The following is a 288358-nucleotide window of genomic DNA, read 5'->3' on the forward strand; positions in this document are numbered from 1 at the left end:
ACTTGTAACTGTTGATTTTACTAACCACAAGAACATCAAGTTACTGGCTGAAAATTAAGCTGTGATTAACTTGCCTAAAGATGGTGAGAAAAAGGCCATCTAAATGTATGTCTGTCTTTCCTCGGTCTAACATATCTTACAGATAGAGAAGTGTGTACAGTGCATTCCCCTTTGTACCTGTAAAGATAACAGTGATACCTTCAGCAATGTGAAATACAGGCTGTTTCTTTTCCTTGATATGCAATGATTTACACAGGGAAATCACTGCTTGTTCATCAGAATTAGAGAAGTTGCCAGGGGAAAAAAAAAGAAAAAGAAAAGAAAAAATAAACAACAACAAAAACCCAAAGCAAACAGCAAAACAGCCTCACACCCTCTTTCACTGCAGTCTGGGACAGCAACAGAGTGCCTGTACCCCAGGGACATCTGAAATTGCTTGAAGCAGTACAGATCTCAGAACAAGTTCTTTCCCCAGTTTCTCAAGGGGATCTTGCACCCTATCTGGAGCTCTATGCTTCCTTAGGTACTCAGTCAGCCACATTTCAGAAAGCAAATTAAAATCTGCTCTGTGGAGGTAACCACAATGGAGATCTACTCCAGAGCTGTGACTTTCAAAGTAAAGGATAATAAAAACAAACACACCATTCAATTTTTTTGGACACACCCGTGTAAAAGCAGCACAATTTCAGTAAAGTAATAACTTAATAAGGACATCCCATGGTCTAGTGCAAGCTCCATAGCTCCTCATGTCCAAAGAAATCACACCCATTCTGTGTTAGCCAGAGATCCAGCCCAACAAACCTAAAAGTGCCAGTCTGGATCTATCACTGAACCAGGAAGTTAATCCATATTCACACCAGCAGAACAGATATCAGAATCTGACCCAAACATTTATCGAGTTTTTTGAGTCTCTGTCAAGAAACAGCTGTCAAGAAATGCCTGTAACTGCAGTGTGAAGGCATAAGGAGGATAGTGAGGAAACAGACATGGGTGGTATTTTCTAACATAGAGTTGTTCAGCAGGGAGTGCCAAGTCCTATGCATGTTAGACACAGTGAAATGGAACACTGAAAAATTAAATCACTTCTTGTACCAGAGGCATAGGAGTGGTTCATAAGTATTTATTTGTGTGCTGGTATTAGTTGGGGTAGAGTTAACTTTCTTCACAGTATCTGTTATGTGACTATGTTTTGGATTTGTGCTGAAACAGCATTGATAATATAGGGATGTTTTAGTTCCTGCTGAGCAGTGCTTACACAGACCCAAGGCCTTTTCTCACCCCATCCCACCAGCAAACAGGCTGGGGGTGCACAGGAAGTTGGGAGGGGACACAGCTAGGTCAGCTGCCCCAACTGACCAAAGGGATAACCCAGACCACATAGTGTTGTGCTCAGCATATAAAGCAGCAGCGGGGGAAGGAGAGAAGAAAGAAGAGGGGACACTTGGAGTGATGGCATTTGTCTTCCCAAATAACCATTACATGTGATGGAGCCTTGCATTCCTGGAGATGGCTGAACACCCATCCCTCACATCCTCTACTCCAAACTGTGTCGGAGAGCTGAAACATGTCTGGGTCCCAGCTTCTCTTTGGTCTACAGTACTTAGTCATGAAACCATGCCATCTACATCACAGCAGTTCAGTGAGAGGGACCCAGAGGTGTCTGGGGCAGAAAATGAGAAAAAAGTCATTAGAGGTACAAGAGGAAATCACTCAGACAAGACACTCAGCCTACCTGCCTAGCTCCAGCTACACAAAGAACTAGGTGGGAAAAGGACCATCACAGGAGTAAAAATAATCTCACAAGCAGGACAAGTAATTAGCACTTCTTATTCACTTTATTATGAAGGCTATACATCCCAAATTTTAAGATCCCACTCCCACAAGAAGAAAAGTTTTAAAGGTTGTGACACTGGTTACATGTTGGTCTTTAGAGAGCTGCAGCACAGGGCCACATCTGAGGCATCCTAGATGTTTTAAAAATTGAATATTTCCAGTAATTGGCAATTTTCATCTTTGTTGGGAGAGACCTGACCTACTCTTTGTTACCATGAATCAGCCTTTCATGAAGCATTAGTCTATGATCCAAAAGGTACTAATTATGCTTTCTTATGATTTATGGACATGCATTCCTGTAGACATCAAAAAACATATCAACACAGTTCAAGCCAACAGGAGAAGCAGCACCATAAAAACACTAGCAACACACTTGAGTGGGAGATTCTTTTTTATTATTATTTTTTTCTTATTTTCCTTTTTAGGGAAGATGTAGGGGAAGGAGTTTAGATTCCACTCACAACCTCAACAATAAAAAATTAGGAAATGGATCAATATTAACCCTGTAAATGAACAGTAATCCTTCTCAAAGGATTTTATACACACTAGCACTAAACAGGCAGCAGTAAGCAGAAGTCCTCTGCCAAGTGCTGTCATAAAAGTCTCCAAATTAACAGACACAACATGCTATTTCCACTGAGCTAATTATAATAGGCCAAACAAAAACATCCTCTGAGCAACTGTAATTTCTAAGGAAATCTGTCTTGCTCTGTGAAAGCAGAGATTACTCATAGCATGACAAATCTGGAAGAACTGTTAAAGGTTTAACTCCCACTTGTCACCAATACTTTAAACCTGACTTCTAGCTTCCAGAAGTATTAATAATTTACCTAATATTTCCTTGGAAAACTTTGCCAAAAATGACACTTATTCCCATCCTTTAGGGAACGGTACCTATTAAGAATTCAGCACAATTTTTCATTAGCACTCTTTTGCCCTGTTTTCTAGAGAATTGCTACAAGGACCTTGATCTAATAAAGCACTTACAGACATGTACAACTCAGTGGGATTACTCGCATGCCTAAGACAAACATATCCATAAGTACTATTTACAGGTAAGAGCACCTTTGTTCAGGTCTGTTTCCCAGGTTTGTTTCAATACAGCATGACACAGCAGTGTAGAGCAGCAATAATCTGGTTGCTGATACTTTAAATGAAAGAAAGTATCACATTCCATGGGATTAGGTTTATAAAGAAAAATATTCAGAAGCTGCCCACAGAGGAAAAAGCCTGACAAAAAGGAAATAGGAGAAATAAAATGAGTATAATAAAACTGAGACATTCAAAGTAGTTACACATAAGGCGAAATCTCATACTATTGGGAAAATTCACCAAGTCTTTCTCTCCATTGGTGTACAAATGGGAGAGGAATACAGCTGATTTCTGACTGCAAAACCAATAAAACTAACGATGTGATAGAAAGCAGACAGAATACAAAAAGAGAGTTGGTCTGTGGCAGCTTCATTCCCTGTGAATGTCTGTGACGTTTTGAATCACAGCTGAGGAAACAAGCTGCTGAATTTCCTCCCCTAACCCTCCCAGTAATTTTGTAATTTAAGGATAAATGCTCTGGAAATCAGGATTAACACAGCACACTGCCGAGTGCCTTTTGTGCACAGAGGATGCTAGTGGGAGAGAAACTGTGACTTAAAGCTATGTTGTCGTGTGACTAAGAAAGCAAGGAAAAGAGCCAGGCAGATGATCTCCAGACTGTTTTTTCCTGAGCAGGAGATGATCTACATTGTCTGGACTTTATAGCAAAAGTGAGTCCATTGATTGAACACTTTAACATTGCTGATTACTATAAATTAAGGACTCTGTTGTAGTGCTCCATCTGAATCAGAACAAAATGTTTGCTATCACAGGGAAGATGAAAACGTGCTTATTGAGTAACAAAAGACAATCCAAAAAAAAATTAAAGAAACAGTTCAGTGTGTTCTCAGTGCATTAATAAATGTTATGTCTCCTGGACAAGTTTCCTTGGACCCCAGACTAGGAAAAGAGTATTCCTTCACTGTAAGGAAAAGAAAAATGCAGCACATCATAAAGCTACTATGGTAACAGAAAGCACTGAAAGTCAAAGGGTTAACACTACCTCTACCACTTACTAAAGAAGTAATATTATTCTATTCCTGTGTTATGCTCTGTGCTATTCTTTTCTGTAATGGAGAATGGAGAGATACTTTGCTGCTCTGAAACTAAAGTCTTTGCAACTTTATCCTTGTCCTTGTAATTGAACATGCCTAAAAAGTCTCCAGGGTAACTGCTTGAAGCCTATTGCAGAATTGGATTCATCTTTATTCTTCAGACACAATTAGACACAATTTTAAGGTGCCTTTGTCATTTTTTTACTCTTAAAGGACACTTTTGCACCAGGAGGTGCTGATCCACTATTTCCCGAATAAGAAAGGCACTCAGATTCTGTAAAGCATCATTTAAATGTTTTTTCTTTATTAGAGCTAACTATAAAGAGAGTATAGCATATATAATCTCACATCCCCTTATATGCTGGGAACCCTGAATTGTGCAAGATTGCACAGGCCCCAATCTGCATGTAACCATGCAGACCCTGTCTGTCTCATTTGGGTCATTCAAGCTATCAGAGGGTTTTCTTACAAGAATACAACTGTTCTCATCAATTCTACTGTTAAACAGAGAAGACATCTGCAGGAGAGCTTGTGCTGCACTTTCAGTTAAGGGCAACACCATGCCTGTACCAAGTGGGAGCTGCCTTGCAGGCTCCTCTATTACTATCACCTGGATGATGGTAATTACCATCATTACCTCCATTTCCATCATTTAGTGCCAAGGAAGATGCACAGCACGGTACAGGCCTCAGGGCAACCCTGTACATGCAGCGCAGCACAGGCCTGCACCTAAGCAGGGTCAGCGTTACATGGGTCACACCTCAAAGTGCTATGGTCTTCCCATCAGTATTGCTGCAGACACCTGATACTCACCTACCTTGTAGAAACCAAATACAGCAAAGGCCTACAGAGCCTTTAGGGTACATAGAGATAGATGTTCTTGTGGCCTTTCAGGGAGACATCATGTTACACAGCTGTGTCACATGGATGAGATCTACTTTTGGAGGTTTTCAACATTACCTACCTCTCTAAATTAATAAATACTCAACATAGGCACTTGTTTTAGGATGACTGCTTTGTTCAGCAATAAAATGTAAACTCAAGTTTGTAATTCAAGTTAGGCAGAATATATCCTACTAGCTATCGTTTCTTGCCATCCCCAAATTCACATTATCTTGGATTGTCATGACTTTTCCCATGGCCACATCTTGAAAACCTCTTATCTTTAATCCTTAAGTCAGAAGAAGTTTTCCTAACCCATTTCTTTTCATCCACATACAGAAAGTTCTTATACGACTTCAGCAACACCCCTGGTTATGGCTCTCTGACCTTCACAGTGGGATGGAGAAAGACAAGCAGATATAACTGCCTCATAACTATGAATACAGAGGAGGGACAGGAGCCTAAGGGCTCAAACAGAACACCTGAACAGGCTTAAGCTGTGGTTGCTCAAGAAAATTCTGCTTGTTTCTGGGCATCTCATCATTATGCCAGAAACTGCAGCAAGCACACAAGGAAATAATCACTGAATGCTCAGTCCCTGTCATTCAAAAGTCTGGGGTTTAGCCTAAATCAAGAGACATTCACTGGCTCAGACATACTTTCAAGTGCTACTGGAGGTTATACAGAGCACTCCAAAATGCCAGAAAGTCCTCCTGGGTAAAGGCTAGTGTAATTTTTTATTTTTGAGTGTGATTAGCTCCTTGCTGGTTTTACAGCCACCCATTCCAGCCCCTTGTGTGTGCCTCAAGCAGAAGGATCAGGAAGATGATTACAAAACCTATAAGGCTTTCATTGGAATCTCTGTCCTCTTCCCCTTTTGAGGTGAAACATTTTTTTTTTCCTTGTTTTTGGTAGCAGTTCATTTCCATCATCTGAGGGAAAGTTCTGAGGACTTTTTAGTCACACTTGGTAACCAATAGCATGTAATCATGATTCACTTCTGGGTGTATCTGGCTTAGAGCCCTGGTCTCCTGAACACACTAAGAGGCAAGTCAGACAACACCGGATTGATTTATTCTACGTTTTTTAGAAAGAGGCTTATTTCTCTATAGTTTATGATAATCTGCTGCCTGAATGCTGGCAAGCGACAAGGCGAGTTCTGACATATGGCAGTCTTTCATGCTGTCATATCTGAACATAAATAAAGGAATTAAAAGGAGACCAAAAAGCAAATTCCTGGATCACCACCTGCACACTCTGACTCATTCATCATAACTGAAAAAGTCAAAGGGAGGTCAGGAGGGAGCAGGAGTCAATCTTCATTAGAGCCAGCTGCAGAAAGACCTCCCACACCTTATTGGAAACAAACACCTGAAACAGTCAAAAATGCCTAAATCAGACAATGGAAAGATTCCATAAACTGTACAACAACCGGAGACGTGTTTGCTGATTCCCTGGCATGTCTGGGGAAACTATACCTGTAAGGGGCTCCTGCTAAAGGCAGCTATCCCACATCAGTGTGGCACTTGGATATTCCTGTGTCATGGGGTCAAAGAGATAGTTGAAGGCAGACCTGAGTGTAGCCAGAGTCTGCCAGGCTCCATGGGATATGGAAATGGCCTGTGGCTCTGGAGGTAAAAGTAAAAAAAAACAAAGTTCTCTCAATAGAAATGAATGCTGTACAAATGTCTCACTGCCCAGCCCAGACAGTAGCCATCTATGCAAATAATAATTTGGAAAGGAAACCCTCCACCTGCAAACTAGGCAGCAAATTAGAGATGCCAAACTCAAGGAGACACCCAATCTTCCCCAATGCTTATGGAAAGAGATTTATGCTGGACTGGGTGTACGACAGATAATCCAGGATATTAAAAGGAAAAATATTTGAGACAGAAAAGTACACAGAGCTCAAAATCAGACTCCAGAAAAAACAATAAAGTTTTACATGCTGTGGCAAATAGCACAAACCAGCCTCTGCAAAACCAGAAGGAAGAATCACAACAAATTACACTGCTTGCAAAAATTTGCCAATGCCATCACAATGAGAGTAACATGGATGAAGATGACAGCGAAGCACAACAGAAGAGTGGAAAACCTTTCCTAGTGGCCAAAACATCGCAGCTGAGGAGGAAGAAACAGTATAGCCACTATTTTAACGTGGGCGTCATGTTAATTAAGCAAGGGAAACAGGAAAATGAGCGGAGAAAGGCAGGGCTAAAGCAGAAAGCATAGAAGTAAAACTCCGGATTTAGAAGTATCCATCTTGCTCTCTAAAGGAATATGGGAATTATATGAGAGAGCAAATAGCAAATTAGAATAAATATGATGTGTAATGCTATCGTTAAACTGCTAAAAATACATTTTGCTTTTGTTGTTGTCTAGAGGCAGTACTAGAGATGGAGCTAACATATTCAAGGAAGATCTTGACATGGAAGCTTCCAACAGAATACAACATAGAATAACTCGGCAGCCCCAGGTAATGCCAAAAGTAAAAGAAAACACAAAAAGAAGAGTTAAATAAACCTATTTCTCCAGAAATCACGGCCAAGCAAAAGAGACCACAGGGTTTGTATACTTCCATGCTCACTGCAGGAAATGAATATACAAAACCTATCAATCATATAGCATAAACCATAAAGGTTTGAAAAAAATATTAAAAAGACTGTTTTCCACTGAAGCAATAAATGTTCAGATATATGAATTTTGTATATGGTTACTAATAAGAAATTTTTTCATGCTTGATAAATCAAAAAGGTACTAAGAGGTACTCATAAAAAGTGATCTTTTTGTGCAGTCAGAATACCATTTAAGATATACCCTTTCTTTAGACTGTATCTGAATAATTAAAAGGTTTCCCTGGAAAATATGGCCAATCTTTCAGAGTAGATAGTAAAGTATATGCAAACTATAGGAAGAGTATGTACAAGTATGACAAAGAGTCTCTGCTGCTTTCAGAAAAAACATGACACTTTGATCTCATGTCACATTAAAGAAATAAAAATCTATATAAATAAAGGTACAGTAAGTAATATTGGGCTCATTGTCCACATTCCTTGGATTGGAAATCATTGATTGAGAGCAGCATTGCTCATATGAGGATCTGAGGTGGTGTGTAAGGTGTGAGAGTGATGTGACTGCTCTGTGAAATAAATGCAAACAGAAGCATACACATTCTCACCATATAAAAATGCAACCTATTTTTCAGCTGATTATACATTAAAGACAGTAGATTGTACAAGACAGCTGGCAGAACCCTTTTAAGAAAAAGTTAGGTTGCTTCTTGTTTAAAAAAAGAAAAAAAATCAGTTAACGCATCTCTAGTCTAATTGAATGCAGTGAAGCAGAGCAAAATAGAGAGCTGTGTGAGGAACAGCTTTAAAATAACATTTGTGTTGTCTTGATGCTATAGTGTCATTCATTCTGCCCAAGCCTTTGACTGAAAAGGGAACTTGACAGGGTCCTAAAGAAAGCAAAGAAAATAAATATGAATGCAAATGCTATTAAAAGCTTATGTAAGAAACCAAGACAGGACCTGCCCTGTGCCAGAGCTGAACACTTTGCTGAATTACTACAGGTTAAAACGTCTCTCTTTGGTGTTCTGTGATTATAAAACCATTATAAAATTGGAAGCTAAATTAACTACTAAGCATGGTGAATCAGCCCATCCTTCCCAGGACACCTTAGTAATGCCATGTTCAAAATCAGTTGCTTACAGCAGTAGCAACAGCAGACCTATGAGGTGGAACTACCACACACTTAATACAAAGGCTGTTAATTCATCTTGTAGTTAGTTTTTTCCCAAATACTTGAGCTCCACATCTCACAAGACTATGATCTGCTCATCTAAGAATGACACTGACGATCTCCTCCACATACATAAAAATGTATTCCAGCAAACACCTTGCAGAACCTTCTGTAGCATTTTAACTTATTCAGTTAGCATATTTACTTATGTTTTAAGGATAACAAGGGTGGAAGAGCTTATATGCTTTAAAATAGCCTAGGTTTTGTACACAGCTGGCCATCCACAGACTGTGGTGCTGAGCAACAGTCACACAAAACCCCAGTTTGTTTAACCATTAAGGAATTTCTGTTTTTAAAATAGTAAGTTTGGTCCCAGTCCTGACTATTATTTTTGCACTGGTTAGTTACCTGGTATTTAGTTCTCAAGTTCAGGAGTTGATGTCTTATTGCATATGCCCTCTGTAATTATTTTGGGTATTTTTCCGTATTTGTCCTTTCAACTTTCTGTGATTCAAGGAATGATAGAGATACTGTCTGAATAAATGCAAGGAGGCCTATGTTAACAGGCTTTTAGATGTGCCACTAAATGATGCCATGACCCAGGAAAATTATGAGTTTTCATTCTGAAAATTACTAGGGCAATATTAAATCTAACTTGTTGGGATAACAAGTATCTCAGTCCTAAGCAGAAAAATAACTTTTTTTCTCTAGGTAATTTTTTTTCTTCTTCAACTAGATCCTATTTCCCAGGCTGTTACAGAGAACTTATTCATGCCTGTCTTCCCCATAAGGAGCAAAGAATGGGGCATGTAAAATCCATTAACTGTAATACATCGACATTAAACATTTAGAAGTGCTCTTAAGGTTACAAGCTTTCTAGCTGTACCTAACTCTGTAATAGGAGAGAAACAGATGCTTCTCTTCCTGTTCTTCTTACAGCTCTTCTTGCACTGATAAGAACCTTGAACACATTCCTCCAGTAAGATCTGCAAGGTCTTCCAACAGGTGAGTGTGGGAGTGAAATACACTATCTACGTCACTGCTTGAAGTCTCCATCAATGGTGTATGCTGTTTGTTGCTGTAACTGGACAGATGCTAGAGAAATATTGAACCTAGCCTAGGTTTGATTTCAGCATGGGAAGCTGCAGAGAGCACACTTTAATTACAAGTCTGACGTTCTTATGGACAGCAGGAGTATTCTTTAACATAATGGATAGAAATATAGCTGACAAAAAAAAACAAACTTGAGGTGAAAACTGGATAGACCTTTAGCTACTAAGTATTTTATAATCTGTGCATTCAGCATGCCTTCATTTAATAAAATCTGCAGTGTAAAGAGGAAAATGTAATTAAAAGCAAAGTCACCTCAAAAATGGTCAATATCTATCTGTCTGTATCTACTCCCCAGGAAAGTTCAGAGCAACTAATAGAATACGACTATTCATGATAAAAAGAATAGAAAGTTTGTCTTGTATCTCGCACTGTTTGGCAACCTGGAGACATGACATACATAGATAATGCATGGTACTGTTCACTGAAAACAATGAACACATTGCAAAAGGCAGAACCAGCTGTCATATCCAAGGAGAAGGACAGCTCCTGCTCTGCTCTGAAAGTATGTAAACACTTGTGTAGTGTAAGTGTTCACAGCAGAACACTTTCAATGATAGCAGCATTTGTAACATGAGTAAACGTGTCCCTAATCATAGGACATAATAATAATAGGACATAATCAAAGCCAACAACAGGAGAGGATGATTTTTTAAGTAGTCTGCAATAGAGCATGAAAAGAAATTCTGATCCCTTGAAAACCGTTTTTTAAAATAAGAGTAGGGCCAACTACTGACACCTTCCTTTTTTGGCTGCCTACACCAGAATTCTTTCAGAGTAAAACAGAAATGAGCACCAAACCTCAAAGGACCTTGAAATTATTATTTCATTTAGGATATAATGTATCCCAGAGATAGTTTCAAAATATTGTGTTTTGAACTTCAAGGAAAGAAAAAAAAAAAAGGGGGCACTAAAGACAGTTCTTGGAAACTGATAAACCAGAGAACCCTAGAGCCTACATCTGCTGTCTGTACAGATCAGGAATTACTGAATCACTGGAACTGAGATCATTGGACTAGGAGAGGTGAAAAAGGGCCTACATTATTCATTCTGCCTCACTTCTTTCTCTAAATCAAACCTACACAGAGGACAAGGGCAAGCATGTAAAAACAAACTTACTTGTTCACAATGATTTTTCAAGGAAACATGATGGCTTTTCAATTAAATATATTTTCACGTGTTTCTTCCCCCCCCCCCCCCCCCCCCCCCATTTTGCCCATTTTTTTATTTGGCTTACTCATAATCCTCTATTAGCCTAATAGTATGCAAGTTTGATAAACAACATGCAAAGACACAGACAGATGTTTTCAGAGGCAGCCTGGTTTTAAGTAATCCCAGGCTACAAAAGTGGTGGATCTGTGTTTCTGCCTGTAGTGGAAGAAAATATGTGACAGTGGTTTTGATGAGCTAAAGTCTAATGGGAGTGTCACTCCTGAAAATATCAGGGAAAGACAATATTTATGAGTGCCCTCTATTACTGATTGGTTTTGAGCCTCTAAGAAAGATGTGAGAGGAGGGAAATTATAGGAGGTTTTTCCCTGCCTTTTTCATAGCTGATCAGTCAAGCTGTGCAGGGAGGACTTGCACAATCAGTTTGAACTCGCCAACTCTTCTTGAAAATACCTTAATTTACACAGGCATAAGCACAGCTCTGTGTGTGACTGGACACACATAGATCCTTTTCCTGTTATTAGTCAGGTCAATCCACACATTAATTTCATATTTGGCTTATCAAGTTATTATAGAGGATATTGCAGCTTTTCTCTCAGCTGTTTTCCTATTTCTCCAACATCTCCAGGACTTATAATAACACTTGCATCTCTGCTTTGTTATATTAACTAAGTCTCCATGGCCTCATGCCAGTATCCACTGCCTTCACCTCTATAGAATTTAGCCAAGGATGACTATAGAAGATAGTCAGAAGAATAAAGCATAAACTGTATTTCATTTCATACAGGGGAGTTAAATTATTTAAAGAGCCCTTGCATTGATACCAGGAAATATTATTCTAAACACAGAGACAAGGATTTAAAAATAAAGCCATTTAGTTCCTCTTGAATGTTTTGATATTGACATGAAACATGTTCTTGGGCAACTCATTCATTCACTCAAATAAAATTGCCTATAAATTCTGTCAGTTTTACTTTTTTCTCTGCTTTTGTGAAGGAAATACCTTTGAGTGTTGTGTTCCTGTGACCCATTCAAGACATTTTTATATTGCAGTAACAAGTTTGTCACAGCACACTAAAAAATGGGGTATTTATGTAATACACAGACAGGGTGTTCTTTGGCCCTGGGTCAACATTTATTGCAAGCCTATAAGCAGATTACAGCACAAAACAATCCCTTTGCTTGCAGCTCCTTCATCTATCCACCTGGCATAGTAGCTCACTGAATAGCAGAGATGCAGTAGTGGCATTCAGCAGTGAAGAGCATACCATGAAGGGAAAGAATCTGGGAGTATATTGTGATGGGAAGAGAGGGTCGTGTACTACAAGAAAATTGCAGAGGCAGTGCTCCTAAGGCAAGGAAAGAGAAGGCTGTAGGAGGATGGAAAAGAAATAACCCACTACATACAGGGACCTTGTTTTCATTTTCCTAGTATTGGAGCAAGTGTTATTACCCTTATATAGTGTAATACTATAGAAATCATAGACTATATACTTCATGGAAACAAAATGTAAGTATTAGAATTATTTGAAATCATATGTTTTCCATTATGGTTGCATATGAAATCATAATGGGTTCCATTCGTGAAGCAGAAGGTGGAAATGCACCATATTTCTAATCTGCCCTTCAAACCCTGTCAGCAGTAAACCCCACAAGAGCTTTAGCTTAAATTCAGTGAACTAAGTTCACACTCATTTAACTGCTACAGAATACTTCTGAGTTTCGACAGTATTGTTGTACATTTTTTTCCCTGTTTCGCAGTGTTCCTGCATAATCATATCCTTCAAGCAATTGCTCTTGTACAGGTAGAATACAGTTCAAAACAATTCAGAGAAACTGTAAGGAGACAAAAACTGCCAATTTGAACCTGTAGGTTCAACAGAAATCCTTTACAACATTCTTGAGGTTGCATGCAGTGGCACATTAAATTCATATGTGCCATCATGATGGTAGCTTGCTCCCTTTCTTCAAGCACAGACATTCACTCACACTTGCAACAAGAATAACTTGAAAATTTTTGCCAGATTCCCTCAAACGCATTGCTGGTTTTCCTTGACGACACATGGTGGACTACATCTCCAGCTGGTCTAAATCAGAAGAGTTTCACTGAAGAATATTTAGTCTAGAATTAATAAACTACACAAGTTCAGAATAGCACATAAAATTTTAGAAGAACTTTCCCAATTTTCCATGGCATTTAATCTCCTAGAAACTGTATCTGTACCATATTATTCTATTCTACTGTGTTAGATTTGTGACCCATTTTGTGTCCTGACCTCAGGGAAATTTTCACTTTCTGATAGCACTGTGCTACTGATTAAATTAATATAACATTTCAACAAGCTGTTGAAAAACCTATTCATGGATTTTCTTCCATTCTGAAAAGCCCATGAGATGATACAAATAATTTCCAGAATCTGCTACAGTCAAAGAAGAAACTTTTTGTTGAGTTCAGGAAACTTAAGCAGGCTCCTATGTCACTTTGTCACTATGTCCTAGCCACTTTGCCAACTAACTGCTGAAGCTCCCATGAAGATGGCTCCTACTAGGCAGAAGAAGGATGTTTTCAAGGGACTCCTGAGGAATTAGAGGAATGCAATCTTCTTTAAAGAATGAGAAGCATTTTGGATGAGACACCAGAGAAAGGGCACTCCTCTCATGAGAAATAGAAACCTTTTGTGACAGTACTTGTGAGTTTTCCTGGTTGTGTTTACACATACACACACACTTGGTTGTTGAAGAGGACAGAGGCAGGAGCAATAGCATGAAGTACCTAAGCGCATGAGTAATTACTGTAAGGAGTGTCAGCTTCCCAACTATTTTCAGAAACACTGTCAGGCTCAAAGCCTGTAACAGCTTTGTCTGTATTAAAAATAAAGCCACCTTCTGTTAGCCTGATTTTTTTCAGGTAAGCAAATATAAAAGCAAATAGAAGGGAAACAAAATAAAAGATCTTCCAAAGTCAACAGATCATACATTAAAGGGACCTGTTGCAACTCCTTGCATTTTCTTTCTTCTCCCTGTAGTTGTAATGGAAATCCATATTGCACATTTTTGTAGAGCACGTGCCATTTCTTGTGCAAGGTTAATGCTCCCAAATTGCATGGATGTGGAAAGATACACAGCAACTTTTTGTGAAAATGGGCTCTTTCAAACACATAAGTTTCGAAAGAAATCTCAGGCAAGAACTCCTTTATAGAAGAAATAAAGGCACAAGTAGTGAAACTGAAAAGCAGTACATTTTAGAGGTGCCTTTTACATGATATAGTAAGCCGTGGGGGTTATTGTTATGAGATGCATTCAAGCATTGGCCAGTAATAAAAGTAGAATTAGGCATCCATATAGATAATGAGAAGATTCAAAGCTCTTTTTGAAAAGGTAAATGTTAAAGATATATATTATTCTTACCTTAGCTCACTAATGAAACATCCAGGAGAAGGAAGAACTTTCTGAAATGCAGGTTTTGCCCTTAGCTATCTGTCTGTCCTTAGATATATCTTTCTTAGATGCTGGTTCTGCTAGGACTGAATACTGAACTGAATGAGCAATTCTTTGCTCACATATGAATAGCGTTCCATTATCTCTGGTGTTCTCAGGTATTTTCCAAAGGCCCATTGCACATACATTACATACTGTTACTTATCACTGCACCATGCATTCCTTGTGGTTCCTGAAGACGTCATGCTTCCAAAGGTTTCTCTGTCAGCTGACTCTGGAGACTCCAGTGAGGGGTTCACACCACAGAGCTACACCAGTTGTTATAAACTCCATCTGCAAGAGCTCAGTCCATTTCTCCCCTGATCTTCCCCAGGGGGAAGCATTCAGCAGAGAAGTCTCTGTAGCCCTGCTCGACATGGACAGAACTGAGCTGTGCAGCTGCTCAGAAGAGCTTCTCAAGATCCATTGGACACAAAAGCACACTGCAGAACAGCAGTCTGCCAGAATATACAATCACACAAAAGGGCCTTGGCCATGTTAAGGAAATGGGCTCAAACCAAATCCCATTTGCAAACCAGCAGTTGTGAACAACTAAGATTATGTGCAAATGACCCACCTTGTCCCAGAGTGAACCCAAGACTCAGCTGTAAGCACCTCTAATAGTGAGAGTTGTTGAAATTTGGATCTGAATTAAACCTTGAGGCCTGGATTTATGTTTAATAGTCATACTGCTCTTATTGTATCACAGCTTGAGGGTCAATACTACTTTAGGGAGCTTTCTTTTTTTTTTATTGCTCAGCATCACGCTGTTGGATGGAAAACAATGTTTCTATAACATTGAGGTCTCTGGTTCCCAAGCTACACTTTTTCCTCTTCCTTTTTTTTTTTTTTTTTAAATCAGAATGATCAGGCAATAAGTAAGAGAATACTTTCATTAAGCAAACAATCAAAATGCTAAGTTTTTATTTCCTAGCGGAATAAGAGGCTGGACGCCTGAAAGATGCAGTCACTGGTAACTTAAGCTACTACAACTCCAGAGAGTACAGACAGCTTTCCAGTGAGGGGAGCATTAGGCCTCTCTGTACATGCATAGACTGTATCCTCCAGAGGATCTCAAGATTCAGATGCCAACAAGACTTTCCCAGGAACACGCTGTGCTTCATAGCAGCATTCCAGACTGCAGGAGGGACAACACCAGAAGGCCAAAGGAAAAAGAGCATAATAACCAAGTGATTTATAGCATTCATCAAAGGCAGTGTTATTACAAAATGAGGAAAACATCTCCTTTTTCAGCACTCCAGTCACTTGGTGCAAGGTAGATGCCAAAACCTCACACTTTTGTATGGAGACCTAGATTTGCAAGGAATAAAGCAGTGGAAAGAAATTAACAACTGAGCTATGACAAATGCAAATAGTTATAACATCAAGCAAAATCTCTCACTACTTATTTTGAAGAACCAGGTTCAGGAACAAAGTAAATTCATTCTCAGTCCATACAAAGCACTCTTGAAGCTTTCCACCCTTCTGTGGTATTCAACATTGCAAATTTCTCTTTCCCACTAGCACAAGCAAGTAGCATTGCAATTAGTATTGACAGTAAGCTCAGCAAATACTTTGATTTCTACCTTATTGTCTGCTTTTTCTCTGTTGATTCTCTCCTGATAGCTGGGGGATTATTATCTATAAAAGCTGTCAATGCAGTGAGGTTTTGTGGTTTTGGTTGGTTGGTTGTTTTTTAATTGCTTTCAGTTCCAACTCAGTAACTCTGCCAAGCTACTTTATGAAAAAGCTTCTAGAAACAAGCCCCCTAACCAAGCAACTGTGCTGCTCCCTCATGTGTTCCCTCTTGCCTTCCTGAATAGAAATGTACCTGTCTCTACCAAGTTAATTATTTTGGGCTGAATGCACTTGAACTAAGTCTTCTTGCCTACTAAGGGAACAAAAAAAAAAAAAGGCAAGTAATTGACAGCCAGTGGTCAAAGTTGGTAATAGACAAACTGAGCTCAGGGATAGAGGACAAAGAAAAACTCATCACCCCACGTTTTGCAAAGCTGCAGACCCCCACACAAAAAACTGGATGGACTATAAGACAAAGGAAGACTATTAGTATATGAATTCATGCACTTCATGTTAAAAGCAATAAACCACTTTATTTTTTAATCACTTCCTTTGGTGGTTAAGAAATCACTCTTGACTGTGTGTGATGACATTCAGACTACTGGCTGAAACTGAGAACAGAAATGGAGAGGATCAGAGCTTACCCTTTGAAATGCCAGTTTGTGTTTTCAGGTCTCTTCTGCACTTGATGCTTAAAAAATAAAAAGAAAGGGATTGCTCTATCAGAACAGACTGCTGATCCATCTATCCAGTAAAAACTTGTGGTATAACCTACCCAGAGAAGGAATGTCTTGTTCACTCCAGACAGACAGTTGTTGAACCATATTCTGCAGTCCAGGTACTTATCCAAAGCCAATTCAATGTTTCCACTATATAAATATGTATAATCTCTTGATGCCTGCCAAATTTTGTTCCAATAGTTCATATTACAATCACCTAAAGTAAGAACTTCACCATAAATTTGGATGTTTCAGATTCTGACGAGTTGTCCAGATCCATCTCCTGATGAAAATGTCTATGAATAGTTATTTCCAAAATGTGAATTAGCATCTTTACATACAACAGCAGCATCAGTAAGCCTAGTAAAGAGTCAATAGATAAAGCACCAGCTCTTAGTCAGATAGATGTTTCTTAGTGAAATTGAGTGCCAATGAAGTGCAGAAAGAGCAAGTTTTGATTTGCACTTTGCTTCCAACTGAAAATGGGTTACTACAATTACAGTTACAATTCAGAGATCTGGTGTCACTGATGGAAAATTAGTTTACAGAGATACCCAGCTTGTATGTCAAACCCTGCAATTCTGGCAATAATAGCATATTAATATATACATTAACTAGTATATGTCTATATAAAAGAGAATAGAGCCAATCTGCTGTCACTCATTAGTTCAACTCCTGTCAAAATGATTTATGATAGAAAGCTGGCTATTCATTATATGAAATGGAATGGAATATTTCAGTTAGAAGGGACCTACAATGATCATCTTGTCCAACTGCATGACCACTTCAGGACTGAAGAAAAGCATATTATTAAGGGCATTACCCAAATACCTCTTCAACACTGACAGGCTTGGTCTATCAACAACCTCTCCAAGAAGCATGTTGCAGTGTTTGACCACCCTCTTGGTAAAGAATGCTTCCTCATGTCCACTCTTACCCTAATGCCAAGTCAATGTGACATGCAATACACAATCAGACATCTCAAATCATTCCTCAAAAGACAAGTTTTCACACCACATTTAACTGGGTGATATGTATCAGTACTGTGATAAGCAGAAGGGCCCATCAAATCATGCACATAGCAAAAGTAAAGAGATAGCTCAGCTGTCTGTGTAGAATAATAATTGCCCCCGTAGGTTCCCTAGGAAGCTCTTTCTGAGGCTGAGATTTACATGACGGGAAAGGAATAGGACCCATTTCAACCCTCCATTGCTTTGCAAAAGGAAATAATGCTCCAGGTTTTCCTAGAGACCTTTTCTATCCATAAAACATGCTTTTAAAGTGCAGAATGCCAAAACCAGTCTCTGAGGTGCAGATACAATGCCAAAGTGCTGCTAATTATCTGTGGGGTGAGATTCCTCTAAAGACGCAGAGTCAGAAAGTACAGTACTTGGGCTGGTTGGTTCCAGCTGATTGACTGTTTTGTGGAGGGTTTTTGTAACATCAATTTTGCTTACCCCCAAAAATTAAATAAATAAATATTTAAGATGTGCATTCCCTCCAGTTTGCATCTCAGGAGCATTTTCACAGGGGAGGCGATTTGATGGCAAAAAAGTGAAATAACCAGTTAACACTTTTGCTGGCAGGTGAAGCAAAGATGCCAGCAGCTTATCAAACTCTTTATCTTTCTCCACTCCAGGCAGAGCAGCAGCACAAAGAACAGAGCAGCTCTTGGGTGAAGAGGCACCCGCTGCCCCTGGAGCTGCCTGGTCAGGCACACAAGTCCCACCGTCTAGTTAGTCTTCACCCATTTTGCATTTCCAACCTCTCCTTAGTTATTTGTCCAAAGGAACCACAGAAGCCTGTAATCTAAGCCCACAGATCTTCTCAGAACCAATTAACACACCCTAAGGAGCTGTGGAATAGAGGTGAAAAATACTACCATCCATTTACAAATAAGTAGATAATGACTATACCTTTCTGTAAGGAAAGCCTGACATTAAGTTATTGTATTAATCCATACTTCTTAGAGGAAACTTCTTTGACAGACACAGTGGACAGGCTCTACTGGGGAAACTCTCCCAGTCATGACAGAGAGAAATAAATTAATGAATAAAAATTATATTTTAATGGGCAGCTAAAAAAAGAAATCTTAACTGCCTTTCCAACAGCTCCCTTCAGGGCCGTATACAAGAAGATTAATGGTGTGCTATTTAGCACCACCTTGTGCTGCCTTGTCTGTTGCAAAAGAATGCAGTAAAGGGAGAGAAACACACTCAGTCTTAGCAAACAAATGGATAGGATGCTGAGTAAAACACTTTGGTGTTTGGGCTGGGTTTGTTAGATTGTTTTTCACACACCATCAATTTCAGAGTATAATAATTAAGAGCAGAAACTGACAGTTATTACTATTATAGCATTTAGGATGGTAAAAAAAAAATAAAAAGTTCATAATTGTTACAAGTTAACAAAGAAAACAGTTTATTATATTTACTCTACTACAAGTAGTCTTGAAAAGCTGCCTCTGGCCTAAAACTTTACAAGAAGCAACTGGTGAAATTAGAAATATTAGCTGTGTAGAAAATATGAATTTACTTAAATTAACTGCACTTTGAATAATGTGAGAGGGAAAAATCTGGTTTTGAAGTCTGCACACCACAGGGTTAATTCCTCACGGCTGCAGTTGATCTCTCTGTGGATATGAGGTTATACATTCACCATCCCTCCTCCACCTCAGCCCTCCTGAGTGTCAAGAGTGATGCTCACAGCCCTGCTGACAGAGATGTGTGCCTCTTCATCCTCAGAGCACTTCTGTGAAGTAAGAAAGTGCTACTGTCTCTCCCTACCCCAAAGGGGGTCCTTTACTTTACTCCTTGCCTAAAGTTGTGTAGCACAGGGTTTTTGGACCCAGACCATAGGCTAAATTTCATGACTGCAACCACATCTGCATGGGCTGCCAGGACCGAACACAATTACCAATGCTGTGTTTAGATACTTAAAGCTCAAGGTAAAAGTCTCAGTCTGAAGCCTGACAAAACCTTAGTGCACAGCTTCTGCAAAATGATAACCTAATAACAAAAAAAGAAAACAGATAAAAGAAAGATAGATTAGCCTATAATTAGTTTAAATCTCTGCACTGGGTACCTGGCTGTAAAATACGTTCAGTGTGGCACTGCAAGGTCCAGGAGGTAACTGCAGCTGAAATAGGAGGAGTTTCTCAGTCCAGGTGAAACTGTGAAAAATCACATAAATCTATTAATTCTGGCCTGCATGAACCCCATTAAAGACAACTTTTTGAAATGAGTTTTCTTTAAAGGCTTCTGTTAATCTTGGGTGTAATTCAGAATGCACACCTTAGCTGCCTGTCTTACACATTCAGCTCACCTGAGGTTCAGTGGTCTTCTCTGGGAAAAGAGTCAGACCACCCAGTTATGCTGGAATATCAGGGGAGAGAAGCGACAGCTCCTGAAGACCTCTGGACCAGGATCCTGCTTCCAAGTTCCTGGTACCTAGATCCATTTTGGATCCAGCCTACTTACTTTTCACCATAAGGACTAAGGACTCGGTGACCACATCTTCCACCTTCTGCAGAGCAACATGTACAATGCTTCAATCAGAAAAGGTTCAAACACTCACTTTTCACAAGACTGCCCTGGACTTCAGGATTGCAGGTCACTCATGAGAGGTGTTCTGTGCCAGCCATGTCAGGTTGCTGTGTGGTCAGGCATGCAAGAGTCATCAGGCCAAAAAGAGGGTAGATAAGGGGGAGTATGACTAAAGGGTAGCAATGAGGACAATCAGCTGAAAGGTAATAATTGTGGAGAACTCATTTGAGGGACGGAAAGAGACTTCTGGATTAGGTTCCTCCCTTTATCTTATAAATCATATTTCCCACTGCACATCACTGAACAAATCTTCTCTGTCTCTTTCTTTCTCTCTCTCTTTCCTAGTCTATCTTGCTTTTTTCTTTCTCTTTAGCTCAAATTCCTCTCAAGTTTCCCAAAAGGAAAACTGAAATCTCTCTAGTATGAAAAATTATTCCATCATGAGGCTTCAGCTCACTTTTGAATGACAAGGTTTATTTCAGTGGTTTGGTAAACCACTGAAACAAAAGACAGTTGTTTCCTTTTCAGCCACAACCTTTGTTCATTAAAAAAAAAAAAATAAAAATGAGTTGCTTCATCTGAAACTTGATTATAACCTGGGATTGGTGGGCTGGGGAGCATGAGGAGGAACAGATTATTTTTGTTTTGAAAAATGTGCTTGTGACTAGAAAAGTTCTTATATGTGCACAGCAGGGGGGTTGGAACTAAATGATCTTAAGGTTCTTTCAACCCAAAACATTCTATGATTCTATGCACGAGCATGTTCTTTTGCTAGGTGTATAAACCAGCATTTTTTTCTATTAAATTTTCAGAACAATAGTTTTCTTACCAAACTCTGCAATTATATATTATATGTCAAAAATAAGAGTTCATTTGATGTCCATAAATCCAGTTCAAAGCTACCTACCTCCAGCAGTGGTAACACTGCCAGATCACCAGCAGAGCTGTGAAAACTACCATACTTAAAAATTTTCCATTATTAATTTATCCTGAGGCAGCTGGACAAGGCCTATTGATTCAGCATCCCTCCTGCTCCACCTGGGCAGATTTCAAACTTCCCCTAGCCAAAAACCTAGTACTTTTGGTTAGATCACGTCTAGACATAGTCTAGACCATGCCCAGTCCCCATGGACAGGCACACATCCCAGATGTCCATATCCCAATTCTCATCCAGGCGGGTGTGTCCCCACCTACACCCCTCACCTTCCATGTGCCCAGACAGGCACCATGCAGTCCCCCCACCATCTGCTGAAGATTCGTGATGGAGAGGCTAGGACTCTGGGGACAGCTGATGCTGCCAAGGTCAAGGTTACCAGATCAGATTAATGAGGTGTAGGGAAAAAGCAAGCCAAGTTGATTCAGTTGTCTAACACTGGTGTCTAGTGTAATTTTCAGTTACCTACAGTATTGAAGACACAGGGCTGGCATGACAAGAAGCTATGGATGACCTCTGTGCCTAAGGAAGGTGAAATGCCACCTTTTCTTTCTTTGAAGACAAGCTAAAATATTTGCAAAATGGGCAGTAAGTGCAGAAGACATATCTAAAGCAGTTTATCTCCTCTAGCTTGAGTTGGCTTCCACGTCTTATTCTTTGTTGCTCCAACAAACGTTTATCTCCTCTAGCTTGAGTTGGCTTCCACGTCTTATTCTTTGTTGCTCCAACAAACGTACCTCTAATTCATTGGTAAAACTTTTCTCCCATACTTTATCATAACTGATGTTCACATACTGTGCAACACATACACTTTTTTTTTTCATTAAGTCCATAAATATCTATTGATCTCTCAGTGGCTCTGCAGACCTCAGTAGGCTCTGTAGTTATGGCGCACCAATTCTTTATATTCAGCTCTACTCGCACAAAGAGCAAAGAAGCCAGCATCACATGTACTCACTTACAGTCAAAATCACTAAGCATCAATGTCCAGCTTAGGTGTGTTAAGATATATGTAAAGCACTGCATCTATAATGAGTAAAATTCAAATTCTGCAACAAGACAGTCTTATAATAGGACATGAATAGGGTTAAACTCACAAATCAACCCCAAGCACTTTCTGTTACTCCAGTGAAATAAAGAGATCAAAAACGTACTACATGTCAATTACCTGCACTAGATATGATCAACCAAATGTTACTAATCGGTGCATGGCAGGGTCTGGCACAAAGCGTTCAGTGAGGTTACAGACATTTAACATCAGGCTTCTCCTGCCCAAGCCAGGCATCCGCTCTTCTTCTTTCATACTTCCAGAGCATGAGGGCTTCATTTCAGTTCTTGCTGTTGATCATTTATTCCTTGGGAGTATGTAATGCATTAGAAAAATATATATACATTTTAACCATAATTTGAAATTACTTGAATCCCAACCTGAGGTTACACTGCAGATATTTAGACAAGTTTGCTGTTTAATTTAATTAACTCTGTCTCAGCTTTTTTCAACATAAAACAGGAGCGCTCAAAACCATAAAATATATACTGTTTTCTTTATCTTATTAATGACAATTTCTATTAGGTATGTTTTTATCTGAAATATATACAGAGAAGTAAATGGCAGAATTCTCCAGGTAAAACCAATGTTTCAAAATTACATTTTATTGACATGCAACCTTGAAATTTTTACTAACTGCTTAAATATGAGAAAATTAAAGCTAAGGAGTAAACACTATCAATGGAATGCAATCTAAACATCAATACAAAGCACAGCTTAAAACCAAGTAAAAATATCTCATGGCAAGAATGCTTGGTATTATACCCAATTCAAAATTGACCCACCAGCCTCAGCAGATTAATAACTAAAGCATTTGGAGCCCCAAATCATCCACTTTATTTTATTAGTCACATGCAGCTGTGAAGAGATGTGATATAAATGCGCACATCTCACATCCCCACATCAGGCCACATGTAGAAATTAAGTTCCTATTTGCTTCCCCAACTTGAGTCTAACATTACGACTATAAGCATAGGTTGAGCTAGAGACAAGTATTTTCCTTCTACTCCATAGATCTATTCCTTCTTTCTAGTGTAGGAGGAGTGGGAGAGACACTATGGTGGCACACAGCCGTCTGTGAGTTGCCAACACAGCAGCATGAGAGCTGAAGAAAGTTCAAATGGGGACAGAAGACATCTTACAACTGTGGAAGACTCACATCTATTCCCAGCACTTTTAATGAATTTACAGTTGGGTTCACTGTTTTGAGGTAAGATTTCCATCATAGGCATATATGTGGTAAAAGTCACTCTAAGGATCACAGAACTTAATTTGAGAGATGGCAATGAAGAAGAGAAGGTACAGAGATACTGCCACAGTGTTCCAGCATAAACTCTTTCAGTTGCAAACTATCCACATGGCACTAGGAGATAAGGTGCTAAATGAGCTCCAGCTGTGTGACTGTCTTCTGTGAAAGCTATTGTAAAATAGCATCATATGGTTCATGCTTCTTGCGCCAAGCACATTGACTTCATAATGTATTTAAGTGTTCTTTTCCTGTCACAAATGCAATCAACTGTGCAGCTGGTAGCCAGGCTGCATTAATTCAGGTTCATGTAGCATTGCTAGAAATCATGAGGGTAGAAGGAACTTAATTCTGAGTGTAGTTCATGAGCTTCTGCAGGCTCCAATTCTCCCACCAAGAGCCAACAGGCATTTAGCACTAGGAGTCAAATCTAAAGAAAATGTATCCTCAGAGGAAACTGATATGATGCAGACTGATACTTTTCTTTTCATTTTTCAGCATTGGAGTAAACACTTATGTCCTCAGAGCCAAGTCATTTGACATTATGTCAAGTCATTTTACACCACTATCTGGCCTGATAATAATAAGACCATTCTTTCTACAAACAGCATTGGAAGAGTAAAACAAGTTCTGTATTTATTTTGTAATACAAAATCTTCACACATACAGTCATGAATAACATTGTAAGAATGTAAATGACAGCTCATGAATTACCATAAATAAAAGCTAAATGGCATAAAGAACTCCTGCATTTGCATTTTGGGTCTACACTGGACTTCCAAATCTGTATGCTTATTCTTGCTTAAAAGGGAAGGAAGAAGAAAAAAAATCTATCATTCTATTTCACTGATTGAACATGGTGTAATGACTTGTTTTGGCATAAACTGTGACATCTGTCCTGTTTTATATTTATTCTCCTATGTGATTATTACAGTACAATCTGAGCTACTTTATTTGGATAGAAAGGGGAGTGTAAGACACTGTTGCATATTTTCCTCATCACTTCTCCAGGAGCAGAAAAGAGTAAAGAGCCAGAAACAGGACAACTTTGTCCTGTTGCAATTCAGGCTTTGTTTGGTTTGATGTTTGAGTTTTCTGAGGGGGTTATTTATTTTCACATTGTGCTAGGTTTTTCTTTAAAGTACACAGTCACATGTATTTATCTTAGAAAAAGGCATTTTGAAAGAAAAAAAAAAAAAAGCCTGAGATTTTGATGATCCTTAGTTTCCCAGTGACTTCTCTCCAAATTTTCAGACTGCCAAGAAAACTTCATGAGTATTGCATCGTGCAGGGAAGAAAATCATCAGCTTCAAGATTTAGGAAAGCTTTTAGATATCCCTGAACTGAACCACTGAGTATTTTGATGAGCTCTTGAAACTGATGAGAAGCACTAGGAAGCCAGCGTTTGTCTAAAGGACAAGTTTGATGTTGGCACCTGTATAACTGAGAAGACGTGTGGTAGCAAACTGCATTATTTCAAGCATCCTAAGAGCTAAAAGACTCCTGTCCAGCTAAGATATATTACTGTAGTGAATACAAAATATTATGAAGTCACGATTAACTACCTTAACATTCAAATACTTTAACATACTCACACTATGCAACAAGTATGTCTGATACAGAGAGTTTTCTTCCCCAGCACATCTTTCCAGCTGCTGACAGTCAACTTTTTAGGGTGTCCCTGAACCAAAAGTCACATTTAGATTGTGGAGTCATCTGTGAATTTATCCTCCACAAAGTAGATGAACTATTTTTGACTACTTCTGACTTAGGCTTCTTCTACCACAAAACTTTCATGATTTAGCTTTTCATTATGTAAAAGTACTTATTTCTGTTTATCTTCTCTTCAGTTATCAGCAACTGTTTCTGTAGAAGAAAAAAAAAAACAAAAAACCACCACATGAATCTCATTAATTAAATTACTTGTGACAAGTCATCAATAATAATTATTTATTCACCTTTTCTTTAACAATCAGTCTATTGATTGCAATTAAATTCCCCTAGTGATATCTTTTTCAACATCAAGAGTTCTAGTGTTCTACCTTTGCATACATGCAATTTCATATCTTTCATCTTCATTCTTCTCTGTACTTTTACCTCTTATAGTTAATAGCATGACCTACCTTAACATGACAGAAGACAACATGGGTATTTCTAAACTACAGACTCAGGTTTCTAAACTACAACTGAGGTTATACTATCTTCAGACACATAAAAACAGTTACAGTCATTCTTTCAGTGGTCTTGGCCTCCCATTACACACCTGACTTGTTCTTCCTAAGCTTCAACCTGTAGAGGGCGCCAACAGATTATGCAGCCTCTTCCCTCCTCCAGCTTTGGTTGTGGGCGCTCTAGACCACCCCTGGTCTCATGGGTGCAGCTGATTGATAGGAAAAAGCTGTGTAAGAGCCAGGACAAGCCTCACTGAGGTCCTCTCCCCGGCTCAAGAGCTGATTTTGGCCTCAGTCCCAGTTCACAGTCCTTCTCTGAGCCACATTATAGGGATGCCTGTGTTAGCCTGCGTGCCTTGTAGCCTCACCTACTTAATGAGCATAGCCTTTCCATCTTGGCTTCAGACCAAGTCCATCACCACAACCCTGTCTAGCAATTAGGGCCATGGTTACTCTCAGACTTGTCCTGATCCTTTTGTTTGGGTACCATGGGACAGGGCTCTTCCCTGAAGGTCTTTGCCCTTCACTCGGGGCTTACGTTCACTTGCAGAGCAGTCCTGCAACCACTGCTCCCTGGCAGGCCTGAAAATGTTGGAAGATAAAAGATAAGACAACAAGTACAAGATCAAATGTTGAAGTACAGGCCTCTTTCACTACTCAGACAATGCATACTTCAAGGAATTATTTTAGTACACTACCTTTTGGGCAAGATGCCTCATTGTCAATACTGTTGAAAGCTTATAAGAGACCTAACAGATTAGCATGGATATCTGTCCACTGCTCATTGTTAGGATAATTTATCCTAGTTTTAATGACAAAAAAAAAAAAATTAAACAATTCCATGAGCCAAATTGGTGATGGGGTAAAATATAAACAAATGTTACATGGGCATGTAACTGGCATTTAGCCAGCCACTCTATAATCTACTGAAACATCAGAGAGTGTTAATAAGGGTTGTCAGATTCCTAGAACTTATATAACTAAGATAGGTTTCCATAGTGTTTTTTTAGACAATTCCCAGTCTTGCCACATTTTCGTCTTTCAGCAGGGAAGCCTTGATGATAGAAGAGCTTTTGGAGAAGTTTTTATACAAAGTTAAAGGAAAACCTTTTGCTGAAGTAGCTAAATCATCATGAATTCAAGACCCTTCCTCCTGATATGGAATCTTTTCTACATTAATAGTTTCACAATAGTATAAAAAACCCAGTGTATGACACAATTGTCTTTCTTTTCTGGTAACCCATCTGTAACCCAGGTGGACTACAACAGATGCAAAACAAGATTAAATATTCTAAGCCCCTCGAGAATAAAATCTAAATATATACAGTTTATTACATATTCTAAGCAAGGAAGAAAGAACTAGTTTCAAACTGAAATATATCATCTCATTGCCCAAAGCTCCCTACTCCACAGTACATCATGAAAAGGTAAAGGGGGGTGCTTGTGTCTGTCTTTTTTGACAGCAAGTTTCCACTACTATTCTTAGCAGCACAGAAGCAGAAAAAGAGCATTGTTGTGGGGGAAAAACAGAGGGAAAAATCACAATAAATATTCCCATTCACATTAGCTTGGATGTCTAGACAGAAAATGTGATAAGTTATCAGCAGCACATATTAACTTAACACATGGCCTTTAAAGATTCATATGCCAGCAGTGAACTTGTTTTATGTTTGTTCCTGGCACCACTCACTATCATTCTAAGCCAATAACTGTAGATAGACATCAGGTTTGCAAATATCTTTAGCATTTTTATTTTACTTTTATTGCTTGCCTAATTTTTACCCTGCTTTTCCCTTTAGGAATTATTTATGCTTGTGGAAACTGAGAACTTTCTTCATGAATTCTTGCTTCAATTCTGAACCGTGTATAATTTAATAAACTACACATTATACTTTTCAGGTTAGACTTAGTGAAGAATGTACATCTCCTGGCTATCTGAAATCACAAGAACCTTGCCTAAATTTGGGGTTGGAGATTTTCTGTTGGAAAACTGGCCATTTACAGAATTTATGTATTTTAACTTCCCCTTGTGCAGAAGAGATAAACTATGAAAAATTACCCAGAAGGAATTTTATGTGTAAATGAGAGAGAGATCAAGTATGCTGAGCTGGAAGTAACTGTCACAGTGATATGGGAGTACAGTCTCTTTCCATCACACGAACACACATGATGTATACGGCTGTGCAAAAAATAAATAAATAGGGAAGTAGATCCTTTCTAAAAAGGAAAAGCTTTGCAAAAAGCTTTTTGTTAAAAGTTTTGTAAACCTAAAACTTTCAACCATGCCAAGTGCAAGGTCCTACACCTGGGTCAGAGCAATCCCAGGCACAGCAACAGGTTGGGCAGAGAAGAGATTGAGAGCAGCCCTGCGGAGAAGGACTTGGGGGTGTTGGTCAATGAGAAAATGAACATGAGCCGGCTTCAGTGTGTTCTCGCAGCCCAGAAAGCCAACCGTATCCTGGGCTGCATCAAAAGAAGCGTGACCAGCAGGTCAAAGGAGGTGATCCTGCCCCTCTACTCTGCTCTTGTGAGACCTCACCTGGAGTATTGTGTGCAGTTCTGGTGTTCTCAGCATAAAAAAAGACATGGAACTGTTGGAACAAGTCCAGAGAAGGGCCACGAGGATGATCAGGGGACTGGAGCACCTCCTGTATGAAGACAGGCTGAGAAAGTTGGGGCTGTTCAGCCTGGAGAAGAGAAGGCTGCATGGAGATCTCAGAGCAGCCTTCCAATATCCAAAGGGGGCCTATAGGGATGATGGGGAGGGACTCTTCATTAGGGACTGTAGTGATAGAACAAGGGGTAACGGGTTAAAACTTAAACAGGAGAAGTTTAGATTGGTGAGGTGAGGCACTGGAATGGGTTCCCCAGGGAGGTTGTGAATGCTCCATCCCTGGCAGTGTTCAAGGCCAGGTTGGACAGACCCTTGGGTAACATGGTTTAGTGTGAGGTGTCCCTGCCCATGGCAGGGGGGTTGGAACTAGATGATCTTAAGATCCTTTCCAACCTGAACTATTCTATGAGTCTATGATTCTACATATAAATACACAGAATATAGCAGGGATGGAAGAGAAAAATTACTTGCAGTAAATATCCTTTAGATTTATATAAAAATAGAATTCTCGTTGACAGAATAAACATAAATCCTTCAAACATAAGCACATATTGGTAGACTGTCAGAAAAGCAGATCACAGCATATATGCAGACTTTGCTTACATGATGAAAGCAAACTGGAAAAGGAAGCACCTAAATTAAATCTCCTGTTCATATGGATGTCTATGCCTGAAGTGTGGGACAGGACGTCAAAGCTTCTGCTTCTGACTTTCTAGACCTCAAGATCTTAAACCTATACACAGCAACTTACATATATGTCTTCATTTTCAAGGAAGCTGCAGTAAAGCTCCTCATTTAAAGGCTTACTAAAATTTCAGCACCCAAACATGTTGTGTTTCCCCTTATTTCACTTACACAGTAAAATTTTTAAAACATACTTAAATGAGCTAGTAAAAAATCAAAGTTCTGTTTTAAGTGAAGAATATAAAATTTTACTATTACAGGTTCTCTCTGTATATTTTCTAAGGCTTTATAGTAGACAGTCTTAACGGTGTTTTAAATGTCTTCAGCAAAGTGGCAGTCCAGATGACCTTAGCAAAGGTTAACTTCTTTTGGATGCACTGCTATTGTCTGGCTAGGCCCCAGGGTAGTTTACGTAATACCAAAGGAGACAGGCAATTAGGAATCAAACTTCTTAGTCAGAGCTTCATGTTTTAGTGGAAAATGTGGTTTTCAGCTCATAAAAACTGGAATCTGGATTTATTCTGACATCTAACAATGACCAATTCACTTGTAAATAGTTCACTCCCACCTTCCTTCCCCACCTCACCCTCTTCTCTGTTGCCTGAATTAGTCATGCAGTCAGACTGATGTATCACCACCACAAGTAAGCAAAGTTTTTTAGCTGTTATAGAGAACAATTGAAATGATGGAGCCTCATTATGTTCCTTTCCACCACCACCCCGTACAGTTTACCTAAGCACATGAATATTTTAAGAATGCAGACATATTGTTGGGATTATTTTCAAGGTCATAGAATGCAAAATAAAACATGTAAGAACACACCTAATAAGGATGACTCACATTTATTTGGAAAGGTCTAGGAAGTTATCAAACAACACTATTCCTCACTCATAAATATTTTGTAGCATGCTTCACACTTCTCTGTCATAGTAAAATCAAAATATTGTATCTATGAGCCACAACCATTTCTTAGTTACAAATTACTTAACTTGGAATTAGTCAGAATTTCAGAACAAGTATTTGCTGCAAATGTCCCTTAAATTTATATTAAACTAATATTTTCTTCTCTGTTGAGAGAATAAACATAAATCTTTCAAACAGAAGCATATACTGGTAGACTGTCAGAAAAAGCAGATCACAGCATATATGCAGAGTTTGCTCACATGATGAAAGCAAACTGGAAATGGAAGTACATAAATTAAAGCTCCTGTTCATATTGATTCCTATACCTGATATATAGCTCCCACTGCACAATACACATATATGTAGTCTCTTTAATGCCACTATTCCCACAGAAGTGGGTCAGCACTTTCCATTGGGTGTTCTGAGGATGACCAAAACAGGGTGACATTGTCTACAATGCACCATATCCAAAGCCACATCATTCCATTCTGTACACAACCAGAAGCTGCGCACTTGGAAGACACCCCATCATTAGGGCATAAACCCAGATCAAATTTTGACAGTGGAAGTTCTCACATGTAAGTCAGCTTCACAGAGCAGGGACACTCCCAAACGCTGCACTTCTGCTGTTCTGAAAATAGGCTAATGAAACCTTTTACCAACGACTCAGTTCATAGAATCACAGAATGGTTTGGGTTGTAAGGGACCTTGAAAATCAATTTCCAACTGCCCTGCCATGGGCAGGGACACCTTCCACTACACCAGGTTGCTCAGAGCCCCATCCACAACATCTCTAGGTAGTTACAAATGCCTTTTCATAATCACATACAGATGTTCACTAGCTTGATATGATTTGTTTTATCATAGTGACTGGAAGTCACAAGAAACATGAAGGGCCTGTCATGGTAGATGACACATTAACATGCTCTGAGTCAAAAGCCCTGCTCTGAAGCGCTAAATTAGGATTAAAATTATCTTATTCCTGAATGGAGACATCACAAAATAGGTTTATTCATGCTTTCACCCCAGAAGTCCACCTTGCCTCCAACACAGGGAAAACAAATGTGCTAAACCACTTACAAATCACGCTCTGAACTGCTCCAGTAAAGACCGTGGTATGTAAGGCAGACTAAAACTAGTGACACTTTGAATCATGCCAATTTTCCACTTCACTAGTTGATAAATAGCAAATTCAGCTGTCCTCACCAGAGAGAAGGTGAAAGAAGACAACCTAATTAACCATCTTACCTTCTTTCCTCATGAATTTGGGCTCAAAGCAGAATAGACTAACAAACTGACGAGCAATGGGAGCGAATATGGTTTTCCTGTAAACTCACAATGGCTAGATACAATATTTTGAACCTAGATTTTTAGAGTGACATCTCAGATTTGTAGCAGATAATCCCGATAGAGCATATGGTGTACTCATAAATCAATTGATCATACTGGGAAGAAGTGAGCAAACAGTTGTGTGGGGCCAACCTACCTACCAGTGTGAAACAAAAAAATACTAAAACTACACTCTTCAGCTCACTCTTACATTGCCTTTTCCTCAGAAAACTATTCCAAAGGGTAAAAAAAAGAAACCCAAAACCCCACCAAACAAACAAAAACACAAAGCAAGCATGAGTAGTAGGAGAAAACCTGATAGGGTAAAGAAGGCCCTGTGTCTCAGAAAGGAATATTACTGTGGGCTACAAAGATGAAGGGAGTGGAGCATCATCTCTCTTATGAAGAGAGGCTGAGAGAGCTGGTACTGTTCAGGCTAGAGAAGAGAAGGCTGTGGCAGTGCATCCCTCCCCCTCTCTACTGGACCCACCTGCTTTCCCAATAATTCCTGTTAGCCTTTGCATAAATGCAAGGAGTTGGATGGATGGACACCCCTGACCATTAACTCTAATCACCGAACAAAGACCACACAAATAACAGGCCTGGATCCTCCCTTGTCACATCAGGAGCTCCCCTGAGATGGTAAATCATTCCCCAACAAAGATATGATATCAGGATGAAAATTTACACTGAGTAAAGCAAATCATCTTACAACCCTATAAATTGTGGACACCTCTCAGAATCCATAAACTCTCAAAATTTATGAAATAGGGAGATCACCTGCCTGGGCCATTACTGTTGCTCAGTAACAACCCTGTGTCCATTGAGGAGCACTGGGAAAGCTGTCATGAGTATATTATTAGCAATATTTATCCAAACCTTAGATTGGATATAAGGAAGAAGTTCTTTACTGTTAGGGTGGTGAGGCACTGGAATGGGTTGCCCAGGGAAGTTGTGAATGCTCCATCCCTGGTGGTGCTCAAGGCCAGGATGGACAAAGCCTTGGGTAGTATGGTTTAGTGTGAGGTGTCCCTGCCCATGGCAGGGGGTTGGAACTAGATGATCTTAAGGTCCTTCCCAGCCCAAACTATTCTATGATTCTATAATATTACTTCTCACAGCATCTGGGGGAAATTTTCAACATGCATATGTGTATATATGTATATTCATCTAGATATCCATGTACCTCTTAGTGTGTTGTGTTAGTTTACGTACTTAATTGTAAGTGCATGTGTATTAGTATCAAGTGTTGTGATTCATTTTAACAATACAAACTGCTGCTAAATTACATTTGTAATCCTTTAGACATAAACCATTGACCAGGTCTGAGAATAAGTCTCGATCAATATGCACCTAGTCTCCTCTCCAAGAGGAATTTTAGAAAGCAAAGGAGTCCAATCTGAACTTCGTGACTCAATGGGACAGTCTTCCTTATTCCTTCGTATTTTTGGTTTCTGAACACACTATTTCAGCTCTGTATAAATCACTCTAAGCCAATCCTGTATAAATCATTGCCAATTGCTTGAGAAGGGAGGTTGGACCAGCAGACCTCCAGAGGTCCCTTCCAACCGTAACCATTCTGTACTTCCCTGAAAATAAGCAGTTATATCAATGTTTACCAATGCATGCTCATCTGTAACTTATTTCATCTTTTCTTATTTCATATTTTATAAAATAATGCTAAAGAATGAAATGTAGAAGAGATATCACACCACAATATCACACACCTGTAATGTAGATACTTAAAAACTTACATTTTTTAAAATTGTAAGTCTTTAGTGCACTAAGACAAAGATTCATCTTATTTAACTGTTTCCCTTGGTAACCAAGTAAATCAGTTGTCTGGGCACCTGCTACAGGCAGTAGTTCATTCCACACACTGTTTAACTGTTTTTATGCAGTAGGAACCTGAATTGCCACCAACAGGGATGTTTCCACATCCTCCATGCTGCTGCATCCCTCCATGGAGACAGGCAGTATGCTGGACCCTGACCCTGCTCATTCCAAGCAGCAGCTAAAAAGGTACAGAAGGAGCAATGGCATGAATGGAGCACGAGGGGACACCTCCTTTAGCAGCAGCCTAGAGACATTCTATCTTGAAGATGGCCTCTGACCATAACCTCAGTATGCTTCTCACCACTGGCTGTACAGGAGTTTTAAAAAAACAGCTCAGACTAGGCAGTCTGATAGACAGAAATGAATCTCTTCTGCTGTAATAAATGCATTTCATATCAAATCTGATCAACTCAGCTGTGCCCTAGCCAGTGGCAAAGCCCTACAATTTTCAGTGGTTCAAAATCAATCCTAGTCTATCTGCAGACAGTTCTCAGTGATGAAGATACATGCACAAAGGAAGCTAAGATTTTATTTTTGTTACTTTGATCAGACACCTTTAGGTCAATTGGTGGTATTTTAAATTTACTGCGAGTATGAATCAAAACTCCTGTTACTGAGATCTACCTAGTGCTATATCCAAATAAAAGTGAATATGAATGAAGAGTCTTCAGAAAGACTTGCCTAGAAGTTCCACTTAAGCACAGAAAAATACATTCATGCATGGCATGATAATAACAAAGAATGTGCCAATTATCAGGAATTATACTCAAACGGAAACATGCTGTCTTTGTGATAATAATGTGATTCACAATAACTCTCCCAGAAGGAATAAAATCAGATTCCAGTCATTTTTAATATGGTAATTTTTCATTTGTTCATTAATCTAATTGCCCCACCATTTACAATTACATTTGTGTTAAAGATTTGCATATTTAACTTACTGGACAGCAGTCTGGCTTGTGTGACACAATCACATAAATGTTCCCATACGTCAGTGACTTCATTCTAGTAAACACAGAAAAAGAGATGAGGGTGCCAATGAATATTGCTAAGCTTCTTCCATAACTGAATCACCATAGCACAAAAAAAAAATCCAATAGTATAAAAGAATTACTAGGAATTAGCCATGAGAAACAGCTGCATAGTTCCTCAGACTGGATTAAAGTAATATTGCTAATGTTGGAACCTCTGGGACTATGACTCAGAGGAGAAACAGACTGAATATTCCAGCTACTTCTTACTCTTTGTTTTCAGGGCTATGCAGCAATACCCTGCCATCCTACTTCCCTGAGCAGTTTTATGCCCAGAAATCCTAGAGAAGTGCCAGCTGCACATATGCAAATCTGCTATACACGCACAGTCCATCTAATGCAGAGGACACAGGAAAATAAGCATCACCAGATTTCTAAAACTTTCTCTCCAAAGTCCTGTTCAAAGATTAGGCAAAAAGTGAGTTTAAAATCCTACCAGAAATATTAACACTTACCTGTCAGAAATATAAATATCTGGATTCACGTAAGTGAAGAAAACTGCAGAAGCTGTGCAATACCTTTTTGAATACTGAAATCACTGAATCATTACACTATTTGGCCATGTTCACAACCACATATGTATGCCACTATGGACTTTGGTGTCTCCAGTCTACTCTAGTGTTCCTTATTGAATGTGGATCTTGCAATAAATATGACCATCAGAAACAGAGGCTTGACATGGGATCCATATCACCTAACTTCAGACATCTGTATAGAAACATTATGGTTAAAAAATAGATACTTCTATGGCATGATCTATCTGCTCTATCTCATTGCCTTTCAGCTACTCAAAATTCACAGATCAGAACTGAACAGCAAGGATCCCTTGACAGTCATTAGGGAAAGACAGGAATCTCCAGAGGGTGATGCCATCCTGATACTGACATCTGAGATAGGAATAATGGCTGGCCATGGCTTCAACATTCCTTCTAAGAGAATAGCAGCCTAGTGTGGGAACATCTTTCCATAATTATATATCAAGTCAGATCAAAAAGCAAATTATCTCGCTGCTTATATTAAAGGTGAGCAGGTCTGTCTCTTAAGGGTTTTCCTTTAAACATTTATAAATACAAATACCAAATTACTTTATATAAGGACTGAAAGAAAAGAAGAAACAAAGTTTACTAAGCTGAGAAGAGAGCTTTCTTCTTTGAGGCTATTTTTTTACTATATTGTAGTGTAACCTATACACAACACTGTTGAGCAATCCATGGTAATAATGTTCAGAAAATGTTAACTCCACTGACATGCATATCAGCCCTATAGGTGCTATCAGATTTCTCCTCTAAAACCTCTCAGCCCCAGAAATGCATACTAAGCAGAAGCACCAACCAACCACAGTTTCCACAGGCAGGCCCAGGAGGCTCAGTGCTTGTTCTTCTCTTCACACAAGAATCTAAGGCTGATCAGAGAGTCTCTGAGACGCCAAAGAATAAAAAATGATAGTAACATTCAAATATATGTGCCTTGCTTAACTGACACAGGTTCATCCATTTTCTGTGTGCCTCAGTTCCTAAAGAAAACAACAGACAGATGGAAACATCAGAACACCATCCATATAAAGTTCTACATCTCAACAACACCTAGCTCGTTGTCCACGTTTTCAGTTGGCAGATTTGTTGCAGGTGATCTTGGAGATACAGGAGTTGGAGTTATAAGTACAGAGCTAACAGCTCAATTTGTTCCTTATAAAATGGTGTGGTGAGTGTGGGAATCTCCTCTATCCAAAAGATAACCTGCAGGTTGGCTTCCCTGGTCGCTTGTTTCCAGCTGCTATACCATGTGCCTTGTCAATGGCAATAAGAGTAGTTCAGTTTTACCTCCACTTTTAAATGAATGGTTTGTTTCATTCAAAAAAAGACTTTCTGTGATCATCCCATGGCTGCTTTTCTCAGTTTTTCACATCAAGCTTTCACATATATAACAACATTTAGAAAAGTATGGCCTGCAGCCAAAATAATTTCCTACTCAAACATGAAAATACTAAAATATGAAAAGTTAGTGGTAAAGCCTTACAGTGGCTCAGTTGACACATGTAAGACAGATGAACGTCAGTTAGAGACACAGAGAGTTTATTGACAGTATTGACTGCTACATGTCTCTCTGGGAGAGATATGTCAAATGATGGGCTCTGAAACATCCTACTCTCAAACTGGAAATCTAAAATTAAGAGCAATGTTTATTTATGAGGCAATCTGCATGGATTTGAAAAGAAAAGTGTAATGTTAGCTAAAGCAGGTGTTAACATGTAAAATACTCTAAAAGCGAGAAGAATATGGGAACCTGAGAATGTTAAGAACTGCCCTTCCAGATACAAAACCAGATTCATTTGATTCCAGCAGTGGCCAGCACCTGATTTAAGGAAAATAGCAGGAAAATGTGAGCATAGAGGGATCTGCTTTTAATAATATTTTCATCATTCTCCAAAGTAATCAGTCCAGGGACATATTGAGCCAGAGTTTGTATCCAGAACACCATTTCTAACAGTTATGCAGACCATCTCTCATCCATTTTAATCAGAAATGCCCATTTTTGTCCTTTTTTTTATGATGAGAAGCTGTGCAAAGTCATTCTTTTACTCAACCTCTCTACCAAAAAGTATTCAGAAAGCATGAAAATGAATGACTGGAAATGCCTTTTCTTCTTTCTTCTACTGAATACAAATAAGTTAATAAAGTTCATAAGTTTCTCCCTGCATATGAACATATTTTCTTTTTCTCCCTTTTCTTTTTTGTCATTTTATCATTTTTCCAACAAAGAGGTTCTGAAACTTACAGAAGATTGGGGGGGGGGGGGAGCACAAATTTTAAATGTTATTCTGTTTCACTCTAAACAAAAAAAAAAAGAACAAAGGAAAAAGTAGTGGTGAAAAAAGAACTCTGAAAAATCTAGTTCACCTCTTGCTGGGTTTGTAAGATAATTCCAGTTGGAAACCCTAACTAGACTATATTCCAAGCTATGTGGTTTTATCATTTATCTGTCCAAAGCATATCTACTATATCTGCTATGCAAGTCACATGTTATTTGTACTGTGCTTGGTTGGGTTTGGTTTTTTTTTGGGGGGGGGGGTGGAAGGGAAATGTATCAGCAGCAAAACAGACATATAATGAGGGAACAACATAATCTGTGTTTTACTAAGACGTATCCCATTCTTTCATGCAATTCTGAGCTTTCCATTGAAGTGCTTAGCTAACTTTCTCCATTTACAGAGGTTACCCTTTTCTTAAAGTGGAACTCACTGGAAAGATGTTTGCTTGTGTTTTTTTTCATAAAATAACAACTAGAAATATGAATCATTTATTTCTTACTGGGTACATTTTCAACTCATTTTTCTTTGGATAATTAGAACAACTCTAAAGCAACAAAATTAAGAGGCAAGGCTTACCAGTCAATTCAATTTAATTATGTATTTTATGTGTCATCAATCAGTTGCAGTAATCATACTTCCATTACTTTGTATTTCAGTACCACTCAGCTGTAAAAATAGAATACTTAAATAGAAAAAGCTCCTCTCTGTGCAACGCCTTTGTCAGACAGGACTAATTATGTCAGGACCTGGTGGACAACATTTGACAGTAATCAAAAGGGGCAGAAGGAAAAATTAGCTTAAGGAACCCCAGAAATGGAAAGATGTATTAATGTTAGCTAAACAACTTTTACTTGTAGTCACATGGGCAATTTTTCCTTACTAATACTAATAAAATTAATAGAGTCCCAAATTACTCAAGTGTAAAGAAATCTGAGAATAAAAGAAGTAATATTCACCAAACAAAACAATAAGTAACAATTTTCAAAAAACTTCTGTGGAAAAACATCCCCAAAAAAGTGAATTAGAGAAACCTGGTGCCCATGTGATGCCACGTTGCTGACATCTGGAGAGCATTAACAGCCAGAACTGCCTTGTGGCAGGAGCAACAGTTTGAGATAAAACCCACAGTGAAAGTGACCTCTGCTACAACAGGATTTCTGATTACCAGATCATGTAGCCGTTCATTTTCTATCAAATCCTTTGTACTTCACCCCACAGAGAGACCATCAATGTGCTAATGACCACTTGTTTAATGTGCTGTTTACTCTGTCTTCGCTTTCATGCATTATTCATCGTAGCCTATTTCACACTGCTCCGAAGACAGAAGTGTATGTTTGTGGATATTTTTTTCATGGTTATTTATAGTAGATGAAATTGTATCTGTCTCCTGAGTGTATTGACCATCCATGATGCTTCAAAGGACATCTCCCATTGACTTCCATCCAGCCGTGAGTCCTTAGAATTTCTACAAATGTAACCATAAGTTCTCAGACTGGGCAGCCCCTTGACCATTTACTGGCCACCAGAAAATGACTTTTCCATTAGCCCTGTAGGAGTCTTTCGATAACACCTTGGACTGTGAGTGATATAGCACTGAGACTTCATTTGAGTGTTGTATGACATGGGTCAATCAGTACTGAATTAAATCTTCATCAAAATGTTAAAATAAAACCTGAAGTTAAAGGTATTTCTTCTTTATAAAGGACCCATACAATCTGGCTACACTTTGTAAGCCTTGAAGTCCAGGAAGGCAAACCTAATGTCTGGATAAACTTAAATTGAGGCATTTCTATTTATTCTATGTAATGCATTCTCACTTATTTGTTGTCATGAAATGTTGTATAATTTTTTTTCATATATTATGTAGTAACTGCTGCATTTGAAATAGGTAGCTGTCTGAAATGATATAAAAGTTGTTATTTTAGAAGGCATTAGTTTCAGACAGAAATAGTAAAAAGCAATGCCAGAGACTTCTCCAGCTTACACCTGGACCAACTTCAAAATCTGATTTTTTGTCTAGCAATTCAGAATATTCTTTGCTGAGGAGAAGGGTGAGGTTTTGTAATTAAGCCTCTTCATAGCATCTGCAGAACTGGATAGTTGCCATCTACAGCAGAATAATGCTGGAGTTCTAATTAAAAACTTCATCAGTATGTTTAACTGTCTTAGTATTGTGAACTTAAAATAGGATTATTTACATGACATAAAATTTAAAATGTACAAGCAGGACCAGTGTCCAACACTTCGGGCATGACACAAAAATGATAGGTAGATTAACAGGGAGATGATTAGTGGGACAACAAAGAACAAAGGCTGAAATTATTTCCAGATTTTGAAGATGACATTTGGTGTTTCCTTACCAGATCTAGGGTGGCATTCAGTAGACTTACAGGAAAAACATGGAACTATAGCTGAAGTCCAGGAATATACCCCTACCACCAAAAAGGACATTAAACTCAAATGCTTAGTAAACAAAATCTTCCTCCAGCCTACATAATCAATTGAGTTTACAGAATGATCCAGTTTATTGAAAAGAGACACCTAACAGGTGATCAGCTGAACAGTCTTCTAAAACCGTTCGGCTGATTTCAGGCAACCAAATCCCACCCTGTTCCCTCTACTGATCTCTCTCTTCACTGTATCAGCATCTAAAGTACCTCACATGAATGTGGAAATGTCAACTGCAACACAGAACCTTAGCTGTCTATAGCCTGGACAAGTTTCCAATCTTGGGCTCTTGAAGATAAAAATACCTGAATGATATATGCAAATATGTATGAGAATTTAAAATATAAATCGCATGCCCTGTCTAGTGCTCAACAGAGATTACAGATGTACAGAAATACAGAAACAGATGGGATGTCCTCAGGTATCAAGTCCACTTTTCCACACCTGTAGAACAAGTTGTAACCAAGAAATGTCCATTCCTTGCACTTACACTCACCAGATGCCATGATACACTTCCTGTTTCCCATACCAAATGTGATACTAATAATACAAAAGACCAGAAGCACCAAAAAATAGCCCTTGACATATGAAGAGCTTAGGCAATAATTAAAAGCACCATCAAACAGAGAGTATACAAATACGTATGATCTGCAAAGTCAAAAAGCATGCTATTCCCTGACAGCAGTTTGTTCTGGGCAGAGCAATTAACATTTCTAGCAAAACAGAACAAAGACAAAACAAAAGAGTCCTCATACTGTAGAGGGACCTAGGTTACTGAAAGATGCAATATGCTGTCTCTAAGGCCACAGGCCTTGGGCTAGCCAGTCTCTTCAGTTAGCCTACCTGGCTGCACACTCTTCCCAGAAAATGAAATGGAACTCCATAGGAAAAAGTCCTTAGAATCAGGAGAAGTAGGTGTTAGTATTGATAAGACATTTATTTTAACACATAAACAGGAACTACAAAACAACTTTTCATTACCATTATGGACCAAATTGGCTTTGTTTACATAAGAAAGGGCCAAATACTCTTGATTTCAGTATCAGTTCAAAGTTTTAGATTTGTCATTTACAGCATATTGTACACTAATAATAATAATAACATGAAAGGAAAAAAATAAAAAGCCAAAATGAAAAAGAAGCAAATTCCCACAGGAAAACTTTCTGGATTCTCTACACAAAAAAGAAGATGTAATGACTATGTTCTATCTGGAAAACAACAAAAAGAAAATGGCTTTGAGTCAATGACCTTCTTAACAGACACACATGAGGCTCATAAAGCTGAAAAAAAGTGGCTGCTAATAGCTGGAAAGAAACATATACCTTCAAACAAAATTATGACCTGATATATCAGACAAAGTTACACCATAAGGATACTTGGCCTTCTCACCGGGTGAATTTTTCCATGCAGTGTCAGTTTAGCAATATTTAATCTGACTTCTTTTCAGAACAACTTCTTCATAAAAATATTATGTTTACTGAATAGCATTTTAAAACAGAGAGATAGTGAAAATTTAAAATTCTGAGGAGCACAAAAACAAGTATAACATAATGACATTCTTTCTGGGATTGAGAAGCAAATGAAGGGCCTTGCTTTCAGCTATTTCATTGATCAGTTATTAGTTTTACTATAGCTAAAATTAGTAATAAATAACTTAATCTAGATCTCTCTTAAGCACCTGAGTCTCACTGTAGATGAGTCCCAACTGCTAATTTAGGTGTCTTAATTGAAAGTGTAGACCAGCAAGATCACTATTTGGTATCTGTTCAATCTGGAGAGACAGAAACTGTGCAGCTGGTTTCTGATACCAGGTTCACCTGTTCACTACTATGCTGTACTTGGAAATTCTTAGAAGAAATGTACTCCTGACAGCTCTGAGAAGCTCAGCACCTCTTTCATGCATAAACCAAACCAGGTGTTCCTCCAGTCCCAGGACCTTAACCTCAAGAGCTCAATTCATGAGGTGTGTTCAGAGCATAAACAGTGGATAAATCTCTACTTAAAGGAGAACGAAGGGTCCCTCTTTCCAGCATTAGTGGTTGCACAATGGTTAGTGTGATTAGCAAAGATGTGGCTGATGGCCATTTAAGTCCACTCCTTGCTTGGGTGATTAAAGACCGTTCCTGCTTGCCTAAGTAAGAAATCTGCCTCCTACTCCTCCCCAGCTCTAGGATGTTCAGAAAAGTGATTTGTAGAATAAGACAGTGTGAGGGAAGAGCTGCAAAGAGTTGGAGCTATTTTGATAGCTTCATTGTAATTGAGCCATTTTTCATGGATAAAAGAACAAGAAAGAAAGTGAGTAAAAACTCCAGAGAAAGGGATGATAAAATATAGCTCTAATCTCTGTATTTTGAGCGAAAGGACTGATAAAATACAGATCTAATCTCTGTATTTTGACAGAAAGGACTGATATCCAGCCTCAGACCACCACAATCCATCAGCCAATCCCAAAGGACAAAAAGATTGTCATCCTTCCCTCTTTAGAGCCTCACTACCCTACCTCTACTGGGTAACCAAATTAGTTTCAGAAAGCTTCCAACATGCAGCTCCTACATGTTTGTAGGAAAACTGCTCTCAGGTGGAACCCCAAGGGCCCATTCACATCCAGCCTAATACCCTTAATGCTAGTGACAACCATACCTTCACACAGAAGCCCATAGCTCTGCAGCAGCAATGCCATGAGTAATTCAAAGGTTTAACCAATATCCTTTCATCTTCACCCTTAGGAATATTTCCAAAGTGAGTTAAAGGGCAATATCCCCAATTCCAAGATGTATTAAGTTGTTCAGGCTATCAGCTACATCATCAACACATGACTACTATGTAGCAGCAATGCTTGATATTCATTTTTGCATTTCGGAGTAAGTAGAAGGACGAAGATGCTCCAACTGTCTTCTTAAATTGAGTGTCCTGAAAGACAATATCATGGGAAAATTAAAAGGTGAGAGTTAAAATGTTTATAGCAATTGAGGTTTCAGACCTGGCAAAAAAACAAAAGAGTCATGGAATCATAAAACAGTTAGGGTTGGAAAGGACCTTATGATCATCTAGTTCCACCCCCCCCGCCATGGGCAGGGATGTCTCATACTAGACCATATCACCCAAGACTCCATCCAACCTGGCCCTAAACACTGCCAGGGATGGAGCATTTACCACTTCTTCAGGCAATGCTGCAGAAAATATATGGACTCAGTCAGAGATCAATATGATCAGACAAAAAGCCGTTTATTACAAAGCCTTAACCCCTTAAATACTATTTCTTACATCCACTTACAGTGATTTGGCATATTATGATTGGATACATGTCTTGAAGACCCTTTGCAACTAGCATATAATTGGTTAAGCACAGGTGTGAGAACTTGACCTAGAAAGCTTGCCAACAGTCCACAGTTCTCATTAACTCAGTGAATTCCAGCTTCTTCTTGCTTGCTTAAGCTTCCTTGGGCCTCTCACAGCCTTGCTGTATCTTTCAGGATTATTCAGAGTTTATGTACCAATTATCCATTCTCCTGTGAAAACACTGTCTCCACATCTCCCCCTTTTTGTTTTATATATATTTTGGATGACTCTACTTGAGCAGGGGATTTGGCCTAGATCATATCTCCAACATATGCCAACTACAGGCTGCTGGGCTTGCCCCTTTTTTCTGCTGTATGGCTCTCTGACAACAGGGGAGGCCATCCTTCACATCAAGGTCTGGCATGGCATGTGTCCCCACCGCTCCACGCCTGCTGGGTTGCAGCCAACAGTGGAGCTAAAGGTTCTTCTTGGTGGCAAACAGAGGCCAACCCAGTCTTGCCCTTGATTGTGGTAGCAGGCCTTTTGTTAGCCTCAGTCCTTGCACCTTGTTGTCAATGCAGAGTTTCACCTGCTTCATCCAGTAACAAGTCGCTACTACAGCAAGGCACACACAAATTTACATTAGCAGAGTAACTATTACAGGGTGCAGCAGCATGTTGAAGATGGGGACTAGCTAAAGAAATTTCTTACCAGTGGAATTCTCCCCCCCTCTTAATTTGTTCCATCACCTGCTTTATAACACTACCATTGTATTAAAATTTTTCTAGCTTTTGCCTTAGCATTTTCTAGCAGCTACTGCAAATTTCCATACTCTAACATCTCTTTTACAAGTGACAAATCTATACAAGGTGTAGTTTCTATTAGCAACTAGTTAGTAAATACAGGTGGTTTTATACACAAAATCACAACCTCTAATAATAGCTACTTTACAAGCACACATATTCAGGATGTTACTTTTCATCTGCCCCCAAGTGATGTTTTGCAGTTATTTGTTCTTTCTCTTCCCCTATCTCATTCTGCTTGGGGTAATCACGGTCAGCTCCTGTAGCTGAGGCATCAGGTTTATCCATTCGTCTGTCCAGCTCATGGCAAGGCTTGACAAACTTTGCAGGCAGTCCAGGTTATCAGTTCTTGAGAAGTAGACAGGTTAAACTGCATATGTGCAGCATCATTGCTGTTTCCCCCCCCCCCCTTTTTTCTTTTTTTTACCCCTGTAAAAGCCAGCCTGCACGGCAGCAGCTACAGCCGCCTGCCTGCTTCAGCAGCAACTATAAATGTCTGCCGGCAGCCGCACTTTTACATTAACTCTTTCATGCCCGAAATGTTAAACAGCTACCCGTTAAACTTTTACATGAACCCAACAGTACACAAAACATCGATTGCCCTCAACACACACAAACACGTGTGGGATCCCACAAGCACACTCCACACAAGTACAATATTTGAAACACAAAAAGACAATTATTATTCCCACTACACAGTCCCACGTACAGAACGTGGCACAAGGACCCTGTGGAGACTAACAAGAGAAACAGCTCCGAGAAGCATCATTGCAGTGCGAGGTGGCAGGCTCAACGTTAGCGGGCATCCCTGCAGAGGCTCTGCCTCCCCCACAGCACAAGAGGCTTGGGCTTTTATACTGACCAAAATGCACACTCATTCCGACACAGGCGGCCAGCCTGTGCTGGAAGAAGTGGCCAGCAATATCTGCAAAGGTCTCCAAAGGTTGATAGAAACCTGGACATACTTATTTTTACCAACTTCTAGTTCATGAGTATCACAGAGAGACTGTATTAAATGAGTCACAGTATGCTCAATACCCCTGATAAGAACATACAAAAGACCTTCCCACCACCGAAAACGCACACAATACGCCTGTATCCTGTGTTTGTCTCGCTGTAGGTTTGGGGGGCATGGGTGGGGGGTGGTGGATGGTGGAGGGGTTTTTTTGTTGTTTTGTTTTTTTGTTTGTTTGTTTTGTTTTTTTTTTTTTACTTTAACGTAAAAAAGATTGCTCCCTTCACTTTAAGAAGGACTGAAAACATCCATAAAACGGAAGTCCTGAGCTGAAATTTCAATTAATTCAATCACTGACAAGGGGGTTGTCCTGGGGTGGTGCTGACTCTTTCCAGGGTTTCACCCATCGAGCCGGCACCCACTGCAGACCAGAATCTGTAGTTATACACATATAACCTCAACCAGTTAGTTTTACTTCTGCAGGACCTTTCCAAATGCCGGTTTCCAATTCCTTATACTGGACCAGAATACCCGGAGTTTTAGTCATATAACCTGAACCTAATGCCTGACCATGTATTATAGCAGGGGAGTCATTAAAGTCTCCTGTCAATTGCACAAAATTCATAACATATACAGCTTTCTGTACCCTTGCTACCGGTGTACGTCCTTCTTCCTCCGTTTTTTGTTTTTCCAACAGTTGTTTCAAAGTTTGATGTGCTCATTCAATAATAGCTTGTCCTTTAGTACCCTCACGATCACCCTGACCTTGTTGTAGAAGGGGTTTAACAGCAGCGGCGAAGGCAGTAGCCATGTAGCCAGCCTTTTCCTCTGCTGTGCTCACTTTAGAACATGCATCCATCATTTCTTGAAGACCAGCAGATTTTGGCAAAACCTGCAAAATACACTTACAAGCTGGGTTAGCGTTTTCCATAGCCAGAGACATAAGCATGGATTCTTTAGCATTAGATGCCAGATCAATATTCTTTTCGATAGCCTCTGTCAATCTGTCAATAAATAGCATATATGGCTCAGTAGGTCCCTGTTTTACTGATGTATATGAAGGATTAGGTTTTCCCACTTCCAGCACAGCTTTCAGAGCAGCTAAAGCCAATTGCTGTGCTTGCTGTAAAACTTCAATTTTCATACAAGCTTGTACTCCATCAGGGTGAAATTGTCCCTTTCCCAATAACATTTCAGATGAAACACCATGCAAAGGGTGATGAGGATTACACTCTAAATTCTCATCTGCAGCCCTTGCAGCAAGCTCCTCAAACCCACTTTTAAAATGTAGGAGCTGTGAAGGAATCACACTCTCCTCCTCAGGAGACTCCCACCCTGGCAAAAATTCTTGGGGACTAAGTTCAGGGGCAGTAGCAGCACGAAAAGGGTTAACATCAGTTTGTTTCGGTTGCTCAGTAGCCGCTACTGACTCCCGAGTATCAGCTGGAGCTACCGCCAGGATAGGGGAAAGGCGCAGGGTCCTCAAACTTTCGTACTGTACTGTACTGCACTGCACACCAGTTTTTGGCCAGAATGTTTTATGCCTGAAGCAGACAACACTACCATGGCTGTAGCACCGGGTGCTGAATCTAATGTAGGTGCTGAGCCCTGCTGTTGTGAAGGTGAGTCAGAGAGAGCTGTAAAAACGGATTTTGCCGCCTGTTTCTCAGCCTTCATTGCGGCTAGAGTCCCTTTTAGTAGTAACCAGGGGGCAGCAAGAGACTTCGCCTCTTTAAACCCACAAGTAACTTGATCCCACAGGCATGCCCCAATTTTTTTCCAAGTCCCGAGATCAAAAGCTTCATTAACCCCCTTGATCAGCTCTTTTTCTTTACTCCAGAGCAACAATCTTTTTAACAGATTATCGTCATATTCTATCCCTCTCACTGAGAGGATATGCTGGAAGAGCTTAAGGATGACCATTTTTTCTTTACTTAATTGATTCCCCATCCTAACCCTCTTCCAGACCCCGTCGGCTGTTACCTTATTTGCACTGCACAGCGTCTTCCGGGCTCACTAGGCTCTGTTCCGAGGCGACCACCTCCCAATCCTGGTCCTGCCAGATCGAACCCAGCCGACATCCCTGCGGCTCCACGTTTTCCACTTTCTTCGGTGCCATGCTCTTTAATTCCTTCAGTTTCAAATAGAAAATTATGGGTGGTCCCTGTTCGGGCGCCATTTGCCGCAGAAAATATATGGACTCAGTCAGAGATCACTATGATCAGACAAAAGCCGTTTATTACAAAGCCTTAACCCCTTAAATACTATTTCTTACATCCACTTACAGTGATTTGGCATATTATGATTGGATACATGACTTGAAGACCCTTTGCAACTAGCACATAATTGGTGTGAGAACTTGACCTCGAAAGCTTGCCAACAGTCCACAGTTCTCATTACCTCAGTGAATTCCAGCTTCTTCTTATCTTGCTTGCTTAAGCTTCCTTGGGCCTCTCACAGCCTTGCTGTATCTTTCAGGATTATTCAGAGTTTATGTACCAATTATCCATTCTCCTGTGAGAACACTCTCTCCACAGGGCAACCTGTTCCAATGCCTCAGCACCCTCACAGTAAAGAACTTCTTCCTTATATCTAAGAAATGGTCTGGGATTGCCAATGTGCTATAGCAAAAGTTGAATAAGGACTATGATAGCAAATAATCAACTGGTCAGTGTGTCTCTTACAAATCAATACTGATTTATTTGATCTGTCTATTGGAATGGCAGACTGTCTTCTAGAGACAAGACTGTATCATGCAGCTTTTCCTTCTTCGTGAAAAGCTCCACATACAGCAGGTCAAACTATACATTTAATATTGTAGAATACAAGCTATGAGAAATTCATTTTACAGTGTTCCTCACAAACACATTACAGAAAAGGGTCTTTACCTTTTCTTGTCAAAATATATATCACCCTTCATCCTGACAGAGATAAGTTTATTCTGCACCTCTTACAGTATTGTGAAGAATATATGTGAGTCCACATTGTTTTTCCCAACCTTAGTCCACCAAGACAAGTGGAAAATGGAAGGCTGACAAATTCCAGCACATAATCTAAAGGATTTCCTTTACTAGAGAGTATTGACAAATGTGCAAACACATCACATAGCATCCTCTTGCAAATACTGGTATCATCAGAGCTGCTTGGAAACACAACAATAACTTCCATTTGAATTTAATCAAGTTCTGTAGGGGTAAGATTCCTAAAAGATTAATCCAAAAATCATGGAAATAATTCCGGATACACAACCACATATGTGAAATTTTAATTTATTGGCTTTTTCAAAAAACTTAAGGATGGAGGGAGATTTCATCCTCAAAAAATGTTAAAACCAAATACTAGCAGACCTCTCAAAGCTCTCAAACTCAATTTAATGCTCAATCTCCTGGCTCTGCTATGGTCTCTTCAGTTTGTGTTTTGCAGCTTCACTGCTCCAGAGCCCCATACGTCAGATGTCACCCTGACCTGGGATATGTCAACTGGTCAACAAAGTTGGTCAAAATGGCCACTGGGCAGGTAGAACAGCAGCAAAGCCAGGAGCACAATCCCACTCCGTGGCCTACAAAAGCCAGGAGCATGATCCCACTGCATGGCTCTATAGAGCAGCCACTCTGTACCATCAGCCCTTCCCTGTGGCACCCCCAGCACACATAACATAGAGTGTCCCTACTCCAAAAGAAGGCATGCATTCCTCCTGTGATGCTACATGCACAGCAAGGAGCTGGTGCTGCCATCACTCACCCCTACTTGCAGACACACATCCATAACACAGACATCAATCTGACAAATGAAACCTGTGTGTCTGAAGTTTTGTCACTTGAGAGAGATGTTTTAGACATTTTAGACGCTGATCTCATAGCAAACCATGGCAAAGGAATGAGTGTCACTATTAGCTTCAGGATAAATACCAGTTTCTTATATGTTTGGCTTTCCTTGTCACAAGGAGGAGCTGCTTATCTCAGGCTTATAGTGAACAGGGCAAGAATAAGCATGTCTCCTTTCTTACACCAGAAACAATACCAAGATCCCCTGTCTGCCTTCCCTTCACTTTGATATACAATGGTGCGGACACGAATTAACAGTTTGTATAGGTTTGCCACAAGCATCCTGGCTCCCTCTTGCTCTTGCATGTATGCATTTTACAAAAAGGACACTATTAAAGAACAGAATAAAATAATGTTAACAAAGGAATGATCATGTGCTGTGTTTTATTCATTCATAACAAGAAGATCGACCTTGTAAACAGCAGGTAAAAGTCCATGGACTGGGTGTCAAGCTATGAAATCTTATGTCAAAGACCTTGCCCATCATGCAGATTACAAACTGTGTTAACCCATTCCTTCAAAATGTAGCTGAGAAAGTTACATGACTGGAATTAACCTTCGTCCTACAGAACTAAGAAATGTCCTTTACACCTGTCTCTGATCTTCTTTAGACATTTAAATAAACAGTGTATAAAATGCAATCACAAAACTAGAAATAAAGCTTCAACAATTAAATAGAAATCTAGGGATATATGGATTTAAAAATATATGTTATTTTTTTTTGTCATTGCTAACTCAAGCTATATGACTTTACAATAACCATGGATCTACCAATAGGTCTACTTCAGCAGTAAAAAATACATCTTGTAAATTTCTAAAATTTAAAAGCCTCTGACAAAATTTTCACTTCTGGCAACAGGTTAAGGGATTTCTTACTAGCTGATTTTAACCTTAGCAGTACAGCCCTGACCTCTAGTGGGTTGACTGAAATAGTCATGCAGGCAGGATAACACAATAATTTGCTTTCAAAAATAATTTCCTTTAAAGCTGGAAAATGTAAAAGTTCCAGGAAAGTCACACAATCAGGCAAGGACCAGCTGTTTTATTAAACAAATGAAAATTAGCTACAGGCCAACAGCAGTGCTGTGTTTGCCTTACACCAACATCTGATGGATGAGGTGTTTATGACACTCAGCAGATGAATGCTCATTCCCGTTGGGAGTTCTTTATAAAGTAAACCTCATTATTAGTCTCAGCCATTTGCATAGTTCGGTTGACTTCTCTTTTTTTTTTTCTTTGGGGGGGGGGTTAATTTAACTGTTGCCCAAGAGGTATCCGTCATTAGATCCAGAAAAACAAGTAAGTCAGGTTAGGGAGAAGTACACTGGAATTTTTTTGTAATCTAAGAATACCTGATTGCTGCAAAGACTTACAAACCATTAATACATTTAGTGAAAACTTAACACTTCCATGATACACTCCAGATTTCAAAGATTAAGGATCTTAGGTTTCCTGTTATTTTTGTCCCACAGTGAAAATCAAATCCAGAGCTCTGAAAAGATTGCTGCAATGATTTTCCAGTGAAATATGGGAGACTTCAATGTGAAGACTGCAGAAAATATGCAAGACACAACATGAAATTTATCTGTCTTCATCCAGAAGGCCAAAGAAAGACACAAAGTGATGGGAATGAGGTCTGTGTCTTTCAAATCCCTGACACAGGGTAAATGATGCATGGAAGGTCTTAACAGCATAGCTATAGTTACTCTGCTGTGCTCCTCCCTATACATCCTAGAGTGTCCAGCTAAGAAGTGCTAATGAAAGCACTCACACAGTTGATTCTCTTTGTTACATTAGGTACCTACATTAGTGTAAACAACGTTGTTTTGATTTACCATGAATAAGCAAAAGGGAAACAGACCAAACTAGACAGACAGAAGATAACCAGGCATCATTTCTCCAATAAAAAATAGTTAAAAAATGAAACAAAGATACCTCTTCAATAGTCACAAATGTCCCATATTTTCACATCATCTGTATATGTTCAACATGCAAATATGCAGATATGTTTTCCAGACTCTGGGAACTGCAAGTGAAGACCAACGAATCTGTTTTTTATGAAGTCTGGAAAATTCAGCCCAAGCAGCTCATCCAAAAATTAATTTTGTGGAAATGGTACATTGCTTATTTATTACAGAAACAGGTTAGTAAAAAATGGTTGTTTTTTCTTAATCTTTGAAGGAGAAGAAAATATCCTTTTTTCTATCAATCATTATTTTAGATTAATTAACTCAATATCCACATTAACTTTGTTCATAATAGAAGTACATATGATTTTTGCCAAATGAAAAATAATTTGACAAAAAATCCTAGGGATTCCTGAGCCTGACCTAAATTCTGTTATGCTGAGATTCGTGCATTCAGACATCACTGCACTAATTAGAGGGCCCCATTTCATTGTTCCAGGATGGTTTGCCTTTGCAACCTTACTGTTTAGCAAAGCCAAGTTGACCACTATAATCTGTCATCTGGTACCAACTGGTATTGGACCAATCTTCTCCCTGAGATACTTAAAATGTAAGAGATGGTATAAAGGTAATCCTCCCTTTATATGCTAGAATACTGCAGTCCATTACATAAGCTTGGCATCATAGACATACTTAATTTTTCAGCTGTACCTATATTGACCTGAGTTCTCCTTGAAGTGCTCTCAGTGCCAAACTCCTCCAACCAGAGGCCCCCTGACTTTTGGATAGAGAATAACAGCTATTCCAATTCAAAAATCAAGCAATGGATTGACCAGAATTGTGCAACAAGATTAATTATTAAAAGCATGCTTTGGCATTCTCATAACAGTTTCTATGTAAGCACAGGACAGGAAAAAGAGCCAGAGTGGCCTTTATTCATAAAGTATAATGCAGACTGCACACCCTCCTCTGGCCTTAGCTAACCCTGCCTGCCTGCCTGCCTTTAGATCATCAGGGAGCTAACCCACTCTGACCATTGTCCATCTCCCCATTTCCCACTTCCTTCTCCCTCCCTTTCTTAAGAAAACAGAAAAAACTGCACCCAAAAATCACTCACAATAACCTCAGCCTCTGGCTTACTCTCTGTGGCCCATGACATTTCAGATGTACTAGCGGCCTGCTGTAACTTTTTCTTTGCTTTATTTGCTATCCCAAGGAGAATGCTAGCTCCTAAATTCAGTCTCCAATTTCCACATTTCTGTGTACAGAAATCCTAGCAAGTCTTTACCCAACTCATGTCCTGTTGACCAGTTTGTGCTGTGGCCAGTAGGAGCTGTCAAGTTCAAGCATGACCAAAGCAGTGAAGAATGGATGGTAATTAAACATTCTGGACCAGGTTGCCCATCCTGCTCCCCCGTGTCTGTAAGATGCTGGTAGGAGTGAGACAATCTGTTATGAAGGGCTGGGAAATAAAGTGTTTGAGGTATAAATAAGTGCAGGGTAGAGCAAGATGGAGATTTTGAAGAAGTTGGAATTGTTTGTGTAATAGAGGTTGTCTCCAGGTGTGAATCCACACCACCTGTGGTGTGAATGCCCTGTTCATCCTCCTACAGCATCATAATGTCCTTTAGTGCAGACAAGGTAGTTCATATTTAGGTAGCCTTACTGCAACTGTCATCAGAAGAGAAAATCCAAAGTAACTCACATGGCTGGAACTGAGTAGCTTCAACTATTACATTTTTCTGATAGAAATCGTAAATAATTTGCAATGATAAATCAACTTTCAGCTCAGGTAGAGCTTTAGGTATTTTATCATTGTATTGTAACATTGGAGATGATCCTGAGCAGTAAGCGGTTATATTATGATACCATGTCTTCCCACTAGTTACCTTGGTCTCAGGGACTTTGCTTGGCCATGTATTAAAAGTTATACAGCTCTGATTAGTCTTGTCAGATACCAAGAGTTGGAGTTCTTGCATAATTTAAGTTTCTTATTATTACACCCATTTGCGCTGATGCAACTGTCCAGTCGGTTCCATGAGCTCTCTGGACCATTTTGATCACTGTGCTAGGATTTAGACTCGAGTCATTCCTAACCCATCCCCAAAAATCAAAGGGGTTCAAGTATGGTATACTAATTAGGCACGTTTGAAAGGGATTTCCCACCTATGCCAAGGTCAGACAAAAATCAGTAAACCCAGTCTTGTTTGCCCATGTGAGCCAGACATTCGTATCTGAACCCAGTATTGAAGTTTCTTTTTCTATGGCTTGGATCATGGTACAGGTATAGAGGATTAATATCAATAATCACTCCATTTTAACTATTCTACTTAACTATATATGTTGATTACAATTACAACATCGTATTGACACCCATGAATTCTCAGATTGACCAGAAATTTTAGGAGATAAACTTCTCCCACTTCCAGAAGACTTTCTCCTTTAAACTGGGATTGATATGGTCTTCCACATAATTTTTTTTACATAGGATAGCCTCTGGTACTCCAAAACCTACAAGGGAACGCTTCTGGCCACCCTAAAAAAAGTATTTGTTAACACCAACAAATGTTGGTAAAAAAAAAAAAAATTGTCTAATTGAACTATGATATATAGATTCCCTCCTTCAATTTGTTCATATATATAAAGACTTGCTATCTCAATGAGTTTTATTATGTTCCTCCTGAACTAGCATCCAGAGTTGGTTATAGGGGATTATAATTCACCCATCAGGTATCTGAACCCAATCTTCTTTGTTTTCCTCTCCTCCTCTGAGATCTTCAATAAATTTTCTATCCTCCTTTGATTTTCTAGGTTTAGATTTCTCAATTGTTAGTTTGCCGTCAGGGATTAAGGGAATGAGTTTAGATTGTTAAAATCAGCCAAATTTCATCTTGTTGATATCCTTGACAACACATAATAGCTACTTCCTCAGGTAGCTGAACAGCTCTCAGTAGTCGTAGCATGTTTATTCTGTTTCTCTTGTGTGTTCAAAGGTCCTCGTTCTTTCCAGATGGCACCATGTGCATGGACCACACCAAATGCACATTTAGAAGCGGGCCTCTTCAACATTCATGATAACTGCTGCCACAGCTCTTAGGCATCCGGGCCATCCTTTGCTCACTTCATTCAGTTGTTTTGAAAAATACACCCCTGTTCTCTTACAGGGTCCTAGTTTCTGAGTAAGGACCACCAAAGCTATTCCCTGTTCTTCATAGGAATATAGCCAAAAGGGTTTAGTCACATCCAGAAGTCAGAGCTGCAGCTCTCATTAGCTCTGCTTTTAAATTTCTAAAGCCCTCCTCTGCTGAATCAGTCCATTCCAAAGAGAGAGGGGTTTCGTTTAACGGTTCATATAGGGGTCTTACCAGAACACCATAATCATCCATCGAAAGTCTGCATCATCCAGTCATTCCCAGGATCGTCTGGAGCTCCTTGATGGTTGTCAGTCATGGAGTTTGACAAATGGCTTCTTTTCTAGCAGTTCCAAGTTTTCTCTGTCATCCTAGGTAGGAAACTCAGGTTTGGATTAGTTGGGCCTTTTGTCTGGTTACCCAATAACCATTCAGTCCCAGAAAATTCAATAATTCCACCATTCACTGGACACATTTTTCCTTTGTTTCTGTGGCAATAGGTCATCCACATATTATAACAGAGTCCCTGTCTGAGTGGGTGGTTTCATGATGCTAGTTCCACGTTAATTGGGTTTTCCTTACTGTGTCAGGATGTTCCCATTTCTCTGGCCAATGGTAAGCAAAAGAAAGAGTCCTTTAAATCCAAGACGGCAAACCATTTCTGATTCAATTTAGTCAATACGGATCAGCTATTACTGAATATCCTCTACAAATTTGTTGATTTCCAAGATCTTGAACCAATCTGCAACTTTTCTTTACTGGCAAGATAGGAGTATTATATTCCAATTCACATTCATGATTTTTTTAATTCCCTTTCCTGCAATTTTAGGGGCTATTGTTTTATTCTAATTGGGCAGGCCCCCCTTTTTATTTCTACTTTAACAGGCAAAGCATTTTTTGCTTTACCTGGAACTTCAGATGTCCATATTCCCAGGTATACCTGGATTAAGGATTTCTTCTGTTTCAGGGAGGTCCTCCTGTTTGCTTTTTCTGTAGAATTAAAGATAAACTCAAAACTGCAATTAATTGATTTTTAACTCTTTAATTCCATTTTGCCTTCTTTAAATGTTGCTTTTTTCCAATTTGTGCCTCTTTTTGCCTTTTTTTTTTGTTTTGGTTTTGTTTTTTTTTTTTTCTCTTTTCCTTGGTGCCCAGTAGCTCCCACATCTGTAACAAATTCTTTTCCCTCTGAATTAACGCCGAATAAGTTGCTCCTGTATCCACTAAAATTCCACTTTATTTCCTCTGGTCTCTAGTTTTAATTTAATCAGTGGATCTACTAGGGCAGATTCCCCAGGTCCTTTGTCAGTCTAGTTTCAATTCAGCCACCAGAGTCACTCCATGGCATTCTTCCCCCCAGGGCAAAAACTCTCCACAGCACACACACACCGATCCGGTCCCATAGGAGAAGACCCCACTTCCCCCACCTTTGCCCGACATTCCTCCTCCACCAGTTTCAAAACATTCAACAACCCCTCAGTTCTGTCTATCAACATGTCTGTTCCCACTTGTTTGCCTGTCCCAGCACTCATCCCGTGCTCAAACACAGGAGCTGCTCGAGCTCCCCTCCTTTCCCCTTTGGTTTTCCCTTTTTTTTTTTTTTTTTTTCTTCTCACAGTATAGATGGAATACCACCCATGAGTTCTGATTTTCAGTTTTTTTCACTGGAAAAGTCACCAGATTCCCAGATCAATCCTGTACCTCCAGCTTAGCTGGAACACCTGGGTTCAAAATCTTCACACTTTTCCACATGGATTGTAGAGAGCACTGGGAGAATACAAAACCAAATGGATTAAGCTAACTGAAATCAAGAAAATATGACTTGCTTTAGGAAAGTCTATGATTTCCCAAAGTATGAGTAATTGGAGATGGCAGGCTTTACCATGAAACCCACTGTGGTTATTCAAGACTGTATAGGAGTTCATATTTCAAATTATCTCAGCCTGATGTTCAGGATTCCTCAGAATGGAAGAGGTTGGCAAGGATGTTCACCTAACATTATAAATGGTTATATGACAAGGAAAGCATGTCTGCTGCTCCAAAGTTAATCACTGAACTCAGAAAAAACCTTGAATGTAAAGCCTCCTTTCTGAGCAAGCATAGCAAAAGCCAGAAATGTATTGCATTTGTATCTCCATCACCAATCTTTTCTATCCCAAAACCATCATCACAAATCTTACAATCTTTCCAGGAGGGTAAGAAGATGGACAGAATCTCCCAAGTGTTTCTTGATGCATATTTTTAATAGAATTATGAAGAAATAAATATATTTTATTTATGCAGATGCTTTGTAACTCTAGCTTTAATGATCTTAGACGTATTATTGTCATAGATGTGATTTTTAGCTAGTTAGCTCCAATGACAAACTATCTGCAGTGAAAGACTGATTTTCAGTAAAATGCTTACAACTAATATATGCCAAGTGAAGCAGAAGGTAGAATGACCATACTAGACAATGGCAAGTGTTCAAAACACAGTAATCACAATACTCTTTATCACTCTGTTAAATTTGGCCATGTGTTCTCATTTATTCCATCTGCATACAATAAGGAATGCATATTGTTTCTGACGAGGGGAGAAAGAGGACATAAAGAAGCAGGATGTTCAGAGAATATGCAAAACCATCTGTGATTCTGGGACATCTAGTTCTATCATGTTGCTGGGCAGAAAAACATTGCCTGACTATCTCAGGTTGTCCTGGGTTCAGCAGTAGCTGGTTTTCAGCGCAGGGCTGTGACAGCAGACCTGCTTCCCACACTCTGTCATCTCTGGCTAACACAAGTCCTGCAGATAACAACACATCAAGGGTCCCGGTCTCCCACACAGCAGCCTTTACACCTTGATCCTCCCTTAGCACCCAGCAAAAGGGGAGATGGGCTTTGCAGCATGATCGGAAGGTGAATGTGTCTGGCCTCTGATGGCTCAAAGGAAAGGGGGAGGGGGGGGATGAATGTATCCCTAGAATGCACAGCCTCATTTGCAGCACTATTATGGTTCTGAATGTTCCTGTGCCAAAAAAAAGAAAGGCTCCTTCGGTTATTGATATTTCTGCATGACATTTATTTTCTTTATACTGTTATGCAACCCTTCATCAACAGGTGTGGTCACAACATTTAGGGTCCCCACGCTAACAGGAGTGCGAGCCCAGTAGTTTTTATCCCTGTTAAATATCAAAGAGGGATGTGAAATGCTATCTGTTTTTAAAGGACATTTGTTGAAATCTATTTTTGTTGCTGCTAAAAATACATATTTATTGTGTGGCTAGGAAAGAACTTGGTCTGGCTTAGCAGCTGCTCAAAGTGATGTGTATATGTGCTTTCAGCCTCAGGTACAAAGCAGGGTCCCTTGGTCTTCGGTTTGACCATGCAGAAGTCACTAGTGAAAGAGCTCCTGGCAAGTCTGGTGTACAGCTATGGCATTTTCCTTCCCAGTGAGTTGTTTCAGCTACTGGAAAGGAGTTCCTGCTGCCAGGCGGATACTACAGTCACCAGTATGCCCTCCTATGCAAGATAAACACCTCCTGTGTAAGACAGGTGCAAACACACTGGAAAAAGGCAGCAAAGCAGGCTTATCCAGACTCCGGACTGGGGCAGGTGTGTGGGCGAGGAAAACAGGAGTTCATGGCTTCAGGAGTTAAAAAGAATATCCTCATGTGACATGCAAAGTGACCCTCCCATGGAAACACAGATAAACAGAGATTCCATGAGGGTCTCTACAGCGATAATGCCCTCATGAAGCAGCTGAGAAGGGCTCTCCTTGATGTAGTTCATGGACTGTGCCAGACCAGGCTCTCCTGAGAATGGGAGTTCCCAGTTACTCCCAGTTACCCCTAGAAGGGTTCTCAGTTGCCTTTCGGACATCCCAGTTACCCCAATTACTGTAGTACTCCAGGGATTACTACAGGTTCTTGAGGGGTTCTCAGTTACTGCCTGTTCCCCTGATGGGCATGGGGTTGCACTTGAGGTTCCCAGTAACCCCCAGCAGAGTTCTTTTTGTGCTCAGGGGTTCCCAGTTACTCCCAGAAGGGGTTTTGGTAGCCTTTTGGGGTTCTCAGTTACTCCCATTTCTGAAAAGCCCTCGGTTGCCCCAGAAGGGTTCTCGGTTGCCTTTGAGGGTTCCCAGTGGTTCCCAGAATTGTTCTGGGTTGCCCTAAGGGGTTCCAAGATAGCCCCAGCAGGGTTCTGTCTTACCCTCAGGGTTCCCAGTTACTCCCAATTGCCCCCAGGGTGTGTTCCTCCCAGGCGTCCAGGGCAGTGCCCCTGAGGTTGCCATGGGCACCAGCAGTTCTCTCTTGTGAGATCATAAAGCTGCCCCTTAGAAAAGCGCCCCACGCGGCAGTGGGAACAGTGCGAAGCAGCGCTTTCAGCAGCTAGCAACGCATAGCGAAGAGGTGCTGGGATCTCGTGAGGAGAGAGGGCTTTTCCCAGTGCCCGGACAGTGTGCTCAGTCTGCAGAGATGCCAGCCAGGTTGGGCAGCTGGGAGCAAGGGGGCCCAGAGAGCAGGGAGGGATCGTGCCGCAAGCCTTGTGTGCTGCCTGGCTTCCCGGCAGCAGCAGCAGCAGCCCCAGAGCATGGGGTCTGTCTGCCCCGCTGCCCTGCAGCACAGCAACCCCATTCCGGGGACACAGCCCTGACCCTTCTCTGGGGAGAGCCAAGCAGGGCCAGGCTGTTGTCCCTGTGTCAGGCCCAGAGGTCTTTGTGTCCCAGACCTCCTCAACGACCTGCAGGTCTTGGGCTCTCAGGCTTGCAGCTGTGCTGGGCACACATGGAATGTGGTAGCCCAGCGAGCTCCTAAATGGATCCCTGGCAAATAGGTGTTCCAACCCTGGGCTTGGGCAACAACAGCGCTCCCTCTCTTTTAGACAACTTAACACCTGCCAGAAGGACAGAGGGGGCCTGAGGCTCCTTTTCCTGCTGCTTCCCATCCTGTTCAGTGAGTATCCCTGACCAAAAATGGTTCCCTCAGTCCTGGGAAGAGGGACCAGCTCCTGAAGAAAATAATCATCTCTTGACAATGTGACTCACAGCTCTTGGCTACTGGTGCGGTGCGACGATGTGGCTCAAGGATGTGCTGTGGGTAAGCGCCTCTTGCTGTGGGGAAGTCAGCATCTGCAAAGGCCATGGCTCTGCCCTCCTGCCTTCCCTGAGAACATGGGGCGCCTGGCCAGAAATACCCATCACCACTGGGGCGGTGTTGGGGGGAGGCACCTGTGCTCATCCTCCAGTCTCCTCAGTGGCTTGATGGGGTTCAGAGTGGGGCTCCTCCTCAGTGACCTCCACAGGGTGGCAGGCTGAAGAGGGGAGACTGTGCCAGAAGGTGCCTTTGCTGCTTGCATACCTCTTGGAGGGCTGTGGGGTTCAGATGGAGACCCAAAAGCTTCTCTGCTGAACGTGGCTGGTTAGGGAGCCCAACCTTTGGGTCAGGGTTTCTCCAGTGACTCAAAGCAGCAGGATGTTCTTCCAGCTCTACCTAGGGTAGTCTCCTTTGGGAAGCCCTGGCAGTGATCCTCACGCTTATGCGGTATGTTAATTTTGCAGACGTCCAGGCCTCACGGAGCTGAGCAGGAACTACTGGGGTAAGAGTGCTTTCTTCCTGAGGGGCACACCCTGTGGAGCTGTCTCAGACGGCCTCGTGCTGCCTGCCCTTGCCCTGTGTCCGGGGATCGGATCTTGATCTTCCCTATGGGTGGTGGAAGGGAGCCATCTGTAAGCCGGAGGAAGGAATGGGGCTGGGGGATGTGGGGTGACCCAAGCCCATGGGACTCTTCTCTGCATGGAGTTTGGAGCCTGCCCACAGGGGCTGGCAGCTGCTGGTCAAGACCTGCTTTTCCTTTGCTTCCAGCAATTCACAGGCCCAGGTGAATCAGGACTTCAAGCAGAAGGTGCCTCAGGTGTATGCTGCTAGGGGAAGAGTATTGAAGATTGTGAGAGAGGTCCTCAAAGACCATGCTGTCCAAGAGGAGCAAATAGAGGTAAATCTGCTGGGGCTGGATCACAGACCTCGCTGCCTTTCTGGGCACCCTCCTGTTGCTTCCTCTCGGCACTCTCAAAGTCATCACTTTTTTCGACAGCTCTTGCCTAGGGTTGTCCGACACAGAGATGCTCCTCGGCTCTGTGCCAGGACTCGGTGTTCATGCAGAACTGCCCCATGTGCCTTTGTGTTCACTGCCATCTTGCCGTTCCCACTTTTTCCCCAGGAAATTCTGCAGTTGACAGAGGTGGCAATTAAGAAGGTGCTTGAGAACTATGTCCTGATGCCTGACTGGGCTCTGGAAGCCGTAGGTATGTAGACAGAAAGTATCCCTGCCATCCTTCTATGTATGGCACTGCCCCGGGCTCTGGCACTGCCCCGGGCTCTGCTAAGCTCTGCTTTCAAGCCTGAGAAATACATGGTAATGCACTGCTGCTCCTCCTAATCTCTGGGCTGTCTTAGTCAACTTCTGTCCACCTTCATGTCAGGTGCCAGCATCGATGAGGAGAGGACATCCAAGAGTTACGGTGGGGAAGGCATGATGACCTGGCTGCTTTCTCTATTCACCTTCTTATTTGCAAACCCTCCAGTGACAATCTTGCAGGTATGACAAGGGAAGGCCTGACCTGTGGTTCAGCTCTTTGCTTTCAGGTTGGCAGACCAAGTGCACAGCATTTACTGCTGATGGTCATGGCTTTCTGGTTTCAGCCCAGTGTTACCCCTGGCAACTGCTGGCCTTTCCACGGATCTCAGGGCCATGTGGTCATCCGGCTGCCTGTGCACATCTGGCCAACAGCTTTCACCGTCTGGCACATCTCCGAGGCAGTGTCTCCCTCTGGGGAAGTCAGCAGCGCGCCCAGAGAGTTTACTGTCTTTGTAAGTCTTTGCCTTGTGCTTCTCGGGGGGGCTGGCCCAAGAGAAAAGACATACCTGAGATGTGCTTCTTGTGGCACCTCCTCTCAGCACCCCATCCCCTATGGGTATGTGGGGGTTCTGTGCCTCTGGGAGCGTCTTCTCTGCTTCATGCCCAAAGATCCTGGAGCAAGTGCTCAAAGCACCCTGACCCAGAATCACCCTAAGCTGTGCTAGACTCCTGCTAGAGCCCAGGGAGGTGGGGAAGGGTTCCTGGGTTCAGCCTCAGCATGCCCTTTTCCTGGTGCCCTGCTGGAGCCTGACCCACTCCCTTTGTCTCTTTTGTCTCTTGTCTTCAAGGGAGTGGATGAGGCAACGGCAGAAACTCTCTTGGGAACATTTACCTACGACGTGCACAAGGGGATCGCTCAGACGTTCCATGTGCAGGTACTGCAAAAGCTGTGGCAGAATGCCTGGGAAGAAGGCAGGGTTGTCTGCAAGTCCCTGGAGGAAAGAGTGCAGAGTATCACCCCAGCCAGCCCCTGCTCTCCCATGCTCCTCGCTCCTGTGGGGAGGATGGCAAGAGGAGACCAAATGGGGCTTTGCTATGCTGCCAGAGGCAGCTGTCCCACCTTAAGGGCTTTCCTTTTTCTTCAGGCAGCACAGAGAAAGCAGCAGTGGGAAGGGGACCGGGAAGGGAAACAGTCCCACTAGGACAGATGGTGGGAGTGAGGACGGCAGACATCTTACATTCAGTGGGACCCTCCTCACATCCCATGGCTGCCCAGTCAGCAGTGCTCCTCCGGTTCCCGATGCTCTGCTCAGCAAGGCTCCAGGGCCTTTGCTTTCCAAGCACAGAGGGCTCCTCCATGGCCCTTGCAAGGGGACATGTGGGCTGCCCTTGCTTCCTCCTTTCGTCAGCAGCCCCAGTGATGTGCTGTGGCTCTGGCCACCTGTGTAATGATGGATCCCCTCATTTTTTTACAGAAGGAGCTTCCCGGGACCTTTCGTTACATCAAATTCCAGGTGCAGAGCAACTGGGGAAATCCAGAGTACACGTGTGTGTACCGAGTACAGGTTCATGGGACGATGGCGAGCCACACCACCACCTGAAGGCCCTAGAGATACTTTAGGAAAAATAATAAAACAAGGATGTGTGCAGTTGGACTTGAGTATGTTCCTTGCAAACATTCTTCCAACGATGCTTCCATAGCTTGCACCACTAGTGGGGAAGGGAACTTTCTCCCTTAGGAAAAAGACACTCATGGTCTGGGCTGCAAAGGACAGGACAGGGGAATGGGGCTTGAAGGAGAAGCCCCAGTGGTCCAGCTCCAGCTTCTGCAGCGCAGGGTCACTGGGAGAGCAGAATCACAGCCCCGGGAAAGCTCTCCCGCTGGCACTGAGGAGGAGTGAAGCAGGCTTGTCTGCAAGGCTTGCCTGCCCTCCTTTCCCGAGCAGTGCACAAAGGGCCTCGGGACATCCTGGCTCACAGGTGCCCCATCTTCCCTGGAGCTGCTTCGTGCAGGAGGGGGGCTTCCCTCAGAGATGCTGCACTGGCTGGCCTCCTGCTGGCTCGGCAAGGTGATGAACAGGGGAGCCCTTCTTCAGGCAGGTCACACCTACGTGCAGTGCATGGCTGAGCAGAGAGGCCAGCAGCTTGAAGGGACTGAGGACACCCTCTGGCCATACACCCAGCTCCCTGTTCTCTGGGCTCTGCCTCCTGCCTTGCAGTAAGGGCAGGGCTCTTCCCAGCGGCCGCCGGCGAAGGCAGCCTTTCCCTCCCTCCTTTCCAAAGAATATCCTGACAAAATATCCTGTCCAGCTCTGCTGGCAAATCAGCAGTGGGTCTCCTATGACTCCCAGTTGCCCCTAGAAGGCATCTCACTAGCTTTTGCACTATATCTACCTTTCTGACTTATTTTGGGAACGTGGTGTCTACTCTGGCTTTTGTCTGTATCCCACATTTCACAGAGTAGTTGCATCTGCTGAAACACCAGCACATGCAGACACCAGTGACAGCCCTGTGCCTTGGAGGGTTTCTTGCAAGGACATGCAGTTTCCCAGCTATGCTTCACTAGCACCCAGAGATCCAGTCCAGGAAGGTAATGTACAAACCCTACGAGAGTACTTTTCATCCCCTGCTCTTAATAAATCAAAACCCCGGAGTACAGAGTCAGGTACTGGCAAAGAGGCAATGCTTATCCACAATCATACATGGCATAGTCATCTTGCTAGGTCAATAGGGAGAGTTTTCACTTGATCTGAAGGTACTTTATTAATACTACTGGCTCGTAGAGCATTTAATTTAGGTTTTATATCGGAATAATCAGGTTGTAGAGTCTCACAAAACCCACAAAAATACTTACAGACCTCCGCACTGAGGACCCGTTTGGGGTTTGACGTATGTGCTGCGTCACACTTGGGATTCACACATTTTACCACGGATGCTGGATGTGCCAAATCTGTAAAGCCGGCTGGAATGGGTGGTGCTTTTAATTAACTTAACACTACAACTCTGTCCCATACTCAATCAAAAGGGCTACTGAGTAGCTTAGGCTAAGTAGAGAGAAATCTTGTAAATATTCCTTTGCTGAATAACCTCTGAGCAACTCCCTGCTCCATTTATATTGCTTTGAGGTCAGGCAGGAAGCATTGCTTGTGTGCTGAAAATTAAGTTTTTAAAGATTTCTTATAAGGCCTCTGATACTTGTATTTTTACAGATTTAAAACAGATTGCTATTGTCAGTTTTGCATTCTGAAGGGCATGAGTCTGTGTGGGAATGTCATTCGTGATGTGGCTGGACCATGAACCTTATAACACATAGTTTGCTCCACATTTCACTGACAGCTCTGATGCAATAGGAAAGTCAGAGGGCAAGACACACATTGTATGCAAACAGGAAAATAATTTCTGCTGGGATCTCTTAATAAATGGTAAATAGTTTCACACCTTTGCTGCAGCCTGGTGTCAGCAACAACAGGGTGCTGTAACAAGAACTGTACACAGAGCAAGGTTCCTCGATAAATTCTTTGTGAGTAGGAGATATCCAAGACTCTATCTGGCTTCTCAAAGACAGAAGCCTGTCGAAGAGGAAAACTGAATATGAGGAGCAAGCATAAGAATCTCATGTTTCAGTAAGAACTTCTGCCTTATATCGAACCTGAACTTCCCCTGTTTAAGTTTAAACGCATTACCCCTTCTCCTGTCACTACAGTCCCTTATGAAGAGTCCCTCCCCAGCATCCCTATAGGTCCCCTTCAGATACTGGAAAGCTGCTCAGGTCTCCACGCAGCCTTCTCTTCTCCAGCCCCAACTTTCTCAGCCTTTCTTAATATGGGAGGTGCTCCAGTCCCCTGATCATCCTTGTGGCCCTCCTCTGAACTTGTTCCAACAGTTCCATGTCCTTTTTATGTTGAGGACACCAGAACTGCACACAATACTCCAGGTGAGGTCTCATGAGAGCAGGGTAGAGGGGCAGGATCACCTCCCTGGACCTGCTGGTCACACTCCTTTTGATGCAGCCCAGGATACATTTGGCTTTCTGGGCTGCAAGTGCACACTACTGAGTCATGTTGAGCTTCTCATCGAGCCCCAAGTCCTTCTCCACAGAATCTCTTATGTCCTCCAGGCTACTGCTATCTATATCCTTAGCACTCACATGTATCACTAGAAGTGGGTAACAGTCAGTGGGACTTACTAGAGCAGGCAGCCTCTCTGCAGCATCCCTGATCTGTGTCCCTGGGACACAACACACCTCCCTTGAGACTGGGTCAGGCTGACAGACTACTGCTTCTGTCCCTTTCAGAGTCCCCTACTACTATGACCTGACGCCTCTCCCTGGCAACACCAGTAGAGATCTTCTTTACCAGGGCATCAGCTGTCTGTTTCTGGTTCGAGTGCGTTTTCTCATCAGCCCCCGGCAGGACAGCAAAGCGGTTCTGGGTGAGGACAACAGATTTAGGAGGAAGCCCCTTACTTTTAATTGCCCTCTTTCTCCTTTTTTTGTTGTTTCGTTTTTTTTGTTGTTGTTGTTGTTGTTTGGGTGGGGTTTTTTTTTTGTTGTTGTTACTATTTCCCAGATTCCTGGGTTAGTGGCCTCCTTTTTTCCGCCAGGAGCTACCGTGGACACTTGAGGCCTCTGCACAGTTTGGGCCAGGAGCAAGCATTCCTGCTTCCTCTCAGCTTCCCTGACATCTTGCAGCCTATTAATAGCACCCCGCAGCTCAGCCCCTGCTGCAGGAGGGCCTCCAGCAGGGAGCACGGAGCGCAGCCCTGCCCATTGTGCACCCTCCCCTCACCAGACCCGTGCAGGCACTCTCTACACCCCGAGCTCTGCACTGCAGCCTCCCCTCTCATCGGTTCTGTCTGGGTGCCTACGCCGGCCACCGCCGGGGCAGCCAGAGCAGAGCTCCCGGGCCGGGCCCTGGTCACAAGGCGAGCGCTCACCACGCCGCCCGCCCGCCCTCCCGCCCGCGCAAACTGCGCTGACCCGCCCTGTTTGCCCGCCCTCCTGGTCGCTCGCGCTCCCTGGGGCAGGTTTTAACCGGTCAGGGCTGGTGCCAATCCTCCTGGCTCCGTCCCCTGCGAGTCCCTGCTCGCTCTCGTCCGCTGAGCTGCCGGCTCCCGGGCAGGTCCTGTCGAGGACTTGAGGCTCCCTGGGGGGCTCTCGCTGCTCTGAGTTGAGGCTCCTGGGCGCTGAGCTTCGGCCCGCTCCGGTGTGGAAGGCGTCCTCTCTCGAGCTACTCACCTCAGCAACTGACCCACTGAACCACTGCTGAACTGGTACTGGCAGCAGCGTGAGGGACCACCCCGCATGCAAGACCTGAAGATCTTTTTTTCAAGAGGTTTTGTATGGGCGTTGGTTAGCTCTGCTAACACAGCCAAAACATAAATCTGGACAATTCAACTCAGATTTATTTTCCCACTAAATGAGCAGTTCCGCTTCAGTGTCTCTGCCTGACTGCTGTGCAAAGTTGCACAACACACTATTCCAACTTTTGAGGCATTGCTCATGATGAGGACCTTGCTTCTTAGCCACCATCCCTCCTTCGAATGGTCACCACAAGGCCTGATGAAATGTACTGGCAGGTGTAAAGTGTTCCTACTCTTGCCTGAAAGGGTCTCTTCTAAGGACTGAGTTTTTGTATTACACCCCAAGCGTGATTTTCCAGGCTGTATTGCCACTCTCTTGTGACGCAGGCAAAGCTTCCCAGCTTTCCTTGCACAAATAACAAATGTGCCAAATCTCACAGTGCTGCTGGGTAGATTTTTTTCTGGCAAAAGCATCTGACAAGAGACAGTAAAAACAGGGGTTACCACAGGTAAACACTGCATGGAAAGGGATCTTCTCAATAGACAAAGGAGACACTCCTGAAGCAGAACCTCTCGGGGAGCTCCTTGGCTTGAAAGCATTGACACGTCCGTGTTACATCTTCACACAAACACATATACATGCACATGCAGAGATATATTTATACACATATATTCATACATACACAAATGATTATATATACACATGAATGTGTGTGTATATATGACTGACTGCCCTTGTGTCTGTGCATATATAATTTATTACGTTCTGCTGTATTTTTGACATTTGTTATGACATGTAGAATTTGTGGTCTGAGAAGGCTGAGCCATGAAATGTGGTGAGCCAGACTGATTTGAATGTCTTCACTGAAAAACGGGGTTGCTTTAACAGAATTTTAAAAAAAAAAAAGTAATCTTAAATCAGAAAAGAAAAAAAAAAATCTCCTTTTTCAATTTCTTATTTTTTATGCCTCAAGGAGAAAGCATGCTCTGTTGCACACCCTCTTTTTTTTTTTTTTCAACCACTCGCCAAAGGGCAGAAAAAGCAAAAGGTAAGAAGCAGACATAGGGTTTGGTCTTGGCTATTTTCTCTCTCTACTTTCTTCTTTTCTATGAAAAATAGGAGGTGATATTTTAGGAGTAACAGAAAGCTGGCCTGGCAGTTTGTTTTCTTACCATCAGAATGATATCATGTTTTCCTAAACAAAAATAATTCATGAAAAATTTCCAACAAAAAGTCTCTCATTTTTTTTCCATGATATGGGTGTTTACTGAGCCTCATTGCTGTGAATTGCTCTCTGCCCTGACTACCAAGGAAGACATCACAGGAAGCCCTTGGATGAGCAAGACAAACACTGGACTTAGGATGAGCAGCAGAGTTCCTGGCATCTAGGCATCCATCATTAACAGAGGCATCCAAGGGACTTGCAGCCGAGGCAAGTGGTGATCGTACGTTTTCCCATTGTCTGCTCAGGTCTTCATACCATATATAATCACCTTCCAAAGGAGAAAAACAGAGAACTGATGAACATCTGTCAGGTCCCAGCCTGGTTTTTGGGAATTAAAAAACAAAGACCTGTGTTGCTCCTGGATGATGGGAGGGCAAAGACATGCCATTTGTAAGTGCTAGAAAACAGAGAAATTTGTGGTCATTCTGAGCTGTGTTCTACATTGTTTGGGGTACCCCTGAGGATAGCCCAACTCCTTCATAGAGATGCTCTCTGTTGCAAAGGCAACACTATCAGCACCAGAAGGGACTCATTGTGATTCCAGGAAGTGAAGAATTACTTAGAAATTATGCAATCCTATAGAAAGCCCAAAACCAACTTTGACCTAGATGAATTCCTCCCATATGTACCGCAGTGTAGGAGGCCAGAAAGGGGGGGAAGGGAAGTAGTGAGCAACCAGCTTTGTGGCTCTGAGTTACGGGCTGGACTTAAACCATGACACAAGTCAATGTAACAGAGTTCAGAAACACAGGAACTCTCTGAAGATTTCCATTCTGGTGGTGAGCCAGTGCTCCACAACACTGCTCTGAAATTAAACTTAATTTATGCCTGTCTTTTGCCATGTTCAACTGTGACTAATCATATTAAAATAAGGAAAGTTAAGCAGAATTAAAAAAAAAAAAACAACCAAACATCCTTTTAAAACACAGGCTAGCTAACAATTTAGCACTTTCATATTCCTAGTGTTCTTCAGTTCACAGAAAAAAAAAATTAACCAAAAATGGCTTTCATAATGACAATTATGTTCTGATTAACTTTCATAATTAATCACAGCAGATGGCATAAAGCACACCAGTTGCAGAATTGCAGTACCATGCATGTATCAGGTGCATGGATGCATCCAGGAAGAACTGGTACCTGCTCCTAGACCAAGGTGGGGCCCTGTTCATCTGTGGCACTCAGGATGAACTCGGGCTCCTAACAAACCACTGAAACAACTTTTCGCATGCTGAAATTAGGTGTCCAGCTTGATCCATCAGAGATTTTTACTGTACGTACAGAGAACCTCCGAGGGTCCCCGGGTATCCCGCGGCCCTCCTCAGCACCTAACGGTTGCCCCAGGAGCCAGCTAGCCTCCCCAAAACCCATCTCAGCAGCGACTCCGTGAGTCCCTTCCCGCTCTCAACCGACACCACCCCGCCACCATGGCGGCTGTTCCCGCCTCTTCCGGGAGCGACTCGGAAGCGGCGGGGCGGGTGCGGCTTGGGGCGCCGCGGTGGGGCGGATGAGCGGGTGGTGGGGGTTGTTGTGCGGGACACAGGGCTCCGTGGGAGACCGGCAGGTAACGGCGCTGGGTATCACGGGTCGGGGAGGGGCGGCCGGGTGGCGGTGGCTGTCTGCGCCTTGGTGGGCTGGGTTGGGCCGGGCAGGGCAGGGCCAGCCGCGAGAGCTGCGGGCTCGGCCTGTGCTCTTCGGCCCAATTGCAGTGCGGCCCTGTGACTTGACGCGGGCCGGCCCTTCCCGTCTGACGGCCGTTGTCCGTGGCTCCGTCCGACGGCCCTCAGCCTAGTAGAGGCAGCGGAGGTGAGGTTGGCCTGGCTGTCGGCCTGGCGGTGCTCGGCGGGGCGGCCACCGCAGATCCTGAGCAGATTGGGCTGCCCGCCCCTCACCCATGCACCTGCATCTCCGCCTCGCCTGCAGCCGTGCTAGGGACGCTCGGGCTCCCGCTCTCAAGACTTGGCTTCAGCCTGGGCCATGTGGGGATCGGAGAGGCGGCTCGAGAAGCAGCTGGCCTGGAGGATGGCGGGCATGGACGCCCCCCGGGCCATTGTGTGCAGGCTCCTTTCCCCCGCCACCTCGCTGTCTGCTAGGAGCCAGCAGGTTTGAGCCTTGTGGGGTGTGGGGAGTTCTGAATTACTCCCTATGGTGGTTTTTTCCTTTCCATTTTTTTTTTTTTTCTTTCCCCAACCTGTTCAAATTTGTTCCACGCTGAAACACCTGAGTGAGGTTCGGGGATGTATCAGGTTGCAGACATATGTCATCTAAATTCTAGAAAGGCATTTGCCAAAATCAAGGCTAATGTGGAATGTGGCTGCAACAGAAGTATTTCTACTAAAATTATGCATAGTGGGATTTCTTGAGTGAACAATTCCAAGTATAGTGGGGCAGTGAAATGTTCAAGTGTGAAAGTAAGATTGCCTTGACTTTTTACATTTCTTGATTGGGAATGATGTGAAGAACGGGATTTAAAAGCTGGGCTTTGAGCTATTTTTTCATCAGACAACTGTCTAACTGAACTTAAAAATGAAATGGCATAGGGACATAGTATCTGAGGGCAAGAACGTCTAAAGAAGGTGCTAGTGCTGTGGAAATTTTACTCAGCTCATAATTGACAGCCTACTGTGAGTTAGTATGAAACTAACATCTCAAAATAGTGCTAGAAGGCACTGCTAGTGGAGGTGGTGGTGTCTATGGAATTAATACCTCTATACAAGCAAAGTAAGAAACCTAATAGAGCATGCTAAATATTGTGGCTGCTGGTTGTTAAATGTTCTATCATTGTATGCATCTGTGGATGTGATATTTGAGGTGTGTATGTCGACTGCTGCAAAAGAGAAAAGTATTTGGCTGTATAATTTCAGTTACATACTTACTGTTTAATGTAACTAATGTAAAATGATGATACAAGGTAGTAGCAGTCATTAGGATAAGAGCCTCTGCACTGAATGGACCTTCTTTATTTCTCCTTTTGGAGGAAAGGATACTATGCATGTGTGATTTAAGTACAATTAACCACTGCAAATGTTGTATTTAAATACAATGCTTATTTAGTTTCTTAGTGATTATCTCCTTGATTTTTACCTTTTTTTTCAGTACCCCAAGTGTGACCATAAGATATGATTCTTTGCCTGCTGTACCAAACTTCTTAAGTACGTTTTTGCCATTTGATCACCTGGCTTCAGCTACAATGGTAAGTTGTGATTCAGAAAATGTATTTTCAGATCTAGTCTGCTAGCTGTCTGGCTGATGAGGAGAAAGCTGTAAATGTTCAGCATTTTCTAAAAAACAAAAAGTTTTGCTTGTCACTTCTGAGTTAGTGGTATACTTTCAGTTAGGACTGATGTTAAACAGTTGGGTATGTATAAATCCTACCTCCCCATAGAAATTATTCTATTCATGGGTTATAATATTACCATACATATTCACCTAATGTCAAGCATTGAGTGAATTGAATGTCTGAAATCAACTAGACATATAGAAAGCATGAGTGACATTTCTATATATACACCAAGACACTTCGACGTTTAAATGTTCTGTAGTGGAAGGTTCTAATGAGCAATAGCATGTTGTTAAGTGCTTTAATTATTAATTTATTTTTTTTTTTTAAGAATAGGTAAGAAATTTTGTGTTGGAGGCACTACAGGGGAATGGTAGAAGGCCTGAGTTTATTTGCTATGTGTTTCTTTGTTGTTACTGTAGTATTTTTCCTCCCCTGAATTCTGTTCTAATGTATGAAGTAGCTGCTACTGCCATGTATTAGAGATGGCTCAAATGCCTTCTGTTCCTTGAGGTTCAATAAAGGTATCTGCTTTCATGCACAACTGATAGGGGTGGGTTAAACTGAGGAAACACAAATATATCTGTATATATATATATATATAGATACATATATATGTGTGTGTGGAAGAAGTACCTATTAGAAATGTTTCTAAGCTTTACTGAAGAGTGGAGGATTTTCCAAAACACTTCTCTGTTTTCTTTTAGTAGTGTAGCTTATTTAAAAGGTTCTGGCTGTGGGGTTTAATGTGTAAGTTTTTTTTCAGTAACAGGGTTTTTTACTATTATTAGTGCTTGTCACAAATACATTCTTAAGGACTTTATCCACCTGCCACTGAAGTGAATGCATTGCTTCTCTTGACTTACCTGGAGTTTAATCAAGCCCTTTCATTCTTCTAAGACTTCATAATTTAGCCAAAAGCCTGCAAATGTAGGCACTTGGTAGTGGGATTAATTACTGTTGATGCAGTTACATGAGGTTTCAGCTGCTAAGTTTAGTATATGGCAAAGAATGATTGATCCCATCTTCTTAACTATAAATCCATATCAGTAGTAATAGAGGTTTTGTGCTGTTTTTTATGTATAAGGATGTTCAAACAGTTAATACGATTTCTAAGAAAACCCTTTGTAATTATTGCAGCAACAAGCTTTAGAACTGGCATTGGATCGTGCAGAGGTAAGGAATAGCTCAGTTATTTATTTGCACATAATATATTAGTCTCACAGTTAAAAATAACTATTGCATTTTTATATTCAGAAAAGAAGTGGAGGAGAATGTTAAGTAAATATATTGTGTATAAATAATCATCGATACATATAACACTGGTTTTGCAAAATTCTCACTAAAATTGCTGTCTCACGTATTTGTTTCTTACCTCTTGTACAGAGAGCATTGTCTGGTACAATGATGATAGGCTGTGCAGGACTTCAGTTTTATCCTTTTATGCAAGCATATCTGTGGTCTGTGAAATATGAAGAGCTGTACAGAGACAGCTGGCAGAAACATATAGCAAAATCCTGTTTCTGTTTTTAAGTGTAGCATATTTAGAATAAAGAGGCAAGTGCCTTCACATTTGTGTTCTTTCATGCTGACATCTGATATAATGTTTATCTTGAATCCTGTTGTGTGAAATACATGTTTCTGTGGGAGAACCTCTCTTCACCAAAATTCTGAACTATGCTGTTAGTCAGAATATTTCAGACAAACAATAGAGATTTGGAAAAACTTTGTTAGAGCGTAATCTATGTTTAATGTAGGATAGCTATCTTTTTTAATTTGAATATTTAATGTAGATGGGTTGTATTTATAATATGTGACTCTATAGAGAAAACTAGCATAAATGCAAGAGAGAAGGGGAAAATTAAACTTCTTAAAATTGGTTTTATTGAGGAGTACTTGATCTGGAACTGTTGTTGAGCTAGTACGCATAAATTTGATTGTATCTTAGCGTGTTAACTTCAGTATGTTACCACGTTAACTATGGTGGTGTTGTTTACTACTGTAATTACAAACCATGAATGTAGAATGAAGACTTTTTGTGCAACTTATACTGTAGCCATGAACTGTTGTGTTTCACACCTAAACTGAGCTGTGTCCTTTTTGATGACTATAACATACATCAGATCATGTTTAGTACGCATTTGAAACAGTTGTGTACCATATCAGGTAATTACCTTCTGTATACATAGAATTCTATCTGATCTAAATTTGCATCGTACCTACTAATAATTTCTTTATAATATGTGGTTTGTTTTTTTTTATTTTTTATTTTTTGTTCTAGTATATCATTGAAAGTGCCCGTCAGAGACCTCCCAAAAGAAAATATTTATCTAGTGGAAGGTAGGAAGAGTTTGACTATTTAGATTTTAAATAGCATTTCTTTGGCTTAATTTTGGTTACATTTTAAGGTTATTTTTTATTTCAGAATTTATTTATTAACTGTTCTCTTATTTCAGAAAATCTGTATTTCAAAAGCTCTATGATTTATATATAGAAGAATGTGAAAAAGAGCCTGAGATAAAGGTAAGTGGAAATTGCTAAGCAGCTTTTTATTGCTGTCTAAACAGACAGGTTTAGAAAATACTTTATTTCCCTTAATTCCTTTGTTAAAGAAAGAATAAACTCTGGTTACTGTAGTAGTTACCTAAAGCTAAGACTACAAGAGAAACAACTATTAGGACTTTTGTGGACTAAGCTGTGTAATTTAATATCATCTTTGTTAAGTTTTAAATGAAAGCAAGATGGTGGATGGCCCGATGACTACCTGGTAACCCTAAATCTGCTTTTAAAGTTAATAAAGGTGAATGCTGGCAGAGGATTGTAGAAATTGTGCTCTTGAAATGCTTGTCTCTATATGAAAAGAGAGAATTTCAAGAGAATGGTCTAGAATGGAGGGAGATCCAATCCAAAATGGGTGATATAAAATGAATAGTAAGTCGTGCACTGGCTTGAGTGACCTGTTTGTTCTGGTTTAATCCTGTGTCACTAAAGTCAGTTGCGGTCAAGTTCAGGGCCAGAGTCAATGCCTTGTGTGGTGTTGTCAGTATCAGTGTTTCAGAATCAATTGCTTAACATGACTATTCTTGGTGTTCATAGGGAAAATCAGATTTTCCACAGTAACTCACAAAGTACTAATCAATTATTCATCGTCTATTAGTCCAGTCTGCCCAGCTTCATTACTTCCCAAGCATCTCTTCTGTTTGTGCACATGCACACTACAAGAGGGGGGCTGATTATCTAGAGTAATTTGTTTCATTTGGACTCTAGTGTGCAGCATTCCTGTACCTAAAAGCTGAAAGACATAAAAATCAAACCAGTGATTTTGGAAGCAGTGTTAAACATGAATGTAGAAATATAGTTGGTCTTTGGGCTGGAAGTATATATGTCAGGAAGGTAAATGAAGAGCTCAGCTACCAAAAAAAAAAAAAAGATCACTGCTCAGTCACCTGTTCTCAGTTGAAATACATACCGAGTTGAAAAACATCTGAGTCATGAAAGTTTCAGAGTGCTGAGTTCCATGTCGGACTTGCGCAAAAATGAGGCATTTTTACAGCAAAGTAGCAGATGAGGTACACAGGTAGCTGAGCCAGATAACACTGGGGGCTTTCTTGTTAGTTTTGGTAGTGTTTCTTTTTGTCCTTGATTAATCTATAATGGTGATGAATGATATGCAGAGTTGGATGTATTTGGGATATTGTATAAAGCATTATATTGCACACACCTTTCTGTTCTTGAAGAAAATGTAGCAAATTTGCATGTGTAAGGTGAGGAAACAATTGACTGTAAGAATGCACTTTAAAGCAAAACAAATTGACTTTGTTCAGATCACAGTATTCCCAAAGCTTGATCCGCAAAAACTTACCTTAGGTGTTACTTACGAAACTGAAAAGTTTTCTTGCCTCCGCTACAGAGACTTTTCGTGGCCCCTGTCTTTGAGCTGCATTAATACTAGCCTCTATTGGCATGGCAACCAATAGCGTAGTATAATTAGTTATGAGTTTCAGTCCTCTCTCAGGGCCCAATTTTGGTCTGGCTAGGTCACAAACATCTTTAGGCTTCAGGTTGTTCCTTCTATTTTGTAATGAAAAATTATGCTTCGAGTTGGGTTTTATTTTTCAGTCAATATATGCAAAACTCTGCTTTGCTTTTTCTGCTTCCTGAAAGAACAGTGCTTTGTTCTTACAATGTTTTGCATTGTTCATTAATTTAATTTTCAAATAGTTCTGTTGAAGTTGTGACAAAATCGTACCTTCCAAGGTGCCTCTTCTATGCATAAAATGGTGCTGGGGTTAATGAAAAGTGCCCAAAGTCAAGGGAAGAGCTCAGGGTACTGTTTTAGATTAGTAAACAGATAGATACAGTAAATAGCTGCAAGAGATTTTTTTTTATTATTATTTTTTATGATGGTGATCTGTTTATTTAAAGGGTTTTGACCAACTCTTCAGTCATAAAGTGAGAAAATCAATTGAAGATGCTACAGTGCGGGGCAACAAAAGCAGTCATGATAGAATCATAATTTTAACAGCAGTGTACCCTTGAAGGAGTAGGTAAAATTAGCATTTTTCTCATAGCCAAAGATGGAGGAGTAACAGATAGATTGCCTTTTTTATTTTTAAGTCCAACTTTACTGTAAATAATTAGTTTGTTCTTCTCCTGTGTAACCTGATGATCCTTTTTTAAATCAACTCTTCCAGAATTCTTGTATTCTTTTCTTCTTAATGCTATTGCATAACTAAATGTGAAAGTATTAATCTGTCCAACATTGGGGAAAAATGCGAAAACTTTTCATCATGAAAAGATGACAATATCTAAATTATTAAGAGAAAAGGATGCCATCCAGAGGGAGCTTGACATGCTTGTGAGGTGGGCTGATGCCAACCTCATGAGGTTTAACCATGCCAAGTGCAAGGTCCTACACCTGGGTCGGAGCAATCCCAGGCACAGCTACAGGTTGGGCAGAGAAGAGATGCAGAGCAGCCCTGCGGAGAAGGACTTGGGGGTGCTGGTCGATGAGAAAATGAACATGAGCTGGCAGTGTGCGCTTGCAGCTCAGAAAGCCAACCGTATCCTGGGCTGCATCAAAAGGAGCGTGACCAGCAGGTCAAAGGAGGTCATCCTGCCCCTCTACTCTACTCTTGTGAGACCTCACCTGGAGTATTGTGTGCAGTTCTGGTGTCCTCAACATAAAAAGGACATGGAACTGTTGGAACAAGTCCAGAGGAGGGCCACGAGGATGATCAGGGGACTGGAGCACCTCCTGTATGAAGACAGGCTGAGGAAGTTGGAGCTGTTCAGCCTGGAGAAGAGAAGGCTGAGTGGAGACCTCACAGCAGCCTTCCAGTATCTGAAGGGGGCCTATAGGGATGCTGGAGAGGGACTCTTCATTAGGGACTGTAGTGATAGGACAAGGGGTAACGGGTTAAAACTTAAACAGGGGAAGTTTAGGTTGGATATAAGAAGGAAATTCTTTCCTGTGAGGGTGGTGAGGCACTGGAATAGGTTGCCCAGGGAAGTTGTGAATGCTCCATCCCTGGCAGTGTTCAAGGCCAGGTTGGACGAGGTCTTGGGTGACATGGTTTAGTGTGAGGTGTCCCTGCCCATGGCAGGGGGGTTGGAACTAGATGATCTTAAGGTCCTTTCCAACCCTAACTATTCTATGATTCTATGATTCTATTGCCTTTGTTCTCAGATGGCTTTTACTGTACCTCAGGCTGCTTCATACTGTGTCTCAGTAAAAGCCCAATAGTTACATCACCTACTCAGCGATGTGTCTGAAAATTGAAGCAGGGCATGTGCAATCTCCTGGTTTGGGGTAGATTGGGGGGTGGTTAATAGGAATTTTAACTGAAGAAGGTTTTGCATAACAGACTGCATCTGCAGAGTCCTAGATGAAGAATTTGCTTTCCTGAGCAGTCTTGGTTGTTGCCATGATGTGTTTTCCCCCATCACTCCTCCTCCTCCAGTTCTTTCCCCATTAGTTCTCCAGGATTTATGTGCTACTTCGTCCTTTTCTTTGTGTTAGTGTCCATCACTTCTAAACTGTAAAAGCCCGTAAGATGTAGTCACCACCATTTTTGGTGTATGGGGAAGAGTTAACTTGCGGCAGTGGTTCTAAAACTGCTACTTCATCCTTTTCTTTGTGTTAGTGTCCATCACTTCTAAACTGTAAAAGCCAGTAAGATGTAGTCACCACCATTTATGGTGTATGGGGAAGAGTTAACTTGCGGCAGTGGTTCTAAAACTGCATAGCAGGAGATGGAAAAGATTTTCTTCCTTCTTTTCCTCTGCATATCTGTTAAAATGGTGTGTTGGATTATATTGCTGTGGGATTGGGGGTTTTGCTTTCAGTATGTTTTTCTTAGTTTGTTCCCTTATAAGTAATGATTCTCCATGCTATCGGTATCCCTGGAAAGATAAATCTGATCAAAAAGAAACAGCCCAGTTCTACTTGGTTGAGTGTATGTGAAGTGAGTAGTTGGTCAGCCTTAGTAGCACACTAGGGTTAACTTGCAGTGAATGGCTTCACTCAGACCTTGTATTTAGCTATGAAATCTAGCTTCCAACCAGAAAGTGTAAAACTCTGAGGTTTAGAATTCATTGGTTTAAATTATAAATGTTTAAATTAGTAGGATGTATATGGGGTCTTTAAAACATAATAATTAATTAGGAAAAATCTCTGTTTACCTGGAAAAGATGGTTCGTACAGTTAAATAAAGAGATAGTCTGCAGCTGCTGGGTCAGATTTCAGTGAATACAGACAAGGCAAATCAATTAAGAAAGCTTCCAAATGCTGTAGTGCAATATTTTAATGCTAGAAAGAAATATCTCCTCCTGTTAGGAGTATTTGAAAGTACTAAATATTTTGTTGCTATTGTAAAACAATGTGTAAATGTACAAATGATGCTCATAGAAATGATAGTGCACTGTAGATTGACAACATTGTAACATAGGGTTACTTTTGTTAACTATGTCTCTGGACTTATAATTCAAGGGGGGTAATTTAAATGAATAGGTTTTTAAAAAAAGTGTGTATAAGTATGTATAATAATACACAATGTATATACTCTGCTGAATACAGTCCAATTAAATTTAACTGGGATTGTTTAGATATATACTTCATTAATCTAAATAGTACTCATATTCTAGCAATTGTTTTTATTTCTACTGATTACTTGATAGTATTACGTTCATGAGCAATGTTTACTTCTAAAGCAGAAGCTGAGGCGAAATGTGAATTTACTTGAGAAGCTGGTTATGCAGGAGACGTTGTCATGCCTGGTAGTGAACCTCTATCCGGGAAATGAGGGTTATTCACTTATGCTCAGGGGAAAAAATGGTTCAGGTAATATTTTTGCTGTTCAGTTTTTAAAAATACTCAGTATGCTCTATGAATACTTAGAATGTGTTATTGCTTACATGTAACTGTTTTACATGTAGTGTAATCCCCAAAACAACCAAAAAATAGCAGTAGTTGAACTAAAAATTTACATAAAGCTGTGAGGTGCCCAGAAACAGCCTCTGATGGTACAACATAAATCAGTACATACGGGTCATTTTGGTAGCCTTCCATTCTCTTATTTCCTCTTAGCGTCCTGAGTTGCTTATCCAAGCTACTCTTACTTCATGTTCCTTCTGTCAAATTGTTTATTCCAGAAATAGATGTAAAAATTAATACTCTGCAAAAAAATTGCCTGTTTCAGTAGGCTTCCACTGGCCCTGCTTTTTCCTGTGGCAGACTTGTTTTATATTTCACATTGTTGATGTCTGAACTTGAAAGGCAAAAGAAAAGCAGTGTGTTTTGTTTCAATTCAGATTCTGAGACCATCCGGCTGCCTTATGAGGAAGGAGAGCTGCTTGAATATTTGGATGCAGAGGAGCTACCACCTATTTTGGTTGATCTTTTAGAAAAATCTCAGGTTTGAAAGTTTTGCTTTCAAAAACAAAATTTATTTTTGATTTTTTCTTCCTTTTTTTTTTTTTTTAATGCTTCACATATGTGATTCCAACCAGACGTAAAACAGTTGTGCATTTGGAACTGTAATATTTAATGCACAAATAAATATTTTATTGATATATATAGCAAAAAAAAAGATACTGGGGGGGAAGGGATATAAGAGAGATTGCTTTGGTTAGGGCTGCCAAGCAACTTCAACTCTATGCTCTAGCAAAACGTCTTTTGTTCTTTGTCATTATGATATTTTTGGCATAGGGATTTCTTAAAACTACATCGCTTGTGTATGAAAAAACTACATTTGAAGTTTGTATTTTGGGTATGTCGAGGTATGTAAAGACCACTGGTCTGACAAGATTAGTCATTAGTTTTATTCATAGTATTACTGAATTTTATATGATACAATCAGACTTCTTTTTTTGGAGGCAGGGGCTGAGGCAGATTGATAAATATTTTTGTTTACAAGTTGTTTTTTTTTGTTTCAACTAGGTTAATATTTTTCACTGTGGATGTGTCATAGCAGAAATACGTGACTATAGGCAGTCTGGTAACATGAAATCTCCAACATACCAAAGCAAGCACATTCTTTTGCGTCCTACAATGCAGGTAACAAGCGTTTTATGTCATTCCTCAGTGTTACAGTAGTTCCTAGACTGGGTATGAACTGCTATTGAACATATGTTAGGAAATTTATTATTTAGTTGAAAGCTAATTACCATTATGTCTTCTTCCTCAGACTTTAATTTGTGATGTGCATTCTATAACAAGTGACAACCACAAATGGACACAGGTGGGTTAGCAGTTATTGCAAAACTGGTTATATATATTTTTTTTAACTAATTCAGACTGTCAGTGATGTGCATAATGGTGCATGGTACATGTTCCAGAGACATGCCAAATTAACTTGCTAGTAGCATCTTCCCAGAAGATGCCATAGAAAACAAAAGGATTTGCTGAAAGTTCTGTAGAATTGGAGCTTACTGTCATTCTGCATTACCAAAAATTATTGGTTACTTTAACAAGTTTGCCTTACTTAAGTCATCTTCAGCAATCAGCCCCAGAAGAACAGTTAGAGTCTAATGACACAGTTGCTCCTGTAGCATTTTACTATTGATATTGTTACAATAAAGAGAATTCTAACTACAGTTGTACAGTTCTAGTTAGTTAAATGCTGGATAGCATGGTGTACTCAATGTGCTCATTTGTATTTCAGAGCCACAACCGTGCTCAATTCTATTTCAAATTGTAATCTAAAGTCCCAGGTAGATCCTCTTTATGACTGATTGTCAGTCCATCAATATAAATCACTGACAGATAATGGATTTCATTGCCACTAGTGCTGTGTTTAAAACAAACAAACAGAGCATGCTCCCTACTTTTGAAAATAATTTATTTTCCTATTGGAAACCTCACCCAAATTTCTGTAACTCCTAATAATGGTTAGTGATTCTTAACTGTTGACTGTTTATTTTCTTTAGTTGACTATCAACCCATCATTTTTCTAACTTACCTCTAAAATTATGTGCACATAGGTAGATATCATCTTAATTAGTGTAAAAGTCTTCATATTTTTTACATTTATTAATAGCTATATATATTACAGGAGGACAAACTCCTACTTGAAAGCCAGCTTATTTTGGCTACGGCAGAGCCTTTGTGTCTTGATCCTTCAATAGCGGTGACCTGTACTACAAACAGACTCCTGTACAACAAGCAGAAGATGAATACTCGCCCCATGAAACGGTAGCTTTCAGTGCAAAGCATGTTGAGACTTTCTTTGCAATTTTACTGAGTCTTTCAAAGAAAAATAGAAGTAATGCTTTATGTGAAAAGTTTGCTGCTCGTGTGCAATATCTACTTAAATATTAGGAATATGAGGAACAGTCAAGAAATTATGTCTTATTTTTAAGTGCTCTGCATTGTACTGTTTCAGTTAGTAGTAGATGGCGTAATATGCTTATTTTTGTATATCAAAAGAATGTGTATATAATTTTGATAACATAATACCTTATATTGCAGTTTTGATTTTGTCCTTTTTACGTAAATCAGATGTAAACTGAGTCAGATGGCAGCTCAGTAACCTAAAATATATAAATGAATATGTTGTATATAAGTCTCTGATTTGTTAAAAGCTATGTGCAGGTTTAACCCTAAAGCAGGTAATCAGGGGAATTATTTTTATGCTTGACATTCAGGCTAAACAGAAGCGTAGGCATATGAGAATCTTGGAAAATTAAATGTAATGTGGAATTTCCTGTATCTAAAACACTGAAATATTTTCACATTTGTGCATGGTAGGTCACTTTTTTCCACAAAAGCTTGAAATGGTTCACATTTGTTCCACCAAGAGTTGCTTTCAGTCTCTAGAATTAAAATAGTCTGTCAGAATTACTGAAATACTTAAAACTAGAGTTGCATTGAATTGCTGTATTAACATGCAATCAATGGTAATGCCTAAAAAAAGTTAAATAATTACATTGATCGAGCTGTCTTTAAAATTAGAGCTTGATGATCAACAAACATTCCACTAGAGTAACAGCCAAAGGTGTTAAATGAATGTCCAGAACAGCATTAATGTACCAGTGGGTTTGGCATGAGACAAAGAATGGAGGGCAGTTGCTGTGTTTATAACCTTACAGTTATATATAAGTAGCAACCTGTGAAAATATGCAAATATTTTAAGCTTGACAGCTTCAGTGAGTTACTCATTTTGACAGTGTACTTCAATTGTGCATTAAAAAATAACATTATTCTTAGTGCTCAAACACATGAACAGTATGCTAGTGTTCTTAAAAAATTTAAAATCAAGAGTTTGAGTCATACAGTGTAATCCAGAATAACATTTTTAAATTAATATTTCAAACAGTGTAAGTACCATTTCCCTGTATATTTTTGTTTGTACATAGGCTGTGGGGAATTTAATTTTGATGGTTTTGCAAGCTTATCTGTCATTTTACCATAGGTGCTTCAAGAGGTACTCAAGGTCATCTCTGAACAGACAGCAGGAAGTAGCTCACTATTCAACTCCACCTCAGCTCCGGCTACTTGACTACTTGCAGAAGAGAAAGGAGAGGAAAGGAGCCCAGCAGTATGACCTCAAAATTTCTAAAGCTGGAAATGTTAGTGTTCTGAGACATTGGTGGGAGTACTTCTAGCTATTTATTTAAAACACTTAATACTGCTTTTTCATCTTCCAGTGCGTAGATATGTGGAAGCAGAACCCTTGTTACTTGACTGCGCCTTCTGAAGTGGATGTAAGTCCAGTTGTTACCATTATTCATAGCAATTGTATTGAACATTGTAGTATGTGAAGAAGTGACTAAAGAGTATCCAATGTCAAATAAGGACTTTTAAAAAATAGGAGTGACTTTAAGATTTTAAATTATTTTTCTGTACTGTGAGGTCTAAACACAAGCTAAACCACATTGGAATACATTGCAGTTGTAATGTGATAGTTTGGATGGGATAAACAGTGTGAATAAACCATGCAAAACAAATATACCGTTACACATTGCAGGCAGTGATTTAAATCTGTAGTCTTAAGCCAAGTTTCACACTTTCATTAAGTTTAACATAGCAAATGTGGTGTTACAAGATAAATGTAAAGTCCTGAAGGTTCCCCAGTTTGCTTTTTTCTGAATGCACAACACAAAGAGGGGATGCTGTACAAAGTATCACGCTCTCATAGCCTGTTTCTTGCACTCGCTTTTTAAGAATATTACATCAACCACTGTTAAAAAGCTGTGCTAGTTTGACTCTGGCCCAATAAAACTATTCTTTCTTTTCTGGTATCTTAATTTTCTTTAAGGTGGAGAAGTATGCCAAAGTGGAAAAGTCTATCAAGCCTGATGACTCACAACCAACTGTCTGGCCAGCACATGTGAGTAGTTCAGGCCCTTGGCCAAATTTCTCTGTCTCTAGTTAAAATGCCTCCTATTTCAGCAAAATCAGTGTAATGAGGAAATAATCTTCCCTCCCCCAATTCAATCATCCGTGAGTTATATAGACATAGAAAGATTATTACAGCTACTTGTAACTTCGTACAGCGCAATATGCATGTGATTGGTCTTTTAACTTCCTCAGGTTTTCCAGAAATACAAGGAAAAGCAACTTTAATCTTTCAGATAACATGTGCTGTTGCTGCATGGTAAAGAAAGCATAATAATTTACAGAAAACAGAACTCTGATCCAAAAATTACTCAGATACTCAAAGACTGATGGAAAAGAGCTTCAGTTAAAATCAAAATGTTACATTTGTAAAGATTAAGTAATGTTAAATACCTCTTAAAAAACTTTCTGCAATATTTAAGTTGAACCTTAAAGATTTTTTGGCATAAAATATGTGATTTGGTAAGAAGTAGTCGTTTAATATAGTTAGTCATAAATTAATTAATTCTTTGCAATTTCAGAGGCAAGATACTATCTTTATTAATATCATGATGCCTTTGTAGATTAATATTGGCAAAAAGTAGTATGTTCCCATAGACCTTAATATTCAGCATTTTACTTGGAAAATTTTTTTGCATCGTCGTAATTTATATAAAACTGCTTCCGTATATGTTTACTCAGTCTGCCTTGTTTTTGCCATAGTTTGGTATTTGTAAGAGAAGTTAAACTCTTCTCATCCCTTCAGATTTTTTCTGAAACCACTTATATTTTGTATAATGCACTCTTTCTTACAAAGTCTTACTTTCCTATAGAATGCTTCTTACTGTATTGTATAGAACTAGCATATTTTACAGTCTTTTTCTGTTATTACTTGCATAAGACTTACCTGATTATTCTGTCTTTTTAGGAAATAAAAGATGATTATGTGTTTGAATGTGAAGTTGGTAATCAGCTTCAAAAAACAAAACTGACCATTTTTCAGTCTCTTGGCAATCCTTTGTACTACGGTAAAATTCAGACACTCAAAGGTGATGAGGAAAATGACAACCTATCAACTCCGTCACAGTAAGTTACATGTTCTTTTAAACTGTGCTGTGATCTGGTAGATGAAGGAAGACAAACATTTTTTCTTATTTGCAGTCACAAAAGTACTCCAGAGATAGAAATCGAAGAGTTTTGTTTGAAAAATTCAGCTAATGAACAGAACCAAAACAAAACAAAAACTATATTCAAGCAACCGTCATGTCTTAAATGTACTTTCATGTTAAATCTGCAAGTTTTTACATTAATAATACATTATAAAAAACAAAACCAAATAAAAAAAACCAACATCATCAACAAAAAACCAACTCAAATTGTGGAGACACTGTGAGATGTTGTTAGCACTCTTTTACTCATAAATTTGATTGTTGTCAAAATTAGCCTGATGCTGTGAAAACGTAAGACTTGATTGTATTATGTTTACCCTTATGCAGAGAAATTTAGGCTAAATAAAGGATGAAGGAAAACATGAGCTCCTAATAAGCTTCATCATTTTGAATTTTTTTGAGTCTGCTATTGTTGCCTGTGGTTGTACAAAAATTCTCTCTTCTTAGCTCTTTTTGTTGTGTGTACCAGATTCTTTGTATGGAGGAATCTGCAGCAGAATAGGCCCTATTAATTTCAATAAGACAAAGATCAGTAAGCCTGAGCACTTTTTAGTTAATAAAAGTTGGTTTGATTTTCACAATCATAGAATGGTTCTTAAAGCTTATCTAGTTCCAACCGCTCTGCCATGGGCCAGGGACACCTTCCACTAGACCAGGGTGCTCAAAGCCCCGTCCAAGCTGGCCTTGAACACCGCATTGGATAGGGCAGCCATAGCTTCTGCGGGCAACCTGTGCCTCACCACCCTCAGAGGAAAGAACTTCTTCCTAATGTCTAATCTAAATCTACCACCTTCAGTTTAAAGCCATTCCCCCTTCTCCTGTCACTCCAGGCTCTTGTAAAAAGTCCCTCTCCAGCTTTATTGTAGGCCCTTTTTAGGTACTGGAAGGCTGCTATAATGTATCCCCTGAGCCTTCTCTTCTCCTATCTTATTTATTAAAATCTTAAAATCTTCTTAATACTCAGGATGTTTTATCCCCAGACTGAGCTATTTACTATTTGTTTCTATATTCCTGTGGTTTAAGCCCAGCTGGCAACTAAGCACCACACAGCTGCTTGCTCACTCCACCATCATCTGTCTCCCCGGCCTCGCAACACGCCCCCCCGGCAGGAGGGAGAGAATTGGAAAGGTAAAAGTGAGAAAACCCATGGTTTGAGATAGGCAGTTTAATAGGTAAAGCAAAAGCTGCATACACAAGCAAAGCAAGGAATGTTTTCACAACTTCCTACCTGCAGACAGCTGTTTGGCTGTGGTGGTTTAGCCCCAGCTGGCACCTAAGAGCCATGCAGCCACATGTTCACTCCCCATCCTCAGTGAGGTGGGGAGGAGAACTGGGGGGAACGTAAAACCTGTAGGTTGAGATAAGAACAGTTTAATAATTAAAATAAATTATAATAATAAGGCTAATAATAAAAGGGGAAATAATGAAAAGAGTGAGAGAGAAAACAAAAAATGCTATACCAAACAGCAGTGATGCACAATAAAACTGCTCACCAGGTGCCGACTCATACCTAGTCTGACCCGAGCAGCAGTCAGTTCCTTCTGGGTGACTCCCCCCAGTTTATATACTGGGCAGGACCTGCTGTGATGTGGAACATCTCTGGCTAGTTTGGGCCAGATATCCTGTCTCTGCTTCCTCCCGGCTTCTTGTTCTCCTCCTCACTTTTAGAGTATGAGAGACTGAAATGTCCTTAATCAGAGTAAGCGCTACTTAGTAACAACTAAAACATCGGTGGGTTATCAGCATTGTTCCCAGACTGAAACCAAAACATGGCACTGTGCCAGCTACTAGAAAGAAAATTAACTCTACCCCAGCTGAAACCAGGACATTGGGTATCTAGAGGAAAGATGGGCTCCATCATGCATAACAGTTACTTGGGAAAACAAAATGCTGTAACTCCGAAGGCCCCCCACTTCTTTCTTTCCCCAGCTTTATATTCTGAGAATGATGCCATATAGTATGCAATATCCCTTTTGTCAGTTGGGGTCAGCTGTCCTGGCTGTGTCCCATCCCAGCTTCATGTGTACCCCTGAGCTACTCACTGGTGGGGTGAGGTGCAGAAAAGGCCTTGACTCTGTGTAAGCCCTGCTCAGCAGTAACTAAAATATCCTTGAATTAGCAGCGCTTTTCTGCACAAATTGGGAACCTTACCCTGTACCAGCTAGTGTGGAGAAAATTTTCTCCCAGCCAAAACCAGCACACATACTTAGTATTGATATTCCTAGAACAGTAGTGCTAGCTTATAATTGTGTAACAAGGTTGGGAATTAAAAGGATCGGTAGGTGTTAAATGCTTCAGGTTTTTTAGGAAATCACTGCTCTTTCTTTTTAAGATGTTTGGTGTTTGGACTAGGTGATCTCCAGAGGTTCCTTCTAACCCTAACAATTCTGTGATTGCCAGTTGAAGTTCATTAAAATTTGGGTATTTCTTCAGTAGCGAACTGTGTCATGTAAAGTGAAAGGTTCAGAATATGATTTTGTTGTTCTATAAAGTGATTTTTTTTCTTTTTTTGAGATAGAAGGTCTGTGTTTAGAAAAAAAAAAAAAAAATCACTAAAGTAGTAAGTTTGCAAGCCGTAAGTGTTATACAAAAGGGAAAAGCTTATTTAGGAGTTCTGGAAAATCATGAGGAATCAAACTTGGATTAAGTGAAGTCAAGCAATGGAAATGAAATGTTTGTTAGAATGTTAGAAGTCGGGCTGTTTTTGACATGCAGGAGACTTAAGTTCATGTTTCAAGTCTAACATGTTGGTATGTTTATTTATACATAACTTTTCCCTTTTTACAGTAGCAGTTGCCTAGCAGTTACTTCCTTTTTTTTAAGTATAAAATGCAAAACTTCCATTTTCTACCTTTTGTAAATAATTTGCTCTTAGAGGAGACTCTGTGTGTATGCTGTATATGTAACTGTGAAGCCGCTTTTGTAATTCAAGTACTAAATAATAACCCAGCCCATTAAATGGGTACAGTATCTCCTATTTTCAGCAGATCTGAAAGAAGAGCAGCCCTGACATTTGTTTGAAGTTTTGTGGTTATAAAAACTTATTCTTTTAATCCAATTCGTGACTGAAAATGTATTTTATATTTTACGTTTCAGGTTCCTTATTGGTTCCAAGACTGATGCTGAAAGGTTAGTCAATATAGTATGTATAACCGTATGGCTTGATGCCAAATAATTGATTTTGTTCTTACTAGCCGTTATGACTCCTAATGTTATGGTTATGGAAACAGATGCAGAGCAGATGAAGGAAATAAGAGGAATTAATCATCATAAGTAGAATATAGTGTGCAGTTTCTGTATTTAGCAAGCAAGGAAAACCAGAAAAAGCAAATACGTGAATACAGCTTATACCTAAATTTCAAGCATGTTGTTAGCAATTTGCACAATTATTCCTGATTACACAGGTAATAATAAAATTCTGAGAGCAGTTTCATCTTGACATTTTGTATGGTAAATTAGCATTCGTTGAAGTGGTTAATTTGAACTTTTAAGTGTAATCTAAGACTTAAGATGTATACAACTTATTTTTGTGTGTTGTGCATGCCGTGATTCATCTTTCTTAGATAAGCAAGTAACAAAACAGTTTTCCAGTGTATATTAGTTGTAGAATGATTAGGAGTAGCAACTGCCAGGTAACAAGCAGCAAAGTAAGTAGTTCCTTGGATATTCATGCATCACATAGACACACCTGCATTTGTGCATATGAGCACAGAACCTTGAAAAGGCAATCTCTGTTCCACCCCCCCATTTATGTGCCTGGCAGGGAGTCCTTGATTTGGTCAAAAATCAATAATAATGTTCATTTTAATAGATAGTTTTGATAAAGAAACTCTTTGCTTATATTTTCTCCTTCCTCCTTTGTGCTAATAAAGACTTTTGCTGTTTGTGCTGCAAGCTGAACTGGGGGATTGATTGGCTGAAAACTAAAACAATAATACAACAGTTTAGTTTTAACTGGGATTTATCTCCTAATCATGTTTGTTACTGGATTGCACAGATCCTTCTGTCAGGATAAACAGTTGAGTTTCAGGGACTAGGACAAGAAGAAACAGTAGAGGAGGAAGGAGGCAGGACCACCTTTTTGAGCACATGGTGCTTTATTACTCTGACACCACGTTAAGGCAGTCTAAAATCAAATTGCTGAAAAATGTACACTGCAGCCTTTCCTCTGCTGTATGTCTCGGGCCCTTGCTTATGCCTGCATTAGTCACATGTCAGGTACTTGAATCAGTGCTATACCAAAATAAAGTGTAGTTCATAGCATTTAGGTATAAGCTAATGGAACATTCTTGCAATTTGTCACTGAGGTTCAATCTGCCAGAGCATAAGAGACGACAGGTCTTCAGCTTGATCTTTCAAGTACTTAAGGTCGTTTTGTGTATTCTGCTCATGTTTGTGAAACAGTATTCCCTCAGCTTGGTTCTTTCAGATTAGTAGAGAGGTAGTATTTGATTTGGAAGAACAGTATTTTAAACTTGTTTGCCTGATGGTATTTATGCTTATTAGTCTCATAGAATAAGACCTGGCTGCCCTGGTGCTCAAAGAAGAGTGATCACTTCTGCCGAGATAACTGGTTCTTGGATGTACATTCAATGTGGACCTCTCAATTTATCCCTTGCTTTCAGAGTCCTCACCTGACATAGGCCTCAAGTTAAAGGAGGGTTGACTGTTCCACAGGGAGCATTAAGCGGAGAGGACACAGCTTTATAAAAGATACTCAACCCTTGTAAAGGGAATGGGATCCCTATTGACTGACATCCCAAAGAACTGCAGTTGCTTTTGGGAACTGTTCTGTTTTACATATTCCTACAAATATATGTCAGGAAGAGACAATAATTGAAAGAAAACTTGAAACAGAATAAATCTAAGAGAAGTGCACAGGAACATAAAGTAGAAAGATAGATAGATAGATTTTATATATGTGCATCTCTCTATATGTACACTTATGTGTAAAATTTGTAACATATGACTGGGTAACATACACAATTACATTTTTACATATATGTATCTACTTTGAAGTTCAAAGTTGCGAATCTCTTTGTTCTTACTGTTTGTTTCAGAGTGGTGAACCAGTATCAGGAATTAGTACAAAATGAAGCTAAATGTCCTGTGAAAATGTTTCATAATTCGGGTGGATCAGTCAATCTTAGTCATCTTTCTCCAGGGAAGGAAATGGAAGTGAGTTTATCAAGCCATACAATTCTTTCATAATTATTGAGTGTGAGTATATTGAAAAAGTTAGAGGAAAGCACATTCTTTTCATTGTTCAAATGTGCCTTTCAGCCATTTCCCTCCCCACCCCCCAGTGTATGGTATAGGTAGATCCAAGGTTTTGCATTTTCCCATGGTTTATATGAATCTTTCACAGGTCAGTAAGCATAGAACCAGATGGAGTAGCTGAACTTCTTTTACATTTAGAAATTATTAAAATTACTTTCTCTTTGGGGACAAAAACTTTCCTGAAATACTCACCAAAAATCCCAACTCCAAAAACTTTAAAGAACATATGCTTATATGCACACATCCAGTAGGAATTCCTGCATTCCTGGATTGTCATGCCTGTTGGCACTGCCTTCTGTTTCACTTGCTGCTCCTGGCTTTGTTGGTCGGATTCAGTGCTCTAGCAGTGACCTGTATTTAGGGGTCCAACTAGTAAAGGAATTTTGTATCTGTTGGGCTATTTCCTTTGCTATATTTTTCCCCTAAATAACTGCTTTTAAACTGCAACAACATTGATCTGAAAGAGGTAGTCCTTGATGTCAGCCAGAAGAGCAGCATGCAAAGACCAGCAGTTGCAGAAAAAATGTGAGTGTTTCTGCATGTGTGTATACACCTACAGACAAGTGCATGTGCATTTGTATATATATGTATCTGTGTGTATGTATTAAAACCATAGAAGTAACTTGGGGTGGAAGGGTACTTCTAGAAGTCATCTGTCTGGCTGTTCACGCCCTCACCAAAAGCTAGACCAGAGTTACTTAGGTTACTAAGTATTTAATGATCTAGTCCCCTTTTGAATGGGACATTAGTCTTTATTTTCAGAATAAAGAAAGTGGGATATAATAGTAGAAAACTTGTCCCCAGAATTTTCCTTTTTTTTTTTTTTTTTAATAGGCAAGCAATTAGAAACATACAGAGGGAGTGTCTTTCATCCCTGAGAATCAGCAGAAGCTAAGCTCTCCAAAAGGGTTCTGCACAGAGCTGAATGCTCTGATTTGTTACCTTATGCACATCTAATTTAGGCTTCAGCATTGAAATATTCCATTCACTATACTGACAGACTAATTTTCTAGTTTCAGCAGTTTTACTTTTGTTTACAGGATGCCTGCTTTATAGGTAAATATATATGTAGACTAACTGTAAATGTGTTTCACTGTTGAGTCAGTTCATCAAAACACTGTTTTGATGGTGTCATCTTATTGAAATGATGGATTTGGGGTCTGTTGTGAGTGCCACAGAAGTACAGATTTGATTAGCTGAAGTTATTTATGTTCAAACAATCTGATAAGTAGGTCATAAGAACAAACAAAAAGGGAGCACCTTTCCTCTGAAAATGTTAGTGAGGTTCTGATCCCGTAGAAGTCAATGGAAAAATGTGTATTGACTTCCATGCATTCAGAATTTTCCTGAATGTACTTAAATGTACTCTTTGAATCAGGAAATCTGATCCTGTTCTCTAAATACATCTTGGTTGTAAATGGCAGATGTAGAGAGATGGTGAATAAATGAAATTATGTAATTTTTCAAGTAAGACCAAATCGTCCTTTTACTTACAGTGCATCTGTCAGTGTGTGTTTGTGAAAATTACTAGGAAGGATTTCAAAATTGCAGAAACAAGAGAAACTCCTTAATTTTTTTTTTTTTTTTGCTTGGTTTAAATTTTACCTGCATTATCAAGCTGCTTCTTTATGGTAAGCGTTATATCTGAAGAGAGTGTGTCATAGGTTAAGTTTCTAAAATACGTAAGTAAAAATCTGAAAGGTTTGAAGGTAATTTTGTCATGGTTGAGAAGTCTAATACAAATTAATTGAATTGTCTTTTCTGTCAAATATGTGGAAGTTCACATTATTGCTGTGGTAGTGTTAATTTCTCTTTCCTCCTAGCAGCCAGAGAGTATATCAGGCTCTGTTCAGTCTTCAGTATTGGGGAAAGGTGTAAAACACCGACCTCCTCCCATCAAATTACCTTCAAGCTCAGGAAGTAGCTCCTCAGGTAATTACTTATTGACTTGGGCATCTCCTTTTTATGTGTTCTGCCTGTTGTAAAATGACATCATATCCCTTTAGTAATGATTTAATTAAAATCAGTATCTTATCTGTGAAAAAAGCATATTTTTTTTTTTTATTATATTGTTCACAAAATTGTATCCTCAAATTAACATCTACTAACAGAACAATAATGTATTTTAATTATGCTTTTTCAGGTAATATTTTTAGTCCACAACAGTCAAGTGGCCATCTAAAATCCCCAACTCCTCCTCCTCCTTCTAAGCCTCCTGGTCTTTCTCGGAAACAATCTATGGATCTTAATCAAGTTAACATGCTCTCTCCAGCTGCCATGTCACCTGCAAGCTCTTCACAAAGTGAGTCACGACCTAAATTCTCCATTAAATCTTAGGCTTTTGCATAAATGCTTCCTGAGATAAACTACTTAACCTGTGGAATGATGATACTTAAGTGTACAGTGTACCCTAAATTGTATAAGTTGTGCAGGCTTAGGCAGGTCTCTTGTTCACTGTATGTATTTTATGTTTATTGTAACTGTGTTCGTTTTTTCTGTATATATGTATGCACCCTCTGTGTATACGTTTTAATACATTTTATGCAATTAGTGTGATCTCCTCATTTATGAAAGGCTGGTAGATGATGTGATAAAATTCCAAAGTGTAGCTTTTTTTCCTCCAGTGTGAAAACAATATGTTAGGTCAGTTTGCCTTTACATAATTTAAGCATTTTTAAATGTTATAGGAGCTGGTGCAGTTGTATCTCTATGTATGTATATAATCTGATCAGTCCCAAGGTGGTGATACAATAAACAATAAGATGATTTTTTAAAAACACTCCTGCACTGTTTTACAAATCATTGCTGATTGCAAGTGTGGTGGTGATGCTGCTGCTGATAGCACCGTATTCTCAGGTGTTAAAATGTAAATTCCAATAAGTGACATCCTAGTTTAAATATTATTATTAACACTGACAGGATCATTGCAATCATAGCTATAGATCATAAATACCTTTTAAAATATGTATGTGTCTTGAGACATTTCAAGAACAGACTTGTACAATGAGAAATCATAGCTGCATTTTTTCAGGTTTTTATGAATAATTGTATACTGTAAATTCCAGTATTCTGCACAGTATTATAATACACTTTTTGCATTAAATAATTTAAAATCTGCATAGCTCAAAAGGTGTAATTTTTCTGCCTTCTTGTTTTGCACAGAGAAAAAAAGAAAACTTACAAAAGTTTTCTTTTAACATACTGACTCTGTTTTTATGTTAGTGTTACGAATTGTGTAAATCTGCTGCACACAGTTGTTACTTTAAGGCTCTGGTCACACCATTCACATTTATTTCCTTTCTTGCTGCGGGATGTGAAAGCTAAATAAAGCCCAGGAAAAAAAAAAACCAAACCAGAACACCTCAAGCTTTTGGGGTTTTTTGTTTTTCTATTGATAGACTGTGCTTACTGCATCCACAATGAGTATAGCTATACAGTCTACATTTAAGCAGAAGGAATTACGCATTAACTTTTAAAGATGCAGTATTATCCTCTGGTTCTTAAATATTTTTAAAAAATATTTTTATTTGGTCAAAATTTGGCAAATGGAAGTTTAACTGTCTCATGAAACTTAGCTCAACCCCATGATTATTTGCAGTAGTACATGTTCTTTGTTGAATCCGTTGTTTTCCATGATTTGTTTTTAACACAATGCTATTGTGCAGGCAGTGCATATAGGCTATATGTTTAACATTTTAGGACAAAACCATTAATTACGTTAAAATGGTCACTAAGAAACTGTTTTAATTTAAGTATTTCTGAATGGAGTTAGGACTTAATGTGTGATAAAATATGAGAGGCCTTAATTGAGGATACAAAGTGGTGTATGGCTTGAGGAATTAAGCATGGAGAGTGGGTTTTCTGTGTGATTATACCGCATCCTTAACAATGAGTGCCTGCTGCAACACTCGTGTCATGTAGAAATTAACACTTGCAGTCTAAAAAAATGGAACAAATTGTCAGTGCTAAATAACATTCCATTAACCTTATTATACAGAAAGGCTGGCCTTTTATAACAAACTAGCATTTTTTATTTTTCTCAATGAGCAGGGTCTGGAACTCCTAAACCATCTACTCCTACTCCAACCAACACCCCTTCATCGACCCCACACCCTCCTGATGCTCAGAGCACAACTCCTATTACCCCTTCTGCTACCCCTACTCCCCAAGATTCAGGCTTCACCCCTCAGCCCACTTTGTTAACCCCGTTTGCTCAGCAGCAGATGTCTCTGAGCCAGGCACTGCCTGTAATGACCATTCCTCTTTCCACCATGGTAACATCCGTTACTACAGGAACAACATCCACCCAGGTCATGGCAAACCCTGCAGGACTTAACTTCATCAATGTAGTGGGCTCTGTGTGGTAAGTTCTGATGGTTTTTAATTTGCCCTGGGAAGGTTGGTTGTTGGGGTGGGGGGGGTGGAAGTGGTACAAGACTGTCCAGCATCCAGTGGGATAGATATTTTTCAGAATCTGCAATCCAAAAAGATTGTTCACTTTGTAATTATGAAGTCAAAAGCCGTGAGAAACTGTTTGTACTTCTTAAATATAAGGCACCTATTATAAGAATATATTAAGAAAGACTTTGTATTGTTTTCAGCTTTTTGTATGTCTGTAGTTTGATTTTGTAAAACTTAACCTCAGTTTGAGTACTTTCTGAGGTTTTTTTTCTCATGAATTTTAAAACTTTTTTATTAATCCAAGAGGAGATGAAGTATCATAGGTAGACAACTCTAAACTAAAAATGGAAAGAGATTTGGTACTAAAGTGCCTATGAATGAAAGGTAAAAAACAACAAATCTGGTTTCTAAGAATTTGATCAAACATTGAGGTTAAACATTCTTTGATCCTTAAAACTCATTTTGTGGTTTAAAAAAAGAAAAAAACAGTAACTGCTGCTGTCAGAAATACATTGTGTGTTATAATGTGAACTGCTCTTTAGACTAAATAAAATTCTGTGATCAATAGAAGATGGCCAGTATAAGACACATAGTGTTCTTCAGTGCAAGTGTCGGACACTTGAGTTACTCATCCAAAGTGTTCAGCAGTTGATCACTGTTGATTAATTAGAGGTTTTTTTTAATTCAAAAAGAAAACATAAACTTGTTCCTTAACTTTGTCTTATGATAGTTCAGCTACTTTGAAGACTGACAATATTTCAGTATTTCTAGAAGAACCACGTGTGTTTTATTTTTGTACATCATACCAAAGGGGGAAAAAGTGTATATTCTGAGAATATGGGTTTATGTATTGGTTATGCCCTAAGCATAATGATTTTTTTAAGCTGCCTTGATGCCTTATTCATAATCCCATTTACAGCAAACAGTTAAATAATTTGTCATGAGACAGGGCAAAACTTTAGTTACTCAGATTTACTTGTACCACTTGGGTTTCATGCATTGTCTTTCCTCTTCTACAGTGGAGCGCAGACACTGATGAGTGGTTCAAACCCTATGTTGGGGTGCAACACTGGTGCCATAGCCCCTGCAGGTATAAATCTGAGTGGCATTTTACCATCAGGAGGTCTGGTACCAAATGCCTTGCCTGCTGCAATGCATTCTGCCTCTCAAGCAGGTTAGTGTGCGTAAGTTTGTAAGCCACCCTACAGATAGGGACAGTGTGAAAACATATTGTGAGTACAGTGGACAAAAGTGGCCACTGAGTGGCTAGATTGTGTATTTGATGGCTGGAGCTCAGGAGCAACGTGTGTATTTTTGCATTCAAAGTGTAGGCTATGCTTTAGATTCATTTTTGAGGAGCTAGAGTGGGGAAACATACTCTCAACCTGGATTGTTTGGTATGCTCACTAGGAAGTTTGAGATAAATTCCAAATTCATATGCAACTTTGATAATGATGACCGCTAGAAAAAGCGGCATGACTTAGAGGCCTCACTTTTTAAATGTGTGAAGTGTTTTATTCTGTCCTTGGTACAGCTTTATTATTATAGAATCATAGAATGGTTTGGGTTGGAAGGGACCTTAAAGATTACCCATTTCCATCCTCCTGCCATGGGCAGGCACACCTTCCACTAGACTAGATTGTTCAAAGCCCCATCCAACCTGGTCTTGAACACTTCCTAAGATGGGGAATCCACAACTTCTCTGACCAACATGTTCTGATTCTAGTAGGACAATTAATTAGTTCCTTACTGCCTTCAAATATGACTATATAAATCTCTATGCCTTAATATTCATTAAAGCAGGATTTTAAATTTTAGTTTATTCTTTTCTGAACATACAACAAACAAAAACTAATGTATGATTATGAAATCAGTATGATAGAAGAGACTTCAAGATATCCATTGTTTATGCTGAAATAGGGTCAGTCTGTCTAAAACACGCTGAACCAATGTTTGTATAAACTGACTAAAAATGCCTTCACTAAAGATGATTCTGATCTTCCTTGGTGGCTGTTTGGAGTAGTTCATCTACACAAAATGTTTCATTCTAATTACAGTGCATCTCCTTAATAGCAAGTTAAATTATTTTTTTTTCCTCGTATTCCTTGCAGACATTAAAAATAGTTGTTCACCCTTTCTCTTTACCTCCTAAGTATCAAGCGTGCTGTCATATCCCACATTTGTCTTCTCTTTCTGCTAGGTCGTATTTTTCAAACCTTTCATAATCTGTCACTCTCTTCTAGACTGTCCAATTTGCTTACATCCTTCTTAAAATGTGATAACCAAAACTGGACACAAGCCTGAGCTTGGCTGATTTACCACTGTGAAGCACAGCAGAATAAATGCATCTCATCTCTTTCACAACATTCCTGTTAACATTTCCCCAGATGAGGTCTGCCTATTTTTTTATCTATATTTTTTGCAACAGCATTACATTAACATAAGAATGGCATTACTGGTTTAGGCCAGAAATCCATCCAGTTTATATTCTGTCTCTGACAGTTGCCATTATAGGATACTTAGGTGAGAGCTTAAGACGAAGCAGAAGTGTGAAGTGAAATATCCCTTGTATGCAACCTGTTCCTTTTGTGGAAATCCACAGCTTTGAGACATTCTCAGCTGAAGACTATTGACATGGATCTTTGTGCTTAATTATCCCATGCTGAACTTCTAGTCTGTGGATTTATCTGTTCGGTTTTTGAATCCATTTATTTTTTTTGGACTCAACAGCATCTTGTGACAGTGAGTTATTTATAAATGTAAACTGTATGAAAAGATTCTTTTGTGTGTTCTATAGTTTGTGATATGTTTTGGATATGTGTGTGACTTACTGTAACTTCTTATGTCTTTTCTTGCTGTACATACACAAAGCTAGTTACAATTTTGTATTCATTCCTTTGTCTTTTTTTATTCAGTGTTACTGAATTTTGGATCCTTTCTTTAATTCACTAGGATCACCTTTAATTCTGTCCTTTCAAACACTATCAAACTTTATCAGTTTGATGTCAGTTTTTTATATGCTATGCTGTCACCCACGTAACAGATGGAAGCAATGAACTGAGCAAGGTCTGTGGAAGACCTTTTGGGAGTTCTGTTTGACAGACACTATTTTACTGGAGAGTTTGTATCAGTTCTCTACCCACCTCATCACTTACCACACATACATCTTTCTTTAGCATAGCTTTTAAGAGTCCCATGTGGAATAACGCCAAAAGCTCTGGAAGTCAGATATGTCTTGCCAGAAGCCCTTTGACGGGTGGGCAATTGCTAAGATTTTGAGTAGGACTGTTTTCTGTTAGTGATTGGGAAACTGAGAGCCTGTTATTTCATTGAGCCCTTGGACATTTCTGGATTTACTGTACAAACAGTAAAATGTTTTAAAGCCAGAAGAAGAATGACTGAAGAATAACTGCTAATATTCTTCACATTCACCTTTGTGTAAATGCATGAACAGGTTATATGTTAACAGGGTACAGTGTTTAGTAGTGATACACATTTCTTTCTGTTTAGTCAGCTCTGTAAATTTGAATCTGGATAACTATGAACTCATCAGCATTACAGAAAATACAGCATTGTATTAAGTATACAGTAAGCCAGTTTTCCAACTTCCACGTGTTTAGAAATAATCCCAGTGGAAAGGGCTATTAACTGCAATACACAAATGTAGTTAAGTGAAGAGTTCCTACTAATAAAAAGATGTTTTCTTTAACAGGCAGCCCCTTTGGTTTGAAAAATGCATCAAATCTTCGGCCCTTAAATCTTCTACAGGTAATTGATATACTTGGACACTATGATAATGATAATTTCCTATATTTCTTTAGAGACATGTTTAGTACTGCATTGCCCCCCCCCCCCCCATCTTTTTGAAGCCAGTTGATTGGACAAACCATTTACTGCAAATTTTAATACTTATTTAGAATGCTTAGAATAAGCAAGAAAGCTACTTCCATACTAAGTGGAAATCATATTCCTAACTCATAACAAAGCAGCTGGTTCTCAGTAATAATCTAAACATGCTGTTATTTAAATTCAAGAGATTAATCCTAAAATACGATCTTTCATTTTCAAGATTCACCTACACTTTCATTGCAAATCATTCTTTAAACTGAAATTATTATTATTTTTAAAGTACAAAACTGCAGTAGAATCAGAGGTTAAACATATAATGCCTAAAAGCTAAGCTCAGCATGCACAGGTAGGTGCTGTAATTAATAGCTTTAAAGAGCTTCTGGTAATGGAAATAGGAATTCATGTAAGATACGGAGTTTAGAAGGTCTGTAAATGTTTTCTTTCCACTAAGCATCCATACAAGTACAAACATGAGCAGAAGTTCCTTATTATGTCACAGTTCCATTTAAAAGGAGAACAGGGTGTTTCTAGAACCAGGTGGAGATCCTGGATCTTGAAGTCAGCTGCAAATGCAGTTTCAGCATTCCACAAGTGTCGCACCATGCTTTAAAACATTAATACCAGTAAAAGATCAGCTATACTTCCACCTCCCACTCCTGTACTCACTCCAGAAACATGGAAAAGGGCAGGCACAGGAGGCAGTCACGCCAGAGTAGAGCTTTTCTGTAAAACTGAATGTGTGTATTCTGTTTGTGTGATTCCACATTGAAGTACATCCTTTCAAGCTACCTCAGCTACTCATATGAGCCAAGAATAATTTGGCTGAAATCAGTGCAAAAAGCTGGGGAATCAAGACTGTTTCACTGAAGCATTGTTTGGTTGGGTGGTTTTTTTTTGCATTAGACCTTGTAGTTCATTGACTGGAAGCATCTACTAAAATTCAGTGGAATATTCCAAAAGGGAAAACAACATACAGTGCTTTGCTTTTGAAGCCTAATCTTTACATTTTCAGAATGTAAATAATAAAACTCTATTTTCCTGTGAAAATACCTTGCTATAATTTGTATTCTGAGCATAAGTCTTTTTCACAAACAGCAGCAGTTGTAAACTGATTTATTTCAAAGGATTAAAAAAAACAAACCCAAACTTAGAAACAACAAACAAAACCAAAGCCAAACCTCCAAGCAGTACATCATTATCAATATCATGTTTATCCTCATATAGCGAGAAACTCAGCAGTTTGATTGAATTATGCCTTTTGTTTTTAATCCTCAACAGCTTCCAGGTGGTTCACTTACTTTTAACCCACTCCAGCAGCAGCCACTGTCACAGTTTTCTCCACAGCAGCAATCTCAGCAGCCTATAACCTGTAGTCCTCAGCAACAGGGAGACCAGGTGTGTGCTAACAACCCTCAGCCTGGGGTGCGTGGATCAAACAGTTTCTCCTATTCTCCACATCTACACAAATAAATGAGCCTTTACCCAGTAGATCTGAAGCAGAGGGGAGGAAAGTCTTCCTCCAAACCTTTCTCAATCTGCAGAGACTGCAGCAGCTTTGTTGCCGTGGCTGAACTGGGTTATTCTCCGTTACTTATATCCTGTATAAAAGAGCTGTAACGAAACAATTGGCTAAGCACTAGCATAAAGAGAGCCAGCTCACTGTATGAGAGGTGTAAAATCAGCTTGGTGTTGTCCTGTTTATAACTAGCTGATGTAGAGATACATCAGATAAACACATTAAAACCATATTCAGGATAACTATGAAGTACAAATTCTCACACTGCTGTGAGTTGGTGTACAATCCTCACCGCTGTAGTTCAACACAATTGTTTTCTTTGCACCAGAGGAAGTACCAGTTGGCTTTAAAGCTGTCATCTTAGGACACTTGCTACTGCTGCCTCTAAGTAGCATTAAAGGCTTTAATCACTGAAGAAGTCTAAAGTCCTGAAAGAGACTGATCTGCCTGTTCTCAAAATGACAGACTTTGAGTGGTTGGTTCTACCTGTGCCTAAAAACCTTTACCAGCACTAATGCACCAGTATGGGAGAAGTAGCTGCTCTGCTTTTGTGGTCTTTAGCTTTTGTCTTTCCAGATGTGTTTGCCAGACTTCTGTTTGCCAAATAGCCTCTACTGGATACTCTGTTTATCATGATAATTATGTTCATTCTGCTGTAGACTGGTCATAAATGAGATACCTCTTTATAATATTTGTATGGCATATAGTCTTCTGTGTCACAGGCCTTATTCTGGAATGTGGGACAGTTTAATGGGATTTGTTCGCAGAATACAAATGTCAGTTACTATTATGAACTTCTAAAAAGAAATGCAAGTGCATACTATTGGGTTTTATTTTTGAGATATTCAACTTTCAAGAGCATTTAAAAAAAAGCTGATGTGAGCCTAGTTCTTCATGTGGCAGAATGGTTTCCTCCAGAAGAACTATCTCTCTGCGTTGGCTGACTTGCCCTAAGGAACTTCTCTCTTACCACACATTATAGACTAGGACTAGGGTCATGAGCTAAAATGAGCTCATACAAATATTCAATTCCTTAGCTTTCACAAAGGACAAATATGTGTGTGCTTATAGTGCTGTAGTCAAAGTGCTTTGTCGAAAAAACTTATGCCCCAAAAGACTAGCAGTTTTCTGTGCTGCACACAGGATATATATGTTTTCATCTCGTGTTTAGGAGTTTTCTCCAAATGGTGGTTGTGACATTCTAAGTCTTGGTCATCTCCATCAAGATTATGATGTCTTCTTAATGTGTAGTCTTTCGATCAAATTTAATTAGGTCTTAGTGGCATTATTTCATATAGTTATTCTGAAAAACCATTGCAACTCTGGAAATGCACCAGCTCACAAGATTTTATTTTCTGACAGATAAACCATGCAGCTTTCTTGACTTGCATATGTAATACTTTATTTCCCCACTTCCTAATCAGTGCACAATTTAAGTATAGAAGAGGTCATAATTCAGTACCTTTTGACTTAAGTAGATGCTAGGTCAGATTTCACTAATTCCATTTGAGTGATTACTGTGAGAACAATTCTCTTCTGAAAATAAAATTTTAAAAGCAGGATTTGTATTTGTGAATTCAAGGACTGTGTGGCACAATGTGAACATGTGAATGTAAGCTTCAGACTTGGCACATTTTGATTGATGAAGACCTTTGCACATGGATGGTTTCAGGTGTCATCTGAAGACTGGGGTTGGGAGTGGGACAGGATATTGTCATAAGACTACAACCATGAACTGTAGTCTGCTGGCTGTAGGGAAGTTTACAACTACGTGGGATTTCTGCTGGGTGACAGGCATTATAGCATTTCTGCCAAAATGGAGCTGGTTTGGGGCATTCATCATCTGTTTTACTTTAGTAGTGACTACATCATAGCCTGTATCTATACACACTGGAATATGTAGAATTAAATGGTTTTAAGTGGCACTTCAGAAGTTTGCCTTCACACTGGTTTATTTACTTATTCATTGTTACCAAAGTTTGGTAATAAGGATCAAGCTTTTCATTTTTGCTAGGGCTCTGACCAAGGTCCATCTACTCAGGATCAGGCATTATCTGCCCAACAAGCTGCTGTAATAAACCTGACCGGAGTAGGGAATTTTGTGCAACCTCAAGCCACAGGTATGCGCTTGCTGAGCCTCCTTGTGCGGTGAAGTATGTATGTCAGTAAATTCACACTGAGATGAAGTTTGGTCTTAAAGAAGTCTTACGTTACATTAGAACAATTTTCTATTTATTGTCAGCACATGAATTATACAAGAAGTACTTCAAAGCATGCACTTTCCTGCTTTGTTTTGCAGTTAAGTGTAGGAAATTGACATCACATGAACATCACACTTGATACAAAAAGAAAATACAGAGAACTTCCATGCCAGACTTCATTGAAGAACATGTCTTTTAACTGTGTGCTTAACATCCAATATGAGAAACCTCTGTGTCTCCACAAGCACTTCATAATCTAATTATGCTCTAACAGAGCGTGTAGATCATGGTTATTCTGCACTGTTTCCAATTTAACTCTGAAACTAATCCTCTTGATCCCTCTTTTCTATTACACTCTATTCCTGTCTTCCTTCCCTGACCCTGCCAAACTCAACCTGCCCTCTTTGACCTGCCTGCTCTCCCCTTCTCCTTTCTTAGTGTTGTCTCAGCTTGGCTCTGCTGTGAACAGACCTGGGCAAAGCCTTCCTCAGCAGAGACTCCAGCTCTCTTCTGCCTTACAACAGCAACAACAACAAGCCTTGCAGCAGCAGCAGCAACAGATACAAGTAATCCAGCAACTTCACTCTGTTTTAAAAAAAATAATAGATTTAAAAAATACAATTCTCAGCTCCAAACAAAAAAAAAAATACCCAATTTTGACTTTCAAACTAATGTCCTTATGGTCTGGCAAATGAAAAACCCATGAATTTTGCAAACTATCATGGAAGATTTAAAATCTGGTTCTCAGCTTGGAGCACTGAATTTATTTTTATTCATTTAAGCCATCCACCTTCCTGATTTGCTAACATTCAAGGAGTGCTTGTGGCACACACCTAAATGAGCTTATATTGGTCAGTATAAGTTTTGAGCTTAGCACTGCTGTGGTCAGTACATGGAAGTGACAACTCTGGCCAAGCATTCCTTTAGCACTCTGTTGTTCAGCTGCTTTATGAAAAGATAGTAATACTTTTTTTAGCACACAGCCTCCTCTTTGTGATACATGTAGAAAATATGTACAGTGCATAGCCTGAGAAGGTATTACATTAAAATATACTATGTAACCCAAACATTCATTGAAGTTGCTGAGTTACTGCAGTTACTGCGATGGAGAGAAAGGGCAAAGAAACAAAGCTGCCAAGAACACATGTGAAATGTTAAAAATGCCCTCAGCAGGCTTCTGTGCCACTGGTGCTGCTTGACTGTACTTATTGCCCCAGCACACCGTGTATTCCCTTTGTCAACCTGGTGCTTCCTCCTTTGTTCTTTTATTCCACACCCCTTCCTCTCATTCCTCATGATGTGAAACAAAGCTGCATTGTCAACACTAACAAGCTTTTTCTCCCCCTTCTCCTTCATGGCAGCAGTTGCGATTCTTGCAGCATCAAATGGCTATGGCAGCAGCAGCACAAGCAGCTCACCTGCAGCAGCAACGGCATTCAGGCAGCCACTCAAAAAGTAAAAGGAAAAGAGGCACATCAGCCCCTCCACAGTCCTGAGACTTGCTCCCCCCCCCCCCCGCCCCATACAAAACTCTTTCAGAGGGGATTGTTTTTTCTTTTTTTCCGATTTATAAAGGAGAAAGCTTATAATCAAATCACCGTTTTGTAACACTGGTGGGAAAACAAACTTTGATGTTAACACTGAAATAAATTAACTGGTTTTGGAAGCCAACCCTCCAGAACTTGGAGATTTCACCTATAAAGCAGCTACTCTGGTTTCCTTAAGTCACTTAATTTTTTAACAGAATGTTGTATTTTTTACCACTCAGCAGCACTGTATATAGTATAAGGGTGAAAAACATTTTAGAAAAAAATGAACTTTGTAAATGTAGTACTGGTATTTGTTTATTTAGTATGAAAGGTTTGTGAACACTGTAACAAATACAATTTTTACAAATCCATTTTCAAAAAGATCTCTCCTTTTATTCACTTCGGCTTAATACTGTTTATTACTTTGTCTATCAGCTTCTTTACTTCTCTCTGTCTTGTAATTGCTCTGCTGATACAGTCCTGAAGCTTGGCTCCTGTGAGAGGACTTCCACCTAAAAATTAAAGGAAACAAGTATTTTCTACTAATACGTCAGTTATGTATCTCTAAATGTATTTTCCAGATGAGCATATTAAGTAATACAGTAATTCTCATGACCAGCAACTTCCACCTGGGGAACACACGGCAAAGAAAACAGAAACAAACTAGAGGTATAACAGGAGGCATGCTCAAAATCTGCTCTGTGCTGTACATAGGTCAGGCTGTGACTTCTTGAACTTCAGGCATGCCACCTTTTTGAAAAACAATTTCAAGAGTAAGTCATTTAATAAGTTCTCAAGTTGACAGTGTTCTCATGAAGCACCCACATTTTACAACAAAAAGCAGGTACCTAACATCTAGGTCAAGAAAAGGTTATTGTCTCCACAGGCTCTTGTGTAATGAACTTGGAAGTACCTGGTTTGTGGACAGAACAGAGTCTGTCTTCTTCATCAGTCACAACAGTCACTGTTCCAGTTGCCAAGTCTTCTTCTTCAGCATTTGGATCAACAATGAGCAGCGTGCTTGTGAAAAAAAGACATGCGGATGTGTCAGTGTGTTATCGCAAAATACACGTAACATTAACTTTTACTGTAGTCTTTTACAAAATACTATTAGGTGGATTTAGTGCTCAGGGTTATCTGTTTTCTTACCAAAATGCACTGATTAAAAAAAAAGAAACAAAAGATGTGGAAGATTCCACATATTCATGTGCACGTATCTTATAATACCAGCTGCTGAAAGTACAGCTTTATGCCAAAGTTTCACAGATTTGTGACACCCAATCTTATGAAACTGCCATTAAACTGCCACTTGCAGTCACTTATTTTGTGGTTATCAAAGACAGTGGTGTTGGGTTTAGGTGTAGGCTGCGTTTATCTCTACCAGACCTTAAGGCAAAATTAATTTCCAATGGTAAATTCACCATAGTTCTCAGTTTCTTGTTAGAAAACTTTTAACAGAAGACTAGGAACAGTCATAACTGGTTTTACTGGGTTCCTTAAGGCAGCCAAAATAAGCTGTCACACATAACAGGATGCACACCATTGAGAAAGACTAAATATTGTTATTTTGAACCATTTGAGTTTAAAATAGGGCAAACCAATGGGGGGAGAGGGAAAGAGGATCTAAACTACAAGCCAACTTTGCACAAGAAAATCTTGAACTCAAAGCTGAAATTTAAAGCATCACTAACAGTTTCACATTGCCATTTAATAGCAATGATGTAAGGAAAAACATTAAGTCCTTCTCTGCCCTATTCATACATATTGCTATATTGGTTTTATCCACATGCACTGTGCATCATCAGCTATTTGCATGATGTGCAGAGGGACCTGGCACACATGGAGAGTTTGAAGCATCAGACTCATTATCTGTGTACCAGTTGCTGCGCAGGGGCCAGTGTTGCAGCTGCACAGTGCCCTGCACCAGCAATCCTCACCCATGGCCACATGTCCAGCAACCCAGGAGTTTCATTGATTCAAGGAGGGCTTTTATGCAGAAGAAAAATGTCTCTGGAAGCCAGACTATGTAAAACACATTCTGTAGAAGGCCGCATCAACAGATGTACAAAAACTAATAAAACAGAATTTAAAAGAAATCCAAAACACCCAAACCACAGGCACACATAAACACACTCACCCTCAATATTTAGCTTTAGGAGCTAAAGGGAGACTTGGGTAAGTTGTTTAATGCAACAGCTGGTTTCAGTGAAGGGACAAAGCCCATCAGCCACTGAAAGCTTTCTTCCAAAGGCAACATTTTTTTTTTTTCTATTGGCAAGTATGTGTGTAACTTGTGTGCAGATAATACCCTGCCAACAAGATCTGCCGGTGGTGCTAGCCAAACTTTCACTTCCAGTTTACATCACACTTCAGACCCACAAAAACTGGTATTAAAGCAATTAACAGAAGCACTCTAAAGTACTGATCACTTTCTGCTTTGATTCATTTTGGTAATCACTTGGTCAACATTTGAGTTCACTGCTCCCTGCTCCCATATGAATGAAAGAGCCTATTAATCATTTCTGCATATACAGATTAACGTGCTATAGGCCCCCAAAGTCTCTAATCATACCTAAATCTTCAATCAGACTCATAGCACAGTGAGCACCATCTCATTCGTCATTTTTTACTTTTCAAATGGATGTCACCACAAATCCCTGCATGTCTTGTAAATGGCAGCAGAACAATACATAACACATCTGGACTAATGAAGAGCCAGTAAACAATTTCAGGTAAGGAGTCAAGTTATTGGATATGGTTATTTTGAAGTCTTATGATCAGATTCTTGATCTACATGAACAATGACTTAAGAGTGTTGGGTAATTATGTTTTCAGCTATCCAAAGGCTCTGTTGTTCTTGCCAGACTATTATTTCCTCTGTTAACCAAGTCCTTGATATATGTTGTTCAAAAACTACCATCTTGTATATCAGTTATTTATATAGGCTTCTAAAACATTAGTTCTTCTTCTCAGATACTGCAAAAACATACTTATTCCTGTACTTTTAACTGTATCTTTTAGGTTGGGAACAAGTTTTGTGTTAAGGAAGAAGTTGGACAGACTTTGTTTTGTCATACTGCATAATTGTTCATATTACTGAACTACAGGGCAGTTAACAAGAGAGGCTGTGAATTTCAGATCAAGTGAAACAGCACTGCCCAAGGCTGCATGCACTTCACTAGCAGAAGAGCATTAACATCGATAGCATCCTCCGTCTTCTTTTCCATAGTGTTGTTCATAAGTACAAAACGATTATGAACTTACTCATCAAATATAGCAAATGATGTGGCAACCGGATGCTTTCTGATCATCAAAGGATTCTTCTGTTTAAAATTAACTTCTGATAAACCAGTTTCTTCATTTATAGTAACTGATGGCAGTTGTACTGAAAAATGACAATGGTATAATATTAAACATTGTCCAAGACTACTGAAATATTTAAGTCCTTCTAAGCCACTAAAAATTGCTAAGAGTTCTGGCTACAGTACTGGTGTTCTGTACAAAAAAAAAAAAAAAATTACTGAATATGAGGAAAGTATTTACCTTACAATTACCTGGCCAAGGAATTATTTAATTTTTATACTCAAGGTAACATTCTTCCTTGCACAGAAGTATCACTTGCTTCCAAAATGCCATAAACTACATTACTTTAGAGACATATTTAACCAAAAGTATTTTTTTCCAAAAGAAAGTCTACTGGACTATAGTCTCATCATGAGGAATACAGTTTCATCTCCTGAGTTACATGTATCTGTAGAATCAATGAATTTGATCTTCAGGTAAGTCCTGCTTTGAAAATGAGATCCATACAGTTTTAGGAGATGGAAATCAGGAGCAAAGCAGCTTTAAGAATTCAAAGGCAAGCAATTCACAGCTGGAGAAGGAGGCCTAGCTGAAAGCTCCCCTCTGCTCTGCCTCCTATGTGCATTTATAAGCCACATACCTGTGAACAATCAATCCACACATTGCATGCATGAATTTTTTTTTTTTCAAACTGTATCACATTAAGCTAGGAGTACTCTGTTGTTGAGAGAGAATTTGTGTAAGCAAAGCCCCCAACAACATCTGCCTACACAAAATACATTAATGAGGTAAGAACCTGTTCCAGACATTAAAGTTGTTTATGGCCACTGCTGAAAGATTCAGCTCTCTGCCGTGGAAGAACACAAGGCAGAGTAGCAAGAGAGCATACAAATGGCTCTTACTCCTCAGGTCTTACACATCTATGGCATCCATACCATCATTTCCACCTGGGAGTTGCGTTTTAATAATTTGGCATTCAAATGAGAGGAACCAAGCAGTCTTAAGAAACTGTGACTCCACTACCTATTCACCATGACTCAAAACTAACATTTCTCCAAGCAACACTAATTAGAGTGTGTCTCTTTCTCTAGAGAAGACTTACCATTTTTTAATGCTGCTAACAAAGCGAAGGCACTGGCATCCAGAAGATTTCCATCATAGTCCATACATATAATATCACAGTATAGCACCCAAACAAGCTATTGAAAAAGGTTTGTACATGTGAGATGTTACAGCAGCTAAGCAAATGGTACAAAATCTGAGAAAATGCTGGCCACATGATCAAAGCTACTTATTTCCATCATACAATTTTTACAATTCAGGTGTAAGCCAAGCTATGAAAACTAAAAAGCAGCAACAACCCGCAACTCCAAATACCGTAACATCTCAACACTGATCCTCTTAGTACATCTCTCTTCATTGTGAGATACAACTTACCTTGCCATTTGCAATACATAGGTCTTCTTTCTCTATTATCTGTGAACTGAAATAAAAAAAGAATGTAAATGAGGAAACAGAAAACTGTCTTGCTGAGTTCTTATGTTTTAAGCGCATTAAGATTGTTCTTACTTTTCAATCACATCTGCAATGAACTGGCTTGCTGCTTGAGCCTCTTCACCAGGTGGGCCAGAGCGAAACCTCGGTGAGCAGAGGGATGGCAGTTCTACATTTGGAACTAAGTAGCAAGAATCATTAGTCATAAGCTAAAGAAAGCAGGCAGTGGGATATCAAAAACAAGTAAGACTATACACACTCTTAATATCATTTTATGTCTTCAAATTAAAGGCAATTTTTCAATCAAGTCTTCCTACTTCTCTCAAAAATAAAGTTAGGTATGAATTTGTATTAAAGAACTTGCAGTACTCTGTACTCAGAAACCATACAGTCCACAGAGAAGCACATACTCCTACCTACCATCTTCTGTTTGCAATCCTGCTACGAATATGACCCCACACAAATGCTTCCTTGAGTGTTAAGCATTCTTAAACTGAGCAAGAAACGGCATTTTCACACTATTGCCTGACTTTACTGGTATGCCATGTGCTTTCCATCAACCATTAAAACCTGATGCTTTAGACCTGAAGCAAAACCAGGCATAAATATTTATGAAAAAAAAAAAAATGAAAACACCTAAGCAGAATCAAGCTTACTGAAAACAACATACTTCAGAGATGCCTTATAAAAAGGGAATTTGTCTAAGCTCTCAGTTCCCACGTAATTACTGCATTTCAAAAGAAACTCCAAACAGGCACGAGGATGTGCACCTGGGACTTTCACAGTTCTCCTACAAATAAAGAGGGTTTATGTCACCTTTCATGCCACAATCTTTTATAGATGAACTGCCTTCCCCCTTCTAGAATACATACTTCCTTCTGGCACAGGTCTGTTTTCAGACTGGCCTGGAATCAGCTGTAAGAAGGTAGCTGTAGATGGAAATTCCACAAGAAGAGCAGGGGGAATTCTGACATTTCTGAAGGACCACTGCTTATATATCAAGCTGGAAACTGACTTTAAGTAACACAATTTTACCCAAATTCATTCTTCTTTTACGAGGCCTGAAAGACTTACCAATATATCCCTTATTAGCAGAATCTTCTGTGGGTGTAGCAAGTTCCTAGAGAAACAAACAAACAAACGATAAAAACCTAAGAGCTGGATTTTGTACAAAAAGATTTTCCAGCTATTCTATAAAGAAACGGTCATTTTCTTGCCAGTTACCAATACAATGAGTTTTACAACAGCCACTTTTATCAGTCCCTGTCTGTATTTTTCCTATGGGAAAACTCAATACAGTGATATGTCATCATTTGTCTCACAGTTCACGGCAGTCCAGCAGTAAAATTGAAGCTACAAGACATTTAATAATCCAGCCAACTAACTGGCACTTATTGATCAAGATTCAGTAACTGCTTAACTATAAAGCTTTTATCTAGAAATAAAAAAGACTTAATTTTTGTATTTGTCTTTCCCCATACACAATATATGGAACAAAAAAGCACATTCTCAGACTATACAGGTAGGATTAGACAACTCCAAGTCTGAAAGTAACTCAGATGAAAGACCCTAATGGTGTCTGACTGGTATATTATTTTAACTCTACAGGAGATTCGTTCTAAACATAAATGCACAAGTTCAGCTAACAGCTAAATTAAAACAAAAACCAACCGCTTTAACTCCACAAATCACTGTAGTATTTCCAAACTTCACCAGGGCAGAACCATCTGCAGTTGTAATTGAACCTGAAGAAAGAAAGCGCTCTTAGATAACAATCTATTTTCCAGTTCAGACGGCCTTAATAAACACCCACCTTCACAAAGTGTTTACTTTCCATCACTTTATACTAAGCACAGCCTAAGCAAAGTCTCAATGAATCCAGGGTGGGAGCAGAATCTATATTAAACAGTCAATCACACAGAAGGGTTGAGGCTGGAAGGGGTCACTGGAGGTCAGCTGGTCCAAGTGCTCTACTCGAGCAGGGCCACCTAGAGCTGGCTGCTCAGGAATGTATCCAGATGGCTTTTGAATATCTCCAAGGATGGAGACTCCACAACTCTCAACAACCTGTGCCAGTGCTCAGACACACTCACAGAAAAAGCATTTCCTCATATTCACAGGTAACCTGTGTTTCAGTTTGTGCTCATTGCCTCATGTCCCATCACTGAACACCACTGAATAGAGCCTGACTCCGTCTTCTTTATGCCCTTCCTTGAGGTATTTATACACATGGATAAGATCCCTCTGTGCCTTCTCTTTTCTAGGCTGAACAGTCCCAGCTCCCTCAGGTTCTCTTCATAGGAGAAATGATGCTCCAGTCCCTTCATTATCTTTGTGTAAGAATGGCAGGTAAATTGCTGCCCTGTACCTTACTGCATAAGAGGTATCTTGCCTCTGCTTGAGACAGCTGCTCTGCTTAAGACAGCTGCTCATCAAGCTTAGAAAAAAGCAGAGGCCAAGAATCACTGCCTCTTTTACATGCTATCCAGTGCATCCATTTTGCACTGATCAGTATGTGCCTAGATATTGCCTTCACCACCTGTATCACATGCTGCTGATCTCAGAAACAAGCTTCCATGACCACCAAAGATGTGCTGTGCACACCAGCCCAGAAGCAGGACTGAATAACACCACCAAAATCTATCACTCTATCATGCATTCTCTTTAATGCTTGTTGAAACTATAAATAAATATTCTTCCTCTTTCTTGTTCCAAAATGCAGGAACCACGAAAACTCATCAGCAAGTCACAAAGTTCACTTCTATAATCTGAGATTAGTAATACCTCCTCCATTATTATTATTCCAAATAAGCACTTGCCTATATTGACAGTGGTTGTCCGGAATTCACCCAACTCTCGTCCATCAGGGCGACAGTTCTCTTTCTAAACAAAAAATACAAAGTTCAAATTAAAAAACATTTTATTTAATAACACACCAATATTTTTTCTATAGGAGTTAATATAAAATAGTATTGTCTTTTTTAGCAGATACACACAGCTACAAAGATCCTAGGGAGATCTCCATCACATTCTAGCCAATTTTCATCAACTGACATGCAGTTTGTGCCTATAAGCCTGCAAAAAAAGCTATTTTTTTAATTTATTAAGAAAACAAATACCCTTGAGACAATCAATCTATTGTTGTAAGTTCTACAGGCTAGATTCAGGATATCGCTCAAGAATTGATACTCACTGATACCTTAAAATGAGGGTTTCTGCCCATCTGCATTGTTCAGATTCTGTAGGCAATTCCTTCCCCCATCCACACCTAGTGCAGCTCTTAAAACTGTTAGGGTGAACTAAAGGAAAAAACCCACACTAAAAACCAACCAAACACCCCCCCAAAAAAAAACAACATTCAAATACTGTCAGTCAGAAGCTGTACAATATCTGAACCTTATGTTAGAAATTGCACCAATTCACCATCATGTTAGATATTAATTATTATTCATCACAATTTCAAGCTTCTCGAAAGAAAATACTTTTGGTTCAATTATGAGAACCAAAACTGACTGCTATAATACTGGACCCATTTCTAGGTAGATTAGTATTACCTTAGTAATGGACAGACTAACTTAAAATAACAAGTCAGTGGGCTTCCTTCACAGCTATGGTGGGCATGGTTAGCAGCAACAGTCTCTATTATTTTTAGTCACAACATATAAGAGCCTGGTCTAACATGATTTTGTACTAGACGCAAACCTGCACCACCATCTTGGTCAAATTTAACTCACATTCCTTTCAAGGCCAATAGAAACATTTACTCATAAAGTTGAACAGAGACACAACCTGCTGCTGCAAAAACACCACACATAGCAGGAAAAATACATTCTGAAGACTAGGACCATTTTCTCCCTGCTCAGTATGATTTCTGGCTTTCACTTATAGTTTTAAGTTTCTATGCAGACAAATCAGAAAAGCAGAAGCAAGCAAGAAAAAAAATGATTACAAGTAATTTCTACATGCATATAGTGTTCTACTCACCAAAAATCTTCTGTAATATTCCAATGGTTCCACTGTTCTAAAACAAACAGAACAAGAAGTTCACATGCAAGCTCCCAAGTAGGCAAGAGCAAAAAAGATACACAAGCACTACCTACAACAACAAATAACTTGAAAATCAAGATAATTCACAAAGCTGCTTAACAATATGTTTACAGACAGATGAGAAAACTCTAACCTGATCTAAGAAAAAGATTTTTTCACTTCCAAGATGTTTGTATAAGGAACCTGCCTGCACAAATACCTTACAAAAAACTCCTAGCTTTCACCTCAGTAATCTTGACTATTACTTTTAATTCAAAAGGAGTGTTTATTGAGATAAAGATGTAGAATGTTTTTGAAGAAATGCAGGAAGGGTAGTTTTATTACAGCAACTGAAATATCCATTAGTTCAAGGACTGCATTCTGATCTACAAAATGGTTTTAGTCTTGAAATGTTACGTTTTCTCTTAGAATCTAAGAAAATCTAGAATGTGAAATATGCTTCATATTTGTACATGTCGTTGAGAAACAATTAATTCTTACCATTAATTATATACTACTAACAGCATTTACATGTTAGTATTCTAAGCAGCAAACGTTAAAGTAAAAAAAAAAACCCAAACTCATAAAAGTATTATCAGTATTACAACAAAGCCTTCTCGCCTTGTTAAAATAAGCAATTAAGAGGAAAAAAAACCAACCCAAAACCCCAACAATTTCTTCAAATGTAAACTAACATATAGAAGTATCATAACTCATAATAGCAATTATGAATTAACCCCTATAGGTTTCCCACATGTCCTGTACTACTGGTTTTTGTCCCAAACACATGGCCTGATCTCTTCCAGTTCACATAAAAGCACTTGCTAAACCCTGGTTAACACATTTACGCCATAAATCTGAAAGCAGCAAGGACACTGGCTGCCCAGAGAAGCTGTGGCTGCCCCATCCCTCGCAGTGTTCAAGGCCAGGTTGGACAGGGCTTGGAGCAACCGGGCCTAGTGGAAGGTGCTCCTGCCCGTGGCAGGGCTTTGGAACTGGATGAGCTTTAAGGTCTTTTTCAACCCAAACCTGTCTGTGATTCAATGATACACACGCACACACGCTCCTGTTTCAACCTGTATCTACGGCTACCTCTTCAGCTCGCCCGGCCCCGGCCCCAGCTACCTCAACTCCCCGCCGCTCCCCGCCAGACACGCCTTCGCTCGGCCACATCGCCCCGGCACGAGACGTCTCAAAGTGCAGCCAACAACCAGGTGCCCCGCGCACGGCCATGAAGCGCCAGACGCACAGAGGGAAGCTCCAAGGGAGCCCCCGACAGCCGCCTGCGACTCCGGGCCGTGGCCGGCTTCCATGGAGACACCACAGCAGCGCGAAACCGCATCGGAGTGAGAACGGTAAGCGAGAACACACGCCGGAACCCCCCTCCCCTCCAGCGCAGGCGCTGGACTGAGGCGGGAAAGGGGTGAAGGCCCCGACGGTCACCAAAATAACGCTATCCCAACCCTCGGGAAAGAGCCCCACACCTACTTGAAAGCCTCCGCCATGACTGCACCGCTACCGCCCCGGAGGTGGTGCCACTTCGTGACCGACCGGAAGTCCTTCCCGGCTCCGTGTCGGCGGTGGTGACGGCTCCTGCCTCTAGGGGGCGCCGACGACTTCAGAGCCTGCCCCCGGCAGGGTGGCCGCTCTCGGCAGCGGCTCTGTGTTCGCTTCCGCGTCGCTGTCGCTGTGCGGTAGGGTGGTGCCTGCGGCTCGGCGCCGCTTTCCTCAGCGGCGATGGAGCTCCCGCTGCCCCCGTCCCTGCCCGCAGCTGCAGCCGTGCTGGCGCTGGCGCTGCCGGGCCTAGCTGCCTTTCTCCTGGTGCTGGTGAGAACCGGGCCGCGGTCACCGCTGTGCCGGGAGGGCGCGGTACGTGGGGCCTCACTGCCGCCGCAGCGGTGCGGGGTATGGGCGCTGCCAGCACCGGGCCTGCCGGGGGGCCTCTGCGGCCTGCAGCCGAACTGGAGCCCCCGGGGCTGGCCCGGGCTGGGCGGCAGACCCCGGTTTGTGCAGCCGCTGGCGGGGTTGTGCTGGTGTGTGGTGTTCTGTGGGGAGAGTGTTTTCGCAAGGCGTTGTGTGAAACGCCTCGAAAACGAGCTAAAAGTGGAGCGTTTCATTCTGACAGCGCACCTTGTAAAATATCCCCTTAATGCGCTTACACCGTGACCACTTGCTGGGAGTCCTGTGTGCTTCCGAGTGACTGAAATACGAGTGGGAAAAGTTTGACACTGCCTGCCAACAGTACCGTGTATATGATGTTTCCAAGTACTCCTACTCCCAAAGACCGAGTTCTACAGGTTTATTTTAGCTATGCATAAAGTTGACCAGAGCCTGTTTTGCAAGCGCTGATCCCGAGTAGTGCCATTGATTTTGGTGGCTCTGTTCAGGATCAGAGGCAGTTGTGTGGTAGAGATTACTCAGGGAAGGGGCAGCAGGGCTTGGGTCGCCACTTGAGAAGTATCTACATGCTTTGCAGTTAAAAACAGTAACAAGCCAATGATGCTGGCAGTTGTCAGAGTGGGTGAAATGATGCCATCAAATGGCCTGAGAAGGTTTTGGTCCTGTGTGATTTGGTCAGTGGATGAAGGACTGCACTGTTGACCCACCTCATTACTGGAGTATAGTTGGTTGCCCCTTGCAGCACATTCAACAGTTAGATAAACCTTTAGTAGAATGCTCAATTATTTTTTCTCATTTCTTTTTGTCTTGCATCACAGATTTGTATGATTGCTCATGTAACTGCCAGAAAAATGCCAACCTTTCACCGACATGAAAAAGAGAAATTCTTCGTAAATGCTGAAGGCAGGAAAGAATCTGTGCCAAGTATACATGATCCCCCTACCAGGGAGCTTTCTGTTGTTGTGCCTTCGTACAATGAGGAAGACCGGTGTAAGATTTTTCTTGCTTTATGAAAAAGAAGAAAATCTATCTGTTGTTGCTTTAATAGTGCAGAGGTCAGTTTATGTTAGCAGTAGATTCTGGCAGGCCAGATTATGTATCTGATTTGGACACAGTTTCTAGAAAACAGTCTAAGTACATTGAACCTCAAAATTAAGACACTGTGTAACTTGATTTCTGCTGCTAAAAATAGCATGGGGCATTTATAAGGAGCCTCTTTATTCTAATGAAGTCCAGCAGAATGGCTGCTCATTGCCTGTGTAAATGCTGTAAGGCCAGAAATAGAAAAAGACTTTAAAATTGGTTTGAGAGCTTCCCATTCTGTGCACAACAGCTGCAGCTCAGACGAGCAGGAAAAAAAGGATGATCTCACAGGTCTCTGACTTGGCCATATATGTGAGCGTCTGATACTAAAAAGCAAAGGCTTTCAGATGCAATAGAAATAATCAAGCTTTAAAGCTTGACATGGGGTTTATGTGGCAGCAGATGTTGTCATTCCTTTTCTTGGTGGGTGAAAATACTGAGCTGTTTGGGATCCCGTGAAGAGAGATGTTGATGAAGTCTCTCTGGACCCAAGGTAGGCCTGGCCCTTTCTCAAGTCTAATGCATTCCTCAGTTCTGGTTCTTGTACACCTGTTTTCAGTAAGCAGGGTCTTAATGTGATTTTCATTTGGTTGTCCCTCTCTTTGGTGATGGAATAATAACCTGAAATGTGCTCAGGAATGAACCTGCAGTGCAACAGCAAGTGTAAGATTGAATGCCTTTCTGAACTGCAAATGCATCAGCTGCAAAAGTAGTGGCTATTCGTTGGCTGAAGCATCAGGGTCAGCAGCCTTAGTAAGAGAAAGCATGTTATTGGCTAATGTTAGGAATTTCTCTTGTTGGTTGAATAGATAAAGTCAGTGCTGATTCGTAGGGTTAGTCATGGACAATGATTATTTTTGTTGCTTTAGTATTGTGTAGATACATATTTCAAAATGTAAAGTTTGTTCTTCAGAAGAAATCTTTTTATCGTGTCTTACATGTGTGATTCTCTTCAGTGTTGTGTTTGCATTCAGAAAGGAGGAGACTTAAGAGTTGCAGGTGCTAAGCTTGTTTACTGAAGGTAGTGTTTTATGCAAGAGGGCGTTTGCTCAGCTTTGTTCTGTGGTTATTTTCAGCTTGCTTTTGCAGGTGCTTTTGGTGCTTTGCCTGTTATGATTTACTAATCTTACCTCCTCCACCTTTTCTCTAGTACCTCTTATGATGGATGAAGCCTTGGATTATCTAGAAAAAAGACAGGTATTTTCATTTTGCATTCAAAGTTTATTATTTTTATATGCGGCATGTATAATATGTCAGTGATGTATTCACGTTGTTATTTTGGTGTACATTAAAACAGTGTTATTTAGCTGCTTAGAAGCAGTGTTTCTGACTCTTATCAGTTGTTTTTAAATTGAATGCTGGTAAGTTTTTAAATTAAGTAAAAATTTAATATACTACTACATGACGAAAAGTCTTTGTATTCATGATATCTCTCCAAGATAGAAATTAAGTTTTAACCATACAATTAGCTTCCTAAACTAAATACTGGTTTGTTCCAACAAGTTTCTTAAGCATTTGTTCTCAGGTAAGAAGCCCATCCTGAAAGTTTGAGGATTTTGTTTGGCTGGGTTTTCTTAACATTGCTGCTGTTATGAGCTTTCATCTTTTAAAACTAAGTTGATTTTTTTAGTTCTAGGTCATAGCTGAAGAAAACTATGAAAATCTGATGTAATGGATCACGCATCAAATATGGCAAAAGTCTTTAATTGTGCCATCTTAACAAATTTACATTATAGAATCATTAGTGTCTGTTGGCAACCATGAATGAGTTAAAAACTGATAGGGAGAGAAGAATGCTGATGTTTGAAAGACCTACTACCTACTTCAGGAATTGGATGAAATACATTATTTCTGGTTTTATTTTTAAGAAACGAGATCCTTCATTCACATATGAAGTAATAGTGGTGGATGATGGTAGTAAAGATGAAACTACAAAGGTAAGAAAAAGAAGTGTCTCACCAATCAGGTGTGGATTTCTGTACCTATTTATGGAATATAGCAATGTTTTGCATTTGTATTTCATTACTTGTAGTAGTTACTAATTAAAATTCATGTTTCTGAATACTTTGTCATTGTCTTGTATGCATTGTGGATGTCACATACACACATGCATACATATAGAATTATTTTACAAATACTACTATTCTTATTTGGCATCTGTGACAGCTATTTCCTGCAGCTGAGATTCTAAAAATTCTTATCTTAACTTCACGGAATTTCTTATGAAATATTCTAAACATGCACAGTGATGTGAATGTGAACTTGAGGAAGCTAAAAAGCCTTTTTAAATCACTATTCTGTACTGTGATAGAGCAGCTGGAACGTTGTGTTGCTCTTTCCCATACCCTTTGTGGCATTGTTCATTTAAAAATCCCCATGTTTTGCCTACCAGGGGCATGGATCAGGGATGTGGCAGAGAGGCTGCCTGCTCCTGTAAGTCCCACGGACTATTACCCACTCCTGGTGATACATGTGGGTGCTAGGGGTATAGATAGCAGTAGCCTGGGGAACATAAAGAAGGACTACAGAGCCCTGGGGGAGGTGGTTAGGGGCTCCGGAGCTCAGATAGTCTTTCCATCAATTCTCCAGGATACAGGGGAGGACCTAAAAAAAGCTAGGAGGATTGGCCAGGTTAATAAATGGTTAGAAGGGTGGTGTCATAGTCAGGGGTTTGGGTGTCTTGAACACAGGACCCAAGTTTGTAGGCCAGGTCTAGTGGGGGCTGGTGGAGCTGGTCTGATAAAGAAGGGAAAGAGCAGTTTTGGTAGGAGGCTTGCCAGACTGGTCAAGAAGGCTTTAAACTAGATGTGTTGGGGGAGGGGGGCATCATTCCATCCCAAGACACCCGTCAGTTGCCAGAACCTATAGTAAATGCTCGGAGCAATGTAGAGATATCCCAGCAACTCCAGCCAATGAGCCGGCTTCATTTGGAGCTCGGCTCAGATGCCTCTATACAAACGCCTGTAGCATGGGGAACAAACACAAGGAATTAGAGATGTGTGCACGTCTACAGGGGTATGATATAATAGGTATCACAGAAACATGGTGGGATGGCTCCTGTGACTGGAGTGTCGGAATGGCAGGTTACAGGCTCTTTAGGAAAGAGGCCTGGCAGACGGGGAGGCAGAGTTGCCCTTTATGTTAGGGATAGGCTGGAGAGTATGGAACTCTGTCTGGGGACAGGTGAGCAGTTAACAGAGAGTTTGTAGGTCAGGGTTAAAGGGAATATAGCTATGGGAGACATTACTGTGGGGATCTGTTACACACCACCTGATCAAGGAGAGCCTGTGGATGAAGCACTCCATAGACAGATAGGAAAAGCCTCGCACTCACAGGCCCTTGTTCTCATGGGTGACTTCAACCACCCTGATATCTGTTGGAAGGACGGTACGGCCCGGCACAAGCAATCCAGGAGGTTTCTCGATTGTGTGGAAGACAACTTCCTTCTGCAAGTAATAGAGGAGCCGACAAGGAGAGGTGTCATGCTTGACCTCGTGCTCACCAACAGGGAAGGGCTCGTTGGAAATGTGACTCTCCAGGGCAGCCTTGGATGCAGTGATCAGGAGATGGTCGAATTTGAGATCCTCAGGACAGTGAGAAGAGCGTGCAGCAAGCTCACTGCCCTGGACTTCAAAAGAGCAGACTTTGACCTCTTCAGGAACCTTAGGAAGGTTCCATGGGATACAGCCCTAGAGGGCAGAGGGGCCCAAGGCTGTTGGTTGATATTCAAGGATCACCTGCTACAAGCTCAGGGGTGTTGCATCCCAAGTAGAAGGAAGTGCAGCAGGAGGGCCAGGAGACCTCCTTGGATGGATAAGGAGCTCCTGAGGAAAATTCAAATGAAAAAAAAGGCTTATAATAAGTGGAAGCAAGGACAGGTGGCATAGGAAGAGTACATGGATGTTTTCCGGGAAGCTAGGGACCAGGTTAGGAAAGCTAAGGCCCAGTTAGAATTAATGTTAGCTAGAGGTATTAAAGATAACAGGAAGGGATTGTACAAGTACATAGCAAATAAAAGACTAGGGAGAATGTAGGCCCCCTCAGGAAGCTCTCAGGAGAACTGGCTACACAGGATTTGGAGAAGGCTGAGGTTCTGAATGACTTCTTTGCCTCGGTCTTCACTGGCAAAAGCTCTGACCACACCACCCAAGTCTTGGAAGGCAGATACAGGGACTGTGAGAATGAAGACCTTGGGCCCACTGTAGGAGAGGATCTGGTTCGAGACCATCTTAAAAATCTGAACGTGCACAAGTGCATGGGTCCTGATGAGATCCATCCACGGGTCCTGAAGGAGCTGGCGAATGAAGTTGCAAAGCCGCTGGCCATCATATTTGAGAAATCATGGCAGTCAGGTGGAGTTCCCGATGACTGGAAAAAGGGAAATATAACCCCCATTTTCAAGAAGGGGAAAATGGATGACCCAGGGAATTACAGACCAGTCAGTCTCACCTCTGTGCCTGGCAAAATCTTGGAGCAGATTCTCCTGGAAGGCATGCTAAGGCACATGAAAAACAACAAGGTGCTTGGTGACAGCCAGCATGGCTTCACTAAGGGGAAATCCTGCCTGACCAATTTGGTGGCCTTCTATGATGGGGCTACAGAACTGATGGACAGGGGTAGAGCAGTTGATGTCATCTACCTGGACTTCTGTAAAGCATTCGACACTGTCCCACACGACATCCTTGTCTCTAAATTGGAGAGACATCAATTTGATGGATGGACCACTCGGTGGATAAAGAACTGGCTGGATGGCTGCACTCAAAGAGTTGTGGTCAATGGCTCAGTGTCCAGCTGGAGACCAGTAACGAGTGGTGTCCTTCAGGGATCGGTGTTGGGACCGGTCTTGTTCAACATCTTCATTGCTGACATGGACAGTGGGATTGAGTGCGCCCTCAGCAAGTTTGCTGATGACACCAAGCTGTGTGGTTTGGTTGATACCCTGGAGGGAAGGAATGCCATCCAGAGGGACCTCGACACGCTTGTGAGGTGGGCTGATGCCAACCTCATGAAGTTTAACCATGCCAAGTGCAAGGTCCTACACCTGGGTCGGAGCAATCCCAGGCACAGCTACAGGGTGGGCAAAGAAGAGATTCAGAGCAGCCCTGTGGAGAAGGACTTGGGGGTGTTGGTCAATGAGAAAATGAACATGGGCCAGCAGTGTGAGCTTGCAGCCCAGAAAGCCAACCATATCCTGGGCTGCATCAAAAGGAGCGTGACCAGCAGGTCGAAGGAGGTGATCCTGCCCCTCTACTCTACTCTTGTGAGACCTCACCTAGAGTATTGTGTGCAGTTCTGGTGTCCTCAACATGGAAAGGACATGGAACTGTTGGAACAAGTCCAGAGGAGGGCCACGAGGATGATCAGGGGACTGGAGCACCTCCCGTATGAAGACGGGCTGAGGAAGTTGGGGCTGTTCAGCCTGGAGAAGAGAAGGATGCGTGGAGACCTCATAGCAGCCTTCCATTATCTGAAGGGGGCCTATAGGGATGCTGGAGAGGGACTCTTCATTAGAGACTGTAGTGATAGGACAAGGGGTAACGGGTTAAAACTTAAACAGGGTAAGTTTAGATTGGATTTAAGGAGGAAATTCTTTCCTGTTAGAGTGGTGAGGCACTGGAATGGGTTGCCCAGGGAAGTTGTGAATGCTCCATCCCTGGCAGTGTTCAAGACCACGTTGGACAAGGCCTTGGGTGATACGATTTAGCATAAGGTGTCCCTGCCCATGGCAGGGGGGTTGGAACTAGATGATCTTAAGGTCCTTTCCAACCCTAACTATTCTATGGTTCTATGATTCTATGTCACTGGTAGGGTTTTTGAAACAGTTCTGCATTCTTCTGTTAGTTTGATGTACGTCACTGGAAAAAAAGGCTGGCCAACTTGAGGGTTTTTTTTGCTACTGCTTAGAAGATGTTTTAGTTAGCTGCTGAAATGAACGCTGCTTTCTCTTTTACTTTCCTTAAGCTTGTCCACTAGTGATTGCTTATATATATCTATTTTTGCCTGCTTTGCATTCTTTCTGAATTAACTGAGAACACTATGGCCATAGGCTTCTGGACTTACAAGGGCTTGAGATAATCTTTAGAAAATAATAGAAGAAAACTTATGCTTTGTCTTCTCCACAACATGGAACAAAATGTACGCATTCCTGCAGTGTGAATGGGATTTTAGGTCACTCAATTTTTGTTTAAAACCACAAATAGCAGCAAGACAAGTGAAAAACAGGTAGTGGTAGAAAATTATTTTTCTTTTATTAACTTGGTGTTGACGTAAAAGGTCTGTAATAGTATGATATAAACTATATTAGTATTGAGGTTTTTGGACTTGGGTGAATGGGGTTTAGAATTACTTGGGGTGATACCCTGTTCTTACTGAACATGATTATTTTCTTCCCTCCTCTTGCATTGACTCTGAACTGATTTTTATTTTCCCAAACAGACTCCAGCAAAGACCAGGTTGGACGAGGCCTTGGGTGATATGATTTAGCGTAAGGTGTCCCTGCCCACGGCAGGGGGGTTGGAACTAGATGATCTTAAGGTCCTTTCCAACCCTAACTATTCTATGATTCTATGAAACACTGGCAATGTATTTGCCTGAAATGGTTATAGCTCTGTGATATTTTTTTTTTAAAAAGGGTGAGCAAATGTAAACTTCTATCTTGATTTCTGTTTTTGTTTTATGTTGGTTTTTGTTTGTCTTGTCAGGTTGCAATGAAGTACTGCAAGAAATATGGAAGCGACAAAGTGCGAGTGCTTACTTTGGTAAAAAATCGAGGGAAAGGAGGAGCAGTTAGGATGGTAATTGATGCTTTCATCTCCTTCTTGTTGTCTGAACTACCTGTGCCCAAATATGCAGCAGCTAGAGCTGTGCTGATAGACGTTTTGAACTCCATGCATTAACAAAGTTATTATCAGAAAACTGAGTATGGGTTCTATAAATGAAGGCAAAAGCTCTTTTTAAAATAACCTCATTTTAGATCTTGGAAAAGGTAGTTTCTTGACAGGAAGATCAATAACAGGGATTTTTTTTTTTTTTTTTTTTTTAGCATGACAGTTCAAAAGCAGAAAAATAAAAAAAAAAAGATAGATTTGAATTTTACACTCCTGCTAGTTCCACTTAGAAATAGGCTTGCCTTTAAAAAAAGTGACCAGCCAAACAAGGAACCTTTTACATATTAAAGTAAAGCTTTAGTAGAAAAAATACAGCTATATTTGTAAACATTGATTTCCACATCATGCCTGTGGTTTTAAAAATGGCTAACAAACAAACAATCACATGCAGCAAAGTTTGTGTTCACTGGAACCCACTGGTATCACCTGCATTTGATAGTAAAACCGGTACCATTTATGTTTTCACATACTAATTTTCACATACATTTTATCATAAAATCATCATGTTCTAAAAATAAAATAGCTGTTACACATTTAGAAGGAACATTTTTTTCCTAAGATGAATGACATCTTATTTTTATGAAAAATTGTTGTGTCATTTATGGGTTATCAGTGACTATATTTTAAGCTCTGTCTTTAATAAGTCAATTTAAATTATTTTTTTATTAAACACAAGTAACTATAGCAAATGGAGAGAACATTAAATTCGAATGTATGGAGCTTTTGTAAGGGATGTAATTACAGTTATTCCAAGAGAAGGAGAAAGATTCTCTGTGTGATAGATTTTTGCACTACAAAGTGTGAGGTGGATGTATATACTACTGCTTCCTTGACAGGTTCTTCTAAAGTCACACATGCTTGGTTCCAGCAGTACTTTTGTCAAACCCACTGCTGATTGTTTTCCTGTCTGGACATCTTCAAAAATTGGCAAAGATGTCTGACCAATAACATGGCAAAACAAGCTGAGACCTGTGCATCACAAATGCTTTGCAGTGGTTCTATGACTTAAGACTTACTACTCACAACTAATTTAAGATTATCTCTTGAATGCTCTTGAAACAGTGTTACGAAAAAAATATCACTGCATCCTCCTTTCCAAATGACAAAGTAACACTATCAAAGGCAGTGGCAGCTGCCTATCACTGCTGTTTTGTGCTCCCCTGTGTAGCTGACTCTAGCAACTTGTTATCTCTTGGGATTTTGATTTATAAAGCTTTTAGTTTGAAAGCTTTTCTGAAGAAGGAATTGTTAACCTTTCTCGTTCATGCATTGGCTGTGGCTGTGGCAGACTACTCAGTGTGCAGTCCTTACTACAATATAAATTGTTAAGTTGTTGTCAATATTAACGTGTCGAATTTTCGAGATACCACTGTTCTAATTACTTCATTAGGTTTTTGGGAGTGTCTTTTAGCTAGCTTAAGATAAATACTGATTTCAAAGGTGTTGATATTTATTGATTATTTTGACTGCAGGGTGTCTTTAGTTCTCGGGGGGAAAATATTCTTATGGTTGATGCAGATGGAGCTACAAAATTTGCAGATATTGAAAAAGTAGAAGAAGGTCTAAAAAATCTTCAGCCATGGCCTGTGAGTATAAATTCTCATGGTTTCATTTTAATGCACATGCGTTCAGATTGATTTTTCTAATTCTCTTCAGCTTGAGTTTTTTGAGATCTGGTTGAAGAGATAGATGGAAGTCTAGAAACCAAGGTGTAAGCCAAGCTGCAAGAATAGGCTGTCAGAAGGTGGCTTTGACAGAATTCTTACCTCTTTTGTATACACTGTGCCTATTTCAATGCAGTACATAATGTTCGATTGACCATTCTTCCTTTGAAGTTGTTCTACTCTGTGTAAATACCGTATGTTGCCTATTCAGTTAAAAATCAATTTTTCCTTTTTTAACTGTTTTCCTTTTATTTGATGTCATCTTATATACCTTTAAGGATGCATCTTAATTTCACCCTGCTTTAAGAGGTTCTCAGAGTTGTTAGTTTAATGATGGTATTTGGAAGAACTTTTATTGTAAACCAAAATTCAAAAACCTGTAGAACAAGAGCTCCTCCCTGCATCGTCATTCTCCTTTGGGTGCTTGACTTGAAAGAGATGAGGTTTATTTTCTGCTTAAATGCAGATGAGTGAGGTACTTGTAGCTAGTTTCTCGAGGTGCTGGAAGCAGTGTGCCCCCTTCCAGCAGGAACTGCGAGGGATGCTGCGTGCTCTGCGAGTGCCGGACCAGAAGTGCGGCAGCCACCGGGCGGCGGTGTTTGGCTGATGCTGTCTGCTGCCAAAGCGGCAGCAGCAGTCGCTGCTTCTGCGGCATCAGTCCCGCACTCTCAAGTATACCAGACTGAAGACATTTCATGTAAGAAGCAGTAGCATGAGAATAATATTAAACCTTTCATTATGATTACATCTTTTGATTAATTTCAGATGGTGTTCTTGGCTGATACCGTGGCATTTTAGTGTGTGAAGGTATATCAGTGCACCAAGTAGTTTATTGTCCATGCTACAGTGCAATATTTAGGGAAAGCATAACACTAAGTGCCTAGGAATGCTAAATGCTTATCTGTGCTTTTTAACACATTCACAGTATGCATACCTCAGAGGAACAATGTAAGCTAAACCAGACCTGAATAAATTGCAGCAATCTATCCAGCATATGCAAAATGTAATAAATTTTAGATGATCTGTTTAATTGTAGAAAAGACCGATTTTAGCCTCAGAAACTAGCAGTAGAAAAAGTGCAGCTACAGGAGGCAGAAAAGTATACTCCTTTGAAGTTTTTTATTATACAGTTCTCAACACAAGATTCCACTGATTCAGAAAATGTTAGTTTAAATAATAACTCTTTAATTTGTATTTGTGTGCAGAATGAAATGGCTATTTCCTGTGGTTCTAGAGCTCACCTGGAGAAGGACTCAGTAGCAAAGGTTTGTTTCCGTTTCCTGCTGTGTACTAATACTCAAATACTTCCATTATTTGATGCTGTCCTGCATATTTTACTATTAAATAATCAATATTTGTAAAAGCATGGAAGCTAAAAAATAGGAAAAGCTTTTCATAAGTTTTTTCATCATGTAGCATGTGCTCCATCATATACATAGGATGTGTATGCCTGTATATGTGCCTGGATTTCTAGGCACTTTGAACTGCTTTGGGTTAGTGCTTCAATTTATGGATTGAATTTTCCTAGTTCAGAACATCTTACAAACAGAGCTTCTAATTGCTAACAGAATTGGTAGCTGGTAACAAGTACTGGGGCTGGAGTGGAATGCAACTGATGAGTTCATTTTTATTGATCCCCTTCCAGTGTAAGAGCTTGACCTGCAGATCTTGAAACCTGTTTCAAATAAGTAAGGGATAATTAGCAACAAACTGTTTGAAGAGTCTCTCAGTTCATGGGCAAGTGCTGTATTTTTTCCATATTACTGATAGTAAAATTTTTGAAATTTGAACATACAGACAGCACTGTTCTCTGTGTGACTCTTGTGGAATAAACAGTGGTGTATAGACTCACAGTCTTATCTTGCATCTGGTTTTCTGATGTCTTGGCTGACAGTAGTTGACAAAGGACAGGCATGGAACTTGTATTGCAGCTGACGCATTGCTGGACTCATTTTTTCAACATCATTGGATGTGTTCATCATGTTGAATATTCTCAAGAGTATGCTTTGTTTATACTGATGTTTAATACTCGAAATTATTCTAAAATAGGTGCACAACTACTAAAATAGTTCCAAAAGTTCAAAAGAAGTTACACTGGTAATGTTCAGCCCCTTGTAGACCTTTAATTTCTTTCTTCTGGTTTATCAGGTAATATTGGAGTGGTTCACTGGAAAGAGTTCTTGTAAACACTGCTGTGGGTATGTTAGTGTCCAAACAAAACAAAAAAAATCCAAAACTTTCATCATTATTAGAAATTAGGGTAAATCTTTGACATGGTACTTGCCTGCTTATAGCACAGAATATACCATTTGCAGTTACTTGTTACCTGTGTAGGCAGTGTATCCTGGAAATATTGCTACTCAGGATGATCATGTATGTGATGAATTTGAGCCCAGAAAAAATGCTTCATTTTGTGGTCAGGTTCTGAATATAGGTAAACTTTCTTTAGTGCATTTATGTGTCTTTTCATGTTTAAAGGTCTTGATACATGAGGGAGAGGAATTGGAACAGGACTTTATCTTTTAATGCAAAAGACAAATTTTAGGATGTGTCCATCCTTTGCTTCCTGTTGCTTCCCACATTTCTGACTTTCTGATAAAGGAATCGCCAATTGTAGCTCATTTCATTTCATCAGCCATCTGTCCCTCAACTGAAAAGGAAACACTGCCTTTACTACATTGAGAAGAGACTGTTGTGTAGTGTAGTAGGTATAAAAAAATTTGCAGAACAATCTTTGAGAAGTTGGGATTTCTGTCTGGGCTTAGTGGCATCTGAAACAGTAGAATGAAGTTGTGATAAGCAGCTGCATGGGATTTTTTTAAGATAAGAATTTAAACCTTAAATTCATTCTTGAGATCAAGAATTGTGTTCTGCCTCTGGAGGTGGTAATGTACTTTAACAAACCCATAGTATGATATGCATAAAGTCATGGGAGTGATAAACATAATCCAGGAACATTTCTTTGTGGAGTAAGTGCAGTTTAACTGGCTGACAGTCATGCAACCTCTTAGAGCTTCACTTTTGGGTCTGGTAGCCTTGTGTTCTTGGTCACAACCTGGTTCACCTTCATCAAAAGAGCCAAAGAATCCACACCAGACCCATCATAAACCTAGGGCTAGAATGTCTTTTGAGAGGCAGAAGTTATGACTATTATGTCAGAAACAAAAGTATAACCGAAGAGTAGACTGGGAGAACATATACCAGGAATATAAAATATATTTGTGAAAGCAAAAAAACCAGAAGAGGTGACTGTGTAACATTGCTGGAAATATAAACGGTTTTGCACAGCAGCTGTTACTTCAGTCCTGTTATTTACTTGGGCCATTGTATACTGCACAAAAAAGTTCATTCTTACTGCATTCCCTAAAGTGCCTTTACACAATGTGTGCAAACTCTGGAGATCATTCAGTCTTGAACAAAAGAAGTGGGTCGCAAACAAGAAGAGATGGTCCCATTTGCTGGTTTTTTAGTATTATGAAACCTGAATTTATTATTACTTTTGTGTCAAAGTAGGAGCTGGAACCTTTCTAGTGTATATTCTTAGGAGTAGCAGTCTTTGTGCAGTCCTGCTGGCTTGTTCTCCATTGTCCATTTGTCCTGGTAACTTCTGAATTTGTTGGACCTGTTCAACCGATTTTTAGGAAAAGGACTAGACAGAGGAGGAAAAATAGCTTGGAAGTGTCCAGTGGAGTAGAGAATGTAGCGTGCCATTCCCCCACCTCTTTCACTCTCACTGGGGCAATTCCCAGAGAATCATGCAGAAGATACCATGGCTGCCCCACTAAGTAATTGAAATCCATCTGCAGGTTCCTGCTCCACTTGGTAAGGCATTATCCAGAACAGAAAGCTGCACTGAATTAGGGAAAGCGACAAAAAAGAACTTGGACTTTTCATATCCTAAGTCAGAGTACTAACCATGCACTTGACTATCAAGTCTTTCCTTTTCAGCTGAAATTTTGTTTCATTGTAACAATTGAAAAATTCTGGTTTCACTCCAGTGCAAAACAAAAACCATTTACAAACTTTGAAAGCTATCACAAAACAGAGTTATTGTCCTGTAAGCCAGTCTTGCACAAATACCGCACTCATCACCTAAATGCAACCGTCTAACTTCTCACTTTTTGTCCACAGCGCTCTTACTTTCGAACTATTCTAATGTATGGGTTCCACTTCCTTGTATGGTTTCTCTGTGTCAAAAAGATCAGGGACACGCAGTGTGGATTTAAACTTCTGACCAGAGAAGCTGCTTTACGGACTTTCTCAACGCTTCATATAGAACGCTGGTAAATTCTTCCTTTTTCTGTTGTTTCTTCCTAATTTACCATATATTTGAAAAAGTAATTTTAGTATTGAAGCTACTAGGAAGCATGTGATGTCTGTGTATAAATCCTAGCTGCTCAGTTTAACCAGTTATAGTACTTGCACATCAATTTAGATTTCTTGTTATGTTAAAATATCCTGGTAATTGCTAGGAATTCTGTTTTGTCATTAAGAGACACTTTAGGAAACAGTAGGGTATTTAGTTTTATTCTTTCTTCTTATTGTGATAAGGAGAAAGGGAACAGATGGGCTTACTAAGTTGACTTTAAAATAGCATCCAGTGTAAGCTGAAAGAAGACTACATTGGTGTGCTTTTGGGTGGCAACAGTTGACTCCTTGCAAGTTCTTTTTTCTTTGATATGTGGTATAGAAAGAGCTACGTAATACTAAATGGGCATTTTGGTTTTGCTTTATCAGAGCAACTGATAATTGGTTAGGAGAGGGGGTTAAAAACAGTGTAACTCTTCTCTCATCACGCTAAAAGAAACTCCAATCACGCAATTTTTTGATTATGTTGTAATCCACTCTCTTTCTGAGAGTCCTCTCTCCTTTTTCAGATGTGAGCCATGCAAGCAGAGTAAAAAATGGAGAGAAGCTTTTATTATGATACGAAAAGTTCAAAACTTTATTAGCCTGGTTTTATGCATTACAATTCAGTACTGCTTAACCAAAACAAAGTACCTAAAACCCATATCTGATAAGAAGTTTCTAATTACTGAAGGCTCAAAGTGAAAGGAAATGTCTACTCTTTTGCAGCTTTTATTACTAGAATATTTCATGAGAAGATTCTTGATAGAGCTCATTAATAAAAGACAGTAGAAAATTATGTATGGTCTTTGAATTACTTTAGAGCTCTCTTTCATTGTAATTTAGATAGAACAGTTCCCTTTAGAGAGTGATACAGTTGTGACTACTTTTATGGGACTGAAATGCTGTTTCCACACAAATACCATAATTAAATTTCCTACACCACAACTCTTTATAGAAAGACTGGCTTAATTAAGCTTAATTAAATCTTTTCAAACTATTGTCTTCATCCAAGAAAACCTCTCATGGAGTACTGTTTGCTGACAGAGAGCAGAATGACTGAACAAAGTTCTCATACAAAAATGTGTGTAATCCTATAGTCCTAGTCAATTCTGATACATCCAGTTTTAGGCTGAGCTTTGGCAGTGACAGTTGAGTTATATTGCTCCTTCAGAATGGGACTGCAAAGGTAGTGTTTGGACACATGAATCTGGTGCTGAATGTAGAGCTTCTGTTGAACTGAATCTGGAACTGTGAGCAGTCAACTTTTAGAAAAACACTTTCCTGCTGGGTGGTTTGCTTATTGCCCTAAAAGAAACTATAGCTGAGCCAGATGTATGATTTGTCCAAACTTGATCTGTAAAATTCTGTAAAATTCATATACAGGGGGTTTCTGAGTACGTGGTTAAACAAGTATGTGAGGCCCAGAACTGCACATCTCAAAATTGTCCTGTTTAACTTGGCTTTATAAATTAAGTGCTTCAAGAAGAAATACTAAAAGAAATGAATGAGGGTAATCAGTTTAATCTGTAAAAATGCAGCCTTCAATCTTCCTCTGTTGTAAACTGAAGATTTTGAATATAATTGCACTTAATTGTCAGACATATTATGTAAAATATTCAGGGGTTTTATTAAAAAAATCTTCACAAGCTTTCCTCTGTCACTTGGATTCTCTAAAAGAATGAAAGAGTAAAAATAATAGTGCTGTACCCCATTATCCAGGAATAAAGCCAACGAAAAAGGATATTGCTAGCTTATAGTAATTACATTGCAGGTGTGAAACATTATGAGCATGTCTTGGTGTCTTAATTCATTGTTCTTATATGTGCTGCTGTAAAATGAGCCTTCTATTCTTGATCTTTTATTTACTGTAATCCATAAACTAACCCCCTGAGTGTTTTCTTTTTTATCTGAAATTCACTGGTTAGTGATGAAGAATGTTTTGTTGGTCAAAAGAAGAATAACTCAAGTGCTTCCAATGAATAGCTCTTCAGATACTTCCAAGTCACAAATTTGCCTAAAACAACAGTAGTTTGGTTTGGTTTGGTTTGAAGTTGGTTTCATTTTTTGCCAAAGTGGGCAATATATTGTCTGGTTTTATCCTCATCTGTCCTTCAACAGTCCCTGTGCTTCCCTGCCTTCATTTTCATACTTATTGGCTAATTTAACCCAAATCCAAAGGAATAGTAGACATTTTGAGATCAAAACCTTTGGCAAGTTTCATGGAAACTGAAACCTCCATGGAGGAGAGAAACTGCGATTATTGACGCTGCTAAAAGAGAAAACTACAATAAGGATTCAAAGTGACTTGTTAGCTTCACAACCAGCCATTTATCATGTGTAACTGGAAGATAACAAAGTGTCAGTGCACGAAACAGAGTACTGTTCCTTTTCCAGTTAATATTTATAAGATCTGGAAACAAAATGGGAGATGGGGAGGTGAAAGTGTGTGGGGAAAGTGGGTATTTCAAAGGAAAAGGTAATAGTGATTGAAATGTCTGTGTTGGACTCACAGTTGGGATAACTGCAGTTGGAAGTTACAAAGGGATATCAAACATTCATCCCATAGAACCATACATTGGATTCCTGTGTATCTAATAATGTAAGAATCTGAAACAGCCCAATACTGAAAGCTTCTTATTTTAAGCAAAAGTGGGCCCTGATATCTTACAATTGCATAACATGTAAAAACGAAAATAAAAACTGGTTAGGCATTGTGCTGTCGAGGTTCTGTATGAGCATGAAGATGTAAGGGGAAGAAATAGTAGTCAGTATTATATTTCTGCTAACCTGGAGCAATGGGGACTCCCTAATGGGTCACAGTACAACTCACTGATACTGAGACCAACAGCAGAGGAACCACCATCGATACTGGACTGGATGCTCGGAAGTCTGGGTTTATTACTGCCTCTGCATTAGGGCTGTTTGACATCTGAAGAAATTACTTGATTCTTTCGGAATCTTAGAATCCCATTAGTGAAGTGCAGCTCTGTTAGGTATTGAAAGAGTTCAGTTCAGTATGGTCACTGCTTAGACATTCTAGTAATGCTGAAGGAGAGTGACGGAGAATATTCAACAAACAAGCAGCATTTAATAGAATAAAAGCCATCTGAGAGCCATCACCCTAGTCACTGAGTCTGTGGAGGGCTCCCCTGGAGCTGAAGCAGAATGCGTGGTGAGCTGTTGAAGAGAATGAACACGATTTGGTTTTTGCAGAAGCCTTGTCTGTCCTGTCTGCTCAGGTTCTGTCAGACTCAGATTTTTTGAGGTGCTACAGTAGAAAGTGAATTCTTATGTGAGGACATAATAAATATTTGAACCAGTTAATATGTAACATATTTTTGCATGATGTGATATAAAATGACTATAAAATTGGCTACCTAATAATTCTTTCCCTGAACTGTTAAGCTTACTGCTCAGTTAGGATATGAATATGCATACACAATAGACAGGATTTGCTTTATCACACCTGAAGAGCATCTACTTGTCATCTAATCTCCCGTCTTAGACCAATAGAAGGGACAATTTTAGAGTACAATTAATTTCATCCTAATACAGGCTTCTAAAATACACCAGATGAATTGCAGCCAACAAATGCCCATTTCCTGCCCTTGGCTGTAAAGGTGCTGTAGATAATTTGTACAAAAGGTGTATCCACTGTAAATGACTGAAGTTCAGCAGGGTAAATTTAACTCATAGCGAAGCAATATGTAGGAAAAAATGTGCTGCGTTGCTGGTACCTCAGCTGTGTCAGAAGGATAAACTATTCAGTAAATCCTGGAGGTACTGAGTTAGAAAAAAAAAAACTACTGAAGCAATTCTGTATCAAAGGCAGCTCAGTCTCTGAGTTGTTTAGGCAGCACCTGTTGTTTCTGTAGCCCAGAGAATTCTTCCCTTTGGATAAAGGAATCCAGGAATACCTAGGTATACAGGAGAGCACCAGTGCTGAACTAGCATTGGACAATAGGAGACTGCCTTAAGTGCTGGATATTGCTGCTACTGCTCCAAAAGGCAAATCAATACAAATTCAAGAAATTATATTTTTATTTGTATGTCTCTAAGCAGGCTGATAACATACTTCAGTCAAAGAGCAAGTCTGAGGAGCAGTCTCAGTGTCTCATCACTCACAGTAAAAAATTTCTTCCTAATAGCTAATCTAAATTACCCTTTTTCAGTTTAAAGCCATTCTCCCTTGTTCTAGCTCTACGTGGCCTTGTAAAAAGTCCCTCTCCAGATTTTTTGCAGACACCTTTTAGGTACTGGATGGCTCCTCTTATATTTAGGAAATCTTAAAAGCAAACTGAAACACTGCAGAAAACCACTGTTTCATCATTATGATGATCAGGGTTATGTCACACTTTTTAAAGAGAGAGGGATTTCCTGTAATGTTTTGTTAATCTAATAAAGTTTATAAAGCATTTGAAAATTAATAGATACTGCAAGCTACTTATGTATTTGATACAAAGAAGTAATGCTTATATCCTAAACTAGATTTTTTGTGACTGCATTAGTCTTTTTAACGGTTCTTTGGAGAGCTGGCTGTGCATGAATATGGAGAAATGTAACTGTTTATGTACCTGAGAAATGTAACTGTTTATGTTAAATTTTAATGCACAGGAAGAAAAGTGGAGAATTAAATGTTCTCACTGGCAGAATTTTCCTGTCCTAATTTTTTTCATTGATTTCTTCTGCCAAAACAAACAAAAAAATCATAAATTTTCTTTCAGCCAGAAAATGTCCTTCCTTACGTAGGAGAGCTGGACATAGCAGCACTTACTCTCCTACCCGGGATATTGATAGGGTGATGGCGGATTCAAAGCATAGTTCTAGTCCTGGTTTGATTGACGTACTTTTGTGAAGTGGCAATTTATAATGATACTGTGCAACTCAGCAGATCACTCATTAGATCAAATCGTTGCTATTACTTTTGACTATAAAAATTGCCTTGTGCACTGAACAAGCCATGCTGTTTCACATTTAAAACTCAAAAGCTCAATATAAAAAAAATAATGTTTGTTGCTAATATCTAAATGTAGTGTCTATATAAAAATTACAGAAAATTAAGCATTAAAATTGCTACAGGGATTTCTTTTCCAGTTCTTTGGCATTTTAGACTAACACAGGCAGTGGAATTAATTGTTTTTCCTGGGTTTGTGCATGGCAAGTAGAATTGTTTATGAAGTCTAATCAACACAAGAATATTTTGCTGTTATAACTATGTCTGTTTTGTCTTGTAAAAACTTCTGCTTCTGGCAGATATACGTGGACTTTCAAAAGCCCCAGTACAGCTACAGCACTTGACTAACCCACTTGACATCCTATTTCATTGTTGGACCTCTTTGACTATTGAAAGTTTTCTCTTCCCATTGAGAATTTGCTGGAACAACTTATTTTGAGTTCAGAAAAGTTCTCTATTCCAGTTAAAACAGTATAACTGAAAGCCTGATTTTGAAATTTGAAACACTTAAAATTGGTGTTTAAAAAAAAAAAACACAACAGTTTTACTGTAATTTTAAAATACAGAATAAATTTGCAGGTTGTATATTTTATAAGTTGAAGCATTTTAATATTCGGTTTAAAAGGTTTAAATTAAATTAAACACCTGCCAATTTGGTGTTCAACTGAATTTTAGCCAGCATCATCTTAAATTGTAAGTTAACCAGAAGCACTCCTCAGAACATACACAAACAGATGGAGAAGTTTTTCTGTATTTTACACTTCATGTTTGTGTTAATTAACATATAATGGAGCCAGTATTAGAAGATGGGGAAGCTGTCGCACCATGTGTGTTTGACTGTCTAACTTTGGATACTTAGATTAGAGCCTGAACTTCATTTAGGCTGGAGCCAAACTTGGGTATCCTAAGCTGTCTCCTCCCTCCTTAGAGGCACCTACTTTCTCTCTTAGCAGCAGGATCAGGTGAAGTAGGTGATGTGAATAATTCCCTGCTATTTCTGAGAGCAGTTCTGTCACATGTTAACTAGCCACAAATGGCTTCATGTCAAAACACACGTACTACACTCACCAACTCATCCACTGGTGTTACTTTGATCTCCTCTAGCGTAGGCTCCAGATTACATACCCACGCTTAAATCCTGGCTATAGAAATGTCTGTACGGTTCTTCTGTACCAGCTGGATCTGGTGATCTGCAGTATGGGTGTAATACCATCAGTGTATTGAGTACACTGCACTCTATATTCCCTGATTAACTACCCTAGGATGTGTATGAGGTGTAGTAAAAAGTGGTGGGAAACAGGGGAAGCAGCAAGATGTCCCAGCAGTATACTACAGAAGCCATTCTCCATTCAGTTTTGAGTAGGGGTTTTTTAATTTCAGGATATGTTCATTGTTACACAAAAGACAACCACATGTAACAGTATTAGTGTTCAACCTGATTAATTCCTGTGTCTTTAATCTTTTACTTTGAGCACTGGAGTTCACCAGATTATTTAATGCTGTTGTGCTGTGATGCATATGCTGACATTCGAGTAATTTGTTGTCCATTGGAATTGTTGCAAATAGCTATTAGCTCACTGGCCTAATACTTTCTGTAGTAATATTTTTTAGAGCAGCTTGTACAGTATAATTCATCAGACAATTAAGATTTTTAGTCAGTTAAGTAGAAAATATTACAAAATTAGATCTAGTCTTAATTCACAAGACTCAAACATTCAGAGGTGAATACATGGGAGTTTTGGCTTACAAATGTAAAATGTCAGCAAAAAAATAAATAATACAACTTCAGTAGAAGAGACCATGGCATAATTAATAGAACAGTATTCAACCCTCATTTAAAGAAAATCATGAAATGGCAAGGCTGCTTGGAGCAGATTCAGTTCGCTGAGGTAAAAAAACCACCAACAACACATTTCTTCCTGTAACTTTTTTGTGACAATTGAAACGCCTATGTCCCAATCAAAAAGAGGTTTACAAAGTGGTTCTCTATCCACAGCAACTGTAGTCTCTGTAGAAAACCTCTGTTTCTGCTGTCTTTGCAGAAAGAACACTGAGGTATGTCAGTGCTGTCCTGTGACATAAATGCACAGGGCGAGTTCAGGTTGACGCATGTTTGGTAATGATTTCACTTGCAAGCCAGCATGCTGCAGTCTGTACTTCAATGGGAACCTACATGTATGTGTCATACCTAAGTGCATATTTCAGAGTGGACTTCTGTTGTTGCATTCATTAATTATTTGCAGAAATGCACTGCACTGCTTAAAAGGAGGCTAGAAGTAGAGGGAAATAACATCTGAACTTGGCTAGCAACCTGCTGAAGTATGTCTTTTTGCCTGCACTTGAACACCTGTTTGTCCCTTTCTGCCCTTTGTGTAGAGTTAAATGGTATTACCAATGACTTCAATTCAAGCAGCCATTGAAGCATGAACAAATATGTTATTATTTATTGCATACACTTTCTCCAGTGGCAAAAGATTATTATTTTTTTTTAATTATTATTGATTTTAAAAGAAAATTGCCTTGGACTTTGCAATAAGAATTTAAGCAGATTCTAAACTTATGATATTATTGAGAGAAAATGTGGACTAGTGTTGAACTGTACTTGACTGCTTTGTGGCTGTATTTTCAAGACCTGTGTAAGCTGGTTTGGAACATCTGTTCCATTTACTTCAAACTGGAAACCTTACCAACAGCTACATTAAAATGTTTCCAATTTCTTAAATTTCAAGGTTTGCTTCCCTAGGAAAAAAAACTCTGAATAATCTTATGTGGATGGCCATTGACAGCTTTTTCCAATACAGAATAGTATTTTTTAAAAAACTTTTTATTGGAAGGGGTTGGGGAAGAGGATGTGGAGCTGTTTCGCTTAAATTCCTGTTACTAGATGTCATTTAAGGAACAAGAAGACCCCTACTGGCATTTGAAGACAACAAGGGAAGGTAGGGGAGAAACTCAGGGATCAATAAATCTTAAGAAATTTAACCCAAATCACCAGAATCTTTATAATTGTGGTTTGCATTCACCCTTGTCAGTACTAGGTACTGGTAGTTTCGTATGCTGATTTCTGTATGGGCATTACAAGCTGTAGTTGCCAAAACACTTTTCTAATGTAACTTTTCTAGTGACACAAGGGCAGCCTTGGCTGCACTGGCCATGAAATGATGGAGTTCAAGATCCTTAGAGCAGCACAGAAGGTGCACAGCAAGCTCACTACCCTGGACTTCAGGAGAGCAGACTTTGGCCTCTTCAGGGATCTGCTTGGTAGAGCCCTAGAAGGAAGAGGGACCCAAGAAAGATGGTTAATATTCAAGGATCACCTCCTCCAAGCTCAGGAGTGATGCATCCCAACAAAGGGGAAGCCAGGCAAATAAGCTGGGAGGTCTGCATGGATGAACAAGAAGCTCCTGGACAAACTCCAGCATAAAAAGGAAGAGGAAGCAAGGATGAATAGCCTGGAGGAGTGACTTTTTTACCTCAGTCTTGGTAAGGCTCCAGCCACACTGGTAGAGTCACAGATCGCAAAGGAAGGGACTGGGAGAATGAAGTGCTTCTCACTGTAAGAGAAGATTGGGTTTGAGAACATCTAAGGAGCCTGAAGGTGCACAAGTCTGTGGGACTTGACAAGATACATCAGCAGTAACTGGCATATGTAGTTGCCAAACCATTTTCCATCATATTTGAGTTCTAAGGCACATGCAAAACTAAGGAGGTGATTGGTGACAGCCAGCATGGCTTCACTAAGAGCAAATTGTGCCTGACAAGTTTGCTGGCCTTCTAAGATGGAGTCACAGCACTGGTGGATAAGCAAAGAGTGACTGACATCAGCTACCTGGACTTGTGCAAAGCATTTGACACTGTCCCACTCAACAACCCTTTCTCTAAACTGAAGAGACTATTCAACGGATAAAGAATTGTCTGGATGGTCACAGTCAAAGAGTTGCTGTCAATTGCTCAATGTCCAAGTGGAGATCAGTGAAGAGTGGTGTTCCTCAGGGGTTGGTGTTGGGACCAATCCTGTTCAACATTGCTGGTGACATGGAAAGCGGGATTGAGTGCACCCTCAGCAAGTTTGCCAGCAACACCAAGCTGTGTGATGTGGTCGACATGCTGAGGGAAAGGATGCTATCCAGAGGGACCTGGAGACACCTGGGAGGTAAACCTCATGAAGTTCAACAAGGCCAAGTGCAAGGTCCTGCACCTGGGTCAGGGCAGTCCCTTGTGCAAATACAGGCTGGGCAGAGAAGTGATTAAGAGCAGCCCTGGGGAGAAGGACTTGGGTGTTGGTGGACAAGAAATTCAACATGACCAAGTATTGGGTGCTTGCAGCCCAGAAAGCCAACTGTCTTCTGGGCTGCATCAAAAGGAGCATGACCAGCGGGTCAAGGGAAGTGATCCTGCCCCTTTACTCTGCTCTCGGGAGACCCCACCTGTGTTCAGCTCTGGAACACTCAATATAAGAAGGACCATGGACCTGTTGGAGCAAGTTCAGAGGAGGCCACGGAGGTGATCAGAGGGCTGGAGCACCTCTCCTATGAAGACAAGCTGAGAGACTTGGGGTTGTTCAGCCTGGAGAAGAGGAGGCTGAGGGGACACCTTATAGCAGCCTTCCAATCAATACCTAAAGGGAGCCTACAGGAAATCTGGAAGGGAATTTTTATAAGAGGAGATAGTGATAGGATGAGGGGGAATGGCTTTAAACTGGAAAAGGGGAGATTTAGATTAGCTATTAGGAAGAAATAATTCACTATGAGGGTGATGAGGCACTGGCACAAGTTGCCCAGAGAAGCTGTGACTGCTCCATCCCTGGCAGTGTTCAAGGCCAGGTTGGACAGGGCTTGGAGCAACCTGGTCTAGTGGCAGGTGTCCCTGCCTGTCTCAGGGGGGTTGGAACTTTAAGGTCACTTCCAATCTAAACTGTTCTGTGATTGTAATATCAAAAGCCTCAGTGTCTCAGATCCAGAAACCCCACTTGAGTGTGCAGTTGCAAGAATGAACCATACAGACAATTCTCTGTGCAGAGAAGTGAGAGGATTAAAGTGTTATTTTAGACAAACTGGGCAGGGAGAGCCAGCTGACTTAAAGTAGGACCATTTTCCCAATTCATTTTGCTGCACAACCTGCAAACAACTGTGCCAAGGCAGGTCTTGAGGGTTTCTGTCTTGTACATTAAGTAGTCACCAGGTGAAGAACAACTGTTGTTCATGTTCTGTTATGCAAAGTAACATAAATAATTTCTCACATCTGTGCTGCTGCCTTTATTCTTGACTTAGAAAGTACAGGGAGAATCCATCAGATCAGTGTAAAACCACAGCAGGTAGTTGTCCCCTTTGATGAAGCTACTAGAGATGTAGATTGACAGAGCACATTTGGCTGTTTTGTCTTTGGAAATGTTTAAATCATGATTGTGGCAGAATGAAAAGTGAGCAGTGGTCTGAGCACAGCATGACCTATACCTTTGGGAAAAGGAGACGGTGTTGTCTGTATGCTGGCTATGTTCTGAGCCATTCACTCAGGGAAATTAATTTCCCTTTCATGTGCATCAGACCTGGAGAGCATTGGTATCAGCTTCGTAACTGAACACCAACCTCCTTAAATCAGGCTGGGTATTTAATTAACAGTGCCACCATCTTTCTTCTGGAAATAAGTGTGACTGTATTTGCTATTTTGTGTTCTTCAGGGCATTTGATGTGGAACTTCTTTATATAGCTCAGCGCTTGGGAATACCTATAGCAGAAGTTGCTGTCAACTGGACTGAAATTGAAGGTAGGGAAATTATTTATATTCTTGTAAGATTCCTTATGTGTCAATCCAGAATAAAATATCCAAGGGTCTTCCCATATTTTACCCAGTTCTGATAACACTCAGCTGCCTTTCCATACAAATTTTGAATTTCATGTCCTTGCCAGCCTTTTGCTGTGACACAGTACAGGAAGTGTAGCTGAAGGGGTAGAAAGAGAGAGAAACTTTTCACTCCCACTGGAGACAAAAGTAGGTAGTTATACTGATAGTATAAAGCACTACTTTGGCGTGCCCCCTTCCTATAATGTGTTAAGAAAAACACTGCAATTGTAAAACACTGTGCAGGAAGTCTGACCATCACTGTTCTGTGATTCAACTCCATTTCACTATGTCTTGCCTTCCAAAATCCTCAGCCCACCTATTAAGGCCTCCTCTTCTGAAGATGTGTTGTTCTTTCAGACCTGTAGGGAGGTCTCTGTTACCAGGTTACTGGAAGGTATACTTCCGTACATATTTCTTCATAAGCAAAGCCAGTTTAAGAGATACTGCTTTGCTTCTTCTCACTTCCTCCCTTCCATCAAAGGCAGTCCTTATTTTTTGCCTTTTTTTTCTTTTTTCTTTTTTTTTTTTTTTCAAATCTGAATATCTTCTCAACACAACCACTGAACAACAGAAAGTATAATGAACTGCAGTGGTGATGGAGAGTGCAAGTAGAGAATATCCTCAGCTGACTTTACTAGAAAATAAATGCTTTCTTTCAATGCAGTTTCACATGTATATTGCACCTAACACGAAGACTAGCAGAGATGGAGGAGGGCTTGGTTTCATAGTGTGGGTTCCTTACCTTGCCTGAAGACTGGCACATTCATATTACTGATGGTGGTCCTCTTCTCCAGTGTTGCTAAGAAATCCTTAATTATCGATGTTCGCATTCCTATATACTTGAACAAAACTTTGTCATAGAGAAAACTATGCATCTTGTGACATACACGGAATTAATGTGCTGCTTGCAAACTAGAATCTCCCATTTATGGTATAATGTAATTAGTACAAAGCAATAACTTTTGCAATAGAAATTTTTATTAATGTTAAAGTCTAGGTTGTGGGGCCAAATGTGCTGAGAATGCAGAGGTTCATGACTACTTAAATGTGTCTCTTGCCAATGCTCATTTTTTCTAACAACGTCCTTCTGATTTTCTTCTTCATTAATCACAGGTTCTAAGTTAGTTCCCTTTTGGAGCTGGCTGCAGATGGGCAGGGATCTCCTTTTTATACGACTGCGATATATGACTGGTGCCTGGCAGCTTGAAACAAGAAAATGTAATTAGGTTATTTACATTTTCCAAATATATTATTATACTTAATGGAACATGAGAACAGTTTCAATCAAGTGAAGTGGTGATGAAAGCTGAGGTAATTCTTCATTACTCCTGTTGTATGTTTCATTTTTGCAGCACGTATGTGTTTTATAAGGTTGTCAGCAGGAGATTTGTACCATGTTTTGAAAAGAGAAAGCATTCCCAAAAATATTTTCTTATCTGCTAATCAGGATTTTATAATATTAAATAGTAGCTTTAACATGTCTTATAAGTTCACTCAAATAAATATATCTTCTTTTGTCTCATCATACATTTGGAATTTCCTTACATATATTGAAAGGAGGCAGTCTGTTCTACCTGATGCAATATTGTGTTGTGAATGACCACAACCATTTGTTTCTAGAGTAGCTGGAAATATAGGGCCATATTGAAACTTGGAATTATCAATCATGGTTCACACTGATGCATGTTTAGATTCAGTGTTACGGGAAACATTAATGGGTTTTACTGAGTTACGACAGTAATGTTCATAAGGCTATTCTAAGAACTTTCAGTAGTCTATTGACATTCCAAATGTTTTTGTCTGAAGCTGAAATAGTTTGTCTGAAATCAAACTGTGGATCATCTCCAGACTGTGGAAGGTCCAAGAGGAAGTACTTTTTATGTTAAAATGTTGTCTTCTATAAATATGTTTTGCTCATATGTACTAAGTAATATGGTATGTTCAAGGCTGGGAGTCCTTGGCATCTACAAATCTGTAGTGCAAAGGGTATGGAAAGATAATTCAGAACATAAAAAAATGAGACCCAATGTACACTGGGGGCCTGTGCATTACCAGTGCCAGTCTGATATTCTCACACTTCAAATGAGATCAGAGAGGGAGGAAGGGGTCTTGAGCCTTTCCTCATAATATCATACCCTGTTACATTCCGTAACAAGTGTATGACAGGGTTCAACAGTGCTTTCAAAACAGTTGTGGATTGCCAACAATCTAAGCCAATCTGTCTTTCGGAAACATACAAATCTGTACAGATTTAAAGAACGAGTGGCGTATGGCTGTACTTTCACATATGATTTCATTGGTGATTTTTCTTATTCCTTCTGCAATATTGAGTTTTGCTCCTGTTAAGGTTACCTCAGTTTTCTACGCATTGAAGTATTGGAATAAATTATCAAGAAGCACCTCCAGTTTGATATTGCAGTCTTTATTCTCTTGCCTAGTTCACATCCCATCTCAGCTGCCTTTCAAAGCAGGCTTGCTACATCTAAACTATTTGTTGGCGATAGTTGCTGACCTGCCCAAAAATATTTTGAGAGCAGGGATAGGCAGCTTGTGGGACACCTGGCAAAGTGTAGTCTGACACATTCATTCAGTACAAGCAGAACAGGGATGAAAAAAACAAAAGGAATAAACTGGGATAGAGGGAAATGGGGAGAAACAGAAAATGAAATTCATCTGGGGCAGAGATTGGAAGCCAGAGAGTGAAAAGGAAAATGGGAAGTACTGAGACTGCATGAGAAATGGGTGTGGAACAGCAATGGACTCAGCAAAGACTGGAGCAAGGGAATGGGGAATCAGACAGATCAGTTAAGGGTGGAAAAAAGGAAATGTTGCTTCCAGGGGAAGGGGAAGCTGAAAGGCCTCACTAAGCCAAGTAATCCACAAGAACAGGTTTAGGACAGAAATTGTCTAAAACAAGTTGGGACTCAGAGTACAGTAACATTTAGAGTCTGGGCTGGAATGTTGGACCCCTTTTTCAGAGTTTCTCAGCCATTATTTTACCTCTACAAAATCCTTTGGCAAATCTCTCATCTTCTTTCTGTGCCAGTCCATAAAGAGAACAGCTGGCTACCAGTATCAGTTATTCTTCTGCCCTGGTCACTGAAACTTGCAATACATCTGCAGGCTCCAATTCTGAACTGCACGAAGGAGCAATGGAATCTTTCACAAAGATGTGGAAGGCGATACAAACAAACAAAGTTTCAATGAAAGGTCACTTTTCAGAATTACAAAGCCAGATAGGAAACAAAAGTAGCCTTTCTGATTTATTCCCACATTGTGTTTACATGCTATGAGAGGAGATACTTTTGTGTGTAAGGATTACATTTCTTAAAAGACATATTTTCAGTGCATGGGGCTGATTCAGGAAACAATTGAGTTGTCCGGCAAAGGCAACTAGATTGGCCTTCTGTTTAGAAAATAAAAGTTTGGATAGAGTATAAATGAGACAAAGAATTAAAGAGAGGCTGTGTATTCTCCATTACCAGATAAAGTTAGACAGGCATATCGTTCTTTTCCTTCTTGCCCAAATGGTCAACGCATTCAGAAAGGGTATTAGAGGTACAGATTCAGTTCCTTTATTGCTTAAGGCCACATCTAAAGTGGTGAAAGAATTGCCGAGCCCTTCTGCGAATCACTTCAAAGGGATATTTGGCAGTTCAGTGATGCAGATATGGCACTATCCCAATCTTTCTGAAGATCAAAGTTTAAAAAATTTGAGTTCCAGGTCTGCCATAGTGTGTTCTGGGGTTGAAACATTATCGATTGCTTTTCTGAGAACTGCTTTTCTTCGCATGGAATGATCTCAGGTCTTTAACAGTTACCTGCACTTCTTGAACTAACTACTTAAAGCTTGCTCTGAAGCAGAGGCAGCAAAGGAGGCATTTTAGCTGAAAGGATAGTTGGCTTTGCCTTCTTGCCTTCTTGCCTTCGCATAGTGACCAGAAGTCTTCTGCGTAGCATACTCCTAGTATTTGCTGATCATGAAAACACAAGGTTCAGAGGCTCAAATCATACAACATCAAGCACATGCTCTAATGGTGTCATGGTTTAAGCCCAGCCAGTAACTCGGAACCACTCAAACATTTGCTCACTCCCCTGCTTCTTTCTCCTGCTCCTGTAGGGATGGGGAGGAGAATCGAAAGAATGTAACTCCCACAGGTTGTGATAAGAACAGTCCAGTTAACAACAAAACCGTGTAACACAAACCACTACTGCTACCACCAGTAATAATAATGATAAGGGAAATAACAAGGGAAGCCAACACAACCGCTAACCACCCACGAACCGATACCCAGCCTGACCTGAGCAGCGATCCAGCCCTTCCGGGTAACTGCCCCCCGTTTATATACTGGACAGGACGTGCTGTGGTATGGAATACCTCTTTGGCTAGTTTGGGTCAGGTGTTCTGTCTCTGCTTCCTCCCAGCTTTCCCTCCTCCCCAGCAGACCATGAGACTCAGAAAATCCTTGGTCAGAGTAAACATTACTGAGCAGCAGCTAAAAACATTGGATGAATCATAGAATCATCTAGGTTGGAAAAGACCTTTAAGATCATCAAGTTTGACCACTACCCCAGGACTGCCAAGAACACCAAAACTATGTCACTGAGGGCCTCATCTATGTGTTTTTTGAGCACTTCAAGGGATGTGATTCTACCATTGCCCAGGAAAGCCTGTTCCCATACCTGATCACCCTCTCTGACGATATTTTTCCGAATAGCTTTTTGCTCACAATCAGTTATCATCAGCATTCCCCTAAAGGTATGTAGGGCAGGTACATGTGAACATGATACTCTTGAAGCAAAGGTGGATCTTAATAAGGAGCAAATAAAAAATTAGTAAAAAGTGGATTTTTCTCTGTCAAAGTTAAAGTTCATAGGACCTTGTCCCTCATGAAATGTAGTACACCTGAGAAACTTCAAAAGATTAAAGTCCATAGCTTTTACATGTCTTCAGACCAGGCCATAGCAGGGAGAAGATTTTGAACTGGTAAACTTCAAGTTTGGGTCAGATGTCTAAAGTCCACTTCTGTCTTGAGCCCTATACCAATATGTAGGTTAACATTAGCTTAATCCAAATATTTACTGAATGCAGAGAAAAGGAAGAACAATGGCAAGTATGAACTGTAAACTATTAAGCAAATATGAAGGATAATCAGATATTTTGAAAAGCAGCTACACAATGGCTATGAATTGGTTAAATAAGAGATGCCCCCATAGCAGAAACCCCAAATTACAGTATTAATTACACAAGCAGCAGTATCTGACACCAAAACATTTTACATTAACCTAAAAGACTCATAGAAATATCAGAGGCAGAGTGATGGGAAACGTAACTCATTTAGAACTGCCATAAATGAGATCCTTTAAAAATTAAGGACTCATCTAATAGAAATCTGCAGCTGTCAGAGATCAGAGATGCCCTGTCTTTGTATGAATCATATATCCTAAGTCAGTCACATCCTGGTCTTCCCCAAGCTTTTACCTTAAGAGGGTTAGCTCTTCTTGTTAAATCCATAAATCTGTAGATACTTGCTCAGTTTAGTTTATTTCCAAGTTTATTTAATTTATTGCCGTATTTTTCTGTGTAGCAATTTAAAACAATGGGTAGTTTGGAGTCATGTATCTTGATTTTCCCATTAGGATCACATCCTGTGACAGAGGGTTTGGACTAGACCCAAGATATGACAAGTTAAGCATCAGGTTCCTGGGTGCCTACATTTAAGGTTATTGGAGGCCAGAATCCAGAACAAGGCACCTTTTATCTGTATGAAATACTGCACTTCCCAGGCCAAGCTGCTGACTTTAGGCAGAGTTGCCTGACATAAGCCTGCTCAGCATGAGGGGAGATCCCTGCTCCCTGCATAGGCCTGAACATTTTTCTTAGGGTAGGAAGGAGTAGAAGCCTTTCAGAAAATAGGTCTAAGCTTTCCCTTAGCAGCACAGGAGCCTACTCACTAGTCTACTGATACAGCTCTGTATGTAAGTAATGGAAACCAGGAGTAGATTCCCACACTGGAGGGAGATCAAGCCTGTATGTCCGATGAGCTGTTCTCTAATTGCTTTCCATTTAAGCTGTTGTCATAAAGCCAAACAGAGAAACATAACTCCGCCTCATTTATCATGGCACTTGCCTGAGGGTGAGGAAGACCTGGGTTCCAGCCCTTCTCTTTGCTGTCTACTATATATTTACTATACTTAGGTGTCCTGGGTTCAGCAGTAGCAGTCATGTTTTTTCCTTTGTGGTAGCTGGTGCAGTGCTGTGTTTTGACTTCCAGCCTGAGAACAGTGTTGGTGAAGCCGATGTTTTCAGCTGTTGCTAAGTGATGTTTACCGTGACCAAGGACTTTGTGAGGCTCATGCTCTGCCAGGGAGGAGGGGAAGCTGGGAGGAAGCAGAGATGGGGCACCTGACCCAGGCTGGCCGGGGAGGTATTCCATACCACAGCACATCATGCCCGGGGTGGGGGGTAACTGGGAGTTACCCGGAAGGACACGGGCTTCCGGGTGGGACTCGTTTCTTGGCCGGTGGTATTGTATTCTCTTCCCTTGTTATTTTCCCTTATCATTGTTGTAGTTGATAGTAGCGGTGGTGATTTGTGTTGTACATTGGTTGCTGGACTGTTCTTGTCTCAACCCGTAGGAGTTGCACTCTTTCGATCCTCCTCCCTGTTCCTCCGGGAGCGGGGAAGGGGAGAGCCCCGGTGGGGGGGGGGGGGGGACATGGACCTCGATTGTTGTCAGCTCGGCACCACTCACTGGGAGTGAGTGAACAAGTTACCTGACTGGGTTTAAACCACGACATTAGGATATTGGGTGATAGATTTCTTGAGAGCACTACTCTCCTCTGTGTTCCTTCAGGCCAAACATATCTCAGTTGTTGCACAGTGACCCCAGAACCAGTGGAAGATTCCCCTATGTACTACTTCAGAAGCAGCTGTCATGGTTTAATTGCACAAAGCCATGAAAAGGAGTGTTCCTGCTCCCTCTACACATTTCTGGGGCCACTTGGAGTCCCTCAAGCCAGTTCAGCCCACTAGAATGGCAGGCTGTGATCTTCCACTTGTTTGGGGATTTTTCCTTTCTTTTCATCTGAGAGAGTGTTCTTCCATTTCAGTGATTTAAAATGACTCATTGAGTAGTCCAGCAGGCACAGGGTGCCCCAGCAGCAGAACTCCCTTTTTGACAGCTGTGAACTCACCACAAGCTTAAAGAATGACTTGTCACCTGGAGGCTAGGACAGTTTTCTAAGGTTAGAAATGTGAATCTGAATTCCTCCTTTTTCAGACCTGAGGGCTTGTTGCCCTCTCAAAATAAGACCTCTAAATATGGATCTCCAGCAATAAAGTCATGGCTCCAACTCTTCATGTACTCCAGAGCCCCCAGTTGATTTTACTGAGTGCCACAACACAGAATAGGAGGCTTGGGTGGAACATTTTGCAGTCATTCCTACTAGGAAAAAAACTGATTAATTCACATTTGATGCAGTCCTGCTGAATTGCAGAGATTGTAGAGAACCAAGTTCCTCTAGCACATGTAGACAACTTCCCTGATCACAAAGCCTGTTATGCAAACCAGTGCACTGCCTAATTGTCCTCACTCTTCTCTTACGGTCTTGCAGAGATTCAAAAGGTCTCCTCTGTGTTTCCCTGGAATCTTAGCCCTTACTATTTCCTCCTACCCTTGCATTTGCAGGATGGCGATGAAACTCTTCTAGATGACTCACTGTCCTGCATGACCCAGCTCTCCAAAGGCACATCAAAACAAAGTAATCACACACTTTGAAAAGGAAATCAAAAACAAATAAGAGAAAATCTACATGGTAATTCTGCAGCATCCTTCCAACTTCAATGCCTGTGTAGTTAGCGTTTTCATAAGCACAGATTTCAATTTTAAAAACTAAATTTTTATATCTCTGCATAAACCCCTTACTTTTCTGCACCACTTTACTAACACTTCATCCGAGACTTTTCCATAAAATACGCAATATCGAAGAATTTTCTTTGAAAAACACATGCAAAAAAAAAACAAAAACAAAACCCAAAAAAAAAGTTACCGGAAAAGGTTCAGTAGTTTACACAAGTTTTTTCACTGTTACCATTTTTTATCACAACCCAAAGCAATAGCAATGCAAAATCCCCTGATCTGGCTTTTATCCTTACAAGCCATGTTTTTAACTCATGTTTTAAATATGGCTTGGAAAAAACAGTAAAAATGGTCTCTTTTAACTCCCAGACACGTCCAGCTGATGCACAGTGTGTTTTCTGTCACAGCTCTAGCAGTTTATTTAGTATTCTTAACTGGTTTCAGTGACACTGCAGCATTACACCGAGCAGGGTGACTCTTAAATGAGTAATCACACAGATTTAATAAGTTTAACCCATATAAAGTACTCAGAGATCACTACTGTGAAGAATAAGCAGACAAACATAGAAGACAGCTCCAGTTCATTCTGCAGAGTTGTGTTCAGCAACACATCAATTTACAAAGCTTCAGTGCACACCTTTCTACTACCACCAATGCAGAGCAGTCCAGGTTAGCTTTTCACCATGAGAAATAAAATTGTATTAACATGTATAAGGACAACAACATCTCCAAGCCATTGAATAGTCCCAGCCTCTATGTAAGTTGAACCCTCTGCTAATGTTTAAGTCTCTGGAGACCTATCCATAATTATTTATGTACCTATTGTCCAAATGTTCCTTCAGTTCACAGTCATAATGCTGACTGCAAACTAAAAATAGTCTAAATGAAGAGACAGGAAAAGACAGAAGGCTGCAATGAAGTTTCTGTATCTCAGTGTTTATCACTTAAAATAACATCTAACCTTATTTATGATCTGTGCATGTTTCTTAGGGATGCAGTGGCATGTCTGTTACAGCTCAAGGGACATGAATTAAAGTAGTGTTGCAGCACTGCTGAAGGCTGCACCCTGCCAGCGGAACCATAACTTATCTACCTTTTTGGGATAGGGATTCAGAGGTTAAGAATTGGATGCTACTATGTCATGCCTATTGCATTAGCTAACAGCACATAAAGGAGTCTCGAGCACACTAGCCCAAGGGGTCATCTAGGCTCAGGGGAGAAGCTACAGACAAACTTTTGTTTCTTACTGGAAAAAGAGAGGGTATTTTTATAGGACCAAGCTTAAGTAATAGTTGTGAGATCATAGCTGAGAGGGGTGTGCTAGGTTATGATTTCATTTAATAGATCCATCAGAAAAGAAAGAGCTAACTAGCCTCCATTTTCCTGGATATTTTTCAATCCATTTTTCTTTGTACTGTTCATTGATCTGTTCGACTGCCCTAACTGAATCATTAGATATTTCCCTGGTGAAAAAAAAAAAACAAAACAAAACATCAAACTCTTCCATTCCCTCTTGCTGGGAGCAGTCTTCCGAGTACCAGTAAACTTTTGCATGGAAACTGAATCAGTCTGTAAGTTATCTGCCAGATTCTTATGCTACACACACAGCCTTCATATCTGCACATTAGTGCAAAGGGTAGATCTTTTTCTTGCTAAAGCAATGTTATTAATATCCCCCTTTCTTGCAAAAGGAGATGAACTCTTGCTGTATGTGGAGTCCGCTGGTAATAGCACTCCATACCTGACAAATGTAGAAACACCCATTTTAAAAGAAAGAAGTTAAACTGTGCAGCCTATTTCAGACCAGCAGCCATGTCAGCATTAGCTCTTCCATGCACTGTAAATGCATGGCTGCAGTTACTAGCAGTAATCTGACTTGCTTGAGGCAAAGAGCAGCAGGCAACTGCAGCAGCACAGGGTGTGGGTCAGCTGGGCGTGTTGGCAAGCAGCAAGGTGAGCATGACTGCAGCAGTTCGCCAGGCCCAGGGAAATGCTTCCAGCTTCTCCTGAGGACAGCCACACTAGCAGGGAGTACTCCTCTGTGGACTTCCTGCAGCTCCCAGGTATTGCATTAAGTCTCCTAATTCTCATACCTTTTGCAAGGACAGTTTACCATCAGTGAGCAGTATTCAATCATAAGCTCTTCCACAGCCTATGGTGGTTATCCTTGGTATACATTTACTCTACCACACTTAGCAGCATGCAATCAGCAAATGATATAAATAACATACTCACAGTCTCTTTCTACATGTACACTTCCTATCCAAGGGACAGCTGCAGACCAGACAAATGTCTTCCCAAAATGGCTTACCTACAGGTGATTCTTCTTACGTACATGACCTTAACTCCTTCTCCATGCCTTTGCATGATCCAGGCTCTACCTTCCCTGGGTCTTACTGTTCTGCTTGTCAAGATCTCTTTTCTTCTTTAAACATTCAGCAATTTGTTGTTCTAGCAGAGTGAACTTCAGTATCTAGACTGAATCCAAGCCTTTGTCACTGGCATGTTCTGTACTATATTCCTTAAGTATGAGGTGACACTGACTCTGGAATTCCCATCTGTTTTTTGCCATGTTCTAATATTTCATCTGGGGTTATTCTGAAGCTGTATAAAGAGTCCATTCCAAAACAAAGGGAAATACTGAGTGTCAGCTTTTGGACTGGAGATCAGAAGAGCTGTTTGAACCACAGGATGATGAAGAATCATTAAGTTCTGCAAACAGTTTTGGCAAACTCACTTTCATGGTCTCTGGAAAGCAGCCTTCCACATATGGGACAAATCTTTATCTTCCCATCTTTGTAGTGTAGGGAAAGGTTTAGCTAATTATGTCAAGGACAAGCTTCATCCTGTAGCCACATTACAACTTCAGTTGCACAGACTGTCATAAACTACCCCACTGCATGCTCTCAATCATCTGCTGTCAAACTAGGAACTAGGTCAAAACCACAAGGAATTTCTAACTCCTTTTGGCTGACTAGGTCTGATGCCATTTAAGGTCTCAGCAACAGAAGTGCTGATAACTTTTGTATCTCATTGCCAAAAACAAAAAAAAACCAACAAAACCATACCCACGGCCATCTTCCAGTCTTTGAGCCAAGTCATAAGATTTGGAAATGGTAATCAACTGTGTCAGCCCTTCCTTTGCTAGTTTAAAAAGTCTGGCTAGGTTCTGCCTGGTAGAAAGTTTTGTGATAATGAGAACTTAAGCACAGATGAGGTTAGAATAACCTTTACTGGGTTTTAATCAAACAATAAAATTCTGGTCTCACAAATATGTTTTCTGATGTTATGTTTAATTTTACTAATCTTGACAATTTATTTACTTAATAAATGCTTCATAAAAATAGGAACAGAAAAAAAAAACTGGTTTTCTGCAGGAGTACTGCAATGGGACTACAAAAAGGACCAATTATTCTCATAAAGGAGACAGCAAGCAGTTTTATGCCAGTATTTGCTAGAAAGCTAGAAAAAAAAAGAATGGCTGACTGCACAAGAATATATCAGATTTAAGCAACTTTTGTGTGCACTATTCATGTTTTCATGCATTGCCTCAACTTCCATTATACCTCTGAAATTCTTATACCCACACTTGTATCTGCTATATGCAAGTGATCCCATGGCAAAAAAATCTGGACTTTTTTTGGTTCACTTACCAAATTAATTAATTATTGGGAAGGATTGTTTACCAAAATTGATAAATACAGCCAGAAAGCTTATTATTTGTGTGATGTTTGTCTTTCATACAATTGCCAGTGCCTTCCTGAGCTTCCTAAGCTAACCAAGGAAGAGCTAACTTCCTATCCTGGATGTTGCCTTCTCCAGACAATAGAAAATGATCATGGTCCCACACGACATCCTTGTCTGTAAATTAGAGAGACATCAGTTTGATGAGACATCAATTTGAGAGACATCAATTTGATGAATGGACCACTCAGTGGATAAAGAACTGGCTGGATGGCTGCATGCAAAGAGTTGTGGTCAATGGCTCAATGTCCAGCTGGAGACCAGTAACGACTGGTGTCCCTCAGGGATCAGTGTTGGGACCGGTCTTCTTCAACATCCTCGTCGCTGACATGGACAGCGGGATTGAGTGCACCCTCAGCAAGTTTGCTGATGACACCAAGTTGTGTGGTTTGGTTGATACACTGGAGGGAAGGAATGCCATCCAGAGGGACCTTGACACGCTTGTGAGGTGGGCTGATGCCAACCTCATGAAGTTTAACCATGCCAAGTGCAAGGTCCTACACCTGGGTCGGAGCAATCCCAGGCACAGCTACAGGTTGGGCAGAGAAGAGATTCAGAGCAGCCCTGTGGAGAAGGACTTGGGGGTGTTGGTCAATGAGAAAAAGAATACGAGCAGGCAGTGTGAGCTTGCAGCCCAGAAAGCCAACCATATCCTGGGCTGCATCAAAAGGAGCGTGACCAGCAGGTCAAAGGAGGTGATCCTGCCCCTCTACTCTGCTCTCGTGAGACCTCACCTGGAGTATTGTGTGCAGTTCTGGTGTCCTCAACATAAAAAGGACATGGAACTGTTGGAACAAGTCCAGAGAAGGGCCACAAGGATGATCAGGGGACTGGAGCACCTCTCGTATGAAGATAGGCTGAGGAAGTCGGGGCTGTTCAGCCTGGAGAAGAGAAGGCTGCGTGGAGACCTCATAGCAGCCTTCCAGTATCTGAAGGGGGCCTATAGGGATGCTGGGGAGGAACTCTTCGTTAGGGACTGTAATGATAGGACAAGGGGTAACAGGTTAAAACTTAAACAGGAGAAGTTTAGATTGGATATAAGGAGGAAATTCTTTCCTGTTAGAGTGGTGAGGCACTGGAATGGGTTGCCCAGGGAAGTTGTGAATGCTCCATCCCTGGCAGTGTTCAAGGCCAGGTTGGACGAGGTCTTGGGTGACATGGTTTAGTGTGAGGTGTCCCTGCCCATGGCAGGGGGGTTGTAACTAGATGATCTTAAGGTCCTTTCCAGCCCTAACTATTCTATGATTCTATGGTTAAATCCCAAATACAGGGTCACTGCTCAGGTACCCTAGAAATAAATTACACCTCATTCAAAGGAGAGAGAATGTGGTTGCATATTACACTGAATACTAAAGGAAGGAAAATCCAGCGCAAGGCTCACTCCATTCCCTGAAACCATAGATGCTCTTCTTTCAATACTGAAAGTTCTGCAGGTAGTAGTGAGGAAAAGTTGATCTTGCTGCATGAACCTCCCCCTTCACAAAGGAATTCCAGGAGTGGCTTGAACAGACCTGCATGTTTAAGAGAATCTAATTTTACATGTACTGATTTCTCTGCATTGTAAAATAATAAAGCGTTCTTTCTATCCATGGCCACTTCTGATTTCCTCAAGATTATACAGTTTAGTCCTAATCAGGAAGATGGGCATGAGAATTTATTTACCCTCAAAAAACCCCTACTGAATTTTACAACAGTAGGGCAAAAGATTTTAGTATGTTAGAATAGAAGCTCCTCGATGTGAAACAGCAAACATTCACAGTGGGGATATGATGTGATTTTGTTGATTACCAAGGACTCCAATTACCCTGCCTGCAAGCTGCGCTAAACATCCTGGGGTTTTAGCTCCTTCCCTCCTAAGATATCCTCTATTAAAGTAAGCATTATGCATATAGATCTGTAGGTGTGCAGTGAACACCAAGCAACTACATTCCCTGCTTTAAGGAAGCTTTATTATGCACAGTGATTACTTTAGGGAGAATATCATCTTTGCTACTAAGTGCAAATCTAATGCATAATACAGCTGCATGAGTTAGTTTGAGCAATGTGCTAGAGCTTTTATTTTTCCATCAAGCAAGATGTTTGGGGAAAGCATTTGCAGAGTGGTCATTCATAAAGCCAATACTGCACTCAGTATAGTTAAGAATTAGGAAAAGTCAGCAAGCATGTAGACTGCTATTCTCAGCTGTGCTTAGATAATAATTTACAAGGACCCTAAAGTTTCTTAGGAAATTCACATTCCCAGCTAGCTCCGCAAAAGGTTCATTCTTTCCATGTTTCTGCTGGAGGCTTGTCAACATTTTGCCCCTAATTTAATCTGCATTTCTATTTGCTTACAGTTGAATCCCATATAGCCCTTTTAGATAGGACTGTGTTCTGTATTTATTAATTCTCCATTCCCAAAGAAGAGGACAGATCAAAGTGAGCAATGTACCTAAGATGGCCATTGCCTTTTTAGGCAGTAAGACACTAAATAACTTCAAAATAAATTGGCTCATGTTTCCCAGAGCTTTGCTTAACACAGCAAAAAACCTTATAGGAAACATTCACTGGATGTAAAGTCAGCGGCAAACATTATCTTTCATATCTGAGAAAAGATGTAATTAAAAAAAAAGTGTATTTCTCATTTTGCTAAGATACAAACATCAACATGTTATGTGGCAATGCACCATTTGTCTTTGATATGCACCACTAAGTCAAAGGGAACAGACTTTCATGTAGAAGAAAGGTTTGCAGCACAGAAGTTTCACACAAGAAACTCCCCAAATGCTAGAACAGAGCCCCAACATGGTAGTGCTAACAGTATCTCATTTTCTATTGTGAGGCATTATATGTGCACACAGTATTTCAAATACAGATGTCATTTAGTAGATTGATTACATTGGTGCAAGGCTTCTCAAGTTTTATGATGCCATGGCTTTCTCAACAGTAGGGAACAGTCACTCTTACAGATCTACTACATTTTTGCCAGAAAATAAAAGGCTAATGACTTGAAATATGAATGCCACAGTAATGCACATGATTAATAGCCACTGAGTAATAAAATCATTGCTGACAAAATATGTCCACTCAAAAGTTTAAATCTTTTCCAATGAAAAGTTTAAGTATCCCTTTGGGAAATGAGTCCTCAGTCTTGTTTCCAATGCTGTGGAGGCACTTTATTCAATGGCTTGTCAGGCAAGTGTTGTGAAGCAATACCCAGCACATGGACAAGAACCAAAACTTCCCATTCTCAGACACATTCCTGTATGAAACAGGAGGCTGTGTACCTCTCCACTTCGACTGTGTCCTCAAGAGTCTTGCCCTCTTTGCTGAACAGCAGCCCAATTTCAACAAGAGTTCAGTGACCTCAGGCTCGATCTTTCCATAGCTCACTGGCTATTTCAGAAAGGAGGTACCACAGATTAAATTCCTTTAAGCTAAGGAGGACCCAGAACCCCTCTGCTCCATTGTGCTGTAACTGTTATGTTGCTGCGGTAACATTGTCCATCATTCCTACCTTTCTCAGAAGATGGTCTGGTGTTCAGTCTCCTACAAAGAGGTCCAAGTCCCTTGTGAAGCCTTGAGGCAAGTGCCTTTTGAAGCACACATTTCAAATGTATCAAGTGTTTTCTAGCAGCTGACTCCAAATGGCTTTGTCCACACGCACATCAAAACAAAACTAGAAATTGCCTTGGCAAGGCATTCAGAGCCCTCATGCCGTTGAGGGAGAGCCACCTCACTAAGCCTACATAAGATTCCCCTACCACTGTGAGGTATGTCTTGATCTTGTCTGTAATCCTTTTCCTTCATGTCACTAGTACACAATCACACCTACATCAGCATGTTGTCCAGCTGAATGCTAGCACATTTGAAGCGTGCTTCATTTTCAGTTGGACCTTTTATTCATCAAACTCCCCACATGTGGAGACCCAATTATAAATGCATGTACAAGGGAACAGACAAGTAGGCACAGCTAGGGAAGGTGGGACAGTCACTATTGATAGCAGCCCTGCTTTCATCAGCTGAAGATCTTTATAGAGCTCACACACACTGCCCTCACCCCATTTTAGGAAGACCCAGCCTTGGCCATTACAAAGAACCAAACCACCTACTTTACACTGTGAGAATCACCCTGCTGTCACCAAGCACCTACTCATGCTCAACAACTTTTGACTGAGGGGTTAAGGCAGGCAGGAAGAACTGCTATAACTGCCATCAAAACTTTTACAGAAGGGGATTATACAGCCACTCATCTTCCCTACCCACCTCTCTTCCCAGCAAAGCCCCACAAGGCTGCACCACTCTACTATATCTTAGTTGTCATGCGAACACTCTTATTACTGGACCAAAACCCACAGCTACTGCTCTTCCCACATCGGGATCTCTGAATCCTTATATCCCAAAACTACAATCTCTCAACCTGCATTCTCCAGCACCTGGAGACTATTAGGTAAGACAGCACATACCTCACACATGCTAGTGAGGAAAGTCTTCATCAGTTTTATGTAATCCCACTGGAAAAGAGAGTAGCCTCACCCAAATACCAACAGTGGCACAGCAAGCCCTTGTCCCATTCACATCAGAAGTGCTACCCTTCTATACAGCCCTCAATTTCCAAGAACTTCCCCATACAACCTTCAAAAACTAAGTAAATCAAAAACTACTCACCCCCAGGAAGCCTTTAAAATCTGCCAGCTAAGACAATTTTCTGTGCTGAGTACTTAACACTTGAAACCTTTTCTTCCTACACAGCTGGGCTGTTGGTGGTCTAGATCATTAAAGGACATAGATGCCCTAATGCAGGCACATGTCAGTACAGGCTAACATCCAAACAGGGAAGTTTGGATGTTACAGCAAAGGGTAACTTAGTTATGGCACTGCTGCAGTATATGTTAAATATCTGCGCCTGCAACCTGATACTTTACAGTGTTGTGATTTGTTATCCACACCACGGCAGAGATGTCCAGACCACATCATATTTTATCTCCCGTCAGAGCTGAAGACCTCTGGCTTCCCTAAACGTAAATGGAGAATTTGAGGAAACACATGCCTTTGATATGTGGGAAGAGATGTAATGCATTTAGGCAGAATATTTTAATTATGTGAATTACAACAGGACAGCCTGCTCTTTTTCGCCTGCTGAGTCATTTCCACTTGGACTTTGCAGACATGGACCCATCCACTGAGTGTTTAAGTATTTGGAATAAACAATTAATGCTGTGCTCTAGCTTTCACAAGCCTTAAGCAGAAAAAAAAGTAATCACTCCTTTTGTTCTTTATTTCTCCATGCTTGTTAGCGCCTCCTTTGGAAGAGACTGGAGCTAGCTGAATGTTCCACTTTGAGATACACAGTGCCAAGGGCCAGTATGCTGAAACTATCTCACCCGGTTCCCAGGGACTGACTTCTGAAATGTCTCTGAGGTTTTCAGTTGCCATTAAGTCTCATTTGTGTACAAAATATGCAGAGTAATTTCTTGCCGTTTATGAAGAAAACCTTGTGCATAGCTCTGGTATTTCTATACACAGTTTACATACCTGCCACCAACTTAGTTTTAATTTTCTTTTGAGTCTTTTATTTTTTTTCATACAGTAATTGTTCTGCTGAAGACTGTAGCTAAATGGGGTGTTTATCCAGCACCTATGCCTTCTAAAAATTTACTAATGAATATCTTTGTGAAAAGTTTTTCCCTTAGCCTGATCACTAGGCAGTGTAACTTTTTCCATTTCTTTGATCCTGAAGCCCCCCTAATTTTTGATTATTCTTCCCTTGGCAGCTGAAGGAAAATGTGGCAGTATATAACAAGCTCTTCCCCACCCCTCCAGTTAACAAAGATACCAGTTGTAGATCAAAGAATCCATCAGAACAAACTGCTTCCAATGCAATAAACCCTCTGTCTCTGGAATAAGCAAGTTTATCTTCATTGTGCATTCCGATAAGATGTTATTATAGTAGTGACTTTAATTACATTTCTCATTATTACATTAGTGTGCAGTAACGTAGGGTTTCACTGAACCTAAATGTGTTAGTTTGTAGAATATGGTGCCTTTAAGTCTTGCGATGGAGTGAAGTAAAACTTCAGAAGCCAAAAAACAACAAAATAATGATCAATTTTATGGTTAGGGAGATGTTGCTGTGGAAGGAATGAGAAATTTTTTCTGCAATATAGACTGGAAGTGGAAAAAAGATGAAAAGACATAATAAAAGGCAACAATATATGCACCACTGTACATCCCTGTAATGCAAATGTAGTAAGGTTCTAGAAAATAAGTGGCTGCTTTATGACTTAACGAATAAATGCTTTTTTCTCCAAAGTTCCTATAGTGATATACCTAGATGTATATTTTAGTGGCACATCTTTAAATATTGATCTATATTTCTCCATATTCTTTATTCTTCTCTCCCTATTTTTCTTTTTACTGGTAAGACTAGTAGTTGTATGACTAAAGTGCTATCTCAAAGTATTTAATCTTAGGCATTGAGTGGTTTAAAAAATATTTGTAGATTTAAAAATATTCTTTAAGATTTGTACATTTTGGATGTCTAACAAATAGTCACTGAACAGATAGTAAAACAGGTTCTCACGTAACTCAGCTTCTCCAATAACTTGATTAAATGTAAGGCCTGGTATTTGGTGCCAGGTGATTCCCAGAGGAGTGAGTTTATCACATGCTTAGTCTTGCAATTCCTTACTCAATAACTGCTTGATCTCTAACTTATTGAAAATGGTGGTAGTTCTCATGGAGTAAACTTTGACTGCAGTCAACCTTAAATGGGGGCATAAATTACCAAATGCATCTCCCTTTGAAACACACAGACCTCAAAATAGACCATTGCCACTGGTCCTATAGAGTAGCAATAACTTTGTAATCTCAAAGACAACTGCTATTAATGTCTTAATTAGCAAGGGCCCTGTTGGAGTGCAACCATTTTCTTCTTGGAACCCCTAGGCAAAATATTCAGTTGGTACGCAACTTGTTTTAAAGCAAGCACACGGTAAAACGAGGCATTGCTTGACCCCATTGCTTGAAGCAACTATGAGTTTATGAGGTTCTTTTTACTTCTGCCAGATAGTGAAAATGCAGAGAGATCTGATTCATATAAATCAAGTTTAACTTAAAATACATTGAATTTCTAATACAAATGGCATTTCCCCTCTAATCACCACATCTTGCTTTAATGCCAATACAGAACAAATAAGCTTTGCTTATAAGTACAGTGTTCTTGTCTGTCAAATATCACTAAGAATTCTTTTTTCCCTCTCATTGTATTTTTAATTTTAAATAGTCTAGTTTATAAAGATGTCTTCCCCCCACACATCACATCCCTGGAAGGTATATATACCGTCTTTGTTTAAACCATGGGAGTGTTTTAATATAAAACATTACTAAGGAGATGTTTGCCATCAACATTAATTGTGAACATCCTTTCATGTTTTCATCTGGAGAGGGAAGGTCAGGGACACCATTTAGTGAAGAGAGTTTCAAATGACATTCCGAGATGGGCTTTCTCAGAAGGTGAAACACATCTTCACAGTCTCTGTTTTGAGACACTTTTTACTGAGCTTGCAAGTCCATGAAGAAGGGGGGGAGGGAGAAGTTCTTGCCTGTTCCTGGTTGTTGTGACCATTATTTTCCCTTTCTACAGCAAGAAAATGAAGAAACCACATAAGTGTGAGGATAGAAATAAGCATACCTACAAAATAAACACAACATCCAAGGGCTTTTTAGGGATTGCTGCTGTACTATGGCTAGTTTATGAAGATAAATCATGGTGAGAATTACTAATGTAATGCTTCTGTATGCCTATTCCTTAACATTGAAAAGGCAAAAGCATTTTGTTTCTACTTTGCACCAAACTTCTGTAGATGGAAATGCTTAAGCTGATCTTGAAATGGAAGAAAGCCCACAAGAACTGAAATTAGCACTGTAGGATGACCCCACTGTTAATATTTCTAAAACGTGTTGATTTTCTTCATACCTCTTCTTCAGTGATAGTACGGCCAAAAGAAATATCTCTCTGTGGACTGGCTTTTACATGTACTTTCAGGAAGGATCAGGAAGGATATCCTGTTGGGTCAATAATTCTTGTGAAAAGTTCTGATCACTAAGGATGGCTTCCTGAGCACCAAAAATTCAGCATCAAACATAAAAGAAACAGTCAAGACTCAGTCTTAACTGGTAGAGAAAGCTGTCACTACATTAACAAGATTGCCTAAGTGTCAGGTATGACTTGATTGCATTTGTGATGTGTAACCAGAAGATTGCTCAGACAGCTATATGTGTTCTTGGTAATTTAAAACAACATCCCAACAATCCAGTCTTACAAAGCTACAACAGTTAGAAGTTAAATCAGCTGAAAAGAAATAAAATAAATAGAAAAGAGAATAATAATTAGGAACTGCTTAAAACATTCTAGGACATGCTTTCATAACCACAATCTGAGAACAGAGGCTATTCTGGTTAACACAGAACAGACTCAGAAGGATTATGAACACAAATATATTCTATAAAACACAGGAGACAAAAAAGAAATAGATATTTTAGAAAAAAAAATAATAATGGAAACAGAAGCAGGAGAAATCCATGGCTAGCAGAAATAATAGTAAGAAAGGAGTTAAGTATCCCAGTAATTAAAATAATTCAAACAATTATTTGTACCAGTACTAGGTGGAAATTATAGAACAGTGAGTAATAAAGCAAAGACTTCAAAAAGTACTGGGAAAAAAAAAAAAGTTAAATGATATATTACTTCCAGGGCAAGGTTATAGGATATATTCTGTTTTAATGATAACTGAAATTGACGTTAAAAAGCAAATCCTAAGACACGTTGAAATCATCAGGTCCTGACACTTTGCTCTCAAGAATTTTAAATATGACCTATGATGCACACTGCTAAAACAGATTTTGGAAGTCTAAGAACATTTAAAGTGGAAGAGAGCAAATATTATACCAGCATTTTTAGCAACATAAGGAGTAGGTGGTGTGCTCAGAGGTCTTTCAGAGCGAAAATCAATTCCACGTAAAACAGTGGAACAATTTACACAGGTCATAGTTGCTACAGAATTAAGGAGAACAATGTAAGTATGACTGGTCAATGAAAATACCTACTGAAATTAAGTTTAGCTGATAAAGGAAATGATCTTGGTATTACAGACTTTTCAGAGGTATTCAGCTTCACACTACTCAACATTTTAAGTAGGGAATTAATGTAAGCTGTATTGAATTTGTATTATTCTAAATTGATTAAAAACTTGATTAGTTCCTAGGTCTGAAAATGTCACCATAAATGGGAAAAATTTTATCAACTTGATGGGCTTTTAATGGGAGCTCAAAGAGATAATTTCTTGACCTTATAGTATTTAACTATGTTTTAATAATGACACAGAACTATGAAGTTGTTACTGAGGACTTTGCCAGACATAGATTATGGCATTGTTGAAAAGGGAAGAGTGAAAAAAATCAAGGGGAGAATGCAGTTAGATTGTCAATAGGGCAGGTGAGGTCCTTCAAGGTCACTCCAATCCTCCCCATTACCAAGGAATGATCAGCTGTTCTGCCAGATTTTTGCCTAATCTGCTCTTCATGGGGGAGAAATTCCCCACCATGCATAGAGACGTTGTTCCAGTACTTTCTTGTAAGCCTGGTGCATGAAAACAGTGCATGTTTCTTCACTCTCAAAGTGACATGACATGCAGGAGCAAAGAATGTTTGAAGTATAAGAAGATGGGGAGTTTAACCTGGAATCTAAAGAGATCTGGGGCATCATCTCAGCAAGAGTCAAAATTATTAAAATGCTAATGTGGTGTCTATAAGTTGAAATAAACAAGTCCAACAAAATCGGCTGAGCTCTCTGTATGCCCCCTGGTATCTGGTAGAACTAGAGAACCCTGGATTCTTGACGCCCACAAATCAAAATGTTGTTGCTAATTTGGAAAGGGCTCAAAGGAGACCCCAGCAACACTTATAATTATTTAATCACCTGATAATTAAGGGTCATTTTCCTCAAGTGAGGAAAAGGTAGCATAAGTACAGACTGTAAAGGAATAATGAGCTTTAGCCTTGCGTGTAAAGATACAAGATCAAATTGATAGAAGCTGAAGTTAGACAAATTCAGAGGAGGAAAAGCCATTTTTATTTACAGAAAGGATAAGTCTAGCCTCAGAACAACTTAGCAAGGCTTGTAATGGGTTTTCCATCGTGAAAGATTTCAGAATCTGTTTTTCCAGAAGATTTGCTCTAGTTCAACCACAGTTATTGGCTTTGATGCCAAAGTCCAGGGTAATCCAGGGACCTCTAGGTATGTGTGAAATCAGAGGACAATAGTTCATTCTTAATGTTTATGAATCTTTTCAAAGTTTTTTTTTTCCATACTGTTTCTTTCCATTTAAGCAAATCTTCAACAAAAAAACTGTTTGGGTTAAGACAAAGAGTGGACTCAGATAAAATGGTTGACAGTTCATTGGAGTCACCCCAATATTAGGTGTGAAGTCCAGAAGGTGAAGTGAAGGCAAGGGATTACAGTGGTTCTTGAACCAATGCCAGCTGAGACTGAGACACATAAATATTTCAGCCAGGTCAAGCAAACAGCAAGAAAGTGATTTATTACACATTTCAGACAGTGCTAGCTAAAAAAATCTGAAACTAGAATCATTCTAGAGTTTACCTTCTAAGGTTTACTAAGTCATCCACACTGTTATGCAAAAGGAACAAGTGCTGAAGTCCATTGTCTCTGTCCTCTTCCCCCACAGTCTCTTAGTTGTGAGGAGGAAGGAATACTCTGTCACCCAGAAGATCTTGTACTTCAGACTAATCTCTTCCAGTTGAGGGTCATTTCACCTCCCCTGGAATAAAAAGACATTCCAACAGCCATATCGTTCTGAGCATCCCAGATTCTACTTCGTCTTCATCAGAGAACAAACTCAGCACAAATAACAAGAAAGGTATGTGGTTCTCAATGCATTAAAAATTTTGGTGGAATTAAGTCAAGACTTTGTATGTGGACCAAAGAAAAAGAAAAAACCAAGGGAGTGTTGCTATAACAAGATGCTGACAAATTTCACTGGAATTATTTAAAATTTATGTTCTTGTAGCTCAGAGCAGATTTGCCCCCAGAATGTTTAATCACAAGCAATATGACTTCATTCTTGTGCAGCTGCTTCAGCAGGTACTTACATACACAAAATAACAAATATCTTTAGCTCAATTATGGTGCTGGGTAGAACATTATCCTTTCCAGTTCTAAAAACTGTAGTAACCTGTACAGTTCAGATGTTTTCCTGGGGTTTTTTTTTTTTGGTTGGCAATTGAAAGTTTCCACAAATGTATTTTAAGTTCATTTGTCCTTATCACAGTCTGCTCATTCACTTCTTGACAACTGTTGCAACTCTGGATGAAAAGTGCCATGAAGCTAAATGATAAATTTTAGTTCCCTAAAATTCAGTTCTGATCATCTGACCCAAAAGGGACTGAATTGACGCTCAGCCTGTTCACCTCTGTGTCTCTTAATATTTCTGAACTACTACTGTACAGTCTTCTCAGGTGTACCTTGTTACATGTCCACTCTAGTGTTGATTCCCTTTTTTCCATCTCTCCCTTTAGGCATTCATCTCCAAACCTGCCTGCCTACCTCCTTCTTCTGCCTCTTTGAATTTCTAGCTGCACTTTTAAGTCTGAAGCAAAGGGTAGTGAGATGAGCAATTCTAATGCCTTTGATGTGATCGAACAGCGAGCCCAACTGCCCAGCACAGTCTCTGCATTGCTGCATTCACCAACATGTTGCACAACATTGCAGCTGCTTTTTTCCACCTGTTTTTCTTCTGAGAATTAGCATCTTAATTCACAAACATGCAGACAATTAACAGAGTAGAATGAAACATGTTTGTAAGAAACCAATGTTTTATCCTGCATGTGCTGCAAAAGATGTGTGACAGAAGACTCCCTGATGGTTCAAGGGTTCATTGTTAAACCTGATAAAGATGTGTCCAAACTCTTCATACCTTAGGATACTGAGATACCCAAACTACCTGTGAGTAAGAAGGTGGGCAAGCTGAGCAAGCTCCAAGCTTCTAGACAGCACAAGCAATGTCAAACTTGACCAAACTCAATGATGAGGGGCTGGGGTTGACCCAGTGCTACTCTGGGAAGGGGAACAAAAGGTGTGGAGCTAAGTATCCTGGCAGGGCTTGGGTTCCTTGCTCATGCACCCGCAGAGGGAGTGAGGTGGTGATTGCTGCTGCTTGAACAGTTAGCTTCTTCTGGGCAGTGCTGCCCTGCACTTCTGACTCTACTCTGTGATACAGGAACAGCCCTCAAATTCCATGGCTCTGTCATGGGCAAAGTGGGCAGCAGAACCACAGCTATGTTGCTATTCCAAACAATCTGCTGCCAGAGGCAAGTGCCTGCTGTGTCTTTGCCTAGAGAAAGCCCATGACAAAAATGTGACTCACACAGCAAATCCAAGATACTGTGTGTGGCTTGAAGTTTTCTAGTGCCTGCGCCTGCACTCTTGGAGCTGTCTGAGGTATCACCATTGCACAGCATATGACACTGCTGTTGTAACAGCTTTCTTGTTCAGTGGTGGGCAGTGCCTGTACTTCACTAGAACTCTGGAGCAGTGCACACAGTCGATATTATTTACAGCCCTTAGGAACTTGCAGTTCCCTCAAGTGGAAAATTCATGTTATTCAATGTGGTTTACACAGTTTCAGTGCTAATAAAAATTAGAACCCTTCCTTTCCTTTGACAGCTATATCCACTCTTTACTATTTTCTACATAGCCTTTTACCTATGATTTTCTTTACAGAGCTATCCAGCACAAAAAGATAAAAAGCAGACTAGAAAAAAGGAGAACACTCTTAGATCAGTTTTTGGTTTAAGAATAAAGAAGCTTGATCTGTGTTCTCTGATTTGAGAAGGAACGTTACACCATATGAAGCCTAAGGGAGGGCGTTTGCATTTACAAGGGGCAGGATGGGAAATGAGGCACTTGGGAGGGCTAATGGCAAACGAGAAATGGAATTAGCAGAGCCCAGGCAATGCAGAGGAGTGACAGGTGATGAGTCACGCCAGCAGGAGATGGTTAGAGGAGCCTTACAGCCAGGACACAGACTTTGAAAGCCACCAGGATGAGGATTTGGGGTCAATGATGGGTCTGAAAGTGTGTGTGGAGAAAGTAAGGGAGAAGTGGGATATATGAGCCCTGCTTCTGAGAAGATGAATTTGGTTTAGCAGAACACAGGGAACTCCAGCATATATTCAACCACGTGATCTGAAATATAACTGTATGCAAAAAAAGTGTTCCCTGCTCTATAATCTGCAGTGTATCAAACTCTAGTAAAAAAAAAAATATATATATATATATATATGACTCTACTATCAAAGTAAAGATTTAGGAACTGATTGATAAGTCTAGGCAGTGGATCTCCAGCTCTCTCCCACCAGTTGGGATCACTCCAGTATCAGCAATGGCATTTTAATTCACCCTGACAATGAAGATGGGCTGGGGACACCAAGCAGGCTGTGCACCAGAGAGGCAAGAGCACAGATCCACCTTGTCCTGCCATGTCTTTCCTGACAGCAGCAACTGTGAGCAGAGCCATAAGAAACTGGAGGTTTCAACATCTGGATAAGACACAGTGAGACCCAGCAGAACCTGGGGATGAGAGCTCTTGGGTATGGCATTTGCAGTGTGATGTCATAAGTGTGTAAATTAAAAATTATCAGAATTATGTATATAAAATATCAAGTCATGCCGAGTTAGAATGTGTGATTGGTATTTTATTAATGTTTACAGTGATTTATAAATAGCAGCATCTCTTCTGCTGCTCATCTGACAAGAAGTCTCCTGTAGTATAGTCTCACGTAGAAGTAGGGAAGCTATAGTATTTTAAGATTTTGGGGGGCAAAATGGGAAACAGAGGTATTCAGGGTGCTATATTGTATCTCCCACCATAACTCTCGCACACATATGCCTTAATAAATTTGTGCTGTGAAGCTGTAATTCCATTGCAGCTTTTTGATGTCCACTCAAACAATATTAGCTTTTCTGTCATGTTTTACAATGTAAAAAATTTTGGTGAAAATGTCAGCAGGATGGTATCTTTAATCATATTTATTGATTGACCTAAGAGGCTCAGTGCAATTTCACTGGAACCCCTCAATGCAACCAGGGTCAGGCTCAGCCTGTACCTATTCCTAGCATTGCCTACAGCCCCAGTTTCATGAGTGCCTTTCATTTCTAGTGTCCTTGAAGCCACTTGACTTCCCTGATGTTTCTCTTTCATCCCCTCCTTATTACAGCTAATACAATATGCTATGTAGCTAGAAATGGTTCCTCATAGGTAATAGGAGGGTTTAATAGGTAGTATCTCAAGCAGGAAATACATCTGCTCACCAATGTCTGCAGTTTGCTGTTCTCTGGACAGTCCCATGAATTGACAGCAATATTCAAAAACCCTGTGCAGGTATCGCTAATCCTATTTACGAATCGTTTTTGTTGTTGTTGTTCTCATTGCAGTTAAAAGCTAAATGTAGATCCTACGAGCCCAGCTCACGAAATCGCCAGGAACATTTTCAGGGCAGCAAACTGAAGATGCTGCCGCGGCAGTTGGTGGAGCCCAGCGGCTGGCTGTTACGGCCCCAGATGGCGGACAAAGGGGGTTTCTGTAGGACTCCTCACGCAGGCGGCAGCCCTGTTGTGGGTCCAGGCGGGGAAGCCAAAGGCCGGTGGCCTCTGCACAGCCTGGCCTCCAAATCCCTCTGCTGTCGTCCAGCTGCCCCAGAAGGACATCCTCCCAGTCTCACCCCACAGCTAGAGCTTGTTGCCTGTGTCCAACAGCTGGGTCAGCATCACCCGGAGCGGTGCAAGGCGGATGTGAAGATGTCCCGCGCTCCACTTGGCCACCGTGGCCACCCTCGGGTGCTCAGAGGCTGGTGTTCGGGGCCATGGATAAAGGGCTGGCTGCGGAGGCACCGAGCAGCGGCCCCACGGTCACACAGAACAGTGTCACCGACCCCACACAGCCCCAGGCCCACGCTCTGCCGCCGGGCTCGCGCTGGGTTCCGAGCTGCGCCGGGCAGGACACGGACAGAGGCTCCCCCTCAGCGGGGAGCAGCGGGGCGGGGAAATGGCGGCGCCTGAGGCGACTGGAAGCCGGCGGGACGCCGGGCTAGGGGCGAGTGTGTTTGCCAGTGGTGAGGGGTGCGTGTGAGCCGGGGCTGTGTGAAGGGTGGGCTCCGTGTGCAGTGTGTGTGCAGTGTCTGTGCCGTGGGGCGAGCTCTGCGAGGGGAGCGACAGTGTGCTGGGCAGGGGGGGAACTCCACGCCTGAGGTGGGGTGAGCTGGGGCAGAAGGCAGCGTATGGTGGGGTGCACGGCGCGCTGTGCCTGTCCGTGTGTCAGTGTGTGTGTATGTGTCTGTGCGAGCGCGGGGCGGCGCGGGCAGGGGCGCAGGGGCGGGCCAGCGGCAGCGGCGCAGCTGGCCGCGGTCCAGCCCGGCGCACTAATACAGCCTGGCGGCTCCCGCCTGACTGACGCCGGCCGGGGCTGCTGCTGCCGCCGCCGTTGCCGCTGAGCCCTGGCCCAGCCGCCGCCGCGTAGCTGCAGCCCCGCTCCCGCCCGCGGCACGCCGGTACCCCATTCCGCGCCCGATGGTGGCAGGTAAGAGCCGGGGTTCCCGGCAGCTTCCCGAGGGAGGGAGGGGAGCCGGGGGGACCGGGGACAGTCCCCCCGCCGCCGCCCCAAACTTCCCACCGGGGCTGCTGCGCATCCTTCCCGATGCGGTGTGGCGCGGGGTCCCGGGGCGGCGGCAGTCCGCATCATTCCCGCCGTGTGCCTGGTGTCCCCGCGGCGTCCCCGCGGCTGGCGGCTCCGCTGCGCTGGGGCGGTCGGTGTGCGGGCGGGGGCTGGGGCTGGGGCAGTAGCGAGATGAGACAAGCCGACGCCAGGACTGCGAGCGAAAGGAGGAGCGCGGGGGAAAAAACGTTTTTATGGATGGCTAAACGCTGACAAGTCTTCCCGCTGTTGGGGTTTCTTTCGTTCAAGTAGGAGGAAAAAATAAAACCCAAACCAACAAAGCCAACAAAACCCCACATGACACGTTTGGAAATACTTTTCCTTTCAGAGGTTATTTTCTGTTCAAGAAATCCCGCCTCTGGACACGCTCCCAAGCAAAACGGAGCAGAATTGCTGGGATTTGGGTTTGTATTCCAGATACAAACGGGGACTCTCTTTTATTCTTCACGCCGAAGTTTAAACGTTACTTCTTAGCAAGTATCCACAATTTCCCAGAACAATAGCCCTCGATATGGCAAATTATGAATTATTGTCATTTTATCTCCATGCCTGGGTAGCTCCAAGTGGAGGGAATACAAAGTTCGGATCATTTCTAACAATTCGGATATTGCGCAGTAATTTGTTTTCCTGCTTTGCTTTTATGAGTAAATTTATTTGATGCTAACCAGGTCTACTTTAAAGAGGCATTGGTGGGAATAAAAATAAATGACACACACATGGATGTGTACATACACACGCATGTGTGTGGCTGTTAATTGTTTGCATTTTATAAATTAGTGCAAAGAATTTTCAGCCCAGTGTGGTCAACTTTTCAGTGAATGAGCTTTCCCTTGGCAGAAGTGGGAAATGATGTGCTCAGCTCAGGAATGTATTGGAGTTTGTGGCGGTTTGGGAAGGTCACTGCAGATAACACAACTTTTGCTACTTTGTATCTCCAGTGTGTGGAAATGTGCATCTTTATACATGCATATATTTGTGCAGTGGGAGTTATCTTCTCATCTTCAGGAGTGTAAGCTGAAGAAAGCGCTGCAAAATTTTTCCCTTCAGCAATGGTAGGACAAATGTCATCACTCAGACAAACCTCATCCGTTTTAATACAGCTAGACAACTCCCTTCTTTCAGATTTTACAAGTACCAGTGTCTGGCTTGTTCATGTTTGCTTCCTGTTAGATTTTAAAGCAGAGGCTGGGGATACCTGTAGTTTGTTTGTTGATTTTTTTAGTTGTTTTTAATATTGAGTTAATTTGACATAGTAGCCAAAACAAACGTGCCCAAAAATCTATTTAAAGTGAGTTGCATCAAGAAGGATATCTTGTGTTGCATTTACTGAGTTTGGCAATAGTTCTCATTCCTGTCTGCCCTTTGGGATGGAGCTGAAAACATTTTCTTCTTCACTTTGTTAACTCACACAACCTGATAAAGAGTAATTCCACAAAAATGACTGGAATAAGGGTCAAGTGTATTTTATCGAAATGCTCAATGATAATCAGGATTTGTAAACTGATAAGAGTTGGAGATAAAAGCTTTTATGTACGTGCAGCAACTGAAACGAATACTCACAAAGCTGTCAACTGTGCAACTTTGTGAAGAAGTTGAGTATTAATATTTTATCAACACGCTTGCCCAAGGCTAAGAGGCACGCACACACGTGCCAAATATCTGCAGAAGGTGGGGATGCATGTAGAGAAACTGGGTAGCTCCTGGGGTTTGGAAGGTGCTCTTACACAAACTGGTGGTAGTTCCCCCCCTCTCTCCCCCCCCCCCCCCCCCGCCTTCAATAGACACAAGACAAGGCCTAACCCACTAAAACAGGAATGTAGAAGTGTCGATATAATGAATCACATAACATCTGGACAGTTAATCCTCCTTTCTCTCCTTTTATTCTTTTACAGACTTTCTGCATCTCGCATTTGAATCCTTAGCTATCTGCTGTTAATCAGCCAGGGAGATAGTGTTTCATGTAATCCTGAATGCTAAAGTGCTGTAATTTTGATGGCCAGTCTAATCTGTCTCTATAAAGTTTTATTTTTCCATTGTTAAATTCAAAGGACAATGACTACTAATTATGAGTGACCTCTAACCAAAACACTAGCTTGAGTTTGTCACTGGTGCTGATACTGGCTCACAGTAATTCCAGCATCAGCAGTTCTAGGCACTCTGTTTCAAAGAAATTTAACAGAATAAGGGGAGCCAGAAGGGAAATGCTCTGGGTAATTTGCTGCAAAAAAATATAGCGAAAGTGTACAGATATTCCATTTGCTGTGCACTATACCCTTTACAGTTAATAATTACAGGGATGGGGAAGAAAGACAAAAAAACCCGATCATAAATATTTTAACTGAAAACAGCACAGCACAAACATACATAGGAAAGGTTGTTCTGGTAGACTGCCTGGTTTCCTGCTGCAGGCAGGTATAAAGAATCATTAGTGTTACTGTACATTAACAGCAAAATATAGTAATAGCAATGACAATTTGAGAGAATCATTGCTGTCCTGTTACTGTCTTCGAGAACATTTGTTGTAAGGAAGCATTAGACTCTGAATACAGTATAATAAAATTAATTTTTCACAAATATCCCAAATTATTTCCCATCTTTTGTTTTCTCTAATGTTTGAGTGGTTAATGCGGTGGGAATTTTACAGACAAGGAGGTAAATTAAAGGGTCTAGAGCCTTGTGTATTTATTACACCAGCTGAAAACCTTGCTGTGCTTTTGCAGATGAGTGGATCTAACAGACTGAGGGATCAAAGCCCAGACTGAGATTCTGACTAATACATGCATGTGTTTAAATTGAAGCAGGTGAAATATCATGTGCCCAAATTTTGTGTGATTTTTAGACAGATCATTCTACAGGACCATTTGCAAGTTTCTGCAAGAACTATTGCAACATCTTAGATGTAAGGCTGAACAGTTTGCTCTGAGATTCAGCTGCTCTGGACAAGGGCATAGCAAGGACATGGTGGAGGTGGACACAGAATGGAGTTAATTTCTCAGTTTACACAGTCACCTCTACATAAAAACACAACAAAAGAAGAAAATCTGATAATCAGTTTCAGTTTTTCTGAGACAGCATTAAGATCGAGGTGTGTTTCTGACTGGGAGGAGAAATGCTTTCTCTTTCCCACACCCTTTGCTCTAGAATTTGTTTCCTTCCCACTCTTCTTCCTTGTCAGTAGCATCACCATCCTTCCCTCTGCCAACCTTAGCATCATCTTTACATCTTCTGTTTCCTCACAGGTCTTGGTACTCCCAGATATCTCTTGACACTTTTTCTTCATGTTAGTTCTTACATTCCTCCTTACTTTTGTTTGTAGCTGCCAAAGCATTAGTCCACACTGTGGCAACCTTCCAGCTTGATACTGCAACTTCCCGTTTCCCAAGAAACTCTTTTCTCCCACCTACGTTCTGCTCCTAGTCAGCATGACCCCTGCCAAAATCCTGCATCTCTTGCTTTTCTTTCTGAAATGCCTCCATGCAGACTCCCATTCTGGAGTCTCTCTGTACGCCTGGTCTTTGTTTAGGCTTTGAAAATGTTCCATGTTTCCAGAGTTCCCCAGAACTGCTGGCCTCAAACTGGCCATCCACTGAAAGAGAGAATGAGGAGGAAAGAAAATTAACAGACCCATGGATCGTTACAGTTTGTTCTGCTTCAGGCTTCCTTTCACCCTCGTTACATGGCTACAGTAGAAGTCAGATTGGCCATTTCTTGATCATGGTTATTCTGTTTGGTCTGGTGGTGCCCTCGGTCATGCAGCTGTGCTGTGGGGAGCTGGTGGTGATACCCTCCCCAGAATGCTGTATCTGCTAATAACAAAGCTCTGTGTGATGAGGAATCCTTTATAATGTAATTAACCCTGCTGCTGAGGTCAATACATTTCAACAATACTTTAATTTTTTTTTTGCATGTTTTTGTGCCCTATCTTTCCTTGACAGAAAACATTTTTTTTTTTTTCCTTTCTTTTCTGAATCATTCCTGTGCATGGCTCCTCATCAGGAGATCTCATAATGCTTTACAGAGCTGTCCCAGTCAGGGTACCTGTATGACAGATGCAGAAATCGAGGCACCTGAGGAAAAAAAACATTTATCCAGAGGCCTGTAGCAGGATGCAATCCCACAGAATTGACTGGAGGCACAAGCAGTCCATGTGGCTTTTCAGACTCCCTTATGGTTACTTGCTGGGCTATCCAAACCTTCTTGTTTCTGTCAAATTACTCTGACCCAGCTGCCAATGTGCAGTTTCTTACCCTGCAGCACGTGTGAGGTAGCTAATTTATCTCTCTCTCGTCAACAGATCTTGAATTACTTCACAGAGTGTGCAGCCTTCACAGGGACATCTAGAGCAGAAAAATACAAATTCATTCCTGAGTGAGGCAGCAGCCTGTGGCTCCCAGGCCTGCCCTGCTGCAAGTCCTAAAGGGCTTGGTGCTGGGACCAATGCTTCCTGGTGGTAACCTGCATGGGATAGACAGGCTCTGCAGGGGCAGAGCTGAGTGCTAGCAGGAGAGAAGAAGGAGAGAAACAGCCCTGAAGAGATGGGGTATTTCTTGGACTCCTGGGGTGGGTTTGCAGAAGAGAGAGATGTTTCTTTTAAAGACTCAGAGATCTGTTTCTGCCTTTTGCTCAGTGTTTTCTGAATCTGGTTGTTAGCATGGCATGTCATCTTACATGCTAAAGAGAATCTAGCCCTTGTTTTATACTCCAAGCTCAAATGTAGCCGTATGAAGTCTGTTTAATCTCATAAGCAAGTGTTCTGGTTTACAGAGAAGCTGAGCACCCACATCTTCGGCTGAAGTCGCTGGGAATGGCCAGCTGTCCTCTTTTTCCCCCACAGGAGGGAACTAGATAGGCAAGTTCTTGCTCCTTTTGTTTTTAGCCCTGTTGTGAGTCCAAGCATATCCAGACATTTTTCGTGGAAAATGCCTCAGTGCTGGTGCATATCAGCATTGGCCCCTTGTCCAAGGCAATCCCTGCCACTGAATCAGATCTTTAGATGGATAAAACACGCTAATATTAGTGCTTACTTGTCCTCCACACTCTTGTTTCTTGCAGTTCTCGAAGACAAAGGCCCTGTGGATGTTCCACCCTGCTCCCCCCTGCAGGCTTTCACAAACCACTGAGGGCTCAATTAACACAGATTACTGTGGATGATCATGCAGGAGAACCTATATGTCACTGCATTAGCAATTTCCCACAGTTATGCACTGTGAAAGTCTTTTAGGAAAAATAAATTTGAATGTGATATGGTTTGAACACAATGAATGCTAATGTGATTCTATGGAAAACTGCTAACGTGCTGTATATGGAAAGCCTGTTGTGTGTGAAATGTATCCGCCTGTATGCCCTTGGCCAGGCTTTCTCACCTGGGAGCAAGGAGAAGTGGTCAGCGATAGTACTTCTCCCTTTCCAGGCCTGCTGTCAGTCAGAGAGAAAGCACTTCCGGAAGTTCTTCCTTTTGAGTATTTTATTGATGATTTAGCTATATGATTTATTGATCTATTTTTCACTTGCCAAGCTGTGTGATGTTAAATCTTCTGCAAAGGATGCTTGCTGTGTTAACACCATAACTGAGTAAGGAACCCTTCAAGCATGTCGCACCCTCTCTATGGCATCCTGGGTGTCAGGCAGTGGGCCTCTGTGCTAGGCTACAGTCAGGAGTGGAAGGATAGGGGCTATCAAGGAGGGGTGCTTAGAGGCAACCAACTCTCCAGCAGACTCCTGGTGTCACAGGTTATCTCTGACCTTGTGGCATTAGATACCTGGCACAACTACACAGCAGATCACAAAAGCATGAGATGCAGTACTTGCATGGGGAGAATCAGGCACCAGTTGGTATTGCTGGGATCAAATCTTGCAGATCTGCCAGCAGAAGCCAGCCTCCTGTCAGTTCGTTGTATTCCCCCCCAAAATGAAGGTATTTGGACTTTGCTGAACCTCACCAAGCTGGCCCTCAGGCTTCCTGTTAGGTAGGTTGTATGTGCTACCATACAAAATGAGGAGAACATTTACTTTATCCTTTTCCCCTGTGTACACTGTAAATGTGCAACCAAAGTTCCAAAACTGCATTCCTTTCTAACAACTTAGGACACTAAACTTTCAGGACAGGTTCCCATCAGACTGAAGCACCACGTCCTTGGTGAAGTAGTTGTTCTGTAGATGTATCCTTATTCACAGCATTCTTAATGTCTAACTCTAAGCAAATCCTTTTCCTAAAATGGGGTTTTGGGAATGGTTCCAAGAATGCCAGTGATTGATAACGAGGATTACAGAATCTGATTAGTGTGGATATAAACTTTAGGCCAGCAATGGAGCTGAAATTCTTTTCTAGTCCTCTTCTTCCTTTGTGAAGAGTTTGTTCTGGAGGCACTTGGCTGCATGCTTTGTATTAGAGAAGAGTCAGCGTTTATTTTAAAAGCAGGAATTCTGTTTTTGCGTATTTCCAACTGTTCCATTTTTAGAAACACCGATGGGCTTTGTTACAGTTTCTCTGGGAATGGTGGGTATGTGAGGAATGCAGGACTGAGTGTCTATAAAGTGGGGATAACCAAATGAGAAGACATTTTTGCCCCACAGGGTAGATTGATGCACCTCCCCATCATATTCCACTGCCTCCTGCCTTCTCCCACAGATACATCCTCAGTGCTCCCCCACGGCATATATGCTTCTTAGCCTCTGGTTCTGTGGGAGGAAGGTAGCTGAGAAAGGGGCTCTAGCTCAGAGCTGCCAGTCTGAGCCTAAGCAAGGCAGCCACAGGAAAGGATGAGGCAGGGACTGGGTGAATGGGTCTTCCTCCTGCCTGCAGGGAGCAGGGCGTGGGGCAGAGAAGAGGATGTATCCCTGTGGGATGGCATCTCAGAAGCTTCGGTGTGGCCCAGCCAGTGAATACAGTGCAGTTCACTCCATATAAACATCACAGTTGCTGATTTCCTTTAAAAATTAATACCAAGGAAGGAAGTGCAGTCAAAGAGAGATCACAGTGATAAATTGGTCCATTTTCATATTTTTTCAGAGACTTTGGTTTTGTAATTTTGTGGGGTGCCTTCAAATACTGTGGGAGATTTTCAAGGCAAAAATCAGTAAGAACATCCAGCCCTCTGGTCTGGGTTTACCCTGAGCAGCAGGATGCAAGTAGCCCAGGGCCAGAGCCAGTGTAGTTATCCTAGCCTAGTGCTGCACCTGAAGACAGGGCTCTTTTTCTTGGTCATGGTAGGGGACATAGAGTCAGAAGGGCACATCTCAAGGAGTTTTCTTCCTCTCCAAGGCCAGTGCTGTTGTTCTTGAAAGTAAACTGAAGAAATTTCTTGAATAAGACTGTGTAATCTGCACTCACAGATCTCCAGCAGTGGTAACTATCCCAATGTATATCCTATTCTTCCGTTCTCCCTATTCAAGTGCACATGAGAGACAGATTGCCCCTATCTTGCCTGCAGCAGCCTTTTTCATGTTGGCATACTGTTACCATGTCCATGCCCTTCTGTTCTTCCTATATTAGGTCACATTAACAAAGCTTTGTTGAAGCATCTGTCCATGTGCTCACCCAGAGCCATCCCATCGCAGGAACTGGTATATCCCTTCCCTGTCAGGCATCATGGGCATACCAAAAGTGAGCTGGGTATTTCGTTTCCTTTTGTGATGGAATTTATGGCTTTTAAACACATACACAGTTTTTTGCCCATAGAAATTTGTGTAACTGTGTGAAGGTGTGCAGCTTGCATATTTGAATCTTAACTTCTTTATATCAAATGAGAATATGCTATTCCTGTCAAGAGAAGCTGAATGATGCTGAGTAGAAAAGGTAATATTTGAGCAATTCCACAGGCACGGAGGAATTATCTGGATGCCATAGATTTTTAGGCACTGGCATCATATTTTGTCCTTATTTTATCCAGGAGGCAGTGAGTTCAGTGAAGATTCCACAGGGTGGATGAGTGGCTGGAGATGCATGAAACTCTGTGAGATTTGCTCTTTGGTAATGGTGGCTTCACATGAAGTTCATTGTAGAACTGCTTTCACAATAATCTTGAGAAATACCCAAGAAAATGAGTTTCAGAAGTTTGCATTATTCAGTCAAGCTTATAGGAATAAAAAACAAGATGTTGCCAGGGCTGTGTGAAACGCAGATAAATTTGAGTCTCAAGCACTTTACCTCCTGTCATTGCAGCTATTTTCAAATGGAGCAGTCCAGGGTCAAACCAGGAAAAAAATTAGTTTCTTAATTAAAAAAAAAAAAGAATAACCTTCTTTACATCCCATTTAATTAAAACCTTGGGTGTCAGGTTCTGTGGTTGTGAAAGGACTCAGTAACATTGTAATGAATAATTCATTCACTGTATTTTGTTTGGAGCAAAAGACAGTGGTTTCAGATAGATTCATAACAGCACCCTTGTCTGGTGGGTCCCAAGCATAACAAGAAGCCCTGGAGGATCCCAAATGAGGATCTGGGTGCCACGGGTGGAACATGAGTCTTTTCAAGTGATTTACATGCATCAAGAATTAACATGTGGCCACTGTTCCCAAGCCATGAGCTGATTGCTAGAGTAGCAGCAGCGGTAGCTGTGCAGCTCAGGTGTGCACTTCCACAGTGAATGCACGTGTGAAACCTCTCCTGCCCAGCTCTCTCCTGCCATACCTGCAAATCCCAGCTGGCAGGGTTGGTGCTTCAGGCTTAGGGTGTGTGAGCAGGCCCAGGGCAAGGTTGGTGAGGTTCCTTGGTCATTTGAGGCCCAAGTGTTTGTGGACACACCTTTGTTTATTTTAAAGCCCTTTCCCCTGCTAAGGTGTGGAGGATCCCCATAGTGAGCTGCAGTGATGATGTGTCCTGGGAAGTTCTTTGCCAGTCCTGTGTGCATGCTGGTTGCTGGGCACATCTGAAATCAAATCAAGACTCGATTACACTGAAAAAACTTACATGCTTCTTTTTGAGGTAACCAAATCAGTGCTAGGTAAAAATAACTAACCAAGTGCAAGTTTTCAGCATTCTTCATGTTGTTTGACTGAATTAATGTTCTCCTTTGCAATTTTGTTGTGATTTAGTCACCAAGCCGCAGACTTCCAGCTATAAATGTCTCACAACTCCATTTCCCAGCTGCATGCATCTCCAAGAACTCCAGAGCGTATGTCTAGACGACCCTCTGAGAAATCTCCCTCTGTGGCCTTACTGAGCTTTTGCAGTGACACAGAGACTGATGATGTCAGCCATTTCCAAAACTGACAACCATGCTTCCCACGGCTCAGTTAGCCGAGGCAGGCGATCCGGGTGGAGGCAGTGGACTGGAGCTTTATTCTGAGACCAGTGAATACACACATGTGCATACACCTGTTCTTACACACACGTGCACAGATGTGCTTTTGGGGAAGGCTGGACACTGATTTTGCACAGTTGTGTCTTAAGCCTGCTTTTGTTAGCATAAATGAGGTTTTCCTTTTTGACTTCTGCGTGAAACTCAGAATGAAATGTAATGACGACTGGTACAATTCCCCTGCTGTACCCATAGGAATTCAATTTCTTCTGCTGACCTGAGGACCTACAGCTGGCTAGTTCTACACTGGAGGGTTAAACACAAGCTTAGGAATAGGAGAAAGCATTCTAGTCCCTTCTACACTTCATGTCTGTTTTGCTGGGTGTTAGCCTAGCAGTCATTCAGACTTGAGGTGAGATTCATCTCACTCAAGATTAGCTCTTTTCAGTGCCTGACCTCGCTGTTTTTTTGTGGATGTTTAGTTTTAGGTGGAATGGTCCATGACATGTGAATGCATGTTTTTCCCAAGTAGGTGTTCAGGGACTTGAGGGTGAGTAGGACAGATAAGAGTATCAACAATTTGGACATATTTATATGGCCAAGTAAATTCTGCTAGAATGTTGCTTCCATACTAATAAATTAAACATGCCTAGTACTGTTCTTGGCCTTGAGGCCAGCTGAGATGGCTTACTTCCATGCAATGGCTGTCTCACCCTCCAAAACAGAGTGGCTCTGTGCACACCTCTTATTAGAAGTGGCCCCTGGTCCCTGCTAACTAAGTCTTGAACTATGCACAAGAGTTATTTGGGAGAGTACTTCTGGCACAGACCAAAGCCATTCCAAAGCTAAGGTAGGCACTGTCTGTTTAGGGAGAATGGAGCCAGTGAACTTGGCAGAAGCATTTCCAGTCCCACTTTCTCCTGCAGACCACAGAAATGAAAGGGTGGGTCTGTGCCGTAATGTCTTTTGGCTCTTAAGATCCTTAGGCTAAACTCGGTGATGGAATAAAGACTTGCAGCATGGAAGATTGACTACATTTGGTGTTCACTGGTCCCTTACCTGACAGATAGACAAAGCCTTTCTTGTAGTCCCAGAGGAGGGAATGATGCCTGACTTATAATCATGATACCACACCATACTATCACTGAGGGAGATAGAGATGACTAGACTGGAACTTCCATCATGATATGGCCCAGGACTTAATACCTGTGGTGGGGGTATGGATTAAAACTAACACTTCCCTCCCCTCCGCCACTCTAAAGTGATGAGCACTGAGAAACATGATGGATCATCAGCACAAAAAATACATCAAATGTGGCTTTGAAACATCAATGTTGGAAGTTTCCAGTTGAGTAGTCAAGTTGTCTGTTACAAAAGGCATACAGTTTAAGCAACTGCTGTCTTGAAAGACTATTAAAATTAAATTATGAATTCACATCTCTGTCATTACAGCCCTGAGCATTGTAGCTGCCTAGGTATTTCATATTGGAGTATCTAAGCCCAGCAACACAGGGCTTAGTTTGCTGAATAGTGTACAGGTTATCTAATTTAATAACATTAAACTAGGATGTTCTGATAATAATATTATTTGGAAGCTGTTTATTTAATAGTATTTATATTTTGTATGTTGGTTGAATTTGGGGAAGAAAAGAAGAAACTGGGGAGAGCATAGTAGGAAATTGTGCAGCGTATTTATCTGAGACCACATCACATGGTCTGCAAAGCATGGCTGTTGCTTTTATACACATAGTCCTGGCGACTCTCCCACTAGCAACAATAGTGCTCAGACTCATACTGATGTCACTGCTGAGTTATTTAATTTGACTGAATGAGATTAATGTGTTTATTTAAAACCTTGGTCAAAATGGAAAAGAAAATCTCCGGACAATACTTTTACGTGAACATGTATGTTTTCATATCTGATGATTGCAGTGTTGCATTAACTTATCAGGAGCAGTTGTTTACACACAGTAATGCCTGGGAGACCCCTCAGATAAGAAGTGTGAGCCATTTTCCTTCTCAGCCTGGAGCAGAGACTTTTGCACCACTAGTGGTCCCATGGGCTTTCATCCCAGGCTCTCCTCACTTCCTGTTGCTGCTTTCAGGGCTGATCCACAGAGATCCCAGCATTATTTCATTTCTTGCATGAGGATGGGGTTTGGTGCTGCTGAGCAATGACAGCAGTGCTGTGGTGGATCCTCCACAGGTTCTCACCAGGTAGTGAGTGACAGACACCTCCACTTCACAGAATGCCTAGATGAGGCTGGCAGTGGGCTTTGTAGGCTAAGCCTGCTCCCACAAAGGCTGGATACTGCCTGCCTAAATTCTATCCGTGTTATGTTTTACCAGCAGCTTGAGGTTTTTTTTCCTATGATAAATCATTCTGACCTTACTTCATTCTTACATGTACCTTCTAAGTGTTTGGAATAGACTTCAGTTTTGACTAAGAGGCATTAGTAACTACCCAGTTAAATGCTCCAGTTCATTGGATTTTTACTAATGCAGAGTGGGAGAAAAATCTGGAATCTGAAGTTTCTTTTTGCATGGTGGGACAAGTTTGGGTTATTCTGTGGAACTGATCATTGATTGCTGAATGGTGCGAGTGGCGGGATTTCTGCCATGCTCTGCCAAGAGCCTCTCTTGACAGCAGAGGACAACTGCACATACACATAGATTGATAATATAGAAATTGCATAAGCCAGAGCTCGATGCCATGCTGGGTGCCTGAAGCAAGATGTACTTGCCCTTCCTTGCAGTTTTGTAGTCCCTCTGTTCATATTTTCATGTAGTGTCCTGTTCACTGGTGTTTGGAATATGAATCTCTTGGTGGAATAAAGCTTCTTCAGGGGCCCGTGACGTGCCAAAGAGTCACTTTGTGCTGCCATCTCTCTGTCTCTCTGGAAGGCTTTGAGGAATTTGAGCCCCTGCCCTCATCACTGCTGCTCTCATGAAATAAGGGAAAAGCTCCTTAGAATACATGTATCTGTGTTTCTCAGGGTGCTGGATGTCTTAAAGGGTAATGCAGTGGGGCAGATGAATGGGCATGAAAATGAAACAAGGGCTAGGAGGAGAACAGCTCTAGCGGGTCACTGTTCCTCAGCAAACACTGCACGTTGTCTAAGAGGGTTTGATACCATGGGCCATATGTGCTTGCCCTGCAGCATGCTCCAGAGCTGTGTGGTGCTGAGGGTATCAGACTGCTGGGGTATCCAACTCTGACAAGGAGCCAGTCTTTGGGATTGATGTCCTGTCTTAATATGTTGTACTTGTGCCTGAACTCAGTGTCCCCACTCTTGCAACTTTACAGGTGAAATTCTACAAGAGCTGTGCCGTAAAGGAAACTGTAGAATAATATGGTTTGTGAAGTCATGCTGCTCCCAACACCAGGCAGTATATCTGTCTCCTCAGTGGCTGCATATAAGTAGTGATGAGGACTATGTCCAGGCCTTTACTGGTGGGGGACAAGAAGAATCTAAGTCCTCCCACAAAGGTGGACTAGAACAGTCATGGAGCTGCTTACTGGAAGGCATCCATTCAGAAGCTGCCCACACTCCAGCTTTAGGTGACCTTGTATATTTCAGATCTTTAGACTTGATATGCACAGGGGGTCCAAAGAGTATAGTTAAAGCATAAATAGCTTGACATACAAAGACGTTATTCCTCAGAGTTCCAGGCAGTGGGAATGTGTCATTTTCAGCTAAAATTAGACTGGGTCAAGCTGCATTAAAAAAAAATAAAATAAAAGAATAAGAAGAAAATCCATCAAGAACTAAACTCTTTCTTTGGACTTTGTCAGATATAGCAAGTCCTAGCAGAAATAACACAGGAACCATCCAGCGCAAACCGTGTCCAGAACTTTGTGATTTTCATCCAAAAAACCGTGCTGTTGGAGACAGCAGAACAGTCTGGCTAGGCAGACAAGGCTTTTCCCTGGCATGTGGGAAAACGTAAATAAGCTTAGAGAATAGTGATATATCTTTAAAGGCACTAAGTGAAATCTGGGAGTAGTTGAATTTTAAATTATTTTTTCAGTTAATATTATACAGCTCTTGACAGCTGAGTGATATTGGAGAGGCAGAGAGAGAGTTGAAAACAGAAAAATATTCTACTCAGTACTTGCATAAAATTTGATTTTACAGATGTAATTTTGTAGAGGATGCTTGAGCCGAACCTACAGCTACCAGCATTTAAAAAAAATAAAGGTACTTTTTTAATAGTAAATATAACCCCAACCCTGCAGTAATTTCCCTAGTGCATTAAACTCTAAACACAAATTGAAGTGACTGCTTTCCAAGGTCCAACTCTAAAATGAGTGTGGAGGGTAATGGGGAGGAAAGGCTTGGACCCAAAATAAACAGCAAAAACAAACATAAAACCATTGAAAGGTGAGGTTGGACAGAGTCTTGGTTGACATGGTTTAGTGTGAGGTGTCCCTGCCCATGGCAGGGGGGTTGGAACTAAATGATCTTAAGGTCCTTTCCAACCCTAACTGTTCTATGATTCTATGAAAATTAAATACGTTATGAAGAATTCCTCTTTCAAAAGATTTTATTGAAGGAACAATTAAAGAGGTGTGTGAGGCCTAACTATGTGTTGTGTTGCTATTCCAGGCTTCATCAGAGTATCTTAATGTTTGGAAAGTTCTGAGACCCACCCTCGTGGACTACTTGTAACCAGTGCCTGAGACTACAAAAACGTATGTGTGGAAGAACCTTTCTGTGAAGGAAGCATCCATCTCAATATTGTGGAAACTCTGTGCAAGCCTTGCAAGGCGAGAGAGCAATTTGTGCTTCCGTTGACGCTCGTGTGTAATCTCTGATTCTTATGCACTCCAGCACCCCTATCAGTTCCTTGTTCTCCTTTACCAGCCCTGCAGTGAAAAGGCTGCTGGGCTGGAAACAAGGAGATGAAGAGGAAAAGTGGGCAGAAAAAGCTGTTGATTCCTTGGTGAAGAAGTTAAAGAAGAAAAAAGGTGCCATGGAAGAACTGGAAAGGGCTCTGAGCTGCCCTGGTCAGCCCAGTAAATGTGTCACGATCCCACGTTCCTTGGATGGTCGGCTGCAGGTGTCTCACCGCAAGGGTCTTCCCCACGTTATATACTGCAGAGTGTGGCGCTGGCCTGATTTACAATCTCACCATGAGCTGAAACCACTGGAATGTTGTGAGTTCCCATTTGGCTCAAAACAGAAAGAAGTGTGCATTAACCCCTACCATTACCGGCGGGTGGAAACCCCAGGTAATTATATCATCTGCAGATGATTCACATCTCTCTATTAGCTCTCACACTGGCAGCAGGTCTAGTCTTTGTGCATCCTATTGAGTTGTGCTGTGAAATCTGAAAAGTCAGGTTCCATTTGATTGAAGGACCCTGGGTCTTTACCTGCCTGGTGGTTACCTTTACCATCACAGCTGTGGCAGTCACAAGTAAGTGGGGAGTAAAGAGCACCTTGCCCAGCGGGTCGGTATCCAGTTGGACCCCCGAGGACGCCTGGATCTTGTCCAGGGTGCTGAAAGGTTCTTTTCCATGGACCCAGGTGCTGGCTGCCCTCTGAGTCCTCCCCCTGCAAACTGGTGTCCGCTTGCATGAATTGTGGGTTAGATTTAGCATCCTAGCTAGATTTATGTCTCATTGTTTGAAACCCAGCAATCGACTCATTAATCCACATGAAAAATGTATCACTATCTCTCTCTTTAAATATTACAGTTGCAGTAAAATGACTTATTTTGCGTGGATATGAAACCAGATCAGTTGATTCTTCCTAAAATGCCTGGTGGCCTGCCTTCAGTGGGATTTACTTACCTAAATGTGTAGTTTGTGTGAAATGCCCCAAGTTCACATAAAACTTTGAATTTTTCCACCGATGAACCTCTTTAGATTGGACATGGTCAGCACTGAAAACTTACGACCTCACTTGAAGGGTCATTTAACTGGGCTTTGTGTCAGTGAAACAGCTATTAAAAAATAATGGTGTTTAGTGTTAACTTCTATAGGGATCTTGGAAAGCAGGCTGGCAGAGATCTTGAGCAATCATCCTCTTCTCCTCTGTCCCTACTCCCAAACCAAAACTAATTACCAGGTACATTCCTGACAGATCTTTTCCTAATGAGCTCTAAAATCCCATGTGGTAGAAGCTCCACAACCTCGCCAGGCAAGTGAATCTATTGCTTTGCTATCCTTACAGTCCAGAATGATTTCTAATGTCTAACCTAAGTCACCCTTGCTGCCAAAAATCACAGTAATTTAATTTACTAATGGATATGGTTGGTAAGTGTATACTTATTATTCTGTGATTATTCTTAGTCTGGCATGAACTTTACTCTGAGGTGACATTAGGAGCAGATAAGTGAACTGTGGGATGTTTCTTTTCACACATATGAAATAAGGGAAGGACATTTGTTAACATTTGTTCAACAACACGGGCTACTCCTTTTTCTGATAGTCCCTCCATGGCAGTAGAGCTGTCATTTTGAAGTTGTATCTGAACTGCTGTAAACATTGTCACAACTAAAAATTTGCAGCTGCAGTGAGTTGTCAACAGTTTTCAGTGGAAAAAGCTGATCTCCTGCCTTGCTAAAATAAACTCTTAAAAAATCTAAGAAAAGATGCACATAAAATACCTCATTTTGTGTATCTTTCTCTTTGAAGGCTATAATTCCAGTGTTGTTAATGGAGATTCCTCAGCACAGTAGCTGACAGCACTGTGCAGGGCTGTTTTCAACCCTGGCCTTCTGATCTGTTCAGTGACAACTAACAAATGCTAGTACTGGGATAATCCAGCAGGCACTAAATGGCTGCCAAAGCTTGTTGTTGTGACCCTGAAACTCAGAAGGTTTCAGCTGTGAGCATGTCTCTGTCATTTGTCTGTGCTACAGACAGCTATATCTCTAGTAGTAAATGAGATGGGACCAAGGTGCAGGTCTGAGTATTGCTGAATTGTTGGTGTGGTCCCAGGCACAGCTTTAACCCATATGGACTCACATGTACTAGCAGTTCTCAGGGCACAGGGGTTCACCCAAAGGAGACTTTGGGTACTTTGGATGTGACCACCTTTTTTTTTGGAGGTGAAAGAGAGCACAGCTGCGAGGATGCAAGCTGTGCTGTGCCAGTTGTCCATAGGACCCTGAGACTGTTCTTGGGCTGTTGTATTCACCCCAACTGCTCTTATGGGGACAGCTTAGAAGCTGAAGCTCACCTTCCTACTAAAGATGAGGTACAGCAAGAAAGCACAACCTATTCAGGTGTGCTGGAGCAGCAGCAGGAGAGATAACTTACACCACTGCAAATGTCAGTATTGCAGCTCCAGGCCAGAGGCAGTTAGAAGCTGTGCTGCAAAGACGTGGTGGTGAGACAGGAGAAGAAATGAGCTTGGGGAGAAAGTGGCAGCAGTGAAATCACCACAGAAAAGGCTAGGATCTAGGGCCTGTTTAGAAAAGAGAAGTCTGAAAGGGGATCTCATTAATGCATATAAATATCAAAGGTGGATGCCGGGAGGATGGTGCCAGACTCTTTTTAGTGGTGCCCAGCACAGGACAAGGAGCAGTGGCCATAAACTAGGACACAAGAAGTTTCACTTCAACATGAGGAAGAACTTCACACTGAGGATGGCAGAGCACTGGAACAGGCTGCCCAGGGAGGTTGTGGAGACATTCTTTCTGGAGACATTCAAAACTCTCCTGGACATGTTCTTATGTCACAGGCTTTGGGCATAGCTAGGTTTCCAGCAAGAACTGTTGCAACTAAAGGGAATTGGAGAAAGTCTGGTGCAAGAAAGGCAGTGGCAGGACTTGAGACATGACAGTATTTACCTTCAATTGAACAAAGATTATCAACACTTGAGCATGCATAGAAGGAAGCATCCAACCCTGGCTCTCTATGGAGAATAGCAAGTAGAAAAAAAGGTCCCCACTGAGTGGACACAACACAGTTAAATTGTGAGGACAAGCAGGTCCCAGTGCACTCAGTCACTCAGTTTCGTGCCTCTGGTCACACTTCCTTCAGAGTGGTGAGCCCTGGAAGGTGACATCTGTTACCAAAAGAACAAAGAGAACAAGGCCCTCGGGGGAATTTTTATCCACAAACAAGAAAATATCTGAATTTCTTACCCACTGCAGAGGCTTTAGCCCTCTAGGCAGCCACAGAGCAGTCACTGGAAAGATTGGTGGCAAAAACTGTACAGGAGAGCAGAAATTAAGACTACCCTGGTCAGAACTGGGAAGAAGTTCAAAGCTTGAAAATTCCTCTTGCTGACTCACTCAGGGCACGTCAAAGGCTTTCCCTGACAAGTGCTGTTCACACATTCAGATTCTCAGCTTGTATTTAGAGAAGTTGCATTGAGTTCTCACATGGCTGAGGAAAGCCACTTCCTTAGCTGTGGTACCCACAGCGGGGTGCCAACCTCACAGTGCTGCACAGCATTGCTGTAGCACAGCTATCCCATGCACAGCACCTCTGCTGAGTGCAAAGGGATCACCAGTTCCCTGTTTCTAAGGCTGCTGGTCAGAGCTGGCTGAGCAGCAGCTGGTCTGGCAAGCATCATACCAGTTTTGTGGAGTAGCAGAGGAAAACTCCAGAAGCAGCAGCTCACAGCCTGGAGCTGCTCACAGGAGCGTGGGATGGGAGGGATCCAGCTCACAAAAACCACATCTGCAGTGGTGGTAGCTGTCTTGTCCCAATATAGAGCAGATTAACTGAGCAGTAAAAGTCTGTTTCTCTCCATTGGCTATGAAGAGATCCATGGAGGACTGGGCAGTTCATCTCATGTGTGAATACATGTGAGTCCTACCTGGAGAGTCTAGGAAATCCAAAAAGCTAAAGAAGCAATAAAAAAGCAGAAATACCTTTCTCTACCAAAGGAATTAAAAGGATGGCAGCAATTCTTCATTCCACAGGTAGGGGCATATCAGAGGCAGAAGCAAAGAAAGTAGTCTCCAGAGCACCACCGCTGTGCTGGCCAGAAGCTAATTAGAAATGTATTGGGCTGGATAAAGGTCTACATGTAGTCTCTTAACAGGTATCCCAGTGCCTGTATTTCCAGACAGGTAAGAAGATAACTTTTGCAGTGAACCCCTGTCATCAGTCCAATCTTTTGTATATTTTTAGGACTCAGTTCTTCAATTCATGAGTGACTTGCAAATTCCCAAATGGGATATGCCAGTGGGTAGGCAGGAGCAGGATTTAACCCTGCCCCAGCTGCAGCATAGTGCTACATCAAACAAGAGGTTGTAAACCTCCTGTTGGTACCAGGCACTGGTCCTCCTCCAGCTTAAACTGCCCCAGCTCTGAGCAGTCAGTGTGCGCTGAGGGTGCACTCCAATGAGGGTGTTCCTACAGCCTCTTCTCATGCACATGTTTTGCATTATCTGTACATTATTTGCTTTGTAGCAATTAGACCACTCTTTCATTATGTAGGATAAATGAGAGTTTGCTGTAATTAAAAGATGTTAGCTAACCTACCTAGACAGAGCTTTTGGGACCAAACAGTATGTTAAAACGCTTTCAAACCATATATTTCTGACAGCATTTATAACCTAGAGCACACACTGCTGTTTGTTTCCATAAGCTAGTAAGGATAAGACTGAAAGATAATGTGCTGCTGGGGTTTTGGCCAGAGGAACTCTGTACATGAAGTCAATCAACCCAAGCCTTCTGAATTGTTCCTGGTGTTGGGACAATTCATCCTTGTCACAATAACTCAAATTGCCTCCTTCTCAGGTGTCTTTTAGATATGTACAATAGCAACTGGGGATTAATTCCCCCTACCTACATTTAAGGCCTTAACTAAGATAATTAGGCATTATGTGAGTTAGTAACTAATAGAGAAATCTTGGAGTGGCAAGCCTCTTTGTGTTCCAGCCTAGGGGCTGCATCTTCATAGGTAACTCACTAGTCGGGTTTCCTAAAATGTTTTGACTCAAATTCCCCTCTCTCATCTGTCAGTATCCAAAATTATTTGGGTCAACCTTAGGTTCCTCAGTGCAACAATGCTGTTAACAGCACTGATGGCACGAGATATAAGTGAAGAGAGTTTATGAAGAGAGGCGATATCTTCTATTAGACCAAAGTTTACATGTATTAATTTCTATTTCAGTTTTCTGACCTGTGTTTTTCATGTCTTAACTACCAACCACTGACATTTGCCTCCTCATGCTAGATCTTTTCTAACTATATTGGAACAACTAAATTAGTACTGCTGCAATATTTCAATTGCCATTTACATTTCCTTTTAAAGATCCCACTATCTGGCTGGCAGCCTTTCCAAGTACCTGAAGAAGTTTTAAATTAGATGTCTAGCTCCAGGTCTATGCTTCCTTTGCCCATCTGTGAAACACACTGGTAGTAAAATATACAGTGTATTGCAGGGCACTGTTAATTGTTATTAAACTTGGCTGTGGTTTTGGTGGTAGTATTTAGCAAACTCCTGACATGCTCAGTCTCTCAGGACAGAAGGAACAGGTAACTGAGAAAGAGAAATGTGCCACTTGCATTTCTGAAAGAGGACTGTGTGTGCATGCCCTACCTGTGAATATCATGGTACCTTGCTCAAATCAGAAGTGAGTCTATATTTTGCATATGGAATTACTGCAACTGGCTGCAAATCTGGGAAAAAAGGTCCAAGAATCTGCTTTTGATTCTTGGTTTTGGAGAGGTTTGTTGCCCTTCGGTGACTTGTACCTAGACAGCAATATTTGGGCAGCATAGAATATTCCTCTTTTTAACTTACAGTGATGTACTTCCAAGAGTGCAATTTTAACCAGATTTTTTTCTTTTTGTTCTCGTTTTTATTTTCAGTCCTACCTCCTGTACTTGTTCCAAGACACAGCGAGTTTAACCCTCACCTCAGCCTCCTTGCCAAGTTTCGAAACACTTCTCTGCACAGTGAGCCGCTGATGCCGCACAATGCCACCTATCCTGATTCTTTCCAGCATCCTCCATGCACTCCTTTTCCATCATCACCCAGCCACATGTTCTCTCAGTCGCCTAACAGCATCAGCTATCCCAACTCACCAGGAAGCTCTTCTGGACCAGGAAGTCCCTATCAGCTCACAGGTAAGAATGAGCTTTCAGACATCCTGACTGAGGCAGCTGAGTTTCTTGCAGTGGCCTGGAGTCAGGTGCCAATTCTGTGTGCTTCCCCTATAGCTGTAGCTAAGACTGAACTGTTGGACAGGATGGATTTGGAATGTGATTTCTTCTGACTGTCTCTTAATACTGGTTCCTAGTCCTTCTGGGTGGTGCTTAAGGGGCTAAGTGTTGTGGTCATCCCAGTGGATGTGATTTCGTGATTACTGTGAGGGGAAATTTGAGGAGAGGACCATGTGTGCCAGGCTACCTTGTGCCTAAAGCTGGCCATGCAAGCTTCTGATACAGTCCATGGAAAAGAACACTTGCAAGACCTACGTTAGGCACCTCTAATAAGGATTGTCAAGCTAGGGACCTTTAGAAACTCCATCAAGGAAGACAGAATAAAATCAGGAAATTGGTATGTAGAAATATTTTTAATGTATGGTGATCCCACTGACTGTATAAACTTATACAGGAAATTAAGGTGTTTAACAATCAGGATCAACACTTGCTGAAGCCACCAGGCAAATTCCTGTAATTTTGGAATGTGTTTCATTATCTCCACAGTTCTGAGGTCATCAGGATTATGTCACTCAGATTGTTTTCATTGTTAACTCCTTACTTAGTACTGCTCTAATTACCTGACATTTGACTATGCTTTTGCTGTTAAATAAACCAAGAAGGTGTCATGTACACAGCTGAGATCTGGCTTTAATATCAAAACATAGTTAAGATTCACTTCTGCACTTTGTTGTAACTCTGAAATAGTTTCAATCAATCATCTAAGCTTTTTCACAAAGATGAATTCAGGTCAGAATTTTGTAGCCTAATGTTTTAATGTCTCGACTACAAAGCATTTACATTCATGTCCTTAGTGATATGCCTATTTTGATTTTAAGTGTAAGAAATAAAGGTGTTTATTTTTACAAGGTGTTTTTAGTATTTGAACTGTCTTTTAAGCTGGACAATTTCAACACAGTCTGATGTGTTGAAAGTGTTTTTCCTTCCCTCTCCATTCATTGAAAGGACTGTCATTCATTTCTTCTCTAGGTCTGTACTTCAGATTAAATCATGTTTAGCAACACTGAAGCTTTTCCTCAAGTAGTAGGACTTGTTTGTCTTCTCCCATCTTTTCTTCTCTTTTGTGTAATCAAGCTGGATTAAGTGGAGCTGGTCCTGACAGGTATATCAGGCCCATTCCAACTATGTAATGACTGACTAGCGCATTTAACTGAACTTGGGACCTTGCGAAGTTACTTAAAAATGGAAGTGGCTCAACCTGAGCTTCAGTGTATCGCAGCACACGGCATGCTGATAAACATAATTTGCCTGTGTAACAATCAGGGATGGAAGACTATCTAATGCAAACTGGAGTTACATCAAGAACCTTGAGTGGGCTTGGTTTGACCAAGTCAACAGTGCACATTTCTACATCTCATGCAATTGTTTATACTCTCTCTGTGGTAAGTGGAGAAAAACAAGCACTCCTAGAACAAGATGCATTACATCTTAAGGTATATGTCTAAAGTAGCTGAGATGCACCATGTCTACAGGTGCCTCTTTTTCTTTGGTGAGTATAAAGAAAGCGTATGGTTACTGACTTAGGTGTAGGCATTCAAAATACCTGTATGACCACAGTATATTCCTTTCTCTGACTTGTACTCTTTTCCACTCCTTCTTGATTCTGTTTTAGTGGATTAGCCTGTTGCATTTTCTGTGGGAGGATTATGCCATCTTATATGTTAGAAATATCATACCGTGTATGAAATGCCTAAATCCTGAACAATGCTTAAATAGAATGACATTCCTGCGCAGTACTTACTTGGAAGTTTCAACATTTGTCTTATGAGACCGTCCAAATTATCCACTCTGGGTGAAGTTGCTCTGTTTTGAGGGCCAGCCAACAGACCCTGAACACAAGAGGAAATTTCAATGATGTGGAACCAAGTTAAAAATGCTCCTTAAAAAGACCCTCAGTCCTGCAAGTTTGTATATGGCTATACTTTACACATAAGCCCACTGAGTTTCTGTTCAAATGAATAAATCTACATGCTATAGTGCTTATACAGTGAACGTCACTGATTGACTAGACACTGGTCTAGGCCTGATGCACTAGTTGTGACTGTCCCCCTCTCTTTGAAGTGCAGCATGTCCATCTTGACAGCCTGCCTTCCCATTCTCCCTGAACGTATAATGGTCTTAATCTGGAGACTGAAAAGAGGTCAGGTTCAGATCTGTGCTGTTTCCAGCCCTTCCGAGCTAAACAATGCTGAAGAAGTTAAGTATTCACTAGGAAAAGCCAGGGAGAATTTACCAGTGTATTGATTTAGGTGTCTTTTCTTTCTTTTCTTTCCTTCTTTCTAACAGTGGAAACTCCACCTCCACCTTACCATGCAAGAGAACCTCCAGGAACCCACAATGGGCGGTCAATGGATGCAATAGCTGAAAGTCAACTAGTGCTGTCTTTGCCCAATGGAGGCAAATCTGCTGATGGAGAAGCTGAAAGTAAGTAACCATTTGTATTATTCTTAAAAAAATAAAACAACTGTTAAGCAAATAATTTTTTATTTGAACAAGAAGGTTCAGTGATCTGTCATAATAGGTTTCAGAGAGTTTCGCTGTCCTGCTGTGTACTAGACCCACCCATGAGCCAGCAAAATAGGTTTCAAGAATTCAAGAATTTAGTGAATTATGTGTGAAGTTGCAGAGTTTAGTCCTTATTTGCATTCATGAACAATTACATTTGGAAAGCTGTTAATGAAAGCAAACACTGTTATCAGCGTTGTAAAGACAAAGATACCAAATCAAGGATAGTGAGGCAGTATAACACAAGAGCACTATAAATATCAGAACTGATTTCTTTATCACCTTCAGTTTTGGGTTTCAAGTACTTTAAGGCCTTGTGGTTAGGACCTTTCTTACTACCATCTTTGTATTAATATTATATTACTGGCTGGCTAGAAAAGGACATGTTCTAGTGAAGTACAAAGAGATTTTTATGGATGGCCAAACTCTTTGTCCTCATATGAGAATGCTTTACTGGCATGGGTCATCAGAGTAGAAGGGTCTGGGATCTTCCTTGCTTCCCTCAAAGAGACTTCATGACCTCTCCAACATGGTCTGTTACTTCCAGACTAGTGCTGGCAGGTCATGCCTCCACCATTCAAAGCCCATTGCTACAGAGCAGCAAGGGTTTCTCAGCTACGTTTTCTTTTGGCTTCCTGCTACTGCAAAGGAAAAATCACCATTGTTCTTGTAGTCCAGCATATTGTAGTGCTAAACAGATGTCCTTTGTGGCGTGAGGACTGAACACCGTGCACACACATGCACATTAAAAAAATAATGCCAGCTGTCTGAAACAGTGAGGAACATGCATGTATAACAGAACTGGAGCTGAAGAATGACGAGGGTAACAGTGCTAATTACAGATGAATACACAGAATGGGCAGATAATAACTAGTTATCAGGCATCAGTACTTTTAAATAAGTTAATGAGATACTTTAATCTCTTTACCATAATTCATCATCCCTGATCTTTGCCCTAGTGAGCATCAGTTAGACGTTTGTTAGAGGTTGTGCTTAGAGGTGCTCTGGGGCCAGGGGGGCTCACATGCCTGTGTTGGACAGGTAGGATACGGTTTCCCACTAACTCTTGTAGGACTAATGTGGCTCAGAGATTCTGTTACATTTTTGAGTCTTTTTCTGTCTCTGAGTTAGAAAACCTATGCAGGGGAAGATCCAAAAGCAATGATCTTGCTGACATTTCTGCTTCTGGTCTCACATGGAAGTGGAATGCCCCAAAGCATGCAAAATTTGGAGGAAAGATTGATTACTTCTGAACTTCAGAGTTTAGTATTAGGCTGAAGGCTTAGCTCAGTTTTGACTTGATTTGAGCCCATCTGTCATCCCTAGCTCCTGCTGGTGTGCAGAGCAGATATATCTCTTACTATTTTCAGTGTAGAGATTAGGCTCCAGTTCAGCAAGGAATGTCTGCATGTGCTTAATTTAATGCAGTGGAATTATCACTTTTAAGAACAAGTGGGACTCCTCAAAGGCTTAGAGTTAAGCTGGTGTACCAGTGCTTTGCATGTTTGGGGCTTCAGTCATAAAATTAAGAAGCAGAAGCTGCTGTTGAGATAAAGCATGATAAGTGACTGTTTAGATGAAGAGCTGGGGAGGGGGAGAATGGGGCAGAGGGAGAGAAGGAGGAAAGAAAAGAGAGACTGATTGTTTAAAAAATAATAGGGACCTGAGCAGCTGATTAATTTTATTTCCTACAGACTTTCGGCCTGTTTGCTATGAGGAACCGCAACACTGGTGCTCAGTTGCCTATTATGAACTCAACAACCGGGTAGGGGAGACTTTCCAAGCTTCGTCTCGAAGTATCCTCATAGATGGATTTACAGATCCCTCAAATAACAAAAACAGGTTCTGCCTGGGACTGCTCTCAAATGTAAACCGCAACTCAACTATAGAGAACACCAGGAGACACATAGGAAAAGGTAAGAGAAAATACTTCCTTCTCAGGAATATTCAGAGCTTGAAAGAACTGCATTTGTGTTAACAAACCCAGCTGACTTGTGAGATGTGCTTGTCTTAAAACCAAAGCTCTGAGATTACTTCTGAAATAGAAGAAAAGCATCTGATTCTTTCCTGACTGGATAACAATTAGCAGAGTAGCTCCTTACAAAAGCTTGGCCAGCAAAGAGAAAAATGTTGTTTATAGTTGTGTGTTCTAATTTAGCAGTATGTATTTTCATTTTATTTATTATAGCTTCTGGCAACTGGGAATATTGCCATTGACATGCCACTAAAAGGATAATTGCTGGTGCCTCAGGTCTGGTTCTCCTCCCACCAAGTAACAACAGGAGATGGATGAAAGAGTAGTTGAGTTACTTGGCTGAAAAACTCTACTGGAGTTGCCTTTGTAGCTTTTTGCTCCCTATCAGTCTGATTCCCTGCCTTGTCAACTTCTTGCTGTTAAAACTAGGTCTTAGCAGTTCTTCTTGTGTGGTCTACTTCTGGTGTACATATACCCTGTGTATGCCCTGTATACTCATATACTACTGGTATATAGTAGTATATGAGTATATAGTATATATACTATATACTATATACTATATATACTGGTATATAGTAGTATATACTCATATACTACTGGAGGCAGGTACAAAGAGACCACAGCTGGATGTGTGTGGCTGCACACACTCCATCACAACTCAGTAGGGCTGTGTAGGGCCTGATATTCTCCCAGAACTTACTGTTGTTTGTGGCAGTGAGTCAGAAACCCTGTACGGGACACTTCTCTGTGCAGATGGAGCTTTGCCCATTCTGGTATATCCAGTCTAGACTCATTATCTTGCCAGCCCAGCCTCTCACCAGTAGCTGCCTGGGAATGGATTTCCCACTGGACTAATTGACTCTAATTGTTCCACTCCTATTATCTTGTCAACCTCACCTCATTTCCCAGGCCTAGAGCACTATTTTAATTGGCTCTTGATAGTTTAGTGTTGAGTGATTGAAGCTCTGAGACAAACATGGCATAATTTTTGCAAACAACACTGAACCTGTAGGCTAGCACAGGAGATGCTATACTTAGTTTTTGTTCTTTTCTCTGGAAAGGAAACCACTTGTGTTGCAGATGCACTGTGTGAAGCCAGTATGATGCTACAAGTGTCTCATAGTAGCTTGTTGTGAGGGGTGGAAATGGGCTGTACACCTAGTTCTAACTTACTCAGAAATAAAGCAAAGCTTTTCTGTCAATATAAGCTGTCAGAGGGGTGTAGATCAAAGCTGAACCCAGCCATAAACGAAGACTGACAAAAGATCCCAGTCAAAGCTGTCATTTGAGGATGCTACATCCTGTGACTTTCTGCCCCAAAAGTGGAAGAGACAGAACAGAAAGAAAATGAGGTGAATGCTAATGGTCCTCATCCATTCAAATCTGAAGATCTGTCTTCACTGATTAAAAGTCCTTTAAAGTCTTACTCTAGGAAATCTGCCCAAGGGAAGGGGGCAGGTTGCCCAGAGAGGAGCTTAGTATATCAGAGATCCTTAATTTTACTGTTCTTCCCTGGTTATGCAAATCTTAAAAAAACATGTCCAACTGGAGTAGAAGTGGCACCAGTACAGGCCTGCAGAAGAGCACAGAACAGCTCCCAGTGTAGTTCAAAGGCATGCTAGACAGATGAAAGCTGCTTAAATGGATACAATTGTCACATGTTAACAGGGTAGAAAAAAGAGTGAGTAAACAAGATTAGTTGAGTAGGATAAGGATATGTGATTGAATTGTCATCTAGTGTATCAGCGTGAAACAGTTTCCTGGAAATACCACATCAAAGCTGAAAACAATCCAGAACACAATGCAACATCTACTAGCAATTGGACCTGTTTCAGCAGTCAGACTTCAAGGACAAAAAGGGGACTTCTGATCAGAGAGTCAAAAAGATGTGGATGCTGGGAGACTGGTGAATTCTCAGTTTCTGCAGAAAGCAATGAAATCCCATTTAAACATATGGACCCTTGATTTGGCCTTCTACAAACATGTATTAAGCTGTTTGGCTTCCTTAAGGGTGTTTGCCTCTGGTGAATGAATACCAGAAGAATGAAAATACACACAGACATTTCATTACTGCTTTATTGCTTTTAAAAAGTCCACACGGGAAAGGCAAATTGTAGCCTCTGCTTTCAGAGGTGACTGTAATTTTTCTCATTATGGGCAATGCCTTTGAAAGCATTCATCTTTTTTTTTTCAGAAGTTGGGTGACTCAGGATACTCCAAAAAATCCAGCCTTTAAAACTTTTCACCTTAGGACCCAGAAGTGTGGTCACCCTAAATTGGTAGCTACACCTGAAGATTTGAAATGTAGTGAATATTTATGTCGTTATTCTTTCCCTACACTCTGTCCTCAGTCTTTATGTTGAAGATGGCAGAGCACTGGAACAGGCTGCCCAGGGAGGTTGTGGAGTCTCCCTCTCTGGAGACATTCAGACACCCCCTGGACATGTTCCTGTGTAACCTGCTCTAGGTGGTCCTGCCTTGCCAGGGGGGTTGGACTACATGATCTCCAGAAGTCCTTTCCAGCCCTAACGATTCTGTGATTTCAGAAAGCGATATGGACTCCATTAAGGTCAGCTATGGCTTTTGTGTTTTCAGTCCTCCCCTTTTATCCATCTTCCACAGAAGGGAAAGGAGACCATAAGTCAAGTAATAGCAGTCAGAATGTGCAACTCCCCACGATGCCTGGTGCAGCTGGACTGGAGCTGACAGCTGGTCTAATGAGCTGTCATCTCACCCGTGTTCCCAGTGCCGTACTAGCCTGTGCTCTAAGCCACACCCCTGCCACTCACATCTAACTTGAGATCTCGTGGGTGCATAGAAGTAAAAGTCAAGTGATGGCTTGAAGACAGACTTTAAGGTTCCCATCTGAGTCATCCTGGAAGTCTATGGGAGAGTGCATTTTTCCCAGATTCCTTTCCCACTCAACCTGCTTTTCCCCAAGTCTTTCCCACTTACGTTTAGAAGCCAGTTTTGTCCTAAGGATGTGCTGCTGCCCCTTGCTGTCATGACCGCAGAACGATGAACAGGTTGGGAATATGTAACCAGTCTTTTTTGTATGAAAGACAAATGAATAAAACTAATTACAGCTAAATTATTAAAGCATAGTTATCACTAGCTCTGCAAGCAGGCCACTGAGACTCTGTGAACATGTGCATTTGTATGTAAGGGTTTGACTGCTGTACCTGGGAATAGAGGAAGATTTTATTTTCCTGTAGTGGTGGTTTTTATGAGAACAAAGATTCTCTCCCACCTCTCTTGGCCATGGGAGGGGGGCGTCTCATCTAATCTATCCATGGGAAGGGTGTCTAGGAATCTTCACAGGATGACTTGTCCTCTTTCAGGGTGTGGTTTCATGCACATGTTTAAGCAGTCTGTGTCCCTATTGCCACGCTTGCAGTGATGAAGATCTTACTCCAAATAAATCTTCTTTTGTTTTGTTTTGTTTGTTTTTAAGTTTATTTGCTGGTTCAGTTCCCCAATCTGGATGGCTGCCCAATCCTCAGCCATTGCTGCCAGCATGAAAGCTGGTGTGGGAAGAAGCAGCAGGGGCAGGGAACAAGTGAGCCTTTTCAGCACCTGCACAGACTTCCATCAGTTCAAGCTGGCTGTGAGCCTGTGCTCTGTAGTGGACTGAGTGAATTATCTGGTCACAGTGCTTCCCATCATCTGTCAACTAGGGAAGGCATCTGCACAATTAGCTCACGCAAGATCCCTAACTTTACAGTTGCTGAATTAGGCTAAGATAAATTCTCAATTTAGGTATATTTTCATCTATGCAGACATTCTGGGGGGACCAGAGTCTTTGATGGATAGAAATGCTTCCATTTTCATTTCCCCAAGGCACAGAAAAAAAATGAGAGTTAGTTTCAGTTAGTCACTTAGTTGGGCACTGAAAGTCCAGAATCAAATCTGTCATCTTCTTGCTAAAGGTCACTTTGAACAGGATCTGATGAGTAAGTCACGTCATGTAAATGCAAATACCTGGCTCTGATGTGGTGGATAAAGCAAAATGCAGAAAAGCTATTTTAAGTACACACCATGCATGAGATAGAATCCTGCAGTAAAAAATTAGCGTGCAATGAAATTGGTCTTGGTCAGCCTGCATCTGCTCAACAGTGAAAATACATTTAGATGTGTAATGCAGAACAGATTTGTCACTTCTCTTACAGTTTTGATCCATTCTTTGATACTTACGTGTGTATGTATGTGTGTGCCTTGTTATACTGTGCGGTTGGGTTAAAGAAGTAAACCAACCTTCCACTGAGAAACAAAGAAAAACATCATATGATAAGACTTTTTTCTTCTAGACCAATACCTCAAAATAGCATTTATGACTATTTCCTCTTAATGTTGGTGGGTCCATTGTACAGTTACATGGATATGCACACAGTTTACTGTCTTTTTAAAGGCAATGTGTAGACACTGAGTGCCTGGAATGATCCTGGACTTTTATGTAAAATAGTTAAAGACTTGCTGGTGTAAAGTGTGCTGTGAACAATGGAGAAACAATACAGGTTATTTCTTCTTTTTCAAGGTGTTCATCTTTACTACGTTGGTGGGGAAGTTTATGCTGAATGTGTCAGTGACAGCAGTATTTTTGTGCAAAGCCGTAACTGTAACTACCAGCATGGTTTCCACCCAGCCACTGTCTGCAAGATCCCCAGTGGCTGCAGCCTCAAGATCTTCAACAACCAGCTTTTTGCCCAGCTGCTGGCCCAGTCAGTAAATCATGGTTTCGAAGTGGTGTATGAGCTGACCAAGATGTGTACTATTCGAATGAGCTTTGTTAAAGTAAGGATTCTTACTTTCTTGCATTTCTGAAAGGCAAATCCCATCACTTTGGTGCAAAACTAGACCTCATAAAATCCTTCCCAAGTGGGGATTTAGACACCCAACTTGTGAAAAGCAATTCAGACTGCATGTTTTCCACTACTGCTTTAAACTTCTAGGTGCTTAAAATGAATAGCTTTTGTTGTCAACCTGGAAATTTTTTAGTTTCCAAAACCTAGGTATTCCATAGCTTGCTTTTGTGGAAAATAAGCAGAGACTGCATGGTGATGTTCCCCCATTGTTTGCATAAAAACCTCAACTTAAAGGGGCGTAGCAACATATAAATGTAGCATGTACCTTAGGCAGTTGTGATCTCTGCTATTATTACTGATTTGCAATAGAGTTTGGTAGAGCCATAGATCTGAAAAGAATGTCCTTATGTCTCTAGACTAATTTACAGTCTCACCATTGCTATAGACAGGTAAATATGGTCTCAGTCAAGAAACACTGGGTTCTCCTTCAGCCCCCACTGAGTTTACTGGGAATTGTGACTCTTTGTCACCTGTCTCATCCCTGGCAAGAGATTGTCTTAATTTCTCATGACATTTACTCTGGCCAGCCACAGGACCAGAAGGGCTTCTTGCAAGCAAAATACAACCCCCAAAAGAAAATCTGACCTCCCTTCTGTTATTTGGAAGAGTCCGGAGACCACCTAGGCCATTACTTGTTTTGTGTCTTTCATATATGAACTTTGAAGTCTGCTTTGTGTGTGATCTATCAGTCTTAAGAGTTTCTTAAATCTTTTGGATGGCCTTCTCACCAAAATGAGATCTTAACTCCTTTTGGCACTTAGGATTTACTTAGGTGCCTGATGTAGCATCTAAAACCCAGGAAATGGTGAGTATTTCAAGGCTGTTTACAACTGTGCTAGACTTATTTCCTATAGTGCTGTAGGGGAGAGCTGGCAGCGATGTTCAGCCTGCAAACTAGAGAAGCTGCGCCATTAGAAGCCAGTTGGTCCTGCTAGGTCCCATAAGAAGTGGCTTGAGTATGTCACTTTGCCTTGCAGGTGCGGTTTTATACAAATGATTGAATCAAGCTGATTGAACTCACATCTAAGATATGACTTATCAGTGTCTATAAATATATAAAGGGGGAGTGTCACGAGGACGGAGCCAGGCTCTACTCAGTGGCAAACAATGATAGGACAAGGGGTAATGGGTACAAACTGGAACACAAGAGGTTCCACTTAAACTTGAGAAGAAACTTCTTCTCAGTGAGGGTGACGGAACACTGGAACAGGCTGCCCAGGGAGGTTGTGGAGTCTCCTTCCCTGGAGACATTCAAAACCCGCCTGGATGCATTCCTGTGTAACATTATCTAGGTGTTCCTGCTCCGGCAGGGGGATTGGACTAGATGATCTTTCGAGGTCCCTTCCAATCTCTAACATACTGTGATACTGTGATAAGCCTTGAGGCTTGAGCCCTGTTCCCTTATGTTCTAAAAGTAGATGAGTTGAGTTGCACACAGCTTTCTGGTCTGATTCTTTCCAGTCATCCTTGGGGATGTCTTTCCTTAACTCTATGAGAGCATTAAGAGTGCTCTGTAACTTCTCCCAAGAGTCCAAGCCAAAATCTTCCTGCCCGTGACCAACTTTGTTCTTGAGAAGGAACTGACATCTTGTTCACACACAAGTGTTACAGGAAAAAAGAAAGCAAGAAACCCAACAAACAGCATTTTCTTTAATGGGAGACATGAATGGGCATGTTGTTTGTAAAGGCAATGTAGCCAGTTACACAATATTTTCATTATATCAGCAACTCAGGGGCAGTCTCTTTGATATGTTATCTGCCTCCATGCCCAGCATGGCAGCAGAAATGGTGATGTTGATGCACTAAATAATGTTGCTGCCATATTATCACCTTGCTTTTTTTAAACAATAGCAGCCACTATAGTGCCTGAGGCACCAGAAAACCAGTGCAAGGAGTCATTTGGAACCTTTTCCCATGACCTTTGGAAAATGACTATGCAAATCTCATCTTGTTTTCTTCCTGGCCTGTAAAAACTCTTTCCTGTTCTCAGTCTTCTCCAGTTATTTCTCTCCTAAGGTGTGAGCCCCAGTGTGTATTCAGTCTGGGGACAGGAATGTCCCTGGGTGTTGGGTATGCAGTGCAAAGAGGCACATGTTTTTCTGTCAGAGCCACACACCAAGAGACCCCAAGTGAACGACAGTCCTGGGGCCTCTCCTCTGATTCGTATTCAGACACTGCTGGTTACCTAGAGCCCATAGGGCAAGCCTTGCCTCCTACCCCACTGATGCTTCAGCTACTGGCTGGGAGGCAGGGATGAGTAGGGACCAAGATGTGAGAAACTTGCCAGGACGGTATCATCTTATGGAGTCAGGACATGGGACAGAGGGACATGAAGGTCCTGCTGGGTTGCCCTCTCAGCCCCAAGACCTGGGGAAATGTGGGAAGAAGGATGCTGGGTTCACACCTCACCTTAGAGAAACTTTGTGTTTCAGCTGCCTCATCTATGGAGAGGGGACAACACCCAGTGTATGGAAACTGCTGTCTGATATCACTGATGATAAACTCACATTTGCCTGAGGGCTGACCTCCTCCCAGCTGCTTCATGGGCACATGAAGATTATCAGAGAGGACAGGACCTTCATGGCCATGCTGCACTGCATGAGGCAGCCCAGTGGCTGGAGCCTGGCCTGGAGATGGGAAGGACTGGCAGGAGCAGCAGGATTGCTTAGCTCATCTTCACTGTGCCAGCAGGGGCATTTCTGGTCTCCCTGTGGGGGTAGCAGTATCCTCTTCCCACCATCTGTGTGAAACACCACCACAGCTTTGCAAGTGGTTCTCATTTTATTTCCTCATTGAAAGAGCTTCATCTCCGGGATCATTTCAGCCTCGGGCATGCAGGAGGCTACCTGCAGCCCAAGAGTGAGTCACAGGGCTGCTGCCCTGCTGGCATGTCCGCTGCTCGGAGCTCCATCCGGCACCGGGATTGCCTGCCTGTAGCTGCCAGCAGAGGGAGGTGCCCAGCCGCCTGCACTGCCTGGCTCTCTAAACCGGGCAGGCTGTGCTTCCAGGCTGCCATTCCGTTCCTCCGGACTTTCTGTCCTGCCAGTCACAGGGAGGTGCCCAGCCGCCTGCACTGCCTGGCTCTCCAAACCGGGCAGGCTGTGATTCCAGGCTGCCATTCCGTTCCTCCGGACTTTCTGTCCTGCCAGTCACAGGGGTGCACTGACTTCTCGTGTATTTTCCCTGCAGCTGAGTGCTTCAGACTTCACAACCTCAGAAGTCTGGCCGGGCTGATTTAAGGATTTTATGCAAATATTCCCTAAGTATAGAACATTAATTTGAGGTGTCTGGAACACAGGCCCTTTCTAGCCTGATAATGCACTGCAGGTCAGAAAATGCCACCTGATTAAAAGTACTCTTTGGGCTTTGGTGGGTCCATATCTTACTCTTCTGCTTTCTTGCCCCTTCATGAAGTAGCAATGGATTTTATCCAGACTACTTATTATGGCATCTAGTTTTGGTGTTGATCCTAGTTTTGCAGGTGATTGTCTAGAGACATGGGTTCTACCAGCCTCAGTTTTCTGAGTTGTTCTGCGCTCTACAATGTACGCACCTTTGGCAGACCTCCATGTCCTTGTTTCATGACATGAATATCACCCCCCCTGACTAGCCTAATGGCAGGTAAGGCTCAGTCTCTCTGATCAGTGGCCCACAAATGAAGAGGCTCATCCTGCAGTGGGACCGTGTTTTGCATATTGCCCGATGGAAATCCAAGTTCAGCTCTGGCAGTGAGATGACGACAGCCGTTGAGCTTCCAGACTTTCGGCTGTGACTTGGATGTCTTGTGTTGCTGTGAAATCAGGCTGCCTACTTCACAAGCAGACACTGTACTTGCCTGAGGCACAGGGACTTCCCGTTTTCTTTTCTCCCTGCCAGAACCACAACCCTATCTTCTGCTAGACACTACATATCCCTTACCTTTCTAAAAGAGCTGGAGAAATTACTGCAGGACTTCCTACAGCAGGCAGCTGGAAAAAGAGGCATTTCCCATGGGAAAAGAGGACAGAGAATAGTTTGGGTTGAAAAGGACCTTAACTATCGTCTAGCTCCAAACCCCCTGCCATGGGCCAGGACACCTTCACAGATAGAAGAACTATGGAAAATATCTACACATAGGTTACGTGCGGTACATAGGAACCTTGCCAGAAGTTTCCAGAGGTTCAGATAAATACCTAGAACTCCTAGAGGTTCAGAAAAATACCTAGAACTAGTCTCAGACTTGTAGGATGCATCTCTACCAATAAATGAAGCAGTTCCCAGGGTCATTCCCAGTTTTTATTAAAGTGTTACGCCAGGGCCTGGTCTGCTTTTCGTTCATGCCAGACAGCAGTCTGGCAGACTCTCCTGGGCACGTCTCCAGGGTGTGAACAGCAGGGACCATTCCCCATAGGCTGTTTGCAGAGACCTAAGCTTGGAAGCAGGCCTTTCCATGCTATGTGTTTCAGCACCTGGAAGTGTAACATTTTCATTTAATAGCATTATTAAATTACAGCATAATAGTGTAGAGTTCCTGGTAACTATGGTAACAGTGACCTTAAAAAGTTTCTAGAGAAAATGATCCCTAGGACAAGGCATTAAATCATGGTAACTTAGGTGATGGCCTGTCTGTAGCTGTGCTAGATTAAACTGCACTGCAGTTGTGATTTAATGTTTCTGTTTTCAAAAAACCCAAACATCTCACCTTTTGGTTCTTTGATGCTTTTATAGGGCTGGGGAGCAGAGTATCATCGCCAAGATGTTACAAGCACGCCCTGTTGGATTGAGATCCACCTGCATGGACCATTGCAATGGCTGGATAAGGTGCTGACACAGATGGGCTCACCTCATAACCCCATCTCCTCAGTCTCTTAAGAATCATCTCTAGAATTCCCTTAGGATGGATGCTATTGCAGGCAGTGGCTTATAGGATTTCCAGTGAACAGAAACTTCTATATGTAGATGTACGTAGATGTAAATATATCTATACATAGTCTATGCTCCTTTTTTTATTTCCATGCTATTTTGTGGTTTCTAGTTACTCCGATGCCAGTACAGTAAGTTTAGAAATTCAGGTATAGCATATCTGTTCTCTAGTGCAAAATAAGCCAGATTTCCTGCAAAAGTGTCAAACATTTCCTGTGAGCATCTTCATTCCCCAGCCAAGCCAGTAAACGGTGCAAATTGTCAGCACTTTCATGCAGATTCAGAAACCTGGCTGTAGCTGCTCCTAGTAGGTGAAATTCACCCCTCTGCAGGCAACCAAAGTCAGATCTCTGCACCATTCATATCCATTTTACATCCTAAGGTCTAAAAGAGGACCTTAGGTGGTGCACAGGACTTATGCATAGAGATGACTTTCATCCAGTGAACTGAAGGACTAAACTGCAATTCCAGTCTGTCTCCCTACTGCAAAGCACAATGGGACAACAGATCCTCTGAGGAGCTCCGGGGTATCCCTGTCTCCTGTAGGATTTGGCAGGAAGAGAGGGGCCTCTGGACGCGTTCAGCACTGGAGCTTTACTGGAGCATTCTGGACACATCCAAGTAGTCTGATACTTCTAACACAGTAGTGTATGGTACTGCTGCACCAAAAAGCAACAAGCTTCTAAGGAAAAAAAAAAAGAAAAAATTTGAAATATATGCCTGTAAGTTTAAAAACCAGTTAACTTCAGTGCTTTTTTGCAAAGTACATACTTGCATATGTTTCCGGCATGTAAACTGAATCCTATCCATTATACAGTATTGATGTAGCTTGTTTTAAAGTTAGGACTGTCTGTAGTTAGACTACTGTGCTGATATCAAGTGTATGTCTGAAAGGGACTTGAACTGTGATTCAGAAAAGAGAAATGAAGTGTGCATCGAAGAACTGAGTAATTACTGTATCATTCATCTTGGGATAGTCTCTGTACTGGGAACAAGAAGCCCCACGCTCAGGATGCAATGAAGAGGAGGTGGGAGTCAGCCATCTCCACCCCAGTGCTGGGCCAGTCCTTAGGATCTGACTGCAATGCTCAGGTTTGATGGAGAGGGCTTCCCTGGCAGTCACTTCACACATCCCCATGGATGGTTCCTCATCTTAGATAGAGGCTTCAGCATTTGCAGCACTTTTGCCTCGCCGCAGAGGATGGTATGGTAGTATAAGCCACAACCAAGCCAAGAGTGAATCTATGTGCAGAACCTTTCTTAAAAGGTTTATGGTCCTTCTGTAAGCAGGGAAACCTATGGCCCTCACCTGCATCCACAGAGCCCGCCTTGCAAAATGCTGTTCACTTGGTAACTTTTTCTGAGGAGGCAGGTGATACTCTTATTACGTTTTGATGGTCCTCACTACCTTGCTTAAGGGGTAGAGGGTTATTTCTTTCCAGGCATAACAGTTCACTGAAAATTATTTTGCTTTAAGGGTCAGAAAGAGCGATAACTTCTCCAGTCTTATTCCTCCTTAGAACGTACCAGAAATATCCTGAGGAAAAAAAAACCAAAACAAACGTTTTACAGAATGTTTCTTTTCTTCTCACACAATATCTGGTGCTACACATTTTACTGTATAATTACAAGAGGATGCCTGAAATCATATAATCACATAATGCAAAGGAAATATCATTCACTAGAAAGACTTCCCATATGTTTTAGATGCTGTGTAATACCTGTTACGGTGGTAATTATGAACAGAGCAGAAGAATTAGTAAACTAGCAAAGTTACTTCATTTAATGAATCTTCAGCTGCCTGCCGAATTTGTAGGGCACAGAGGATACATTATTGAGTCTGAGCAGTAATAGCAAGTTTTATAGGAAATCTGTAAATACAAAGAACCCTATTCTGTCACCATTTGAGATCACCAGTGTCACTGTGAGATAGAAAAGCTTTCCAGTCTCTTGCAGCAATGAATTCCCATAATAATGTTACACAGAAATTCCAGGTGTGCCATTTATGATTTAGCAGACTTGAAAGAGATCAGTAAGGAAAAACGATGTTTTCCTCAGCTCCCTCTGTCATCAGTGTCACTATACTGAAGTACTGGTAATACATTTTTAAGCATATTATTGCACCTTTTCTCCTGTAACTTCTCTGTGCTTTTCATGTTGCTTATCCCTTTGCTTTCTTGGCACCCAAGGACAGAGAAAATCACCTCTCCTGTCTAGGATCTAGCTCTGTCATTTATCCTAGATTCTTCCTTGCCTTTTAGGCTGAAACCTCCTTCCCTCTTAGTACAGACAGAAGCTGATGGGTTGCTTTTAGACATTCCTAGCATTGTCGTCTTCCTCACAGATAGCAAAGGGAGATGTTCTGAGGCGCATCTGCTCTTGGGCAGCTCCTGCCATTGGCAGTTTCCTGCCAACGCAGAAAATTGGATGGCCAGTAAAGAGAAGCAGATTCCTGTGGGGCATCATTCATTTCATCATAAGGCAGGTATTTCAAGTAGATGAAAAATACTTCTCTCTGGGCATGCTTATGTCTTCCCCTTTGAGTATTAGGGGAACTGAGGGTCACTCAACTCAAATGTGGACTGCTACACTGGACATAGCCACAAGCAGGTGAGTGCACCCAAGGGAAGGTGTGGTGGCTTTCTCAGCATAGTGATGCTTGCTTGGTAAATGTCTGTGTTTCTTAAATGGAAGTTGGTAAATTCAGAGCATTTTTTTAATTTCTGTATGTCTACATTTATAGTAATCCTCGCGCCAATAGGATTTGGCTTTAATGCAGTCCATACCTGCATCTTATTAAAGGTAGTCACCTTAATACTCTCTTACTAGTAAGTAAAGAGGCATTTCTGGAGCATTATTCTTCTGTCCTATTTAAAATATCTGCATTAGGATGAGATGAATTTCACCAAATTTAACTATTTGCTGGAAGTTGGACTGAAGTACCTGATTCTGGGCAATCCAGGCCAACAGCCATCTCAGAGTTGTTAGCTTTTGGGAAGGCTGATACCACTGTGTGAACTTCTTCCCATTTTGGTGGCCTCTAGGGGTTTTGTTCACTGTATGAGATGCTGTACAAACACACAGCAGCTGACAGCTCCTTCCCAAAAGAAGGGAAGAGCTCATCACAAGGGAGAAGTGGTAGCAGTAGATGAGGCAAACAAGTAAATAGGAAGATGACCCCTGCCCAGATACAGTGATAAAAAGAAAGACTATAATCCATTTATTCCCCTTTCTTTTTGAACAAAGTTTCTGCTTCAGACTTCTATAGTATATGTGAATTGAGCTCAGTTAAAAATTCCAGTTTCACATCATTTACAGCAGTGTAACTTTGAATCTCACTTGAATGTCTCCCCATTTTGGAAGGCAACATTTTCTGCTGAAAGGTCTTCATGAACCTATCAACCTGTAGTCAATTTAAAGCCTTTAAATGTACTCATTAATACTCAAGCTTTGGAGATAGTCTTCCTGAGAGATTTAAAACCACTTACAGGGAGACTGCTTAGTTGAAGGCAGAGGTTTTTAAATGTTTTTTGAGCCATCAGTGGTTCAAACCGTCTTGAAGGTTTCTGTGGAGAAGTACCATGCGTCAGCAGGCAGTGGTGGGAGTTTGATCAGCAGAGGCATAAAGCATGTTCATTGTGGTACAGAGACCACTTGTTTTCCTATTAAGTGGTCAAGAGAAGTAGGCTGCTTAATTGCTGCCAGTTGTACAGCAGCACCAGTATTAATGTGCTATTTGCATCCAGAGGTGATGGTAGCAAATCCAGCACGCTGGCTGCGTGGAGCCATTCTGTGGCACTCCTGCTTGAATGGCTTCGCCCCATGACCTTGCACTGTAGCAGCTGATCAGGTACCGTAAGCAATGATTGTAGCATTCAGATGTGCAGCACGTGCTTTGCCTCCCCATCAGAGGCTATGCCACAAGTGTCTACACCTCATGAAAAAGTTTTGCCTTCCTGATAATGTATCAGAAACACAAAGGGGAACTGTGGCCCCAACTAACATCAAGTGGAGTTGAGGAAATTCCTTCGATGTCTCCCTCAGGTACTGAGTCGAGACTTTCACTGCCCTGAGCAGCCTTCTCTGAGTGGTCCTGGCCTTCAGAGATCACTTCCAGTTCACATTGTTATGTGGGCTCTGCAGAGATTCAGTGATAACTGGTTGCCACAGGCAGAGATCTCTGTTAGAAGAACAGTTTCAGGATGAAGCATGTTTATCCTCAGCTATTTTTGCATGAGTTCAGTACAGGACACAGTTATGAGGTATTAATGTTCCCTTAGCATAAAATCAACACTGCAAACATCTCTCACTGTAAATATCATCTGTACCACAGAACTCTTAAAATGGAGAAAATCAGGTGTTTGTGACTGTAACTATCTAATCTGCCCTTGTTCTTTCTGGCTTACAATGCTCACCTTTTCTTATAAGCTCTATGAATCAGTAAGTCTCCCCAGTGACAGGAATTGCACAGACGGGGATTTGCAGAGGCAGCTTGGGCAGAGGATTTGATTCTTGGGTGGATGGAAAGAATTTATAAAGAAGCTTGAATGAACCTAATAACTTCAAAGGAGTCTCAAATATAAGGCAAATTACTTGCTCTTAGAGACTTTTCTGGTGCAGCTCTAGCTTTTAGGAATACTTAAGCACTACCTGGTGCTCAACACAGGAAAGAAACATGTCCTCTGTACTGTTCGTTTCTTTCCCCGGCTCCCCATAAACTCATGTAGTAAAGCAAACCCGCACACAGTAAAGATTAATCAGTCATAGGGTAATTAAATACAATTTTTCAAAGTTGAGCACTACTGCCCAGAATATAGATTTATATAATCAGAAATGTGCTGAATGTAACATGTCCCACCTGCTCTCCAAGCCAAAGGTGAGACCTCTGGAGAAGCCTGGAGGGATGTCAAGCTTTTGACATTCACATCTAAACCTGGTTCACATCTAAATCAAGACCTGGTTTAGGGGCAGCTTGAAGTACCGCAATGCTTGAGCTGGTGCTTCCTGTACACACAGTCTGGCTGAGTGTGCCAGCCTCCTGATTAAGCCATTAGATATACTGGGACAAACAGTGTCCTATGTGATTCAGGGAGCAGACTGGTTGCATCTGGAAACTGCATTTGTAAGATTACTCTGCCTCAGTGTAGAACTAATGAGGAGATCAGTTTTGAGGCAATCATTCAAGAACACTCCAAGTACATCTACTGTGTGCATCTCAAAGAAAACTTCAGTCTGAACAGAAACTGCATGACTGAAGACATGAATTATTAGAGCATTTACCTGGGAATTGCAGTAAGGCAACTCACTTCATGTGTAGCTGGGAAGATGGAATCAGCAGGAGCCTTCACAGGGACTCCTGGCTATAAAATCATATTTATAGCAGGAACTAAGAACAGACAACTGTGCTTCTCTGAGAGTGACTAAGAGATCAGGTCACCATCAAAAAAAAGAGCCTAATAAAGAGTTGGTCCCAATCTTGCAGCAGGGAGAGAGATCGTATGAGACTTCAGTTCTGTGAATAAAAAGCTTCTCAACCTGGAGTCCTAATTGCAGTCACTGAAACAAGGCTTCATCCTACTGGTAGGTACCAAAAGCCTGAGCGGGCATTTAGTCTTTGTTCAGCAGAGAGAAATTTCTGTGTCTCCAGTGCAGGCAAGCATTTCTCCATGCTGTGCAGCAGCACAAAATACAGGCTTTGGTTTGTACCAATCATTCACTCTTCAGAAACTCCAGAGTTGCCAGGAGCAGCCAGAACCCTGTTACCTGATCACCCCAGGACTTTCCAACCGCTTGCCCGGGTGTGCCTTATATTCCATTGCCATACTGATGCTGTGCTTCCCTGCCAGAGAGGTGAGGCATATGAGCATCTTGCCAAGGGGACACCTCCATTTGCAGCTGGGCCATGCTTGCAACTTGGTGCCTGTTGCAATCTGATATGCAGGCCATGTCTCTGCAAGGCAAACAGAACCACTAAATACATCCTCCAGTCAACTACTCTCCCATTATAGCCAATGTGAATAGCTGCAGCTAATTGTGAACAGTTTTCAGATCTTCAGTCATAGCATTTTTATTATCCATGGATGCTGCTATTTTACATTCTGTGTTAGTATTCAAATAATATTGCATATGAATAGCATAGAAGAAACAGACCAACCAGTTAATAATTTTAAATACAGACCTCATCAGCAAAGAAAAGCTAGAAAAACTTTAGTAAACTCAGACACCTTGCACTGTCACAGTAGTGATCACATCATGTTTGAAAGTGTTTTTTGATGCTAAAGTGTGTGTTAAATCTTACTAATTCACAGTTACATCCATGTGAAGCTTTGCAAACAAGAGAGCAAGGGAACAAACAATGATGAGCAGAGATAATGCACATTCAGATTAGGTTTTTTTGCTTACTCAAGCAATTGGAGATTTTAATTATTTATAATACTTTTTAAGTGCAAGTTAAAAGTACCACAGCATACTTTCAGCAGATAACTCAGTGTTAGCAATTTAATCCCTCGTTTCAGCATCACCTCTGTGATACCAATGGGCCTGAGAAGCAAGACAAGAAAATGAAGAAACAGGCCTTTTTGTGTGCATCAATGAAGCCATAAGGCTGTAACTTCTATGCAGTCAAGGGTCCAAAACGGTGGATTTGAGCAAGGTGTGGAGATTTTTGTGTTAAGTACAAGCTAGTCTGGTACAGAAAAGCACCGTGAATCATAGACAGATTTAACAGCGTCACTTCTGTCTGAACAACTCTTCACTCTCTTTTTCATCAGAATGAAAGCAAAACATCTGCACCACAACAAAGTATTATTCAGTTAGTGATACTCTGTAAAACAGAGTAGTTTGCTGTATAAAGAATGCTACTTGGACTCTTGCCTCTTGGGCATGGAAAATCTCAGACATACTTTAGTTTCAGGAGCCTGAGAGAACAGGGCATCTTAAGAGTCCTCCCACCAGCCCAGCTACTCTGGCCTGTGCTCTGTCATATTGAGAAAGATATAACAACTAGTCATGAAGTGTACATTTTCCCAGCATTCCTCGTGATGCATTTGATTTGAGGCATTCTGAAGTCAACATATTTAGTCTGATGTTTGAACAATAAGCTTCATTTTCTTTGGCTGGAATTATTCTATTGTAAAAGGGATTCACGTCTTGTGTTTTACTGTTAATAAAGATATTTCGGATTTAACAGCTCTTCCCTTTGTCTCACATTTTTCTCTTTGAAACGGATTGGCCCTGGAAAGCTGTAGATCCTTGTCTGATCGCTGGTGACCTTGGGAACCAGAGAATTTAGAAAAACTTTATTCATACAAGTCACTCTTGGGCGAGAGGAATCAGTGATTTCACTGAATCAGTAATAGGATGAAGCAACATTTTCCGCAGAATGGGATGGTAGATACTATAAGATTGGAAATTGATACTCCATAAAATACACGTTATAAAGTATATGTATTCCTCACTGTCCCGTGGTAGATTTGAAAGTTCAAGGGGCTGATCATCCTAATATGGAAGGAGGCAACCTTGAGCCAACAGGTAGTTGTGAGTAGTAATACTGCCCTAGGACAGAAGCCCAGCTGTGGACAGACCTGCAGCTGTGCAGGTTCTCAAACTGCTCAAGGAATAAAAAGAAATATAGTAAGAATGTATTGTCACAGAAGTCAGGTTTTAAACCTGAGTGATTTTACTTAAAGCTAAACAATAGCCTTGGAATGCAAAAGTTTAATTCCACCTAGTCAGAGTTAGCCATTTTAGTATAGCAAAACAACTAACATGCAAATTTAGTAGACTAAGAAAAGACAGACTTTAGGTTTGTTTTTTAAAGAAAATCAAAGATTTTACTCAAGCAGTTATTGGTCCAGAATGGTCGATACAAAGTTTTTCTTTTTTAAAGAACAACTTGCACAATGCTAAATACAATAAATTGTTACTGAACAAGTTCTATACAAACACAAAGCACAGCTTGTAAAAATATATAAGACTAACAAATACTCCTGAAAATATATCATTTAGCAGACTGAACTGCTGCAATATCAAAGTAGTACTTCAATAAGCACCTATGCCATTCAGATAACCTCTATTCAGAAATGTGGTTTAATATGAAACTTTCACTTTTGAAACAAAAGGTGGGATTCAACACTTACATAATAGTGTCTGTAGTTTCAAACCCACCATTTACAGAATAACCTGAATTGGCTGAAGACCTGGGAAGTCTAGCACTAGAGCTGATGAGATACTGGTTGTCTTAATAGGACAATTTTAACTATATTTTCAGAAGAAATGGGCTACATAAAGAAAAAAAAAAAAAGAATTACATTTTAGGGTTTGGATGCACTTGCTATTCTGAGTGAAAAGCTTTAGATTTTAACTTATCACTAAAAAATGAGTGATATTCTCATCTGTAACTAAGTTATATTTCATGCAATAAGAGGTTGGTCCTTGCAAAAAAAATCCACAAAACAAGGTCCAACTTTCAGCTGCATACATCCCACCTAATTCTTCTAAGTTTTTTGCCATTTACCTTTTTGGGAACTTTTAACCACAAATTCTTTCACATGGTTTGCACAGACAATGATTTCAAACCTAGTTAACTTGTACATAATGAATATATAGTAGGAGGATGACCTGATTTACACTTCTCTGAGCCAATGGATCAACTTCTGGATGGCATCTTGTCCTTGCCTTATGTCCAGCAAAATTAATTATGCACTAAACTTTGCCATATCCCTGAGCAATTGCTGTTAGGTCATGCCACTGGACCAGCTCAGATTCAGGACTTTATTTCACAACTTCCATAGAAAGTAATTGACTTCCTTCAATGATTGTCATCAAAGAGTGACTTGTTTAACAGTAAATCCTTATATAGAAGGATGTTGATATAGTGGAAGACTTTGGTAGGAAAAGGGTGTACAGCTAAACGTTACTGATACAAACAAATTTCTATTAAAATCCTAAACAATAAAATTAATTTTAAAAAGAAGCAAAAATAGACTCCTCCAGATTTGCTCACAAGTTTGCAGACACCTAAGCAGCTCCACACCTCAAAAGTGCGAACAAGAGACAAGTAAAATACATAACAGCAGCAACTTCCGCTTTCCCTTAAACATCAAGAGTCTTTGTATTTCTATAAAACACACATCCTATTCCTCTTTCAGCACCAGACTCATTTGCAGGCATTGATCTGTTCTGATTACCCAGGTGCTCCTTGAAACTGTTGCTGCCTCTGTTCCAAAGCCTGCTGACTTAACAGCTGCTGTTGCTTCTGTAGAAACTGCACTACTTCTGGGCTTCTGAGTAGGGACTGCAAGAAAGGGAAAGCAGACTTTACTTTAAAGAACATGCACTAAATAGCTACCACAGTGATTATATGATAATATTTTTTCATTAAAACGACTTGCACATTACCTATTGCTGTGGTTTAACCTCAATAAGCCAACTAAGTTCTACAGCCTCTTGCTCATTCGCCTCTACTGCGATGAAGCACTGCTCAGCAATAGCTAAGCCATCACCGTGTCATCAACGCCTTTTCCATCACAAACCCAAAACACAGCCCTGTGCAAACTACTCTTAAGAAAATGAACTGTATCCCAGCCAAAACCAGTACACCCATATAAATGGGAGTTCAAATAAATGCTGAAGAACTACAAAGCATGCTCACAAAAAGACATCTAGGAACTGTTTCAGGACATCAGCAAGTAACCAGAAGTGGCATTAACACAGATCCTGAAAGCAAATTCAGAAGGTAAAGAATACACATGACCACAGAAAACAAAAAAAAAACCCACTAAACAAAACAAACAAACAAAAAAAAAACCCACAAAAAACACACCAACAAAACAAAAACCCAGAAATAGCAAACAAGAGTAATCTTATGACATATTGAAATAAACACTTTTCCACTGTGCTTCGTTTTGTTTTGAGTTCTACATTTCCCACTGCCGATAGCTCAAAATAAATAAATAAAAAACTGTAATTCTACAGCAAAGCTCATGTGTCTCTCAGAGCTCAAGCCTCTGGATGATGCTCTTAGTCACATGGTTTAGTTCTAGGTAGTCCTGCAAGAGGAGTCGCCATCACAGGTCTCTTCCAACTTGACATACTCTAACATTCAGTGTTCACTGGACATTCAATAATTCCTCAACATTTCAAAACATCAGTCCAGCCATGAGGAATGAGTTAAAAAAATCCCTCTGCCTTCAGTCAAAAGACAACTGTATCTAAACCTATTTGCATCTGGCTCCTGGCCTGAACAGTTGCAGTCTGTGATCCTGCTGTAGCTGTTCACTCTCATTCCTGCATGGTGGTGATTCAAAGAAATCACAGTATGCACTGTAAAGCACAGACCTTTATTGGTGCTGGCAGCACGTCGGGGTTCAAACCTCCATATACATCTTCAAAGCACAGTAGATTTCAGGAATTTTATACTTTATGTTCTCATCTTGATATAACTTTATCTAAAGCACCCAGACATACAATTCGGTTAAGTTATATAACTGTAGTTCTCTTAACCTACTGCACACTTGGGTTAGGGCCACAATGACAGTCTATTGGTTACCTTTTAGCTTTCAAGAACTTTGAGCTATGTGCTTAGTTCTTTGTTCAAATTGTTGTATCTTACCATTAGGGATGTCCCTGCTTAGAAACAATTCACAGAAGCAGATGCAAGCCATCTAGTCTTAAATTCTAACGCATTATCATGCCTCACCACAAGGGCAGGTTCCCACTCTCAGAGGGGCGCTCTGTTCAGCGAACCATCACTTTCAGGTGGTAAGTCATACTCATGCTAAAAAGTAAAGTTATTTCAGCTAAAGACTAATGACTTGGTCTCAATGGCAGCACAAGTGTTTGCAAGGCCAGAAAGTAAACCAGGTTGGGAAGGGATCCTTCCAAAATTTAATGGAGGAAAAAGGTTATTTTTCATCTGAATTCATTCCCTATACTGCTTGCTCGTTATGCATGGTCACTTCCACAACTCAACAAAGAGGTACTGCAACTCTGTAATCCAGATCGACATTCAAAAGGACCATCAGCTTCCCAGGGTCTAGAACTTTATTGCTAGTAGAAGCAATTCTTCTGAGATTATCACTGAAGACAACCATTCTGCATACAACTCACACCTACAGCAGCACTGGACAGGCAAGATTAGCAAATCAGCCATTGAAAGCAGTATCTAACAACAAACAGGCTCACTGACCAGAAGCTCAGCCACCTTTTCCTTACTATACATTTGCTTTACCAAGTCCCTTCACCAAACGGTAGTTCTTTATCTGGTGCAGTTTGGTGACATTAAGTTGTTTCAGGCTCTTCCATCCACAACTTGCTGCCTCTCAGCCCCTTGCCTCTTTCTACATCTTTATCCAGTACAAGCTGCACATCCAGGCAGACACAGACCACCAAAAAAGCATCTCCTCACAGAGATTAACCACATGCAAGACACTTACGAGCAAGCACAAAGGACTTGGCACTTCTAAGTGATAAAAGTGCAGGCAGCTGCCAGTGACATGCAGTAACTTTCTTGTGCAAGGATGCAAGATATGGAACAGCCCCAGATGCAACAGACTGTCACCATGTAACCCTCAGGCATTGTGCTGTGTAGGTATGTGCAAAAACACAGAAGAAATTCTGGAAGAAATAATCCTGAATGAGAGAAACCAAAACAAAGCAGAGAGAAAAACAAGAACCAGATCAAGGAGAATCTGAATCTCACTTTACGAGAATACCGCAAGGAAACCTCAATTTTTTAAAAGCCTTCACATAATTTATGCAAAAGCTCTCAACATCTATGTAAAGAGCTTCTGAATGGTATATTTCTAGAAAATAATGTTTCATTAATAAAATATCTTTCAAATTTAAAGCCACATGAATAGAAACAGACAGGAAAAGGTACAATTCAGTAAGAGAGGCATGAAAAACAACACATGTAAAAAATAATATTCCATAGTTTGTTGTATTCTTCCTGTACAAACTGAAGAGCTACAGATACTCTTCTGGACTTTAGACATAATCATTAAATAGGTGCTATTATTGAGAAAGAATTCAAAATAAATCTACGTAGGTGTATACTTAAGACCGACCCAGTTTCTTTAAAGACTTTTTACATTTCTGAACAAACACTACAGCACTTTAATAAGGCTTGTTAAATTGGTTTGCAGAGCTAACAGAGAGAATACAATCAGGCCTGTTAGCTTTTGGAGAAAAGAGACTGGAAAAAAAAAAGGTACAGAAAGTTGTAACGAAGCCACCAAAGGAACACTAAATACTGACTTATTTCCCTTCATTGGGCTTAATTCTTCAAATATACTCAAAGGAACAGCATAAGTGTTTGACAACTTACAACACACACCGTTCATGCAGTCTGCAAATATTGCAAGTCATACTGCTAGCATACACAGTTTGCTTTATCAACAAACATATGTGCAATTTTAAGCGTGATATGATAGGTCTACAACTTTTAAAACACATTACAGTAATTCAAGCTTGCATGAGACCTAAAGTCCATGCATTGTGGAGCTTTACAGAAAAGCTGGTTCAACAAGTTAAAAACATTTGTTATACTATAAGCGCTGTTTACCCTAAAGAAATAACTACATCTCTTTAGTACTACCAAAAAACTCAACTTCAGTTAACATGGCAGCAATCATTAAATTTAGTCATCTTAGTATTATTTACACAGACGCTGAGACACACACAGCTGCCCTGCAGTGTATTTCAAATTTGGAAATATGCACATGTAGTGTAGGATCATTAAACTAATTTATATCTTTATAAAAGTGACAGTTAAACATTGTTACACTGTCTTTACTTAATTTCAGTTCAAAACCGCTAAGAAAACAAAACTTACCAGTCTCTTTTTATTCAATACTTGTTCTAAAAGAGTAGGTCTTGCTGGGCGATCTCCAATGGATCCTGTTCTCTGTTTTGTAACAGAAACAGAACCTTCAACACTATCCTGTGCATGAAAGAAAAAAAAAATAGAGAATTGAGACTATAAACCCTGATATAATGCTATATTTACTTTTCACCACAGAAAGTCCCAAGAGTAAATAATGTTTGCTTCATTAATTTACAGAGGAAGACAGCAGAACAGGAATGGAAATGGATCTATTCAAGAATTAGCATCTTCTTTCACTATTTCATCAGTAACAGTGAAGCAACGCAGCTGAGTTAGTCTTCTAAATTGCACAACTAACCAAGTTACCATGGGTAGTTAGTGGTTTGAATTTATTTGACTACATTTCTTAAAAATAAAGTCATTCACAACATCTCAATCTCAAGGAAGTGAATTGTATGTATCACATGCAATAGGGTAGGAATGACAATAATACTTTTAATAGCAAAACTAAATGTACTTCATAACACTATTATGAATTCTTCAAAGCCACAGGCAGAGACAGTAGAATCTACATGTTTTTTTCTTTGTAAGTTTATTCTGTTCCTTCTGCAAACACCAGTCACATGAATTAGACTGTCTTCTAAACAACATAGCTCTGCAATCTGCTGTAGAGAAAATACACATAGTCTGGAAAATTTCAACCAATGTTGAATCCTATGCATATTAAATCCACAACTTACTGACCTGAAATAATTCAAGCAACAACAACAACAAAGTATCCCAGGGTCTTTCCCTTCAATCCTGTCCACAGAAGTGAAAAATTAAACTTCTATCAGGAATCTGACTACAAGGCAATGGTATCTTGGGGAGCCTTGACAGACACCACTGCAAAAAACCGCAGGAAGTTTAGCACTAAATATCCTGTTTTCTTCTGCAAGTCCAGGTTTCAATGCCATAACATTCAAAGCAACCTCCACTTGCAGAAACTGGGAGAAGCAGGCCCACTCTCTTCCAACAATAAGCACTATTTCATGTTACAGACCAAAAAGTCTTAATGCATCACTACAAAATGCAGCAATTTTATCCTTCCCTCATAAAGTCCTCTTTTCTAAATTAGCATAAGTATTTGTGTATACACATCATGAACTGAGCACAATGAGTTACGAGGAAAAGAGAGAAAGGTGAAAACCTGCTAGTATATAAATCTAGAACTCACCCACATCTTGAATATTGTGTGCGGTACCTGGTCTGTCCTCTAAAAGAGAAGTAGCTACTAGAAGTAGAGAAGGTTCACAAAACAGTAACAAGGATGATAAAAGTAATAACTTTTTACTTGGAAACAAGCACACTACAACTTTTCACTACAGGTAAGAAACAAGAGGCAAGCCTACCAAGTGTCACAAACTGAACAGGAATTAGTTGTTTACCATATTTTCTAACGCAAATGCTAACTGACAAATTAGGTTAGCAGCCAGGTTCAAAATCAGTGAACAGGTCTTTCAAACCAGGCAGCAGACCTGAAGAAACTATCAGAATGTAATGGATGCTGAGAGTTTACAAAGGTTCAACAGGAAATCTGAAAAAGTATATGGGACAGCCATTACCTAGAGTTACAAAATACATTAGAAAGCCCACAGCTGTATCAGCAAGTCCTCTGAGCTGAAAAAAGCAGAGAAAATATTCCCTAGCAGCATCACCTACGCTTGCCTTTTTCTTGTACACCTGCTTGATGACAGCTTTCACAGCCACACAAAAAAGCTTCTTCGGCATGACACCGAGTATGGTAATTATTATATTTACATGAAAGAAACAAACAAACCAACCAAACAACAAACAAAACAGAAAAGGGGGAATTTTTTTTGATTGCTAGTTTGCAGTTGTAACAGTTCCCAGACACGTAACTCCACAGACAGCTGTGCTGACAAAAAAGGGCTGTGTTTAGCAGGAGTGTCAGGCATGATTTTTTAATTCTAATAGTAACCACTATTTTACATTTGCCCCTTCCAGCACAAACTAACCAGCACCTTCAAAATAAAACCATTTCCCACTTTCTAGTTATCTGAATACAAAATCTTAAATGCTAACTTAATACAAGTGACCATCAAAAACTGTTTTATCCCGGCTGAGTCCCAAACTATAGGAAAAGATACCTGAAAAGTTAACGTCTAGCATCAGTTCTCCCACTGACAATATTTCCCCATGTAAGTAATACACCTAAGCTTATCAAAATAAGTATGACCTACCAGTGGTCTAAATATTTAACTGTAATTTTATACATATATATATGTAAATCAGCAAGTATCTTGAAGAACCTATAAACTGATTTTTATACACAACATAATGTAATACCAAATGGCCTTTTTGAATGTAAACCCCCATCTTTCAGTACCAACTGGGCAAGACGCCTGACATCTCTCTCAGATCTATACTTCCATCTCCCATCCAGTGAAATAAACACACACTGCACAGCAAAGCATCTTTCGGCAAGGTCTTCTTTCCTAGAATCTTATCTAGTTGCAAGTTGCTGCAGTTTGTATCAGGTAAGAGAAAAGAACCAGTGTTGGAGAAATAGGAGCGAGCTCTAGGAGTTCACTAGATTTCTTTCCTTTCCTCTGAACGGGATGGTCCCATTTCAAACGCCCAAAGAAGTGGTAAATGGCCCATGCCTGGCAGTGTTCAAGGCGAACTTGGACAGGGTTAAGATCTAGTAGAAGGTGTCCCTGCCCATGGCAGGGGGTTGGAACTAGAAGAGCTCTAAGATCCCTTCCAACCTAAACCAATCTGTGATTCTATGACTCCGGTCATTAAAAAAACGAGTTTTCCACAGGAAGCCCCATGCCGCCCACCCCACCAGCCGCCGGTGCCTCACCTCGGCCCGCGGGCCGGCCCCCGCCGCGGCCGCCCCGCCGCCCCCAAGGGCCTGGTCGCTCTTCTTGCGCTTGTACTTATCCTTGTAGATCTTGTTGCGGTGGCGCTTGCACATCCAGGGCTTGCGCTGCTTCACCACCTGCGTGGTGGTCTCGCTGCAGCCTTGGTAGGTGCAGCTCTTGCAGCCGCTGCCGCCCGCCGGTGCCGCCGCAGTTTCGCAGCTCGAAGCCGCCGCCGTCGCCTCCTCTTCCTCCAGCTCTTCTGGGCTGGCCGTGCTCTCGCCGCCCGCCGCCTCGGCCTCCTCCCCGGCCTCGGCCTCGGCCTCGCCTTCGCCAGGCACCCCCAGCTCATAGAATAACATGAGGCCGCCGCTACTGGAGGGCGGCAGCGAAGGGTCGGCGACCGGGAGAGGCAGCACCCCCCCCGCCGCTGCCTCCTCCTCGCCGCCGCACGGCTGCATCACGAGCAGCGCCAGCTGCGGCGGCGAGGAGGAGGAAGAAGAGGCGGAGGAGGAGGGCGCGACGCCGAGACTGACCCGCAGGGCGCCGACCACCGGGCCCGCTCCGCGTCCCGCGGGCGCAGGCTCCGCGCGCTGCCTCCGGCGCCAGCAAGCCGCGCCCACCGCGCATGTGCGTCCCCTCGCGCGCGCGCTCCATCCCGCCGGCAGCACGGCGTGCTCTGCGCGCATGCGTGGTCTGAGCGTGCCTGCGTGCGGGGAGCGGGAGGTGGGGTTGGGTGTTTGTAGGAGAGGGTGGAGCTGTGGTTGGTGGAGGAGGTTCCTCTGGGGCTTGGTTGTGGGGCCGCGGGTACAGTAGCGGTACGAAGCCTTCGTGTCTGATCTAGTGCAAAGAGCCTCCTGCGCCTATGTCACAGCCACAGTGTGGTTTAACTCAGTCAGCTGCTCATGCCCCTGTCCCGCTGCAGCCCCGTCATGGCTGTGCTAACCCAGCTGTTGGTCTGCACAAGTGCCGTCTCTGGGCTGTGCATATTGCCTCTGCACAGGCTGCAGCTCTCCAGCCATTGTCAGCTGCACAGTGGGGACACAGGGGTACAGTTTGGTTTCCTCTCACGCCCTTTTATTGCCTTAAGCCTTCTCTTGCTCTCATAGCTTGCAGCTCACTGCTCTTTGTCCTTTCTTCATTTGGGTGTCAGTTTTCTCCTTGGCTCACTTCTGCATAGCTCTTGGTATTTTTATTCCATACATCAAGGTTCATCAGAGCAGCTAAGGCCACCTTTGCCCCATTTGTGCCATACAAATACATTATTCCTAAGTAAACCTCCTTATTCTGCAATATAAATGAGTACTGTATCCATAATCTTAGCTATTTTTTCCCTGTTCAATGTAGTTTGTTTTTTTTTATATTTTTATTCCAAGAAAACATTACTTGTAATGCAACTATCATGCCTTTCTTCACTTTCCCTCCACTTTTCCTCCTCCTGTGTCACAGGCACTGAATTTCCTCACTCCTGCAGAGATGTACTAGTGACCTCACAGTATCACAGTATGCTAGAGATTGGAAGGGACCTCAGAAGATCATCTAGTCCAATCCCCCTGCCGGAGCAGGAACACCTAGATAATGTTACACAGGAATGTGTCCAGGCGGGTTTTGAATGTCTCCAGGGAAGGAGACTCCACAACCTCCCTGGGCATCCTGTTCCAGTGTTCGTCACCCTCACTGAGAAGAAGTTTCTTCTCAAGTTTAAGTGGAACCTCTTGTGTTCCAGTTTGTACCCATTACCCCTTGTCCTATCATTGTTTGCCACTGAGTAGAGCCCGGCTCCATCCTCGTGACACTCCCCCTTTATATATTTATAGACACTAATAAGGTCACCCCTCAGTCTCCTCTTCTCCAAACTATAGAGACCCAGCTCCCTCAGTCTTTCCTCATAAGGGAGATGCTCCACTCCCTTAATCATCTTCGTTGCCCTGCGCTGGACTCTCTCCAGCAGCTCCCTGTCCTTCTTGAACTGAGGGGCCCAGAACTGGACACAATATTCCAGATGCGGTCTCACCAGGGCAGAGTAGAGGGGAAGGAGGACCTCTCTCGACCTACTAACCACCGCCCTTCTAATACACCCCAGGATGCCATTGGCCTTCTTGGCCACAAGGGCACAGTGTTGGCTCATGGTCATCCTGTCGTCCACTAGGACCCCCAGGTCCCTCTCCCCTACACTGCTCTCTAACAGGTCGTTCCCCAACCTATACTGGAACCTGGGGTTGTTCCTGCCCAGATGCAGGACTCTACACTTTCCCTTGTTATATTTCATCAAGTTATTCCCTGCCCAACTCTCCAGCCTGTCCAGGTCTCGCTGGATGGCAGCACAGCCTTCTGGCGTGTCAGCCACTCCTCCCAGCTTAGTGTCATCAGCAAACTTGCTGATAGTACACTCAATTCCCTCATCTAAATCATTGATGAATATATTAAATAATACCGGTCCCAGTACTGACCCTTGAGGCACTCCACTGGTTACAGGCCTCCAACTAGACTCAGCCCCATAGACTACAACTCTCTGGCTTCTCTCCTTCAGCCAGTTCACAGTCCACCTCACTACCTGATCATCCAGTCCACACTTCCTCAATTTAGCTGTGAGGATGCTGTGGGAGACTGTCAAATGCTTTGCTGAAGTCAAGGTAGACCACATCCACCGCTCTGCCAGCATCCATCCACCGTGTTATTTCCTCATAAAAGGCTAAGAGATTGGTCAAACATGATTTTCCCCTGGTGAAGCCATGTTGACTGCCCCTCATAACCCTCTTATCCTTGATATGCCTTAAGATGGCACCAAGGATAAGGTGTTCCATCACTTTCCCAGGGATGGAGGTGAGGCTGACCGGTCTATAGTTACCCGGGTCCTCCTTCTTGCCCTTTTTGAAGACTGGAGTGACATTTGCTTTCCTCCAGTCCTCAGGCACCTCTCCCGTTTCCCAAGACTTGGTAAAGATGATGGAGAGTGGTCTAGCAATGACTTCCGCCAGTTCCCTCAGCACCCGCGGGTGCATCCCATCTGGACCCATGGATTGATGGATGTCCAGATTGCTCAACTGGTCTCTAACCCATTCCTCACCGACCAAGGCAAACCGCTCCGTTGACCTGACTTCATCTGAGGTCTCAGGGGTACAGGGCTCTTCAGGACTGCCTGCAGCAGAGTAGACAGAGACAAAGAAGGCATTCAGTAACTCTGCCATCTCTGTATCTTCTGTCACCAGGGCACCCATCCCGTTCATCAGTGGGCCTACATTGCCTCTGGTGTTAGTTTTGTCTGCCATGTATTTGTGTCGTGATTTAAACCCAGACAGGTAATTTGTTCACTCCCCCCCCCCCCCCCTTCTTTCCCTCCCCCTACTCCCGGAGGGACGGAGAGGAGAATCGAAAAGAATGCAACTCCCACGGGTTAAGATAAGAACAGTTTAGTACCTAAGGTATAACACAGATCACTACTGCTACCATCAGTAACAATAATGATAAAGGAAATAACAAGGGAAGAGAATACAACACCTCAGCACCAGCTGACCGATAACTCGCCCCCCAAGCCCGACCAAGCTCCGACCGATACCTCCTCCAACCCTGCAGTCTCCCAGCCCTTCCGGCTAACTCCCAGTTACATCCTGGGCATGACGTGCTGTGGTATGGAATACCTCTTTGGTCAGTTTGGGTCAGGTGTCCTGTCTCTGCTTCCTCCTGGCTTCCCCTACTCCCTGGCAGAGCATGAGGCTCACAAAGTCCTTGGCCAAACCAAAACATCCTTGTTATCAGCTCTGTTCCCAGGCCTAAAGTCAAAACACAGCACTGCACCAGCTACCAAGAAGGAGAAAAATGACTGCTACTGCTGAACCCAGGACAATTTGAAAAAGCTCTTTTTGCTGTCCTTGACCCTTCTCGCCAGGTTTAATTCTAAGGGTGCCTTAGTCCTCCTAGCTGTCTTCTTACATCCTGTAGCAGCAGCCTTATATTCCTCCCAAGTGGCCAGCCCCTCCTTCCATGACCTGTAAACTCTCCTCTTCCACTTGAGGAATAGCATTTTTCTCCAAACACATCCACACTATAACTAATTAAAATTCAAATAACAAGTAGGAGGTTGATACCCTTTAAATCTCCAGAAGAAGAGTTCCCAACCACTTCTCTGAAGCCCCACTGAGACAGGTAGGTTTGGCACAGGCCAGTCAGACTGGCAGACTGAGGGAGTTCAAGGCTGAATGAGAAAATTATTTCTGGAGTTAAAGTTTCCAAGCAAAAGCCCTGCTGAAAACTACCTCTCTTTTTGAAGCAGTTGGATTGTACTTCAGACACCCTGGCAACACACAGGGATCTCATTGGAGCATGTGCCTGGAAATATACTTCAACTCCTTAGTTCTCATTTTGCTCATCTGAGGAAAAAAGAATAATGAACAACCCCTTACAAAGATATTGAGGGGGCTAAGTCATTAACAGATCGATTTGATATTTAATGAGCCTATTACTGGACTGTAATGAAGTGATATCCAGTTCTTTTTACTCCAGAACCTTATCACCTGCTTGCTTGAGGGCACAGAAATATGAACAGGAATTAAATTAGTGACACCTAACAAATGAGGACCTCTTAAAAAGCTGCCAGTGATGTCTTTTTTTACCCTGCCTGGTTTGCTCAGAAAAAAAAACCAAACATTGTGATGAAAAAAAAAATAAAAAATCAATCAAGCAAAAGTATTCACTTCCTTGGGCTGCACTTCTGGCACCCAGCGCTTGGGAAAGAAGGTCATATTTGGGAAATTTTGTCACTAGTCTCTATGTCATTGCCATCTAGCCAGGAGCAGCTGCATCTTGTTTTGCCTTCCCAGGTGCAATTAAGAAGAGATGCCAGATGTGATTATTGAAATGTAATAAGTTCATTTGTCTTTAGGCTGACAGCTTGTTTAAATAGATTCTGTAATTTTATGCTGTCTCTTTCATTTGTGTGTCTGAAATAGTTCATTTTTATGTTCTAGATTTCTGTGTCAGTTCTTCATATCCAGTTCTTAATTGTCTCAGGAAACAACATATCTTAAAAAAAACTCAACAGATGCAGGACAAGATTCAGGAAGGTAATCACCATTGGAGAAGCTAATCCGTCCTACTTACAGACCAAGAGAGTACTAATGATTATAGCTGCAGTAATATTTTCAAATTGTGAAAGTTATTTCAGCATTTTCCTGTGAGTGAAGGTACAAATTCTGTTCACTCAGTGTCTGTCTACTTGTCTTTACACACATCTGCATTAGCCTTTATCATATGTTTTAAGAGGTCAGGCCATACTAAGAAGTTCTGTGAGAAGAGGGACTATTCATATATCCTTTGTTGTGATATCCCTAGAAAGAAAACATACTCTAAAAGCACATTGTCGTGTAGCCTTATTGCTCTGTTATAAAATGAAAAGGTCGACTCAAGGAGAGTATTTGCATGTTTAAAGCAGCTGTGAAATATACTTGAAAGATATAGGGGAATGAAGACTGCTGGAAGAAGCTGAGAAACAGTAATTCTTAAAGTGCATCTCTTTAGAAACACATCATTTGATGATGGAATTAAAATGTGAGTATATAGTTAAGAGAGATTTTTCTACTTTATTGTACCTCTAACTGCTTAGCAGTCTCCCCATTTATTTTTCCTAAATTCAGGGTTCAAGTCAGCTTGCACAGTGATACAGCCATGGAAAGGTTAAAAGGTCAGCAGACTCAAAACAGGTCTCCTCTCAAAGGAAGGCCAAGTGTAGAGAGATCAGTATGCTCACTGATACGAATTTCCAGGGAACAGTGTGTGGCTGAAGCCATATCAGGAAGAGCAAAGCAAATGACTTTAAGCTACTGGGGTCAGTTTGTTAAAATTTGGTTTTCAGATAAGTATACAACAGATTGATGCCAATCCCACCGAATTTTACAAACATTCGTTTTTACACTATTCAGGTGTTTCTGTTTCTCAGTTTGCATGGTTATCTTTGTCCTATGACAGCAGATAAATATGTCTGCTGAAAATAAGTCTCCCCTTTCATCATTACCTTTCATTTACATTTCATTAGACATAAATGAATCAGCTTATAAATAAAAATAGCATCCGCAATGTAATAAAAACAATCAAAAATAGAGCTGAATGAAAGTGTGCAGGACAGGAGTTACAAGATGCCTTGAACCTCACATTGGACACTTATTAGCTACTGTGCTCCCAACAGCTTTAATTACTAGAACATTTCTAAATCTTGGAATCAAATCTCTTTGATGCCGTTTTCAGTTGCTGAAGTAGACTTTAACTGGAGCCTATTTTGCTCGTCTAAGTGATTGCTATTCACAGGAATGAGCTTTTAGCACCTGAGCAGTATCGGTGTCATTCTGGATGTCCCCCCCACCATGCAGAGCATTGTTTCCCACCATGCAGCATCCTTGAATGTGTCCTGCAATGTCTCCTATTCTGTGTGAGTCATGATGTATGCCTTTGTGGTATGGAACAGTTATCATCTTGGCAGAGGTCAGTATCTGCTAATTCTAGTTATTACTGTTTTGTAGATTGATTCCTTCTCAATCTAAATCATTCGATTCAGGCCTACTTTAAAATAACATTTCTCTCCTTATAGCCAAGAAAGCCTGAATAACAGAGAAGAAAATTGCTAACTGTAGCAGAAGTAGGCATAGTCACTCTGCTTAATGAAGAGATAAACATAAATAATGGGATAAATTTACAAAAATAATTTTAAAAAGTAATAGGCTGAGTTCTGGCTATGAAATATTCTCTTCCAGTAGAAATAGGCAGAGCCTTGCTTATTAAGAAAGTTAAAACTAGATGGAAGCAAAGCTCTAGATAAGGGAAGCCATCCTCTGTTGGCAGGGAAATATGTCAGATTAACTGCTCCATCTGTTGCTAACATCTGTGACTGCCAAATACAAGCCACACATACCTGTATCTGGACATCAGCATCTTTGCCTTCCTTTCTTATAACAGTTGGTAATGTTGCTCACATTTTTTGGCCTTCGTGCTGATGTTCTTTTATGATTGAAGGGAGTCATGCTTTGGGGTCGCTTCTATTGCAGAGTTACACAGGTGGTATTCTGAGTAGTCTTTTCTCTCTTTAATCAAGCAGTGAATTATTTCCTGTATGATTCTCAATAAGGATGTTTTACAGTCATTTCAAACAAAGGTTGGAAGTTTTACTCCTGGCATAGTTATCTGGACTGCAAAGTATCTATTTTCTATTTTTGACTTAATTTCTCACATATAAGTGTCATCAAAGGTGTCTGTTTTTTCTAAAAGATGTATTTCTCACTTGAGAGCCTTTTTCATGGACGATGGCTCTAATCCATTAGCAGGAATTTCTCTCTTGTACTGGAGCTATGTTTGCACACTTTTCTATCACTTCCTCGAAGCTGTGAAATAGCAACTTTGCCAATTCTCTGCACAATCATGGAGGTTTTTATGTTTTGGTTTTCAATATGAAGTTGGGGATTTTTGTTTTGATTTGTTCTGTTTAAGCCATCATTATCTAGAAAGTAAGAGAATCACAATCCCTTTGTCTTCTTTCAAGGCCAGGCTGAATGGGGCTTTGAGCAACCTGATCTAAGTAGAAGGCGTCCTTGCCTGTGTCAGGGAGTTGGAACTAGATGACCTTTAAGGTCCCTCCCACCTCTAAACATTCTGTGATTCTGTGATTTGTACTGCAGTGATGGATTGAGCACCCATTCTTGGAGAAAGGGAAAGGCAGAGGCATAGAATGTTCCTGACACAAGAAAGTCACAAGAAAACCCTGGTTTATGAAATTGCATGTTAAGAATTGTCAGTGAGTAAGATTTGTAGGCTAATCATTGCATGCTTTGCTAGCCCACCCTTCACCTTTACAAAAAGTGAGAGAAAAAGCAGTCATTTTACAATTTTTTTGCATTCTGCTCAATAACTCATCCTGTTCTGAGAAGCTTAGCAAATACAGGTACAAAGGGAATTCATATATATAGGGATTTCAGTATGATCAGATTCAGACTGTCAGAGATCAAAAGAGACTCATTTTTGAAGGGAAGAGGGGAAGGAATTAGCACTCTGCAGGACTGAAGCATGGCTTAATAGTCAGAAAATAATGGATCTGTGCCTAAGAATATATTTCTTCTTTCTCGGGCTGATGTTACAAGACTTGTATATTTAGGAACAGGAATTACATTTTCTAGACAAGTATGCTGTCTTTGTACTGTGTGCATACAGCTATTCTCTGCCTTTCATCTTGACAACCAAGAACATGGCTAATTTGGACCTGAATGCCTGCCTGCAAGAATCCAGGATTAACAGACTGCTGGAAAGCCCCTGGGGACCCACCTGTTTTCAGAGCCATTGTATTCAAGCTGTATGTTTAAACAGTTTAATTCTGGAGGAGTCAGGACCCAGAGTTCCAGCTGGATAAAACTGGTTCCGAATACAGGAATCTGAGACCAGCCCTCAGCTTAAAAGGAAGTCAGAGCACTGCTTGGTTATTTGCTTATATCTTTTAATTCTAATTGCCTTTATTCTGTCAGATCTAGGGCTGGCTCCTTGGTTAGTTAGTAGATGCCCTGGGACTGCTGCTTCACAAGAAACATTTTTCTCAAACATTTCGTTTATTGGGCCTCTCATGCAATCTCACCTCAGGCGTTCGTATTGGTTTATGGTGTTTTTACCAGATTGGCATTGTAGCTAAATACACCTGATGCAAGTATGTCTGGAGGCATTAGTGATTTTGTTGTACTTCAGCATCGAAAGCCATTTCTAGGCAAAAGAACTCCATGTATTTTTTCCCAAGGCTTTTTGTGAACACAAAAGTCCCTGTAGTTTGCCAACGCATTTTGTTGAGGCACATGTGTTTCTGCATAATTCTTCTCCATTCCAGCCAGAAGCATAATGTTGTGATTCACAGGCTGAACTTCTCCCAGTTGGGATCAATGTCTTGTACTATTCAGTAGACACTCAGACTCTGTCCAGATCTGGGCAGAGCAGCTGTTGGCATACAGAAATCTAGAAGTTAATTTGGTCACTGCAACCTTAATGCTACTGGTTGCATATTCTGGAACAGGGGAATCAGTGAAGATGATGTTGCTTTGTACATTGGAGACAATCAGCTTCATAATTTTTTCCAGGTAGAAGCAGATATTCATAGAACTTTTTGAAGGAGTTACTGTGTTACTTAAAAATCATAGCACTCAGAGGACCACACCTCCTTGATGAAGGATAGCACAGTGTTCCCCCTTGAACACTGCCATCGTGACTGCTTCACATTTTCAGTATCTCTTTTCAGCACAGGAAAGTCAAGCTGTTTGGATTGCAGTGGTGGCTTGCTGTGTAAGGTGTTTTATGAGTTGACGATAGGTAGTAAATATTATGAATGGTATAGAGCAAGTGACTTTCATAAAAGTAGGATTCTTCAGCTCCCAAGGGCATAGGTACTGTCCTATAGGAGAAAATGAGTTGTGGAGTCTGCAAGTCTACATTACAGGTAGCGGGATTCATGGATAAGTATATGGGAAACATGGGAGAAGTGCTGAGGGGTCCTGGCATATTAAATGCTGAGGGAATTAAGGACAAGTCCTTCCTAAAGACTTTGTATGTATAATTACAAAGTTTATTTAATGTTCTAAATACATGATGTCTTGTAAGATTAATGAATTGTAACATTCAACATCCATTTTTGTACTGTTTTGTGAGCAGTCTTATAAGGGTCTGTGCCACACAGTCAGACTCTACTGATCATTTGCTGGATTGTGTTTGGAAGGGGAAAATGTACCACCTAGATTTTTCTGCCTTCCACTTTCAGTTTTATAGACCATTTTGTCCATTTCTAGACCATTTGTTCATTAAAATTGTTGAAACCAGAGTAGGGAGCTCAGAATGCTATTTGAACATGCTCAGACCATTGAGGCATTTTGTTTAGCTCCCCATATATTAACATAAGGATAATTATGACTTACTCTATCTTCAACAGGATAGTTTGTATAAAAATAGTTTTTGTATAAAAAAATTCTCACTAATTCTAAATGTTCCTTCATATAGCTGCTGTTGTACAATGCTGTGAAATAAAAACAGTGGTTCTACTGGTATTGTTTTCTTATTACAAATTATTCTTCACACAGGAGTCTTGGTGAAGACAATTTTATTCCAAATAATGTGTGGAAATTGACTAAGGACCAGGTAATTCTTGTTCAGCTGCTTTTTCTCAAAGAATTTTAGGTCGTGTTTAGAAACATGTAAAAGTCTGAAAACTGTCCACTGTTCCTCTTTGCTTCCCTATGGCACTGGCCCTCCACCAAGAGGTGCCTCTATTCTATCCTGAAATGAGGGCCAGTAGCTTCAGACCAATGCTTTGAGAATAAAGCTATTTGACAGTCTTTAGGCTGAAGAGCACACATGCAGATTTTGAATTTCATTAGTGGAGGTGAAAAACGCTAATTCTGTGTTTTAGGTAATCAACAACTTGGAAGTTTAGATCATTATGTTCTTCTGAAACTGCCTGTATTAGGATTTTTAGGTGCACAAAATCTTGATGTTATTGTCTGCCCTTCTGCCCTCTCTTTCATCTATTTTAAATAAGCACTATTGGTTTGATTGCTTTTAAAACAGTATTAATAAAGTGACCCTATGTCTATATGCTTGTCTGCTATCTAATATGAAGGACTGCTGATTGCCAAATTCAGCTCTGATTTAAAGCCTAAGCAGCCACACTGAAATCCACAAGAGCTAAGTCAACCCTGCTAATTCCCACATATTGATGCAAATATTACTGAAAGCAGAATTTGGACCTACAAGCCTGTTATTTGTTGATGGTCTCTTCTATGACTCAGGTCTTGCTGTCAAGGAAATCACAATGCTTTTACTTATTCAGGCAGTGTCTGGAAGATCCAGCTTGCTTGTAGGAAAAAAAAGAAAAAGAAGCGTTAACACAAAAATCAGTTACCACTGCTGAGTGCAATGATATCCCTGAAGGCTAATGATTTATTTTACTGTGTTTAGCCCTCCTAGTTTACCCGTGACCTGTATCTCTTGTTGCAAGCTTGTGTCAGATGTTCACAATGACGTGACCAATTGCAGCTGTATTTGGCCTGTATCCACCAGCATAAGACGTGAGCTTATACATAATATCCTTAATTTCCTGGTAGCTTGCTGACAGGCAAGACAGTCAGCAGTAGTGTATTAATGTAATCCATGAGAGTTGCTCTTTAACCTGTCTAGCCTTGTTAGTGTTATCTGCTTCTTTACTCCCACATAATAAAGTGATTGTACTTACAGTAATGGTCTTTCAAGCATGTCCTAGTCAGGCAGATGAACAAAACTTTTGATCTTTCAACAATTTGTTTTATTCTAAAACAAATACATCATGCTATTGTGTTAAAAGTGTAGCACACCAAGGAGGGGCAGCTCAGACTACCGGTGTTGTGATACTGTAAAACTTTCTAAACAATTAATTTCCTTACATGAGAGGTGCTGCACTGTTTAGTGCCAGATTACATAGAATCATAGAATCATAGAATCGTTAGGGTTGGAAAGGACCTTAAGATCATCTAGTTCCAAGCCCCCCTGCCGTGGGCAGGGGCATCTTACGCTAAATCATATCATCCGAGGCCTGGTCCAGCCTGGTCTTGAACACCAATGCCAGGGATGGAGCATTCACAACCTCCCTGGGCAACCCATTCCAGTGCCTCACCACCCTCACAGGAAAGAATTTCCTCCTTATATCCAACCTAAACTTTCCCTGTTTAAGTTTTAACCCGTTACCCCTTGTCCTGTCACTACAGTCCCTAATGAAGAGTCCCTCTCCAGCATCCCTATAGGCCCCCTTCAGATACTGGAAGGCTGCTATGAGGTCTCCACGCAGCCTTCTCTTCTCCAGGCTGAACAGCCCCAACTTCCTCAGCCTGTCTTCACAGGGGAGGTGCTCCAGTCCCCTGATCATCCTTGTGGCCCTCCTCTGGACTTGTTCCAACAGTTTCATGTCCTTTTTCTGTTGAAGACACCAAAACTGCGCACAATACTCCAGGTGAGTTTTCACAAGAGCAGAGTAGAGGGGCAGGATGACCTCCTTTGACCTGCTGGTCACGCTCCTTTTGATGCAGCCCAGGATACGGTTGGCTTTCTGGGCTGCAAGTGCACACTGAAGCCGGCTCATGTTCATTTTCTCATCAACCAACACCCCCAAGTCCTTCTCCACAGGGCTGCTCTGAATCTCTTCTCTGCCCAACCTATAGCTGTGTCTGGGATTGCTCTGACCCAGGTGTAGGACCTTGCACTTGGCATAGTTAAACTTCATGAGGTTGGCATCAGCCAATGTTGCATCAGTATTCCAAAAATAGGAATGATGGCTCAAAGGGGTATAAACTGGTCATCCTGATGTTAAGTCACAGATATATAAATCTTCAGTAGTGAAGACTCAAAATAAATTATAGCTATTAAAGAGCTGGATATCAAACACAGAGTAAGTGCCAATGAAGATTCTTTTTCATAGGAAATAAGTCTTTTGAAGTGAAACTGATTTTTGTTTTGTTTTTAAACTGTATTTTTTAAGATAATGTATGTTTGAGAAAAGTACAAAATATAATTTATTTAGGCTTTGGTAAGAAATTTGGCAGTATACCAGTACATTCTGATAAAGATCAATATTGTATATGAACAGCAAAGGAACAGTGCGATAATAGTCTGGGAAGTGATTTTTTAAACAGATGCCAGTGATGAATTGTCCACATAGAGTCATAACTGTATAGGAATGCCTGTAGTGGGATTTTACATAGAGTTGTACTAATCCTGATATTTTTTAACATTTGAATCAATGATGTGGAAGTAAATACAAAGAGCTGATGAAATTTGCAGACCATATGAAGATACATAGCATGGTAAATTAGAGTAAGGCTGTGGCTGTGTCCCTAGCACTCTCAGAAAATGTAGTTTAAACCAGTGCAAAGCTAAGAACGTGAAATTCAGGCCAAGCTTACAGAGCGGTGAACTTTCACTGCAAGATCATGTTCTGAAAATGATTTAAAGGTCATAATATGCAAGCATAAAACATCACACCAAAAACTGCTGCTGTGATGCTCAGTAAAAATGTCACTTTCAGTACTCACAGTCAGGGAGACAAGTTTATTTTCGTATAGAACACTGGTGAAACTTGATTCTGAAATACTACTAACAATTCCAGGTTTTCTGGTTTAAAATAAATTTATGGGAAAATGGAATAGGTGCAAAACCCCCTTCACAACAGAGATTTAAGGAAAGTGCAGGGATGGCTTTAGAGTTAGACATAAGTTCACTCAGAAAGAAGACTAAGACATGACACCATTTTAAGCACCTTTTTGAAGAGAAAATAATAGTGGGGGACTTAATTTGAATTTAATGAACTAGGGAAAACCACAACAAAAGCCAGTTTCTGGAAACTGGAGGCATACAGATTCAAATGGTACATTAGGCACAAATTTTTAACAGTGAAGCTGATTAACCACTGGATTAAGCTAATAAAGCAGTGGTAGATTTTCCAGCTCGCTGTTTCTTGGATTCAAGCCTAGCTAAATTGCTGGAAAATGTGTTTAGCCAAACAGGATAGCACAATAAAAGAGGAACTGGGTGATACAGCTGTGAAATGGTCTGTAAAATACAAGGGATTCAAACTGGATGATCTGATACTCCCTTCTCATTTTAAACTCTGTAAACCACCTTCAGTTCAACTATGGGTACCATAAATTTTACTTTTGATAATACTCAGGTTATTAATATCAGTGATCATACAGCTCAGTCACACTAGCTAGAATAGTTTGCAAAGCTGTTTATTGTTGGAAGCAAACCAAGTCTAGTAGAAAGATGTTTTGCAGTTTTTTCTTTCTCTTTTCCTGTATTCTAGGGAGGGATCATTTCTCCATTATGTAGGGTTATGTCTTCCTTACTGTAGCAAAGAGAAACTTCTTTTCCACATCTTCCCTTATTACTTCTGAGTTGTTCCCTGTATTCACTTGCAGGAGTTTCCTTCAGCAAGACTGCTGCTTGTGTTATCCTTTCAAGAGCATTGAGAGAGGGAGAGCTGGGATTTGACAGTTGAGTATCTCCTTATATGTGGTGACAGGCTCAATGCTTTTGTAGCAGTAGCTACAGCAGTAGCTGTAGCACTTCTTTGCAAGTACTGAGGCCTTCTTCAGGGTTTTCAGATTTCTTCACATTGGACGCCAGATTGGGAGTTTTTACCTTCTCTTGTATCGGTCTGACAGAGCAAAGCATACCTCCTTCTGCACTTCAGGTAATGATGCTACTTTATGCTTCAGAAGAGGCTGAGCAAAGAAAGGTCTTGCAGCTTCATACACACATGAAACTACAATTCAATTCAATACAATTCAATTCAATACAATTACATATTTGAAATGGTGCCCACAATGCTCCTACCTGAATGATCTTAGAAAGAGAAGGGCTTCCTTACAGACAAGTTGCCACTGCAGTGACTGTAGTCACACCGGTAGCCTGGACCATGGCAGTAAAATCAGGATGAGTGACAAGTCTTGCAGATCATGTGGGAAAGTAGAAGAAACAGGCAAGATTTTCTGTGTCCACCCTTCCTAAGAGTTTCAGCATTGCAAGCGGGGCAACCCCATGACACTGCCAGTTCTGGCAGCCTTAACCATGGAGGGACAAAGCAGTCCCAGAGCAAAGGTCACTTTCTGAAGATTTTTATACCTCAAGTTCCATTCCCTCCTGAAAGCAGGATTTAATTTTGCTCTTTCCATGTATATACCAACAGAAAGGCTTTCCAACAGAAGGGCTTGGCTGAGGAGTTTATAGTTGGCAGGAACCAGGAAGTATAACATACATTAACACAATTCTCTGTCCCCTGCAGCCTGTCATTTCTAACTTTCAAAGCCATCCTGAGACTTCTGATCCAGATGCAAGAAATTGGACAAAATTGTACTTCAGAAAATTCCTGACCTGAGCTTTCCAATTGGAGGTTTTGTATGAAATCTAATTATTTTTTAGTCCTATTATCTGATAAGAATCCATACTGATATTCATGTAAAGAAATGAATACATTCCAAAATTAAAGTCTGAAAGCTTCTAGTTTGAGGAAAACTTTCTACAGATCTAGCTGTGAATATTTGAGGTTATTTGTAGAAAAGACACCTGTACTTCAGAGAGAAGAGGGAGGGGATGAGAAGGGAGTGGTGAAGTATGAGCCATCAAGAAAAATTTCTTGATAAGAAAATGTGTTAAATTCTCACTTCCCATTCTCATGTGGGTGAGGTATGTTTTACCTACTGGATCATGTTCTGTCTGGTACTTACCCAGAAATGGTTGTGGCACAGAGACTGTACCTGTCATTTGCCTTGCCACACCTACCAAGAGTCCCAGAATCATCAACTGGCATTGCCAAGAATCATCTTCAGAAAAAGACATAAGCTAAAATTATCTAAATAAGCTAAAGCCAAAGATGTACAGCTGGAAACCTGTTTGTTAAATGTCTGAAGGCAAAAAACCTGTCTCATAAATCAACCTTTTTCACCCCTCCCAAAACACAGTAATAAAAGGCTCAATTAGAAAAATGGAAATGTGAGAATAACAAGGGACCGTTTCCTTCTTCTCCTGAGTAGGGTATGCTTCTCTGAAAGACTGGGGGGTCAGGAAGTAAGCTACAGTGCAGTAAAGAAGGAAGGCCATGCACAACCCCATGTGACCAGAGACTGCACCAATGCTGATTTCATTCAATAGGATTAGTTTCCTTTCTTTCCCACCTCATTGTTGCAAGGTTTAGAGTGCTGTTACTTAAATAACAAACTCTCAGCTTGATCTGAAATGAACTCCTTGTTTCAAAGATAAGGGAGTTAGGTTTGTCTTCAGATAATTCCATGAGATTCTGCAGTATTTATATGGAAATGTTCCCAGTTTCTTCAGAAAAGGTGATTTTTAAACTGTGTGCTGCAGGATCCTGATGGAGCCATGATAGGTTAGTTTAGAGAGCCTAGATGTAAAGTAACATGTGATTAAGTGGATATTTTATTAAACCTTACTTTTTTCCATTTTCTCCACAATAGATCCATTCTGTAGATGAGGCCCAGGAATTTGTTTTCCTTTCAGCATCAGCATCTCTGAATAACTTTACTAAATCAAGTTTAAAATAGTACTGGCAATGTTATGGGTCAACCATACCTAGTTCTAAATTAGTCCTCTCCGCTTTGTCTTCTTTTTTCTTTACTGGTCATTCTCAAAAGACACATTCATCTCTTTTATCTCTTTATCTCATTTATAACTTCTCTTTTCACAGTTTTCTTATGTATGCTATAAAAATTCTCATCATTTCTCTCTAAAGCTCTGATAACACAACCAGGGCGGTTCTAGTTTTGCTCTCATTCAGTTGATGCGAATCTGCCTGTGTTCATACTCATTTTCTTGTTTTCCTGATTAAAATTCTGCCTGTCATGACTCAAAATTCAAGCCCTAATTACCTGTCAAAGCCATGAAAACTCTGGGAAGAAACCTCTTCACAGGCCTGTCCTCCTCTAAATGGTGCCATATATTTGTGTCAAGTCCAACCAAATCTGCTTAGAAAACACTGAGCTAAGAGAATTGCTTTAGTATTCAAAGGCCTTCTGTTGAATCAAAATTAAATCAGTCTTGATCTTTGTAATTATAAAATGTGGAAGTAGTTTGTCCCAAATGAAAACCTGGATTTGCGGAAGGAGCCTTCTAGTCTGGTAGCTAGCAGTGGCAGGTAAGTGGTCCCCTCACAAGTCCCAGCTTCCATGACAGGTAATTAAAGCTCCTTAGGAGGTTGTTCCCTTCTGAGAACTATAAAGTCTTAATCTAGATCATCTGGCCCAGTAAGTTATGAAATACTTCTCAAATGCTGGCCCTTGAAAGTGTCATAGCCCCTCCAAAGAGCAATAAATGCTGCAAGAAAAGCATGAGGTTAATCAAAGCATTGTTTTTAATAAAAGCTCTCATTTAAAACATTTCCTTAAGGTTCAGTAGGAGGCAGCATTCTTTCTATGAGTTATGATCATATGGGTGACTTCTTTGCATCTTGAGTATCTATCTTTGCTGCTCTTGCATTTGGCATGCCAAGATCAGTTCATACCTTATTGGTGCCAAGGGATAATCTAGGCTATTTCCTTGTTATTTCTCTAATATATTAAATATTTCTCTAATATTTAATCAATTATTAATTGTTCTTGTTTTTTTTTAAGCAAGAAAGCAACTAGTGTATTAAAAATTATTAGGAAAGCAACAGCAAACTAAACAGAAAATAATATGCACAGTGTGTCTCTTGTAGGTGCTCAGTACAGTTCTAGTTCTTCTGTCTCAAAGATGATAACAAAACTGGAAAAAATACAGACATGAGTGATAAGGACAATCAAAGATACGGAACTCTGGAACTATGCTAAATGATAAATAGACAAATGAGTAGACTGACAGAGATAACTGGGAGGTCGAAAGGTCTAGGAAAGTGAGTGGCTAGAAAAGACAATTATAAATTGTTGTTAGAAGCTGTCTCATCCAGTACAAAAGCAAGAGAACTTCAAATGAAACTAGCTGATGACTAGATAAAAGCAAACAAAAGAGGTGAATTTTCATACAGTATTCAGCTGAGCTGTGGAAATTTTCACTTCAGAAAGTTATGGATGCTGCAAGCTTGCATAATTCAAAAGGTGGCTGGACAAATCCATAAAAGAAAAGTTCAACATAAAATATAGATGTATTTTGTTATGTGCAATAGTAATATGTTACAGTATGCAATGTATGTTTTAAGTACCCATTCTGTACACCACAATTGTATTAAACAATTGCATAATACAGTTGCAATATACATAGTGACAATTTCTCTGACTCAGGAAGTCCTTGAATGATTATTTTTTGGATGGCTGCCATAAGAGCATTTAGAGGAAGCAGTACAGTGAGTGTGCTGTTGTTATTGCCTTTATCAAGCATGCTAAGTACTCTGTTCCTGAGGATAGTTGGTTTCTTCCTTTTTTTTTTTTTAATTTTTCCTCAAATTTTATTTTATTTTCTCAAGAGAAACTAATTGTACTGATTTGAGTGCCAGAAATTGCTCTCTGGAGTGTTTTACCAAACATTCCTTAACTAGACCAGTATTACTGTCCTTTCCTGCCACCTTTGAAGTCTGGCTGCTGCCATGGGCACAACACTCCATTGGATGCGTTGCTTTTGTCAGTGGGTGGGAAAAAAGGCAATAAAAATGTGGGAGGTGCAGGGGTTTCATTGAGTCTCATCTATCACTGATTCTGTGATTTCCAGAAGCATCAGTCCTAGTATCATATGTCAGACACTGGTAATTTCTGATGGTCCATGTTTCTGCTAAATGAAAGGACACTGCCAAAAGGAGTGTAGCTAAACTGAAACGTCTGAGGCCAAATGTGCTACACGTAAAGTGATACCTCTGGCAAAGCATAAAGTAACTTCTTTTGAAGGCTGAATCCTGGGCTAGATGGATCGTTCTTCTGACCCTGTCCAGACGATTTCATATTCTTAAAAGCATGGGGAAAAGAATATTCCTCCTCATACCACAGTTTTTTCTTAAGCTAACTCTCTTATAGTAGCAGTTGTAGGAGACCTCATCAAGACTAACAGCTAATATCCTAAGACAAGTATCTTGAAAAAGACAGTAGTATTGGTTTAGAAGGGGCATTGTAGTTCTTGCAGGCAGCAGCTTGCAGCCTGTCTGGACATGAATCCATATCCATTTACATCTGGATCAATAAGTAATTGGCTCTAGACTTGTGTCTATATGCTTGATTTCACAGCTTCAGGTCCACAGCAGGAGACTTCATTGAACCCATAAGTCACAATCACACTGATTGGTGGGGTTTGCTGTAGCTATAGCAAAAATATCACTGAGTTAGTGCACTGGCCATTATGAAAGTGGTACTAGGAAACTGTGCAGTGGTGGCTTCCAGAGCTGAATGTAAACTAAAATGGGTACTTACGGCTTGTTGATACCGTCATTTGATATACAAAATTAAAAAAGTAAAAGACTTCCTTGCAATATTTTGTGTTTTGCTGAAGCATACAACTAGAAAAAAAACTATTATTGGAATTTCTTCCATATGCTCCCTCTGGCTACAGGTACAAGGCTGTCAATTCAAAATACACAGAAAAAAAACCTGGGGCCAAATTCTCTGTTGGCGTAATTCCGTGAAAGTCTTGGACTTGGCCTTTCTTCCAAATAACTGATTCTGAAAGATTCAGTGGAAAAAAAAAAAAAAAACAACAAGAGAAAAATGGAAATATCAGTACATGACCACCTTTTTCGTAGTTCATCTAATCATATAAAAGACCCCATGGCATTGTTCACTGCAGATTTCTGAAGCAAATATCTTCAAGAACAAAACACACCAGCGGAATACTGAAGCAGTAGGCCATGAGTATTTCTAAATGCAGTAAGGAATGTATTCATCATATCTGTAGCAGATGCTGGGCACGCTTGTCAGCATTTTAATACTTGGCCATCCCTTCTTGCAGATTGCTGCTCTTTCTATTAGGAACATTTTTGATCTCTGTTAGTCTGTGAAATGCCTTAGAATAAAAGATGAACCTGATGGTGTCCTGTGTTTGATGCCATGTCTAATATATAAGACTTTAGAAGAGGAAAGTGTGCCCTCTATTGTCTTTTGGGCTTGAAGTCTATTGTGTTTGTCAACTATAGTATGAGAAGATTTTCCTCTGATAAAACGATTTGAAGAGTAGGTTCTCATTGTTACAGCAAAGTCTATAGAGAGGTGCACAGCCAAGGCATAAACAGTACTTGGGCTGAGGGAAACACAAATGCCAAATGCCAGGTGGGGTGCCTTAAGACCTGAGGGGTTTGCATAAAGTCAGGTCCCACTATGTCCACAGCAGGCAAAAAAAAGATTTTCCATTATGGTCAGTATCGTCTAACCTGAACAACTTTAAGCAAACCACATGGCAAATAATATTGGCATCTGAAAGAGCGTATCTGTATAAACACTGTCCCATATCATTGACCTGCTATTATCAGTTATGGTAAATACTAACAGTGTCAGAAGCATAGATGAGCCTTGAGTCTGTAAGAGGCATCTGTAAGATAAAGCAGAACATATAAAAACTCCAGGAAAACCATTCTGTGTTTGTATACTGGTATTGGGATTACAAGTGTGTACTATAAACTGCAGGTTTCTGTTTGGCTTCTAGCACCAGATCTTCCTGCACTAGAATGTACATACTTGTGGAAGGCCTATGCTGAGAAGACAGTGCCAGCTGACAGTGTCAGTTCAGGAAACATGAAATCTATCCCAGGAATCGTAATAGTTCTTAAGTCAGTGCAACCCTAACAGGATCAGTGTCTCTTTAAAACTGTAGAAAGGGAGTTAATTGTTCACAGCATTTGGCTTGTCATGACTCGAGTGACTCATAATTCTCTTGCAGATGCAACCAGCACCAGCGCCAGGACAGGTGACTGGGAGTAAGAAATAAAGAATTTTGGCATGGGATCATAGGATTAGTAATGGCTTAAAAACTGGGCATCTGGGATTATGAAGGACCTGTGATATAGGTCCCAGTAGCACTTAAATATCTGTTTTATATTGACAGAGCCTTGGGTGACATGGTTTAGTGTGAGGTGTCCCTGCCCATGGCAGGGGGGTTGGAACTTGATGATCTTAAAGACCTTTCCAACCCTAACTATTCTATGATTCTATGACATTTGTGGAAATTAGGAGTCTGCTACAGGGAGTTTGGACTGAAGTTGATTAGTGCTGTGACCAGAGCCAATGAGACTTACGTTTTGAAGATAATTTTAAAAAGATCCAAAAAATCTACTGGCATGACTCCCATACAGTTATTACAATAGCTAGGTGGTAGCCCCCTAGCCTCAATAAATGAGCTAGAGCAGACATGAAGCACGAGGTGATGAAGGATTCTCAGCTACCATTATCATTAGAGTGAGGCAGTGGAACCCAAAAGCAGGAGAGCATCCAGAACTTTACTCTGTTTTCTGCATAAGCATGTCCCAGGGCATCTCCAAAGAGCAATCCAGAAAGCCTGGGAATTAGTCCATGGGAAAAAGAGGCAGTTGAACTTGATCTGATTCCTTTGCTACCATTAGAGATAGGAACCCATATTAAGTGCCTTCATCAGCTTGAGTGCTACATCCAGACACAACTACTTCACAGAGCAGAATTTACATCTAAGAGTCTATATTATTGAGAAAGCCTGCAAATTGGATTCAGCATCCTCATCAACCTCAGAGGATGCAAGCATACCCTTCCTCCAAACAGTGTGTTGACCTCCAGATTGTATGTGTGGGAAGGGCAGGGTACCCAACAGCACCTCCCTCCAAGCGAAGCCTCATCAGCCAGGAAGGCAAGCATGATGGGGCCAAGAGATGAATCCCCAAAGAGACCCTGAGTCAAGTCTCATAGCTAAATTTAGAAGGTGAAGACCTAGGTTCCCTCCTCTGAAGTGATAACATAGCTTGCAGAATCCTTGAATAAAACCAGAAGTTACCCTGTCATCAGGAACCAGCAACAACTCCAAGCTCGCCACACCACACAGCATACTTTGTCTGTCCCACGTCCTGTGTAAAGTGATCTTTGTCAGTCAGTATCAAATTCTGGGATGGTAGCTTTCACTGTTTGGGGTTTTAAATAAAAACCTAGGCTTCTAGGTCCCCAAAAGTGGACAAGAGGACATGCTGAGAAAAAAAAACAACAAAACAAACCCAACCAAAAACCATGCTCAAGTGCAGAGTCCCCGGGAAATATTGGGATAACAAGCTGTAGGGTCCTCCAGATAAGGTTACCATTGGAGTTGGGGCTTTGGGATGACCCTTTGACATAAGTTGCAAGCCCATTCACCTTTAGACTCAAAAGCACGCAAGCAAGCATATGTTCCAAGATATTCTTAAAAGTGGTCGTTTTGAGCCATCTGGCCCAGATCACTAGCACTGGAGACTGTGAAGGGTCTTTGGTGGTCTGTGAGAAGAGAGAATTGTCTTAGTCCTAGAGCTTTTGTTTGCCAAGTGTGTTAGCTATTTCAACAGAGAAAAAAAAATGGATTTATAAGGAGTCTTTGGTTCCATCTTGCAAACATAGATAATTTTTCCAAATTAGGAAGGAAATAGCTCAAAAAATAAGTCTAAGGAAACTTGCAGTAATTTTGATGCACCATTAATACCTGTTAATCTAGCTGCTTAAGTAAGACCACATTTCCTTACTAAGAGGCAGCAATGTAAGGATGCAGAGAGTTTGCTCTCAACATTGCTGGTCTGCCATTGCCACACCACCAGGTGCTATCATATGGGCACCTGGACCTGTTCAGTGAATGAAGCCATCATGATTACTTCTGTAACAGAGCTGCTGGCTGTTCCTTGTCAGGTTGCACACTCAAGCAGCAGCACATAGCTTGCCTCAGACACAAATCATGATGATGATGTCATCATCAGTGGGGAGAGAGCAAAATGTCCTTCAACTTCACAAAGTTTCTTGTCAGCTGAATGCAACCTTCAAGGCTTTGATTCATAACAAGCATTCTGCATATGCAGCAGTTTTGTATGGTGCTTGATACTGTGTGTCGGAGGCATTTTATTGGAACCCTCTTTTAGGAAATGCCAGCTGTGTGATCTAGTGCTCTGAAAAGTTCAGTGATAACACTGCTGCAGGCTTTCAAGGAACCAAGCCATCAGGAACGATTTAGAGCTCAGCTCTCTCTTTGTTGCCAAGTTTTGCCCCTGATGAGATGCAGTCCCTGAAGGCCTGGTCTTACACCCTGTTAGTGAGTAAAGCTTTGAAAAATTGATGTTTTATAAAATCCATTTGACTGATAACACTACCCAGTCACCTTCCGAGCTTCCTTAACTGTCCTGCATCTCTCATTCTGATTTAGAACGGATTTTGTTCTTCAGGAGTACACACTAATTCCCAGTGGTGATTGTTACTTATAGTTTACAATAGAGCTCAGCTGTGTTGTTCCTGGATTTCTAATCAGCTTAGCAATGACAGAACTCCTGTCAGAGAATTACACTAAGCTTATTTCATATTCAAAACTAGACAAGCAAAAAACTCCACGTAAAATATTTTAATACATTTTATCACAAAAAAAAAAAAAAAGGGTAAAATAAAAAGAGGTGGCCATTTTTCACTCATGGGGCACATCTGCTAATCCTTGGAATTTATCAGAACTGACTGTGCATGAACAAGTTACCATAAGGGAAGTTTACACTGCAGTAACTATATTGCTGGGAGAACCTGTGAGGATGTTTTCAGCCCACAGCAAATGTGAGGTAGCTTAGCCCATATTCACCAAGGCACAAAACACTTGACACTTAACCACAGTTTAAAGAACAGTTGCTGCAGGGTGACTAAGACTTTGCAAAGTCACAGCTTTTCTCTTCTGTTAGTAAGTTGTGTTGCTGCATTCAAAGTCTCAGAGAGGTTATCATCAAAGTCATCTCCTCAGGGTTCCTAAATGCTGCAAGTGGAAGTCAGAAAGAGTGTTTCGTTCTAGTTGTGGATTCATATTCATCAGAATCAAGTTCCTTTTCTGCAGTGGTCGCAGACTTCCTGGTGACCTTTAGCAAATCATTTTGGCTTCCATCCTCACAGATAGTCTCACACTTCCACTGAATTAATGATTAATCATCTTTGAGGATCTAGGATTAATCCTTCATTTCCTCAGTTGAGACAGGAAGCAATAACAGTCCTCTTTACCCTTTTTGTCTACAAAGTCTGTGGTCCTTTTTTGGATATAGGCCACAAAACTTCAGTGACAGCAACGTAATGTAGATCTACCTAGATTTGAAATAGGTGTTTATGTGGGTTTTTTTGTTCCTCAGAGTGGTAGCTCCATGTTAGGAAAGCATGCTGTGAAGTTTTATAGACATAATGGAGTATGTTTTCCTCTGATGGCTGTCACTTTGAAACGAAACCAACTCATTTAAAATTGGCAAAAAGTGCCAGTTACTGATTGCCACATTCACACGTTTATTTAGCTGTTTGCCTAAGAAAGGATATCTACCATTTTTGGTCAGCATGCAGTGAGAAATGGATGGTTTTGGATGTTCATGACTAAAATAATGAACTTACATCTCCTGTATGTGTAACTACTCTGAATGAATCTAACTGTATTTTCATTCTAGGCACAGTCACACTTCGGATACCTCAGACCATTTAACATTTGTAAACCAATGAGAAGACTCATATAAAACCTGAACTGGTTGCAGGGTTTTTTTCTGTAATCTCTGTAATGAGCCACAAAACATGTCAAGTTGGTTTCATTCATGATAATTATCTATATACGTCTGAGACACCTTCCAGTTGGGTTTCATCTCTCTTGAAAAGGCACTAACCTTGTATAAAATAAAAGTTCTGAATTGGATGTGAAAGTCCTCACATAGGAGAGGACAGTTTCTTCACAGTTCCTTTCTAGTCCTCTGCTCTGAATGAACCTCATTCCTTTTTTCTTTTTTGTTTTCTTAGCATTTTTGCAGTGAGCACTATCCTCCAGACTGGAGACATTTGAAGAGTATCTGTCAATATGCAAGAAATAATGGTTAGGATGTTTATATCTGTCACTTTAGTATTCCCTTTCTGTTAGCAAAGTAAGTAAGTGTAAAAAATGTAAAATAGGTATCTAAAACATCTGACCATTGTCAGATATTGCATATCCTCACAGCATGGTGTTTCATCACCAGAAGTAAAGGCAGCCCTTGGTACTCTGAAGTAGATTCCTAGTGTACAAGGTAAGACAAGACCAACTCCACAGATTAGTGTTTTTTTTCCATCATCCCACACTGGTTTTGTTGTCTCCAAACGCTCTCATGAATTCTGGCATTACAGCTTCACTAGGCATCTAGCTATTCCTTTCTGGTACTAGGCTTTTATGCTGCCCTCAACATCACTGCTTCATGGCCAGGCTCCGGTTAGCACTCTAGCTGATGAAGGGACGAACACACTATAAGCAATTGATGCTTTTTTGGGCCCCTTTGCTGTGGAGAGATAACCATGCTCTCTAGGTAACTCTCCTTTTACTTTAAAGGCTGAGAAAGCCATATGACCAACCACAGCAGGGAAAATGACAAATGTTTTTTCTTCTTGTAACTAAAGAAAAAGGAGAGGGAAGGCTTTTGCTGCAGGTGCATTCATTTCACTGTACTGGTATTCTGGTGCGAGGTCCTTCAGAAAAGGTTAATTTTCTAGGGGAACATGGCTACTTCCTTAAGCAAAATTAATACAAATTTTAGTTGACATAAAAATTGAAGACACCTTGAATGTAAAAACACATCATTAGGGCATCCTATTTTTTACTATTGTATAACCCAGTTACTAAACCCACAGTTTAAGATGTTATCAAGGTGACAAATTATATAATTAATCATTGGCTGAATATCAACTCAAGTAGTTAGAAGGGTGAAAAACAGAGTTGTATGTTATGGTGCAATGTGACATAGTTGTATTATCTTTCAGGTGTTTCTGGTTATAAATCTGTTAGCAGATTTGGCTTACCTTATCTGACTGCCCTTTTCAAATAGCTGCTGGATATGCTGGGCTGTTGGATTTGCTGCAGGACCCTTCCTAAAAGGGTCCTTGACATCATCTGTGGCAGAAGCAGCTCAGGTTTGAGCTGTCCTAACACCAGCAGTGCATCTAATGCTACCGCAGATATCATCCTGTTTCTTGGAACATCAGAGGAAAGCCAGGTTATGCACATGTGCAGCCATTAACTTTATGGGTTGTGTCATCAATGTTATGTGATATTCTGTGATAATAATATGCTGTAACAACAATGCTTTGCAGAGAATTGGCCTGACAAAATGATGAATTGCTTAATGCCAGAGCAGTGAGTCCTTAGTGGGACAGGGAGCAGCAATGTGGCTGTGCCACAAGGGAAGAAGAGCCAGGATGACTACAGGGAAGAGACCCCATAGCCCTGTCCCACAGTACCTGAGGGAGGTGAGCTTAACAGACCCTGTGATGGTTGCTGCATTCAGCCAAGAGCCCAGATTACTGGACAAGTCCATGGTGTCATGCAGAGCCTGAGATGAAGCCAAGCAGTTAAGTCCTTAGACCATGGCCATTTCAGTGAGATGCATTGCCAGGCACAGGCATGGCTGTAGTGGAACTCTGGGAAGGACCAAGGCCAAGAGCATCACCTTAAAAGCTTCACCCAAGCAAAGGGCAGTTGTCTCCAAAGAGGCACTTTGCATCACTTTCTCACTTTCTCTTCAAGGCTAGTCAGCTGTCTGGTATCAAAGCTGACCAGGAGCACAGACAACCATACCCCTGGAAATGAGACCCTTACATGGGTCCTGCACACGAAAGAAGCCAAAACTCCCCATTTCAGCAGCAGCAAAATGTTAGATGTACTTGGCAGTTGTATTTAATTTCACATCCAGATTTTGATGTTGACATTAAAGTGATGCTAATGGAAGAGCTGTTTTCCAAGTACTACAGCTACTTCTATCTACCAGAATTAAACAGAAATACTAAATCTTGATTCTTTCAGTATGCAGTAGTTAATAATGCTGTATTTGGCATCAAAAATATTTGTTGGATAGAGGAGTCTGGTTTTTGTCTGAGGAGCACTGGTAACTGCTTTCAATGAGGCTGACAAACTGTAGACTACTTGCAGTAGTTTCTAACTAGCTTGTACTCTTAAGTCAGTAATACAGCCAACTTACTTTTACATGACCCAGTAGTCAATTCATTGAGTTGTTTGCATATATCATCATAACTTACAGAAACAGCAGTCAAAGCTGTTAATTAAAGACCTGTCTGGGCAAAGGGCATGTGTCCGAGGCTGTGGTTCAATGATGCCTCAAGGTACTTCCCCATCCCTTCCCTACGCACTGCCAGGCAGTTCCCTCACAGTGGTGCTGGCAGGGCTGTTTGTGAGGATATGCCATGAATATGATAAGGAACTAGATCAAGCTTAATACAAATTCAGAAAGATACACCTCTGTTCATATCTTGTCCCAGTCCACTAACTAAACTGGGAGAATGAGGCTCAGGCTGCGGGGAAGGGAGAACGTTAGGGAGAGCAGTGTTTGACTTGTGAAGTTCTTTTGAGGAAAACCCACTAAATCCTTTCTGACTGTAGAAATACTGAGTAATGGTATCAGTATTTATCTCAGAAAACCTCTGAAAGGGACATTAAAAGGCCAAGGATGCAGAGCTGCCTTCAGGAAATTAATTCCAATAAAGGAGTTGTATTGCTTTAATCACTTTGCCCATGTAGTCTCCTTTGTAAATTATTAATATTTTAAAGTGCTAATTTATTCTGATATGATAAGAAGGTAAGAGTGAGTCTGGATTTAATTTTGGTTGATGATATCCTAGGAATATTTGGATGAAAATCAGAGAACTTTGGTATCCAGCTCTGTAATTTGAATGGGATAAATACTGTGGTGCCTGTTTTGAATGGTCTTTTTAAATAAAAATGGGAGGCTGTCATGAGTATTCATGACCACTGTGTACTGAAACTTTTATTACTTTTTTTTTTCTGAAATTGATTTAATGAAATAGGGCTTATCAGTAGGCCTCTAGTACCTGTTCCATCACTGAAGGACAGAATGTTCTTTGTCAGGATCTTGTTTTGCTCTTAGCTGTGATAAGTCAGCATGAAACCCATGACAGGAGATAGTTTGGGCTAAAGAATTTCAAGGTATACATACTGACTTTTTTGTCTTATCCAAACTTTTTGCACAAAGAGGCATTAAAAAGCAATGAAAACTGAATGGAGCAGGACTACAGATGCCTGCCTGACAAGTGTCAATCCCAAAATAGCTTGGGCCTTTAGATGTAGTGTAGTACATTGAACTGGCATTTTGTTAAATTCTGCGTCACCATGTCCCCCTCAATATTTTATATTTATTTGATGTCCTTTTGTAAAGTTAGCATAGGGTTTAAAATCTAATGAAGGTAGACTAAGGAACTATGAACCTACAGTCTGCCAGGCTGCAAAGCCATCTGATTAGTGTTTCAACCATTCAGTGCTCCAGATAGATCTCAGTTTTGGTTCCCAGTGAGTCAATATAGAATTTACCTTAACTGTCCGTGTATTTTCAGAAATGATTACCCCTTAACAAAACCCTCAGGGACTTAGATGGCAAAACTAAATGCTTCTCCATTTAGAAAGAAATTTATTAACTAAGGAAGATGGAATAAACACTGCTTCCTGGATTGAGAGCATCCAACAAAAAAGGAACATTCAATTTGCGTTATTTCCAGACTTACAATGACTAAAGTGTTGCTCACTTTTTGTGCTTTCTTGGAAGAAAACTCATTCTTGAGTTAAAAAAACAGCCCTTAGCGGTCTGTGAAGGAGCTAAAATGACTGTGCATGGCTTGTGACTACCATCACACAGAACAAAATAGCTGGCATTTAATGAAGCAGGTCACAGCAAACAAATCAGCTTAGCAGGTATACACATACTGATTCTTTGAACAGAGTATGTCACTTTCTATAAAAGATCTGCCATCTTTTAATACAGAGAAACCTTAGTAGTTTATTTTATTTTTTTTTTAAATGTATAATTCATTAACCCACAAATCCTTTTTTTTTTTTGAAAGCCCTTGAGGCTCTACTTGCACTACCAGGAGAATGGACAGTTTCTTGCTATAATGTCCCTAATTCCATAATTAACCACTCACAAAGGATTTAACAGCAAAGTGCTGCTGCTCTAATTTTACAGAACACATCAGAGTACATTAGTCTGATGTATTGTCAAGGATAATTTTAGTGTAGTTGTACCCTGGAAAATGGATATGTAAAAATTTCGTCTTCTTAACCAATAGATCCCTTCCCTGTGTGTGTACAGTCATATCTGCCTATTTTGTGACAGAAGTACTGTTTTGTGTTTCAGTTCTGCAAGCACCTTGTATACATAATGCCATTAAAACTGAATGTGTTGAATCACTCAAGGGTATTCTCAATATGGTAATCATCAAACGTGAGGTCATGGAGATGTGCACAAATTTTAGAAAAGCACAGCTGGAAGATCTTAGGGCTGATGACTCTTGAGTGAATTCACAACTCAACTTTCTATAGGCATTGAAGCAGACATAATGAGAAGAGAAGCTAATCTGAGTTTTAGAAGGCAGGCAGAATTTCTAGGGCTGACTGAGCACATCTCTCATTGATAAAGGGAACGTGTTGGATCTGAAAGTAACGAAGATATAACAAACATGGAATCCCAGTATGTCATTTTGTGTCAGTTTTCATTTTCAAACAACACTGTAAAATTAAGCTGCAGTTGTCCAGTGTTACATTTTATTGTGCAAGAGCCTTGTTTCACTCTTAATCCTGTTGCTTCATTTCTTTATAAATACATATAACCTTATAATTTTCAGTCTGTCATCAACTCAACCATGGGTACAATTCAGTCATTGTTACTAGGCTTACAGGGTCATTTCAACTTAAAGTAATAGAAAACATATGGAAGTTTGATGTTAGAACGAAAAGTGATGCTGTGATAATTTACAAACAAGTTCCCCCCTTTCTAAGAAGTCACATACTAGACAATTTCTCATGAGCCAATAAACATTGTCACTTCAGGTGACATTATCGCTGAGGATACAGAGAATAATTTGCCCACAGAAGTTGTGTCTGCCCCATCCCTGGCAGTGTTCAAGGCCAGGCTGGATGGGGGTTTAAGCAACCTGGTCTAGTGGAAGGTGCCCTTGTCCATGGCAGGGGGTTGGAACTGGATGAGCTTTAAGGTCCCTTCCAACCCAAACCATTCTGTGATTCTGCGATTCAATGATTCCATGATTCATTTTTCATATCCTTCCCAGATAAAACCCAAAATTAAGTGCCAGCAAGTACTCTTCTCCAAAGCAGGTGGAGAAAGCAAGTTTATCTTGTTTATATACTACCCTAACCTCCTTCACACTTATCCTGCAAATTACATGCTTCAGTTCAGTTACTTCTTACAGCTCAGGCAGAACAGCAAAATGAAACCATCTATAGCTTGGATGAATGAACAGACTGCTGATCAGTTGCTGTTCTGATTTACTAGGAATGTAAGTGCTCTGTCTGGGTGTCTGAAGTTAGCTGGGATGTATCTGGGTTTCCTGAAAGAGTAAAGTCAATGTGGATTTCCTATACTGTCATCAGAGACCACTAAAGAATTGGAACACTCCTTTTGGGGCAGCAACAGGAGAGCTGAAAGTATCTTCTAGAACGTTCCTCTTTTGCAGTTACATTGCAGAAAGGGTCTTCCTTTAGCACAGTCCTTGGGCCCTTCCTGTACTACAGCCCCTGCAGAAGACATCCTACAGGGATGCCATCCTGTTGGGAACAGCAGTAAATATAATTTGTTTACGTTTTTTTCCATATTGGAGAGTGATGTTGAATGAAATGTTGCTGGGGTCAGAAAGCAGAAAATACAGCTGTATCACACTCCAAAAAATACAGTTAACATGAACATTTGCTACTGGTAGTTCCATAAAATCACACTGTGAAAGTATGATTTTCATACACAAGCATTTTTATTAGATAATCCTTATTTTCCCCTAAATATTGCACTAAGCTCAAGTGGATTTATAATATGAATATTGAAAATCATCTCTGTCAGCTAAGGTCATGAATGTTTTGTGCTTGTTCACAAAGTCCCAGAATTTGAGTAGCTTCAGCCTAATCTTTTGTTACATATATTCCAAAATAGGCCCTAGGGAGAATTCTGTCATGGGTAGGGCCCACCTACAGCCCACATACCTCTGGGATATCTGTTCTGAATGATGAAAATTTACTTTGGAAAAAGATTCTGCTGCAGAAAAGCAATAATTTAACTGCAGGAGGATATAGCTGAAGAGAGGATCTAATTTGCAATGCTGAGCATATCCCAGCTCTGTGTAAAATAATCTCCTTGTAGAAACAAGTCCTTATAATAACACACCTGGAACCCTATGCTGCCAATTTTACAGCATTCCCAGAAAACAATTACTGCACTGCTTGTTATAAATTTTTAAATTATCATTGCCTATTATTTTTACACCAGCTCTATACTTAAAGCTGCAGAATACATAGAATCAGAATCATAGAATAGTTAGGGTTGGAAAGGACCTTAAGATCATCTAGCTCCAACCCCTGCCATGGGCAGGGACACCTCACACTAAACCATGTCACCCAAGTCTCTGTCCAACCTGGCCTTGAACACTGCCAGGGATGGAGCATTCACAACCTCCTTGGGCAACCCATTCCAGTGCCTCACCACCCTCACAGTAAAGAGCTTCCTCCTTATATCCAATCTAAACTTATATCCTGAAAGGCAGTCCTTCTTTCTTAATTTTTGTATTTTTTGGTGTCAGGTTTCATTCCCAGAGCTTAAGTGGTACCAAAAATTAATTACGCTATTAAGTCTGTTTAGTTTTAGAAAGGTGAACCTGCTTTTATTTCACATTTCCAGTAAACTGTGCTGTGCTATGCTTTGTGGTAGAGAAGTGGGAGGATGCATTCAGACTCTTTGTAGACATGTATTTTAAATTATAAACATAGAATTAATTGCATGCTTCTCTGCACCCCAGTTCTGGCTGGGTTATCATGTTGAAATATCCACTATTTCATAATCCTACTTCTCTTCTTCCACCCAACAGTGTCTGAATCCTCCCTAGAACATAAATGAAAGTGATATACAAACTGCATCAGACCAGAAGTCCTTTGTGTCTAGTATCTCCAGCAGTAGCCCTAAGTAAGTACCTAGGGAAGAACATAAAATCAAGACAACTGATACAATTTCTTCTGATATTCCTCTCAACTGCCAACCATTTTCAGGCCACAGAACTCCTGAGCCAGATGCTGTTTTTTTTTTTATTTAGAAATTTTAAACATTTAAAGTTTCAGCATCCACATGTTTTGTCAACTACCCTTTGCATGAGGGACCAACTTCTCTGCTTTGTCTTTTGTCTGGCTCCTACTAACTTTATTTGCTGCTCCCTCATCCTTGCACTGCATAAAAGAATTAGCAGTTTATCCCCATACATTCTGTCCGTGAACAATGATTTTATACACTTTCTCTTTTTCAGCCCAGAGATTTTTTACCTACATTGGATAAATGCAATTTCATACCTTTGAATATCCTTCTGTCTTCTTTCTGCCCTACTGAAACCTTTTGGCAATGAAAGGAGCAGTGCTGCACAGTTTTCATGATACAGGTAAACCATGGATTTCTATAGTGGCATGAGGATGTCCACTGCTTTTTCCACAGTTGGTTTTCCTTCTATAATTATCAGAAGCAATAATATGCAACCTTTAATGCAGTGGCAATGCCAATAATTTTACTTAAACAAGAAACGAGTGCATAACTTTCAGCATCCACAAAGGTACCAAATGAAACCGTAAACTACATTAAACAATAAAAAAAATAACCAAGGAAGAGATGAATATTCACAACACTTAAAATAACTGTGGAGGTGCTTGGCAACCCTTGTTGAACACACAAAACTGTCTGGAGGGCATTTGTTAATGTTAACCGATCACTTTAAAGATGGTGGTGATCATCAACCCCCAGCTGTTGGTGTTGAAGGGGAAGAGAGACCATCATGGATTAAACAGTACCTGGGGAGCTTCAAAGAGAGCTTTGAAAAAAAAAGAGGAGTCAGCCTGAAAAGAAGTATGAAAGAAGTGTGAAAACTGGGGGAGAGGGGGAGAGACACGTTGAAGGGTAACCAGCAGTAGTCACATCTGGTTTGACACTGCCAGAAGGTGCCCTGCCATCACTGCATCCTCCACATACTTCAAACAGAGTATCATCCCCATGGGACACCTCATGAAGCTTGTGCTCAGTGGGTGACATGATGGTATAGGGTGCAACAAGTGGGCATCCACACCCAGGGTATTCATAAGGGGGCTTGTGGAGGGGCCTTTATTGCCTGCAGGAAATGTGTTTTTTCATTGTACTACTGATACAGATCCCAAATGTTCTGCAGGTGAGTTATGTGTCATTAACAAATCAATGAACTGCTTCAGTCCTTATTTGGTTTAAATTATGAGCTGGATAGTTTTCCCATGCTACATTATTCGGGCAGTGGACAGTAACACAAGGGAACACTGCTTTTCTGAAGAGGCTTGTTATTTTCAAATCAGCTACTGCCTAATTTCCAGTTTGTATAAGTGAATAAAACTTGCTCCATCATCCATTGATAGAGAAGCTGTAGAATGAATGGATTTAAAAAAAAATAAATCTCAGACTTTGTCTACACTAATATTTTCAGCTGTTGTGCAAGAAGAGAAGTCTTTGATGTCTATTTGGAAGAGCTTGCTGTGTTCAGAAAAGGGAAATACAAAGCCAGTGCATTATGTGTTGTCTGTGATCATTTTGCAGGCAAGGTCTTCATAGAGCAAAGGAAATCATATGCCCTAGGGTAAACCTCTACAGTGGCAACACCTGAGCTGATCAGTCTAGTCTCCCTCTACTGCCAAAAATCAGTTCTAATTCATGAAACAACACATCAGAAAACAGATATCTGAAACAACTCACGTACTTCAAATCTTGGAAGGTTTTGTTCCATTAACCCCTGTTTCCCTCTATTAAATTTCCAGGAGTCTGGATTAGCTGCCTCAGAAGTGGATATCTACGTTATAGATAATTAAAGTGGGATTCAGCTTGCAGGTGAAGGATCTCTACATGTAGGTATGTAATAAAAATGTTCCACTACTTTGGTAACCATTCTAGCTGCTCCAAATGTGGTTAGTGCTACTGATGAAGCCTGAAGAGATACTTAGCTGATCATATGCAAGAGTATTTATGTTTAGATAAATAGCTCCACTGTGTGTATTTACTTCTGTCATGTCTAGAGCATGTCTACCCTCTAACTGAACATTCAAAGAGGGAGAGTCTTCTAGGTGTGACCCTGGCTGAGGATCCATGATACTGAGGTCCATTCCCAGATTTGCCATGCACCTCTAATATGACTTTGGAAAAGGTGTTTAACATTCCACTTGAACAACCTAATCAGTTATCTGTAAAGGAGAAAAATAGCTAGCTTTTTCCCCCATTGTTGTGTTTAGGTTGGGCATACTTTGGGCAAGGATTACCCTGTGCACTGCTGCAATTTCAGTTGGGCTGCAAGTATGATAAAACATATCCGAAAGTCTGTTTCAGGGGTGGTGCTTGTGAACAAAAAGCAGAGGCAAGGATATCTCCATTGAATCACATTGCAAAGATATCCTGGTCTAGTATATCTCGTGGCAAGTCTAACTGTGACTCCTGAAAGCTGGTGACTTGCCTAGTAGTGACTCAGCAGATGGGATGTGATGGCTTTGCAGGCTGATTGCAGCAGGAGAGACCTTCAACATCATGAGAAACTATTGCTTTCTGAAATGGATGGGCAGGGAAACAGACTGCAAAAATAATGCTTTCACAAAGTCTCTCAGTTTGTGCAGTATACCCAACACTTCTCTAAGTTCAATGACCTTCCCACATTTCTTTTCCATTTATGTAGATATATTTATACCTCAGATCCACACTGACACCCAAGCTGGGTCTCAATATTCCAAAAGTCCTTTCAAGAAGATTTTGCTTTTATTACTATTTCATAGATCTGCTTCAATTTAAAATTATCTATTTCTTTTAAGAAGTAGCTTTGCAAGTCACCACAGAAGATACTGTAGTTGACTACTGAGATGAAGAAGTGATGAGCCACCTATCTGAAAACACAACTTTGAGTCCTTTAAAAGAAAACTAAAGCTTTTTTTCTGCCCCCTGAATAATGCAGTGAGGCTTGAAATGTGGTATCTAAGACCCTGTTAACTTTTCCTTTAGGAAGACTCAGACACTCCTTATTTTAGGTAGTAGTCTGTCAAAATCTTCATGTTTAAACCTAAGGAAAATAGAACACGATACGGCTGTACTCTGCTACCTCACAGGGCAGGGCATCTTGTGATAAGGCCCATGTCTCTCAGATGATGGAATACCTTGAGGTATTTATTTTCACTGTCAACTTAGGTAGGACAGAATTTACTGTAGCAAACAAGTCTAACACCTTGGAAGTGATGAGATTAACTGAGTTTGTGATTTTGCAGAAAATAAGGCCCCTCTGTGATTTACACACTTTTTTTTAGCTGTTTAATAGCAATTTCAGCAATTATTCCCTCTAAATAAAAGTTGAGGTGTGTATTACGCTCTGATACTGTCATGCTCAGAGGCTGCATGCCACTAGCTGGGAAGCTTAGTGCTTTCAGTAGCCAGGAGTAATGCTATCTGTAGTACTGCTAAGCAATCCATACCAGAAGGTGCTGCTCCTTCTCTGAAGTGTTTAATTTCATGCTTACTGCCAGGATCTCAGGAATGCTTTCTATTTTACTTCTTTCCCACCATCCTCACCTTTGGGTCTAGGTTAATGAGCTGTACAGAAGAACTGAGATTTATGAAAACCTACAACAACAGAACAAAATAGAAAGATAATTGGCTAAGGCTTTTAAGGAAAAGGTTTGAATAGAAGCCAGTATAAATATAATTGGAAGTGCTCAAAGGAATGAAAACGAAAAATATAACACATTTTAATGAAGGATTCTTCTTGCTTGTACAAGGCTGCCTGAAAGGAAAACATCCAGAAATTAATGAGGAGACTAAATTCACACAAAAAGAGTTTTATCTGGCTCTAAAAAGGTAATGTCTGTAATGAGAAAGAAAAAGGAGAGCATTTAGGAAACAAAGGAGATCTAATAAAAGACCTGTTAATTGCTAAACCAGACATGGAGTCCTGGAAAATATAAACATAAAAAAAGTCGGTGGATTCAGGGCACACGGGGATTGTGGTATTTATGCAGCCAATGCAGGGTTTAATTGGGAGCAGCCACATTGCCAGTTCCTGTGGAGTGCAAGAAAGGTGAGATGGTGCCTGGGAGAAGCCATCAATCTCAAGTACCTTCAGTGGTGGGCCTGGAGCTGGATGTGTTTCCCAGCCAAAGACCAGCTGCTACTGAGAAAAGGCAGAAAAAGTACAGTTTGCAAGAGACTGCCAGTGGTTGTCTAAGATTTGAACCAGGAGCAGGTTCAAATCTTCAAATCACTGGCACTCCATGTACCCTTCTTGAAGAGGAAGTCTCTTACAGGGATTGTGTTACTTGGTGGAGTTGACCTCAGAAGGCAGCTCATGTCCTGCTTATGTGAACAAGAGGAAATCAAATGTAGTTAGATTTCTCTGGAAGGGAGGAATGATTCTGGCAGTTACATTTGGATGAGGCTAAGCTCACATCCTTCATCATGCAAAGGAGAAAATGCTGAGGGAGGAAAAGCCTAGGGATCTGTGAAAGGAAAGCAGGAGCCACGAGGGACAATACTGTAGACTTTCCCCATCCACTGAAGAGCCTGTAAGTCTCTCAACCGTATCTTCTCCACAGCATCTCATGGCTCCACGCATGCACTGCCCAAGCTCCTCTGTTGCTCCTAGACCTTGACTCTGCCTCAAACAGGCAAACTGGGGAGAAGAAAAGAGAGGAGGTAACAGCAGCAGATATTCCAACATGCCAGATTCTATCGATAGCTCTGACAATTTACACCAATATAATTGTTTTAGTAATGCACCAGGCTTTCCTATGAAATATTACTCTCATAATTGTCTTGATAGGTACTTTGGGATGAAAACTCCCTGAATTATAAATAAAGGGTAATGACAAATGTTAATGCATCAAGTTGGTGCTTGGTGGTGTCCTGGATTCAGCAGTAGCAGTCATTTTTCTCCTTCTTGGTAGCTGGTGCAGCACTGTGTTTTTGACTTTCAGCCTGGGAACGGTGCTGATAACAGCGATGTTTTTAGTTACTGCTCAAATGTTTGGTCTGCCTAAGGACTTTCTGAGTCTTATGCTCTGCCAGGGAGGAGGGGAAGCTGGGAGGAAGCAGAGACAGGACACCTGACCCAAGGTAGCCAAAGAGGTGTTCCATACCACAGCAGGTCATACCCAGGATGTAACTGAGAGTTACCCTGAGGGGCTATGACTGTGGGGTTGGATTAGGTATCAGTCGGTGCTTGGTCGGGCGGGGGGGCGAGTTATTGGTCGGCTGGCGCCGAGGTGTTGTATTCTCTTCCCTTGTTATTTCCCTTATCATTATTATTATTGGTGGTAGCAGTAGTGGTTTGTTATACCTTAGTTACTGGACTGTTCTCACCTCAACCCGTGGGAGTTGCACTCTTGATTCTCCTCCCCATCCCTCTGGGAGCAGGGGGAGGGAAAGAAGGGGGGGAGTGAGTGAACAAGCTGTGTGGCTGGGTTTAAACCACAACAGGTGGCTTACTGCTAGTGTTACATTCAGGCTTATTTGGCATCTTATCTAATGATCTGGATGAAGGAATAAACAGAGTATTAAAAGAAATCCCAAAGGCAAAGAGGCAAGGTGAGCACAGTGGAGGTGAAGAACTGATGTAAAATGCAAAAGGAAAGGATGGCTTTGGGGTTAATGGAGGGGACCAGGATTTGGTTTCCTGATTACATCATGCACAGCTTACCTCTGCCAGGCTTTCAGTGGTGCTAATTGATTTCAGACTCATCCCAATGCTTTGGAGGATAGGGACAATGGTTTCTCTGTACCTTGTATATCCATGGGCTACACCACTGGTAACTGTACTTATTCCTCCAATTCTACTTAATTTGAAACACTTCAAATATTGAGTGCAACACAGAGAAGGCCCCTGACAATATCTCTTTGTGGTCTTACAGCACCACAGGCAAATAAATAGCAGTGATTTGTGAAAAACATGGGAAGAACAAAACAAAATGAAGTTCAAACTAGAAGAAGGTAAGACAGCATGTGGAAAGCCCAGCTGAGGCACCAACTCGCAGTAGGAGCATGAAACCAAGGCAACAAGGTTTAGTGTGATGAGGAAAAAAAAAAATTAAATATGAGGTGGCCACATTATATGGCAAATTTGGGGTTGTTTATGTAAAGTCACACCCTTGCAAAGCAGCGAACACTCTCCATGCCTGTGGGGTGACAGGAGCTGCAACACTGTGTGGGATGCTGAGCATCTTCCCAGAAGTGACTGATGCATTCAGAGAATGACAAAAGTGACTGGGAGGATGGAGGAGTTTGGTGGCATATGTGCAAGTACACAGATATACAGATGTTTGAGAGTGAGAGAAACAAAATGAACTCATTTGGCATTGTCAACAAACATTTGCAGGATGTCAGAAAAATCTGTGTTTCATACATCTGAAAATCATCACTGGGAGGCTTCTTTTGGTCCATAGTTTTGTGAAAGAGTCCAAAAACCTGCACTGAAACTGTTTTTTTGTAATGCTTTTAATCCAGATTTTACTACTGGATTTTGCAGGGGAGCAAAATAATCCCTAAATAATAAGGTTGATTTGCTAATTAAAATATTGTAATTCAGTCCTGCAAAAGCATAAATCTTTGGGGACTTCCAGGAAACCACATTGCAGTGGTGCAGAGGTCTAATTATGCAGATGGGGGTTTTATGAAAACAAAATAGAAAGTATCTGAAATAACTTAGAAAAGAATGTTTTCAAAATGCATATTCTAGAATAACACCAGTACTGTTTTAAGAGAAAGAAAGAATTTTCTCTGAGGTTATCCTATTCCATAAAGCCTGGCTTTTAGAAATTAATTTAAATTACAAATAAGTCTATTAATGTGCATTTGAGTATATTTGGCAATGATTTAATTTCAGAGAAGGAAAACCATACCATGAAACAAAACCCTTGCTACTGTGTACTTATGACCTATTAAAATTCAAGGACATCCTGTACTAAAGGAAATTGCTTTTGAAGTGATTACTTAATAATTTCTTCACTGGACTTTAGCCCAGAGATACAAATTACTCAGTTTTTTACTTTTAGATTATGGAGGCAGATGTTTCATAGAAATCACTGACAGGATTTCTTTAGCTCTTATATTTCAGATCTGGCCACTAGAAAACTCTCAAAAAGCCTTAATGCTCTGAAGGAACCAAGACATTTTCTCTCAAGTGTTAATGTACGGTAAGCATATTCCAATACTTCAACTATGATCTGTTAATCATTTCATCATCCTGTACTTTACTAGGATTATGTTGTAAAACTTCTGTGAAGATGCGTCTGATATAGCACCAAATTATTATTAATGGAAGTAACAAAGTTTTTCATTGCAAAATCCTGTTTATGCTTACTGCTGTATTGCCAGATTGTATTTCTTTAGGCTAAGAGTTCTTTCCTCAGTGTCCAACTGAACTGATTTGTTTTCCGCATTTCAAGAGAAAAAAAAATATGAAAAGATGAAAAAATGCATTACTTTTTCCCAAATTCTGTTTTCAGATTTTACTTTTTTTTTTTTGTGCCTTCATGTACGAGGTCATGAATTTTGGATGGTCCTTTTGAGTTTGCCTGTGAAATTTTAACAAGGTTTTGGCAAGTTTTAAGGCACATCTGGGTTTATTGTGGGCTTGCTAGACCTAGGCAAATTCACTCCCTGAAGTCTTCCTGTACTATGCAAGCCGGCATGTGTTGACATTAATGCCTATGGGACGCTCAGTAGATCAAGTCAGTGTCTCTATCATGAAGCTCAAAGTGCTGAGCTGTATTTGCCTGGCAATTCCTTCTCCTGGCTGCTAGCTTTGCTGACACCAGACACCAGGCCTCATAGCACAGTGGGCAACTTTTTCATCCTTTGAAGGAAAGGTTGGAGCCAGTTTTGGTGTCTAAGGGAAAAAGCCTCTCTCTAGCTCTGAGTTCGTAGGTGTAAATCAAGAGAGAAACCAGTTGCTTCCCTATATGCTAGCACAGGTTTTCCAACACTTAGGTCAGGGATGGGGAGAACTCTCCATCTCCACTTCCAGACAGAGAAGTAATCTGCCAGTTTCTGTGAATCCCACATTTAATCATACATCCTTCATGGTGCCTTTATATAGGAAAACTGCCCTGTATATACTCAGGGCTGAGTATTTTTCTTTGCAGCTGCCACCTTGTAAATCTAGCTATATTTAGTAATGATTAGTGTAGAACTGGAGAAATTAAATGGTACCAATAAATGGTGAGAGAACACGTAGCAGTGATAAGAGCATTTTCATACAAGGGCTTAGAATTGTGGCAGCACCGACTTTGGGCACTGAAAGTAACTGGTCCTTATCTTACCTAGCAAGCATACTTCCCTATTTAACTTGAGAGACTTTTCACGTTATATGCTCAACAGATAGTCTCACTGAATTTACTAGGACTTTGGAGATGCTTGGAGATGCTGTATATTGATATCCATATGAGAGGCATGTGGCTAAAAATACGTCCTGTCAGCTGTGATTTTTGTTATACACCAGCTCCACTTAAAATTTGCTACAGACAACCAAGATGAGTGGAGCCTGCCTGCAAGAACTACTTGCTCTCTACCCTTCTGAGCTAAAGCAGATGTTACCTATTATTCAGCAGAAGGCCTGTGCTGCATGCTAAACAGGGTTGGTAATATTCAGTAAAGGGCATTGGGAAAAGCACACTTGAGAGGGGATAGGCACGTATCCTTCAACGATGTTGTTACCCTACTGTTTCACTGGAGGTTTTATTGCGAAGGTTTTCTGGTTTCAGTAAATCAGAGGGAGGGGAAGTCACACCTAGTTACTGCACCGGAGGGTATCAGGTTGCTTAGCGTAAAGTGCCATGGACATACAACAAGCAGTAACCTTAGAAAAACTAAAGAAAATAGGCAAAATGTGGATTGCTGAAGTACCTGCATACAATCAAACCAGCTAAAGTCATTGTCATGGAAAAAAACATGTTTTCTTTCTGTCATGCTGATGATTTTGACTTGCTTCTCTCCCGCCCCTGACCCCCCCCCCCCAGTAGGCTGAATTAATGAATAACGTGATTAGACCCATCCTGTGGACAATCTGCAAATCACTGTCCTTAATGGAGATGATGTAGTCTTCCTCCTTACAGCTCCAGAGGTCTCTGTATAATGATGCATGTTTAGTTATTGACACTCAGTTTCTCAAAGCAGATGTTTTACACATTTTCAGGGATGTGGTTTTCTGAATACAAATTAGCTGAAGTGGCAATTGGTGGTATTTGTAACTCAAAAGAAAACATTCACATTTACCAGTTGTGCTGTTTCTGCGGCTCTAATATAATGTTAGCCATTTTCCTTATCTGATTACATTCTCATTGCAGCATACATTGCTTTTTTCCATTAAAAGTCAGTAACTTGGGATCTAAGCAGCGGAAAAATTAAACACCAATTAAAGCAATTAGAAAAACACTAATTTTGTCTGCTGAGTCTGGTTCTGCATTCCCTTTAGATGCGTATCTTCCATGGAGGTCAACAAGAGGTCTATGTGCAAAAATGCATTAGGATCAAGTCATGAAAGAAAATTAGATTAAGGTTTTATAAATAACTGATTTTTTGGTTGGTTGTTTTTTTTTTTTCTTCCCCAATTAATACAATAATTGAAAAAATTCATCACAGGTCAATCTGAAGTAAATTTTCTTCATAAAAACACAAGCTTGGTTTTGAAAAAAAGATGAAGAAAATAAAATATCTGCTTTTAGGTTAAACAAAATTGTTTCATCTGTACAGACATGCGTTAGGTAGTTCTTTTAAAATCAAAGATATCTGAAACACTTTTAAATGTAGTTCAAAACAATCTTATTTGAGAAGAGTGCTTGCTTAAGAAATCTTGTAATAAAACATTTCAATTTATAATGTTATTTAATCCAAACAGTTTTACCAGAAATGCAGGAAGCTCATTACAGTAAAGTGTAACCTGTAATTTTCAGTGAACAGAGATGGAATAAGATAGAATATATCTGCACAGGGCTCTGCTGCAGGTTTTGCTGCTTGCAGGTTAAATACCACTCGAATCATTGCCCACTGCCTGCGCATTATTTGTTTCAGGAACATAACAAGTATTTCATCTCTTTTTGCTGAATCCAGTGCTTCCTACCATACTTCCCAAGTTCCTGCATTGTTTTAAGCATAGAAATTTTAAGTTTTAGGAATTTCCAATGAAAATAATGACTGAAAGGCACAGTTGCTATTGACAGATTTTAAATGGATTTGAGATATGAACATAACTTAAGCGAAAATCTTTTTTTTGAGGGTGATGTGGGGATCTGCTGAGCCCCATCTTTATGTTTCAGGATGCCCATCACAGTATGGCATCAGTCACCGAGAACTACTATAATACAAGTTACAAAGGTAATGAAGGCACTGAAAGCTAATAATTTAACGGGAAAAAATGTTATTTGAAGTCAGGCTCACAGTGTTACTCTTTTCCTGCCTCTCTCAGCTGCAATATGCAGAAACACAAACTGCTGCATTAATACTTCTGCAAAACCCCTTTTGGAAAGGAGAACAGGCAAAGTGGTAGGCTATGGCAGGCTGGGTTGCTTTTCCACCTCAGGAACCAGAGTACTGTCACATCAAAAATCCACTTCTGCACTGAAGGCTTGGAGTTACTTTAGGGCCAGTGGTTTTCAGGCCTCCAGGAATGATGGTGGTTGCCTTCACAGACTTGGAATCGTCACTTTGCCATAGAAGATGTGTATGAACTAGCATGGCTTCTGCTTTCAGTAGGACTTTTGAAGCATTATGAAATGAGAATATCAAGGACAACCACAGAAACTACTGAAATCATAATGGGATCTGTATTATGATTTACACCAAACTAGTTATTACTTAGTGTAAATGCTGGGTTACAGCCAATAACAATGGACAAGCTTTGTATTTCTACATTAATTTCTTCTCTCCTTATTCAGTGTTGGTCTCAGATTAACTTCTTATATCATGGAATTGTAGAAATATTAAATTTGAAGGGAGCTATAGATCTCATTTAGTCCAACTCCCCACTCACAGCAAGGAAACTTCAAAGCTGGAGCAGGCTGCCCAGGGCCTTCCCCAGGTGAGTTTTGAGTATCTCCAGGGGTGGTGTTTCCACAGTCTCTGTAGTATGTGCCTATAATTTATTGGCTGATGTATTTACCACTGCAACAGAAATAGGGTTGAAAGCATGTGCCTGCAGGGATAGATATGGATGGTTATGACCTTTTTGTGATGATGCTCTGAGCTAGATGGACAAGAGGAGGTCTGCTGCTCTAGACTAGGTTATATAGGCTTATAGGCTCGGGAGTAGACACAACCCTGTGTCATCCTCTTGTGCAGACATAACTGTGTGGGCTAACACAACTCTGATGAGGGGTCAGGGAAACAGCTGGGTTGCTTCTAACAATATTTATTTACAATTTTAATTTTGAAAAAAGAAGAGATTAAATCAACTGTAAATCCTCAGATGCTCTGAAATGATGTATGGCAAAGTCAGTCCTTCACTTCTGTACTCTGCCTTGCTCTCATTCTACTTTTATGTCTTTATTCCCTTTGCCACTGTCAAACTATTAGTAGGATTAGAAAATTCCAGTTTCACAGAAGTCAGTATCTTTAGATAAAAGTGCGTTCTGCTTTTCCAAGGTACTTTTTAATGTCTTAGCTTAAAAAAAAACAAACAAACAACCGAACAGCAAAAATATAAAAGGATATTGAATCATGTTTTTTTTCAGAGAAGAGATAGGCCAGATAGCTGCTTTAGGTGACTGTTAAGCCATCCTGAGGCATTTATAACTAGTTAGCATGCAGACATTCACGCTATCATCTCACACCAGCTCCTTCAGTGTGTTGGCTGCTGGGGAGAGGGGAGGCAGTGGCCACGACACCCAAAGCTGCCAGGACATCCCTGAGGCTGGCTGGAGGGGGTAGAGGGGGAAAGCGATGGGTAGTAGATCCCGACTTGCCCAACCCCACTCAAAGCTCATGGGTCACAGCATTACTGAAGGCAGAGTTCACCTGCCCACTATTTCTTGTCTGCAGGGATGACTCCTTTTCTCCATTCTCTCTGGTGCATTTCCTGGAGGAGCTGAACACATGCTCCCAAACACTTAATCATATCTGTTTTCCTAATTACCCTTTCAGTTACTATTTTGCACGGTGGGTTTCTAGTTGTAAATAGTAAGTGGCTGATGGGTGGTTTGTTACAAAAGCAGTATTTTATTCTATTTTCCCCCTCTTGTCTTTCTGCATCCATTTCTTGACTTCAGAGGATAGAATTTCAACTGAATTTGCACTTCTTTTATCTCTCTACCTACACACCTTTTCCAACTCCCTTTTCTTATTCTGTATGTACATATTTGTATATCTATTTATTTATGTATCAAGTCTATTCTTATTCAAACTTCTTTGGTTTTTGCTTTTAGCTTTTTCCTCTGCTGAGATCTATCTCTGGGGAAACAAACACAAAAACTGGAAGATAGAAGACTATCCCAGAAAGGTTACTTAAAGAGGGCATCTACTCAGACAGACTAGGGCATGGGAGAGAGCAACAGCAGAGTTCTGACTTTTTGAACAAATCCAGAGGGCATAAAGCAGGAGGACCCAAGCTGGGCAAAGGCATTTATCAGCCAGTCTTGTTCTTTACACTTTCTGTAACCACCCTTATATTACAAAATTACAATCACAGAATCATAGAACAGTTAGGGTTGGAAAGGACCTTAAGATCATCCAGTTCCAACCCCGCTGCCATGGGCAGGGACACCTCACACTAAACCATGTCACCCAAGTCTCTGTCCAACCTGGCCTTGAACACTGCCAGGGATGGTGCATTCACAACTTCCTTGGGCAACCCATTCCCGTGCCTCACCACCCTCACAGTGTATTTTTGTAATGCAAATTGTAATGCAGTATTTTTTTGTAATGCAATTGTAATGCAGTATTTTTGTAATGCAAAATCATGCAAAGCTTTTCTTTGCGGTCTTCTCTTCCACTTCAAATGAGGCACTCTGACTCTAGTGCCTAACTAATTGCTTTTCATCTTGCTTAAGTTCAAGTTACTGTATCTTCATTGCAGCAGGCTGCATTTCCACTTAATGAATACTGATAAGTTAGACACTAGAAAGCGCCTTTGGTCAAACAACTTGCCTTGTTCTGAATTCTCAGTAGATCAAAGCAATTATAAATCTGTCAGTCCAATCTTCTTTACCTTCAACATGAGCTACAATATTTTCTAATACTATGAAGTTTACCAATAGTTTTTTTTTCCTGGAAGATTTTCTAGGGAACAGGGTTGATTGTTACATATAGCTGCTGGATCTCTTTTCAATGCATACATGTAGCTTGAGCTACTAAGGCCAGCTAAAGTGTTTATCAATGGATTAACATGTTTATCTACCTGCTAATGTAGGTTGCAGATTTTATGATATGGAAAACAGAAGAAATCTCTTCATTCTGGATAAGAAAACAGAGATTAAAGAGGAGATGACAGTCTTCTACTCAGAAACATTTGTCTCTACGTGCCACAGGAAACCACTGGAAGACAGCAGCTGAGCTGGTAGAGGTGTGGTGTGGGTTCAGTTATAAGAAATATCAGAGGATGAGATGTTTCTCTTGTACTTGGTTGAACAACTTTGCTGCCTTCATGTTGGTAACTGAGAACGGAGCTTGGGCAAAGGTGTGTAATATTTGCTGAAGGGGCATTTCATTGGTTTTACGGTTTTGAAACACATGGAGGTAGGAAACACACCTATGGCATTGGTTGAGTTTATTTAGGAGGTTACTGGAGTTACACCAAAACCTGCAGCATGGACTTGCCCAAGCCATGATCCCAGGCATGGTCATTCTAGAGCATCTATGCAAGGACCAGGTCTGCCCTGTGCCACCAGCCTGTGCAAAAGCAGAGGATGTGGGAGAATGTGGCAGTGTGGGAGGGAGCCTGGGTGCTAGATACCCATTCTGGGTGAGGATGGGAACACAGGAGTTTGCCTCACCCAATGCAAAGCACAGTGTCAGCAGGGCTGGAAGCTTCTTCCACACCTCTAAGAAACACCATGAAATTGGGATCACCTGGGTCTAACAAAATGGACAAATCTAGTCCAGGCTTTAACTCACTGTTGGGATCAGATATTGGCATTAACCTTTTTTCCCCACAGGCACTTGTTTTTATTCTGATGGCTGAAATTGTATCTGGCCATCTCTTAATGAGTATAACATAGGGGTGTAAGCTGGAATTGTGTCTTTACAAGTTCCTCAAATATAAAAAAATTAATGAAGGGAAACTATTCCTGGAGAGATACAATGACATGTTCATCCCAAAGTTACTTTCTGAATAAAACCAGCCTCTTAAAGCATGAATGGAAACTGACAACAATGAAGCAGCCTTTGTTTTGAAGAAATGACTGCAAAATCATGTTACTTATTCTTCAGACTTCTTACTGTAGAGACTAGGAAGAGTCCTATGGACTTTCCAACAATGTTATATTAACATGTGAAGTTTCTGTGAGGATAGAGGTATTTGTCATCAAAAAGCCCTCTCTGAACATGCAAAGAACAGTTTTTGAAGAACAATTAGTTTCACATGTTCTGAGTCTGTAGCTATGTAGTGTGACAGCTGGGGTACTGGCAGGTGGTAGGATGGGAAACACCAACTCAACATCTCCAGATGAGAAGGTACCTATCGGCTCACACCGTTAGTGCCCTCTGCGCTTGAAGCCATGCTTCCCCATGAAAGCCACTGCTCCACACTAGGCACTGCAGTAGTGCCTATTTGTGCCCAATTCACCACCCCTCTCATCAGAAGATGCTCTTCTGTCACCCCTGCCCATGTTTCTCCCACCATCAGTGGTCCTTTTCCAGTGTACTTGTGCCTCATACTCATTAATTTGCATGCTTTTCAGGCTGCATCTTGTTTCTCTCCCTGCCATGCTTCTGTTCTCACTGGTTGCCTTTGTATTATTCTTTTGTCCTGGCAGGTGTTTGCAGCTTGTCTTATTTTAATATCATCTGCAAGCCTCTGTGTTTACTTCCATGTTCTGCATCCTGATGAACTTGTTTGGGAAAAAGAGCGCAGTCATGGGGATAACTCAGCATGCAGGGAACCAGAGCAGGATTTGCCCTCTGCATGGAACCTCTGACAAATATGTCCTTTGTATTTATTTCTTACTTGTCAGCAACTGCTGAGCCCAGGCTCAAGATACAGCCATGCAAATGATTTATGGACTGTAACTAATATTGTAAGACAAAAGACAAACCGATCTGTGTTGAAGGGGCAGTGAAAGTAGAATTCATTAGCTAACAGCTTAGTCTCCATCTTATACTTTACTATTCATAGTATTACTAGAGTAATAATAATTTATGACCAAAAAAAGAGATGTAAATATATTCCAGGCCCTGGCCTGTATGAGCAAGTCAGTATGTAGTATTACAAGTGCAGCTTCTTAAGAAAATATATGTGGCAAAATTATTCTGATACCTACATTTGTGTACTGAGGATAAGGCAGAGAAATACATGGACAGAGTAATTATATGCCCCTTTGAAGAGTAGAACATTTTACCTAGAAAAATATATGGGCAAAAATATTTGTCAGCACAGCTGGAATAAAATGTTCCATTTTAAATCATTCAACCAAATAGGGTTTTTTCATTATTCTTTAGAGAAAAATATTTTGGAAAAAAAATCAGTTTTCCAAAGAAAACTTTGGAAGTTTGTTTGTAAAATATTATAATTAAATTATACTTAAACAAACCTAAACTTGTTTTGCTCCTAATTTTTAACTGAAGCTGTTCACAGAGGTTAATTGTATTAAAGCTGCATCTTTTGGCACCAAAACACATGCACCCATTGTGTGTCGATAAGGAACAGAAGGTGAACTTAAACCATGCAAAGAGGCCCAGTCCAGTTTCCTAAAGGTTTGTGGAGATCCTAGACATACTGATAGGGTTCCTGCTGGGATTTTCAGACTTACAGTGGGTGATCAGTTCCCACTGGTCTAAACCAAAGAAAACAGAAGTGAAAAAGAGATCATCTCACCTGGTCCTGCTTTGCTGTTGCCTGTGTGGTGATTACCACAATTACACCAACACGCTTACATGGCCTTTGAAAGAATTACCCAGGTGGCTGATACTGCTTTTATCTCCAAAGCACAGTGCTGGGAGGAGCTCTGAAAACACCTTCATTGGGTATCACTAAAGAGTCGCTGGCCAAGCTCCAGCCTGGAACAACCTCTTGGTCAGTTTGGACCACTCCACTTACAGGTGGTCTGACCGATCCAGAAGCTTTATGGAGCTGTGGTGTGAGAGTGGGTCTGTGATTGCAGGTGGGTCTCATTTACACATCAGGCTGGCTGGCATCACATAGTTCATTTAGTGTAAAGCAGCTTGTGGGCTGTTCTGTGTTGTGCTAAAGACACAGGCGAGAGTAAGTTCACGTCTCTTGGAGAAAAAAGAAAAAAGGACTTCAGGCTACTTTTGCAGCCTCCATTTGTGGCATGTAATCTTTGGCTGACACCACAGAGTGGGGCCGTTGTCTTTTGGAGCATACGAGTGGCTGTGGGTATGTGAAGGTCATTCAGCTGGGGAAGCAGCTGGGCTGCCATTCACAATGTTTCCTTAGACAAATGTAACAGATGCAGCAAAAAACTGTCCCGTCAACAAGAATGGGAGGTATACACAGTACGTAAATAACTTTCCCATGCAGATGTCTTCCTAGTGATCTAACTGAAAATAGAAGACTCTGAAGGGAAAAAGCTCAAGTACAGCAGAGCACGATGCTCCATGGGGATTCAGCCTTGTCAGAGTACTACAGGGATAGACAGTGTGATCCGGAAATTCCTTCTGTTCTTTTGTTACCCATGCTTTATTGGTATTCTTCTTCCTATAGATTTCCAGGTATACTTTGCAACAAATCATATATTACTGAAGCTAAGGGCACTGCTGCAGTCAGAGGGCTTAGTAAAAGTAGAAGTGGCTAAGGGCAAAAGTCAATGGTGAAATGTGAACCCACAACACAAAAAGGCAGTGGAAAAGCTGGAAAAAAGCATGTAGCTGCAGGCAGGAGGAAGAACAGAGCAGCTCTTTAGTAAGAAGTTATTGAAGAAATCACTCCCTCATAAACATATTGTTTATTCAGCTGCAGAGATGAGAAAGCACATCAGTAGGAGGCAGTGAGCTGGAAGCCACTGAGTTTTTGCACTGATGTGAATCACAGGACCACAGCATGGATAGGTGACCTCTGAGGATCACCTGGTCCATCCCTCCTGCCCAAAGCAGGGTCAGCTGCAGGCAGGTTGCTTAGATCAATGCATGGACATTGCACAGACTCTCTGGGCAACCTGTGCCAGTGTTTGACTACCCTCACAGTGAAATGTTTTCTTATGTTTAGATGGAATTTCATGTGTTTCAGTTTGTGTCTATTGCATCTTTCATCTTTTCCTGTCTTTGGCCAGCACTGAGAAGACCCTGTCTCCCTCTTCTTCCTCCCTCCCATGAAGTATTTATAAATACTGATGAGATCCTCCTGAGTCTTCTCTAGATTAAACAGGCCCACCTCTCTCAGCTTGTAGGAGAGATGCTCCAGTCCCTTAATCATAGTAACCCTGCACTGAGCTTACTACTGTAGCTCCACATCTCTTGTGCTGGGGATCCCAGAACCAGACACAGCAATCCAGGTGTACCACCAGTGCTGAGCAGTGGAAAGAATCACCTCCCTCAGCCTACTGGAAGTGCTCCGTCTAATACAGCCCTGGATGCTCGTGGTCTTTGCAGCAAGAGTGTGCTGATGGCTGGTGTTCAATTTTGTGTCCACCAGGACTTCCAGGTCCTTCTCTGCAGAGCTATTTTGCAGTTGGTCAGCCGCAGCTTGCACTGGTGCCTGAGGTTATTTCTGCTCAGGTGCAGGATTATGCATTTTCCCTTGTTGGACTTTATGAGATTCCTCTCTGCCCATTTCTCTCCAACCTATCCAGATCTGTTTGGTGTGTGAGTGACAGCAAGAAGGGGAAAGAAAGAGAGAAATGAAAGATATTTTATGAAACAGAGAATCTAATCTGTTTTTGAGTTTACTATGGTGGAGAATCCCTACAACTCTAGCTAGGATAGGATAGGATAGGGTAGTATAGAATAGAATAAAAAATTCAGTTGGAAGGTATCTTACAGGGATCATCCAGTTCAACTGTCTGACCACTTCAGGACTGATCAGAAGTTAGAGCATGTTGTTAAGGGCATTGTCCAAATGCCTCTTAAATACTGACAGCCTTGGGATATTGGCCACTTTTCCAGGAAGCCTGTTATAGTGCTCTCAAGTTAACTCAAGCTCATGATCTCAGGTTGGTTGAGTTTTTTTATGTCCTCTTTTTGTTCTAGAAGATCTAATACTTAGTAAACCTTGAAAATGCTATGGTGCTTTTTGACTGTGGCTTCTTGTGATGCTATTCTGTTGGATCCAACTTGGTTCTACTCAAATCTGTCCTGATGAGAACAGGTACGACTCAGCTGATATTATGATGAGTGTACAGTCCCATATGTCACTGCAGAGTGGGGAAAAAAAAACCAACAATAGCATGTAGTAAACTACAAAGCAAAATCAAATATGTGGTTGCAGTTACCTTTGCTACTTTGTGCAGTCTGAAAAATGCTTTTTGCTCTTGTGAAGTTTGAAAAGTTATTGAACAAAGCTGATGGGTTTTCAACAGCCTGCATTTAATATTAAATGTCTCTGTATCTGCAAGCATAAACTAGTAACGGGAAACATATAGCTGGGAATAAATACCCATCTCAACCTGTGGTCTCATCTCTGCTTTTGATTAAATTCCTGCATTTGCAGCAAAGGAAGCAACAAATTTACAACTTTGTCAGTAAGAGAAGATAGTTGAAGAGTTGCTCTATCTATCTTGATTTACAGTTCATTTATTTTTATCTACCAGTCAACACACAAATACATTCTGCTACAGGTTTGGTATTTGTAAGAGCTTTCAGAAATGAAACAATCTTTTCTGATCCCTTTTAAATAGTTAACTCTTTCCCCACTTTTCATCAATTACAGTGAAAAGTGACTTACAAGAAATTTTTATCTAGATAAATAAAAGGTTCCAGGGACTAAATATATTGCTCAAACCAGTTTGGCTCAGAGAACCTGCAGGCTTAAGGTCTGTATTAGTGTCATGGTTTAAAACCAGTCAGCCAGCTTGTTCACTCACTCCCCCCCTTCTTTCCCTCCCCCTACTCCCGGAGGGATGGAGAGGAGAATCGAAAAGAATGCAACTCCCACGGGCTGAGATAAGAACAGTTTAGTAACTAAGGTATAACACAGATCACTACTGCTACCACCAATAATAATAATGATAAGGGAAATAACAAGGGAAGAGAATACAACACCTCGGCACCAGCCGACCAATAACTCGCCCCCCCAGCCTGACCAAGCACCGACCAATACCTCGTCCAACCCCGCAGTCTCCCCAGCCCTTCCGGCTAACTCCCAGTTACATCCTGGGCATGACGTGCTGTGGTATGGAATACCTCTTTGGTCAGTTTGGGTCAGGTGTCCTGTCTCTGCTTCCTCCCGGCTTCCCCTCCTCCCTGGCAGAGCATGAGGCTCACAAAGTCCTTGGCCAGACCAAAACATCGTTGTTATCAGCTCTGTTCCCAGGCTGAAAGTCAAAACACAGCACTGCACCAGCTACTAAGAAGGAGAAAAAATGACTGCTACTGCTGAACCCAGGAAGCCAGCAAGCTCTCTAACCTTTGTGAGGAGCTATTCATCACCATAAGTCATTACACCTACCAGATGTAGGTTCACTTTTAAAAATAGTGAACACCAACTCTGGCATCATCTGTGTGTTTTTGGCACTGAGCAGGTGCCCTTCTAATGATTATATTCACACCAGGTTTTCCAAATGTGGGGCTGCAGTCCTAACAGGTCACACTTGTCCATTCAAGTAATTTCTTTGGTCGTTTGGATTTGATTTAATTCTCAGCTGCCCACAGCTTCCTGTTCACAATGCTGCTAGTTATTGTATTGCAGAAAATTAGTGTTGGGCTACATTTTGAGCAGGAGGAAAGCCACTGCCTTTTTCATTTCCATCTCTTCCTATCCTCTGCAGGTACACCTTGCACCTCCTGAGGGTCAGAGCACAGGTTTGCCTTGCCATTACACAGATCCTCATGTTTCCTCCTCACCCCAGTATGTGAAACTACAGGTCAAAATCTGGCTGAGGAAGTCCTCACCAAGTGCAAGCAATTTCTGTCCCTGCTGGCACTGATCACTTAAGTAAAAAAACATTTTGCACATAAAGGACAGTTTAGGAGCTAGCTATTCAGTTGCTAGCTGTGGGTGTCATATGCAGACCTTTTAAAAGAAAGCACTGGTTTGTACTGGTATTCAGTACGAACAAGCTACAGATTCAGTGAAGGATGTGAAGGAGTTATGTGATATTTATGATACAGCAGCAAAAGCTGCCCTCTGGAGGAACAAGTCATTAGGCAAATGATACACAACAGGGTCCAAGAATACCTCCACACATTCAGCAGTGAGAGTCATTATTGCAGCTGCTTTACTAAGTTAACCAGAGATTCAAAAACTGAAATACAGACTTTATACACAATGAGTTAGGAGTATGAATAAACAAAAGCAACATTCAAGAAATGGATTTTATAAACATCAAGAAATACTGTAAAAGACTTGAAAATTAAAAACCAAACAAATACCAACAACTTTAAATTGTCCTAATATTTATAATTTAAGCAGTGTTTTTTCTTATACTTTTGCAATAGGGATTTCACCCAGAAGTCCTTATCTAATTAAAAAAGGAAAAAGAAAAGTAGTGACCATGTTACTGATACAAAACCAGCTAAGGGGGTCACAACTACAGCAGAAAAATGACACATTCAGTTAGAACCGTATTACAATTTGGAAGGAATACTTGTAATGAACACCATATATGTGTGAGAAAAAGACAGCATCACTATTGCAGGCATAAAACGATGAACAAATGTCATTATCCATTGTCCAGAATGAAAAAGAACATTAGTAAAAGGGGAAATGCACGCTAGAAAAGGAAAGAAAAAAACCCTATGGAAACTTTGAAAGCCATCTCCTCATAATAGTCTTCTAAGGCAAATGTTGCATGCACTACCTTCCCAAGAAACTGGGCAAAGCTCTTCCATTCGCTGTATGTTTCCTTCCATTTAGTTTCATGAAGAAAGGTTTGAGAGAGCAGAGTGCTGGGAAGAAATACTACAAACCTCTAAATTAGTGAAAGAGCTTCCAGCATCACTATTATATTCTGGGTAGGAGGAACTGGAAGAAATTATGTTTTTCAACCTCTGAAGTGCAATGATCAATAGCAAAAGGAGAAAAGCTAACAGACTAAGGAATATTGAAACATAGACATAGACACTGGATAAATGGCCAGGTGATGAATCCACTGAAGTTGAAAGGGATGTGGGATATAGCTCCAGAAAAGTCCCATTTTCCATGTTTCCTACAAATCCAGATGAAGGGTCGGGTTCTGACATTTTGGGGTTTGTGTTTCAAAAATCACAACAGATCTTGGATTCAAAGGTAGTTTTAGCAGCATTACAGAGGGTTTATTTTAGGCAACCATTTGTCCATCACTACAAAGAGATAACAAGTCAGCCAGTGATCAGATTTATCCTTTACTGCTCCAGTCCAGGACAATGTGAGATTGTATCCTTCAGAACTGCAAGGGAGAGAAAAAATAAAATAAAATAAAAAAACAAGATTAATTTACGAGCAGATAATGTGATTTAATGTGTATCTGATACAGTCTAGTTCTTAACTTACAAGTTAAGCTGCGATTCTTAAAGCATTAGGTAACAAATATCTTTATATCTCTATTTTCCAAAATGCAGGGATTAGGAGAAGTCCTACCCATCAATTAATTAAAATTCCCCACCACAAGTTGTTTAACTGAGCAATGGCACAATAAAAATGTACTTTATATGGGACAGACATATTGGAATCCAAATCTATCTTGTGGAAAAAACCTCGTCAAGGAATGAAAACTCCCTTTGGCACTGAACAGCTGCCTTTCTAATGATCATATTCATACCAGGCTTCTCAACCTAGATGAGCAAGGCTGATCAACACCATGATGAATGACAAATCCATTAGCCACTTACTCCATACTGTCTTGCCAGAGGTACTCAGAATGAGAAAATCTGCCAAACCTGCTTTCTTGCCATATATTTATAAAATGGATCAAATGGTTTTAAAGATCAAAATACATCTTGCTGTAATGGTGCTGTGGGGATCTCAATGGCAGGCACGTTTCAACGAAGTGTTGCAGCTGCTGAGACCTATATCCCAAGGGAATGGACAGCCCTGGCAGCTCAACATATGCAAGGGGACTACCCAAGGGCAGCAAATGGGGAAGAGATCCCATCTGTGAAAAAGTTTTGCCTCCAGCCACTTTGTGTTGGGATCTGGAAGCTCAGGTGCTGGCAAAGGTCAAAGTGGCACAGGACAAGCAGATCATGGTATACTAACCTGCTTTGTGTTTTGTTTAAAAATGTAGTCAGTCCCCAGGTGCAGCCTGGAAGTGTAAGAGAAGGCTTGATGATGGGGAACTGCTTGTAAAAAGCTGACATGCTGAAGCTGAATTACATGGTGCCACCCCTTGCCTTTGTTTTGATAGAAAACAGATAATGCAGGGTGCAAGTGGATAGGAAATGAAGCTCATTTTCTGCATATAATCATGCACATTCAATCTTTCAATCCATCCATCCATGGCCAACCTCTAACTGCAGATACTCAGGCACCATAAGGAAAGGCAGTGAGCTTTCCTCCTAAAAGGAAGACAATATCCATTCCCAGTGTGGTCCCTCTCATCCTGACCTTGCTTTCAGCCTCATCCTGTGGTCCCAGTTCAATACAATTGTCTCTAACTCACCGTTAGAAGCTTTGAGGAAAATCCTACTGATTTTTATGTTGATAGAGAAAGCAAACAATGTCAGCATCAGCCAGAGACAAAATCAGGCCCTTGGAAGTAATGATGCAACAGTCTGGGGTCTCTCCCTGTTTGTCACACAACTGCTCAAACATCTCTCTGTGTTTCCACGAGTTTCTCAGCACTGTTCCTGGCAATGGTCTGCTTACAATTTTTCCTTTAAACATGCTACCTCTGCTAACTCAGTAAAGTACTTCTTTCTTCAAGAAGCTGACATCTTTTGACATATGATGTAACTATAAAAGCCCCAACCTGAACTCAAGATGCTTAAGAAGGATAAGGTACTTTTCTGCTGGTACTGTTTCTCCTCTGTGAACACAAAAGCCTTGAAGACACCCTGAGAAAAAAGCTAAGAAGTTTGCTTTGCAGCCACTGAAGTTGCATAGCTATCCACTGTACTTTTGCACTGTAATTTACATTTAGGATGTTATGCTATATGCCACAAAAAGCCCAAAGTGCCTGAGGAAACAAGGACTACATTAAGTGGTAGGTAGAACCTGATTCTACATTTTTAAACCCTACTTTTACTTTCTATACCTCAGAACTACATCTATACTACTACATAAAACAGGCTGTTACAGGCCACCAGATCAGGGTGAGGAAGTTGACGAGGCCTTCTACAGGCAGCTGAGAGCAGCCTCACAGTCACAGGCCGTGGTCGTTGTGGGGGATTTTAACTTCCCTGATGTTTGCTGGAGGGACCACTCGGCAACCCAGCCACAGTCCAGGAGGTTCCTCCAGTGTATGGATGATAACTTCCTCCTGCAAATGGTGGATGAGCCAACCAGGAGAGGAGCACTGCTGGATCTCATCCTCACTAACAAGGAGGGTCTGGTCGAAGCAGTAAGAGTTGAGGGCTGCCTTGGTTGCAGCAACCACAAGATGGTGGAATTCAGGATCTTGTGTGGCAGGACCAGTAGAATAGCAAGTAGAATTGCAACCCTGGACTTTAGCAGGGCAAACTTTGGCCTTTTCAAGCAATTGCTAGGGGAAATCCCATGGGCAAGGCTGCTTGAAGGTAAAGGGGCCCAAGATAGTTGGTTGGCATTCAAGGATTGCTTTTTCCGAGCTCAAGATCAGAGCATCCCGACAGATAGGAAGTCAAGGAAGAGGGCCAGGAGACCTGCGTGGCTAAATAGGGAATTGCTGGGTATGCTCAAGTGGAAGAGGAGAGTTTACAGGTCATGGAAGGAGGGGCTGGCCACTTGGGAGGAATATAAGGCTGCTGCTAGAGGATGTAGGAAGGCAGCTAGGAGGACTAAGGCACCCTTAGAATTAAATCTGGCAAGAGGGGTCGAGGACAGCAGAAAGAGCTTTTTCAAATACATGGCAGACAAAACTAACACCAGAGGCAATGCAGGCCCACTGACGAACGGGATGGGTGCCCTGGTGACAGAAGATACAGAGATGGCAGAGTTACTGAATGCCTTCTTTGTCTCTGTCTACTCTGCTGCGGGCAGTCCTGAAGAGCCCTGTACCCCTGAGACCTCAGATGAAGTCAGGTCAACGGAGCGGTTTGCCTTAGTCGATGAGGAATGGGTTAGAGACCAGTTGAGCAATCTGGACATCCATAAATCCATGGGTCCAGATGGGATGCACCCGCGGGTGCTGAGGGAACTGGCGGAAGTCATTGCTAGACCACTCTCCATCATCTTTCCCAAGTCTTGGGAAATGGGAGAGGTGCCTGAGGACTGGAGGAAAGCAAATGTCACTCCAGTCTTCAAAAAGGGCAAGAAGGAGGACCCGGGTAACTATAGACTGGTCAGCCTCACCTCCATCCCTGGGAAAGTGATGGAACACCTTATCCTTGGTGCCATCTTAAGGCATATCAAGGATAAGAGGGTTATGAGGGGCAGTCAACATGGCTTCACCAAGGGGAATATCATGTTTGACCAATCTCTTAGCCTTTTATGAGGAAATAACACGGTGGATGGATGCTGGCAGAGCGGTGGATGTGGTCTACCTTGACTTCAGCAAAGCATTTGACACAGTCTCTCACAGCATCCTCACAGCTAAATTGAGGAAGTGTGGACTGGATGATCAGGTAGTGAGGTGGACTGTGAACTGGCTGAAGGAGAGAAGCCAGAGAGTTGTAGTCTATGGGGCTGAGTCTAGTTGGAGGCCTGTAACCAGTGGAGTGCCTCAAGGGTCAGTACTGGGACCAGTATTATTTAATATATTCATCAATGATTTAGATGAGGGAATTGAGTGTACTATCAGCAAGTTTGCTGATGACACTAAGCTGGGAGGAGTGGCTGACACGCCAGAAGGCTGTGCTGCCATCCAGCGAGACCTGGACAGGCTGGAGAGTTGGGCAGGGAGTAACTTGATGAAATATAACAAGGGAAAGTGTAGAGTCCTGCATCTGGGCAGGAACAACCCCAGGTTCCAGTATAGGTTGGGGAACGACCTGTTAGAGAGCAGTGTAGGGGAGAGGGACCTGGGGGTCCTAGTGGACGACAGGATGACCATGAGCCAACACTGTGCCCTTGTGGCTAAGAAGGCCAATGGCATCCTGGGGTGTATTAGAAGGGCGGTGGTTAGTAGGTCGAGAGAGGTCCTCCTTCCCCTCTACTCTGCCCTGGTGAGACCACATCTGGAATATTGTGTCCAGTTCTGGGCCCCTCAGTTCAAGAAGGACAGGGAGCTGCTGGAGAGAGTCCAGCGCAGGGCAACGAAGATGATTAAGGGAGTGGAGCATCTCCCTTATGAGGAAAGACTGAGGGAGCTGGGTCTCTATAGTTTAGAGAAGAGGAGACTGAGGGGTGACCTTATTAGTGTATATAAATATATAAACGGGGAGGGTCATGAGGATGGAGCCAGGCTCTACTCAGTGGCAAACAATGATAGGACAAGGGGTAATGGGTACAAACTGGAACACAAGAGGTTCCACTTAAACTTGAGAAGAAACTTCTTCTCAGTGAGGGTGATGAACACTGGAACAGGCTGCCCAGGGAGGTTGTGGAGTCTCCTTCCCTGGAGACATTCAAAACCCGCCTGGACACATTCCTGTGTAACATCTAGGTGTTCCTGCTCCGGCAGGGGGATTGGACTAGATGATCTTCTGAGGTCCCTTCCAATCTCTAGCATACTGTGATACTGTGAACTACATCTATACTACTACATAAAACAGGTCAAGGCTATTTTCTGATCTTGAGGACAACCTGTGCTGCATCAAGATGACTAAACTCCCTTTTATCCCCGTGGACAGGCTGGCCAAATCACAGCTGCCTTTGGGAATGAATAACGGCCAGTTGTAACCCCACATATGTCCAGGCATTGCTTGGAGGATGCTTGCTGGCCAAAACCATGCCAGGAGGTGTGCTTGCTAATTCAACAGGAGAGATGAAGACAGACAGGCTTATGTCTTGGCCTGGATTAATTTACTAGCACATACCCATCTGTAATGTTTTCATGCATAAAAGGTTACATTCCAGATGTTGTTTCTATCTTTCATTAATTGCATTGATTGTTTTACTGTGGAGCTTACACACCACCACCCCAACAGCTTACAAGATACGCAGGAGTACAAAATTGCATCTACAAACACCAGATAAAAAAATTCTTACGCTTGTGGTAACTCATACTGATGCAGAAAATATACTAAACCAAAACCATCTTATAGCCCTAATAGTATTTAGCCCCACAAGAAACAGTATTTATTGTACTTTGTGAAATAAGTCACAACAGACTGAACAAAGAGATCCTTATGAGATTATATTCCTTTTGAACTGTCTTTAATTCAGGGACCCAAAATTAACTAATGGAACAATACATGTTCATTTCACGTTCTGGAAGTAGTTAAGTGCATTATAGCTAATTTATCCTTTCTAAAAGATAAGCTTTGATATAGAAGATGCTTATCCTTGATTACTCATCATAATGAAAAGCAGAACCATTATTAATTGAATTGCTCTATAATAGCTTAAGGAATTAATTCACATAAATTCTTTAACATGGCAGAAGTTAAAAGCCTTTAAATTCTTCACAAATTTTAAATCTGCTAAGTTCTTCTTTTCCCATTAATAGTTTTGGCCCTGGTACATGGAAGAACTTTGGCATGGGTCTTTCTCTGAAGTCAGTGGGAAATTTATGGCCTTAAATAGAACTAATCAGAACCTCACAGTTAAGCAGAGATGTGTTTTGCTAGACGAGAGCCTTTATAGGTCTTTCAATGTCAACAGGGCTATTTTTAACCAAGTATTTTGTATTGAGAATAGAGACACTAAAACTCGGATTCCAAATGACTATGGTCCAGATCCTAGTTGCCTCACTCACAGTGTGTACTGACGTGAGGTGTAAATGAATCTCACCACAAAATGTAGCTTCAGCTAAAGTGGCTCTTAGGGTAATATTTTAAGGAAGATGAAAAAAAAAATCTGTGATGTTTTAATCACACATCTAAAAATACAGACCTAAAGTGTAAGGTTCTACTCATTTTAAAAGGTTTTACCCTGTTGGAGTAAACAGCAAAATCATACAGAGTGTGAACATATCTGGTCCTGACATCTGAGTAGTATTCATAGGGAAGGTACAAAACACATACAGAAAGAAAATGGATCTGATCATGATGATGTTCCCTGGTGCTGTTCCAACACTTCAATCCTGATGGAGAGCAGCCAGGATAGCTCAGCCAGTGATGTGGGGTATGGGTGCAAATGCTGGACCAAAACTCCACTACAAAGTCCTAGGGCTGCACCAACCTCTGCCATGCTGCAAATCAGACCTCTCAGCTTCTAGGAGTGGGATCCACAAGTAGTTTTGTTCAGTGGACCATTGCTATTCTTTGGCTCAGGTTCCTGCTTCTGCTGGGAGAAAGTAAGTAGCATGTATCATTTATCTCTCTTATCCTAATCCTCCCAAAGGAATATCCCCCAATAAAGCCAGATGTCAGCCTCACCTTCTGTTCTGGCAATTGGTTTTGTGCATTTCTGAAAACTAAACAGAACAACATCATAACATCTAGCCCAAACCTGGTCCCAAAAAATGACTGGGGATTTTGTCACTGACTTCGAAGTATGATGGCAAAACAAAGTGGCTTACTACAATAAACCCACTGTCTTTCTAGGAGCCATAAACTGATCAAGGAATTCAACTGAGGAGCCAAAGCTTTCAAATTCTGTAGTAGTCTGTACCTTTCACTCATCTGTTGTTGGAAAGCTGAACTGGTTTAAGGCGAAGACTGAATTTAAAGTGATGTTGCAAAATGACTGGAGATGGAGAGGAAGTCTGATGGGAGAAGGCTTCCCAAATAGCCAATCCTGAAAACTCTTGGGAAGGAGAACTGGGACCTGTCTGCTGGGGGACTCAGATTTTGTGGGGTAGCTGGATCTGCATTAGAGAGCTGGATCTCAGAGACACCTCTGCAATCAAAAGACAGGGATGCACAACTTGAGACTTCCTGAGTTATCAAGTCAAGTCCAACCCCACTGCTGAAAGTCTCAGGTCACGATCTGCCTTTCTGACACTGGATGAGTTTTCTTGCTGCTGTTAATCCACTACTCAGCCTTGCTGCTCTGATGGGCAAACTGCTTAGAAAGATTCACACACTTCAGTAAAACAACTCACTGTACCAAGGTGGCACAGACTCCACCACCACACTCTGCTGGGTTTAGATGTGCAAGAGTGCAAAACCTTGTTCTGCTTCTTTAGTCCCCAAATATGACAGCTGGCACACAAGGAGAGGGCCTGCTACACACATGGTGTCATTTGTACATCCTCACTTTTCTACCAGAAGCACTATTGTATTTTCTTCCAGCTGTGCATTTTTCTTCCATTCATGTCCTCAGTATAAATCAGTTTTTCACAGGTGAGGACAACCACCCTTATTCCAAGGGTAGGGCTACCTAGAAGATACTGTAGGCAGCCTCAATTGGAGTTTTTCATTTTCTCTTTTATCCTACGTAAGAAGGAGACAGGCAAACTGGCATTCACCAAAGCAGGGCAAACTGGTAAGGGATTAAGTGAGCCATCACTACGTAAGAGGTAAATCCCAGGTAATGAGTAGTATCAGTCTGGGTAGCCATGCCAAAGCTATCCACCGCCTGAAACTTTGATGGCGCACCTGTTATAAAACCTATTTTTTTCAGAAAATGGAAATGTGCTCAGGAGCAGAGACCTCATCAATTAGCATATGCCCTAGGTGCCAAATTATATGTAGTATATGTAATTCAGTGTTGAGCATTGCTGAGACACTAATCATCTCCCAATTCAGTCCAAGGTGAATGATAAATGAGACTTGAGCACTCTCCAGAATGGCATGTAGTAAACAGAGAGCTTTTTCATAGTCCCAATGTCATAAAACCTTTACCATCCAGTTGCCTGTATTGTATTTCTCTGCATATCTTGATGCAACAATTCTATTTCTCCAGGCTCAGTGAACTTAATATAACATACTCACAACCACTGAAGCCCTTGAGAAACAGGAAGCACAGGCAAATCTGGTTCATTTTCTTGAAAATTTATCAGCCAAAGAGAAGCACTTTGCTTTCTTGGTTCTTCCTGGCTTTTGTGACTACAAGCTGAGAAATACCTTGGCTGTTTCAGAGGTTTCAAAATGTTCAGGCAGAGACAAATTGGCACCAAAGAAAAGCAGCATTTTTATGCTACACAAACTAATATTTTTGTCATAGTCTCCCATCAACTCTTTCTTTACAAGGAAGAGGTATTCTAAAAAGCCCTTATTGTAAACAACTCCTTACAGAGGAGAGCTTAACTTGCCTTTACCATACATACAATAGTGAGGTCCTTCATCCCATCAGACGTCAATATGCTGTTAACTGACTCTGCTTTCCTTCCCCAATAACGTAAAACCCTTTTGTCTATTTCAGCTCAATGTATACAGAAAGGCAGAGGATGAGTGCGGCAGAAGGATTAGATTTCCATCATCTTCAAAACAGTGGTTTTTGTTAAAATAACCCCCTTTTCTTCTGCAGGGCAGAGAGTTGCTCACTGACCCATTGCAGGACAGCTGAAGAAACTCGCCCATGTCAGATGTCCGTAGATCCTGGCAGAAGGAGCCTCTGGCCATGAGGCTTCATCATCTTGCACACACTGTCCTCCCATGGAGCCAGTTCCCATGCTTGCACGTGTCCCAAGGGACACGGAGATGAGGATGAAAGAAGCATACCCACACTAATGAAACAATGTGACCTCAATGAAAGACTTGGGACTGTCCCTCTGATGGGGAGGATATCGTGGTTAGCAGATCCAAATGGAACTAAAATTACTGGTCATTAATCTAGCTAGGAAATGGCTAGGATAGGGAGATGAGTTGCAAGATGGTAGTCTGGGGTCTGTCCTAAAACAGAGGCAGACAGCTCTTCGATTTGAGTAGGAGAAGGGAGGCAGAGGACATCCATTGAAGCTGACACCGATTGTTAAAGAACTCACAAGTGTGTTCTCTGCTCCCTTTTGCCCTTTTGAAAAGTTAAAGCCAGGAGTGAGCAGATAATGATATCATCCCTTATGACCTGAAAGCAAAACAACCTCTATTCATTCAGCACCAGGGCAGGACGAGCAGGAGGAGGATCATGCAGGTTCCCAGCCAGTACAGTGATGCCAGTTCCAGGATGAAACCTTATCCCTAAAAGTGTGTCACTCCCCAAATTCTGTTATCAGTGATTACTTCCAAAAGCTGGCAACAAATGTTCACTACGTCTATTAAAAGATTAAAACATCTCATGACCCTTGTTAATGCAATATATGTACAATGGCCAGTGAGCTTCTGGTTTAATTCTTTCATATTCCTCCTCGCAACCTTCATTTTCCATGTTTATTTTCTGTAACATATAGGACTATATCACCACATAATGTTCTTCCAGGTAATATGTAACACAAAGCATTTAATGCCAATAAAAATACATTTGCATGCTCATACTAAAGGACTGAATGAGCGTTATATATAGGGAATTCTTCAGCCTTGAAAAACAATTTGCTCTAGACTGGAAAAATGTAGCAATTTAATATCATGCAACTAAATTAGACAGTAAATCTAAGCAAAAAAAAAAGTGAGCAACATTTTTTTCCATTGAAAACACAGGTAGCAAAGACAAAGAATGTTAATTTGGAGTTTAGCAAGAATATGATCCTTAATTCTTATTCTTGTATGTATGCTTTTAGCAATCAAAAGGCACAAGTAAGCAGGTTGCTTCTTTTTCCTGTTACAGATGGACCCTCCAGGAGCAGAGAATCCCTTCACCACTCTGCCTGGGAAACAGAACCAGTCACCAACTGACTCAATAAAATAGCACACTCAAGGAAAAGGAAAAATTATTTCCAGCCACAAGCAAAGTCCTCCTTTAATGTATGGTCTAATTTCATTTTTTTAAATTATCATTTTATGTGATTTAAATTTATGACTGTCAAAATCTAAGAAGACAAGTGCCCAGATGGCTTGGTTGCGGTGAAAATCAAATCATATTTTATTTAGGGTTTTGTGTGGGGTTGCAAAAAGGAAATTCTCAAAGCCATAAGGATACTTAGATTAATTCAGATAGGCTCAAATGCTTTTGTCATTTACATTTCCCATGAATCTGCAGATTATACAGTTATTTATATCAGTGTAAAGCAAACCCATCATAACCTGGGATCAGATCCAGAGCCCGTCAGTTGAACCTCTTTAAAAGTAAGATAAAAGCTAGCAAGGAGAATGACTAAAATACTTACAAGCAGGAATATATGGGGATGAAAGCCAAGCGTCCAATGCACAGGATGTGATTAGTTATCACGCCCAAATCTAAAAGGACTGCATACTGAGAAAAGCCCCTATAAAAAAGCACATAAAAGTTGAAAAATTTAGTAATAACGACATTGAGAAATAAAACAGGGAGGAAAAGTGCTGAATTTTGACTACTCTCTATGCCAAAAGTTTCAGAAAAAAAAAAATGACTGGAATTCTGGCTTCTGTTTTATTTCTGCTAGACACATCCTTCTTCTGTCCAGTTACAGCACTGCACGTATAACATTGAAACCGTGATCCTGATCTCTGCTCTACAGCCATGCTCCGGTACAACACCTGCCTCCTCTTCTTTTGCAGAGTGCTCCAGGACCAAGACAGCCTGTTGTCCCTGACACCTCTTTAAGCACCATAGCACTGTATCTGCAGTCTAATCCATTTCACATTATCCCCTAAAGACTCCTACTGGGAATCAGTCTTTCTGGATTACACACTACTATTTATTTATTCTCTTTATTTCAAACAATCTGCAGTTCAAGTTCACTTACCTGAAATCCCCAAACTGAATACTGTATACACACAAGGATAGCTAGCAGAATTTTGTGTGCTACATTCATTCAATATCTAAAATAAAATGTGGCCCCTGAACTGTTTTTAATAAAACAAATTAAATTGTTTGTATATGAAGAAACAATCCCAGATGATGCAGATTAAAGCAAAAGCAGGGCCACTTTCAGAAAGATCCTCCCCTCTGGGAAAGAAAAGACACTTGCACAATCATTACACATCTCAGAGCTCTACCCTTTCAGCACATTTGGTTTGAAGCGCACTAGAGAAGCAGACCTCTGGGGATGAAAGTTAATGCATTGTTGTATTGCTTTCATCCCTTCACTGAATCACTTATGGTTTAAGCCTGTCCAAGTTCAATAAAGAAAATTATCTAATGCAGCTGTTAAGTCAGCGTTGTTGAAATCCAAATGTTATAACATTGAGTATACTACTGTTCCACCCAAAGGGAGTTAGACAGCTTCCTGATCACTCCCCCATGCAGAAGGAGAGGTGGGGGGGCTGCAGGTGAACCCAAAGTCAGATTCCCCAGGGATGGACGCAGCACATCCTCTGGATGTGAGGGCATGCACCCTGTCACCCTGCCCAGAAGCACACAGGCTGAGGCAGGCAGTGGTACTGGGATGGAGAGGGGAATGCAACAGTCCCCACGTACCTCTTCTCTGGCAGATCTGCCTCATGTAACAGCTCAATCCTATGTCCCTCAGTTTTGTCCGCTTGTAGCAGAGACCCTTTCCCTTCTCTTTGTTTCTTTCAGAACAGCTCTCTGGGAGAAAGAGGCACAGATCTCTGCAACAGGGACTGTATCTTCAAACAAGGCAAACAGAAAATATTTTGCTTCTTTTTCCATCTCTCTTTTGTCTCTGCAGAATCTTCTTTATTCCTCTCCCTCCTAACACACAGAGCACTGCTCTTGCCCACTTAGCCCTTCATTCAATACAACAGCCCAATCCCCAGCAAGTCGAAGGGAACAGAGCCCACCAAATCTTGAGCTGATTAAACACGCTGGTAATGCAGTGCAAAACACAATACATCCTCAAGGCTCTTTAAATGCATGTATTCATATTCAAATGGCAAGCATACACAGTGAGATTTCTTTCTGTCCAGTCCCAGAATTATTCCTTTTATTCCCACTCCGAATAACTTTTGTTCCTGTTGGCCACTCTCAGCCAAATTCAACCCCAGGCAGACACCTCAATGACAGTTGTGCTCCTAAAGTTTAATGACAGCAGATGATCAGGAAGATCAAAGTTTCACACACCATTTGGTTCCCCCTAATAGCTTTGGATCTCAGTAATTGACTTCTACAGCCAAAACAGCTGCTAAGATGTCACTGTCAAAGTAACAGACCACGGATGCCCAGCAGGAAAGGAGGTCCAGGGCAAGGCTAGCCAGGGAAGAGGGAGAAACCACTGAGTATCAGGATTCCTTCATTTCTGTGTTTTGTGGAACAATGTCTCATTTGATTTCTTGCAACCCCAGATTTTAAAGTTTTGTTTGAATAGGAAATTTAGTGTAGGGTGGAACTGCTGTTTAACTACAGATTTCCTTTTTTCACAGGGCAAAAAGAAAGGAAGGTAAAGAGAAAAATTTAGTTAAAGCCCATTTTCCTCAGTAGAATATGAAAATATTTCAGCCACTTCTGTCTTGCCATGTCTTTTCATGGTTAAGTCACCATAGTCCTGCTACCCATCCTTGCCAAGGCTGAGAGGGGCTGCCTGGAGCATGCCACTGACACTGATAAGGCTCTGAGAAGATGCCTCCCAGCACATGGGGGGGGGGGGGGGTGATGCAATTAATCTCAGAACAAACAACAGTTAATTAAGCTTTGTTAGCTTGTGCCTGACTCTTAGCATGGACTCCCAATAACCACCTTTTGTATTCAATCAAGCAGACCAGCACTGGGCTCCACACTTGGGGTCAAATGAACACTGCAGTGGAGGGCTGTGTGCTGTGTCTGCCCTTTCTGAAGCTGCACGGACTTCTCATAGGGCAATACTCCAGCTTCTCCACATCCTTTTCTCAGAGCAAAATCTACCAGATAAAATATCAAGCCCCAGGGCAAGCAGTCCTTGTTATCAGAGCTTGCTTTCCTTCTCCATCACACCCACAAGTGAAGCTAACAATTTGCAGGGTTCAGACTCTCAGGTTCAGCATCCCTTCAGGTAAAGGGGAAAAACCATCAGAAATATCAGTCAGAGACCCCTTCACCTATCAGGAATACAGTTCTAGGACAAAATGTACCTAAATCTGGAAGTGAATAGATTTAAGGTCGCTATTGTCCCCTTCAGTGCTATGGTACAGTGTCCTTCCCAATGCCAGATGAGGTGGCTGTACACAAGAGCATAGCTGAGAGTCTTTGTCGCTCAGAATGTCCAACAGCACATCCACCCCATTTCGGGAGCCCTCCCTGCAGATATCAGCAAGGGGCTCTGCTGAACAGTAAGTGGCCCTTAACTTTGCTAGTCAGTAGGGTTATTAGTCCTTAACTAATGAAAGTTGTGACCCAGTAAGTGGAATCCAGAGTAATAAGAAAATACTTTCCTATAATAAAATTTAGCTGAAACACTGGCTTCAATGTATTTTATAGAAATAAAGTATACGGTCCATATCAAACCCAAAAACGTCAAGCAGATTTCATGTTAACCTCCTTAGAAATCCTGACACAACATAAAGCCAGGACAGAATTTTGTGCACTTGGTTCTGTTAATGCATCATCATGTTTCAGAAACCAAAAAAGCAGATGCAGTACTAGCTGTGTACCATGAACTTAAATGTCAAAGGAATTTTACGCAAAGATGTGCTATCACAGTAACTCCGCTTGCTGTAACTCTGCTTCCCTACTCAGGTGCCTCAGCCTGCTTTACCAAGACAGACATAGGAAAACCTTCAATTCTCTTTCCTCTCAATGGTATAACAGAAAAGCTCTCCATTCTCACACCATCCCTTATTTTACAATGCAGGTTGCATGCTCACCTTTGACAAAGAAACTGGCATTATCATATATGTATTTGTGTGCATAATATTGTCATACTGTCACCGTTTGCAAAACAGTCTGCAATGACTTTATGCAAAGGGACAACACTCTTGCAAAGGGAATTGCAGTGTAACGCTGTAACATGTAAGCATAAGGGGGCAGGGTTGCACCTGAAATGCCAAAAAGAGCAAGTGAGGATAATGTAGACACGGAAGGAGAGCTTCTGCTGATGCTAGGTAATATTTTGTGTAACACTGCCTCTCAGGTGTCCTTGCTTTAGAAGACATTATTGTGCTCATATCCAGTCAGAGCTAGACTAACTCCAGTGACAGGGATTGTGGCAGCACAGGCGAGGGCTGGTCTCAGCACCTCACCAGACAGCTGCTGAAGGCATCACAACAAAAGCAAATGTGCTGGGATATATCAAGGAAATTAATGAAATGATGGACAGGGTACCTCTATGAAGCTACAAGATGAAGCTCGGCAAAAGCTATAACCTTTGTGTTGAGGGAGATAGATGCTGAGAGCACAGGCTGATCAAAGCCCAGGGGTATGTCTTGGTAAAGCAGGAGAGGTGGTACATGACATACGGGGAGGCTATTGAGGACACTTGAAAGTGAAGCCTATGACTGACATGTCCGACTCAGGGGAGAAGGGGGAGCAGCAGAAGTGGGGAAATGCAAGCTAAAAGGTGGGTTTTTGCAGCAGTGCCATGGATCGACTATGCCGTAACAGGATTTCCTTTGTGCAAACCAGGAAAAGGAGGTAACCGCGATCATGAAGACACAAGGGGAGGAGTGCTTGCAAGAGAGTAGAGGTAGAGGTGAAAATGTCTTGACTTTCTAGTATTTAAATTCCAAGTCTCAAGCCTATCAGAAACATCAGATTTTTCAGTAACTCCTGGATGTACTCTATCATTGAGCTAATTCCTCTTTTGCTTTTGCATAGATGGGGCTGGGAGGAAAACTGCACTGCTTCCTGCCTCGGATGGGGAATTTACAGAATACAATTTATGATTTGTGCTGCACCCGTAAGACCCAGTTATGAACCAAGATACTTGGCAGACACAAGCTATCCCAGTCAGCCTTTTACATCTGAAAAGGTTAACAAAATGCAAGCAGCAATAGTTTCCTAAACAAAATATATTCATATACATACACCCACCTACTTGGTGATAGTACTAGAGTAGACTTGGATGCTGAAATAACCCAGGAGCCCTTCCCCTCATTGGAAGGTTCTAAAGCATTTCTCTCCTGTTAATAGCAATGCACACATACTGGATACAGCAAGCAGCAGTCTGCAGGCAGGCAAGCCTGCACATCAGAGCAGTGGAAAGCCAGGGAAACATGAGGGAGGAGGGGGTGACATTCTTAACTCCCCTTCAACCACTTCAGGTGATATGGATAACCCAGTCTGAGGATGAGGTGGGGAAGAAAGGCAGCCAGTACCCAGCTACAAGCATCTGCAACCACCCCTAAGGAGGAAAAGCCCTTTTAGGCTTTAAAGCAGGGAGAAGGAGGCTGGTGGTTTCAGGCTATCCTTTGTTTCTGTCTGTTCAGGCACAAAAACATCAGAACGGGGCAAAATGACTGTAAAACACAAATCACAAGGGAACAGCCCTCCACCTGGATGACTTACCAGAGTAAAACTACCAGCACTACATGCATCCTTACATGGTCCAGATTTTATAAATTTCTTCTATTTATCTTTCTCCCATTCTGCTATAATCACCTGAGAATTCAATAATACCCCGTGTGCATTCCTAATTGTCTTTGCTTACATAAATGTTAATCAGTGTGGCAAATGCTCAGCCCTTTACCACTATTTTCACAAATTCCCTCTAATTGTTTAGCATTTGCAAGCGTAAGAAGAGTTTGCTTCACTTGCTTTCTGTCCCAAACTTTATTACCTATACTAAGAGCTGTAACAGCCTGCAGCTTTTAGCTAGACACAGAGTTTGGAAAGGGCACGTTTTTGTGCATCCGCCCTGTTTTATTTTTCTACCTTGTGCTGTCTAAGTTCAGCTCTTCTCCCAGTACACTGTATGGGCATTTACAATTTATTTGCAGAGGGAGCAATTCCTTTCCTGTCATCTTCCCCCAAACAATGTGAAAGAGCCCACGGCTGGCAATCTATGCTTATACCCATAGAGTCAGAAATGTACTTGCAGAGTGACGACCCAACGGTCTGCAATACCAAACCCCCAGTCTGCAGCATCCTTCACACATGGAAATCAACCCATGACTCCCTTCTCTCGGCATCCCTCCCGCCAGAAGCAGAGCACCCCAGCTGTTGTCCCTATGCTCTCCCCTCTCTGCCTCCAGCACAAGCAGTTTCTCCGAAACGAGGAAGCGTTCAATTCCATTCAAGCACTCTGACGACCCACGAAGCCAGTAAGGACAAAGGTTCTTTGCAAAAAGCATTTGGGAAGAAACAAACACAGGCCTAACACACACCTAGGTTAAAGGCATGTGAAAACCCAACGAATGCCCTTGGTCACACAGGGGACCGAGCACGGGGAGGAACCCCGCAGCAGTAGCAGCCGGTGAGGCACGGAGGGCAGGCGCTGCCCTCGGTAAGGCACCGCTCGCACCGGGCACCGAGCGGAACCGGTGTCGGCGCTGTACAAAGAGCAACGATCAACAATTCTCAGCTGCCCGGCTCATCGAGGCTCGACCGGACGAAGCTCATCGAGATTTCGGCAGGGGGAGAAACAGCACCCAAGCCCGAAGTGCCGACCGCCTTTAAAAAAAAGGGACGGCCAGACCGCTCCGGAACGCTTCGGCTTAAGCGGCACCGGCAGCGCGGCACCGTCCTGCCCGCAGACACCCCGCGCTCCGCTCACCGCGCCCTGCTCCGGCTGCGGCTGCAGCTCCGGCTCCAGCTCCTTCTCCCGTTCCCGCTACCCGGCTCCGGCTCCCCTCCCGCCGCTGTCCCGCGCGGCCCAAACGGGAGCGCCGCCCACTGCCCTCCCCTCTCCCGTCCCCGCCACCGCCCGTCGGCCCCGAGCCCTGCCACGGGGCTGCAGCGGCTGTGCGCGGGGGACGGCACACACACTGCCGGCCCTGCGGGCGAGTCCGGGCAGGGAGGTTCGCTCGTCCGCAGAGGAGAGAAATCCCTCCGCCTCGCTGGGATTGCGAGGATAGAAGTCACCTGGATTTACCGGGCATCCTACAAGCCCGCACTGGCACCCGGCTCTTGCCGCCCCACGGCTGTCCCATACCGGTGAAAGGTGTCGCTCCACAGCTCCCCAGGCTGGTCCATTTCCAAAGAGCGAGCATGCGGAGCCTACATGTAGCTGGGCAGAGCAGCCCGTGGGAAATGGAGGATCCTTTGCTGTAGGGAGTCTGTGGGGGTGCAAATTGTAGGACCACAACCTGGCACAATAAAGGAGTGGGTTGGAAAAGCAACCTCTCTGGGACGTGGAAACTTGTAGGGGTCTTTCTGAAAACTCTTTCAAGTTTTCAGGACAGCTGCTGAGGCTCTTGAGGATACTTTGACATCGTTTACACGGGAGTGAATTAATGGTCATGCCAAGACCAACTGAGATAATGCCTATAAAGCAGTGCAAATGAGAACATAATCTGGCTTCGCTAGTTCATTTGGAGAGTGACTTACTTACAGCTATCACATACTCTGGAATCAAATAATGGGAAAACGTTGGCTGGCTTGGACACATTTCCTTCCCAAGACACTGTGGAAGGAAAGGATCAGCTGGCTTCTGGTGCACTTGTCTCATTCACTATGATATTTTTTTGGCCAAATGACTTTACTGTGAGTTAGAAATCAGTGATGAGCCCTGTGAAGAGCAGATGGGGAGTTTAATACACCCTCTGCAGCTCAGTCTTCTGTCTGGCTAATGTCCATGTGCAGTTCTGAAAAGGATGTTGGAAAAGGTTGTTCTTCATTTAAAATTGCTTTTCGGGAGCTGCACAGTTCGTAATGTGCTGCAGAAGCACTTCTGTGGGATGTGCTCTTTTTGATACAGTTCTATGTGGTTTCAGTAGAAGAGTAACTTGGGATGTCATGAAACAAAGTTTTGGAGGAACAAGACATATGAATAAATAAATAAAAGGCAAATCTTAAAGGAAAAGTTATTCACAAGGGATCATAGAATCATAGAATCAACTAGGTTGGAAAAGTCCTTTAAAATCAAGTCCAACTGTTCCCAAGGACTGCCAAGTCCACCTCTAAAACATGTCAATGGTTGAAACTTATTTCTCCTTGATAATAACCTGTGAATGCAGTGGCATACATATGATGTGGGTTTGGCTTTCAAGTGGCAAAAGTCCCCTTTCCGTATTTCACCTGTGAAAAAGAAAGTCAGTGTTTTTGTCGTTTTTTGTTTTTGGCTTTTTGTTTTTCTTTTTTAGGTTTTTCTTCTTGAGTTGGAAACTCAAAAAGAAGAGTATCAGTTAGTGCTATTATACCCTTAACCTGGCTCAGTTCAACCTGCAGCCACTGCAGAAAAGGGCACATTTGGCAGTGGACTTGCTGAGTGCAAGAGCTGTTGTGGCAATAGCATACAAAGCCTGTTGAAACTGTGAGGAAAGAAATATTGTAGATGTCTACAACAGAACTGGCAATGGTTAGATTAGGGGGGAAGAATGCTGCACAAACCACACACACACACAAAAAAAAAAAAGCTGACATTTTGCTATATCCTCTCTTACTTGTGTACTCAGACTAGGGGTCTCTTTGGTATAAGTCCTGTGTCTGGGATGTCAGTGGGTATAAACAGATGGTGAATTAAAGTTCTCAACATTGATTTTGTCATATAGTTGGGGCCCAGGTACAAAATTCTAAGGAGATGGGAGAAGCAAAAGCAGTAAACCCAAATGTTTACATCTTTTAAAAAAAGAACCCATAAGAAATGCTTCTTTTATAGCTCCGTTATTCCATCAGTGGAATTACAAGCTAGGACAGGCAGCAAGAATTTCCCCCTAAGGTCAAGCAGGAGGAAGAAGGGAAGGAAAAGCAAATACTAAAGTGGCTGGTAAGCCAGGCATGCAGTCACTAGCACTGGCCAAAAAGAAATCAGTGCTTTCTAAAGATAAATTGTGATCCCTTGGATTTTTCTCACTTTGGTGGATTTTAGTTCAAAACCTAATCCATTGAGGAATGAAGAAATTCTTAAGTGCTTCCTACTGATGAATGTGCTTACCCCACAGCATCAGGCATAGTCACTAGTGATCCTGGGCTCTGGGAGAAACTCAGAAGTCAGATCCAGGTCTATCCAGTGTGTCTCACAATTTAAACCTACATAATGTAGCTACATGATCCTAGCTTGTGTAGCTACAAAAAGATACCAGTACTTAGGCAATGAGTGGGAATTCAATTTTTGCAGCTGTGGTCTGATTCTTCACTCTTTTCCTGAACAAAGCACCTGTCGAGAGGAGGTGAGCAGCGCTGCTGGAAGAAGGTACACTTTTGTTCAGCAGAGGAGAAAGAGGCAGAAAAGTTTTTATGATTTTTGGAGGTCACTGATATTTCCTGATGTTTATCTAGCTTGCATTACATCACTGATGTCCTGCCGCTCTTTGTGGCAGCTCATTCAATTGCTGTGAGCTGCTCAGTGACATTGGTTAAAGCAGCACTGGAGGAGTTGTCAGCAACATCATGCCTCTTGCACTCTGTGCTGGTGGCTGTGTCAGGGTCTCATGCAGAGGCCATGGTAGTGGGAAGCACTGCAGCTCCAAAATAATTAAGTTGCTCTTTTATTGCTCTTTCTTGCTTTCTGGGCAAATAACAATATGAGCTGGCCTTTCCTCAGGACAGTGCCTTTCATGCAAAGTGAATCTGAAAATGTTTTGCAAAGATAAAATGTTCCACTAAGACCATTAAACAGAAAAGGAGAAACAGGAAGACAGATCTTTCCAGAGAAGGTTTGAAAGAAGGATGAAGAAACAGCAAAGCAGAATGCATGGAGAGTTTTCAGATGGTGAGAACACAAAGAAATCCTTAGAAAGCCACTTTATTTTATTTTATTTTATTTTATTTTATTTTATTTTATTTTATTTTATTTTATTTTATTTTACTCTTAAGTGTAGCTACAGCCAGCCAAGTACTGACTTTGCCTTGGAGTCAGAGCAGCAGGTTGAAGGTATGGAGAGGGCTCTGGATGGGTATGGTTGCCTCTCAGGTTCTTGCCTGGAAAAGGCATGAACACTGAGGAAACATGGCTTGACTGATGCCTACTCCACTTGGGCCTCCAGAGCTCAGTATTGTTCCTGCTGCTACTAGGTTGTCTATGAGACAGTACAGCCTTAGTAGATTTAATGGCTTTTCTGTCTTAGAATACAGAAGAATATGGGAAATGCTTTATTATTATTATTATTATTATTATTATTATTATATACCTGATCAGAGTCATTAGGCAGTGGACTAAAGAAACAGCTTCTTAATTCCCCCAGTCTGCTGGAGTGTCTGCCAACAGTTGCTATATCCATGCTGTCTGCTTGGCTTTGCTATGTATTTTCTGCTTTAGCATTCCTCCTAGGTGTACCACATCTTGGGGAGCTTTGACTGGAGAAGCCAATACAATCCCAGCCTTCTGTGAACTTCTATAATGTGAAATGCAGAACTTTTTCTGTTGTTATGAAATCAGTCAACAAAGAAATTTCTCCCTTTATCTTAATGGTTAGAATCTGTATTGGCTGTTTTGTCCTCACCAAGATACTGTAATATTGAGGTGCATGGTTGGATGCAGTTCACCCCAATTATGCATCAAACAGAGCTGTATTTTAAGACTTTGAAGATCAGTCTTTCTGAAATGCTTAAATTCACTTTGTTGTCAATAAAAAGCAGTAGGTGACTGTGAAAACCTCTAGAGGGAGTTCTTACTCATCCAAGTTTGAGCACATGAATTAGGTGTACATGACCTTTTCTGATGGCCTTAAAGCCATTTGTCTTTCTCCTTTTGAGTATCTAGGGAACTTAGGGACTTCCTCAGAAAGAGTTGCTTCATTACATTCCTAAGACATAGGCACAGAACAGCTGAATTAATTAAATCCCACCCCAGAAAATCCAGATCCTCTTCTGTCCAACCTGTATCTTCACTCTAAACACTTACATATAGAGAACACACGTCTACCAAGAGCCAAGATAAAAATAAAGCCCTCTGCTATTTGGACAGATAGTCCTTTCTCCAGAAATACTGGCTTTCCTCTCTGAGCTCCAGGAGAAGGCAGCAAGTATCAATGCCTTCCTGACCCTGACCATGCATATCCTCTTAGTGCCTGGA

General features: G+C 41.1%; 7 protein-coding genes and 1 long non-coding RNA gene across 24 annotated transcripts; 5 read left to right on the forward strand and 3 right to left on the reverse strand.

Moving 5' to 3' along the window:
• Nucleotides 1-57512: 57512 nt before the first annotated feature.
• On the forward strand, nt 57513-58235 carry LOC133271758 (uncharacterized). Its single transcript, XR_009744240.1, has 3 exons — nt 57513-57624; nt 58020-58090; nt 58185-58235. It is a non-coding gene; the product is annotated as an uncharacterized LOC133271758 (long non-coding RNA).
• Nucleotides 58236-58673: 438 nt separating this feature from the next.
• On the forward strand, nt 58674-61141 carry LOC133271737 (SUN domain-containing protein 3-like). The gene is made up of 7 exons (XM_061458170.1): nt 58674-58678; nt 59000-59129; nt 59355-59439; nt 59617-59732; nt 59837-60004; nt 60341-60427; nt 60968-61141. Exons 1-7 carry the CDS (start codon nt 58674-58676, stop codon nt 61091-61093), a joined length of 717 nt encoding a protein of 238 aa, XP_061314154.1. The 3' UTR covers nt 61094-61141.
• A 6311-nt stretch (nt 61142-67452) lies between these two features.
• SUPT20H (SPT20 homolog, SAGA complex component) lies at nt 67453-101430 on the forward strand. Of its 14 annotated transcripts, XM_061457485.1 has the most exons (24): nt 68263-68341; nt 69113-69209; nt 70437-70472; nt 71578-71636; nt 71753-71819; nt 76512-76638; nt 77109-77212; nt 77737-77853; nt 77984-78037; nt 78851-78990; nt 80210-80366; nt 80445-80501; nt 81056-81127; nt 82043-82200; nt 85380-85412; nt 87344-87461; nt 89387-89495; nt 89707-89865; nt 91614-91926; nt 92984-93138; nt 95677-95732; nt 97092-97208; nt 99344-99449; nt 100892-101430. In XM_061457485.1, exons 1-24 carry the CDS (start codon nt 68325-68327, stop codon nt 100987-100989), a joined length of 2526 nt encoding a protein of 841 aa, XP_061313469.1. In that variant the 5' UTR covers nt 68263-68324; the 3' UTR covers nt 100990-101430. The 14 variants fall into 14 exon arrangements, 13 of the variants coding, with proteins under 13 accessions (XP_061313464.1, XP_061313463.1, XP_061313469.1 ...); XM_061457480.1 differs by lacking the exons at nt 68263-68341; nt 97092-97208 and adding an exon at nt 67453-67580 and having other exon boundaries at nt 69113-69213; nt 70444-70472; nt 76509-76638; XM_061457479.1 differs by lacking the exons at nt 68263-68341; nt 97092-97208 and adding an exon at nt 67453-67580 and having other exon boundaries at nt 76509-76638.
• On the reverse strand, nt 101076-111487 carry EXOSC8 (exosome component 8). 2 transcript variants are annotated; one of them, XM_061457490.1, is made up of 11 exons: nt 111371-111487; nt 109841-109877; nt 108676-108739; nt 107528-107601; nt 106931-106976; nt 105932-106037; nt 105800-105845; nt 105465-105561; nt 104324-104444; nt 101973-102079; nt 101076-101571 (listed from the first exon to the last, which is right to left on the reverse strand). In XM_061457490.1, exons 1-11 carry the CDS (start codon nt 111385-111387, stop codon nt 101456-101458), a joined length of 831 nt encoding a protein of 276 aa, XP_061313474.1. In that variant the 5' UTR covers nt 111388-111487; the 3' UTR covers nt 101076-101455. The 2 variants fall into 2 exon arrangements, with proteins under 2 accessions (XP_061313474.1, XP_061313475.1); XM_061457491.1 differs by lacking the exon at nt 111371-111487 and adding an exon at nt 111008-111323.
• Nucleotides 111488-111489: 2 nt separating this feature from the next.
• ALG5 (ALG5 dolichyl-phosphate beta-glucosyltransferase) lies at nt 111490-138957 on the forward strand. Of its 3 annotated transcripts, none has more exons than XM_061457487.1 (10): nt 111493-111751; nt 112600-112771; nt 114015-114061; nt 114733-114801; nt 119566-119658; nt 121224-121337; nt 122621-122680; nt 125547-125698; nt 136397-136482; nt 137674-138957. In XM_061457487.1, the coding sequence occupies exons 1-10, from the start codon at nt 111620-111622 to the stop codon at nt 137784-137786; spliced, it is 1038 nt and encodes a 345-aa protein (XP_061313471.1). In that variant the 5' UTR covers nt 111493-111619; the 3' UTR covers nt 137787-138957. The 3 variants fall into 3 exon arrangements, with proteins under 3 accessions (XP_061313473.1, XP_061313471.1, XP_061313472.1); XM_061457488.1 differs by having other exon boundaries at nt 111494-111709; XM_061457489.1 differs by lacking the exon at nt 122621-122680 and having other exon boundaries at nt 111490-111751.
• A 38777-nt stretch (nt 138958-177734) lies between these two features.
• Nucleotides 177735-200947, forward strand: SMAD9 (SMAD family member 9). The gene is made up of 6 exons (XM_061457492.1): nt 177735-178411; nt 183965-184222; nt 186605-186742; nt 188518-188739; nt 193333-193589; nt 198368-200947. Exons 1-6 carry the CDS (start codon nt 178000-178002, stop codon nt 198509-198511), a joined length of 1431 nt encoding a protein of 476 aa, XP_061313476.1. The 5' UTR covers nt 177735-177999; the 3' UTR covers nt 198512-200947.
• Nucleotides 200948-206367: 5420 nt separating this feature from the next.
• On the reverse strand, nt 206368-214885 carry RFXAP (regulatory factor X associated protein). The gene is given in 4 exon segments (XM_061457493.1): nt 206368-207857; nt 211398-211505; nt 214258-214830; nt 214832-214885. Coding segments are annotated over 4 exon segments (846 nt in total). The 3' UTR covers nt 206368-207746.
• A 51940-nt stretch (nt 214886-266825) lies between these two features.
• Nucleotides 266826-279221, reverse strand: SERTM1 (serine rich and transmembrane domain containing 1). The gene is made up of 2 exons (XM_061457494.1): nt 277562-279221; nt 266826-267625 (listed from the first exon to the last, which is right to left on the reverse strand). Exon 2 carries the CDS (start codon nt 267438-267440, stop codon nt 267117-267119), a length of 324 nt encoding a protein of 107 aa, XP_061313478.1. The 5' UTR covers nt 267441-267625; nt 277562-279221; the 3' UTR covers nt 266826-267116.
• Between the last annotated feature and the right edge of the window lie 9137 nt (nt 279222-288358).

The sequence above is a fragment of the Pezoporus flaviventris genome, unplaced genomic scaffold (assembly GCF_033815535.1).
Source record: "Pezoporus flaviventris isolate CSIRO_AGI_PZ_B2104156 unplaced genomic scaffold, CSIRO_AGI_Pfla_v1 ptg000025l, whole genome shotgun sequence".
In the NCBI taxonomy this organism is placed as follows: Eukaryota; Metazoa; Chordata; class Aves; order Psittaciformes; family Psittacidae; genus Pezoporus; species Pezoporus flaviventris.

What these genes read in the sequence shown, in the direction of transcription:
- EXOSC8 (XM_061457491.1), bottom strand. Translation starts at nt 111,195, where the DNA reads ATGGAAGCCGGCCACGGCCCGGAGTCGCAGGCGGCTGTCGGGGGCTCC. An exon ending in GACAACCACTGTCAATATAG is followed by an intron (nt 107,602 to 108,675) that starts GCAAGTGCTTAT and finishes TTCTTTCTTCAG; the next exon opens with GTTCAATTACAACTGCAGAT. An exon ending in GTTAGCAGCATTAAAAAATG is followed by an intron (nt 104,445 to 105,464) that starts GTAAGTCTTCTC and finishes GTCATTTTTCAG; the next exon opens with TACAACTGCCATCAGTTACT.
- LOC133271737 (XM_061458170.1), top strand. An exon ending in CTGGGCTCTGGAAGCCGTAG is followed by an intron (nt 59,440 to 59,616) that starts GTATGTAGACAG and finishes CCTTCATGTCAG; the next exon opens with GTGCCAGCATCGATGAGGAG. An exon ending in CTCCAGTGACAATCTTGCAG is followed by an intron (nt 59,733 to 59,836) that starts GTATGACAAGGG and finishes TTCTGGTTTCAG; the next exon opens with CCCAGTGTTACCCCTGGCAA.
- ALG5 (XM_061457487.1), top strand. Translation starts at nt 111,620, where the DNA reads ATGGAGCTCCCGCTGCCCCCGTCCCTGCCCGCAGCTGCAGCCGTGCTG. An exon ending in ATTATCTAGAAAAAAGACAG is followed by an intron (nt 114,062 to 114,732) that starts GTATTTTCATTT and finishes TTTATTTTTAAG; the next exon opens with AAACGAGATCCTTCATTCAC. An exon ending in CAACTGGACTGAAATTGAAG is followed by an intron (nt 136,483 to 137,673) that starts GTAGGGAAATTA and finishes CATTAATCACAG; the next exon opens with GTTCTAAGTTAGTTCCCTTT.
- SUPT20H (XM_061457485.1), top strand. An exon ending in AAATATTTATCTAGTGGAAG is followed by an intron (nt 71,637 to 71,752) that starts GTAGGAAGAGTT and finishes CTCTTATTTCAG; the next exon opens with AAAATCTGTATTTCAAAAGC. An exon ending in CAACTGTCTGGCCAGCACAT is followed by an intron (nt 81,128 to 82,042) that starts GTGAGTAGTTCA and finishes CTGTCTTTTTAG; the next exon opens with GAAATAAAAGATGATTATGT.
- SERTM1 (XM_061457494.1), bottom strand. Translation starts at nt 267,440, where the DNA reads ATGTCAGAACCCGACCCTTCATCTGGATTTGTAGGAAACATGGAAAAT.
- SMAD9 (XM_061457492.1), top strand. Translation starts at nt 178,000, where the DNA reads ATGCACTCCAGCACCCCTATCAGTTCCTTGTTCTCCTTTACCAGCCCT. An exon ending in CCGGCGGGTGGAAACCCCAG is followed by an intron (nt 178,412 to 183,964) that starts GTAATTATATCA and finishes TTTTATTTTCAG; the next exon opens with TCCTACCTCCTGTACTTGTT. An exon ending in TTCGAATGAGCTTTGTTAAA is followed by an intron (nt 193,590 to 198,367) that starts GTAAGGATTCTT and finishes ATGCTTTTATAG; the next exon opens with GGCTGGGGAGCAGAGTATCA.